The following is a 288,358-nucleotide window of genomic DNA, read 5'->3' on the forward strand; positions in this document are numbered from 1 at the left end:
GAAAAACACTGCTTAGATCACTCTTTTGGCCATTCACATGCTTACACACGCTCTAGGTCACTCTTTTTATCACTCCCATGCTTCAAACTCTCTAGATCACACGTTTCGTCACTCACTGACTTAGTCCCTCGCTTTCGAAATTATTGGGGGGGGGGGGGCTCAAATGACCTCAGCCTCTAGGTTCCGGCGCCTATGATGATCACGTATTTCATAGTCATATCATCAAACTGAATAAAACTGAAAACATTTGAATCGAGGTTTGGTTTTCTTTAAAAGATGAAATAAGATCTTGTAGATCGACTTACGGACTCGTCGAGCTACGAATCGAAATACTTTGCTCTTTTGGCAAATCTTGACCTTGATGACTAAAGCCCGGAAGTTCAGGCAAAATGCCATAAATGCTTTTTTCCCCTATTTCAAACATTTTTGTGAAAATGCCTTTTTTGAACTTTTCTCTCCTGCCATAAATGCGTATTTTAACATAGTTTAAAGTTTATTCGTGAATTTCAGATTTCAGAGGCCATAATGTGCAGGACTTGGGTATTTTGAGCATTAAGAACCAAAAAAAGAATGGCTCTTTTTAAAATTTTTCAACTCTCAGTACTATAATAATGCTGACGTAAAGAGAAAGAAGCAGTTTCGATTTGGCTTTTACACTGTGAGAATTGTATTCCCTTTCATCTTCAAAAACATATTCATTATTTAGAGAAAGATGTACTCTCCACGTGTTAATACAAAATTAGCCAGGTTTTCTGTATATCTTGCAAATTCATTATTTAGTTGTGCTCCCAGCCACATATGCAATACATCAAAAATTAGTTTCTTCTGCAAATTATTTCATTCAATCTATTCACAGTTTGAATTTCTCTCACAAATGCAACATTTCTTTCAATTTTTTGTAAGAGAAAACAGAAAGCCCTGTCAGCGTCATAACGCCAGTGTTTCTGATTCATGAATTATATCGTTTATTAGAAAATTTGTTATTTTTGATGAAATCTAACGGAGAGAGAGAAAAAAACCTCGAGAAAAAATTTACATATGATTTTGATGTTGTCAAAACTTTCGACATATCGAACATACTCAGTTTTTAAAAGAACTTTATTTTATTATTTTGATGGCATTTTTTTAGCCATTTTTCGAAATTTTTAGAACAACATTCGGGCTATGCTGATAACATAGTAAATTATTTTCGTCACTAATAATAATGAATGTAAGCAGTTTTCTGTTGAACGAGAGCAGCTCGAATAATGATCATAAATTTGATTTAACACTTTATAAATTATTCATTTTAATTTAGTTATTCAATTAAATTTACCTTGTCGGGGGCCCGTGGGCTAGCTGTTGGCCACTCCTGCCATAAAGTATGAAGTAGGGGAAGAGAGATCTCGAATTTAATATCTTTCCCATCTCTACTCCGGAAGAGGCTCAGTTAAATAAATAAATAATAATAAAGTTATTATAAAAAAAACACTTTCTTTTATTCGTTAAATTAATAATATTTGTAATTAATAATCAATCTGTTGGATGGATTTGGAGGATCGAAAATCCCTTCGGATCACAAAATGGATGCATGTCAACTGAAAGGTTGGTATAGCATTTACCTTTGACAGGTTTTTACTGCCATTGGAAAAACCAAATTTGGGCCTAGTATATAATTATTCTATAACTATAAAAAATATTTTGATTAAGTTCTTAACCAAACAAAAAAAAACATGTAGTGAATATATATGGTCATCTTTTCTCCTAACTACCAACTGATGTTGAACGATTCTCTGAATATTTTCAAATTTACCAAATTATATCAATTTCAAATTTATCAGAGCACCAAGTGTTTTGAGTTTTCAAAAGAAAGAATTGACAAGTATCATTTTATTTTTAATCAATAAATCGTATCTTCTATCGCTCACAATGTAGTTCAAATACCAAGTCCGAAACACGCGGAATCTTTAACCGGAAAGAAAATTTATTTCCGGGGAATTTCTGCTTTTCACATCCGCGTAAAGCGGTGACACGCTATGCAAATGCACGGAGCGTTTCTCTATTCCCATTGGCCCGATCGCAACCGATTGCCGGAATCGTAAATAACAAGAAATTTTTTCCGGTAATCGTCCGCTTTTAAAAGCTGAAAAATTTTTAAATTCGGGTTTTTTTAACGAATCGGTGAAAACGCGGGTTTTTTTCCAGAATCGGAAACACGGACGCACTCTGTATGTTCACATCCTAAGATTTTATCTGTTTATAGGAAACAATAAAACAGAGGCAAACAACATATTTCACCCTTAATTAACCATTTTAACTAATTAAAAAAATGTAGTTAACCCTCTATAATTCACCCATAAAAACGTATTGCTTTTTTTGGGATGTAAAATGGATGTAAATTGGAACTGCTAGCATATTTTTAATTGGAGAACAATACATCAACATAGCAATTTAATTAATCAGAGTGGATTTTTTAATTTGCTAAAATAGTATATTAAAGATAAAATATACAGTTAGCCTTGATTTTAATGTTACCTGTTAACAGATAAAATCTTGGTTAGCAAAGTTGGATAGTTTTTACCTTGAATTTTATCTCCAATTCCCTAAATTTGGTGCGATTTTATAAATCTATGAATACGTAAACTTTCAGTAGCTCTCAAAAATGGTACTAACAAGGAATCAATACTTTCTAGATAAAAAAGTATTCGAGTTCTACCGCACGTCTTTATTACATGCTTTTGTTTGGGGCATGGTGAAGGTCAAATTAGAGTGTGAGTCATATTATTTCAAAAGTTACATATATGATGTCTGATTTTCATAGCGTATTCGTATATTAAAAAACAACAAAAACATACATTTTTATTTTATCATTGTTATCTATTTCATCATTACGCACAAGGTTTTGTAAAACAATAGCGTCGCTTGACATAATCTTAGCAATCGACACGACTCGAAAGCGAAAATATACAAGGAAACATCAACAATAATATTCTCGGTTGTATGGCTCTTCCCAGTGATATCAGAAGATTTGTTAAATTGTATTCTAATTATTTTTTAAATCTTGATGTGATTTCTTGCGCTTTTTCGTCAGTGAAGAGTTGTTTTGTGCGACACGTATAGAATATTTATCAGATGTCTAAGCCTACTTTTTTGAAAGAAATTGAGTCTTCAAAGTAAAGATTTTGATCTTGGTTTTCTTAATCACGGTGTTTGTTTGAATGCCATTTTACGTTCACACTACTTGCATTTTCTTGTTAAATTAATGTCATATCTTTATATCTTCATTCATCGTTATACAACGGTCTTGTATTTTGCTCTGGTCATCCAAGCAGAAATATAGTGTATGCTCGTTTTGCAATACTGGAGATAAATTATTTTCTTTTAAAAATGTGGTATAGTGGTCAATAAGAAAACAGCTAATCTAATTGAGTAAATTTATGTAGTTTTTTTTTTAACTACGACATTGAACACAAAATGTAAATATACCAGAGATTTTTTGAAAGTTAAGTAACCTTCTATAAGGGCTTGGTAAATAGAAAGTTACATAATTTTGTAAGTACCCGGTATGCGTTACGATCGCAAAGTTACACATACTGATGTAGTTCTTGACTCCTGATAGTAAAGTTTCATTAACAATGCCTTTTCCAGTGAAGTGAACATGGAGAAGTGAAACCCTATTCAAGGATTTTTGTCTGGCTTCTAGGCTACGACCTTTAATGAGCCTCTACCATGATTTCCTAATTTACTGTGTAAAAAAATTAAAAAAGTCAATAGCCCCCAGACTTCATCTCTGTCAGTATTCTCTCTCTTGTGTAGGCCGCTCATTTAGTAATTCTGTCTCTAGTTTTCGCTCTACGTACATTTCCTTTTACACACGTTTTAAATCAACATCATTGCTGTCCGATGACTCCTGTTGGGCATTAATTTTTATGCATTTTTTTTTAAATATTATGAATGAAACTCTGCGTATCTGTGCTTCTGTTGCGATGCATTATTTTGTGAAATAAATATTTTTCAAATTTTTAATAACTTTTGAGTCACCCGGTACAAAAAAATCTTCCTCTTACGAGCCAGCAATACATGGTTGACTAAGTCGTTATCTTTCAGTGATTATTTACTTCGTCACTAGTCACGTGTGAAGTTGTTGTTGTGTCGTTCTTCTTAGAAAAAGTGGAATTCTTTTATATCGGCTCGATTCATTCATCGAGATTTATAATCCGTGAAATCCATAGAATATCAAGGTTAACCACATAAAACGTTTAATTTTCGTCAAATATTCACGATTTATATAATTTCTCATACTTCTTTCATAAATTTGTGAATTTTTTTGAAGTTTCATTTTTCAAGCCGTATGTACTGCGAAAAAGAGAAAGATAGGAAAATTAAACACGCCTAAAGGGAATTTTTCATGATAAAATGACCATTTACGCTGTACGCTCCAAATTTATAAATTCATCTTAGAAACTTAAACTATCGAAAAGAAATAAAAAATGATATAGCTGGAATGTAAAGCATTTTATACAAAAACTTTCGGAACATTTCTTATTAAGAGTATGACCATTCGGTTTTGATAATTACCTCTATGATGAGAGTAATTACGAAATCTTCTTTCATTGCGTTATCATTGGAATTTTTCGTGACAATCTTTCACTGCATCACTTTTCATTAAGTTTGGTTCTACAGATGTATGAAATATTCATAACTTTTTTGAACGACTGTAATCTACAGAATTCTTTATGAGTTCCACTATTTCAGCTAATGAATGAATTTGTGAAACCATGTTTGCTATCTTAACCAAATCCATTTTAAATACAAATCATCGTATTTGTTATTTATAAGTTTCCTGAAAATATTCCTAGAAATTTTTTGTTTTATTCACTTCTATTTTTCAGCAGCCCCTACTTATATCTTTAGAATAATATAGTGTCCACAAGGAACCTTCTGACCCTTGTGTGTGTCCATGATCAGTATTCAATGTATCTTCCCAACAATAAGTGTAAAGAAATCGGAGCGTTGATTGATAGCGTAATTAAATGCTGAAATATAAATTGTTATCGAAAATAATGATTGAAATGGGTAATACATATGGGTTGATTATTTAATAAAGGCAACAATGCCAATGCTGTATCGATGCCGTGAAACTGAGCTAGGCCATGTCGTTCATACCACAACTAAGTTGAATGCCTACCCTCCCTCAGAGCAAATGAACTCGCCCTCATCCTCCATGCTTGTGTGCAGTAATAATAGAAACAGAGCAGTTGTAAACGAGCCGGTCACGGATTGCCATTGCAATGCTTTTGTCAATGTTCAATGCTCTAATTGAAAAATTAGTGTGATAGAGGTCGCAATTTACGACAGTGTCAAGAACTGCAAGAGGCTTGCGGTGCATCTGCATTACCTTACCAACCAGTAGCAAGGTGAGTAACAGAACCAATGATGAAATGCCAATCGACCACCGAGTGGCGTCATTACGGGTCACCGCAAAGAACACCAGTTGGGCAGACCACCACAAATGTGAAAGCTATGGTGATTCTTTCCTACGATTGGGATGGTTTTATCGTAAAGCAAACCACATTCCCCAAAAGCGTACCGTTAACGCGGACTTCTGCCGTTTGATTTTGCAAATCATTCTGCGAGCAGCTCTTTTAGGCCGAGATTACACTATAAAAGTTTGATAAAAGATCTTTTAGAAAACTTGAAAAAAAAACAACCAGTAAGCCTGTTACATTCGCTCGAATGTAACCGTTGCGCTCCTCAATTCCATTTTTCAAATTTTATAAAAGAAATTTTACAAAACCTTTATAGTGTGATCCCGGCCTTTAGAAGAAAACGACGACACTTCACTTTATGTATAACCCACCCATCATTCTGCACGAAAATGCAAAGGTGCAAGCAGCAGAAGCTTTGTCTGATTTGTTCAATCGCTGGGGCTGGGAAGTACTCTACCAACCCTCATACTCTCTGGATTAAGGTCCCCACAACTTCGAGCTAATTTCTAAGATGAAGGAACCACTTCGTGGGATTTCCTTCTGAACAGTTAAAAACGTTCTTCAGGCAATAGATCGCTCTTTTCGCACCATCCAGAGATTAGGCCGAGCCAATTATATCCAAAGGCTTCTGCATCGCCTTGAAACACGTTGTGCGCAACACTTGCGGCTACATCAAAGGTCTGTGAAACTTAGAACCTTGTACGTATACTATGTACCTAGAAAATAAATAGTTTCCCACTATTAAAAAAATCAACCTATGTATATGTAATGTCTCAGCAAATTAACAGCTCAAAATTATTAGAATAAAGCGTGTTTTAGTTTACTGACGCGTTATCTGGTGGAAAAACTATTTATAAATCCCCAGATCTATATAAAAGTCGTTAGATTGTTGAAAAATAATAGCATATGCCACAGTAATTCAGTAAAGTACACTTGGTGGTACAAGGTATTAACCGCAGTATGTAATATATTATGTTATTACAATTTAAATATTTTTATTCACAATCCTGACCATAAGTTTGTCCAAGTTAGTTTCCATAATTATTTTGAATAAAAAAAAAGTGGTGTCTTTCTTGTGCACCTTCGTACGAATTTTGATGAAGGTTTCTCTGAAAATACGGAATTCCTGTCTTGTACATGAGAAAATAAATAGATGCTGAAGACACCATAATTAAGGAAAACGCAAAGAAAAATCCTGTTATGTTAGGCTAAAAATAGCAACGATTTTTTTTCTTAAAGTTTGTATGATTTTCACGGATTTATGTTGAACATATGCACCACACACACATAACTTAACATAAACGAATAGTTCGAAATATAAAATACTGAAACTTCCGGAACGGGGAACAGCTATCAAATGACTGTGAATCACAAGACTAAAATTATATAGAAAATCACGAACAATTGCCCTTAAAATATACATATATTTTTAAAGTTCTAAATTGCTCTTTAAAATGTAAATGCAAACTTGGGTCATAACACTTTTCTTGGTAAAACAGAATATGCTAATGATTGCGTAATGAATTCCTTACCAAATTCTTTTAATTGCACGAGGCGATTGCTTTCTCGTTTCTTCCCAAGCGGAAAATTATGATTAATATTACGCACGTTATAATTTTTTAAAAAAAATCTTTTTCTTTCCCAAATAAATGTATCGTGTGAAATAAGAATGCTTGAACGCTCATTTTCTTTTCTTGTTTTCTTATTTTCATTCTCTTTCTCGAGCATTAATGTTGTTATATAAACATTATATAATTTTGTTTCGTTAAAATTATGAAATTATTTTGTTTAGATTTATGTTTTTAGTTGAACTTTCTATTCTTCTAGAGAGGAAACAATCCATTACTCTGATGATGGTTTTCGTTTTATTTCAGAAATCCTGATTGTTGAAACAGTTACGTCTCTTGTGATATACGAGAAGGAGTAAACTAGAAACTACTGTATTTGAAACATTCTAGAGTTTTCGAAAACTCGAGAATCTCACTCGCATCGTGAAGGTCAGCTATCGCGTGTGTGTGTGATTCCAGACTATCTCCATTTCCTTAGTATGTAGTAACCCACATTGCCTTCGGCCTCTATTACCAAACAAGCAGCACCAGCTCGTTTTAATCCCCAACATAAACACCGCAACACCGGCTATCCTTCATTCTTGTGATGGAAGAAAGTTTAGAAACATCGTCGAAGGACGAGTTCACCTTGTTACTAAGACCAAGGTCGAAATACGGGTTATGGGAACATATGTTTTTTTTTTATTTCGGGGGAACGAGAATATTCTGAAATTATCTTAATGTTCAATCAATTTGTTAAATGAAAAAAAAAACAGCTTGATTTTTTCTCTTGAGGAGTAAATTTGGACAAGGACAGTCGTCTTAAATAAGAACTATTTCTTAAACGGGTGGGAATTCTTCTCATTTGAAGAACCGTACAATAAGACAACGTAGTAACTTATTTTCTCAGGTTGAACATATATATATGTACATAAGCGAATGTTCATGATACATATATCGTATTCCCCTCCATTAGCCGGCACGCCGTGAAAACCAGGGGGACACCAACTTTTAGAATGTTGGAATCTGGTCCATTCTCGGCATGCTGGGAAGAGCGAAATCCAATAAGGATCATCGAATGCAATCCAAAAAGTCTGATATCAGTTCATATAAAGTGCTGAATAAATAAGCGAATCGGAATGAAATGTGTATTTTTCACTATAGCAATCCTATTTCGTCCAGAAATTTGATAATGGTAATGAAAATTTAGAATTTACTTATTGGTATATTTTGATTATCGTCAACCCATTTTACCAAATACAGCTGCTGTATTCTGCACGTTTGGTGTCATTTAAAAACGTTCTTTTGCAGTGCAATGCTTCAATTTTTTGCTCTGCTTATTCCAATTTTACACACATGATCAAGGCGTACAAAAATACTTCACAGTTTACTTGATGTTACCCAAAATACTCATATTATCGTTCAACTCATCTTACCTATGAGAAAGAATCTCATGCTTAGTGTCCGACATTTTCAATAAATCAAGATTTGTTTTATCGAACAATTTTCATACTATCTGAGCCTAGATCGCAAAATCTAAAGAATCCCAAAATGCAGAGAACAGGTAAAGTTCAAATCAGCTAATTCAACCAATTCTTAGAGTTCAGATTTTTAAGAATTATCCGGAATCTGTGACTCGGCATGTTGGTCTCCCTCGCTGTTCCCCAGTATGTGGAGAAATACGGTGAGTAACATAACCGGCCTTGTGGTGTATTTATTTTATAAAATGCACTTACTTCAGCGATTTTTTCCTGCTTTTTTAATAGATGATACAATACAACCCGGCAAATATACTCAATGACTTTCTTGCAAGGTCATTCCCAAAGAGTGAACGCTGGTATTTATGTAAATACTGACTTTGAGGTATGACGCAATAATGTGGAGACGTCTGTCTCATGTTGAGAAAAATCGCTTTATCTTAGATAAAACTATCGGTTCATTGAAGAAATATTAACTGACTTTAAAACCGAAGCAGATCGGAATACTTTGAATTTAATATCAAAGTGGAGAGTAAAGGTTATGGGAAAAGATGGAAAAACAAAATTTTCTTAAAATGCGTTTCCCCGTATTCTTTTATCTGTGTTGTAGAATTTCCATTAAAATCATGAAGAAAAGAAGAAACACAAAAAAAGTGTTTTTCGTTAGTTTACCTTATAATATAAATGTAGAATCTAATTAATGAGATAGTTACTCATTTAAAAACAAATGAGCTACCGTTCATAATTTCAAGAGATTTTATGTTATTTATTTATTTAATTACAATTACAATTATTTAATATAATAATAATTACAATCTCTATCCTTAATCCTATCATCATTTAGAGAGAGAGAGAGAGAGAAGAGAGAGAGAGAGAGAGAGAGAAGAGAGAGAGAGAGAGAGAGAGAGTAGTAAAAAAAAAGTTATATTCAAAAATCTCTACTCACACATCAACTGTGAACTTCATTAAAAAAATCTACTCATGTACAGGGCGACCGATCAAAAGATATCCGTCACATAAAGTCACGGCTTATAGTGAGAGAACCACATCTAATTACTTATAAATTTAAATTGCATTGCAGAGGCATTCATAAAGTTCAATGTGAGCACCTTCAGTAACTCTGCAGATGTCCAAATAGTATTAACTTTCTTGCCAAGTGGTTAATAGCATTTGAGGTGTTATCAAATCGACTGCTTCAAACGCTGTTTCAAATCATGTGGTTCAGATTTCACTCACACGGTGTTTAACACGCGTCACTGATATTAATTCAACTATCCTACATACGCACTGAACCTGATGTGGCGTCCACATGCTGCCACTACTACTACTAAACCACACGTATACCTCGCAAATATTCCTCTGCGAAACTTCTAACGAATCAGCGCGGTGTATGTGTTGTGTAACCCCATCGTCAAGTATACGCAGATAAATACCATCGTTGATTACACATCGTCAAGTTTGTTTCCGAGGAACGTCTGTCATCTGAAGTCTCTGAAGTACTAACATCTGCCTTCCAAATTCGGAAGCAAACAGCCCAGCAGTTTATTTTGCCTGTATCACGTACTATGCGTGAGTTTTCAATGTTGTAGGCCTAATTGTGTGTGTGCTTTCTGTAGATATTTTTTAAATGGAAGATCGACTTGCATTTGAAACTTTAAGTCGAAAACCACAGAAAACCAGCTTCAGCCTACCACGGCGGTGTCCTCATTTCATGTTGGCAGTTAGCGCAACTGCTGCGAAAAGCTACTCAAACCAGCTGTCGATAATGCGCGTGCGCGACCTTCTTACAAAAGTTGGAGTAATTCCCCATTGGGATACGTACAGCATTTTCATAACAAAGCGTGTTTGATTCTCTTAGTTATTAACCAGCGTTTCTCAATCTGTAGTCCACAGGCAGAATTGATAAAATTATTTACCTGTTGTAATTTATATTAGTAATATTCATATAGGTTCAAATTAAATCCTTCAAACTTGCGTTCATCTAACATCATTGAGGAGAATGAAGGAAATTGCGATCCTAAATACGGGATATAACTAAATTTTTTGCCGAAAATTGCAATTTATTGACTTAAATGCAATTTCTGAAGGTGTGGAAATAAAGGGCTGCTACAAATCGCAGTAAACAAAAAATGAATTTAACGAAAAAAATATTCAAATGACCACATTTCATTGAGAAAAATAAAATTCGGTTAACTGTGTGTGGGATTTAAATAACAATCCTTAAAATACCGGAAATCGCCAATTGTGATAAAAAACATTGTCAGAAGTAGGCACAATCACCAATCATACATAAAATTTCAAAAAATGAGGACAAAACATTGAACCTGGCAAATATTTGAGATGAATATTTCTAATTATTGTCATAATTATCGTAATATAATATATATTATGAAAACGATGCGTGTGCGTGCGTGTGTATTCAGGACTTTAGTAAATAATACAAATTCGAATAAGTACCGTTGGAAAAACGGGAATATGAAAAGCATCGGAACAAAATTAAAATTACAGGAATGTCCCGTAAAACAGGACTCAAATGGTCCGTCGAATTGTTTCAGACATTTTACAGATCCTAGTTTTCAGAAAGGTTGAAAAACACTGGTATAAAAAACCATTCTTTTTAAATACTTGTGGCGCGGTCCATATAGCTAACTCCCCGAACAGTAAATTACTGGCAAACTGTTCATCCCAGAGGCATACTTCTAATTAGGAAAAGTATCCAAATTACGTGTGTACCTCATATATGTCGTTCATATTGCAAAGAGTTGTATAGTGATTAAAATGAAAAATATTAACTTTTTATTCGAAGACCCTTTGGTAAAAAACCAATCAGAAAGTTGTTGCCCCGTCTCTCCTGATGCCAACAAAAGAAATTCTACACTTTTAAAGTGCAATATTCGCTAAGATATTTGAATTCAAAAAGTGAAAAAAACTGGGGGGGGGGATATATATACTGTATATATAAACAGCATACACTAACGGAAAATGTTTCTTCCCATCACTTATGTTGTTCCCAGGTTTTCTTCATTTTTTAAATTCAAATACCTCAGCAAATATTGCACTTAGAAACGTGGAATTTCTTTTGTTGTTCTCAGGCGAAACCGGGTAACAACTTTTTACTGGGTATTTGAGCACAGGGTGTTCGCATAAAAAGTAATTTTTTTATTATAATAACTATACAATATGAATGGCCCTTGCAATATAAATGACTTATCTGAGGTCCACACGTTATTTGGATACTTTTCCTAATTGGAAGTATGCTTCTAGGATCAACGGTTCACCAGTAATTTGCTGTTCGTGGAGTTAGCTATGCACCCTGTACATTTACTCAATCTTATATAGGAACTAATGTTTTTTTTAAAAATATAGTTTATTTATATGCAATCTCGTGTTGATTGATCAGCGTTAGATCTTACATTGATGAATAAATTGATGAAGTCCTCTCAATACAAAGTTAGAAAACGGAAGAGTATAGCTTCGTAGACACCCATCTGACACATAGGAACAAGCTAGTAAAATTTTGTGCTACAAATAAGCTACGTATGTGAATACTTCATTGATCTTGACTTCAATTAAATGTTAGCGCAATCATTTGGAATTTGCAGTACGAGTTCCAAAATTAAATCTTGTCAAAATTAGTAAGGAAATATCGCTCGCACAGTCAGATACTGCTAGATGGAATCTCCCAACATATTTAGTTGACTAATGAATTTGGTTCAAGAATTTCCAGTCACGCATCGAGTCGATATAAATCACGAACATTCACAGAATGAAAGTCAGCCGAAGTATTAAATTATTTCAGCGTCACGACGTGGAAAAAAAACAAAACAATTGATTGATTCTTTTTCTTCCCATCACATTTACGTTTTCAGCAACGCATATTTTGCAGTGGATAATATAATCAATTACTGTGACTAATTACGCAAAAGATAATTTACATTTTCAATCAAATCGAGATACAACAAAGATAAACGACATCACTACATTGAAAATAGAATCAAACGGAAAATATGTATTGTTAATGAAAAATTATTAACTTATAATTATTATTTAACGAATACAGTTTAAAAAAATCAAAAACAAGTCTTTTCTCCCCGCAATTAGTTCGATGATTTTGTTTTGGAACTCATAAAATAATTACTATTTGAGAAATGGTGCGCTTTTACTTTCTAATTGTTTTATTATCGATAATTAGCCTCAAATATTAAAAGGTTCAAGATTTTGGAAAACGTTCAAAATGAAATCAATTAAAGATCTCAATTTCATTAGTAATATTTTTAACTGTTTTACACGTCTGTACATAACCAAAATAACCAAATGTACAAGTATAAACGCATATCGTATAAATAATTTAATAATTCCATTAAGTGGAGAGTATCTTATAGTTTAAAATCTTATCTCCTGAGGGCCTATGTCGAAGAATAAACTTAAAAAAAAATGCTTTGCATTTGCTTTTACATTTAAAAACCATATTTGTTTAGAGAGCATGAGAATATTAAAATGCAATAAATAGGGATTCGGGGGTGTCTATTTTCAGTCTCAATAAGATTAACAAACAAAATTTGTAAAAAGCACTATAATTGCAAATAAAGAATCAAAATTTTAACGCAAGTAAATTTACACTTTAAAAAAAAACGCTGCTCTAAAATTGCATCACTCAGACTAAACTAACAAAAAATGAGAACAAAACTAATATATTCGAGGATCACTTTAAAATACTTTAGCTATTATTCACATAATCCAGCAATTAATTTTAATACGTTTTTTCGGGGGTAGCACTCAAATTGATGTTCTTTTAAACTCTCCTAGCAATTATGAATAGAAAAAAAAACTATTTTTTTTTAAAAGGCAACGACTATTTTTAAAAGCAAACTTCTTTTGATTTTAAAAATCGATGAGGTATCTGTAGTAGTGGGAATAGCATCCAAATGATTTGCGACTAAAAGCTAAGTACTTCGTTTGAAAGTCAAATCATTAAAATAACATCTTTAGAAAATATGTTTCATGTGGTACGTAATCTAACAATTTCTGACGTGCAATCTATTCAAAAACTCGTTTGAGACTCTTGAGTTGTTCAAAAATTTAACTACTCTGCAGTTTACTTAAGTGTCCATAAGTTTATCCTATATGTATTTGGCAAAAATTATAATTTATTTTCCTGTTTTTAAAAAAAAAACCTGTATTCTTGAAAAAAACACCATGATTATTTAATGATCAACCTTTGTTTATATATTTTAATGGATATATATTCAGTTCGTTATCTGACTAGGGCTTAAGTATAATTCATAGAAAAATACATTCATTGCAGTATGAAATTTGGTATAATTTAAAGAGTTTTTTTTAGCTTAATTATAAATTTATATAATCAAAAGACTTTATATAATCAAAAGATAGTGTGTCATAATCTATTATTTTATGAATAAATGATTAAGTTTGATTTGATGCTACGTAATGCAATATCGAAAGATTCGAAAACTAATAAAATTATATGCGAAATGTTGATAAAAGTCGTAGTAGCACTCTTGTATAAGACGTATGACAAGTTCGAAAAATTGAATCATTACTCGAAAATCATGAGATTGATTAGTTGGAGATTTTTTTAAATATATCGTGCGTTAAATTATTCCCCAACATTTATGCACAATAAAAAGAAAATAATTAACATCTCTATGTTTCGAACAGTAGCTACTCTCTCTCTCTCTTGGTGTCCATAATTGAATGGAAGGAAATTTTTATAAGACGATTAAAATAGAAAACAGACGAAGAGGAACTTCAAATGACTTATGATGGATATTATACAACATACAGTAGGACCTCTCGATAACGGACATCCATGGGACAAAAACTTTTGTCCGCTAACGAGGAATGTCCGCTATTGCGGAGGTACGATATAGAGTAGAACCTCGTTTATACGACTTTGACATTTATACGACGTTTGGCTTTGGCATACGAAAATGACACACCAATTACCAGAAAAATTTCTTAAAGGTACATGTCTCCTATTTCTTGACAAGCCAAGCAAAGAACGATTTTCATAACCCTTGCACTTTGGAGGGATTTACACTACCATGTGTGGAGGAGACATGTTGCTGTGCATTCTTCAACAATGATAGAAAAGTAAGTTGGAAAACAATAAATGGCATTTTTATGCTATTCAAATCTATGTAAATCATATAAATACAGTGTGTTCTCTGACGTGCGGTATCCCATATTATTTTTAAATATTGACAGTAAATTTTTTATGTCATGTAATAGCATTCAGGGTTCCTTTATTTGCTTAATATATAACATCTCAAAAATTTTCTCCACTGGATATTACAACGCTTGTCAATTAAAATTAATAAATAAAAGGGTTAATAACGCGAGAAGGAAAACCCCATAATATTGAAACTCACAAAACGTTTGTTATTAAAATTTGGATGCACCGAAATTATCGTTTCAACAAAAATATTACTCATTAGCATACAAATATTTGTGTTTTGGTTGTAGCTGTTCCGATCAATTCAAAACTGTAATTTAAATTTTCATTTCTGAAATAAAAATGAATGATATTATCGCGATGTTGAAGTTTTTTGGCTTATGTGAAATAAATTATGTGCAAAAAATTAAACTTACGAGAATAATTTGGAAAGAACACAGTGCATCCTTAACACATTCAAAATTATTTGCATTAATTAAAACTAATTTGTTTGAATTAGTTTAATTTTTTTATAATAACTTTTCAAATTACAAGAGCTGTTACGCGAATGATTAAAAAAAATTATTGAAAAAAATAACTTTGTGAAAACGGATAGCTCTCTCAATGTATTAAAGTACAACATACGAGATAGGTCCGTGTCAGCTCAAAAGTTTTTGTATTGCGAATTAACTGGATATTTCGGGGCGTAACGTTTTTTAACACCTTTAATTATGATAAATTTGTCATTTACGGGAAATATTAATTAGTTTGTACGAAAAAATGTATCAATTAGCTCCATCTGACGTATCATTTATTTAAAATAATACGGTAAAGTGTGTATATATATATATATATATATATATATATATATAGTTTTTACAGGTATAATTACCATCATAGATTTCTTGCGTTGCTTGATTTTCTTATCTTTTGTCGCTTTCTTTCCACGAATTCTCTCGATTTGCTGCTTAATTTGCTGTGTTAAGAATTTTTTTTCATTTGTTCTTTAACGATCATTAGTTGAGAGATTACGCCCTTAAGCGCAAATAAAAACAGATTCTAATTTCCGGAACAGCTTCAAGACACTTTAGTATTAAAATGGATTGACAAGTGATTTATTTAGAGTTCTACTAGTTCTTCCCATGAAATTAACAAGAGCATGTTTCATTAGATCTCTTTTCAACGATTAATATCACAAAATTGGTAAGTGATTTGATTAACTATCTAATTCACGTAAAATCCATTGAAGAGAATGTAAAAGAATGGAGCATTCTTTCAAAAATGAGGCTCTTGAACACGACGTTTATGATGGCGTTCACGTACTACACTAGTATATTGGTGTATATTGGGTAAGATGACATGTCTAAAGCATAATAGAAAAATAAATATAATTTGACTTTTTTCTTACCACTCTACTGCCCACTTATTGACTGACAGATATCCTATTTTTCCCGATGAAATTCCAGTGAGAAAAATGATTAAATTTCAATTTTTTTACCACGGTCATTTTCACAAAAAAAAATGTTATAAGAATGAATACAATAACATAAATATAATGATCTACAATATTTAACGGCAATTCTGAATGACTGCTTGAACTCTTTCATAGACAAGTCGGTATTTGAACCCGTTGAATCAAAAATTGGTGCATTAACCCAGGGTTACATAATAAGGGCTATATCTCATGACGCGCCGGAATGGATACGAGCTGGCGTAATGCGTGCTGTCACTGCTCTGACAGAACCGAAGAAGCCCTCTTTGCTACCTTGTTAATTACGATAGTTTGCAATCGCTGCACTACCCATTTTACTGAATTGTTTCGAAAGTTATCTTTTTCATTATTGACATCGGTATTTGTATAAGCATTTTGGTTTGCTTCTTTCAATCATTTAAAAATTTGAATTAATTTTCTTTCTTTTTTTATGATTTAACTTCCACCAAGAATAATTTTCTCGGATCTATTTTAGTTGAAATAAAAAAGTTGGTTAAATTTTAATATGTTAACTAAAAGCCGACTCGAGACAGATAGCTTTAATTATTTTTTGAACTTTCTGATAATTTTTAGTTTGTCCTTTTTATTTCATTTGAATAAGGTGTGACTTTTAGAAGCGCTGACTTCGTCATTTCCATATGTGTGATATGGAAACCGTTCGCGGGTCAGAAACAGGCTTGTGTCCAGTGGGGGGGGGGGGATAGGTTCCCCCTCCCGAGAGTTAATAAGACAATGGGAAAATAATCGTTCTATACCGTAAAATACAAGACGTTTAGTCACCGTATGCCCTTTACTCTCACTAATTCACCCTCCCCAACATATTGGCCTGGATCCACGCCTGACCAGAAAGTCGTGTACCTGTCATGCTTTATGTGATTTGATATCCTTCTTCAGGAACATCTTAAGCGGGCCCAGGTGGACCCATGCGTCAAGGTGGGCCTGGAAATCACACAATAATTCATATTTGTTTATCACTAATTAACGTAAAAATCGTCAAAATGAATTACCAAAATACCATACGCGCTCACCACTGACACTAAAACAACACCATGAACGAGAGATCACTTACTTAAAACAGTGAAACAAGCAACTGAAATGTAAAATAAGCCACTTGAATAATGCAAGTACTAAAAACTAAGACGCCTTCATATACATATTAAGGAATTCTACTAAAAACTATCAGATCAGTGACGTCACGCAGCAGTTTCGAAACCACACCCACTGAGCCAAGGCAGCAAGCGTGACTTCAAAGGGATGAAACAGCCATTACTATATAGTCCAGGCATAAACCACGCAGCTAACAACTAGCTTATCTAGTTTCACTTTAGTTGCACGACAATGAAACGCATATCAATGTTTCACATTCTTAAAGAGTAATAAGAACTATAAATTGTGCATTTCTTTTTTGATCAACGCTCTCTATGTATTAGGAAACCTTCGTTTTAATTTTAAACGAAGTTCGATAACATAAACTTGTAACATGCGCGTGAATCATTTAAAAATAGCCCGATACAACTCGGATTGTAAAATTCCTCTCGCATAGATCATTTCGAATTGTTTCAACAATAATTTCCTGTGCTTCTGTAAATTTATTCGCTTTATCATTTCTCAGCGACATCACACAAGTCACTTATTATTGACGTACAAGATCCATATATTTGAAACATTCGTGAGAGCAAAATCGAGAACTTTGTGCGTGGGAACAATAACTGTGAATTGAAACGGAAATCAAAAGGACAACCACGATTACAGATATGCATAATGCTTTCGCAATCACAAAACGACTTTCGTATTAATGGAAATGCCGCGAAGCTATCATTCGCATCATGCGATTAATTTTACTCTGTTTCCATTTGTAATATGTAGGAAAAGACATTTTACGATGATGTTCAATCTACGGGTGGGGGCCGTATTTTGATCAAATTAATGGTTTGCTTGATAAGTTATTGGAAAGTTTCAGTCTATAGAAAAGTATGACTGATTTATACGAGAACAGCTTTTTGTTATGCCGATCTAAATTGTTCTACTCGTATTTGGAGTAAATCGATATGTGAATGCTTCTAACCGGCAAGGGAATTAAATTATGAGAAATTATTTTTTGCTTAGTGCTTCGTGATAATACGAAAGGTTTTAACCCTTAAATGCATGCTCTTTTTTTCGAGCTGATAATTTTCTTCATTTTTACGGATACATATAAAAAGCCTGAAAAATCATTTAAAACAATCTATCTCGAATTGTATTTCTTCTACGGGGCCTTAAAGAGGCTGTATAAAGCCTCAAAAATAACCCTTAAAATAAATGTAAATTGAAGTAATATTACATTCATATAAAACTACTTCTTTGTGATTAAAATTATAGTAAGAAAAAAAATTCGAGTAGCAAACAAAACACATTTTAATAAATTAGCGAAATCACAGCCACACATACTCTGCAACAAAGAGTTGTTGTCGTTGATTGGGGGTATCTCTACCAGCCAATTCAAAATATAAAGGGAAAAGAAAATTACCTCAGCTTATGTGCAAAGGGGATTTTGAATTTTCAAACTGGCTGCAGTCTTGAACGTTTAAAGGACCAAATTTATCAAGTTACAAATTGTCTGAAAATCACTTTTCTTTCCAAATATCAGTTTCGGCATCAACATCCAGAAAATTCAATTTCTCAGTATATCAGGCCGAAAAAATACCATCTCTGCATACAAAACGCCAGCTGGGGCGAAAATTGCTGTAGTTAAAGGAGGCTGCTATGACTCAGCGCTTCACGCTACTATTACGTGTTGAAAGGAATTGAAAAGTATCTCTAGTGTATTGGTTAACGCACTTGCCCGGTATGAAAGGGGATCCGGATTCGATTCTCGGAGGAGGCAAATCACTTTTCTTTCCAAACATCAGTTTCGGCATTAACATCCAGAAAATTCAATTTCTCAATGTCTGAAAAATATTTATTAATTATTATTTCTTGCCTTTGGCAGGAAAATGATCGATTCAAGCTGTTAGTGAACATCATACTACGGACGCATATATTCGAAAGGTGAGTCTCACGAAATCCCGTCGTTGTCGAAGGACATTGAGTGTTACATACTCGGTCATCACTTTCATTTCCGTCCGGCAAAAGTGCTTTGTAGTCTAATGTAATCTCGATGTGTGCGCACCACTGTCTCGGATTCAGAGGTGCAACTCATTAGCAATACCACTAATACCATTAAATTATTGTTCTCTTCTCCTAATGCATTCATCTGTGCTCTGGTCAACTCTACATTAACGTTGAGAGGTTAGAGACAGTTGAGTAATGTTGCATAACACTGCACTCTTTTAAGTCTTTTAAGGATAGTACAATTGAACATGAAGATCTGAACGATGTTTGTCGTTATCTACACCTCGATAAATATGTAATCGAAGATATATTTCAATTCAGTGGGCCCCTCGAGAAAACATACGTTCATTCCGGGAGAGTCACGTAGTTATTTGTCGCACATTGATCATAACCTATATTTGAGTAGTTTCAGTTTGAGCAAGCTCACGAAATTTATCTAGAGCTAGGTATACACACATATATAGTTTCATCCTACTCTACATACAGATAAATTCGTGAAATGCAACGAGTGATTAAGAAAGCTATCAGAATGAAATCTAGGATGGTATCCCAGATGAGTAATGAATGGTGTTGAGATTTGCGTGTCGTGCACAAAACTGAATTCTTATGAGAGAGAAATCTAATAGGTTTAAAATCGAGATGGATTAGAGTATGTCGAACGAGATTATTTGAAAACATATTCTTCGTAAACGGTCAGATCATCTGGGAATGAGAAGTCTTTAAGGCTCACTTTTATGATCGATTGGAGAGCTCATATTTGTTGCCTTCTGAGTCTTGTTACACATCTGAGCTAGGTATACATAGTACAGTTTTATCAAGTGAATTCAAAAATATGTTTCACAATTCCAAAGGTATTTATGTTGCAACAAAGCCATGAACTAAGGATATCCAGAGCTATTCGACCACTGCTCAAGAAAGTTTTAGTTTTTCGGTATAAAAATAAAAATAAATTACAGTTAATTGTGAAAATAATATAGTTTAGTTAGAAATGAGAAGAGTATATTAATATATTCAAATATACATTAGGACTGGCACTTAAAACTGAAGAAAGATTTTCTAAAATCAAAAGCTCTATTCTAAGTAGAAATTGACTATTTCAAGGATTGAAGTCATGATGCATTATAAAATTTCAGCGTAGTCTATATTAATTCATATGGTTTTTCAATACTGTCATTATATACTCTTCTTAAAATTATTAGATAGTTATTGCAAGATAAAAACAAAATCAATGATCTTGGTATTGAAACTAACATTTCTTTAGAAAGCGTAAGCATCTTATTTCGAAAGTTGAAAATTCCAATTAAATTAAGTTATAATCGGTCACTATAACAAGCATAAGTTACCGTATATATACTACATGCCGTACATAAGTATTAAGCAATTTAAAAATTGACTGACTTCAATAAAAATCCGACTTTTCTGAAAATTCAAACAATTTTTGGAACTAATGACATATAAGGGAAGATTTGAACTTGGAAATGTCCGTGAATCATTGATTAACATCAACTGAAATCGCTATAACGTCATAAATTTGAGCAAGAGGGAAAAAAAGATGTGAGAATTTATTGTTCTTACCTAGAGAGTAGGATAATGTTGAACTCATAATAATGCAGTATTTCGGAGAGAAATAAAAAAAAGCAAAGAATTGCTAAAGCCACGCATCTCGATGAATCAACGGATATGCTTCTCTTCCCAAAAAAGAAATGTTTCGAAAAATAAAAATTTCCCGCAAAAGAGGAAATGGGAAAAGGAGAAACGGAATGCTCCAGAGAAAACTGATTTTGTGACTGCGCAAGCTCAAGTTATTTTTCTGCTGTCAACCAATAAGATTTCGAGTCATCTCCTGAAACTTACTGGCGCGCGGCCACAGGTTGCAATGGGCAGTACATATCTTCACGTACTTATTGCCTGTTGATTCACAAAGCAACGACACTACCAAGTATCTGACCAGTTGAAAGTTTCGCGAACGCGGTCAAGATATTAATAAAAGTTTTCATTACCATCTTCAGAAATTTTGCTCCTTCATTTACTTGCTTTGAACCGAATCAAACGAGACCTTTTCATTTTTCTCTTTAGAATTTAGTATTCTTTAAAGAAGTTTTTTATATGACGTAACTTACAAATACAGTAATTCATCTGCACATTTTTTCCCCCTGTAGAGATTGAAAATCATTAATTCTTGGTCAACATGTTGCAAAACATCTTCAATTTGTTCTCGATTGTAGGACTTTTGATCTCATTCGGACCGATGACTGCTGATGAAAGCATTCAGTTTACATTTCGAGGTAAGAATCGACTTATGGCATTGCAATTATATAAAAGTTGTTTTCTTTTATAAATAATATGGGTAATTTTTCGTATCGGATGGAATATTCGGTGAATAATGCTTTTTATAATAGCCTACTTTGAGAAATGTTTTCCTGTGACTGTATTTTATAGATATAACGTTATTTTACATCATTTTAATTGGATCATGAAGAAAAAGTATTTTCTTTGATTTTAAGATAAATTCATGTTATCAAAAGTGATAAATATTTCATATCATCTAATGAATATAAGGGGAGTAAATTAACCTATATCGGGGCCATTTATTACACGGTAGATATTAGGTGAAGAAGACTTGTTGATCATCTTCACGTTCATGTTTGAGCAGGTAAGTAGTACAGTAACATGTGATAAGAGAAAGAGAATTTATTGAAAAATATATTAATGAAAAAAGGTATGAAAAGTCGAGATTCGAAATTTTGTGAAAAGTTAATATGAACGTAACTTTTCATTTCATTCATTGTAATAAATGATTTCAATTATTATCTTGGTACAAGATGATTTTTTTTGAAAAAAAATTCCAAAAATAAAATTGATAATTGAGGGGTTTAAAGTCAGCAATGTAAGTTGATTAATCCGAATTTTGAGGATAAAGAAAGTTTTACTAGAATTGTTGTCATAGGTTCCCATGTTAAAAAGTTTCTGATTTCACACACAATCTACAGGCAAACTATTGAAGCTGAGACTTGGTTTATTTTCCTCTTTCAATAGTTTAGTACTTCTAGATTACATTTCGGGACTTGAGTCAGCATTTTTGAGAATGTGACTTACATCAAATGTGATATTGACCCCCCCCCCCTCTCCATCCAATTAATAGTATTATGACATGAATGTCGCTCTTCACTTGTTAATACAAGATAATCTTGTATTAACAAGTGAAGAGCGACATTCATGTCATATATATAGCCATCTGGTGGCTCGTCGTCCATGAGCTATTGACTGATCGGTTCACCGTCCATTGCACGGTTCCGTTCGGCACATATATACGCTCTAGCGAAGGAAAATCTCTGTCTCCTCTGTAGCTTAGTGGTCAGAGCACTCGTCCGGCAATCGAGGGACCCGGGTTCGACTCGAGGCAGAGATGAGTTTTTCCTTCCTCATAAAACAAAAATTGACATCTCAAATAATAAATATCTTCACAACATCCACTCCTCCGTATATCTTGTAATAGTATTAATTCACACACAAAAAAAAACTACATTGTTTGGCCGAGGCCTGTTCTAGAGATTTCGAGTGTTAGTATATTAAATTTATATATATAGACTGTAAATAACAAATATGCCACTATTTTTCTATAAAAAAAATTGATTAAAAGCTGCTAAAGGTAGAAACGTACCCGTAAAACTCAATATAGTTTTTTACTGAACCTAAACACATCCAATATTTGGCGAATTAATTTATAGGGGAAAATATACCCCCTTTATACTTTTCATTCAAAACAGTGAGCCGGAGACTCGTGCTTCAAATACCAGGAATTTTGTCGCCTCTCAGATGTGAAATTGTTTATCGCAAAAGATTCCAGCCATAAATTTCGCTTTCTGGTACGGAGGCCAATCCATCGACATTCACTTGAAAAAATTATCTCACGCTCTGCTTTACAAGTATTTACCCTAAATAATAATCAGCTTTTTGTATATTCATTGTTTTCACCTGAAATAATGAAAATAAATAGAGAAAAAATGAAATCGTGTCTCATATTTCTTGAAATATATACTGTATATATATGCAATCGAATCCCGTTTTAACGAATACCTTTGTAGCGAAAATCTCGTTCTAACGAACACTTTTCTAAGCCCCCCGATAAGTTTACATAGGAACATTTTTAAAAATCCTGGAATTCTTTTATAACCAAATGTCGTTATAACGAAGTCATTTCACCGGTCTCTTGGAGTTCGTTATAATGGGATTCGACTGTATTCTGCGGTAAAAGTTACTGATTCACTTTGAAAAATGAATACCAAATTATTTCTCAACCTTAATAACAGTATTTTTTACTAATTCGTTATATTATGACGTAGACATAAAAAAAGTAAGTACAGTCGAATCTCATTATAATGAACACCAAGAGACTAGAGAAATCATCTCGTTATAACAACGTTTCGTTATAAAGAAATTCCAGGTGTTTTAAAAATGTTCCTATGTAAACTTGTCTGGGGGCTTAGGAAAGTGTTCGTTAAAACGAGATTTTCGCTATAACGGTGTTCGTTACAACGGAATTCGACTGTAATAGATACAATTTTGATAATGACACATCAGTTATCGTAATCTGATCACATAGATCGCCGATATGAATGGAAACCATCTGGACCACCAAGATAAGAAAAAATTTCCATCGGAAAACAGCAGAATACCAACGATGAGTCCAAGGCAGAGCCGTAACTAAGATTTTTGCCGCCCTGGGCAAACATGATTCAGCCGCCCCCACAACTTTAAAATTCGATAATTTTATAACGGTGATCTTTGTTCCCACCTAAAACTGCCACCCCATAAATTTTGCCCCCTCTAGTTACGGCCCTGGTGCAAAACATGGTACGTTTTGCGAAAGTCAAACGATCCTGTTTGTGAGCGATAATATAGACGGCTTTTTTCTCAGCCCACGATATCAAAGAAACAGATAGTTTCTGGATATTATGCTGAAGTGAACATGGAAAGAAAATTCATCTGGTCTCCGCCGGGACTCGAACTCAGGCCCTCTTGCAAACCGTTCAAGCATGCTACCATCTACACCGTGGAGACACTTTGAGTCCCGGCGGAGACCAGATGACTTTTCTTTCCGAGTTCATCTCGGCATAATATCCAGAAAATATCTGTTTCCTTGATATCTTAGGCTGAGAAAAAAATCGTCTATCTCTCTCTACGGTCCTACCTGGGGACCATTTGCTGAAGTTAAGGGAGGCTACTAATGCCTCTTCTTCAGCTCCTCACGCCACAGTGCCTGAAATGAGGGAGGTAGGGTCATGTCTCCAGTGGTGTAGATAGTAGCATGATTTCGTCCAGTTTCCGAGAGGGCCTGGGTTCAAGTATCGGCGAAGACCAGGTGACTTTTCTTTCCGAGTTCGCCTAGGCATAATATCCAGAAAATATCTGTTTCCTTGATCCTGTTTATGTTTCAAAGTTAATGGTGATTTTCTCTTATTTTTATGAATTTGATATTACTTGTAAAATTTGAAACTCTTGAAATTGTTCTCTGTGAGCCCTACAGTTGTAAGTCATATTTTATATTTCTGGATGACATTTTGCTCCTTATTGCTAGAACACAATTCTGCTACAGACAAGCATGGGGTGGACCCGGAGAGTTTTTTTTTCTGCAAAGTCACATATTTCCACGGTTTAAAACATTTGTGACGATACATCGAGAACGTCCAATTTTATTGGTCATATACGTTTTAGAAATGCCGGTGCCATCGAATAGCCAAATTTCACGAATTTCACTTTCTTGCAGAACTTCCCCCGTGGCATTTTTTCTATTGATCAGGTAGTTGTAGAAAGGGCATATTTTTATTGATTTTTTATCCAAAGACGGAGAAGTGACGTAAAAAATGATTTGTATCAAGTAGAGCAGTACTACACTACGGTAAAATAGCAGAAATGAAAATGTCTTATATTTCTGTCCTTATAATTTTTTACTAGAGAGAATTCAAAAAAATATTAAAATATCAAAAACTGTTTCTTGGACGTCCTTGTAGTTTCTTTCATTATTGTGAACAACATGACCGATATATGTACTTCACGAATATTCCTAGCGTCTTATAATCATGTCTCGTACTGTATTTCAGTAATACGTAATTTTTAACAGCATAAACATTTCTTTCACCCGTGTCGTACTTTAATCTCTTACCCTATTTTCGATCGAAATAGTCAATGCATTGATTGAAATAATTTAATAGGACCTGGATATTAAATTATTATTAAGAGCGATTTCTTTTTATTTGTGAAATTCCATATTTTTAAATTAACCATTGCTATTTTCCATTAACATCTACACGCATTTCTATCATATATATAGACCTCTTGTTTTTTAACTCGTATTGCTACGTAGTATTTCTCGTATTTCCACGTATTTTGCGGCACGTTGGAAAAATCGAATCATTTTTTGCCGAACTTGTTTCTCTTTTGTCCGTGGTAAATTTCGCTTCCTTTTTTTAAAATTTCTTTTTCAAAATCCATTAAATAACTCTATTTAATTAGTAATTTAAAATTCAGCTATTCTTAATGTAGCTAATCTTCTCGTTGCAACTTGATCTGGGCGGGTTTCTCAGAATAATATTCACAAAAAGAACACACTAATGGGTTCATTATAAGAATATCCAGTATCCATTGAAGCCTTCAGCAGTTTCGAAACGTATTTTATTTATGGTGATCAGAAATTGTGGTCTATTTGTGTATCTCCCACGCATTCGATTTCTAGCTATGACTGAAAGTAATTAATGTAAATGGGGAAATGGATATACTATTGAGTTCAGAGTGAATCAATGCAATACTATTTCGCGAGTTTAATGGAAATATTAGTGGTACGTTCAAGTACTTTGGTACACCACGGACAAGTGTTTAAGATTTCATAAAGAGAGAGAGAGAGGGAGAGACTTAATGGCCAGAAAGAGACTCTTAATCCACTTTTCAGTTGATGATCAGAAAATAAAACAAAAATTTCCAGAACTAGAAAAACAACTGCCGAATTCATATAAATATTTCTTGAGAAATTCTCAAAAAACTTTTTTCCATTATCTGGGGGGCAGTAAATATTAAAGTTCATGCAACGTGGCTGATTCAAGACATAGAAGCCGAATCAAAATATCAAGTCATAGAATAAGTGGTTCACTGGAAAAGTTTCTTGAAAAATTATCACGTAAATTGAACGGTAACAAGTGCTAGCCAAAAATTAAAAAAAAAATGTAAAGGAGTTTTGCCCTGAAATTGCCACTTTTATAAAAAAATTACCTCAATTTCCTTCAAGAGAAACAAAATGTACTTTCAGATAACACGAGAAAATCGTTAATAAGGTGAATTCAATTTAATAAATATAAATTTATATAAAAATATATTGAATTTAATACAAATACAAATACAATGGCCACAACAGATAAAATGCCAACGAGTTGACTCAAAAAAGATGCCTATAAAAAATATGGATGTCGAATGCTAATTTAAACTATATCAAAAATACAGCAACCCAATAAGTGCAACAAAAAACCAATAATTATGACAAAATATAAATGTACTGCCCATAAAAAATTATGGTTGTCCCATCTAAGTATGGATAGTTTCCCGATTTATCATGTTTCTTTTTAAACTTGTCAATCGTGTTAGAATTCAAGACTCCCCTTCGGAGGTAAGCTATTCCATTTATTCACAACCCTTCAGAGAAAAACTCCCAGTGACACCAAAACCTAGAATTGTCCCTTTCGATCGATACTGGTGTCTCCTTGTCGAAGCAGTTGATTGATGATGTATTAATACCTTATGCGAAGGTTTTAACAACTGGCGGTTGCGAAGATATATTTTGGAAAGGGAGAAAATTCAATTGCCCCTGCGGGGAATCGAACCCACGTCCTTTCACTTTCCGGTTGAACGCACTAGACTACAGAGGAACCGAATCTCTCAATCTTTCCTTGGAGCTCGTGTACACTGAAAGGGACCGTACATGGACGGCCAGACCAGACTCAGACCAAGCTCACAACTGCTGACTCTGCCACCAGATGGCGACTTATACAAGGATGACGTCACTCTCCGCTACCATACGAAGGTTTTAACAACTGGTCCATTTCATACATCCCGTTGAAAATTTCAAACACTTCGATCAAGTTCCCCCGAAACCTGCCCTCTTCAGATGTAATTCGCATAAAAATCAAGTCTCTCTTCATAGCTTAAACTCCATTTGCCATAAAGAACACGCGTGGCTCTTCTCTGCACTCCCTCGACCAAGTCAATGCCCCTCTGTAAGTATGGTCTCCAAAACCTAACGGCATACGCCAATCCAGAACGAATTATAATCATTAATAATACCAAAAGTTAAATAACATAACATCAAATCCCGTTTTAAGTTTTATCCGGCATGCCAAATAATGCACGAATAATACAGTAATTGTTTCGGTCCCTTAACATGCGGAACTATATATATATATTTTTTTTTTTTAACTTTATTTTATGTATTTTGATGAATCAGCTTGTAGGCTTATAAGCGGAAGAGTTGACGTATAAACCTCTGCAATTCGACATGTCTGGGAGTGAATCCCGGTAAAAGTTGTTCGGAACAGCTTTCAGTTGTAGCTTTCGGCCCAATTATAGCTCGCGTGCTCATGAAAAGAGTAATTGTACGTTTTGTTTGTTGAGTACACCAAAGAAAATGCTTTTCAATTTCCGTATTCCAATGAAATTCAATTTATTCAATAATTCTTTTCTATCGCTGGAACCGGCAAACTTTTCAAGTAGACTTAAAAATCGGCCAAGTGAATCCTATGAATATGGAAATACCCATGAGTAGGGAAAGTGAAGCAGAAAAACACGCATCCATAAGAAATTGGGAAAGAGAGAAGTGTAATTAATTATCCTGATTTAAAATTGAGACAGCTCCTGTAAAACGCAGATTCTCCGATTCAATAATTATGGTAAATAACGACATATTCAAGTAAATAGAAAGATAGCTCAAGTTAGAAAAGTCTGAAAGACCATGAAAAATCTATTTCTCAGATAAATATATAACTTTTCGATTTATATATATCTAATTAATTCTTAATCTTTATATCAAGATACTAGTTTATGAGTAATTTTCGCACAAAATAGCGAAATATTTTTTTGAATCGGATGGGTATAAAGGATGTCCTATTCGACCTTCATCTCATCAACCGTTCGTTGTAGAGATATGGTTCCGATTTAAAAAAAAAGCTCAAAATGTGTGTTTGAGAATCACTCTGTACCAGCTTTGAGAGGGGCGTCTGTGTGATGCAGTGGTAAGATGCTCGTCTTCTCCCATGAATGTTACCGTCACGGTCCACCGGTTCTATTTGGGGAAAGAACATTAAGAAAAAAGTTCCTCACCTGCCGACTACCAAGCATGGGGTGACCACAGATAAACGGTGCCTCCATTTCTCGCCCAACTCCATCGGTAGAAAATTGAGTATGGTGATATGACCGGAGTTTAGGTACGGTAAAGTAGCTTCGAGAGTGTCATACAGTGTCATAAAATAAAAAAATCTAAATTTTTATACGATCTCCTTTCCCCTAATTTCCAACTAAAAAAATTATTGCCCTGTTACTCCTGTGGCCGTCAAAAAAAAAAATCCCATGTCTCTAAGTGGAGTGTTCGCTGAGATATTTGAATTCAAAAATTGGAGAAAAGTTGGAAGAAGAAAAAAGAAACAGCATAAGCTTACAGACAACGCTTCTTTTCCTCATTTATGCTGTTCTTCTCTAACTTTTCTCTGTTTTGAATTCAAACATCTCAGCCATTATTGCACTTACAAACGTGGAACGTTTTTTGTTCGCCACAGGAAGTTAGAGGACCGGGAGGACCGTATAATAATTTTTTTGACACACCGTATTTTCACTTTAAAAGCTGGTACATAGTGATTCCTGAACACACTTTGAGCATTTTTAAATTAGAACTAAACCTCGACGACGAACGGTTGATAAGATAAAGGCCGAATTAGGACAGGCACCCTGTATATTATTGTATGTATACGAAATTCGTATTATATTATTAAAATTGAAAGTTTATGATGAAACAAATGTATTAGTAAATATGGCTTCCGTATAATTAGGATAATAATCGGTCGTTTACTGAACAATGTCTTTTGTTTTGGTACATAAAAGAGTTTGACCTCCTATTGTTTCAAGAAGACTTTGATTCTACGAGAGGAGGTTTCGGAGAATTTGATCTAGAGATTTACAACATAACAATTGTCCGTGCGAAAAATACAGAAATTCGGACTCTTACATGTGTTGTCGTGCCAATTGCTGAATTTTGAGAATACCATCTCTAGATCACAATTTAGTCCATCTCAAAAGTTTGAACACTATAGATTTTTAACTGCGACACGGATACCGTTTGAAATTTTGATTTCATTTTTTTTTTTTTTTTGTTTGTGATCAGAATGCAAAAACCTATACTTTAAACTTCGGTCACTGTCGAGGAAAATAAGTTTTGGATTTTTTAAACTCAAAATTTTGAAAAATAGCTGTCTCAAAAGTTTAGAAAAACTTCCGATTGAATGAAAATTTCGAAGATTGCCTCTTCTATATGGAGTATCAGAGACGTGGTAGTATAAAAGTTGAAAGCTATCGGATTGGTTTTCATTTAAAAGAAATTGCGGAAGTCGTCGTGTATTTTGTAGGATGAAATCCATCGAGTACTTCATTTGAAAGCAAAAAGAAAGACTGTAAAAGGCATTGCTATTGCTTTGAGAAGGTCGAAATGAAGTGTCTGACGTGTATTTATTCAACAGATGTCGCAAAAAGCCAAAACCTGGTTGTAGCAGGCAAAGCAGTGCAAGTTTACGTGAAAACAAAATCGTTAGAAGATTGGCTTCGACGCTAAAAATGACCTTGCATGAAATTATGAAAGATCTGAAAGATCCTGGAGTGAAAATTTCAACAGATACAGTTAATAGAGAGATCATAGAAGCTCGTATGTGATTTATAAAAGCGGTTAGGAAATCGCCTGTCACAAGGAAGCACCAGAGAGAGGTGGAGTAGAGGATGAAAAATGGACACGAAATCATGTGTTTTATGGAGACAATGTTTTATGGAGCTTGGTATGATATTTAGTGGCGCGAAAAAAAATGGAACTCACATGTTCCAGACGGATGTTTTCAGCACACAGTAAGGTGGAGCATCAACAATGGTTTGGGCAGCATTTGCTTCTAATGTCCAGGCTTCCTTAACTTTTGAAATTGGTCGTCAAAACTCTGATACTTAAAGGAGATCCTCGAGAACAATTTTCTACTGATTGGAGAAGATTTAGGAGGACCAAACTTGATATTTCAACATTATAACGTGTCTATTTCGCCTTTTCTGTGGCAGCAGATGATTGAATACAAACACAAATTTGTATGTGTATTTGTATACAAAGATCTGCTTCCACGAAAAAGCTCTTTAATCGCAAAAAGGTATCAGTTTTAGACTGACCATCGATCAGTCCTGACTTAAATCCTATTAGAAATGTATGGGGCATACTTACGATGAATGTGTTTGCAAATGAAATACAATATCTTTTCGACTGCTGATGACTTGAAGAACTCTATCTAGGAAGCATGGTAAAGTTTTGATGTTGAAACCCTATAGAATTTAATTAGATCCATGGAGGATAGTATGTTTGAGGTTGTTTGAAAAAAATGTAAAGTCTATTAGTTATGAACAGCCTGTAATTTTTGTTAATCTAAATTTTCTCCAAACTTTTGAGACAGCCATTTTTTGTATTTTCGATACTATAAATATTCTAAATGTTCTTTCGTAGAATTTTTTTTTCTATAAATGTAGAAATGCTTCATTTTAATTTTTCAAAATTGAAATGTTTTTTTTAATTATCTATTAAAAGGTGCTAATTTTACTGGCCGTATTTTTCTTGTTATTTTAAGTGTATTATCTAAACTTTTGAGACGGACTGTATATTGAACTTTCTTTTACGTAAATCTGTTTTAGTAATTTTCGAATGATCATGATGAAAAGTCATCATAAAAATGTGTTCTAAAGTGATGTGTAGGCGTTCCACGAAATTCCACTTGTTTTACCTTTGGATCTGCACAATAACCCAGAAATTTTAACCCTCAATCATAAGTTATGAAAGCGAGACCGAGTTTAAAGTCTTCATTGATAAATATGACGCAATGATGTGACTACTCAATATAAAAAAGTGTCCGTTGGTTTTGCAATTTAAGGTGAATCATGATAGTTCTAGATACGTACTTTTTAATTTATGGTGGCATAGTTCTATTTAGAGCTGCATTTTTTTAAGGGTGTGCGACAGGTGCGGTCGTACTAGGCCCCGAACCCACGGTAAATTGTTTAAGGCTTCCACAAATTCTTAATTTATTTTTTTTCATTAATTAAGAATTTTCATTAATTAAGAATTTTCATCAATTCTGGAATTTTTCTTCCGTAAAATATGAATTTTCATCAATTCTGGAATTTTTCTTCCGTAAAATATGAATTTTCATCAATTCTGGAATTTTTCTTCCGTAAAATATGAATTTTCATCAATTCTGGTGCTATTACTTTCATTAATTCTGAATTTTCCCCAATTCCGGAAACATTACTTTCATCAATTCTGGAATTTTTCTTCCGTAAAATATGAATTTTCATCAATTCTGGAAATATTACTCTCATCAATTCTGGAAATATTACTTTCATCAATTCTGTAAATATTACTTTCATCAATTCCGTAAATATTACTTACATCACACAATTCTGGAAATATTACTTACATCACACAATTCTGGAAATATTACTTACATCACACAATTCTGGAAATATTACTTACATCACACAATTCTGGAAATATTACTTACATCACACAATTCTGGAAATATTACTTACATCACACAATTCTGGAAATATTACTTACATCACACAATTCTGGAAATATTACTTACATCACACAATTCTGGAAATATTACTTACATCACACAATTCTGGAAATATTACTTACATCACACAATTCTGGAAATATTACTTACATCACACAATTCTGGAAATATTACTTACATCACACAATTCTGGAAATATTACTATTCTGGAAACTTTACTTTCATCTCAATTCTGGAAACTTTACTTTCATCTCAATTCTGGAAACTTTACTTTCATCTCAATTCTGGAAACTTTACTTTCATCTCAATTCTGGAAACTTTACTTTCATCTCAATTCTGGAAACTTTACTTTCATCTCAATTCTGGAAACTTTACTTTCATCTCAATTCTGGAAACTTTACTTTCATCTCAATTCTGGAAACTTTACTTTCATCTCAATTCTGGAAACTTTACTTTCATCTCAATTCGGGAAATATATATTACTTTTTCATTATACGTATATATGAATTGACGTCATCATCGTGCCCCCCTCCCCCAGACTTCCGAGTCTATTTCCGCTTATGAACTAAGGAAATATTTTTCACATTTCTGGTAAAGATGCCATTAAGAATATTTCACATTTTTATAAAGGGTGGTTGATGACGTAGGCATCAGTCAAACCCCTCTCCCCCTTATCATAAAAAATTCGGCATATCCGAAACCCTTCTCCCCATCGATGCTGACGTGTATAAATATATATATATATAATATTTGACTGGCAACATATTCTATTTCTAATAAAATTATACTGCGTGTGTAGAGTTAGAATGCAGTATAAAGAGATGAACGGCAGCTTTTGATATGTATTATATTGTTTTACTATTTGAACTAAGTCTTATAGAATGGATAGGCTTTAAGGTCATCGCACGGAAAACGGTCGTGGTTGGAAAACAAAAATCATGAAAACATCCTTTCCATGATACTTTATCTTTACGGGAAATGTTTTCGGTGGTCACAGACATTTGTACGTAAAACCACTACCGTGATTCAATTTTGCCGTCTATAGACCAAGAAGAATTTTCATTTCCTAAAGGGAACAAGAGTACAATATCAGAACTCGAAACCATCAGTCTCTTTTACTGTTTACCTTGGACTACTGCGTGCATTTGTAGTTTCTTATTTGCCTTGAATTGGTTTAACCTTAATTTGGTTGAAGGGCTTTTTTTTCCTTCTCAGTCTAGCCGATCATTTCCCAGACCTCTAGAAATGAACTCGAAGAAATTTTCGTTAAGTCAATAGAAAACGGTAGAACAAAAACATCATCCATCTCAAAGATCTCAAAGTTTCCTCAGGAATTAAGGGAAATAATAAGTCGGAGTTGCAGCAGATAAATAATGAAGAAGCGCAACAAAAATATGCTTGTCCGGCTAAAATATCGATGAAAATCCTATACAAGCTCAGGCAAGTAGTATATGCAAATAAGCGCACTCGTTTCTCGCAGCAGCATCTTGCAGTCTAATACAGTGAGTAATTTATTCATGAGCGATTTTATTTTTGGCGTAACCGAAGGGGCTTGCACTTTGGAATGCGGTTGTGGTATTTATGGTGCTCTTTCGATGTTTCTTTTGCATATAAATCTTGTCAGAACAGGTTTGATGAGATTATGACGTCTCGTTTACTTTTCCAATATGCACCAGTTGCTTAGAACTTTGTTTCTTATAAAAATCAATGAACAGCGTACGATCAGCAAATATATGCGTTGATGTATACATAACTTAATGTAAAGCTTTATTTTTTTTTTCAAATTTATGTGCAAATGTATTCATAGGCCAACAGGAAAATAATTTGACTCAAGTTAGTTATTTAGATTTTTTAAATGACGTTCATTAATCATGTATAAGCAAATTCTGTTACATATATACGGGGGTAGGAGTTTATTCACCTCGAAGTTTTCCGATACTATTAGCTGCTTCATATTTTTATCAGAAAAAAGAGAATAAAAATACTACTATCATTTCAGAATATTTGGTATACTTCAAATTTTAATGACTCACTGCCTAGTTGAAAGCATAATGATTGAGTAATTATGCGGTTATTTTCAATCTGATGTCGGATTACCTGATAAATTTTGGTTGGTTCTATATGGTTAACATTTTTTAGAGCATTGAGGCTTAATTTCATATCAATTTCATGTGCCAACTGGAGAAATCAAAGCCCTTCGTTGTCATTTTCTCCCACATCGTAACAATAAAATATTAATAGATATTATTACTTCTTCGTTGCTGTGATTCCATTTACATTTGAAGATAGAAAACAGAAGCTGTAACTTTGCTCTTTACTTAAAATCTGAAAACTTGGCTCAACTAATTGTATTTTACCAAGTTGTTAACTCTCAACATTAGCATTAAGGGGATTTTTGGAATCCTATTTTTTTTAAGGTTTCAACATACGATGAACATAATTAGTTTATGAAAGAGAATGCATTTTCACGAAATAAAATTTGCGAAGCGGATTAAAGTGAGTTTTTACTTGAACAATGATAATACAGTATCATGCATCCGTACCCGCTGCATTACAAGTGGATGTTTTTAGTTAAGTTTGAGTGGAGCTTGTTCTCTACTTGGACATCAAAGGATTATTCTTCATTCCCCAAGCGTATGATTGCAGCTTTCTTGCCATCGTGATATTGTTATTGATCAACTACTATATTTTCACGCATTGCAGGCTTTGCCACATTAAAAATTTATGTTCATTCCATAAATTACGAATCTTCATAAGAATGACTACGTCAAGAGTTACTTTAATTAGGAATTTCCACTCGAGAATTTGTTTAACATTCTCTTGCAATTAATTTCGGAAATGGTAAAAGAAAGTAGGGTTTTGAAATTTTGATGTTAATCTGTGCCCGAAGTTATTTTGAACAACAATATGTTTCAGTAGGACTGACTAGAAATTCTATTTTACGCACCTAAATAGCTAATATATTTAATATATTCTGCGAATATTTAATGCTAAATGGTTGAACACGAATGGAATGAAATAAAGTCTATTTTTTTTTCTTTTTTTTATGTTAAGTAACTGCTATAGTTAGTCTACAAATCGACGCATAACATCATAAAATATACATGCCATGACTATTCGTTCATTAAGACCAACATAACTTTATGCCTCTGCTTCAAAGCGAAAGCCATGCACTGTATACGATGATAGCGATACGTAATATGTTCTTCTGAAGAGATATATCAATTAGAAGAAATTTATTTTAATGAATTAAACTTTGAAAAGTTACATCAAATAAACCCCCCCCTTTTTTTATGAACCATTTTTCTCAACATAAAATCATCTTCTATTCAAAAATGAATTATTATAAATTTATTAGGTGACTCTGTGAGTTTACCACCAGAAAAGTTTTCCAAAATAATTTTCATTGATGAAAAAAAACTTTGTCAAATTGAATTTGGGTTTCGTGAATAGCTTATTCAATACACGAGTGCATGTACTGCTCCTTTATTACTCAGAAGTCATAAAAATCGCGGAATATAAAAGAAGTGCGATGACCATAAAGACCCTTTCTATTACAGGAAGAAATAAGGCTATCTTAATTTTTATGTTCGGCTGCTAAACTTAATGCAGAGGAAGCTTTCACAAAGTAAACGATGGCCATTCTACTCCGAACAGTTTATATCTACTTCGTCTTTGCAGTCATTCAGCTTTTAAATATCAAATATAGTCCATATAATAACAATGCAGGTTTCGATTTTGTATGGGGACACGAAAATGATTTATTTTCTTTGTTAAAAGCATTTTACTGCGACGCTGCGCGTTAAGTGCAACGAGAATCGATCATATTAATCAATACATTTAAACTTCCTTGTGGCTATATCTATTACACACTATGGTAATATTTTTGCAATGTATGTCAGCGAAACCCATGTCATCGTATAGGAAAACACCTCGTATTCAATAACCATGAACAATGAAGAGCAATTATAGTTTTTGAGGGTTTTTCCCTTTTCGGGGAAACTACTGAAGGGAATCTTTTTCTTTTTTGGTGATGACTTGAATGAATTCAGTAAAGAAATAGTTTCTTATGCAACAACCGAAGCCCCGATTATGAACAATGCTCGTTTTTTTTACAACCAAACACGATAACGTATAAACTTGTGATAAGAGTATTTACTCAGGTGAGTTGGTATATCATCACGCGTGGAAAAAAACTTATTATTGTGTTTTTCGTGAAAAATGAATGTACATGTAGGTTTTTTTTTTTCAACTAAAACTTATCTTTTTGTAGAACTAAAGATTATTCCCTAAAAAACTGATAAAATAATATATTAGAGACCGTTTATCATCAATAAAATTCAAAATAAATATATATTTTTTAAATTTTATGTTAGTTTTTTTTATCATCAATATTAATTTCACAATAGGCATAAATGTATGATACAACTTATAGATTCCACGCAGGGTTTACCGGGTGTGACAAAAAAGTCCGAAAGATTTTTGAATTTTTTTGGATGGTTTTAAAATTAAAGTAAAATATGAAAAAATATCAGCTGTTGTTAGTGACAACATTGTAAAATATTAATAGGTGAAAATATAAAATTTAAAATTTTTACACGGCCTACAATTGAAAATACTGTCGATTATTAAATTTTGTACTCTGTATATTACAGCGAAATAAATTAGAATAAATTTTTTTTGAAACTTCAATAACATAATTTCTCGATACTTGGTCGTTTTAGCATATAAAAAGTAACAAAAATCAAGATTTTACAATCCCCATTTTGACGAATTTTCATTCATATTTTACTGGATGAATTTCTTTTATTATAATAGAGATACTCAGATTTTAAAAACTAATATTTTCAATTTGGGCTGCATAAAAACTTAAACTTTTATATTTTATCAATTACTATTTACTTGAGAGTGAAAGTATCCAGCTCAAAATCTCTCTTTTCTGCTTATATATATTCATATTTCTCTTCAATTTTAGAACCAACCTAAGAAATTTGAATAATTTTGGTCTCTACCTACAGGGTGTCCCATAACTTCGTAAATAGTTTAAAAATTCATAAAAAATTGAAAGAATTGGTGTATTTGAATGCGGTTTGCGTAAAAGTTATTCTCACGAAGGGTATTTATTTTTTTATTTTAAAAAAAAAATTAGTTCACAGATTTTTGTCGATAGAGGGTGCTGCGCGAAAGCCAATCACAGAATTCTGGAACCCAACCTTTTGAATATTTTCTGTGTCCGAAACGTTCATAAAGCTTCAGCTAGCGATTCATGGCTGAAGTAAGACGACTTCACCAATATTGCTTTATCCACCAATGTAAACATCACAATGGTAATTATGTGAGCGCCAGTAACCTTATGTAAGCGCCAGTAACAGGAAAATTCAGATATGAGCTTTTAATCGTACACCCTGCATTTTATAGGACTTTGATTTCGGTATTTCTAGTGATTTGCTTTCGTACAGCGCCCTATATTGGCAAAAATTTGATTTTTTTGCATTACCAAAAAAATCCCCCTTTCGAGAGAATAACTTTTTCGCCAACCGCATTCAAATGTAGCAATTCCTTCAATTTTCATGAAGTTTTAAACTATTTAGGAATTTACAGGACACCCTGTACAAATACCCTATTTCAACAACATTGTAAAAATTTTACTCAAAACTCGATATATTCGGATTTCCATACAAAAATCTCTCCGATTCGACAGTTGATTCGTTTGTCACATTGTATGGATAGCAAAAATAATTTTGTTCTCGTGGTTCGTACGAACGTGTTTGTCATTGTTACAAACTTTAAAAATCTATAAACAAAAAAAAAAGATTTAAAAAAAAATGCCGCGCGTCTCACTGTTTTTTATATTATTTATTATCACTGTGAACTTTCCTCTTTTGAAGCTGAGATCAGAAACGAAAATCAAAAGTGATTTCTCTAAGAAATTGCTTCGAAAAAGATGTGCAGGAAAAGCATTTGCATTGTAATATGCCTAGGGCGTTGGGGAGGGGGGAAATTCAATTCTACGCATGTCTGTCCTACGCTTACTATAAACGTACTGAAGAGTCAAGAAAAATAGCTCTAAGGGTTACGGTAGGTGCGGAGACGAATATTGCGTTTAACGCAGAAAATGGATTTCGCTGTCTCTTATCGAATTTGAACGTTTACGAAATTGAATAAGTCCAGAAAAAAAAATCCTCTTTGAATACATCTGTATAAAATGTGTAGTGGCTTTTGAGTCACCAGTTGAAATTGTGTAAAGATTTCTCTTTTAAGCGATGTAAATCACGTTTTTTCTCACCTGGGTTACTAGTGTTACTTTATTTCCAGGACTGCGTTTTATAATTACCGTGATACCTCGACTAATGAAGATGATTCGTTCGAGATCACGTTCATTAGCCGAAATCTTCATTAGCAGAAACGTGATTTGTCATAAATTTCTATGTAAAATCATTTGATTCGTTCTTGATTGTGCCCAAAATTCAAAGATAAGTTTTTTTAAAACACCAAGAAACACTATGTAAAAGACAAAAACTTATTGAACGCTAAAATGAACAGCTTAAAAATTGAATAAATGAAAATCTACAGGGAAGATAAGATTCTGAAGATCTTTTGGGTTCACACTAACGTATACAACCAGCATCAGCTTTCGTCTACTTAAGCTGGTGTTGAAACAACCCAGTCGTGTTCGTAGGTATCCCCATCCATTTGTGATTTGGTCAGATCATTTCTGTGTCTGATACATGCAGATGAAAAAGATAAGCTCCTTAAAGATAAGACTGTTCCGTTTTATGCTAACGGCCGTGTTCACCAACGCAGTTTAAACTATAATCGCAGGTTAAACGATAAGCGATCGACACGGATTGGTTAAATTCCTCAATTTAACCAATCCGTTTCTATCGTCAATCATTTCACCTGCGATTGCAGTTTAAACTGTGTTAGTGAATACGGCCGTAAGAGTCTTGCACTGAAATAACGCATGCTCTGAAAACACGGGTTTCTTTTTTTCAATGCATATTCTATTAGCTGAATCTTTCATTTTACATAAAATGATTCAAAAAATATCAGAGAGAGAAGTGGAGGTGTCCTAAGTGGAGGATCTGTATAGAAAAATATTCCGAGTTGGACATGAGTTAATCAGGCTGGAGTGCAGGAATTCTGATTATGATTGGCGTGAAAATTCCGTTCACGGCCGGTTGTTTTATATTAGCACGTGCATCCGTATCAACGAAAATGTTCGTTAGCCAAATACGCATTCGTTAGTCGGGGCAGAATAATCACAAAAAAATCTTCGTTAGAGATGGATTATGATTTTTTGCTCGGCTAAAGATACATAAAAACCTTCGTTAGCCGAAAAATTCGTGAGCTGATGTGTTCGTTAGCCGAGGTATCACCTGTATTGCAATAAAGATTTGGAAGTTTTTTTATTGCATTGTGAGATAATCAGTTCCGTTTAGTTTAGTACACATAATCCGATTTATTTTGTCTTATAATGTTGGTTTTATCATTCAAACTGTTTTTGTTATCGAGAGCGCCGAGGAGATTTTTTTAGCCTCTTCACGATCACGGGCGTAATATAACGTCCAAACTCCAGTGGAATAAATTCAAACAAGTTCTCTTTGTTTTCTTTCTTATCGCTTTACCATCGCGAAGCTTTATAGCAACCCTATTATCACGATTGCCTATTATCTACGGAAGTTGCTTTTTCTTTTCCCTCCTTTCTTTATAATGTATCTTTCTACTATGTACATGTAAGGACGAAAGATAACACGTAGTGTGAGGGTGAAAAGAGATCGCTAAAAAACTCTCTTATCTGTATTATCTATTATACTTTTTCCTTTTATAAATATATTTTTTTCTTTCCTTACCTTCTTTTTTCCAACAGGTGATTAGGTTAGGACAAGGATACCATATTTATCTCCGATTCCTTAGATAGAGATAATCCAAATTTCTTTCCAAAACCTTGTACGTGAAGTGGTTAAGGAACTATAAAAATATTCTCGCTGTCAGTTTTGCCAACTTAGTTGTTTCACCACTGAATCTAGTCTTTTTGCAGGGCCTTTTAGTTGCTAGTTGGAAATCCAGTCTTTTTTTAAAATTTTCCTGTGTAGTCTAGTTATGATTTTTCCATAATACTTTTCATATCCCCATGTAAATTCCTGTATAACTTTCATTAATTATGCTGGGAAAACTAAATGAAATTGAGAATTAGGAATGGTAAGGTTCCTTTGGATGTATAGTTTGTAATACACCAAGATAATTTCTAATTTGGTCTCATGCAGAATTTTCAGTTAAATCTGATTAATACAAAATCGCGAGGAACAGAACTAGTACAGACATGGTGAATACTGTTCTGGAATTCATGCTGACCTACGCAGAAGAAATAAATACTGTATCAATTTTGAATTTTCTGCATCTATCCTGAAAAAATTGGGACAAATGAGGTATACAAAACGAAAAAATTTCATTGAATTTCTGCTGCTATCTGGCTGTCTACTGCAGCTGAAGTCATTATATATTAAAGACAACTTGCTAAACTAAAACAACTTTGCTTTATGTGATTTCACCAATTTTTTTATAATTACAGTATTTACAAAATATTTTTTTACGCTCGCAATGGCTAAAACTAATTCTGTTTGTTTAGGTTTGTTTTCTAATTATTTTTTTCGGAGATTCTAGTTGCAAAATATTTTGATTGTTAGAACATAAGACTCACAGATTGCGAGCTTGCGTTTCGTGGGCTGTTTGTTTCTTGAAGGTTCGACGAACAGAATATAATTCAAGTTTATAATTAGATGTCAGTCATTAAAACATATTCTCAATAAATGGAATTTTTACGAAGTAAAATTAAAAAAATGAAAAAACCTAGACATGAAATATCCTAACTCTCTGAAGCTAAGACCTTCTACTTAGCTTCAGAGCAGCCGTTATTGATTGCAAAGGCTTTCGACAAACTAATTTGCTCACACGATACGGCATCTCTCTCATCTGCTTGACGTTTATACTATAATAATCATTAAAATTTTAGAATGTTCTTCTGCTTGCATCAGTAAGTCTTTTTTAAGAAAATTGGAAATTTAAAAAAATATTTACTTTTTCTTGATATTGTATGTGAGAAAAAAAATTTATATAAAATATTTTTTATTAAAAAAAATTGAATTTGGTTCTTATTCAGACATTTCTTGCCTGGGTTTTAAATCGACGCTTGAAAGTTATTTCAGTACTGATATTATCTACACTTAAATACAAGACGTGTTGATTTACCTGCAAGAAATTTAGAATACGTCAGCTGTAATCGGGTACGCATCAATATTTCTTGCCATTAAAGAAAAAACCGAGAAAAATAGAATTTAATGTCTCTGAAAGATTTAAAATATCAGCGAGGAAAAGTAACAAAACGTGGCTCATAAAAAAAAGGTCATTTTGTAATTTACTTCAAAGTATTGGAAAACCATGCATGAAAATACAGTATATAAAAACTAAAACGGGTAAATGTTTCGTGCATTAGTCCATAATTTCTCAGTGAATTGAAGAATCAGCAACTCTCAACGTGGAAATTTGCCAAGGTGTTTATGGATGATCACCAAGCTGATATTAATTTTATCCACATGCATAAGCGCATAAATCTTCTCTGGTAACTATCAGAAATATGTGAGTCGTTCAAAGAGATTGATGATTAAAGGAAATTTTCAAACTTTAAAGCCTGTTTGATATTGCATAGAGGAACTTAGATCCCTCAGGAATTTCTTCGAATTGACGATTGCCCTCCAACATAACATATCCATGAATTAAATGCGAAATATATAAGCTTACGATTTCTTCTAACTCAAGATTTCAAGTCTTTTCCTGTATTTGTTTTATTGAGAATCGTGCATTTATATTTCATTTGGGATTTGAACAAATGTTATAGTAAATTATCGTTCTGAAATATCTTTTCCTTTAATAAACCAAATATATTTTAATTATATAAAATCATAGCTGCAAATGACACGTGAGTTATGAAGGGAAAATGCGTAAAACTGACAATTTTTATGTTTATATTAGATAATCCAATTATTCAAGTCTATAATGATATAAAAAGAAATTAAATGAATCCTGGATAATATTTTAAATAAATTTTCGAAATTTGAGGTTTTGCTTAAATATTCTATTCTAAATTTAGATCTTATCTATTTCTTTATTTCCCTTTTACATCACGTAAAGAACTTGATACGTGGGCGCGACATGAATTCAATATAAAGTTTATCAAAATCATAAGAAAATAGCATTCGACCCTCGCATTCCCAAGATGGGATCAATTTGATCCACAGGAAAATTTTTACGTTTAAAAATGTTAAATTACTGAAAATAAGATTCAGAGTACGAAGTATAAATGACTAGATACAAAGCAAAGTTAGTTTCGGAAAAAAAAGTCACATTCCTCTGTATAGGGAATCGAAGTACCAACCTCTCACTGTCCGGGTGAGTGCTCTACCAGTAAGCTAATGTTGGTGGTTCGATTCCCTATAGAGGATTGTGACTTTCTTTCCGAAATTATCTTCACTTTGCATCCATTTATGTGTACTACGTATAATTAGCAGAGAGGTTCATCGTTTCGTGAAATTCGAAGTATTCTTTTTTCTTGATATACTTGTGCTTTTTTAACAATTTCCCTTTTTTTTTCTAAAAATTTTCTGAAAATATGATAAATTGGGATTTCATATGAAAGTAGGGAGGTCAGCTGTTCCGGAAAATCGGGATAGTCCCGGTTTTTTGCTAATAAATGCACTGTCCTGAAAAGTGCTTTTTCGGGACGCCTGTTTGTCCCGGTTTTAAATTCGCGTCATTAAAGATCAATGAAATCAAATTATTTTCCAATATTTAGTAGGCAGAACTGTTTTATAATATTGAATATCAAACTACCCACATGATTTTTAGTTTCGAATCTAGTGGACTGTCATCAACACAGCCGCAAGTTTAGAAATAATGCGTATATTATGCATCGTAACGGTACAGAGCAGCCAAGTTGATGCTCAAACTCAGGGCCACCCTCAGTGCGAAAATAATCTCGCGTTCTTTCGTGGAACCAATGATTTTTAATAATTTGTTGTATTCTTTTGAATATCAGTGAATGACGTCACTCTCCACTATCTTTACGAAGGTTTTTAACAACTGGCTGATGCGAAGAGAGAAAGATGAATTTAGGAAGAAAGAAATTTCAACTGCCCCTGTAAGGAATCCAGCCCACGTCCTCTCATTTTCTGGGTGAGCGCCCTAGACTACAAAGGTAACGAATTTCAATCTTTCCTTAAAGCTCGTGTGCACTGAACGAGACCGTACATAGGCGGTCGGGCCCAATTCAAGACAAGCTCGCAATCACTGTCAACACTAGTCTAGCTGTCTAGGGCGCTCACCATGCAAGTAAGAGGACGTGGATTCAATTCCCTGCAAGGGCAGTTGAATTTTCTTTCTTTCCTAAGTTCATCTTCTCATCAGAAAGCTTGTAAAAATATTCATATTCTTTCGAATAGTCGGAAAATGTTCATGGTTGTGGAGCAACCTACTTGCTTTAACGTACAGTATAATCATTCAATTACTACTTTCTATTACAGCAAATGCGGCTGCACCTGCAGCACACCTTTACGTTTTGCCCTGCCCAAATTCTTAACACATATTAACAATATGGTGTCTGATTTTTTTTTTAAAAATGTAGCTCCAATATTTTCAAAACGTTATACCTATGTAAAAATAATTGCACAATATTTCTATTGCATTTTAAGTTTGCAATCCCGCATTGAACTGAACAAGACCACTTCCTTTAGGTTATATATTATTTACGGTGGTTGTTGAGAAGGCCCAGGCTTTACTACCAAAGCTTAGCCATTGCCGTGAAGTTCTTACCTGTAATGCACTCTGAGAAATATTTTTCAAGACATCCCAGTTTTTATTGAGATTTGTCCCGGTTTCTCAGTTGTATGATCTGGTCACCCGATGCGAAAGTCATAGAAATTATATTTTTGTGTCATTTTTATCATTTATTGGAAATATTTCAGTAAATATCGCAGTTAATTATTTAGAAACGAATATAAAAGCAGGTTTTGATTCAAAAACTTAGAAGAATGAGCGGAAATTATTTTTCGGTGTTTTTATTGAAATTGAATAACTTAATTGTAACTTTAATTAACCGTAATACTCAAGAAATTTAATTCTTATACTTCTATTGAATGTGGATTATCTTGTATTAGCATTTTATTTCACAACGCTTGAATTCCTCGGGGCTGTTCATGCACTTATATGAAATTGCCGTACGTAAATTCTCATTAACAAATTCTTGTTGGACTGCGTTGGAGTTGTTCGTGCTAGTTTTAAATTTTTACGAAATCTAAAAGGAATGCCTTCAAAATATTTAGTTTTTAAAATAAAATTTTAGAATGGGTCCAAAAAATTGTGAATAATAGAGGAATAATACAAGGAAAAAAAACTTAAGTGGTTGAACATGGAGAAGAAATTGGAAATTACGAATCGGAAGCTTTTTAAGGTCCACTGTGGCCATTTTTCTGTCAATAGAGAGGACTGATTATGGGTGCTAAGGTATCTACGAAAAATATTAATATGTTATGAAGAAAACTCCCTTCCAGCATCTAAGGCTCAATAAATTGTGGTGTGTAGTGTGGTTTGCAATTTAGTGTGTAATACAATAAATAGTAAAAAATAGTAAAATACGTAAAGAATTATAAATATGTAAAGGAAATCTCCCAGATAACAAGACGCATTTTGAGCTCTTTTCCCGTTAAGAGTAACGGGACGAAATGATCTAATAAAGAATTAATCGATAGAAATGAATTAACTCCATGCAGCTACAATTTTCTGACTAGAATATTGGTGAACCATATGACAAGGATCTGTTAACTTCAGCCATCACGATGCTTGTATGTTTTTTTTTCTTTTTTTTTGACACAAAATAAAGTGTTCCAGACTCTGCCACGAAGCTGGGCTGGAAGAGATCTCGGCAAGTCCAGTGGCAAAGTTCTGGCGTTCATTCATTCATTCAGCCATTACGATGCATTTTTAAGTGCAGAAAAAATTGTATAATAGGCAAAAACGCTTGTGTACGTTATTTTTTTATTTAAAAAAATATTCATTTGTTGTTTTTAATGTGCCACTTTTACGTAGCTTTGTTATAAAAAGGGTCAAAATGTGTTCAGGAGTCACTCTGTACCAGTTTCGAGAGTGAAAACATAGTGTTGTCATATAATAAAAAAAAAAAGTAATTAAAATTTTTATGCGTTCCCTCCGTCTTCTAATTTCCGGTTAGAAAGTTGTTGCCCTGTCTCTCCTGAGGCCAACAAAAAAAATCCCATGTTTCTAAATGCGGTATTCGCTGGAATATATTTGAATTCAACAATCTGAGAAAAGTTGGGCAACAACAGCAAAATTAACGGACAATGCTTCTTTCTCTTATTTATGTTGTTTTCCCCCAATTTTTCTCCGATTTTTGAATTTGAATACATCAACGAATACTTCACTTTTTTTGTTGGTCTCAGGGGAATCAGGGCAACAGTTTTCTTATTAGAAGTTGAAGGTCAGGGAAGACCGTATACAAATTTATATCATTTTATTTTATGACACACTGTATTATCACTCTCCGAACTGGTCCAGGGTGATTTCTGAACACATTATGAGCCATTTTTTTAAATTAAAACCATTTTTCTACGACGAACGTTTGATGAGGTAATGGCCTAATTAGGGCTTACTCACTGTATAAATATAAAAGTAGATATATTTCTTAGTCGAAATATTTATGATTACTTTGTAATGCACGTGAAAAATAAAGCAACTCATGTTCATAAAACTGATGAAAATATATTTTTTCCCTTCATATCCGAGAGAGAGAGCGGTTTTACATATATATAAGTAGAATATCTCTTAGCTATATTATATTATTTTGGGAAATTAAAACTATCATTGAGAGTAATTGACATTCAGCGAATAAAAACTACGTACGAAATAAATAATTTTTGTTTGAAAAAAATTGTGCTGAAAATGATTACGGTACCGAATTCGTTCATTTGTTATGGATGATTGTTTATTCTCGAGTAACGTTTGTTGCAGCACAAAAGATAGGTATTGAATAATTGAGTAAGACCTTTCTAGAAAATAACAAAGGTAAATATGGGGATTCTCTAAAAAAAATCATCGTTTCTTTCATTCGTAATGCACATATCTATACTATATTTCACCAAAACATTTCACGTAAAAAATGTAGCCGAGTCTCAAGACTCTTTATCCGTGAAAAGTTGTGACATGTTATCTGATGATGATTCAAGTCTGCGCTCTTATTAACTGTGACACTGATTCATAAATCACTCCGGGGATCTACTGTTTAGTTATATAATATCCCAATTTTTCACGGGTAAAGAACATTGAGACAACTACATTTTTTACATGATTTTTTTTTAATGTCTTCTTTTTTCTTTTTGAACATCATTTTATTTTAAACTTTATTTATATTTTGTTTGTTGTTTTACTATATAAATATACCCCTGAGAAAAGTCTTATTTCCAACTCAAGCGTACAAATTTGTACTTTCCGTTCCAACAAAATGATTTTTTAATGGAATCGTAAAAACTGTCGTTTACCAATCGCAAATGAAATTTTTCATAAGGATACGCTACAGGTTTGGATAAAAATTAGATTATTGCATCGATGTCTACTGAAGGCTAAGAGTTTGCCATAGAACATTTATTATTTACTTCAAAAATACTACCTACGATCTCTTTTGGGTAAAATTTGTATACATTTGTAATACTTATTTTCCTACAAAATGTCGAAAGTGCTAATTTCTTATGTGCCCACTCTGTATCATTTTTCTGCTTGCTTCGACGTGTTTTCATTGATTAAATTTAGTTAATTGTGAGCTTTTCACCTTAATTTTAGACAAATCAAGCCATAAAAGCGCAAATTAATTAAGCACAAGCATTTTTTGTGAAACATATAACTTTATTTAATATAAACGAAGAGGAAGTTTCTCTTCGATTTTTAACTCTAGCTTCATCTTAATCAGCATATTCAAGCGTCAAAAATATTCCCACACCTCAATGAAAAAATTTGTGTTCTCTTAATTAAAAGTAATCTTGTAAAAACGCGTTCACAAATTTAGCGTGCGCAAATGTTGTAAATAAAATCGTTTAGATATTTTCCTTTATTTCTTTAACAAGAAATAGGAGGAAGACATTTTGTAATTTTAATTTTTTTTCCAAGTTTCGGTAAACACCGTATTTCCGTGATTTTAAATGCACAAAACTGTAAATTTTTTAAAAACAATGCATAAAAATTTTCTTTAAATTGGAATGCGAGACTGAATTAAAATTAACGTTATGAAAATACAGTTACTGTATGTGGGAAGTAAGTTATTTTTCGATAGAATAATTGGATCATGAATATATTGGAATTTAAAAAATACTACACTTTTGTATATAGTAATGAGGGAGGGCTAATGTTCGTCTCTGCTTGTTTATATCCAAAACTTTTAATATCAATCATTATTATTTTCAAAACATCTGTTCAATTATTAACGTTAAATTAACTTTTGTTCTTAATAATAAAGAATATTTTCTCACTTTTATGACATTTCATTGAAGAAAGTTTTTCGTGTCTTTTGATGAAACTCTGTCCGATGTATAACGTAATTTCTTAGCGCCTTTAGAATTCTTAAAATTAATTTTAAATCACTTTGTATTTCAAGCTGTTTTAACTCCGGAAAGTGTTTGATAAGACCTTTGACAGAACGATGGATGAATGATTAAGAATCTCTTTAAAATTTTACTCCTCTCTGCCGTCATTTTACTTCTTCTCAACACCAGACTTTAAGATTAGATGAACCTAATTTTAATTACATTCCGTATACTTGTACTCCTACGGGAAACTCTAAGTTTCGTGACTTCATAAATGAAAATTGTTATCTAGCATTCCAAGGGATCAAAGCCGGCGGCGAAATTGTTCACGCTCTTGCAAATTGAGACACATCGCTGAGTAGGGCATTACGATTAATCGGTTCTGTGGGTGGTGGTTAAAGTTTCCTCGGGCTTAATCCACGTGTAACATCTAAGTACATACAGTGTGTTGTCAAAGAGAAACTACTGTCACCATAATACTTTCAAAAAATAATTAAAAATGATTTCGAATATAACATCTACAGAAAAAAAATTTCACGACAAACGTAAAAGTGAAACGATCAAAACGCTGTTCGTATGCTTCTCAAGTGGGTATTTAGAGTACAAACTGAATCTTTTGAGCTTCTGACACGTACAAGAATTTTAACTCAAATCGATCCTTGAAAGGCTAATGACTATCGAGATCATGTTTAGTTTTATTTTATTTATATTCAGGGTTCTTTAAATAAATAAATTTCTTATATCTTTTTAAGTGTTTATTTTGCCATTATTCAAAGGATTATGCATGTTTGCGAAAAGGATATTCGCTTCTAATTACATCATTCATCCGTGTTATGGAACGAAAATTCAAGACTTTTTTGTGCTTTTATAAATTTTCATTCATCTTCATGAACATGCAAATAAACTGAAACTGTCGATAGAGTAAATTTGGGAACCAAAAATTCTTTTAGAGCACATTTTGGTTGCCTATACTTTTAAAAAATTATTATTTTTCATAGACTCTATCAACAATAGGATTATCTAGTTCATTTAAAATTCATTACTACTTATAACAGCTTATACTTGACACTGATATTTGCATACGATGGTAAGTGAAGTTTACCAAAGCCTATCAAAAATCTACTTGAATTATTTATAATAAGAGGGAAATAGAGGTTATATTATAGTGGCAGTAAATTTTTTGTCTGCATTAAATAATTCGCATTAATTCTGCATTAATAAGTTTATTAAAACAGATCTACTGATATGCATTGTTCTTAAAAATTTACACACTATATAAATCAATCTCTTGAATACCGAGAACAATCTTCAATATTTATTTCATGAAATTCTATGCTATCATTAGTCATGAAATGGACATAAAAAAACACGATATGAATTACGTTCGGTTCCACTCAAATATATATTTTTTAATTAAATAATGTGATCCTCACGTATTTCCAAGAGATCAGAATGATCCGTCCAGGGAATTTGCTAGCGTTAGTAAACATCCATACCCGAACCGGGATTTGAACCCAGACCTACACAGTGAGAGACTAGCTCCTTAACCACTCTACTGCCAGGCTGCAAATCAGCCGTTGGTTAAAACAAAATTCCTTTTCATCTGAGAGTGTTTGTTCATAAAAATTTATTTTTCAAAAGTTTACAGTTGATTCTGAATAGTTTTCTTTAATGTGAATGTTTATGATTATAAAAATTATTTTTAAAAAATCATTTGAGGTAAAACTTCGGGAGAATCATATTTTATTTATTATTCCGTGCTGAACTTTATTAGGACAGTGAACGTGTAAAAAGTTATATCTAAGAAGACAAGTGAAGTAAAGATTTACGCTCCAGATGTAATGCTTACTGCTTTTATTCGTATTGGATACCATTGAGTAAATGAGACAAAGATATTTTTCTATATTTGTCTTCGATATATTGCTGTCGTGTTCACTACGATCCTGAACCAACATTCAGCAAACCAATCACATTCAAATATATTAAAAATTAGTTAAAACTGATGAAGCTGATCGCGCGAATGCATCTTACGTTTCTCATTTTCGGTAACATAATCATACTTCTTTAATACATTTTAAATTCATGGCATTTAGATACCCCATGTATTATAATATTCTCATCGTGTTACACATCCATAGCAAATAAGCCTTGAAAATTTATTTTTCTATCAAATAAGAGGGAAAAGAAATGTCTCGTTTAATGATTTCGCATGACTCAACCAAAATGTACTGATACGAATTGCTTCGGTCAAAAAAAGATAGACACAGTAATGTGATTTCCCTCAAGGATTACATATTCCCATCAAAAATATCACTTCAAAAAAATCTGAAGTTCTGTCGATTTTCAGTCACATGGATACATTTGTTATGGCATATTTCTGTTTTACCATCATTCTTTTGCTGCTTCTAAATGTTGTTACTAAAGCGAAGAATTCTATTTCGCGCGACAAAGAGTTCTGACAAGCGCGAAATTAAAACCTAACACATTCTGTCACAATAAGAAAGAAACAGAAAAAAGTCCAAGCTCTAGCGGATGTTACCAACGTAATTTCTTAATTTAAAGTCTCGCGGAAGTCTGCTGTTTGGAGCTTTTACCAGGAACAGCGGAAAGAGAACAGAGGAAATGCTTTGATGATGGCGGCGGTGGTGGTGGCAGCACACAACAACAATTAAAAACAAAAATAACTCTCTCACATGCGCATGACGTGATTGCTATAATGCATTCATTAAAATAATAATAATAATGAATAACGGTTGGGAAAATACTTTGATCATAACTAGCATCGACGTAACATTGGTAAAATAAAAAGTTCGATATATTCTTCGTTACTAAATTGGAGTACTCAGTTCATATAATAATTAATTTCCTATATCCAGTTATAATTCTAGCGTAATAAAAGTTAGAAAACATTCTTTTTAATTTTGGAGCACCATGGTGCGTAGGCTAATTAGATCGGAACTATCGGATTAAAGCCATTTCGAAGAGTCACAAACATGTGCCAACTCTTCCCCACCAGTTTGAGTTCGAACTGTTCCATGAAACATTCAAAAACAAAATACACGGTAATTTTAAGTTTATACATTATGGGAAGAAATTGGGGAAAAAACTTTGACTGAACGCGCGCGCGCGCGCGCGTGTGTGTGTGTGCATGCGTGCGTGTGTGTGTGGATATCTTTTACTGTATGTTTAGACATACAGTTCGATATAACGAGCATATCGCTGTAACGAGTTGTTTGGAAGTGATTGTCAAAGAGATGATATTGCAGATACAGAAGATATATATACTGTATAGATATAACATGGCGTCAAAAAATTCTCGAAAATTCTCGAAAAGTTTTTCTTTCTATTTAAAAAAAAATGAAACGAAGGACACTTGTCATTGCACATGCTGCTCGTAAACATTAGTCTGAGGAACTAATACAGAATGGACATGGAAGAAAAGTCACATATTTGTGCCTCCTTTTCCTAATTCAAGGTTTTCCCACACAGAATCTGTGAAGATTTTACTCTACTTTTGTCTGTGATCGCTAGGGATGATTAGACAGGAACTTACACTATAATGTCTTCTTAAGGCCAAAACGCAATACACTGACGTCACGTCAGTGTGGTGTGTTTTGGCCTTCAAGAATGGCTGAACGAATGGTACGAAAAAACTTTCCGATTAGCAGAAAAATATTAATCAGTCTATGCAGTGATACAGCATCTGGGAATCGTAATTGCTCGGGTGATCGGTTAAACCGCTTTAATAATATGAAATTACAGTACTATATGCAAAAAGCGTCCAAGGGCCGTATTCACCGACATGGTTTAAACTGTAGTCACAATTTTTGGATAAGAGATCAATATAGATTGGTTAAAAACCTGAATTCAACCAATCTGTATCGATCTCTCATCAAAAAATTGTGACTAGTTTAAACCATGTCGGTGAATACCGCCCTAAGTGAATCACTAAAAATCGATTTCACGAATGGAGTTCTGTTCATTCGTGAGCGAACTTATCTAAATGATGTTTTAATGCAGATAGAGCCGCAATTTATAACCTGACAGAGCAAAAAAAAAGCAAAAAAAGCTTATAACGCAAAGTCCATTATAACAACAATTTTCTTCGTAATTGTGAACGCTCGTTATTACGGACTTCAACTGTACAAAAAAATGTTAAACATGCAATTCATTAAAGAGCAAAGACATGCAACTCATTAATTCTTGGAGTTTTAAATACATACTTCCTGCCATATATAGTCCATGTTTTTAATCAATCATCTTTCGACATTAGTCATAAAAAATGTCGAATTCCATTAACAGCTACCACTATAGCCACAAAAATCGAGTATTCATCAAACAATTAACGTGAAAATGAGTTACTTATCAACGGGTTCAATTCTTGGAAGTTGTTAATCAAGCGTGTAGCAAAAACCCAAAAATTTACGAAACCTGTCAATACATTTTTTCTTGAAAAAAGAAAAAAATGACTTAATTTTCTCTTTTTAAAGTCTTTTCATAAATCTTAGATCGACCGAAAGTATCTAGCTAAAATAGGAGAGACAGATTATATATACTTTAAAACAACATTCCACTTGAAAGCATAATTTCCCGGTGGCGTTAAGCAGTAAAAAAAGAGTTGAATAAAGTGCATTTACAAGGAATTTTCTTTATAATTATGTGGGAGAAAAATTAATAGGAATAGGGAAAATTAATAGGTCGTCATCCTTAGGAAATATACTGCATTAAATTTGTCTAATTTTTTCACATCGTAAAGAAAAAATTTAGTTATATGGAAGAAGAGAATTTATCTTTGAAATTATTCATGAAGTGTGGGTATCTTATTTCAAATAGCAAAGTTACTTAATTTTGACAAAATTGCTGTTCGGACAATTAATCTTTTTCCTTGACAGATAGATGAACGGCTGAATTTGATTCTAATTACGCTTAGACACATGAGAATGCTTTATTAAAATTTCGTACAAAACATCATTAATACTACGGAGGAAACATTTTCTCGCTCGTGTTCTCTAATATGATATGAATAAAATTCAATCTAGAATATTACATAAGACAAAATAATTTTAACATTATTCGTATAGAACATGAATTTGTTAAAACGTTGAAATAAAAAATAATGCTGTATATTAGCGTGATTGATTGTGGTTGACCAGTGGTTCTCAAAGTGGGCGCCGCCAGCCATTGTCAACGGTGCCGTGGTGATGTCCTTATTAATGTGACATTATTCTATACCATAAAGCGCGGTTCTTTGTCAGACGATTCCGAGGAGTCGCGGATACATGTCCACTAGGGTAAGGGAGCCACGGAAGACAACTTATTTATGCTGTGAAAATTATAAACGAAGGTATATTTTTCAGTGGAATCACAAAAGAAATTATTTTGGGATTTCATCTGTGAAAGATATATATAGTCTATATATTGGTGGAGTTTTGAAAATAATTTCTTTTTTACCTCGTTTTAACCAATCATTTTATTTTAAAAAAATTAGCACACAACTCTCATTATCATTATGATATCATTTACAAGCAGGATAAGTCTAGTTAAGTTATTACACAAAGTTTAGCATGTGCCGGAAAAGAAACTCAAAATTCCTCCCCTGAGTCACACTTTGTTCTACCAATATGAATGTATCTCTATTTGGTGACAATGGTCTGATTCTGTTCATATGCTCTGATTGTGTGAACATATTTATATATAGGCATAAAAATTATTCAACATAATCCTCTACGCCTAAATCACTTACGATGATCATCATTATATGACACTTGTTCTCCATCGACAGTAATGCTCTCAACTTATTTGCCACATCAATAATTTTTCAACATCCTGAATCACGTTTATGCGAGGTTCCTATGAGTGGAACCTCGTTTATATGTCGTTTATACGACGTTTGGCTTCGATCGCAATCGCTTCCGATAAATTTGAATGTTAAAATAATTCATTTATTCGACGTTTTCACTTCGACTCAAATTCCTAATCGTTTGAAAAAACCTCATTTTTTTATATCCATCAAATGCTCACAATTTTTGTATGCAGTGGAAATGCGTTGATGCAACAGTTCTTCTTGAATACTGTCACTACAAAAGCCATAAATTTTAGGGTGATTGCTGACGTATACGAAAGTAGCCAGTGAGCTTACTGATGATCATTTAGAATGGACACTTAAGGGATTTTTTGCTTGTTTCTGAGAATACGCAGACGCGGCGAGCCCCAAAGAAACGTGTTTCAATTGTTTAGACGTCCATCTGCATTTCAGAATTTTTTTTCTTTCAATGTTTTCAGCGTTATCCCAGAGGGTAAGAAAATCCACACACACATTGTAAGCATTTGGAGGGTATAGGTCTGCCGATAAGAGACGCATACGGTACATATACACAATAAGTTCTTACGATCACATTTCCTGTAGTAAAAATTTTAACCGATCCATAAAGTTATGGAAATTAAGCAGTGATATAACATCTGACAATCTTAATTGCTCGGTTGATCGGTTAAACCACTTAAATAATATGAAATTACGGTGTATGCAAAAAAACGTCTGAGAGAATCAGCAAATATCGATGTATATATTATTTTATTTATCTTAGAAAGCAATTCACAAGGTGAGATGCTGTAGAAAAGCCTTAAAAAATAATGATGCCATTATACAGTTTTACCGTTGTCAATGACAGTGATGACACAAGATATGAGTACTTTCTCATATCTTGGATTCTATATTTACGGGGGTACGGTATCCTAGGTCTATATAAGATACTTACGTACTGTACCAAAATGTTCGGATGTGTAGCGAATTCGATACACGATTAGTCCTTGTTAGATTCTTCTTGACACGAGGGTGCAACAGAAACGGTGACAAAATAACCATGAAACATCGAAATATTTGTGATTTTCCCATTATTAACACGGAAAGAGTCGCTTTGGAGTTAAGGGAACTATTATACCGCATTATCATAAAGAGGGTTTTATAAGAATATTGTTGAAAAATCGATTGTGTGTTTTTCAGCAGGGACTTACTATTTATTGAGAAATGCAAAATCAACATTGATTTGTCGGAATCTATGGCACATTATCTCTTATTTCTCGACCAACTAATAACTTCCAACTAATAAATTTTCATTTTAGTAGACACACTCGCATGAATTTCGAAAACTTCGTGTTGTGTTCAGACTCCAATTTAATAAACACGCATGGAAAATTGTAGCCACCCGTACCAGTTTTTTAGTCACCATGGGGACTTGGCAAACACCTGGTATTCGTCAAGCCGTGCAATAGACCAATGTTTACTTCAAACTGTAAGGATAAATTATGGAGATATAATTAAATTGCGTCATGAATGGGGTTTCTCGAGGTTATTACTGAAATCTCTCGTGAATATATCAAGAAAAAAATTGAAATTCTCAGACTTGTTTCTTGGAATATCAATACGATTCTTGAAAAAATTGAAACAAGAAGACAGTATGAAATATGTAAAAAAATAAGAATAAAAATATGATATCTGTGTGTGTGTGTGTGTGTGTGTGTGTGTGTGTGTGGCAATTACTTACACTTACTACCAGCTGTGACGCACATTTAATTTACACTTGTTGGTTTTGATTAATATTGTTCATTTCACTATATGAGACCGAGGATTATAAATTCAGACAAATAAATCTTGTATATTGCCATAAGAAAACTGTAAATATATTTCATAATCTTTTTGCTCTTAAAATACTGCACCGAACGTTATATGGAAAGAAAAGGAGCTCTAAATCAATAAATTTTAATTAAGTTTTCTTCTATAACGTCGTCAATTTTTTAAGAGCATTATCCTTTTGGTTAAGCAATTTAAATGAACAACAAAATAGCCAAACATTCCAAATGTTAAAGATACTACACATTAAAAGCCGCTTTATTAAATTGGGGCAATAAATTCACTTTCTTAAAAGAAATAATAAATCTGATTAATTACAAAAGCAATTGAAGTTTCTTACACAATCTTCCAGGCTTCAAATAAATCTCTTTAATTAGTAAGAAATCATAAATAAAATGTCGTGTCTTTTTACACGACACAATCAAAAACGAGCACTTCTTCAGTTGCAGAGTGATAGAGGTTTTTGATGGAGGTTTTGAGAAGGAAAAATAATAGAAATGGTTCTTTTTCATCATGAAAAATTATGTCAATAGTAATATTCCATACGAAATCATAATGCAATTAGCGTTGAAAAAATATCGAGTTTGGGAGTATATAAGTAGATGTAAATGTTTTTACACAGACAATTTTATGAATTTCTATATTGCGAATACGTTTTTTTTGCTGCTGTGCATAATAAATTTTCTCGAATTTTTACGAGGCTAAAATGAGATAGCTAGCTAGCTTTATCCCTTTAAGCGACCCAGCAGAAATCCCTAAACCCTCTCAAAATGCCATATTATTTTTACTGAAGTAAGTTTTCTTCCGGTTTTCAGCAGGTGCAAACTAAGAGGCATAAGAAAAAGTGTTCTGTTAAGAAATCAACTTTACAAAGTATCTAGGCTTGTAAGGCTAAAATAAGAGGCTTTTAAGGACGCAAGATACACGTCAATGCCGCTGAGAGGGTTAATACAAACACCGCTCACTCCAGAAAATGAGAAAAATAAAGAAAGTATACTCTTTTATTATGCAAAATTGTCTCACACTTTAACTATACAGTATTTATTGATAAGGAATAATGGGCATTTGAATAGACTTTGCTTCATCGAGATATTCTATGGTTATATATATTTGGGTAGAAAGACTTGGAGAAATACTTTCACACAATTTTTGAACAATAAAAAGAAAATTTCTGAAACAGAGTGAGAAGATTACAGAGGAGAAAACATTTTAATACTCATTTCAAATATTCATTCCGGAAATGACTGAGAAGTCAGCCATTTCCGGGATGCCGGGAAGATCTCATTGACTTTATCCCGTCTTCAATGAGGATGTCCGCAGCGCAGATGAATGAGGAGTTTAGTAGCAATTCACCTGGAATATACGGCTCTTTTAGCCCAGATTCTTCTAACAATGACAGGCCATGCTTACAAAAAAGGAGCCACAAATCTATTTTAAGAACATTAGAATTCTCTCCTCTGACTTTTCATTATTATTATTTTTCACTTTTACCCCTTACTTGTTTCGCCCGACCTGGGGTCGGGAAACTGAAAAGTACAATGTTACAATGTTTGTGATTAGATCATTATTTTTTCTTTTTTTTGTGACAAATAAATTAGTTTTTCTTTTCACCTTGAAAGGCCAAATTGAGTTTGTTCATCTTTTTTATTGATATAATGCACGAAATTAAACAGGTAGACTTCAATTTTTGGTGCATTTTTCCGAAACATATTCCATAGTTAAGGGATAAGTTTACTATGAAGTCAAAGAAGTTTACAAACAAGTTAATAATTTCAACATTGAATGCAAACGACTAAATATAACATACAACAAGTAATTATGTTTTTTGTGAAGTCAGAGGAATACAGAGAAGTCCGTTATAACGAGTGTTTTGCCGGAGATTGTCACGGATCTAATGTTGCAAAAAATATTCGCTTATAACGAGAACTCTGTTACAATGATTATTTTTCCTGTGATTGTGAGTTGTCGTTATAACGGACTTCTACCGTATATCTCAAACGTTGCAATCTGAAATGGTGTACTTAATTTGATATGATTACCCTCTCCTAGTTTCGAAGGGCCATACGAGGGCCCTCAAGGGGGTAAAAAGATTTTTATTCTTTTACAGTATCATTTAGTTACTTATCAGTTTCTTCATTGATGATTGCAAAATCTCTTAAGTATTTTTTAGTACCATAAGGATCATTAGTGTATGTCCTGTTTATACACATGTTACACCAAATTTATTAAAATTTATCCTTTATGAAATTTCACTGCAGGTCCCTGGCAGAGTGTTGATGCCAGTACTGAGTCCCTGGAGCCAGCTTCCGTTAGAGGCCAGACGAGTAAATTGAACGAAGAAATCGAATTCTCACCATTGACAAAACTGCCACTGAGCTACCAGGCACGAGTATTTTCGAATGGGTCATATAGAGTGCCGAATCTGATCAACGAACAAGAAGTTGGAGCTAAAGAGGCTGTAGTAAAGCGATATCATCAAAACGATTTTGTGGAAATCTGGAATCTCATTAACACTGAGCTAGGCAATAAAAGAAAATCCAGTGTACGAGGACAAGGAAAACGTAAATGGAAATTCGATCCTGCTTTCAAAATCATGGGCTTAGGGAAAAGAAAAGACAGCCAAGAATTACGAGATGATGGCTCATATACTTCTTCAGAAAAAAACGAGTTAGGCGATGACTCTACAACAGTGTTACGAAATGCAAAACTTGATACAAAAATATCACCTGATGAGAAAAGAGTACAAAACTTTGATCCTGCAATAAAATATATGGGTTTGGGGAAAAAATCTAATAAGTTTGATCCAGCAATGCGATTCATGGGTTTAGGGAAGAAAGATAAATACGACCCAGCAATGCGATTTATGGGTTTAGGGAAGAAAGATAAGTACGACCCAGCAATGCGATTCATGGGTTTAGGGAAGAAAGATAAATACGACCCAGCAATGCGATTCATGGGTTTAGGGAAGAAAGATAAATACGACCCAGCAATGCGATTCATGGGTTTAGGGAAGAAAGATAAGTACGACCCAGCAATGCGATTCATGGGTTTAGGGAAGAAAGATAAATACGACCCAGCAATGCGATTCACGGGTTTAGGGAAGAAAGATAAATACGACCCAGCAATGCGATTCATGGGTTTAGGGAAGAAAGATAAGTACGACCCAGCAATGCGATTCATGGGTTTAGGGAAGAAAGATAAGTACGACCCAGCAATGCGATTCATGGGTTTAGGGAAGAAAGATAAGTACGACCCAGCAATGCGATTCATGGGTCTCGGAAAAAGAACCGAAACCTTCGATCCTGAAGTTCAGTATAGGGGGCCTGGAAAGAAGAGTGAAAAGTATGATCCAGCTATTCGTTTTATGGGTCTTGGTAAAAAGAGTGGAAAAAATGATGCGATTATACAGCATATGGGGCTCGAAGTAAATGATGAAGGATCCGATCCTGCGAAATGGTATTTGAGTTTTGGAAAAAAAGGCGGGAAATACAATCCTGCTATACGATTCATGGGACTTGGAAAAAGAACAGGTAGTTTTGATCCTGCCATGCGATATATGGAGCTTGAGAAAAAAAGTGAAATATTCGACCCTGCAATGCGGTATATGGGACTTGGAAAAAGAGATAGATATGATCCAGCAATACGTTATATGGGTTTGGGGAAAAGAAGTGGAAAATACGATCCAGCTATGCTGTATATGGGACTGGGAAAAAGAGGAACATATGATCCAGCTATACGTTATATGGGCCTGGGAAAAAAAGGAGGGGAATACGACCCAGAAAATCTGTTTATGGAGTTAGGGAAAAAAGCGGGAAAGTATAATCCAGCGATTCATTATGTGGGTTTGGGAAAAAAAGCTGGAAAATACGACCCTGCTATCCGATACATGGGACTAGGTAAAAAAGCTACGAAATATGATCCTGCTATCAGATTTATGGGATTAGGAAAAAAGGGACAGAAATACGACCCTGCTTTGAGAATAATGGGCTTGGGAAAGCGAGATATGATGCGATTCGATCCGCAATATATCGAGCCAGATGAGAATTTGAAGCAAATAAATGAGTATGCGGAAAAGGAAAACGAGCATCTTCATAAAAAAATTATAAATGAAATGCCAGAGAAGCGAGCAGATTCCAAATACAGAGACAGTTTGAAACTAATTGGCTTGGGAAAGCGTTATAAGTCCAGTGATTATGTTGGAGCCGATTCATATGAGCATCTTGACACTGATATAGGAGATTATTTAGGATCTGAGTTCATCAAAAACAAAGCATTGGGCAAAAGAGATCTCACATATAATCCATCTTTAAAACACATTGGTTTAGGTAAACGAAAATCCTCAAACGACAGTTTCGCAATATCAGATGGATATGAAAGGAATCAAGACAAATCCAAAGAGATTATAAATGCTGAACACCAGCTCTTGCCTGATGGAGAGGACAAAGACAACCGTAGAAGCTATAATGAGATTTTTCATGATACCAAATCTCACAGAATACAAAAGCGAGATGTTATGCCTACCTCAGAACGTTTCTTCAAAAGTTCGTATGAGCATGACTTGCAGAAACCACTAGACTTGCCTCCATATGAACTTATCGAAGAACCAGAAATTCTGTTAGTTTTGAAAAACATGTGCTTTCCAAAGTTCCAAGAACATTTACAGACTTCACTGATAGTTAAAGCTTTCTCTCCTTCGGAAAGTTTGCTCGAAGATGAAATGCATCGGCTTTCGCGCCCACCTTCATCTTTCGTAAGTTTCAGTCAACCAGACTCTTTATCCGATGAAGTCTTTGATATGGTTGGAAACAATAAACGTGATGAGGGTAGACCGAAGTTCAATCCAGGCTGGAAATTCATTGGGCTAGGCAAACGCGATTCATTATCTGATGACATAGAGCTATATCCGGAGATGGACTTCGTTTCATGTGCAAAGTTATATCCATTACTTGATAGCTTCGTACAATACCAACTGGGAAACATTGAAAATAGAGAAAATCTGCATAATAATAGTAATATAGACAGCAATTTGAAAAATGAAACTCCTGGAAGTGGTTCACGTATTAACACTTTCGAGTCATTAATATACAAACGAGCTGCTACTTCACAAGACAATAATCATCCCCATCCCTCCAACACTGCAACTGACGCTATTTTTTCTCGTATATTTAAACAGCAGTAATTTAATCAACATCAAGAAAATTGAACAAATAGATACTATATTTAATATATTCCATGTGGTAAAAGAACGCGAGAGAGAATTCAATAGATGTGGATCTCTTCACAAGATAGCACTTGTGTTTCGCACGAAATATATTAACTCCAAATCTGTGGAAATTGAACTTTGGATCAATATTTCCTCTATATTTGCATGCATAAAATTACCAAAAATACGTATATTCAATGTTGTTAAAAGAAAATATAATGCAATTCTAAAATATGTTCTTGTGACGATTAGTCAATAAAACGTGAAAGGAAAAGGTCTTGAAGTTTGTTTTTTTTTTTGCAAAAATGTAATCACGATATAACCATTTCGTAGTTTTTGCGAATCTTTCAAAAATGTCGACAATTTACGCATGGTACGTTTAAAGTCACTGCATTAAAGAAAAAAGGAGATAAAAAATATTGTTTACGCTCTATAGAGTAGAGGTTCTCTAGACTCTAAAGCACAGTATGACCCGCCGAGCTCTTTGATATGTTAACAAATTTTCAGTATAAACAGAATGGGCTTAGTGGACCATACTGTGTTAAAAGTTAAAGGCGTCTGCTCTGGAGCAATGGTTCTAAACCTTTCATGCTTTAAATACCTCTTGAAATGCTTAGGAGGCTTCCGTACCCCATTGAAATGAGTAGAAGACTTACTTATCCTAAGGAGAGGGGTGTTCTCGAGCATCCCCCTCAATATTTTCAATCCTTTTCATGCCTATGGGTATGAGTAGGAGCATGCATATGTCATTTAGAAATGCGTACAAAAGCTGATAATGTATTAATGGAAATATGAGCACAACTCCCTTTAATACTATTTCCCTGCGTTTTTAGTAACGTAAATAAGTTGTCTTAATTTCAATTTTAGTTAATCAGAAATATTCAAGAAATTTAAATTTTATGCAATTAAAAATTTGTATCAAATGTTCAGCAGTAGCTCTTATTTTGATCGTAGTTTTTCCGACAGAAATAGCATCAATCAATAAACCATTTATAAAAGATAACATTATTTTTCAACAACTAAAGGGGATAACAATAAAAAAAATCCCTACCCAGTAACAATAAAGAAACTAATAACGAAAAATACTTAAAAAAAGGATTTTTGAATAACACAATACTTTATTATAGAAAATGATGGCTAAACATTCACAAAAGTCAATTTTTCTAAAAGAATCAAACTGCCGTGATATGAATTGTTTTATTGACATGTTAATTAGACTCAATAGAACCTAACTCAATTGTAAAAAAGTAACTTGTATATATTTTTTTTTACCCACTAATTTGCAAAATACTCTTCTGCAATAACTACCCAATAGTAACAAAAAAGTTACAGGAATTATTTGTTCATCACGGTGCATTTAGATCTCCAATACATAAGGTGAATAATAATGTATATATATTTCACCCATTTCTTCTCTTTTATTTCTGATCTATAAAACGGTAAAAAGTCTTAGGCCGAAATTACACTATAAAAGTTTGATTAAATCTCTTTTGTAAAACTTGAAAAATAAATCCAATAAAGCTCATAGGTTTCATTCGAGCAAATGCAACCCATAATCTTACTGGTTGAATTTCTCAAATTTTATAAAAGAACTTTTAGAAAACTTTTATTTTGTAATACCGGCCTTATATATATAAATGTACTATTTCCTGTAATTTCAAAACAAAGGCGACAAATAACACGACTTGTTGATCTTTGGGTTAGGTTTGAGTCTTCCAGAGTAATTATAAGTCGTCCATCCATGTATTATTAGAATCCCTCCAGAGCTTTGGGAAAAAAACCAACATCATTACTGTCTTTTATGTTTTTTTTTTTTTTTTTGGACAAAAGCGTTGAAGCAAAGTACAGTATAAAAGAATTCGCGGTATTTTTCCTTTCATTCTGCAGGAAAAGTCTGATTACCTCCATGCGAAATACTAAAAGGGTGACCCATCTGCATTGAAACTTCTGCTGTTAAAAGAATGAAACATTGCTCATTCCTCATTCTTGGTAACTTTTGTGTAAATGGTTCAGTTGGCCTTTACCTATCGGTACTAACCATCAAAAAATGCTTCATTTCATTTTGGCACCGAAAAACATTCACTCTCGATAGGAAGTTATTTTTTTAGTAATGAGTATAATGAAATGCGCTACACACTACGTATGCATATTCTACACATATCATTCCTATAACCATTTTAACAACAGATTTCTGCATTTTTATAATGCGTTTCACTGATGTAAAAAATATCTCTTTCTACATTATGTTTCACCGAAACTATTACAGAGACGCATTTACTGTATATAGTCATTCTAAATTTGCTGCGATGCTTTCCAAGTAAATTTTGACCTGTAAATTTTTTATACATTTCAAAAACATGAAATGTCTCATCAAAGATAACTGACAACAAAATATATATATATAAATAAATTATTTATGCGACACAAGATGTTTTTAAACAAATGAATCTACGTAATATCATAAAAAATCCATTTCAAATGTCTTCGTGCATAGAATGCAGTGTGGCATTTAGAATAGACATCCGATGGACTCCTGAAACATTTGGGTAAGAGAAAGCCCCTAAACATTTGGCCATTACCGTGCCTTTAGGTCCGAATGTGCTAATGAAGATATTTACGATGGTGATTAAAGCAACCAGACCCATAGTGATATGATTCAAAAAATTGGCGAAAGACTCTTCATTAGATTTCTTTGGCACGTAAGCTCCGAGGAGAAATATTGTGAAACCAACACACAACTGGCAAAACAGAGAGAAAATATAGTGTTAATATCCTCACATGCGCAAGAATCACTTTTATATATACTCCAACAATATAAAAACAAACAGTAGAAAATTAGTAAAATACATCTTCATTATGAAAAGTTATCTAAGCTTATTATTCCATTTAATTTTAATGCAGTGCATATCCGAAATCTTAAGTTTAAGCTGTTTTTTATTGCACACAACTGGTTTTTGAATTATTTCTCACGAGAGTACTCTTCACATTTATTCAAACATATTTCATTCTCAATGATTTACATGTCATGTTTTCTTTCAATACTATCGTGAAGTACAGTTTACCATTTCATAAGTATCAAGTAGTACTTTGTATATTAAAATTATGAAAGAATTAATTTTATAATTTAAAAAATAGGTAACCATATTCCTCCGCATTAGCCGGCATGCCGCCAAACTCTAGGGACACCAGATTTTTGAATGTTGGGGGTCTGGTTCATTTTCAGCATGCCGAGAAAAGCAAGGTTTAATGAGGATCATAGTAGGCATTCGGCAATTTCAGTGGATTTTTATTAAGACATTTAAGGCTTTCCAGAATCTGTGCTTGGAATTTCCCGGCATATTTCTCCCTCGATGTTTACTGGCATACCGGCTAATGCGGGGGAATACCATAAGTGAAATTTGGTTTCAAAACTGAGAACGTTTATGATTGCATTAATATTTATTATTGCACAAGGATAGCAGCAGAAAAAAGAAATACGGCATTAGATTTTTTTTCCATCTGCTCTTGAAATGTTGATCAATGATATCAAAAGGTTTGTAAAAGTTACCTGAAGAACAAGAGATGTAATAATGAGTGCAATGACTTCCTTGTAGTAGATGTGAAAATATCCCAGCTCTAAGACGAATTTGAGTTGTTCACAATTCGCACTAAATAATGCTATATCCAAAAATCCACCAGCAATAGATACCCGGCGAGCAAGCAATTGCCGGCTTGGAAAATTGTTCAATTGATCATCCGTCTGTGGAAGTAAAAAACACATACCCAAATTATCCGTATAAAAAAGGTATCAAAATGCACATGCGAAAAAGCGCCCAAAACATTAAACATTTTTTCAAAAAATTACAGACACAAAATTCACTAAAATAGCTTGTTGCATGTAATAAAATTGTAAATTAGTGGAAAGTTAATACACAAGAGGCTTTCTGAATTGTGCCCCCCGTTTGGCTCTTAAAAATAAAAGAAATAAAATTGGTGACGCTGTTGAACAACGGTTGCTTGAAATTCTGGTCGTGAATGACAGGATATGAAGACGTACGATCAGATGAATCCGCAGTAAAATAAATTTCGATAAATTGAAAAAAAAAACTAATTTAAAAATAGATTATTTACTGAATCAGACCCAACCTTAGCAGACGCGGAGCCCAGTGCGAAAATAATAGCGGGGCCAGAGGAGTCTTAATAATTTCGGGAGGGCCCCTTAGCTCCAATTTTATATATTCTGTGGGACCGGGAATCGGCATATAAAAATTCATACATTATTACAAAATATACAGGTGCTGAAAACATCCATACAAAAAATATAGACAGAATTATATGCAAATTCACAACTGAAGAATATTTTAAATTGATAGTATTTGATGAATTTATGGTATTTTGATTCCAAAACCAATTAATATTAGAACCTAATGAAAGAAATTGTCTGAAAACTAATGAAAATTCAGAATAAATGAAAAAATAATTCTAGAATTGATGAAAACTGAGAAAAAATGGAAGTACTTTTAGAATTGATGAAAATTCAGAATAAATAAAAGAAATAATTCCAGAAACTGATGGAAATTCAAAATTCAAGAGTTGATGAATATTCAGAGAATTCAAGAGTTGATGAATATTCAGAGAATTCAAGAGTTGATGAATATTCAGAGAATTCAAGAGTTGATGAATATTCAGAGAATTCAAGAGTTGATGAATATTCAGAGAATTCAAGAGTTGATGAATATTCAGAGAATTCAGGAGTTGATGAATATTCAGAATTCAAGAGTTTATGAATATTCAGAATTCAAGAGTTGATGAATATTCAGAATTCCAGAATTGATGAAAATTTAGAATTTATGAATAATTCCAGAACTATTTCTTTTTAGATCAAAATGCAGATTTCCAGAATTGGGGGTAGATTTCATAAATTCAGTATTTATCAAAGAAATGATTCCAGAATTGATGAAAATTCAGAATTTGTGAAAGAAATTATCACCGTAAGTGCGGGACAAGTTCGCGCACCCCTAATGGCGGCTCTGTACTGAATGTTGAGACAAAATTTCGTCAAAAGATTTTTTGTTAAAATAAAAGAGAGCTTATACACATCACATAAATTCCATTATACGCATGAAAAACTCTGTGTTTATAATTTAACTAATAAAAAATTACTACAAAAAATATGTTATATGAAATATATATTCCCAAATATATATACAATATTTAGTAATGAAATGGTACACTAAAAAAAAAAAACTACGTTAAAAATAACAGAAATATCTAAGAGACCCGATGGGAATTCTTAGAATTATTTTATCAAGTTTCTTTAAACTCTATCTACATGGCTGCGGTGTATTCAATTGTGAAATTTAATTCCATTTTTCAATAAAAAAATTTAAAAAAAGAGATTATATTACCAGATATGATCATTTCCAGTGATTGCCGAGAACATGGAGACTTCCTCGAAATATTTATTTTCACGAGTTACCTAAAAAATTGCGATTGAAACCATGCTTTTATACAATTTTTCCTGTTCATCCTCGAAAAAAATTGGATGTTTCAAAGAAAAAAAGAATTGGCGAATTCTCCGTCTTTCTACTACTGATTGAAACAAATAAATTAAACCTAAGAAACCAGAGATCAGTTTAACGATTGGCAATCCGAGCATCGAACCATCCCCTTATGTTGCCTCTTCCTCCAGAGTTTTCTGATATCTCTAGCGATATTTTTCTATGCTATTCGAGATTCGTCTTTCATGTATTTCCTGTTTTAGTGTGTTTACTAGTTGCATTCTACGGACAGACAAATCCAATTTATCGAAGATTATACAGGTATACTTCGAACTGGTATGTTTCATAAATAGGGCAGATAACTGAAATAATCATGCTTTATGAAATTGTGCGCCGTCAAAACATTGTTTTACGAATTGTTTCTAATTTGTTGCTTCGTACTACAATTTTGGTGGTATGGTATTTAATTACATTAGCTATATATGAATAGCAGCACAGTCTAGCGATCCAGTCCAAGTTCTTAATTGCTTAACGATGAGAGTCAATGCTGTATAGGCTATATGGATCTAAAAACATACTTTGAACACTACGTAATTTTATGCAAAGTCAGTACGGTCCCTGTACTATAATTATAAGGATTTTATCCCGTATGGGTACACCGTGCTTTTTTTTTTTAATATAATAAAGAAATGCTACACGCTCAAGTACTGACTGTAGAAAAAAATGTAGCCATCATGAGGAACGCATGTTGCAAATGCACATGCATAAAATACTTTACTCTTTCAGACCCCGCATCCACAAATGTGGTGGTTGCTTATCTCACTATAGAAATTTTTTTTTGCCTCAGGGAGTTCTGACTTGAAGGATTGTTTAAGTTTTTAGTTAGAGATATGGTGAATAAGAACTTTGGGGGCTTTCACATCAGAGGGCAGCACTTTAAGTTGAACTTTCGAGGGGGTTTTATAAGATAGCTTCCAGTAAAAAGTGCCTTCCAGGAAAGTGTGATTCATTACATAAAATTCCACAATAAAATACTTTGCTCGGGTTTGAAAGGGTTAAGACACTGTTAAGCGACATTTGAAAGAAAAGAAATATGCAGTTACTGATTGAGAACGCTGTGTTCAATTAAACTCCATGTTTGGGTCTCGACATCTTATACAGTTGAATCCCGTTATAATGAACTCCAACAGACAGGAGAAATCACTTCGTTATAAAGGAATGCCGGTTTTTTGTATTGTTCCTATGTAAGCTTATCTGGGGGATTAGAAAAGTGTTTGTTGAAACGAAATTTTTTTTCACTATAACGGTATTCGTTAAAACGGGATTCGACTGTATATAATTAACTGCAGTTCGTAATTAATTCGTTTCATGCAAGTGATAAAAATTGCAAAGCAGCAACACCTTGCTCGAAGTTAAACACTTTTCGTTTGCCTACGCACTTGTTGAATCATGGAGAAAAAATTGGTTGTTCCATAGAAATTTTCCAACAGGTGTATCTATCTGCTTCACACATTAGTCACTTCCCAAAGTGCCCAGACATCACAAAAAAGGCAATGTTGCCAACATTAAAAAATTTTCCAACTAGATTCTTCATCAAAAACAACTATAAACCAGGCTTAAAACGGCCAGAATTAATTTTAGTCATTATTTCAATGACCATACATTCCGTTTTTTCCGGGAACAATTAGTATTTAATTAAAAAACTAGAGAAAAAGGCTAACACAGAAATGTTTTGAAAAAAAACAGGAAAACTACTAGCAACTAGATTGGTATTTCTCCAACTAAATGGCCGGAAAAACGACCAGATCTAGTTGGAAAATAACTGAGTTGGAAACACTGCAAAAAGACCACTTTGCGAAGTGCGTAGACTTCGAACACTGACAGTAGCATACAAGGGTATACGCAGGACGTATTTGGGCACACAGGTCGATTTGAGAGAAGAACGGTACATGTGTGTGTGTGTGCAAACTTTTCCAGACAAATTTTAATTACTGACCTATAAATGAAACAAAATTTCAAGATGATTTCTTGATATTTTCTCAAGATATTTTAAAATTTTGAAATATTTTAAATTTTAATCACCTTGGGGGAGGGAACGGCATCCCTAAGCGTACGCCTCTCGTGAACATATACAGTTATAATTAAGTCACGAAGCTGTTACTTACATAAGTATCATTCTGATTTTCGTTTACATCTTTTTCGTTACTGATCTCGATTTTATGCCATTGATTACTTCTGGATGACACAGATTTCCTAAAATCCGCACCAGGATCGGAAAAAAGCTCTCTCAATTCATATTTTTCGTCATTCACATCTTCATCTTCAATCCCACAAAGTCTTTTTGATGTATGACAGTCTGCAATTCACAAGAACGAAATGAAATAACAAAAGCACCCAAATAAACATACTATGCATTATTCCTTCAATCAATGATTGTCGAGTGCTCTTGCTGAAACCATAAATACGTATTTAAAACTTATTTGAAGGAATTTTTGAAAACTCCAGTAAAATTACTGGTATGGATTACTAGGCTGGAACTATACTTGTTCCAGACTAGTACAGTATAAACAATATAAATCAAGAGTTGAATATGATTTTTAATAATACTTGATAAAAGTAAAATACTTAGTACCAAATTCTAAAATGCATCAAATGCAGATCTGTGCATTTATACGAGTGTTGCATGCTCAATTCACAGTACTAAGTATACTATAGTACAGGTATAATTAAAAGAAATTAAAAGGATGAAAGACGCGACAACAAAATGACTATTTTCCAGTATTTCAAAGATTATTATTTCTATTTGCATTTGAAGCAAAAAAAAAAATTTAAATAGTCAATATTCAAATCTAAACATTGTCTTAAATAATTAATTAAATGCTCAACCTAATGAACAATAGAAAAATATAGATTTAAATGATAATCGTTATTTAGAAATATTTACATGAAAAACTACTTATTCAGTTCGAAAATGAAATAAAATCCTTCAACTAAGTAAAATAAGAATGTGTACTATTTTCTTTCAGAGGAATCATGTATTTATATTTTATTACTTATATAGGCCTAAATAACACATCTTAACAAATTTGATTTTAAAATACTTCATTCTACACGTTTCATCTGTTGTTATAGATTAATTATATCTTTATTGTGCATTAGATCAGAGCCCACAATGCAAAAGAAAATTACAGAGAGCACTTGGTCCAGTGGCTCTCAAACTTTTTTCACCTGTGGCGCCCTTTTCCCGTATCAACACTTATCCGTGGCTCCCCAAAGCAGACTGACAAAGAATCGCTTCCATACAAGAAACCAACTAGGAAAATCAAAATGTGAATACATGATGAGCATTGGTGTTTTCCATTTCATGACAAGTATTAGTGTGGTTGTAAATTATTAAGTTCGCTAACGAAAAAGAAGTGAAACAATGAGTTCTTTATATCTTGTAAAATATTAGATAAATCACACAATGATAATGACTGAGAGACGTGCGAAATCAAAATCTGTCTCATATATACCATGCACTTCAATTGTACGTCTAACAGTACAATAATCGTGAGTTTGTTAAAGACTGAATGAAATTATCCTTGAATTAAATAAGATTTTAATTCAGTTTTCGTATTATGGCTATTTCTCGTGATAATTATCCGAAGTTAAAAGAACAAAATGTAAATTAATTACCCTAAGTAGGGTATAACAAACATTGGTACCACTTACCACACTTTCTAGTAGGTATTTCATCCATGTTTGTTTACATCTAAATCAATGAGTGCCGTTTCATGTGGTGTTTTAGACCCATCGTTTATTTGAAACGCTGTTTTTCACATTGCTACTGGGTCATGGCCGTACACAAAATTATTTTCGTTGTATATAAAAATGCTTAGCTCACGCCGGAAATAGGTTTTGATGTTGACACCGGATTTTAACCAAACAGGGACATGAAGTTGCGTCACGTGGCAATATAGTTTTATCTATGACGATTTCCACTTATTACGTTCTTAAAAACTAATAAAACTTTAGTCTCCATCTACTTGAATAGTATACGCAAACATAAATTATATTTTTATAAAATTGCATAAGTATAAAGATCTTCACACATTTGGTTATAACATTCTTGAAATTAATCTCTTCAAGATTCTGTTGACTTTCTCAGTTGGTCAGTCTTTTGCACCCTAGCAATTAATTGAAGTGAATTTATCTATTTTCTACAAACAAACAAAATCTTAAGTAGATAATAATGAAATCTGTCAACTATTATATATGCGTATAACTTAATGAAATTAAATTATCTTATATTCGAATAGAAAAAATTTAAAAACAGAAAAAATGATACCGCATTTTGTGTGGTGAAAGATATACCCCTAATGTTCTCAAGAAAATATACTTATACTCCCAGAGACACAACAGATCCTTATAGCACCCCCCACCCTCCTTTATGGTTGTTGTCCTGGTAGCACTGGGTGAAAATCAAGAAAAAAGGAAGCCAGATTTTTTTGTGGGACCGATTATTACGGACGCACACGGAGCTTTGAAAAAAAAAGTGAAAAAAGCGCATTTTTAACTGAAATATTGTGAGAAAAGTGTGACGAGTTTTAGGATCTGGTAGAAGTACTCGTAAACACACACCCCCCTCATAGACGGAGATTGACTTGGAAGTCTGGGGGGCAAGGTCATTATTTCTGGGGGGGGGCACGGTGATGATGATGTCAGCTCATATATACATATATACATTAGATCAGTCGACTCCAACTTTGACGCTGGGGGGGGGGGGGCATGCCCCCCACGCCCCCTCCCGTATCCCCGCCCATGACCCCCCTACACATACATACACCGACACTACCACCAAAAGGGAGGCTTACGGGACCCCAACCCAGGGATGCGGAAATCGATCTTAAATTTTTGTAAATTATTGTAATCAGAAATAAATTTAATAAGTAGAAAGGGTCTCTCTCCTGGATGTGGAGATCCTGGTTAATACAGCGGAGGGGTTTGTGCTCGTAAGAAGAAAACATGGTCCAAAAGGGGCCATTGGCGAAAAAAGATTAAGAAATTGGGCTCTACAAATCTCTGCCAGATCATTTCTGAAACATTAACCTTGAAAGTGTTTTTCGCCATTAAAAATTCAATCATCATCATCATCAGCTGATCACGCCATCTATTTTTCATATTAGGAGTGAGAGTTCTGGTAAAGTAGATGTTAACTTATATTTCTAGAATACTATGAGACTGTTGTTCGATGTTTATATAGATGTATGATAATAATTTACTTACATTAAATTTTGAAGTGGTCTGCCATTTTATTAAAATACAACCGTAACAACTGAATTTTTTTTTAATTAAAACTTTCATTGAGGAACATTGAAATATGCGAAGAAAAAAATTTTTGAGGAGTTACATATAACGTAAAAGAGGTGTCTTAAATGTGATTATATGGAAAAAAAATTACTGTTAATATTTGAAAAAAAATACTGAATGTTACCTGTAAGCAACATTGCCAACCCAGTAGCAATATAGAAAAACGAAACTAATATTGCCTGTATATAAAAAGAAAACATTACCCAAAGGGGACTACTGGAGGAAGAAATTCTGCTCTGCAATTTCCACCAGATCATTTCTGCAACATGGCCTTGAAGGTTATCCTTATTTACCTATAAGCAACTTTGCCAACCTAGAACCAGTATACAAAAACGAAACAAATGTTGCCTAAAAGTGAAATTGGGAAAATAAGAAAAAAAAAAATTTAACATACATAAGAGAGAGAGAGAGAGAGAGAATTCGAGTTTTTATTTTCAAACTTGAAATATATATCCTCTAGTGCTGTGTTTCTCAACCTATGGTTCGCGACGATGACACAGGTGGTCCGCAGGCCGATTTGATAAAATTATTCACCCGTTGTAACTGACATTAATAACATCCATATTTGGGTTAAAATAAAATTATACCTTCATACTTACTTTCACCACACCATCGAGGAGAATGCAGGAAACTGCGATCCTAAATACAGGATATCACTAAATTTTGCAAAAATTGCAATTTATTGCTGTAAATACAATTTGTTAATTACTACTAAAATTGCTGAATGGTTTGGAAATAAAGGGTTACTACAAATCTCAGTAAACAAAAATGTATTTCTCTCTCTCACGAAAAAAAAATACTCAAATGATATGATGACCATATTTTATTGAGAAAAATTCGGTTAACTGGGATCTTAAATAGTAATCCGTAAAATATGGGACATCGCCAATTGTCATCGAAATCAAGTAGGCACAATCACCCCCCAATCGTAATTAAAATTCCTAAAAAGTTGTGGGCAAAACATTAAACCTGACAAATGTGAGATGAATATTTATAATTTTTTGCCGTAATAACCATAATATAATTTATATTATGAAAACGCTGTGTATTCACTACATAAGATACCACAAATTCAAATAAGTATCGTTAAAAAAACGGGACAAATGCATAGCGTAATATAAATATCGGAACAACGAAAATTACAGAAATGTCCCGTAATACGGGACACAAGTGGTCCGTCAATTTGGTTCAGACATTTTACTGGTCCTTGTTTTCAGAAAGTTTGAGAAACACTGCTCTATAGTACTACTATATAATTTGAATATAATAAGGTATACGAATTTTTGAAAACTTTACAGTTTGAACGTGGAAAGCTTCGAAACAGTTTCTATGTGCCACAAAGCATTAAACCCTTTCATAATTTGAGCAAAACACATTTGAGTACCCATTTTGGTGACATCTACATCGTCCCTTTGATCCATGCTCAGAGGAGCAGTGGTCATACGAATCGTATCCATTGTCCTCGCAAGGAATGGTAACTACTTCTTAGGTTGTGGTTCCAAGACAGAAAAACCAAAGATTCCGACGGTTTTTTTCTTCTTTCTAGCATTCATATAAGATTATCTACAATTACTCCTAGGAATTTTTTGACTCACGGTTCGTTTTTTTTTTTTTTTGCACTCACATTGATTGTATGAATTTACAGTGCATAAATCTATCGATTGCGCAGATTACGGATAAATCTGATGTACTTCTTCATTTACAATATTCTCGTCAAAATATTATCTGAAGTATTGCAGAACAGTTCCATCTGGGTCTAGGTCAATTTGTCGCAGCGTCAATTCGTCATGCTACAAACTCGTCGTGGTACAAATTTGTCGCCGAGTCATTTCGTCGCGGTACAAACTCGTGTCGCTGCGTAATTTGTCGTGATGTTAATTCATCGCGACAAATTTGAACCACTTTACATGTTTATTGTGACCTTATAGAAGGGTTTTTGATTTAGGCGTAAAAAATTAAACTATTTTTTTTTTCTCATTTATTAGAAATATATGTTCCATCAATGAAAAAAATAGAAAGAAAATAAAGCCTCGAATGACACTGCTATACATTCGACTTGCAAAAAGCACTTCTTTTTCCTAAGCTTTCAACATCCGTAGCTTATTATAAACGCAATCTATAAATCTTATATGTTTATAACTTTGGGGTACATTCCTTCAATGATAATGTTGGATACATGTACGTTTTGGGATGAAATGGAAGGGGGAAGAGGTTCTGAAGACATTTCTAGCATTGTTGACACCTGAAACACATTGAGACACCTGAGAGAGAAAGCCTCTAAATATAAGGAACTAATTCTATATTCCGATGCATGTGGTGGTCAAAACTGGAACATCAAAATGTCCTTCCACTGTTGAAACTAGTCAATAGTACAGACAGAGCAGCACATTGAATTGGCCTCAAATTCCTGGTGATCATGGCCCCCGGCGTCAAAGGTAGAGTCGACTGATCTAATGTATATATGTATATATGAATTGACATCATCATCATTGTGCTTTCCCCCCCCCCCAGCAATAATGACCATTCCCCCTCTCAGACTTCCAGGTCTATCTCCGCCTATGGTGGTGATTGGAAGGGAATAATTAAGAATGCAAAGAGGAGATGCCCAAAATTTTGATTTACAGAAGTTAAAAATTACGATTTTGTTTCTACCACAGCTTTGGAAGAAGCTGTCACTAACAAAAAGGACACTGAGGGAGTTTGTTTTAGTTGGTTGAATATCAGATGGCTGCGAGTTGTGAGAGGTTGTCCCTTCATTTCAAAGAAACCCTCAATGAGAGAATCTATCTTTAAGAAAAATAAATCTGGAAAAGCAGTTTCGTGGACGAAAGTTTCTTTCTTTATCTGATGTAAGTCAAAATGTACGCGGACCATAGAAAGATCACTTTGGCCAAAAAAGAAAAATATGATGGATCTTCTCCCATACATTCCACCTATACATTACGTATGTTTCAGAATCTTCCAGTGGAGGCAAATACTAGGCTCTAAGCTACTTCCTCTAGAATTGATGGAGATGATAATATTTTGTACAGTGATTGATTTACGACAAATGTAATATTTTTTATTCATTGTAATTGATTTGTAGTTTAAATATACCTAATGAAAATATTTCAAAGTCAAGAATTTTCCATAATATAAATTACGTAAATCATAATAAAATGTTCTTCTCTTATACATTGTAGCATCATATTTTTTTCACGTAGAAGCTTCAATTCACAACCATAGCGGACCAATCCTCATTATTAAAGAAAGACTATAAATTTACAATAAAAATACTGATTTATTATTTGTAAAAGCAGGGCTCTAAAAAATGTCATTTTTTACTAAACGTTGACATATTTAATTCCTTTACATCACTTGAACTGAATTAATTATCTATCAAAAACGTTAAGGCGTTATTATTCATAATGAAGATAAATGGACTTGGTCTACTATGGTTGTGAACCCCTCATACATAGATTTTTGGAAAATTTATAATTTTACGTAACATAAAACAATTTACATTAGCTGCCATCTGTCGTTGACTATGCTAAGGCCAAGCCAAATGTATTCCGTGGAAATTATAACGACAGACCTTGATCTTCTAGAACAACTTGTATTGCAGTATATAAACACCTTAAAACGTTCGTCAAATTCATTTAAAAAAATGAATACCAACACAAAAGCCACAACAGGCAAATTTTTCAACGAGGTGGCTAAATAAGAAAAGAATTTATAAAATGCCCGTAAACATGGTTGTCAATTTAATCATAAAAATCCCAAATTTTATGAAACAAACAAAACTAAAAAATTTCAAAAGAAAAACATAGTGATCATTTAATTATGGTCGCCATTTAAAAATAGGGAGCTTCTAGATTTTTCCCACCATGAATATCACATTTTCTTAACCCCTTCGCTTACAAGTGATTGACGACAAATTCGGATGATCTATATTTGACGAATCTGCGATAAATATGGTAACCTTGTCCTAACCTAACCGCACATTGGAAAAAAAGAAAAGAAGGGGAAAGAAAAAATAGAAGAGATAAGGAAGAAAAAAAAACAAGTGAAAGTGTAAAACAGTATAATGGATAAGTTGATAAGAGTGCAGGTGCAAAATAGATTTCTCTTTTCACCCTCACCCTACCTATTCTCTTTTACTCTCATATGTATATGGAGGAAAGATACATCATGTGTGTGGAAAAATATCACTATCAGGGTATCCAAAAAACTAAGAGGAAAATGATGAGGAGAGAGGAAAGAAAACACAGAGAACGTATATGAATTTATTCCACTGGCATTTATAGATGCAATATTACGTCCTTGATCGTAAAGTGGTTAAACGTGTCTGTTTTTGTGGAATTTACTTCAACAGTACACAAACTATTCCAATTATTCCATCTATTCTCATCCCCGTAAAAAAATTCCTACAACTCAACCCTAAATCGGAAAAGTTGGAATCGTGTCTAACCAACCGGTAATGGTATCAACCTTGTCGAGAGAAGCACGGGATTTAAAATATATCTTGACAGATAAATAATGTGTGACATGAAAAAAAAAAAAAAGTCAGATAATAATGTGAATATGAGAAAGAATAATTTATTAAGTACAAAATAAGTTGGTCAAGCGAAGATCCAAAAATTCAGTGCATAAAACAAACTATAAATGTAGGGTACATCAAAAAAGCATCATGCGTAATCCCCAAGTGTGGAAGCAAGCACATTGACCATGGTGATCAGAAAAATCCCAATCACGGTCGCATTATTCAGGAAGTCCGCTCGTGGCTGATGCGATGCACGATTGATGTTGTATCTTGCATTCACAATCAACAATACTCCAACAAATATCTAAAAACAGTAATATAAGAAGAGAACTATAATTAATTTTTTTTCAAAAAAAATTTCCACACAGGCGATAACCATTATAAAAATTATAACATATTAATAGATATACAGTACGTATAATCATGTAGTTTTTTGTTATTACAGTACGTATAATCATGTAGTTTTTTGTTATTACAGTACGTATAATCATGTAGTTTTTTGTTATTACAGTACGTATAATCATGTAGTTTTTTGTTATTACAGTACGTATAATCATGTAGTTTTTGTTATTACAGTACGTATAATCATGTAGTTTTTTGTTATTACAGTACATATAACAGTATGTACCATAATTTCATTACATAATTTTCACATTATACAGTCGATGTTCGTTGAGAAGACCATGATTATTATACTACCAGTGTTATCAGAAAAAAACAATAATTTTGAAGTGCGGTTTCACTCCTCTTCAAAATTTTAAGGGGTAGTTTTATAGAAAGATGGGGTATTTTTAAGAAAAACACAGAAATAACTCTATTAAAAAAAATACCCAAAATTAAAAGGAGTATTTTCACTCTTCAACGAAATTTGGTGGAGTAAAATTGAATTTTGATGCTTGAATCACGCATCTAGATGCGTATTAGCAGACACCGATAGCGACCGTACCGTTACAACGACCGGTATAGATAAGTCCCACATTTTTTCATATAACTAGTATATCTGTGTGTCATATATACAAATACAAATACAACGCCACAACAGGCAAAATGCCCAACGAGGTGGCTGAGAAAAAGATGCCCATAAAAATATGGATGTCATATATTTCAAAAATATAGCAACCCAATTAAAAATGCAATAAATAAAAATTATAAACAATATATACACGTGATAAAAATTTTACAATGCCCATAAAGAATACTTATGGTTGTCTTATTCCAAGTATGGATAGCTTCTCGATTTACCCCAACATGTTTATCGTATATCTTTTTAAACGTATCAATTGTGTTACAATTTACTACCTCCGGGGGTAAGCTATTCCATTTATTACTGCCATTATTACTTCCATTGTTATACTGTTATACTACCTTATATATTTTCATTTCGATATCAAGAGCATCCGATACAACGTTCGTTTTTGACGAAACGATGGGCGCAGTGGTGTCGGACACACAAGTGCTGTGGGTGCTTTTTTATCATGCGGCAGAGCCCCTCAGAATTAATTCAAATATCAGTCTCCAACGAAAAAGTTGAGTTGGGCACCCACAAGTCCAATAACCGTTGATCATGAATATGCGTGTGTATGATTTAACTCCTTTTATTATTATTTCTTAACTTTATGTCTTTATATAAAACTACAGTATATTACGAATCTACTGATTGTATTTGCATAATTCAAAGACATTAAATGTCCATACCAAAATCTTTCGATTTTCAAGTTTTGATGCAATATTTTTTATCAATATAAAAATACATTCCATACTCTTAGTATATAAAATATATCTATTTTCATGAGTGAGAATCTCTTATAATAATTATTATTCTCTGGGACAAAAACGCGGAAACATACAACAAATGTGTAACATAATGTAATATATATATTTTTTTGTACGAAATTTCTTATTCTGCTTTTACCACCTGTCGGTGTATGAAAACAATCTCCTAGATCAGTAGTCTTCAACAACCAAACGGCGTATATTTCGTCTAATTCATCTAGCTGCTACATAATTTCAGATTTAGAAAATAAAATACCGTCTGTATAATTAGTTTTCATTAGTCATGGTCAGGTCTGCGAATTATTTATCCCATTTCAGCAGGTCCGTGAGATTATTCAAAAATATAAAATTATTCAAATTTGAGATTATTTAAAAATATAAAATTATTCAAATTTGAGATTATTTAAAAATATAAAATTATTCAAATTTGAGATTATTTAAAAATATAAAATTATTCAAATTTGAGATTATTTAAAAATATAAAATTATTCAAATTTGAGATTATTTAAAAATATAAAATTATTCAAATTTGAGATTATTCAAAAATACCCGGTTCGCAGGTGTAAAAAGGTTGAAGAATTACCGTCCTATAGATACTTAGTATACTAAACAATCTAGGAGGTATTAATGAAACAGAACAGTGAACCACTTCAGCACCAGCTGTTAATTGAGTATAACTGATACGTCGGCAATCGAAACTTTCGAATGGATTTAAAGTTATATACATACCTGCAAGATTATCGAAAGGCTAAGACAAGTCATCTGTAGTGCAAACAGTGGATCACTTTTTTCACTACGATGTTTCAAAACCATTTTTAGTTGAGAGGCGTTAGCGGTCAGAAGAGCAATGTCCATCATACCCTGAGCGACAGTTTTCTTCGTAGAATAAACGTTGTTATCCAATGGGCGTTTTCTTTTTGGTGGATCGAGCTGAAATAATAAGCGATATGCAAATTTATTAAAACGATATAAAATTGGGTAATATTACTGTCATAAAACAAAGACATAAGAAAACATTTGAGGCTATAAAATCATATAATGGAGAATGTGAATCAAATAAGAAGTTCAATGATTAAGATAAAGAATTATCGGACAACTATTTTATAGGTTGTGTTTCTAGAATTTTTATTTATAGTTATGATGCGCTATTATGGATGAACCTGATACGAAATAAATCAATTCGAAATTCTATAATATGTACATGTTTAATCCTATAGTTTTAAACGAAGGTTAAAAGCATTTCAAACGAAGTCTAATCTTTTATTTTTTACGAAGTGATAATTTGCCATCTTGAAATGTTACACATCGCTGTATAAGCTTCATTATATCAAAATTGGCAAAATAAACTCTTAATGTATCAGCAACTTCGTACAGGAAGGCACTTGATTTCAAAAGAATTAATTTAGAATCAAGGTCTTTAGCATGTCACTAATAATACAGTATTTGTACATATATCTAAACCTGTTATTGAAAGAAAAATATTAAAGTTTCGACGAGAATCTATACCTAATGATAGATGTCCTATCTATGTGTACACTTTGAAATATGTCCGTAATTGAATATATTCGGAATCAAAATAAAAGCCTTTACGTATCTGCAGCATCAATTCTTTGAGTATTTTAATTATTGTATTATGATTATGAAGTGTATGTTGCAGAAAAAGAGTTTTAGGAAACAAAAAAAACAATATAAAGCACCTCAAATTCAGTTTTTTAGATATCTTACTGTATTAAAGAAATATTAAAGACGTAAAACTTGCCTCTTCGTTTTCTTCATGGAAGACCCCCATCCCTTCTTCATTCTTATCAGATGGTTTGGATGTTGAACCGGCTTCAAACGTTTCTCCTCCATCATCACGAACAACCCTTGCCGAAGCTCTTGATTCAAGACCATCTTCCGTTGCCACAACAGTCATCTTCAATGTTCCTTCAATACAAGCAACTCTTCTGCTAATTATCTAGGAATGAATGAAATGAAAACCGGGGATAGTAATTAAGAAAAAGGAAAAAAGGAAGAAGAAAACACAAAGGAAGAGTCTGATCTATACTCTACTTTTTACGTTTTAGTTCTAGCGCATGCAGTAGCTTTCTAATCGCACAAGTGAAATTGCCCCACAAAGAGCTATTAATAAAGTTTCTGGGAACGGTAAGGTTCGCCTGTGCATATGAGCGAAAAACCATACGCGTATTCTTAACCACAAATAACGTCAGTCACAGATAGCCGTTAAGTGCTGTATTTTCATGCTATTCATAATTCCCTCTCACCTAGTATAAATATTTAGCTAAGTATTCAAAAACTATGAAATGTTCAAAGTTCTTCAGATATTTTCCATAGTATGGATAGTCCTACTTTTACGAGCAAGGATTATCGCAACGCTATTGAGCAGTGATGTACAACTGAAGTGGAATAAATTAAAAGAGCGTGCTCATAGAGCAGCGGTTGGGCGAAGCCCTTAGAGCTCCTCGTGCCCCTAGGAGCACAATATATTATATTAGGGCCACATTTGAGGGAAAGTAAAATTAATCAGTAAATTTTTATAAATAAATAAAAAAATAAGCCTGCGAGGCTCCGTCCTAGAAATTATGTACCAAAAAGGGCTCCGCGAGACAAAACAAGTTGAGAACCACTGTCATAGAGAATGAACGATTATCCCTTGATTATTCGATTACTTTATTGGAAGCAAAGAATTCATATAAGTGCTTCTCTAAATTCTACGAAAAATTGCATTTGGTATACATTTATTCACTGTTTTTCACCCACTATTAATAACACCAATAGTATTAAAGTACCAAAAGTACATTTTAAAAAACATGAAGAGCAGAAAATATTAGTATGAACAATCTTATGATAAAATTCGGTTAACGTTGTTTGTTAATATATTCTAAAATGCCACAAAACCAATACTCACTCAAAATAACGTTCAATCTAACGATGCAAGATCAATTCCCAAATCACGAAGAGTCGTGTAAATGGAAAAGTATTTTGACCAATATAATTAAAGTAAACTTGATTCATTTACCTAAATATCAGACATTTTTATAGCATAACCTCAATGAAAAAATAGGTGATATCAAATTCAACTGGGTTAGGAAAAATGAAGAAAGAAAATAATTTTTTTTAGCTGTATTCTATTTCATTTTCGAAATACCCTAACATCAATATATTTCATAATATCCGTTACACTTCATTACGTTGGAAACATCGAAGCTCTTTATGGATGACGTTTCTTTTAGTTACATCGGAAAAAGAACATAGCATACGCTTTATAGCTTCGGAAATGATTCAACAAAATTTTGCCAGGTTTTTTTTTTTTACTTTTCTTATTTTTGATATAGAAATCCTTTATAAATGCTGCAATAACATCCTGCTTTCATTATACCATATTACCAAGATAAATTACGAGAATTCGATAAAATCTCATCTTCTTTTCGCGGTCATAAAAAAAAAGTCTAATTCACGATAGAGCACTAGGATTATGGGGACAAGGGACGTTCAAAATGAAGATTATATTTCTTTAATGATTTCACCTAATGTGTTTTTAAATAGCGTAAACACGCACAATAAAGGCATTTTGGTGAATCTAATCAAATTATTTGGAAAACTTTTATGCTTAGTGAATAATTCATTGAAAAATATCTACAAAATTGAAATGAACTACATTTGTCCCCTGCGTTTCCTATTTTGATGAAATCCATTCATATTTTTATCATGCTTCCAAAAACACACACATTTATAAGCACGCATTTTAGAATGTGGCGAATGGTATTTGATAAAAAAATAAAGATTAAAATAATCGTGCACCAAAGACAATATTTTTAACAACTAATTCATATTTTTAGCAGTAAATATTGGTGGATTTAAAAATGAATGCTCTCAGTTATCTCAAATAGGTCATAAGAAACAAGCATGTTAAATTTAAAGTATATTGAAACAAATTTGGTTCACGTTTTGAATATAAGTTAGAAAAACAGACACGGAGAAAGCTAGAAATAGAGATATTATTTCCCGTAGACAACCATGATTTTTTAATTATAAAAATCGCAGTAGAAAACATGATTAACAAACAGATTTTAATGCGGTTTGTTGAAAAATATTTTACGCAAACTTTCCCATTTTTTTGTACAATAAAATACATTTCGTCATTTTCACGATTTGAACGTCCCGTATCCCCTTAATGAAATTGAAGACATATTGGAAATAGCTATCCAAACAAATAAAAGATTTGTGAATCCGAGTTTATATTATATTTAAAAAATTCCCGAAATTGTTTTTCCCGTTTGCCCAAAACTTTGCTTCCAAATTCAGATTTTGATAGCTCTATATTTTTGCTCAGTTAGTACTTTTCTCAATACCGTATCTACAGGTTTTCCCATTAGAATGTTACAGAATAATAATAAAAAAAATATTGTGATTCTACGTACAAATATATAAGACGTCAATAATTTTCTCATATATCACTTCCCAAGAAAGAAACTATCTACGAAATCCTATCTAAGAAATTAAGGGCTATAACGTATGTACAGTACTGGTAAAAAATTATATGAATCGTTCGTTAAGAAAGTAAAGCAAATTGACGTGTGTTAAAATTCAAAATAAAATTTTCTGTTCAACCAGTTTTGTTATGATAACATCAAATGAATTACAGTGGTTAAAAACGTGTTTTGATTTTCTTTGGTATTTATATGTATATATATATTTGATATTCCGAATACACTTACTTCTCTTCTTCTTCCCGATGATGTGAATGCAAAGATTAAATTAACCATTTTAAGAAGAATTAATTAATCATTTTGTGGCGTAACCATACGTGTTTCCAAAAAAATTGATGGAAAGGGAAGCAGTTCAACTCATCAGCGCAATGGGCGCCAAGTTGCTGTTCCTAGTGTAAAACCCTCCAGTTTTTTTGATGGGAACAGAAGAAAATATGATTTTTCCCCTTTCGCCATTTTTTTTAATCGAAGGAAAAACACCGATGAAATAGGACAAAACTGAATAGATGAAACAAGAATAGTGATTTCCTGTAATAAGCTCATCCCTATCTTACATTGCTTAATAAATAACACTTGAGAATACTTGACCATAGCAGTTAAAAGGTTAAATTATTTACGCTAATTTCATTTTCAGTATTCAACGGTCATAAATAATGCGTAACGGAGCGAGCGTAACGAAAACTAATCTCACACTTTTAACGCTTAATTCTCAGTATAAAGTATTATAGGACAACTAAAAGTTGTGGCATCGCGTATACACGAATACCGTGCTGGTAAGGAAAATGAAAAGATACCCCATTCATACAGAACCGTCTTTACCGAAAATGTATGAGCCCTCAAGTAAGACCTCCCAGATGTGCTACTTCGCCGCACACCAATTCCGGTCATATCCCCACACGGCAATTTCCTACCGATGGAGTTGGGTGGGCAATAAAGGCGCCATCTATCGCTCGCGGCTCGGTAAGTGAAGAACTTCCTAGAAATGTAGGTCCTCGTAGATAATCTAGCAGGTCATGCACCGGGCCGAGCATGGATGAAAGCCAGCACTTTAACAATGGGCTTATCCTGTTGTTGAGATCTCTTCCAGCCCAGCTTCGTGGCAGAGTCTAGAACACTTCATTCTGAGTATAAAAAAAATTAACAATCATCCAAAACTTTTTAATGTATTTTCCCCGGACGATTGGATATTATCGTGATTTTGCTGTATGCCTCTAAGGGCGGGACAGTAATACATGACTGAGTACTGTCGCGATTCACAGATTTTGTGGTGAAATGTGCTCTAAAAATGTGCACTTAAAAATGCAAAAATATGCACTTAATAATGCAAAAATAAGCACTTAAAATACCAAAATGTGCACTTAAAATACCAAAATGTGCACTTAAAATACCAAAATGTGCACTTAAAATGCCAAAATATGCACTGAAAATTTCAAAATATGCATTAAACACCCCAGAATATGCACTATAAATCTTCAAAAAATTCAAAAATTGCGAAATATGTACAAAAAATGAGAAAATATGCATTAAAAAATTACCATGCAAAAAAAGTAGATGTGGTTTTAAAATGCATCTTTCCTATTTCTTCGTGCATATGTATTTCATTTACCAAAAAAATATCCCCTCATATATATATATATATACCGCATATGCAAATAACATCTACATATTTTTTATTCAGGCATTTTTTAATTTTCAGTTTGTTGCAGTTGCTTAATAACGAAAATACCAGTAACAAAAGAATTTCGACGCTATTTCTAAAAAAAATTTAACACTTTGACATATCTCTAGAAATAGCCTTACACAATAAAACGGTCAATATTGGTAAAATACTTTATAAATATGTGTTAATTCACTAAATTTCACCTGCGGGGAAAAAACCGATGTTATGAAAATATTATGAGCAATATTTATTTGAAAAATTATAAAAAAAATTGAGTGAGCTTAAATAAAGCTTCAAAAATATGCACTTATACTGAAAATTCTTTGATTTTACGTATTTATATGCGTTAATGCTAAAAAAAGACCAAAATATCCAAATGCATATGCACATATGCATTTGCATATAATCCGGGCTCTAGTGATAACAGACGAGATGGGATCGGGAGTTGGAGAAAAGTTCCGGGATTTTCGTTGAGAAGAATGAATGTACATTAATGAAGGTATATTTTATACAGAAGAAATTGTATGGAGTGGGCACATGCCATCGCATGCTACCTTACACTTATATTATATACAAGGATACAACAAACAAACAAACAAAACGAAAACCTTATTGAATAATATAAAATATTCATCAGACGAGTCATCTCACTTAACACCTTATTGGTGAGCAAATGGATTTGATAGGCCTTGTTAACTTGTGGGCTAAATGTCAGCATCAGTTTCATTGGGTTCAGTCGCTCTTTTAGATCTGATGGGAATATACAAAATAAAAATATCGGGTTTTTTTTGGGGGGGAATATTTACAGTTAGAGACCACCCGTGCAATCTCGCTTAGCACCTCATTCGATGAGCATCATGAATACCACAATATGAGTACTCAAGTGTGTTGTGGACATGAAATACATGGAGAATTGAAATAGAGAACGGAAAATAATAATAAAAGAAAAATACATGTACATATACAGTAAAAAAACCCCAACAACGGCGACCAGGGCCGCAACTAGATACTTTGTCATCCGGGGCAAGCCGGTATTTTGGCGCCCCTTGTAATGTAGAAGAAGCAGTTAAAGGGTGAATTCGACGCCCCCTTCTGGTTCAGCACCCAGGGCATCAGACCCGCCTGCTCCCCTTGACGGCGACTAACGGGACCGTGAAAATGTAGCCGTTATTGGGAAGTAGCCGTTAAACGGAACGGCCGTTCTATTTCTGAAAAAAAAGACAACTAAAATTTGTGATCTATATAACATGTGAAATGATAATCCGTTCTGTAATTGATTACGATAATTATGTCATTAATTACTTTATATAATATTAATTATTAAAATAAATATTTTTTTCAGAATATATGATTATATTGATATTGTAATATATTATAATAATTGATTAATCGACAGGGCTGCCCTACTAGAGAGGATCAGGTTAGTCTTGTGCAACGGCGCTGGACCAGGGGTGTCAAAATGTGTGCTTGCCTCTGGTAACCAAGCTTCTAGTTGCGGCCCTGTCAATCGATCCACAGTGCTATTTTGGAATCCTAAAATTTAGGCTTGCAGTACTGAAAGAGAACACAACAGAAACGACTTGGCGAAAAAAAAAACTTATATGGACTAAGACGATGTGTACCAGAAACCCCATATAGTTTTTTATTCCCACCCACGATCAACTAGACCAGTGTTTCCCAAAGTGGGCAATATTACCCCCTTGGGGGCGATGGAAAGGTCCAGTGGGGAGGTAGAAGCTTTGAGTTTAGTATAGGATACTATGCGTTAACTTGGGTTGGGTTGGGGGGGGGGGCGATGAGAAGAAAAAAATTTATAAAGAAGGGGGGGGACGAGATGGGACGAAAATTTTGGGAAACTATGAACTTTACCATACAATACACAACCCATGAACTTATCCCAAACCTAATTTTGTGAGAACGAACCAAGCGGCACATTCTCAAATCACTTCAGTGACTTACAGCACATTTACAGATCATTTAAGTAACCTGGGGAGCTGTTCCAGATCACTTAAGTAGCCCGCGGTAAAACTATATAGCTCACTTAAGTGAACCTTTTTCCATCTCCACTGCCTTCAACACACCCATCTAGCATTTGTACCCAGGAAAAGAAAGCTTACATATTTCCCCTTCCCCCACTGAGTGGAAAAATCTCCCTTGAGAAAATCAGCATGAAAATTATTTTTCTCATAGCGAAATGCGCACCTTTTTCCGATTCCATGTCCAAAATGGCCGTTGTTCGGCTGTTACCTGAAATGTTAAGAATATGGGACGCGTTCGGTTTCAACAAAATGTGGCCGTTGTTCTGAGATTGCCGTTAGAGGAGGTTCTACTGTACATACATTTATCTGCATATACACACATATATGTATATAACTGCCAGGCCGCGTCGTCTCGCTCTTACCTATTTTGGTGAGCAATGTGGGATTAGTTTAAATGGGGGGGGGGGGGGGGAATTATCTATTTTTTTTTTCTCTAAAGAGAGCCTTAGCTAAGGATTAGCTTCGTTCTTGTTGTTTTGGTTGAATCGCTCTGGCTGGACATATTTATAGAAAATGAATATACAGGGTGTCCTGTAAGTGCTAGAACGACCTTTATCTCATTAACCGTCCGTCGTGGAGGTGTAATTCCAATTTAAAAAATGCTCAACAGGCATTCAAAAATTAACCTTTACCACTTTTGGGAGTGAAAATACACTGTATAACAATATGAAAATCTAAATTTTATACGGTCCTCCTGTGCTCTAACTTCCAATTAAAAAGTTGTTGCCCTTTCTCTCGTGATGCCGCCAACAAAAAAAAATTAAATGTTTCTAAGTGTAGTATTCACAGAGATATTCTCGAATTCAAAAAACGGCGAAATATTGAAAAAAAACAGCGTTAAATGCGGGAAAACAGTTTTTAATAAGCCTGTTGTGGTTTTTTTTTTTTGGATGCTTATACAGTGGAACCTCACTTAACGGACACTCCCCGTTAGCGGACACCTCCCGTTAGAGGAAACGTTTCTTCTCCCCGGTCCCGTGGAATAGGGCTTTAATGTATTTCACTCCCCATTATAGCGGACACTCTCGATAGCGGACAGTAAAATTCGGCAAAATCTCTTTTATTTCCAAACTCTAGTTTGTGAATTTTTGTTCAAAATTTGGTTTTCATGTTTTGTTCATAAATTTATCATATTCAACGGTGATTATGTATAATCAAAAGCTCGTATTGGTAAATATGATAATCTATCAATTAATTACTTCATTAACTGAACATAACTATGGTCCAGGATGCTGATTCCGAATGGTAATGTTGGTTTTGTTTGCACATGTTGATACGTGTGAAGAAAGCCAACATAACTGATAATGTTGTTATGAACGTTTACTTCTCTCGTCTTCACACTTATTTTAATTTAATTTAATTTTTATTGCAAAATATGTGTGTTGCACGTATCATGTACAAATAAAAATAATTAATTGGTTTAATGAAGAGAAGAAAGAATATAAATATATTTATTAGGTCATATTTATATATCAGACTTTATTTGGAAATTATGCATAATCACCGGTAAAAGTGATAATTGTAGTGAAATTTAATGAAACTTTCTTTATTGAGATGATTGATGATTATGCATAACCACCGGTGTATCATTTTTACCCATAGTAACATATAGGAACCAACTGCGACCGAAGCCTAACGTCGTATAAATGTGAAAGTCGTATAAACGAGATTCTACTGTACATCGTACCTTCCCAATAGCGGACACTCCCCGTTAGCAGGCAAAAGTCTTGGTCCCATGAGTGTCCGTTATCGAGCGGTTCTACTGTACCACGCTGGGGTGCCATGGACTAAGAATCTTTCGACTACCGTCTTGTAGTTCTTAGTTTTGTGAGTGTCCCATGATTAGCGTGCTATTTTAGTTCAAATATTTATTGCGCTTGGCAGTCCAGTGGTTAGGGAGCTATCTTCTGACTATGCAGGTCTGGGTTTGAATCCCGGTTCAGGCATAGATGTGTGCACTAACAAGTTCCCTGGATAGATCTCTTGGAAATACCTGACGTTATTATAGAAAAAATGGAAGTCAGTCACTTTTCGTTCATTGCTGTGTTGATGTGCGATTCCCAGCCGAGGTCTTTTTGAATTGGTTACGCTTAAATATTTGAGATTGTTTACAAATTTAATATTTTTACCATTAATTTTTATCCTGGGGGGGGGGGATATTTTTTTTTGTGAAACAGAGAAATTGTGTTTTTTCTGTTGAGACAGGTTGCGTTCATTAAGCCAATTTGAAAAACAGTTAAGAATTTTAGTTGCCTTTGTCACTAGCTGTGATACGTTAACTGACCCTACCACAAAGGCAGTTCTCAGCAAAAGCTTGGACATGGGCATCTTCCGGGAGGGGGATTTTTAGGGCTTGATTGAGTACAAGATTCCACAAAGCTGGCCCGTTATACGAACCCTGTGGATATCCAATATCTTATTTTCTAACCGCCAGGACTTCCGGTGTTGTGATGTGAAGACATGTCTATTTGCTAGGAGGTCCGAAAATACTGATTTAATGTTGTTAGAAAGGGGAGCTTTGGACAGTTCTTGGTTAATTGAGGAATAGGTTGTTTTCGAAAGCTCCTTTAATATCAATACTTATAAAGGCTTTTTTGCTCTTGAATTCGTTAATTTTATAGAGTATTAAGTTGAGGGCATTGTCTCAGAGACGTACACGGAGGGAATAGGGGGGTTCGTGGCCCCTCCCCCCGTCCACGATCAAAAATTTATTTTTTTAATGCAAAAAAAATTTTTTTTAATTGAAATTTCAAAAAAAAAGTACACCATATGTTATTATAACCAATTTCTGTTAATTTCAATGCTATTCGAAGGCTATGAACTCAAAAAATGTATCTTTAATAAATTCATTGCGACCCACCCTCTAAGTCATATATGATAAATCGCATAACGCCAGCGGACCAAATATGGCCCTGAAGGTTATATGATGCGGCCTGCCCTCCTCAAAGCTAATTTTGTAAAAATGAACTAAGCGGCACATTTACAGATCTCTTAAGTAATCCGTGGTACAATTCCAGAGCAATTAAGTGGCCCGTGGCACTTTCACAGATCACTTAAGTGACACGCGACACAATTCCAGAACACTTAAGCGATCCGTGAAACATTTAGAGATCCTTTGAGTGACATGTGACATAGTTTCATAGCACTTAAGCGGCCCCCAGTGCGGTTCTACATCACTCAAGTTACCCGCGGCACATTCTCTGATTATTTAAGTGATCCGTGGCGTAATTACGGATCACTTGAGTGATGCGTGCCACAGTTCCAGAGCACTTAAGCGGCCCGGACACATTTCCAGATCACTTGGATCCGCGAAACATTTAGAGATCACTAAAGTGGCTCTGTATCGTGGGGATAAGTTTTATAATCCTATGCACCTCAGCCGGACTGATTGGAGTGTCATTGTAGTTCGATGATGTCGGTGTTCGTGATCTGTGCGGAGGACGTGCTAGGTCGTGTGGGAAAGAGTTTTTCCAGAATTATATTAGCACAATCTCTTTGGGTTCCTGTTCCTTGCGCATCTTCTCCAAGATGTTTGGAAAGCTGGGAGGGGATGGTGCTTTTGGATTTTACTGTTTTATATATTGTTTACCATAAGGATTAGAACCTTTGTTGCAGAAATCTCTGAAGGTTTCTCTTTTTGATTTACGAATTAGTTAAAAAAATGTTGCTCTTTCACGTTTAAATATTATAAAAAGACAGGGTTTTTCATTTAGGGAGTCTTTTGTGTTCTAAGCTGAAGCTGTAGTTGACAGCTTTGAGTTTACTTTGCACAGAATTTACTTGGGGGTTCACCAGGAGGTTTTCATATTAATTTTGGGTGTTTTCTTTTTTGAGAGATTTATGGGGGCAAGCAGCCCACGATACTGGAAAATAAAATTTTCCAACCCTTCCATTTGGGCGTTAAGATCCTCCGAAGTGTGGCAATTATTAATTAAAGTTATTAATTTGGCGATGTCCCTGAGACTCTTATTAAGTTTAGAGAGGCCAAATTTACTTCTGAACATTATGAGTGAGATAGCGTTGGCGAAGATGTTGGGCTCTAAATCAGAATGTATTTATGAAGGCTGTCTCAGAAGTCTGTTGTTATATTTCTATTTAGACATTGCACTATTTGTATGTTTGTTGAGAGAGTTAGGTCTGGCCAGCCTTTTTTGTCCCCATGAACATATGAAAGTGGCGTGGGAACTCAGTCAAAGCCGACCACAGACTCAAGGTCGTCAACAATTATCATTGGATTTTGAACGCGCTTGTTGGATTTTGAACAACGAATGGCAGCGGTTGTTCTTGTCCAGGTAGATTCTAATGATCACTGATTAGAATTTTCATGAATTTTTATATTTTAAAAATTTATAAATTTCAAAAATCTGTGTGTGAGAGAGAGAGAGAAAATTCAATATTTTTTAAAAAATACTTCCCATGGGTTAATTTCTAAATCTGAGGTTCATTTTGCTAACACACATGGCGAGTAAACATTTCTGTAAAATTTCAGGATTTATGGGGCAGTTGTTTTTTTTCTTTTAATCTCACGGATGAACTCAAAAAATGAAATCTGAGGAAATCGTAATAACAATCGTATAAAAATTTGAAAAGTGCAACGCACACGCACGACAGGAAAAAAAACTGGTTTGCGCTTTCTCGATTTTCTCTTAGGGTAAATAGAATGTGAATACCTTCATAAACGCTAAGTTATACGTTTGGTGTACCGTTGGTGAATTTAGCAGGATTATGAAGTGACGTCATCAATTTTTAAACGTAACTCATTATTTTTAAAATAAAAAAAATTGAAAGCACTTTTCCATATTAGTTTTTCACAGGGAATCATTATTGGGCGGTCGATAGTTACCGCCCTTTATAAAAACACTAACTAATTTAAACACCAACCTGGATATATTCCGGGACCCAAAGTACTCCTATACAGGGCCGAGTAATGCACTTGGTCCCACTATACCCTCTAAGCTGAGAGAGTGCATGACCGTGCACTGTGAAAATGCTCCCACGCAAGCGAAAGCACCACAGAAGAATCGGGTTGGTGCACAGGAAATAAAAATTACCGCGTCCAAGTTACACACAATGTTAGTTGCTTTGATATGTCAAAGTCCCCAGTGGGTTCATGCCCATGCGTTGAGACGGTGCTGTACTCATGTGAATGTGTGTTCGAGCTTGGGTACTAAACCAGCTGTCCGTATTGTAAAAAGGCGCGTAATACGTAGTCGCACCCAAACGTGCAGTCGTTTCGATGGCATACCCCACACTAATTTTTTGATACTAGTACTTTTTTTTTTACTAAGGAAGAGGATACGATTGACTATCGGAAGGTGAAGCATGAGGCTGGTCATCCCACCGGGAGCAGGTACGAGCGACAACAAGTCATGGAACAAGTCACGTGTATGCGCAATGCTACTGTTCTAAGACTACTCAACACTACTTTTTATTCAAGTCAACACATAATATCACTCTATCGATGAGTGAGTGCATCAAAGAGCCTAAACTCAGAGCGGTTACTTTACAATTACATATTCTAGCGTGAAGCACTAAAAACAAAACAGCATCCCCGAGTGTTCTGCAACTACATCAATGAACAAAAATAGCATTCTTACAACAGACAGACATGCATTCGCACACGCTAGTCAAATAAAACACATGCACAATACTACACACTCAGCAAAAGAAAAATACATGCCACAAAAATAAGTGAATATTCATGAAAAATGCTTTTATTTCATCATTTTCAAACATAAACATAAAAACATAATGCTTCCAATGTATATTGGCTTGCTTAAAATTTCACAAAAGATATAGCGATTTATAAAGTACATAAGCAATAACTATGACATGCTTTAATGAAGTTAAATATACAAGTATAAATATAACTTTAGTAAAGTTAAAGCATGAAAATTCAATAACAGAGCAGCATTGGATTGAGCATAGCTTCCAGGCATCACTTTGATGTGCTAATACCATAAATTGCTAGGGAACAAAAGAAAAAAAGCCATTCCTTAAAATAAGCGAGTGCATCAACATACCAAAATAAAAATCATGAATTTATGCAATACGAATATATATATTTTTTTTAAATACAACGAAGCTTTAAAATATTTTTCACTGTTTTTGTATTATACGTATACGAATGTGTGAAACAAAACTAGAAAACTGCGACTACTACTTCTAAACCGACCCCAGTCTATCGCTATTGTGAGCAATATTTACTACCGTTTTATGTTGGTGTCTAAACCTACCTCACGTAAGTTGGGCCGGAAGTGCGTGTGTTCTTGACAGTCTACGTGCATATACTGTTGTAAATTTAATTTGTAGAAAGAATACTTCGGATTATATGATGGGATTATAACTAAGATTTTAAAATATTTCAGTTTTAAAAACGTACAATTTCTCGCAAATTTTATAAATAATTCCATCACTCATAATAATAGTAATTCCATCACTCATAATCGCTTTCTTTGTTCATTAAAATGTGCTACTGTGATTCCCATTTTCAAATCTGGAGATAAAAATTACTTGACCAACTATATCGTCCTATTTCGATTTTACCAATTTTTTTCTAAACCGATAGAATCCGCAATGAAAATCAGACTTGTTAGTTTTTTACTTAAAAACAATTTTTTTGCTTCTAATCAATATGGATTGCCGAATGCTTTACTAAACTTCTGCAAATTTACTTACACAAGCATCGACAAAAATAAACAAACTATAGCTATTTTTCTTGATATATCTAATTGATCATTGATCATTTTTGACGCACCACGGTCATTTTCTGCACACGAGGGTTAATTAGTCCGGGACCTACAATTTATTGCCGATTCCGAACGGCAAGCTTTTTTTTATACTCATCGAGGGGTTGGTGCTGCAAATATATCTAAGGCATTTGATTCCGAAAATCATGAAATTTTACTTAGTAAACTGTATTATGCTGGTGTCAGAGGTGAACCACTTCTTTCGTTCAGATCATAATTAAGAAATAGAACACAAAATGTTAAAATTAACAATTCATTTAGTTCTAACTCGAACATTGGTAGAGGAGTTCCTCAGGGCTCCATTTTGGGTCCATTGCTTTTCATTATTTTCATCAATGATTTTTGTACTTTAAAACTTTTCGGTAAAATTATTACATACGCCGATGACTCGGTAATTCTTTATTCATTCTACGATCATTTTACATTGGTATTTCAAATTGAGTAAGATCTTCCAGTTTCAAATTGAAAGATCTTGGAATTAACGATTACTTTGCTCACAACGATAAGAGGTTAAACGTCGACAAAACGAAATTTATGCACTTTTGCCTCAGGGGAAGTCCCAACTCGAATCTTGTTCTCAAATCTCCTGGAACCGGTTGTTCACTTCACGCTTGTAATTGTCAATGTCTAGTGTCTAGGAGAAGTCTTCTCGTAGAAATATCTCGGTATCTACGTTGATTCTAATTTGAAATGGAAATCTCATGTTGAATTCCTCACGAACAAACTCAGATTTTTCTGGTATAAGTTTTTTCATTTGCGAAAAATTGTTCATCACACTTTCTTGCGCTTTGTTTATTATGCCTGGATTCATTCATAATTACAATACGGTCTACTTACAGGGGCTGCGATTATAAGACTAACTTATTACCAATTATAACTATTTAATTCAAATTTCTCAAGTTTTTAGGGTACTCAACTTCAAATGATATTTCTTTATATAATAAATATATCCTAAACCTACGACAACTTGACTTCTATAAAGCAATAATTTTTCTGCACAAAAACAAAAATCTTTGTGCACCCAAAATTAATGTGCTTCCTTGAGAAGACCTCATGTGGTCTTTGAGATTCCCTCACATAGAAAAAATATTTTTTGCAAACATTTTTTTTTTACATTGCTAACATACCAAATATTGAAACTTATTTTAATACTCAGACATGAATTCATACATTTTGATTTTGTTTCACCGAAGCGATTTGCTTATTGTTTTTTACAAATAAATACCTGTCCGCCACCTGTATTTTTTATACTCAGTACATGTATTTTCTTGATTTGCCGTTCACATATATGCATATTTTTTTCATACAATATGTCTTTTTTTTTCTTTTTTGTCGCGCATTTAACATAGCAATACTAATTTCACTAGTGACTTTTAGTTTTAGCTTTATTGCATGTTGCCAATACGGGCAACGAAGTTACCCCTTGTCAACTCATATGTAACTAAGTGTATCAAAAATCACTTCAGTCTGTAATATGTTGTGCATATATTTTTCCCCCTTTTTTTGCTCATCTTATATAAGTGAAGTGAATGAATTTCTTTTTGGGGGAAAAAAATCCAGCTTTGTGCGTGCAGTCAGTTAGTGCCATTTTAAAGCATGGGCCCGGGGGCCTCACAAAAATTAGATCTGGTTGAAATTTTCAAGAATTTGTCTGGTAGGGCCTCACAAAAATCACTTGGCCCGGGGGCCCATGATGCTCTTAAGACAGCCCTGCAGTCAGTGTGCTCTCATCTCTACTTCAAATTGTGAGTAAAGTGTAATGATTGAATATTTGTACCCTTGTAGGGTATATTGCTCTTTGTGGCGGGACGTTTCAATGCGTGGGTAGTGAAACAAAAGAAAACAAACTTCAGGCGACTACCAGTGTGCTACCTGCACGGATCGAACCAGTTATATCTCTAATATTCTAACTCTATCTATTACACTATAAAACTTTGATAAAAATTCTTTTATAAAACTTTGATAAAAATTCTTTTATAAAACTTGAAAAATGTTACCAATAAACACATCTGTTACATTCGAGCGAACTTAACTGATCCGCTTATTGGTTGCATTTTTCAAGTTTTATAAACGAACTTTTATAAAACATTTATAGTGTAATCCCGGCCTAAGACAGAATTGTGATGAGAATATTTCTAAGCACAGACATTTTGAAAAAGTCTCCATCCCTCCCCTTTTTTTTCTACTTGCAAAGAGTTTGATATCTCCTGAATTTTTTTTTTTTTTGGAACATCATTGGATGTTTTGGAAATTTTTCTTTCATATTTTTCCGAAAAGACAGATCTTTTTTTCAAAATCTTTTGAAAATATTTTAAGGTATTTTTTCCCATCGACTACTTGTGAGGATGGGAATGAAGGCATCTTTACACTCATATTCTATGGGGCTTTAGATTAAACTACAAAAGAATGGCTCTAGGCTGCCTATGGGCACTGAATTAGGGATGAAGGAGAAAAATAATTACAAAAATTGCGAAAAAGTAGTTTTTATGCACGAATTTCAAGCATCTTTAGTTTGAAAGGCTGCTCGTGTGAAAGGGTATGCGGACCCGCATCCGCTCCGTGTGAAAGGGGCCTAATGTGTAAGTCTTTTAAACTGATACTTTTTAAAGAAAATGGCTTCTTCCTTCCCCCCCCCCCCGCCACACACACACACGCACACAGGCTTACAAAATACGGGGTGATTATAAAAAAAACTATCCCGACATATGGGCCCCTAACTATCATACCATTCACAGACACTGAATGAAATTTTGGCATAAGGTATTTTGAGGTGTGCGCTCAAGAATGATATGGAAAACAACAGTGTCACTCTAACAGTTACGGTTACAGTGAGAAAATTTCGAAAATATCAAATGGCAACACCAAGTTTTTTGTATTGGAATGCGATCTCCATACTGAAAAACACTAAACAGCGTTGGAATGGCACCTGTAGCACGAAAATCCCCGGAGCTAGGCAAGGAAAAAGTAAAAAGGACTTTGCCGTGCACCAGAGCATTAATGTTCGTTTCATTCGTCACACCGTTTCTTCGGCTGAGATCCCAGCCTGATTAGTCCTCCACAAGGTCATGTGGAAAATTTGTGAAACAATAAAATGCTTTATTTTATGCTGCTTCTCTGTCCTTATTGGTTGTCCTCACTTTTAGCCTATCTACCGCCGGTGATTTTCATGCTACAGTTGCCGTTCGAACGCTATTTAGGGTTTTTCACAATGGAGATCACATTCCAATACAAAAAACTTGGTGTTGCCATTTGATATTTTCGAAATTTTCTCACTGTAACCGTAACTGTTAGAGTGACACTGTTTTGTTTTCCATATCATTCTTGAGCGCATACATCAAAATACCTTATGCCAAAATTTCATTCAGTTTCTGTGAATGGTATGATAGTTAGGGGCCCATATGTCGGGATAGTTTTTTTATAATCACCCTGTATTATAAAATTCAATGTGTTTAATTGCATCTCCACCCAGTGCCGTCTTAATGCACGGCCCGGGGGCCTCAAGAGAAGAGAGGGCCTCACAAAAATGAGATCTAGTTGAAATTTTCGAAAGAATGACAAGTAGGACAGCAAAAAAATCACTTGACCTGGGAGCCCATGATGCTCTTAAGACGGCCTTGTCTCCAACGTTAATAAAAAAATATTTCAATAACACTTGAGGGAAAAATAATTAAGTCGAGCATTTCAAATCACTTGGAGCATTATCTTTGCGGTACGACAGAGGGTAAAAAATAGCAACAAAATCTTCTCGACTTGGGAAAATTTCTTATCTTGTACTCTCATTTTTTTGGCAGTAGATGATTTGCAACCAGCAGCTTGGTCTTTGATTTTGTTTCTCTGCTTTATAATCGTTTTCAAATTCAAAGTTGCCACAGAGATATTCAACTGTTTTGCAAGATCAAATTTTTTCATGAATTAAATTTCTTGTTCCAAAATTTCCCGTTATTTTTTTTTTAAAGAAAGCACTTTTCGTTTTGTCAACATTATGAACGGTGGATTTGACGCAGCCAGCAAGCACAGCACCACAACGAAAGAAAATTTCACAGGAAACGATCGAAAGAACTTATTGTGTATGTGTACCGTATGTGTCTCTTATCGGCAGACCTGTACCCTCCAAATGCTTACAATGTGTGGACTTTCTTACACTTTGAGGATAACGGTAAAAACATTGGAAGAAGAAAAAATTTGAAAAGACATATGGCCGTCAAAACAATTGTAACCCATTTCTTTTGGACTCATTGCGTCTGCATATTCCCAGAAACAAGCAATAAACAAATCACTTAAGAGTTCACTCTAAATGACCATCAGCTATTATCATTTATGGCTATTGCGGTGACAACATGAAAGAAGAACTGTTGCAGCAACCAGTGCCGTCTTAACGCATGGGGCTACATAGGTACGGCCCGGGGGCCTCACAAAAATGAGATCCGATTGAAATTTTCTAGAATTTACGAGGTAGGGCCTCAGAAAAACCAATTGGCCCGGGGGCCCATGATGCTCTTGAGACAGCCCTGGCAGCAACGCGTTTTCACTGTGTACAAAAATTGTGCGCATTCGATGGAAGTTTTCTCAAAAGATTTGGTGTGCGAGTCAGTGAAAACGTCAAATAATTGAGGTTTTGTGGCGAATAAATTAATTATTTTAACATTAAAATGTATAGGAACATATGCGACGGAAGTCAAACGTCGTATAAACGTGAATGTCCTATAACCGTATACCGAGAGACGTATAAACGAGGTTCCGCTTTATTTTTTTCTTTCTTTCTCTATCTGTGAAGTGCCTAATCATGTTGTTTGAATGACGTCACTCGGCGATTTCGGAATTTTTAATTTCGTTCTTGGCCTGTATTAGCATTCAAAATATTAATATTTACAATTTTTTTTGAGTGACCCATTATGATTCTGCCGGATATTTTTATGTTGTTGTGCATATTTAAATGAGTAGAATTAGTAGTAATTTTTTCGAAGCTTTTTGAGGATGACACCTTCCGACCCTTGCCTTGCATTGCCTCTGTAAGGAAGCTTATCGCATTGCACTTTTGTGTCGTGCACAAAAAGTAGCAATGGCAATAACTTCCTTTAGCTTCCGATGATCCTTTAGTGCAAAATATTGATGTTATTAGACGCCTTCAAAAGAACGGGAACAAGTGACGAATTAGTTAAATTTAAATTCAAAACGATTTTGAGCAAAATAGAAAAAAATATTGTTGTGTGTAGCGATTTCAAAAATCTCCTAAAAATATCGTTATAGAGGGGTTTATCGTAGTAGAGGATACCGTTGTCAGGGCCGCAACTAGGGGGAAGCAAGTGGGTCTCGTGCTCCGTTCGCTGGACCAGAGGGGCGCAAATTTAATTCTCAAACCTCTCCTTCAACATTACTAGGGGGCGCCAAAATGTGGACTTGCCCCGGGTGACCAAACATCTAGTTGCAGCCCTGATTGTTGTATCGAGAGTTTAACATTAAACTAGGCAATTCTAAACAAGATTTGAAAAAAATATATATCATTGTAGGGGTATTTATTATCGATTGTCATTGTAGGGGGGTTTTAGTGTATGTACAAACTCTGCAGAGTTTGCAGGATTTTCTCATCGGAGGGATGGGGGGGGGGGAACATTCAACAATTTTTTTCTTCCTGAAAGGGGTTTCGTTTTTTGTTTTTTTTACTGCAAAAATGAACCATAATCTCGGCTCAAGGGGGCGGGGGTGCACAAAATTTTTCGAGGATGGTGGGAAGCCCATCCTGGCCTGGGGACCCGGCACTAGCATGTGGAGGGCTATGGCTAGTCCATCATGATGCTTACACGATCGCACAGCGGCTAAACTACAAAAACTGGATACACAGTCTATAAACTCTAGTTCTATGACAACATGCAATCAGATGGTGCGATTTATGTGTCAAACTTATTTCATACTTGTAGATTCAGTTACGATTCAGGGGCTTGCGCAGGGACTTACCTTTGGAGCGGGCACACTGGTGAATTGAGCCAGGACCTGTCTTAGACTTAGTGGCGCCCGGTGCAAAAACAGTAGTCAGCGCCCCTCCCCCTTCTCCCTCAGGCGAAAATCCAGAGTGATGTGTCTGAGGCAATTTTTGCTAGTCATTACTGTCCCGTGAAATACGGGACAGATTCATTCTACATTATTATCAGACTTTTGGTGTGGTGATCGTCCATATCCCCCCCCCCCACACACACACACCTCTTGGTTGGATATTAAGGCAATGTATATTTAACGCGTTTCGGCGCCCGGTGCAATTGCACCGGTCGCACTGCCCTAAGACCGCCCCAGGATTAAGCGTTGGGTGGGGAAGGATAGGGATTCTCTTCAAAAGAAATTTTGAGTTACTAACATTTAAAAAACATCATAAATTGAGAGATATTGATTAAAAGAGCTCCTACAGAGTTTTTTGGCTAATATTTCGATTTTTTCAAAGCAACATTTTTAATCCCCCCCCCCCCCACGTCTCTGTTACGATTGCCTCAGTACACAGCTGTTTTTTCTCTTCATACTTTTTGGACATCCTGTCGTTTTGATTAAAATATTAACAGTTTTTCCCGTACGTTCACAATTTGCTTCTGGATTCAGCTCTTAATAACCCGGTAATTGGTGACTTTTTGTAACGATAAGCATATTTTGGCAGTTTTAGGAGCAACTGGCCACTATTTTGGTGACAATTGGCTATTTGTTAGATTTGGTATCCTGAAATCCGTATTTGCATGAATGAAATATAGTCAACATTTGTGTGAGGAAATTACGGAATTCAGGATGCAATAGGGGAAGAAATGAGGGAAAAAAATAATTTTATTCGATAACGTTTGGCAACATTGAGAGCTATATTTGTTTTCGTTCTCTAATCAAATGGCCGGTCGAAAGCTCATTGAACATTCGGCGATAAAAGGGAAATGTCAAATCATGCTCACGTGCAAAGGAAGTAAGTTTAGCGGTTCTATCCGAAATCTTTCTTACATGCAAAGTTATCCGAGTCAGATACCACGCGTGATGCATATATACTTTAGGAACACACTGTTATTGCTGTACCTATTACGAAGAGTTCGCAGGACGAAGAGATTACGCTTTCATTAGATTAGGCTTATCAAACGTGAATTAATATTCTCTTTAAGGAACCATAATTCGTAGAAATTAAAATGATTAGCAATCGAATAATATTTTCATTTTTGTATAAAGTACCCGACTGACCAAGCATCTAGTTGCGGCCCTGGATATGTCCCCCACGAGTGTGGGGCTTACAGGGCCCAGAACGATTTTCGTCGTTTTTTGTTTTTTCTGCTATAATTCATCATAAAGGGGCCCCCATGGAAGTCTGGTCTAGGGGGCAGTGCCGTCTTAACGAATGGGCCTACCCGGGCACGGCCCAGGGGCCTCACAAAAATGAGGACCGGTTGAAATTTTGGAGAATTTTCCAGGTAGGGCCTCAGAAATATCACTTGGCCCGGGGGCCCATGATGCTTTAAAGACGGCCCAGCTGGGGGGCGTAAAAGATCCCAGCCTAGGGCCCTGGATGTGGGCAGGGCCGTCTTAAGAGCATCATGGGCCCCCGGGCCAAGTGATTTTTCTGAGGCCCTATCAGGCAAATTCTTTAAAATTTCAACCACATCTAATTTTTGTGAGGCCCCTTTCCTCTTGAGGCCCCCGGGCCGTGCCCGGGTGGGCCCATGCCTTAAGACGGCACTGGATGTGGGTCGTATTCAATGGTATTCTCTGCATATGCGGGCCGTAATATTGTATATGGAGCCGGGACATGAACTAAAAACGGAAAGCTATCACAAAACCCTTTTCGATGCCAATCCTTTCACGCAAACGGGGGGGGGGGGGGGGTTGTAAATATCATTTAAATTTTGAATGTATAATTACTGTATTTTTATATTCAACCCTTTGTGCGGTATAAGAAATCTGAAAGTCTTAGGGACCATAACTGGGGTGAGAGGCGGCAAGGGGGTGTTTGGTCAAGACCGCAACTAAATGCTTGATCAGCAGGGACACGTATGCATTTTCGCACCCCTTTTAATGTTGAAGGAGCGGCTAAAGGGTGAAATTTGCGCACCGTGTGGTCCGGCGCTCGGGGCACCAGACCAACACCTACTAGAGAATTTTCTAGTGGGTGTTGACTAGACTCTCCTGCTCCCCACCCCCTCCCCAGTTGCTGCTCTGTCTCTGATTCTCCTCTTTTGACCACTTGGTAAACGTTATAGAGGGGCGTCAAAATACTATTTTGCTCCTGGTAGGTGAGTAAATTTTTGTATCTAGTTGCGTAACTATAAATGGGATTTTTGTGAACGTGATTTTGTCGTCCCTGAATTGTAAAATACGATAATGTTTTAAGTGTTTTTCGTTACTCCTAAAATTTGCCGAGGGTTAGTTGTTCCCAGGGCCGCAACTAGAGGGGTGCAGGTGGGTCTTGTGCCCCGGGCGCTGGACTAGAGGGGGCGCAAATTTCACTCTTCACCCTCTCTTTCGACATTATGAGGGGTTCTCAAAATGCGTGCTTGTCCCAGCTGACCAAGCATCTAATTGCGGCCCTGGTTGTTCCCTTTTTATTTTCGGCTCAGCCTGGAGCTATAACTGCTCTGATGAATAGAAATCATAGGCGGAGATAGACTCTGAAGTCTGGGGGCACGATTATGATGATGTCAATCCATATAGACATTACATCAGTCGACTCCATCTTTGATGTTGGGGGGGAGGGGGGGGCAATGCCCCACCGTATCTCCGCCAATGATAGAAGTACACAATATATTATGATTATATTCACAAATAGAGATGTGGAAGGCATCTCAAGAAAAAACGGTAAAATATGACCCAGCATCGATTTTAGACGCATTAAAACTTATTTTGGATGGGGTTGAAATTAGAAAAATGCATCAAGTTTGGAAATTATAAGTTTAATCACATTACAGGATACGGCCCACGGGCCGCCAGTTTGCGACCCCCTGGTATATGGTGTATATTGTTTCTTAAATTTGAGGAACTTCACTCTCTCCCGTTTTACGGATCAATTTTGGGACTTTTGGCACGCCCTCACATTCTAACGAATAATTTATTGCGGGGGTTCATAATCACGTCACTGAAATAGAAAAAAAAAGATAATATACGAGAATTAGTCTTTTGAAGGCAAGATCATAATACTTATTGCACTGCACACATACATTATCAAATCTTACCAGTTTTACCCCACATCCTTTGTTTTAGCAGGGTTTTGGGCTACAGCAAGGCCCTCTTCCTCCGGCTAGTAGAGATTGTCTACATCAAAAGGAAACCTTTGTTGTCGTTATGTTGAGTCAATGACGGTCGACCGAAACATAGTTTTCTTCTCAACACCCTCTCGATATTTTCCCTCTAGCAACACGAAATTCCCTTTTGAAAATCGAAAACTTCTTGAATGAATTTTTTAAACGATGCACCAAATATTTATACCAGTTGCTAGCTCAAAACATTTAAAAATCATTTAATGAATTTTAACCTCTAGCCAGGGCCGTCTTAAGAGCATCATGGGCCGCCGAGCCAATTGATTTTGCTGAGTCCCTACCAAACGAATTCTCGAAAATTTCAACCAGATCTCATTTTTGTGAGGCCCCTCTTCGCTTGAAGCCCCCGGGCCATGCCCGGATGGGCCCACGCCTTAAGACGGCATTGCCTCTAGCATAAAAAAAACTTACAGACGAAAATTCCGTAATCTAACAGTCGATATACATATATATTTTTGAAAAACAATAAGATTATAGTCTGCGATCCAGATCGAGTTTTGGATCGAAACTTTGTCTACTTTGATTCTTTAATTCAATTGAATATACTTCAATCTTATCTATGTCAAAAGTTTGGAACAAAGTTTAACGTGGTGTTATCGGCACATGATCGGTTTCGAATCGCAAACTTATACGAATAACGTGAAATCGTTTGGATTCGATTACTCGAATCCAAATAAAATTAAATCTTACTATTAATTTGAATGATTGTTTCACTGCATTTGATGTTTAATAATGAAGGATTATTTCGACTTTTGGCGTTTATCGATGGTTTTCTATCTAAAGATGCGTAATCGTATACGTAAATAATTATTTCTTTCCTTTTGAAGTATAGGGAAAATAGCTGGAAATCTATATGCTGGGGAATTTTGAGAATATCCATCCCTACCAGCAATGTTGTGAAATTTGCTAATACTTTCAAAAGAAAGGGCAAACCCTACAATAATATTTGTAGAACATGATTAGATTAAGCTAATTAGATTTCTTTTTCATAATGCCTCCAGGGTTTTTGAGCCAGGTAGGAGCTGGCTGCTCACGTTGTCTTCGTCTCTGCAAATGGCTACCAGTTGTATTTATAACCACTATTGTAGCTTGGTCATATTACGCTTATGTGGTTCAACTATGTTTCCGTATGTATCGATATTCCTATATGTATTTCTACTTCAATTAACCATATATACCTGCCACACAAACTGCATAGTAACAACTCACATACACCAGAAAATAATGCTTCACTTCTTACATTGTAACTTTGATAACATTCATATAGGAATTGTTTTTCTTACAAGAACTTCTAAATTGTTATAAATTACAACAAAAATAACTATAAATAAAATGTTATTTCAAAAGAAACAATACAAAAACAAATCTATAAAAAGTTATAATCTTCTTTGAACTAGCCAAGCCATTGTATTTTTTCACTACAACTATGCTCATATTAACATTGTTGACTAACTCTCACATTTTTAAGTCAGGTAGGAGCTAGTTGCTCACATTCTCATTTTCTCTCTAAATGGCCACCTGCTTTATTTTATCACCATTGTAGCTATGCTTATATGGTTCATCTGCGTTTTCCCATATGTATACAAAATGATTTGTGTATATCTTTTTCAATTACCAATGGTTACCCGTAAATCAGTTATATACACCCACACACGTTTTCATATGCATAAAACTTTTGTATACATCTTTTTCCTTTAAAAATATTTACATGTGTAATTTTTATATAACTAAGTCATACACAATTCATCATGTTTCCATGTATAAAAAGTATTTTTTGTTCAATGTTTATGTTTTTTCTAATCAACCATACACTTACAAACATCACATCAACCATTTGTATAGACCAGCCAATAATAGTTTGCTTCTCACATTGGTAATATTCACAAAAATATGTTACCCTCCTACAAGAACTTTTAATTTGTTATGAAATTTTAACAGAAATAACTTTAAATAATAAATTAACACTTTAAAAAGGACACTACATTGTCTTTTTCCTTTTAAAATATGGTTAGCCTAGTTGTATTTATAATTAGTATTGTAGTTTGGCTTTAGTATGCTCATAGGCATACCCAATGAGGGGCAGAGGGGGGCAGCTGCCCACCCCCCAGAAGAGAAATGAAAGCATAGTAGTTGACACACAGCCAAGATTCATCAATTTAAGTATCGATGGTTACCCCATCTAGTTCAGATCCTGGGTTTTTCCCTTGACTAGGCTCATGTGGTTCACCTGTGTTTTTGGATGAAAACAAAATATTTTTTGTATATCTTTTTTTCTTAGTCAACAGTTGTTACATGTAGCCTATAAAGTATATATACGTCATATCAACCATTTGTATAGACCAGCCAATAATAGTTTATTTCTCACATTGGTAATATTCACAAAAATTTTATTTTCCTCCTACAACACAAAAACCAGTTGCATACACCCACAAAACAACCGGTTACATCATGTTTCACCTATGTTTCAGTGTGGATAACAAAACATTTTGCATATATCTCCTTCGATTAACCATATTTACATTCGTAACCTTAATAATCCCCAAAGCAGAATTTTTTGCATTCTACAATGGAACCTCAGTTGAGTGGAAATGCTCTGTGGTAGAAATCCCAGGTATTTTATTATTAACATTGTAGCTTTGTCCTACTGTGCTTATGTGGTTCATTTCTGTTTCTAATATGTGTATAAAATGTTTTGTGTACATCTTTTTCCCTTGAAAATATTTACGTGTCCAACTTTTATATAATTAATACTCATACACCCATACACAATTCATCATGTAGTAGAAATCCCCATCATAAAAAACACTCTTAAAATTCTTCCAGATTGTTCTGCAGTGCAATGCTACTTAGCACTAATTGTTCTGTCACGTACATAGCAGATTTTAGCATATTTTGCTGTGGGGATAACAACCAGTCATATACACACCTTATCATTCACTTGTGTTTTCATATGTATAAAAAACAGGACAAAGACTTTCTTTCTTTCTTTCAAACCAATGGCTACCGGCTTTATTTTATGATCAACATTGTAGCTATGCTTATATGGTTCATCTGTGTTTTCCCATATGTATACAAAATATTTTGTGTATATCTTTTTCAATTACCAATGGTTACCTGTAAATCAGTTATATACACCCACACACATGTCCATATGCATAAAACTTTTGTATACATCTTATTCCTTTAAAAATATTTACATGTGTAATTTTTATATAACTAAGTCATACACAATTCATGTTTCCATGTATAAAAAGTATTTTTTGTTCAATGTTTATGTTTTTTCTAATCAATCATTCACTTACAAACGTCATATCAACCATTTGTATAGACCAGCCAATAATAGTTTACTACTTCTCACATTGGTAATATTCACAAAAATATATTTTCCTCCTACAAGAACTTTTAATTTGTTACAAAATTTTAACAGAAATAACTTTAAATAATAAATTAACACTTTAAAAAGGACACTACATTGTCTTTTTCCTTTTAAAATATGGTTAACCTAGTTGTATTTATAATTAGTATTGTAGTTTGGCTTTAGTATGCTCATAGGCATACCCAATGAGGGGCAGAGGGGGGGCAGCTGCCCCCCCCCCCAGAAGAGAAATGAAAGCGTAGTAGTTGACACACAGCAAAGATTTATCAATTTAAGTATCGGTGAGTTGCCCCCATCTAGTTCAGATCCTGGGTTTTTCCCTTGACTAGGCTCATGTGGTTCACCTGTGTTTTTGGATGAAAACAAAATATTTTTTGTATATCTTTTTTCTTCATTCAAAAATTCTTACATGTAGCCTATAAAGTTCACAAAAACCAGTTGCATACACCCACAAAAACAACTGCTGACACCATGTTTCACCTATGTTTCTGTGTGGATAACAAAACATTTTGCATATATCTCCTTCAATTAACCATATTTACATTTGTAACCTTAATAACCCCTCAAAGCAGAATTTTTTGCAATCTGCAATGGAACCTCCGTTGAGTGGAAATGCTCTGCGGTAGAAATCCCAGGAATTTTGTTATCAACTTTGTAGCTTGGTCCTACTGTGCTTATGTGGTTCATCTGTGTTTCTAATATGTATATAAAATGTTTTGTATACATGTTTTTCCCTTAACAATATTTACATGTCCAACTTTTATATAATTAATACTCGTACACCCATACACAATTCATCATGTGATAGAAATCCCCATCATAAAAAACACTCTTAAAATTCTTTCATATTGTTCTACAGTGCAATGCTACTTAGCACTAATTGTTCTCTCACGTACATAGCAGATTCTAGCATATTTTTCTGTGGGATAACAACCAGTCATATACATCCCTTATCATTCACTTATGTTTTCATATGTATAAAAAACAGGGCTGTAACTAGACTTTCTTTCTTCATTCCGAGCACAACTCATGTCTATCACCATCTATAGGTGATTTACTACCTAGTGAGTTGTGCCGGAAGTGTAACTTTGTGTGTGTGCGTATGTAATGTTGTGTTTGATTTTTCAGTGCTGCCATCTATATTTCAGAAGTGAAGTGAGTGATGTGTAATGATTGAATTACAATTTATACTGTTTGTAGGTCTGTTGCTCTGTGTGGTGAGACTTTTTAACCGTAACTAGACTGGGACTACCGGAGCCCCGAGCTGAACGAGAGGCCTCACAAATAATGTAATTTATTCTGCATAATTTTTTCCCTTTTATGGAGGCTCCCAAGAAGATATCTGCCCTATGTCCGGAGAAGGCATGCTACAATCCTGATGAAAATATCTTGTGCGTATATTTTTCAAGCAAGCATACATTTAAAATATTGATATCAACTATTTACACATACCAGCCAATCATATTTCACTTCTCACATTGATAATATTTATATAAATATTGTTTATTGTACATGAACTTCTAATTTGTTATAAATTTCAACAGAAAAAAAAAACTTTGAATAAAATATTATTTTGAAAGAAACAATACAAAAGCAACTGTAGAAAGCTATTATTTTCTTTGTTTGCTTTCTTTAACTAGCCAAGAAGATTGTATTTTTTCACTACAACTATGCTCATATTAACATTGTTGACTAACTCTCACATTTTTAAGTCAGGTGTGAGCTAGTTGCTCGCATTGTCATTTTCTCTCTAAATGGCTACCTGCTTAATACCTACCTGCTAAACACCTTTATTTTATGATCAACATTGTAGCTATGCTTATATGGTTCATCTGTGTTTTCCCATATGTATAGAAAATGTTTTGTGTATATCTTTTTCAATTACCAATGGTTACCTGTAAATCAGTTATATACACCCACACACATTTCCATATGCATAAAACTTTTGTATACATCTTATTCCTTTAAAAATATTTACATGTGTAATTTTTATATAACTAAGTCATACACAATTCATGTTTCCATGTATAAAAAGTATTTTTTGTTCCATGTTTATGTTTTTTCTAATCAATCATTCACTTACAAACGTTATATCAACCATTTGTATAGACCAGCCAATAATAGTTTATTTTTCACATTGGTAATATTCACAAAAATATATTTCCCTCCTACAAGAACTTTTGATTTGTTACGAAATTTTAACAGAAATAACTAAATAATAAATTAACACTTTAAAAAAGACACTACATTGTCTTTTTCCTTTTAAAATATGGTTAACCTAGTTGTATTTATAATTAGTATTGTAGTTTGGCTTTAGTATGCTCATAGGCATACCCAATGAGGGGCAGACTGCCCACCCCCCAGATGAGAAATGAAAGCGTAGTAGTTGGCACACAGCAAAGATTTATCAATTTAAGTATCGGTGAGTTGCCCCCATCTAGTTCAGATCCTGGGTTTTTCCCTTGACTAGGCTCATGTGGTTCACCTGTGTTTTTGGATGAAAACAAAATATTTTTTGTATATCTTTTTTCTTCATTCAAAAATTCTTACATGTAGCCTATAAAGTTCACAAAAACCAGTTGCATACACCCACAAAAACAACTGCTTACACCATGTTTCACCTATGTTTCTGTGTGGATAACAAAACATTTTGCATATATCTCCTTCAATTAACCATATTTACGTTTGTAACCTTAATAACCCCTCAAAGCAGAATTTTTTGCATTCTACAATGGAACCTCTGTTGAGTGGAAATGCTCTGTGGTAGAAATCCCAGGTATTTTATTATTAACATTGTAGCTTGGTCTTACTGTGCTTCTAATATGTATACAAACTGTTTTGTGTGTTTCTTTTTCAATTACCAATTGTTACCTGTAAATCAGTTATATACACCCACACACATTTGCATATGCATAAAACTTTTGTATACATCTTTTTCTCTTAACAATATTTACATGTGTAATTTTTATATAACTAATAGTGAAACACACTTCATCATGTTTCCATGTGTAAAAAGTATTTTTTGTTCAATGTTTGTTTTTTCTAATCAACCATATACTTACAAACATCATAGTAATCGTTTGTATAGACCAGCCAATAATAGTTTACTACTTCTCACGTTGGTAATATTCACAAAAATATATTTTCCTCGTACAAGAACTTTTAATTTGTTACATAATTTTAACAGAAGTAACTTTAAATAACAAATTAACACTTTAAAAGGAAAATACACATTGCCTTCTTCCTCTATAAATGTTCACGTAGTTGTATTTATAATCAATATTATGTATAGTATGGCTATACGTATGCTCATTCACCTGTTTTTTTGATTGAAAACAAAAAACATTGATAATATTGACTACTTTTCATTTACATGAAACAAATGTTTTAGTGATCATTGAGGGGCAATTGGGTGGTGTCAGACAAATCACGCTGTTTTAAAACCTACTTAAGAACCAGTTCTATGTGTGCTTAAATAATATCAAATGAAAAACACATGAAACCATCCAAGTTGAAAGAACCTATTATGAAGTAACTGATATATGACAGGGTGAGAAAACTCAAGTCAGTTTCACCTCAAATAACTTAGGAACCATTGGCTATGGAAACATACTTTCATTTGGAAAAAGTATTTAAATAATGTTTCTCCATCTTAGATGTGCCATTTATTTTACCAAGGTGTGTACTGAGATACAATATTTAATTTTTTATACATTCCTCACCCCTTACACAGCAACAACTTTTCAATTGGAAGTTATCTCCTGAGGCCAGCAAAAAAAAAAAAAAAAATTACATGCTTCTAAGTGCGATATTTACTGGGATATTTGAGTTGCTTAAACTAACAGACAAGCTCATTCTATGCTTTAAATGCTGTTCTTTCACTGATTTTCAGTGAGTTTTGGAAAAATTCAAATATCTCATATTGCACTTAGAACTTCATGGAATTTTTTTTGTTGGGCTCAGGAGAGAAGGCGGCAACTTTTGAACTTGCCAATATAAAAACTGTAATAGTACTGAATAATGTTTGTTAATCATGGTATCGAAGTTTTTATTTATTCTTTAATATTAATTATAATGTAAAGCTGTTGTAATGATGGTTTTTTTCCTTACAGTTACTGTTGAAAGCACTGTACAGAAAGGTAAGTGAACAATAAAACATTATCTTAAATAAGCCTACTACATAAATCTTAAGTCTCATCAATGTTTTTTAAAGCAGATAATTAAAAAAAATTATTAATATTTTAATGACCTTTGTTCCAAATTGGGAACATTGGTTTTATTAATTAGAAATTTTTCTTTTCTTTCACATGAAAGCACTTGATTTTTTTTTCCCATGAAAGCACTTGGTTTTTTCTCCCTGATGGTGAGATTCCAAACTTAATTTACAGAACTAAAATTTTGTTCATTTCAGCACTTATGCCATAAATTTAATATTTTAAAAATCATCCATTTTTGAATAATATATATATATTTTTAATTTTAATGTTTCTATGGGCATGGACAAATTTCAGAAAACATACTACTACTACTTAACCGTACATGCATCTCATACACATTCCTCTATGGAATTTCTAGCGAATTGGTACATGCCTGGATGTGTCTGTACATGTTGTGAACCTAAGGAAGTTTGTTTCTGTGTAATGCTTGTTATGTGTAGTGCTGCCATCTATTTTTGTAACTGAATGAAGTGTAATAATTTAAAATTTTACTGTTGTAAGCCTGTTGCTTTCTGTGGTGAAACTTCAGAAAACATACTATGCTCTTGTCAGTAGAGCACGAGACTCTTAATATCAGAAAACATACTAGAAGAAAAAAAATTTTGTGAATTATTTGGTTGATATCTTTAAACTAAAGGATCAGAAGGGGGGAATAATAGGAAAAAAATAAGAAAATCAATCCAAATCTTAATTCGGCCTGTAAAAGGTTTATACTAGGACTGGGAATTGATTAAAATTTTCAAATGGTTAGTCAAAAATTTTGATCAATTTATTGGCTGATTAATCAAATTTTAATCAAATATTTTTTGTAACTATATAATATTAACTGTTTATAATATAAACACGTACAAAAAAAATGTTTTTATTAGAGTTTTATTCACCTATTTGTTAGTTTTAAATAAATATAAGGATAAATTAAGAAATAAAGGCTGCGCCCGCATAAAGAAATTCAAGATGCTAAACGTATTTGTCAAATCTTGAAGAGTTTATTCACTTAGATCTTGTCATTTAAATAAGTTATTTTAGGTTAATCACTGTTTTCGAAACCAATCTTCATACAGTTGCTTGTTTTCCTAGAAACTCTTGCCAAATAGTACTTGTTGGGAGAAAATCTGTTGCTTCCCAAATACAAGTACAAAGGCCACAGCAGGCAAACTGCCCAATGAAGTGGCTGAAAAAAAAATGTCTGCAAAAATATGGATGTCAAAAATATATATGAAATACACGAAAACTGTTATTTTCATGGTGGAGACAATAAATTTTGGTTTTGTCTTCTGAAATGCCCATCAAACTCAGTTTAAAACTGAAATTTCTGTATCACCAGTTTTCATTTAAATGACATGTATTCCCCAAGGCCGAAAAATTTGATTGATACATTGATTCAAATATTTCTAAATATGGTCACTCATCTAAAATGTCTGACTGACTGACTGAAATGGGACTTTGTAAGAGGTAACGGGTGTCTTATAAATGCTCTCTTGTTCGCTCCGTAAAGGGTACGGCTCTGTACGAGCTGGGATCTCCAATTGGAAATTTGGAATTTTGGCTAAGGAAAACTTGAGATTGATGCGAGGTGAAAATATGTATAAGTGTAAGTGTTGTGTGTGGGGGAAATATTTTACATATTGGAAGAAACATAATTTAAGACATCAAAAATTTGTTCCATCAAATAAGTCAAGTTAAATTACAAACTTTTTCTGCAAAGTTTAATCGGATTGATTCAGTCGATTAACTCAACTACAATTTTTAACTGCGATTAACAATTGATCAATCAACCAACCCGATTAATCAATTAAGCGGACCAGCCTTAGTTTATACATATTTATTTATTCAATATTGGTTGGCCGAGGCCTATACAAGGGAATGCGGTGATGAAGTTAGACAGAGATGATTGATGTCACAAAGAAAATCGGAAATTGTTTCACAATCAATAATGTTTGGGGGGAGGTTGTTCCAGTCGGTTATTGTTCGAGGAAAGAAACTAAATTTGAAACAATCTGAGGATGCAAAGATGGGTTTCAATTTTTGTGAATGGTTAATTCTTTTTGAAAAGTATGAAGCTGGAGTTTGAAGGTTTGAGGTGTCGATATGAAAATGACCATGGAGAATTTTAAAAAGGAAGAATAACCGAGAGATATATCTACGGGTAAAAAGTGGTTGCATATTGAGTTGGCGCTTGAGTTCAGTGATGGAGGCTGAGGATGACCAACAGTTAAGAATGAAGCGGGTGGATTTATTTTGAATAGATTCTAATTTGTCTATATTGGAGAGAGTATAGGGGTCCCAGATTTCACAGGCATATGAGAGTAGAAGAAGGATGTAGGTTTGAAAGCAGAGATGTCTGAGGTGACTGGTGGTGGAGTTTTTGAGTTTCCGTCAAAGAAAAGAGTTTTTGGAGACATTTATGAAAGAGGTAATCAACATGGAGATTCCAACGGAGGTCAGTAGAAATAATTACACCCAGATATTTATAACTAGAAATTTCGGTGATCAAGGAGTTATCGATAGTGTAAGAAGAAATGAGGGGAAGTCTTTTGCGAGTAATTCTCATAAAAACTGTTTTTGAAGAATTAAGGGGTAATTGCCAGGACGAGCACCATTGAGAGAGGTTAAGGTTATTTTGGAGAAATGATTGGTCAGATTCATTGTGCACCATGTGGTAGATGACGCAATCATCTGCATAGAGTCTAATATGACAATCTATGGAGTTTGGGAGATCGTTAATGTAAATCAAAAACAATAATGGTGAGAGGACCGAACCCTGGGGTGTGCCATACTCAACTTGGAGAAATGGGGAGTTCTGGTCCTTGAAGCAAACAAACTGACTGCGGTTGGTAAGGAAGGCTTCCACCCATTTAAGCAGTTGAACACATAGGCCAAGGTTTTGGAGTTTAAGAAGAAGTTCATTGTGGGGCACCCTGTCAAAAGGTTTAGAGAAATCCAAGAAAATTACATCCATTTGGCATTTTTGTTGATACTGTATGAAAAGAGCTAATTGGGTAGTTACTGATAAAGATGGTCGAAAGCTGTGCTGATTTGAGAAAAAGAAGTTTATTGAATCGAGGTGTGAGCGGATTTCCTTGGCAACTATGTGCTCAAAAAGCTTGCAGCAGGTAGAGGTGATAGCGACGGGTCTGAAATTAAGAGGATTTGAAAGAGAACCTGATTTATGTATTGGGATAATCCTATTAATTTTCCAGTCAGATGGTAAGGTTGATGTGTTTAATGATACGTTGAAGATAATCAAAAGATAATTAGAGATTTCATCAGCGCAAAATTTAAGAATATAATCTGGGATCCCATCGGGACCAGTGGAGTGGGGTTTCAGATTTTTTAAAAGGTTAAGAAGGCCTGCTTTGGAGAAAAATACAGGACTAGTGTTGAATAATATCGCCACAGAATTTAATCTGGCTTTTTCGTCAGTTTTTTCCTCTGAACGCACTCCTTCTTCCTTTTCCCTGAGTGATATCAAGGTGAGTGGTGAAGTGTCGATATTATCAATTTTTTGGGAAGATGGGCCAGCTGATTTAGGGCAAAGGAAATTCCAAAATTTTGAAGGGTTAGTTTTAAGGTATTGAGGTAAAAGTTAGTTGGGTAATGTGTTTTTTGGTGGAGGATGAGATATTTAAGGTCCCGTGTAGAGGCTGAGATCTTATTTCTGAGAGAAAGCGAGTTATTGAATTTGAGTTTGGAGACATTTCGGCTAATTTTTCTTTTTAAATGAATAATATCATGATTGATCCAGGAGTTAAAGATATATTTTGATGAGGTATTTTTGATGGGAACAGAGGCTTTGCATATCTCGATAACAGCTTTGAATTTACTCCAGAGAATATGAACATCATTTGAGTCAGAAAATGAAACGAATTCAGGGAAATGGGTGTGGAGGATATTTTGCAGAAGGGGAAAGTTGGCCTTGTTAAAATTGAGTTTTGCAGTGTGCTTTAAGGAGGGGGGGGGGGGTATGATGGAGAGAAAAATTTACAAAGGACATTTTGTGTTCGGAAATGCCATCAAAAACTGAGATATTGGAAATCAAGATTTTATTTGAAACAGCAATTAAATCTAATGTAGAGCTTGAATAGTTCGAGATTCTTGTCGGTTTTAGGATAGTTTGAATGAGATTAAATTTAAGGAAAAGAAAAAAAACTCTATTATTAATAAAATGGTTACCCCAGAGGGACTCCAATTTATGCCAGTCAATTCCGGGTAGGTTCCAGTCACCAGCTATGATAAGGTAGTGTGAATTAGAAAATTTATCTAAAATTGATTCGAATTCGATAAAACAGTGAAGATCTGGGGTAGTGGGTAAATAAAGAGAGAATATTGCAATAGGAGTGCAGTTCGGGCAATGCCACTCGGCCCCAACGATTTCAAGATTGGTATCCAACAAAATTTCAAGAAGAGGAATGGAGCTGTTAAAGACTAGGGCAACACCCCCTCCCCGGGTGTTTCTATCTTTACGAAACGCAAGGTAGTTAGGAGGTAAAAACTCAGAATTTCTGATATTTCTATGTAACCAAGTTTCAGTGACAGCAAGAAAACTTGGGTTATGAGCTAACAATATGGATTCAAACTAATGAATTTTATTGGAAATGCTTCTTTTGCATTTATAGTACCAATTTTGAAGGAATATTTCCGAGGTGCTACTAGGGAATTTGAGATGGTGGGGTCTCGGGTGCGAAGCCTAAAGGGGCGGTGGAAGAAGATTGGGGGAAAGTCAGGTGGGGGGGAGGATTACGATGAGTTTGGGAAATCGGGAGGATATCATTAGCATTGGGATCCCAAATGTATTTAGTGTTATTGATGAGGGCAAAGTTGTGAAAAAGTTTGACTTTCAGACCAGCGTCGCAGAATTTCTGGGAAGCCCTCCAAATCTGTCCCCACAGTCTGCGTGTCTCGAGAGAAAAATCCTCGGAAATGAAAATTCCACTATTTTTTCATTTGGAGGCGTTTTGGAAAATTTCGGTTTTCACTTTGTATTTATTGAATTTTATTATAGAGTCTAGATCCGACGTCTCTTTTAGAACCAAGTCTATGGCAGCGGTCAATATTGGAAGGTGAGATTTTGATGTCTAAAAGATCGGAGCAGTAATTAATAATTTTTGATTCAAGCATCGAGGGGGTTTTCCAAGTTCGAGGGTTCCTCTGCGATGCCACGAAATATCAAGTTGGCGTGACGGGAGCGGGGTCCTGAAGGTCGGTTGTTATTTTGTTGACAAGGGAAGAATGAAATTCGGAAAAGTCTGATGAAAGGTCAGAAACCTGTTTCTGGAGGTCTTCGATAGGGAAAAATTTGTCTTCAACTGCACTTAATTGTTGGGATAAGCCGTTTAGTTGGGTACTGAAAGAGTCCTGTTTTTGTGAGAGACGTGTCAGTTGGTTGAGAATAGTCATTTGAGTATCACGAATATTAAGAAGGATAGAAGAATCAGAATTATCAGGCTGCATCAGAAGGGGAATTTGAAATAGATTGTGTTTGAGATTTTGTGGGTGAGCGGAGAACTTTAGGACCAGGATTCGACTTGATATCTCCGAAAAGCAAGAGAAGAAGGAACAGGTGAGAAGTTGGAGAGAGGGGGGAATGCAACGAGTGTGTAAGATGGAACAACCTTTAACATAAAATTGGGGTGGTGGGGCGATTCAATTGGAAACATATTATGGGTAGAATGGTAAACAAACAAAACATAGTAAAATATATGTAAAATAATCAGGAGATGGATGCGGGATCGTCGTAAAAATATTGACAGCAAAAGTAAAAGAAAAAAATTTAGAATTAGGTAAAGCTTAAAAACAGAAAAAGGACTAACCTGAATAAAAATGAGAACTTTCAGCATCATATTAGATGAGAATATGATGACCCCACATCCAACGTGGTATAATAGAGCGATGAATTTATACACACGCTGAGACGCCCCCTTTGCGGTGAACGAGTTCCAGGTGGCAACAGGTGGCACGGGAGAAATCCAAATCTGGGAGGTACGACAGCTAGCGAGCAAGGGAGATGATGTAGGAACAAATTTCTTGGCACATAGTGAGGAAGAAAATATCTGAGGAGATGAAAATATACTGTAAAATCCATCTTTTGCAAACACCAACAGGACAAAAAAATTTCATCTGTAAAAGAGTGGTGACCGTTAATCAGGGGTTTGAAATACATACATTTATTATACAAGGGAAAATTATTATTTGGCCGAGAAGAGAGGTGACTGCATCTAAGGGGTGGTTGTTGAGGGAGAGGGGCTTTACTGTATTTATGTACAGCGCTCTAAATCATTGATGGTTCATTGGTTCAAGACCATTCATCAATCAATTGGTCTATCAAGGAAAACATTAAGGTGGTCCACTGCCCCAAAGCAGAATATGTCAAAATCTGTGACATACATCACAGAACAATCAGTGCTACTGCAGAAAAATCTAGAAAAATTTTGAGAAAACATTAGTATGGGAACTTTTACTGCAGAACATTTCCAGTCAGCCGAGGGTTCGTTGCAGAACAATGCAAAACATTCTGCTTTGGGGGGTCCACTGCCCCAAAGCAGAATGTTTTGCATTGTTCTGCAATGAGCCCTCGACTGACTGGAAATGTTCTGCAGTTCCCGTAATAGTGTTTTCTGCATTTTTCTTAAAATTCTTCCCGATTGTTCTGCAATAGCACTGATTGTTCTGCGACGTACGTCGCAGACTTCGGCATATTCTGCTTTGGGGGTCCACTGGACCTGTAGCCAAAAAAAAACACCCCTCCTTCCACTGGTGATAGTGATTTTGGAAGCTGTGGGGAAAAATCACAGATCCTCCATCATTTTATGTTGTTTAAGCCATTTAATTGCAGAATGGTGATAAATGTTTATTGCTGTTCATTGATTGTCATGGGTTTCAGTCAAATAGCTAGCAGATTACTCATGTAGTATGATTTTCCTTAGGTGATTGCCATTGCCGCGGTCTCCACTATACAGATAAACCCAAATATTTTTCTTAACACTTGTGTTTCCATCAGTGTTTTTAAGAAACTGGATTTGATACTAGAGAAATGTGAATGGTTTTTTGGTGATTTTCCAACTTCTGGGTACTAATGTGGGTTTTTCTTTTTGGATCAGAAAAGTGTCTCCAGAGTTGTGGCAGTCTAACGAAATTTCAATAATAAACTCCTTTCAATGCTGCATAACTTACTACATATTGTAAGAACCTATATGTCATGGTATTCTGAATTACACATGTCCCCTAAAACAGAATATGTCAAAATCTGCAATGAACATCGCACAACAATCAATCTACTTTGGAGCCAGGAGACACCCAGACCACATCACCTTATGGTGATATTGGGCTCTGGAACACCTTTTATTCAATAAAATATATAAAAATATCATCAAAATTACATGAGGTGGCAATCGATCAAATATTAATACCTGTATTATGATTCATTAAAATCACATCAATTGGCTTATGGAATGTCCACGATAGCAGAGTGTCCAATCAGTGCTACTACAGAACAATCTGGAAGAATTTTAAGAAAAGTAGAAAACACTATTATCGGAAATTTTTAGATAGATATTATCTTTATTTAAAATTTTTAAACACAGTTACAAAACATTTAGGGGCTAAGCAAGCTTGTTAGCTCAAAAAACAATAATACATATGATACATATCTGTCAGCATATATATATATATAACACCAAAATATAAGTGGCAACATGAATGGAGTTGATGGACATTTAGCAGCGCACGCAAGATAAGAGAAGATTACATTAAAATATCAAATAGATAATTTAAATTTTCTTGAGTTAACAACCAAGATTTTATATTGATTAAAAAAGATGTGCGTGAAGATTTTTCACTTACTGAGGAAGTAAATTAAATATTTTGGAAGCTAAATAAAGGAAAAATTTTTGGAAACGAGTTTTATTAGGCCTTGGTTCCCGTATAGTATGACGTCTAAATTGTATTCCAGATTTATTGGTCCTAAATTGTAGGGAACATTTATTCCTGATAAAATAAAATTTCCTAATGTTACGATTCAATTCTACACTCAAATAATTAATGTGTTTTCCAGGGTAGTTTTGAATCTAAAAAAATCCCTAAATACTTAAAGGTGTCTACTCTATTTACAACTGTGCACATACAATCAGAGTTACAACCATCTGTCACACTATGATATTTTAGGATGTCAAAATCACTGAAAGTACCAGAACCAAATAACATTTTTAATTTTATCTATATTTAATTTTAAATTAGTATTTCTAAACCAGATATTTATTGAGTTAAGATCATTTTGCATGGTATTCCTCAAGTTAATTGAAGAGCTTTCTGAGTAACAAATAGCTAAATCATCAGCAAAAGCAGTGATTTTTCCTTTCAAATTAAAGTTATGCAGGTCATTTATGTATATTAGGACCAAGTACTGATCCTTGAGGTACACCAGATGTAATTTGTCTTTTAGAACCTTAAACGGAATTTACTTTCACACTTTGAACTCTGTTGGTAAGATATGTTTTGAAAAATTTAAGTGCCAAACCCTGAATTCCTGTATATTCGAATTTGGTTAGAAGAATACTATGATTCACGGTATCAAAAGCTTTGCTGATATCTAAAATAATATGATATCTATAATGATGCAACTTTACAATTATTGTTATATGCTATATATGCATTTGAAAGGTAATGAACAAGAGCGTTCTCTGTACTTTTTGAATCTAAATTGATTCTCACTAAAAAAATTAATGCTGTCAAGAAATTTAATTATTCTGGATTTAATTATTTTTTCTATGACCTTTGAGAAGACAGATAGTAAAGAAATCGGTCTATAATTATTAATACTCTTTCTGTCCCCTTTTTTGTAAATTGTTGAAACGATTGCAAGTTTCAGCCACTCTAGAAATTCGCCAGTGATAATCGTTTATTTTTAACTTAAATTAAAGATAAACGATGAAACATCACTTACATATGGTGCAATGCATTTCAATATTATGGAATTAATTTTGTCAAATCCTGATGAATTTTTGGAATGCAAAGAATTTATTATACTCAATACTTCATGACTATCCATAGGGTATATAAAAAAAGATTTCTCAAAATTTAAATTTGAACAATTTAATGAATTACAATTACTAGGAATATAATCATTTTTACAAAAATTAGAAATAAAAATCATTAATACATTGAGAAATATCACCAGTTGTTTCAGTAAACACTTTGTCAATGCTGCTATATTTATCCTCCCCAATTAATTTGTTAATTAAATTCCATTGAGATTTTCAGTCACCATTAGCCTGAATAAATGCTGCAATATAATAATCATTCTTATTTTGTTTTATCTCATTATTTAACATATTTCTAAAAGTCTTGAAGTTATTTTGTAGCTCAATATCAAGCGGTTTCTTTTTAATTTCTTTCAATAATCTATGCTTAATTTTAGTTTTTTCATAAATTTTTTTCATAATCCAGGGTTTTCTTATTCTTTTATTACACGTTACTGTAGTAGAAACTCAATTCTTAATTAAATCCGGGAAAGTATTCACATTCCCGAGTTTGCAGATTCACAACTGTAAACAGGATCCCATGTAACCATTTTTACAAGATCAATCAATTTATTTTTATCAAGATAGGTAGAGCACCTTGTTCCACAATTTGAGTCATTGCTGTTATTTGTTTCTAAATAAAATAAAACCATTTTATGATCAGTTATGCACAAATCAAGAAGTACCGCTTTCTTCACATTTAAATTTCTGGATCTACAAAAAATATGATCTATACAAGTTGACGTCTCATTGGTTTCTCTAGTTAGACGATTGAAATCCAGATCTTGACATCAGATTCACAAGAACAAATATTCGAGTCTTCGCATCTCAAAATATCAATGTTTAAGTCACCAATCAAATACATATCTTTATCTTGTTTGTTTTCCAGCAAATAATTAATTTTGTTTATGAATGTATCAATAGAATACATGTGGTACCTGTAAATACTTATTAAAATAAATTTATATTTCCCGTAAGTGCAATCAACCAACAACGAATCAACACATGTCATCTCATTTAAATGCAACTTATTAAAAATTATACTTTCAGAAAAAAATAGTGCTATGCCATGAGAGCGATTTATGTTCCCACATTTTTTTTGAAATAAACTTCTGTACCCATGTATCTTATAAAACGAAGTTTCACATTCAGAGATCCAGATTTCACTTAGTATTATTACTGACGGTTTTACATAAAGCTGATCTAAATATGCAAAAAAGATGTCAAAATTTGCACGTAAACTACGTATATTCAAGTGGCCTATAAGATTCTGATGATATTTATATTGCCATTACAAAATATTTTGAAATCATCAATTGTAGAAAATGTCAAATTCTGATCCATTTATAAAAACAGGCAAAAACAATCACATACCTGAGTTACAAATTTTTCAATACATCTGAATTCACTACACAAAATGATCGATCACCTAATTGCTTCCTCACTAGAATTTTACCATCTTTGACCCACACGAAAGTATAACCCTTCTGTTTCACAACTTCCTTGGCCTCCTTCAGAAGTAGTTTATTCTGCTGTGTGAGGTGCTAGCTGTTTTTTTTTACAGTAGAGCATTGCCAGTCAACCGAGCATGGTCCCCACATCCTGGAGCAGGGCCCCATAGGCTGGGATCTGTGGTGGGCCCCAAGCCAGACTTTTCATGGGCCCTTCTATTTTGAATTTATAGCGTGAAAAGACAAAATTTTTGTAATTGTCCCAGCCCGGTCAGCCCCACCCTTGTGGGGGGTCCATGCAGCCGAGGACTCATTGCAAAACAATGCAAAACCTGCTTTGGGGCACATGCCAAGATGGGACTCCACAGGAATTTAATTAGTCATTCACTCATACGATCTCTTGTACTTCTGGAAAAAATTGTAATTGGCACTGGGTACATCAACCAATCAGCTGATCTTTTAAATCTATCAATAGATATGTACTTTCTTTGCAAATATACGAAAAGTTCTATAAGAGGGCCATTCTCCCAAAGCTGACATTTAATAGAGGTCAGACTCAGATCAAGGGTCTGCCTTCAAAAGCCTAGGAGCAAAAACTAATGTGAAAAAAGAATGGTTCTGTCAAATAAAATATGGGATGTGTGGTCATCATACAGCCTTTGCTCATGGCAATAGACTGGAGTTGCACTCATTTTGAAGGAAAGGAAGGTTTTTTTACCTCCACTACGTAGCTGACAAATTGCCCTGGATCTGCACCTGATAGAGGTAGACTAAAGGCACATTTATACATGTTAAGTGATTAAGTCAACTGGGTCATTCCATGTCAAATCACCCAGCCATGACACCCATAGTCTCAGATTTCAATGATTTTTTTTTTATTTGTTGCATTCACCATCCTTATTAACCGTGTGAAATATTATTTGCATATCTCTAAAACTTTTTGAGAAAAAAAATGTTGAAATTTATGAAAAACTGATGCAGATGACTTTTCCGAGGCTCAATTTTTAAGCGGCATTGTTTGAGAAAATAAATCATACCTTTTTCAATTTTCAATATATTCAAGTGAAATTTTCACTAAAGTGTTCACAAAAACATACAGAATATGAATAAAAATAATTCATACACTTACATTTGAAATTTACATACAAAAAAATTATGTAAACTTTGTTTTTGAGGAATTTTTCGTTAGAAAAAATACAATTTTTCAAACATATTTTTAGACCAGAGGCACAGCAGTTACCAAAACAACTTTTATTTTAAATTTCTCCTAAATATATGAAGTAAAATACTGGAGAAAAAAAATAATGGTTTTTTGACCGTTAATATGTTTATTCTGGCTCGCAACACAAAATTCATCGAAATAAGACTGGATCTTTCCAATTTCAAATCATTCAACTAGATACTGAAATGCAACACATCATCTCAGATTCCAATTATTATTTTTTGTTTATTGCTTCTACCATGCTTGTTGACCATGCAAAGTTTCATGTACATATCTCAAAAACTTTTTGAGAAAAAAAAATGTTTTCTAACCTCACGAATGACGTCTCTTATGCTAACCCCATTCAAGCAATATTATTTGTGAAAATATATCATAACTTTGCAGATTTTCAATATATACAAATGAAATTGCCACTAAAATGCTCACAAAAAAATGCAGATTATGAATAGAAAAAATTTAAACCTAAGAGGAAAAAAGTCATTTGAATTTAATTTTTTAATTTTTTTTTTTAACACAATTTTTTAAACACTTTTTTTTTGGATGCACAGCATGAATTTTCAATTTTTTTAAATTTAATCCTATTAATATATTAAGAAGACTGTAGAAAAGTAAGCATTATTTTGACAGTTAATACATTTGAGTAACAAAACTCAATTCTACTTGTATGACTACATTAATTATATTTGTACATTTTGACTTAATATAATGATTCATGCTTAGTAAAAAGAAATTTATATTTTATTTTTCATGTACGCTTATACATTTATTACAGTATTCATTAAATTAAGTTCCATGAGTAGTTAATGCAATAATTCAAAACAATTAATAAATTTTAAAATTCTACGATTAAATGAATTCATGAAATAATTAGAAATGTTAATGTAATGTGTCAAATGGGAGTTGGTGAAAAAAAAAGGTTTTGGGTGAATAAAATAATTTTTCAAATTAAACCTTCATGCTCAGATTCTTAGAAGTGTTCAAATTCCAAATAATTAATTTCACTTTTAATTGATCCATAAATATTTCTTATGATGCAACAAAGACGAACTTTTGCAATCTGATATATTTTTGCATAAAGAATTATTTTGTATTTGATAAATCCAGATAATATTAATCATATATATAGATTAATTTTTGAAGTTTTTTAACATGCTTAATTATAAAGTTATTTTACCACAACAGTGTTAAATTTTTTTTTAATTACTTTGATTTTTACAGCATATATTTTAATAAACATATATTTAATGTATATGATAAATATGAAATGGTTATACTTGTGTGAAAAAAAATTGACATTATAATATTTAACACAAGCCTCTATATATTTTTCCCAAGAAATAATTTAAAATTGCTGATAAAAAGCCAGAATATGAGGCATTAAATCACAAAGAATGAAATAATTATCAGCTACAACCTAATTGTTGTAGCTGAGGCAGATGGAAGAAAGTAGAATTGAAAACCTAAGGTATATAATGCCTGGTGGTGATATATAAGATGTGATGTTTCTTGTTGTGATGATGGTTGTGAAAAATAATAGCAGCTTCTGTGAAGATATGAACTATGGCACACTGGTCTTTGTCCTTCAGAGGGCAGCTGGTGTTTTATTTAATTATAAGACTTTATCATCCCAGCAGGTGGTGATAAAGTCACTGCTGCTGCTTCATTGCGAAAACTAAAACAAAAGTGTTAGAACTAAACTGCCCCCCCCCCCATCCAATGATGCAAGTCTCAATTATGATCTTGCTGAAGATAGAGAATGTGCTCCATAAAGTAGCCTACTCCAGGGTTAGCAAATTTTTCTTATGATAAAACAATTTCCATTTGAGCTAAATATTTTATATCATCATTTTGGAATTCAAAGTAAAATGTCAGAAAAGACACTTGAAATTTATAGTGTTGGAAAAAAAACTCTATCTGACTGTCATAAAAAGTGTTATGCAAAGTGTAAAATCTGTTACCCATTACATCATTGGACATCAATATTGAGGAGTGGAGCAAGTTCTGAACATTTATCTACTGTGTGTTTAAGCATCATAGAGCTTTTTTCTCAAAGTATGAAATATATCCGGAAGCATGCTTTAATCCTTTAAAATCTCATAAGAAAAAAATAAAAGGTTTAAGGATAGTAAACTTGTATTTTTTATGTATAAATGAAATAAATGGTTGTACAAAATCAATTCCAGGGCAAAAAATATGCCATGCCTGTAGAGACAGTGAATATAAACAACAATAAATTAAATGAAGAAACTGAATACTGTGAAGAGATGAACAGTGATAGTAATGTAGAGAAGTAACTTGGAAAAATGTCAATTATTAAACAAGAAGCACTTGAAGAAATGAATTAATCTCTACAGAACATAGAAGAGTCACCAATTAAACTTCATAGGGTAGCTCCACAGTGCAAGTCAAACAATGCCAAAAGAAAAGTTGAATATGCTTGCAACACTTTAAAATCAAATGTTTGTAAAGTTTTTGAAGAATTACCAGAAAATGAATCTCAAAGCACACTTAATGAAGATATTAAACAGAAAGCAAATATGAATATTTTGATAAAGTTAATTAGAAATAAGACCCTATTAAGTTAAGATAAAATAAATAATAGAGATAGATAATTTACCCATCACAACAAGGGGAAAACTGCAAATTTTAAGTCTGGCCCCTGCTTTAAGAAAGGGGAACAAAGAAAAAAATCGGAAGAGTTCAATGTCACTGAATATGCCGTGAGAAAAGCAGGAGAGCTTTTGTAAATGGCTTTTGTTAAAAAATTAAATTTCAACGATTTTTTTTGCAATCTAATTTTTTAATGCAAAGGTTTAAATTTTCTTTCCTAGTCATAATCTACATTTTTTTGTGAGCATTTTAGTGGAAATTTCATTTGAATATATTGAAAATCTGCAAAGTTATATATTTTCACAAATAATATTGCTTGAATGGGGTTAGCCTAAGAGACGTCATTCGTGAGGTTAGAAAACATTTTTTTTTCTCAAAAAGTTTTTGAGATATGTACATGAAACTTTGCATGGTCAACAAGCATGGTAGAAGCAATAAACAAAAAATAATAATTGGAATCTGAGATGATGTGTTGCATTTCAGTATCTAGTTGAATGATTTGAAATTGGAACGATCCAGTCTTATTTCGATGAATTTTGTGTTGCGAGCCAGAATAAACATATTAACGGTCAAAAAACCATTATTTTTTTTCTCCAGTATTTTACTTCATATATTTAAGAGAAATTTAAAATAAAAGTTGTTTTGGTAACTGCTGTGCCTCTGGTCTAAAAATATGTTTGAAAAATTGTATTTTTTCTAACGAAAAATTCCTCAAAAACAAAGTTTACATAATTTTTTTGCATGTAAATTTCAAATGTAAGTGTATGAATTATTTTTATTCATATTCCGTATGTTTTTGTGAACGCTTTAGTGAAAATTTCACTTGAATATATTGAAAATTGAAAAAGGTATGATTTATTTTCTCAAACAATGCCGCTTAAAAATTGAGCCTCGGAAAAGTCATCTGCATCAGTTTTTCATAAATTTCAACATTTTTTTTCTCAAAAAGTTTTAGAGATATGCAAATAATATTTCACACGGTTAATAAGGATGGTGAATGCAACAAATAAAAAAAAAATCATTGAAATCTGAGACTATGGGTGTCATTTTGGCATTTTGCCGGGTGATTTGAAATGGAATGACCCAACTACTAATTCAAATTCTCAAGTACTTTTGAAAAACCTAAACATCTATCTTGAGAATACTATTTTTTGTTCAGTAATACAGTGCACTACGAGGACCATCTCAAAAGCACATTGGCTCCTGCACAAAGCAATATTCCAGGTCCCTTCTACCTAGTTGGAAATACCAATCTACCAATTCACATAATGTTTCCTGATGGTGGCTATTTCCAGTAGGACAATGCGCCCTCCCACAGGGCAGGAATTATCTCAGATTGGTTTGAGGGACATGATTCAGAGTTTTAATTTGCTTCAATGGCTCCCGCAGTCACCCAATGTCAACCCAATTGAGCATTTGTGCGATAAGGTTAAACGGTCTGTTAAAATCTCCGAAACAACCCCTTCTAATCTGAGGGAATTAAAAGCTGCCATATTTGTTTAGCATGGGATAGTATTCCTCCTCAACAGTTTCATCAACTTGTAGAGTCTATGCCTAGAAGAATATCTCTGTGGTCATCAACGCCAGAGGAGGACCTGCATGATATTAGTGGTGAGTAGCAGGGTATTTTTAATTTTTTTGCCACTGGGTGTATTTCTTAAAAGAGGATTTAATAGCAGTTGGGTATTTTTTACAGTCTGTGTCAATGATTTGTGTTACAGATTGTTGCCAGAGACAAATTTTTTTATAAGAAATTAGATTCAGAAGGTTTTAAACAAGAGCTGGTGTTGTGCTTGGATGTGTCCTCATGAATTTCTCTTAGAGAAAAAGTGGCTAAGATAGGGAAGAGTATACCACTTTTGAACGGAACTTATCATTGCTTATTGGAAATTAACATGTCTTACTATGTTTCAACTTCAAGGGTCACCTAGCAATTGTTCAATTGAGCTAAAATTTTGCACGGGTAGTTTTTTGTTGAATGAAACAGATAGGGGTGGGAGCTAAACTTTTTAAAAGTTGAAAAATAAGGGCCACCCTAGTGCCCATGCATGTGTCCTCATTTCTCTGCTTCTGAAATATATAACCCTAGTTCTGGTTGAAAAGTTAGTGTTGGTCTTTGTCAGTATATAGTGGCACCATCTGTTATAAACATGGGTAAGTGACATTGGAAAGGGCACATGTACATCCTCATTTCTGAGTTTTGGAATCCGGTAGTATTACATTTCATGATACAAGCCTAATTTTTAAATCAGTTGAAAGATTTAATTTTTAAATGAAATAGATTTCCTTGATATATATCATTAATAATGAATGAATTTTTAATAAAGAATGGGGAGGGGTTATTTATGTTCAATCAGTTGTAAGTTAAATTCTTGAAGAAATTTAAAATTATATGTAGACTATCGCTGGATCAATTTCCTTTGAAAATTAATTTAGATTGCAATTGGGGCACGGTAGCCCAGGTCGATAAGATACTCGCCTAAAGTACCAAAGGATGTTTAGAGGTGTCGCGAGTTTGATACCCGGTTCATACTTGTCCAAAAACTTTCCTGACAGAGGGGTACAATAAAAACGGCGACATGGCCGCAGAAAAACTTGCTACTGCAGGGAGTTCCCCCATCGAGGGATTAGTGCACCAACCTCTCGATCAGTATAAAAAACAAGCCTGCCGTTCGGAACCGGCAATTTGTAGGACCTGGTCCAATTAGCCCTCGTGTGCATAAAATGACCGTGGTGCAACAAAAATGATCAAATGATTGGATTGCAATTATCAAATTAATGATGAGTGTAACATAAAAATGTTGCTTGAATTTAAGTTGCTTTTATCTTCAGTCATTTTTTGGGCTGGGATTTGAAAATTAAGATTAAGGTGATTTACTTTTAAGAAGTTGTTTTGATTTCATTAAATAATCAAATGCATATATATAGTAAAAACTAAAATTCTTTTTTTTTTCCAGTTTTTTATTTGATTGTATACCACGCTGTGTTTGCGATATTTTTATGGGCATATTGGCAAACTATTGTCACTAAAGTTGGAACAGTTCCAAAACAGGTATTTATGATTCATTTGTCTTGTGTTATATGCAGCCGAACGTGGTTATAACAACATTCAAGAGCACAAAATTACATTTTTATAACAGACATTTTGTTAAAACCAAGGATGAGGCTTTAAGATGCTGATATGAAATATCCAGTGAGTTTCGAAAGTTTAGGCACAGTAAGAAAATCACAATGAGCAGAAAAAAAATTTGATGATGTGAAAAAATTACTTGAGGTTTGATTCATCATGTACAAGACTGCATATTCATAGTATTAATTTTCAAATGTAAATATATTTAAACCTGGTGAACCAAAACATGAAAAGCAAGTGTACCAAAAGTTTGGGGAGGGATGTTTCTGAATTCCAATACCAGGCACAAAAATATTTTGCATATTTATTTATTTTCCCTGGGATGAAATCGCATTCTTTTTCCATGGAACAAGATATTGGAAAATTTCTGGACCCAGAGGTATACAATACTTTCTCTGTAGCTGTTTTCAGCTCTGCAGCAGTTTGATATCACTTCTCATTGTTGTACACCAGGGCTTAACAAATAGAGAAAAAAAAACTCAGACACTTGTTGAATTTCTAAGGAGCCAGGCATATATCTACCCCCCCCCCCCAAAAAAAATGGCCCAAAATAGTGTTTCTTTTTTTTTAACTTTAACAATTTCCATATTTTATTTATACTGGTCTAAAGACCAGTTGACATGAACTCAGAAAAAAAATTCCTCAGAGACTCGTGACTGATAATCACAAATCAAATATTTCAGGTGCTAATACCAACTTTTTTGGTCATCATGGAAACCTGGGCAGGTATGGATCCAGGGTGATGTCTGGAGGGAAAATTTAATGTGTAGGTTGGTTGGATTGTCCCACATTTTGCAGAATGGAAAATTGTTTTGCATATTATTAAGCTCTTGGGATGGACCACCACCCCAATCACACTCCTTTGGTTCCACATCTGACCCGAGGCCTGTCCATCCAAGCCTTGTTGTTCACCAATCAGGTTAAGCTATCTCACACATTCGCTATTTGATTAAGATCCTGACTTGATGCTGGCATCTCCAAGCAAAGCATGTGATACTGTAAAAACCCCACTGTGTAAAAGTGGAATGATGTATTGGAGTATTATGTTGTAAAAATACATGTTTATCCCTGCAAATCATTTTACTAGGTAGTAGCAGATTATGCTTACAAGTTAAAGGATTCTTAATGATTTATCATGACTTTTATACAGGGCATCCATAATTAAAAGATCCTATTTTAAAGTAGCCTACAGGCAAAACTGGTCATCAGAAAATTGTGAAATTTTGTGGAGGACTTCATGAAGTGATGGGAATTTGTTTCAGGGGGGAAAAATTAGTTGCACATGAGTCGCCACCAGAGGGCATTTTATTAAAATATGACACATTTGGGCAAACGTTTACAATATTAACAATTGTTACTGCAACAAAACATGTTCCACGTGATGACCATTTTCAGATACCATGTGAAATTGCAAAATGGCATGTTCCACAACTGACCAAAGTGTGTGCGGGGAAATGTTCAGCATGTGGCGTGAAATGCTGCCTTTAAGGACAGGTAAAGTTCTTGGATTGTCACGACTTACCAGATATTTCAATGCTCCCAAAGCTAAAAATCACATGGGTTAAGGTCCGGGGATTGGGGAAGCGCTGGCTGATGACACGTTCTTGTTCTTAACACACACTGCAATGTGTGGAGGAGCTCCGTCTTACATACAGATTGTGTTTGCAAGGCAGTGACGTGCTCGCAGAGCTGGAACAATTTTGTTCTGTAACAGCAATGTGCATTGCTGTTACAGAACAAAATTGTTCCAGCTGGTGATCGAACATGCCACTGCACCTGTAGAACATAACTCTGCATAGAAGTAGGAACCGAAAATAAATGATGTTGTAAATCCACGCCATACTGTCACTTTTGGTGAAAGCAACGGAATCTTTAAGATAGCATGCAGATTTTCTGATTCCGAAATTCGGCAGTTGTGAGTATTGACTGCATCATCCAAGTGAAAATACGTTTCGTCTGTCCAGAGGATATTCCAAGGTCATTCTGAATCGCCCTCAATGCTAGCTAGAAACTGCAGTGAAAACCGGAGTCTAGCGTCATAATCATGTGGAAGCAACTGCTGCACAAGTGAAAGTTTGTACGGGTAATATCGGAGAATATTTTTTTTTTCTGCTTGATCTTATGGACAGTTGAACGGGGCCTATCCAACACCTGTGCTACACGCCTGATACTAGTGCTACTACGAGAATTTGAAGCTCTGTCCTCTTCTCCACCTGAAGTGGAACTTCCTGTACTGTGTCTATAGAAACAGGTTGTTTTCTTCCTCTTCCAGGACGAACAGCCAACGATCCTGTGGTTTCAAATTTAGTTGTTATAATCTGAAGGTTTTTAACATTCATTGGACCTATTCGAATCCTCTTCTAAGTCTGATATTTCTGTAGAGCAGTTACTGTGGAATTACTGTTTTGGTAAAACAATTTGACCAAGAAAACGCGATCTCGTAAACTTATCGTCATTGTGAGCAGCAAACACATTGAGAAGCAAGATCTCATGAATGTTTCTAGGTTTTACAACAGCTGCTGACATCACATAAATTTACATGTTTACTACAGGTATTCAAAGTGAAACGCCCTCTGGTGGCGACAGTGGGCAACTAGATTTTTCCCCTGAAACAAATTCTCATCACTTTATGAAGTCCTACAAAATTTCACACTTTTCTGATGACTTGTTTCGCCTGTAGACTACTTTAAAATAGGGTCTTTTAACTATGGATGCCCTGTATATAGATAAACGATTCTTGATGATTTATTAAGATTTATATGCAGACAATTCACACCGGGTGGGCAAAAAGTCTGTAGAAACTATAACAATTCCTAAAAACTGAAAAAATAACCAAAATAAAAAACGGTTTGCAGGGTTAACATCGCTAAGTCACTGGAATTTTTTAAGACAAGAAAAAAGTAACTAAAAAAACAGCCGATGGGTGGCGTTGTAATGTACCGTATTTAGTACATCCCAGTTTGTTTTAATGTTTCCCAACATAGAAATCTATTTGCGAATTACAACAATGAAATACAGTTATTTCCACTAATATTATTTATTAGCAACATTCAATCTGTTGAAATAGTTTGAATTATATGGTGCAATAAATTTCTCTCCTAAAAGTTAATAAAAAAATATATCACAAATATTATTGAAACGTCCTCACTGAATCTGTCCGTTAGTGTATACTTCGTTCTCACAATTCCAACTACTGAAGATCAGTCCAGGTCTTCACCTCGATGGCACAAGTTCAGCAGAACACCACTCAAACAAGTCCAAGATGGAAGTAAGCATGTCCCGAGGTCTGTCAGCAATATTCCATCTCCAACAAGAGGATGTCCCCCTTGACTTCACTTGCAGACCACTGGAATGGATAGAGAGACGATAAACGAGAGGAGAGGCGAAGTTATACTCTAGCATCACATCACAACTGGAAACTTTTTTGTCAACTCATGACAACAAAGGAAGAGGAACCTTCACCACAGAGCGAGACCAGATGGCTGAGCAACGAACCTCTACATAATTGATTATAGAACTCATGCGTGAGAATGTGTGAATGTGATTGCGTCGATACCTAGCACGCTGCAGGTATATATGGAGAAACCCTTCGTTTTATCAGCTATGCGAGAACGAATCACAACTGAGAATGGGATGGCACTGAAATTATCAATTCTTTCAACAAATAGCATCTCATTTGCATATTTATATGAAATAAAAACACTATTGCGAAACTTTGACATATAGAAATTGGCAACATATAGAATGTAAACATTGGAGACCTGGCCAGGGCCCGCAATGATAGGCCTATTACAGATTGATTTTTATCATGAAGTTATTAACCGAAAAGTGGTCCATGTGCCACAGACAGCATGAAGGTAAAAACATTGCATATTTTTTCTGTATAATTATATTGCAAAATATTTATCACAATTTAATATTGCACAATAATATCTTCATATTCTTTATACTGAGTTAGATGATGACTCTGCAGGATCCCCACCAGCGATCCGCGAGACCCTAAGATCGGGAGAGGAAGGTAATATGACAAGCTCCAGGATCCTCCACACGGGTGCAAGCGGAATTTATGTGGGACATCGGTAGCCCGACCTCTGGTCCCGTTCTCGCCCCACAACCAGGAGACTCCAACCCGTGACTGCCAGACTTAGCGAACATAACTGGCCCAAGCCAGAATGCCAGCGGGTACCTCGGGTGGTTTCCAGTAACCCAGAGGTCCCTGGGGCCTAAACTAGAATTAATTATTGAAATGAAAGACTTTGTGAAGGATCCCAGGTTGTCATGTTACAGCGCTGACATACATAAGTGAAAAAATATATATCAATAACAAACAGAATGCCCCCAAGTCGTTTATTACAACAGTATGTGTTCCACATGACTACCATTGCAGGGGATAACACATTGCAGGCGAGTCACAAATCCGGCAACGGTAGATGCAGCAGGTCCGGATGTATACATGACACTTCTCGACGAATCACATCTTTCAGTTCTGACAGATTGGATGGAGCGGATCGATACACTTTTCTCTGACTTGTGTATGTCAGCGCCACCTATCGGCTGTTTTTCCGGTCTTAAAAAATTCCATTGACCTAGCGATGCTAACCCTGCAAACCGTTTTTTATTTTAGTTATTTTTCTGGTTTTTATGCATTTTTAAAGTTTCTACTGACTTTTTGCTTTGTTGGACTTCTGGATGCACCCATCCCTGGGAAAATGCTTTAAAATCTCCTCTTGGAGATGGGAAGCAGGGTATGGTCCATCAATGTCAATGTTGTCTGGGAAAGACAACTAGGTCTGTATATTAAAATGTTCCCCCAACTATTAAAAACTTTCCTTCTGGTGCAGAATGTCCTTGACCTTTTCTATAGGTCATGCTAGTATGTTCTATAGTCATCAAGACGATTTAAACTTCACTTTTTGTCACTGAACAAAACAGGTAACCATTTTTTTTTCTTCACACAAATACTTACAAGCCACGTTTACTCTTTTATTTTTATCAGTTGGTTTTACGAAGGGTCTCCAGGCTGTTCTCTTATAAACCATATGTGGTCTATATATTTGATTCAATGACAAATTGTTGACAGAGACTTTTTTATCAATGATAACTTTTTATCTGATGCGGAGGCATTTCTTGACTAGTTACCATTTTTGCGATCTGCCTGTTGGTAGTCGTTGTTGTGGTATGTGACCGCCCAGATGTTGACTGGCTTATAATTGATATTACTAGCATACTGTAAATACTTTAATCTGCAGATTGCATACTGCTTTGTTGCATCTTGGGTTTTTTTCCTTCCTCTTTTTAGATATTTTTATAGAAATAATACAAAAATACTTTCTTGAACATTTAAAGATAATGTAAATATGAGAGTTGAAAATCATTTTTTTTTCTACAAAAACATGACCAACAAGCCCTTTCATTATTTCAGATTTTATTATTGATAAATGAAGTATGTTTTGGCCTATGTGGCTAGGATTAACTTTATGCGAAGGCAAAACACATTTTGATAAAACAATTTTGATATAAACTGAAGATAACAGACCCCCTTTTTATGAGTCTAACATATTCAATAATACAAATTATTTATGAATATTCATAAATAATTTGTGTGAAATGTTTTGATTAAAACTCTTGTAGCTGTTATTTTTGATTATGAATAAATTATGTGAAATTTTCTTTATTAGTTTAAGCTTCCACCATCTGAAGCAGAAAAATTAGGTAAAGATATTAGTGAAGATAACCAAAGAAGGTTACTTGAGAGCTTTGCTAGAGATTTGCCAGTTTCCTGTCGCACAATGAATGGAGGTTTGTTTATCTGTAAAGATTTTTTCATCTTTATATTGTTTGCATATACATTTTTTATCAATTAGGTCTTTTGACTGTAATTAGCTGTAATCTTTATTTACAGATGCTATAAAATATTGCTTCATTTGAATCACTTTGATAACACAACAGTTTCTTATGGTAATCATTTGAATATATGAAATTGCGCTGCTTGATGTGAGCCCACCAGAAAATGCTTATCAATTTTTATTTCCTTTATGTCATACTTTCTTCTTTCAAAGCAGTTGACTATCGATTTTTCATATTAGCCTGGAGCAGGGCCATAACTATAATAGATACTTCCTTACAAGAAAGGTAATATAATATGGATCTCTTGTTTTATTTACTCAATTCTTTTATTAAAAAAAAATCTGAAAATGTAGTTAAAAAAGAGATACAGTCGATGCTCATTATATATATATAATGACCCCGATCTTTCCATAGAAAACAGACATTATATTGGGAAGTCCTTGTATCAGGCCCGTCATTTAGAGAGGGCAGGCGTTGCCCCCCGGCTTTTGAAAATACACTAACAATGGTATATATAAACTGAAGAGCCAAAAAAACTGGTACAGGCATGCGTATGCAAATAAAGAGATATGGAACCAATCAGACTAGGGCGCTGCGGTCGGCAACGCCTATATAACACAACAAGTGTCTGGCATAGTTGTTAGATCGGTTACTGCTGCTACAATGGCAGGTTATCGAGATTTAAGTGAGTTTGAACGTGGTGTTATACTCGGCGCACGAGAGATGGGACATAGCATCTCCGAGGTAGCGATGAAATTTGGATTTTCACGTACGACCATTTCACGAGTGTACCGGGAATATCGGAAATCCGGTAAAAAATTAAATCTACGACATCGCTGCGGCCGGAAAAAGATCATGCAAGAACGGGACGAATGACGAGAATCATTAAATGTGACAGACGTGCAACCCTTGCGCAAATTGCTGCAGATTTCAATGCTGGGCCATCAACAAGTGTCAGCGTGCGAACCATTCAACGAAACATCATCGATATGGGCTTTCGGAGCAGAAGGCCCACTTGTGTACCCTTGATGACTGCACGACACAAAGCTTTACACCTTGCCTGGGCCCGACAACACAGACATTGGACTGTTGAGGACTGGAAACACATTGCCTGGTCTGACGAGTCTCGGTTCCAATTGCTTCGAGCTGATGGAGGCTCTGTGGTGGTATGGGGCGTGTGCAGTTGGCGTGATATGGGACCCCTGATACGTCTAGATACGACTCTGACAGGTGACAGGTACATAAGCATCCTTCAGACATTAGTCGAGTCCATGCCACGTCTTGTTGCGGCACTTCTGCATGCTCGCGGGGGCCCTACATGATATTAGGCAGGTGTACCAGTTTTTTTTGGCTCTTCAGTGTATATATAAATATATATACATACATACATTGAGTACATGTGTTCCCCCCCCCACCCCGGAAAATGTTGAAATGACGGCCCTGCCTTGTATCAAATGTTTGAAAAAAGAAAGTAGCTTCCCTATTTTTATAGAATAAAGAATTTAAAATGCATACGTTAGAGAATGATAATAAAATGTAATAATTGTGGATTTACTCTTTATTAAATCACCCTGCTTAATGAAGTAATTTTTATTCTGTCCCCAGGAGAGAGATGTTATACTGAGGTCTGGCTGTATTTGTTGTGATGCCACTTTTTATATTTCACAAGAGCTTTTATTTCCCCATTAATAATTTAAAGTAGCATGAAATTACTGTGTGGAAGGTTTAGCACTATACAATTTTTAAAATATGCTTGTACAATGATTTAAATTACCATAGTTTCCTATGATAAAGCCAGGGCTCATACAGCTTTCAAAAGTAATTTTTTGTTCTTGTGATTCATTCAAAGCCTCTGTTGATAATATTTTATCTTGTATATATACTATTCCTAGTTTTTGTAATTGCCTTTTTATTAGGGTTGCTGTAATTTTGAAGTATATGACATCCATATTTTTTATGGGCATCTTTTTCTCAGCCACCTCATTGGGCATTTTGCCTATTGTGGTGTGGTATTTGTATTAAGCAAAGAAGGTTAGCTGCTTCTGAGATACTGGAACTGTCCCTTCTGGCGTTCACAATCATTCTGCGTTCAGTCACTCAAATATCTTGTTTTCCCCATGAACAGGCAAATTCCAATGTCAACTGGTGCTTCTGACCAGGAGAAAGTGTTTTATCTGCAAATCCGGTTTATTACGTCAGCACACGTGTTGTACGGACGAGTCAAAGTTTGAGTGAGGGTTGTTCCTAAGTTTTTGGCTACTGAGTGTATATATTCATAGTTAATAATTCAATAAATCTGCATGACATAGCAATGATTGTAAATATAAAGAATAAAAAATTTTTGTTTTAATTATAGATGTAATGTAAATTTTATTCAAATGCAATATTATAAGAGAAAGATCAATATTTTAACAAAACACAATTATTTTACATATCTATCAGAGTCATTACAACTTTTTACTGTTGGCAAAATAATGTTTAAAAAAAACATTAAAGTTAGTGTAAAGTTATTCACACTGCCATCACTTAGATTTGTGTGCAGTTTATTAACAAAAATACCTGCTGCAAAAATTGCTTGTTCTACTTCAACAGAAGTTGGTAAAATAGTGAGCAGTGCTTGAAGCAAATTATTTATCATAGATATGTGCTTTACATTAGATCAGGGCTGCAACTGGGGGGCAGGTGGGCCTTCTGCCCTGGGAGTTGGACTAAAGTAGCACAAATTTCACCCTTTGAACTTCTCCAACATTACAAGGGGGTGCCAAAATATGTGCTTGCCCCAGCTGGCCAAGCATCTAGTTGCAGCTCTGCATTGGATGACATTATTATGAGCAAAGATGTGAAACTAGACATGAAACCTCTTTAAACAGTGTTTCCCAAAGTGGGCAACATTGCCCCTTGAGAGGGATGATGAAAAGGGTTTGAAATGTTTGAATTTTTGTTGATGTACTTCCCAAGTTTTTGTGACTTGAGAATTTTTTTTTTTAATCAACGTTTTCTGTGTTAGCAGGCCTGTAACTAGCATTTTTGCCGCCCGGGCAAACATTATTTTGCTGCCCCCAACACCTTTAAAATTATATAATTTTGTAATGGTGTTATTTGTTCCCACCTAAAACTGCCACACCCCTAAGTTTTTCCGCCTGGGGCAGTTGGTCTTTTCCCCCTCCCCAGTTATGGCCCTGGCTGTTAGTATAGTAGAACTTCAGTTATCCAGGAAACAAATTTACAGGGTACTATACAAAAATTTTTGAAACTTCACAAAAGTAAAAAAGAACCAAAACAGAAATCAATTGTCACATAACAAAGTTGTGTAATATTAATAATACCAAGGAGGGTAATGTTATTTGGTAATAATATATATCAAAAAGAAGGGGAAAAAGCAGAAACCCCTTTCCTGTAATGAGTAAATTTTTTTAAAATTTATTGGTAAATATATACTGCGATTGAATAATCGACGTTTGGGTGTACCCAAAATTCAAAAACGAACACAGCTATACGCGTTTCGGAACTATATGAAGTTCCTTCATCAGTAGCAGAAATGAAGAAGAAAGAAAAATATTGAAAAAACTCCTTATAGCGGGAGTTACTCGCTGTTGTAGACAAGAGTCAAATTCAAAATGAACTGGCAACAAAAGAGTAGAGTAAGAGGACGGAAAAAAGAAAAATGGCGGAGCCAGTCGCAACCGAGAACGTGATAGTGATGCTGGTGGAGAAGAATAATTATTGTAGAAACTGTTGCCAGATTTTTGAGAAGGGTGGTGTGCTAGATAGGTCGTTGACCAACTGGTTTGTGTTTTTGATGTGGAATGATTCAAAGAAATCCAAGTCAGACGGTGAGGGACATTTTTGGATGATTTTGGCAGAAGAGATGTCAAATTTATGGTCAAAAGACCAGCAGTGTTGGACTATGGATGAGCGGTTAAAGTCTTGGTTGCTTACGTATCTTCTATGCTTGTTTAAACGGTATTTTAGGGCAAGTTTAGTTTGGCCTATATATGATAGTCCACATTGGCATGAAATGCTGTAGATGCCCCAGTTGTTGAGTGTGTCAATGGGATCTTTTAGTTGAGAGAAACAGCGTTTATTGACGGGGGTGAAAACCACAGAAAAATTGTATTTTTGAAGGATTTTAGCGATGCGTTGGCGGGTTTTTGCGAAGAAAGGCAAAATGATCAAGTTTTTGTGTTCAGGTTTAGGCTTGGTTTTGGAAGTGTTTTCAATCAGTTTGCTGTGTAGATTATCAATTAGAGAGCTACGGTAGCCACGATCGACTGCTATTGCTCTAAGGATATTCAGTTCAGCATCGATCGTGGCTACCGTAGCTCTCTAATTGATAATCTACACAGCAAACTGATCAAAAACACTTCCAAAACCAAGCCTAAACATGAACACAAAAACTTGATCATTTTGCCTTTCTTCCCAAAAACCAGCCGATGCATCGCTAAAATCCTTCGAAAATACAATTTTTCTGTGGTTTTCACCCCTGTCAATAAACCCTGAACTTTGTTTCTCTCAACTAAAAGATCCCATTGACACACTCAACAACTAGGGCATCTACAGCATTTCATGCCAATGTGGACTATCATATATAGGCCAAACTAAACATGCCCTAAAATACAGTTTAAACGAGCATAGAAGATACATAAGCAACCAAGACCTTAACCGCTCATCCATAGTCCAACACTGCTGGTCTTTTGACCATAAATTTGACATCTCTTCTGCCAAAATCATCCAAAAATGTCCCTCACCGTCTGACTTGGATTTCTTTGAATCATTCCACATCAAAAACACAAACCAGTTGGTCAACGACCTATCTAGCACACCACCCTTCTCAAAAATCTGGCAACAGTTTCTACAATAATTATTCTTCTCTATCAGCATCACTATCACGTTCTCGGTTGCGATTGGCTCCGCCATTTTTCTTTTTTCCCGTCCTCTTACTCTACTCTTTTGTTGCCAGTTCATTTTGAATTTGACTCTTGTCTACAACAACGAGTAACTCCCGCTATAAGGAGTTTTTTCAATATTTTTCTTTCTTCTTCGTTTCTGCTACTGATGAAGGAACTTCATATAGTTCCGAAACGCGTATAGCTGTGTTCGTTTTTGAATTTTGGGTACACCCAAACGTCGATTATTCAATCGTATTATCAAACCCAAAAGGCAATTCATTTCTAAATATATACTGCTTCAATTTAGTGGATAAAATTGTAAGGGCCCGAACAAATGCCCCACTTGTCACTGCAGAAATCAAGTCCAGCTAATCAAGTAAATTATATAAATAAGGTTTTTTTATTTTCTATATTCTTTACTTAAATTGTGATTGTTGGACATGAATAATATGAGCATATATACTGAAATCATTTTAAGCATGAAAAAAAAATATGCATAAATATTTATTTCATTCCTACTATTTTATGATTATTTTGATAATGTAAAAAAAATTCATTTCTGGCAGATTATTTGTAGTTATCGGATATTCATGAACATCTTGCATTAGCTTTGATAATCAAGGTTCTACTGTACCCATGGCCTCCACAAGAGTAGGGCTGTCAGTGTTCTAGCCCTGGGGCCCTACGACAATTATCATTTTTTACATGCTATAAATTCACTATAAAAGAGCCTGTGGACAGTGCCGTCTTAACGCGTGGCCCAGGGGCCTCAAGCAAAAAAGGGGCCTCACAAAATGAGATGTAGTTGAAATTTTCAAGAATTTAATAGGCAGGGCCTCACAAAAATCACTTGGCCTGGAGGCCCATGATGGTCTTGAGACGGCCCTGCCTGTGAAAGTCTGGTTTGGGAGCCCACCAAAGATTCCAGCCTACATACCCTTACTCCAGGATATTTGGGCCATGACTATACTCTGGCTTAAAAAATTTTCGCATGCCAATGAAATGCCCCCCAAAATAAAAATAAACCCTTCAACAAAATATCATTAACCAAAATTAAGTTATGTCAAGGTAATCTGATCATCTCTGCTTCTCTCTCCTTGGTAGAAGTTGAAGGTGTAAGACAATTAAGGCTTGTCTTGCTGTCTAAAAATTGTGGTGTGTCTTACACAAAGGAAAAAACCTGATTTGTGCTTAACTGTTATTGCTCAACTATATTACCACCTCTTTCAGTATTGTCGGAAATCTACAGAAGAATTTCTAATATATTCGAATACAGATCTTTGTCTGCCCCACCCTTTTGTCAATAGTGTATTTAGAGTAAGTTTTCAGCCAATCTACCCATTTTCTCTGATCCCTTCAGCCATCCACCGTTTCCCCCCCCCCCCCGTACTTTTCTATACAATCCTGTCTGAGTGCCATAGAAATGTAACCCCTGTGAGAGTCACAATATACCTGAAGGATACAACAATTATTAACGAGTAACCTACATACATTCATGAATGTCTGCTTCTTTCAAAGACGATAGCGCTATCAATAGCCTGAAAATCTACCTGTATGCTTTAAAGTAACATAAAGACACCTTTCTGAATAACTGTGTTTAGCCAGCATCTAATCGGCTCGCTTTTTCCCCCTCTGTAAAATCAGGCTCTTTTCGTTAGGAATGTAAGCTCGTTACGGGATTCTAGGAAAGGTAGTGAAATTTAGGTGCAAGATCACGAAAGAGAAACCCTAGTATAGATGAGTTCTTTGTTTGGATGTTTTAACTATTTGACTAGCTAGTATTCACTTAAAGCAGTGTTTTCCAAATCAGTTGATATTTGTCCAAACAGGGTGCTATAATAGACCCATTTTATTTATTCAAAACTACTGCATTTGTTTAGCTATGAAAAAAATTATGCAAATTTATTCAATCATTTGTAGAAGTTATTTTTCATTTTTAGCCATCCGGTATTGTGAAAAATGTCGTCACATAAAACCAGATCGAGCTCATCATTGTTCCGTCTGTGGTCTGTAAGTGGGGTTATTCATATTATATATAGGGTGACTCAAATTTTATCTATTTGATTTGAAATGTATAATTATATTTTGTGTTTAATCATTAACACAGCAACAATATGAAACTTGCAACATTAAATTGAGAGATGATGATGTTTTCATGTCCCGGAAAGAGATTTTTCTAGATGTTATGCCAATGCAAACCTTTGACAAAAAAAGTTAGTTGTCTCCTCCGGGAATTAAATTCAGGTCCTCTTGCCTGCTGGGCAAGCACACTTGCTTAACATGCAAGAGGATCAGGGTTGGTAATCTGATTGTTTGGTTACTAATTAATAAATTCCACCAGGTATTCTACCCACAGAATTGGTTAAGTTGGCCTTCGTGAGCATGGACGGACTACTACTACTAAACCACAAATGCATCTCATCCATATTCCTCTATGGCAGCATTTCTCAACCTATGATCCGCGACAATGGTGTAGGTGGTCCACTGGCAGACTTGATAATTTAGTTCTAACTGGATGGAAAATTATTCAGTTGTTATAATTGATATTATAGTAATATCCATATGGATTCACAAATAAAAATTGTACCTTCATACTTAAGTTCATCAAGGAAAATACAGAAAATTGTGGTCCTGAATAGGGGATATCACTAATTTGCAGCCCAAAAATGCAATTTATGACAAATTTTCCAATTACTGTGGGAAACGGGTTAATGGTGGGGGAAATAGAGGGTTTCTACAAATTGCAGTAAACAAAAATTTGACAGAAGAAAACATTCAAATGGCCAGATTACTGTAAAATTCAGGACGTTGCCAATTGTCTTTAAAAACGTTGCCATAAGTCAGCAAAATCCCCAATTATAGTTAAAATTGCTGAAAAATTGAGAAAAACCAGTTTAACTCGACAATGTGAGATGTGAATATTTGTATTTATCCCCAAAATTATAAGTTATAAAAATCCTGTTTATTAACAATTTTAGTGAACAATATAAATTTAAACAAACACCATTAAAAAATGGGACAAATGTATAAAAAGAAACTCAGAACAACTAAAAACACAGAAATGTCCTGTAATACGAGATACAATCAGTCCATCAGATTGTTTCAGACATTTTACTGGTCCTTGGGTTCAGAAAGGTTGAGAAACACTACTCGATGGAATTTCTAATGAATGTATATGTTGTGAACCTAACGTTAAGTATGTCTCTGTAATACTTGTTATAGTGCTGTCATCTGCTATCTATTTTTCAAACTATGAGTGAAGTTTATTGGTTGACTATTTGTACTGTTGTGGCCCTGTTACTCTCTGTGGGGAAGCATAGAATGACTGTGTGATGCTTCACAAATGAATGAAATCGCATATGACTGAGAGATGAAAAAAAAAAAAATTTCCAAGCTACGCCATGCAATTGAAATATCCTTATACCTGAAATTTAATTTTTGCTAAGTTATAAATGAGTGAAAATTCAGTATTAGGCTTTTCTGCCTTGGAGCAATAATAGCCATTGCTCTATTGGAAGAACTATCTACCAATTTTTTTATGCATAGTTGCTGGGATTTATTATACTTGCAAAAGAGCTGTGGTTTCTGATATTTATATATATATATATTTAGAAAGTTGGGGGGGGGGGTGAGTTACTTTGCTGGCATTGAAATTAATCCCAAAAGAAATTGAAATTAAAAATGTCAGGCTAATTCCACAATATAATTACAGACCTGCCAACTCTCCCGATTTAGGCGGGAGACTCCGGATTTTTCATCCTTCCTCCCACTCTCCGGATTTGTTAAAATTTCTCCGGTTTTTGGCAGAAAATTAGATTTTACGCGAGCTTTCACGTTGCCGTGGCGTCAATGATTACCGTCGTCGTTAGGGAAAACACCCATAGATGACAGCCGTAATCATTTCCATCGAGCAGCCTTAAAAAAGTCTCTGTGACTGCATTTAAGCAACTGGCAAAGACGCGACTTCGTTTTCGTAGCGTTTATCGGCAATAATTTATCAGGGGCATGACCTTGGTTGCCAAAATTCCTGTATAATCGTTATTGTATTCCATTAACAGCCGTGCGGTAAACACGTTTCTTCGTTGGCAGCTTTGTAATTTGAGTTTTTTTTAAATTGTTTCTTCCGATTAAGCGTGTTCAGAAAGAAAATATAAAACTTTAAGCTATAATAAAGCTAAAATGTAAAGCTTTTAAGAGTTCATATACCCAAGATAGAATCACTGATAGCATTCACAAAAGAAAACATACTTTATGAACAGTATGTAGATGTGATTTCTCTATTCGGCACGGAAAGACTGACATAGAATTATATTCTGCTCAGGGGCAATACAGAACCTGCCTTGTGTGGGGGGAGGGGGGATGTAACTTTTTCTTAATTGATTAATTTTTTTTTTCTCAATTTTTTTTTTTTGTGATATTTTTTTTTGATCCAGTCTGTGAGTGTCGGGGGGGGGGGGGTGTCCCCCCTCGGGAGAATCCCCGGATTTCTGGATTTCAAAAGTTGGCACGTCTGTAATTACTACCAAGCCATTTTCACATGACCTGTGCTGTGTAAACAAGAGTGTGATCATTGTGAGATAAGAATGTACTCTCACCAAACAGTTGTCATAATGTTAACAACAGTATAGAGTTCTCTAAAATGTCAGGAAAAGTCTTTATGTCTATAGTTCTCATCACAGGAATCAATGAGCCAAGTACAAACCAAAAGAAACAGCTTCACACTGTCATGCCTCCTTCACCAAACTTTGCTTCAAATGCAATACAGTTATTTAAGTAACATTTTCCCAGCATTCCTCCACACCTACACTTACCTATCATTGTGCCAAATAGTTCGTGATCGACACTCCATATCACCATTGTACATCACTCCATTGATATATATTGAGCTTTACATCAGTAAAAGCAATGCTTGGCATTAGTAACAATTTGTGTCATCCATGAAAACCAACAGTTTAGAGGTCAGTAACAGGATTCATTACGTGTATGTACTTATACATACTTATACTTTATATATGAATGTAGGAAATTTTTTTTTGCTGAAATCAGTGTTATGGACCAGTTTAAAAAATTTATATCTTTTGTTAATTTTTGGCAAATGCTTGGTAATGTATTTTTAAATTTTTTTCAGATGTGTTCTAAAAATGGATCATCATTGTCCTTGGTAAGTAACTTGTACTCTGTTCAAATTCAATTTTTTTTTAAATATTATATCAATAAAACATGCAATGTTTTGGTTAAAAAAAATTAAGAGCATAATATGACCTTTTTCCAATAAAAAAATTAATGACTTCTTGTAACCTTCTGCTTTCTTTTATAACCTGACTTCAGCTTAACTTTGAAGATTTCTTTTTGAAAAATCCCTTATTTCAATGGAATGCTGAAACTGATAAGTAAAGATTATAAGTTATCAGAATATGAAGAAGTTGAAATGATCATGCTGGCTTTATAAGGGTGATTTGAATTTGTAAATTGGTTCTAATAAATGGTTTGTCGAATTTCAATGGTTTGGCTTGAAAATATGTGACTGAATAGCCTAATATGAATAATTCTCTTCCATAAAATATCATTAAAAAAATAATTTATATTCATTTAAAGTTCTCAACTCTTCACTTGGTTACCCATTTTAATTTCTATATTGCATTTCTACTGTATTATGTGATTTTACATATTGTCAATTTTAAGATGTAAGTATAAGTGTCCTGAGAACATTTTAATCCATTTAATTAACTACAGAACTGTAACATTGTTATAGTTATTAATATAATGCAATCACATAATAACATTGTTAACTATAAAACTGTAGCAATGATAAAAATTAACATACTTATCTGAATCTAGCATGCACCATGTCTTTCTGCTGGGGGAAATTTTTTTCTTAACAGTGAAACAACATTTGTTATTGTTGTAGAGATATTTATCATTATATCTTTTTAAATCTTGTTTAGTTTGCCTCTTAATCTTATGTTGAACTCCCCTTCATACAATGATATCTTCTATGATAAATCCCTCTATAACAGTATTTTTCAACAGATTTCAACATCACTACAATATCTTTCTATTTTTGCTTGAAATCACCTTTATGTTTTATTGTGCTAATGCCAGAGTTGGGTTTTGACATGGCACGTGTCAGAAACTGATTAAAACCATCAAAAACCTAAATTAATGCTTTTGGATAATGTTTTGAACACAATAGGTATATAACATGACGAGAAACTTATGTTTTTGCATATTAAAATGTTTTATATTTAAACACAAATTTATTACAATAATTAAAGCAAAATTATAATTTGCAATTTAAAATTTTTCGACACATAAAGAGTCTATATTGGTTACATGTGTTCAATTTACTAAGCCAAAATGAGCTGTTTATTCAGAAAATTTGGATAGGAGATCAGGGTTAGGTTTTTGACCTAAGAAGCCAACTCAATATTAAAACAGTCAAAAACTTATTGCCAATGTTGTTGAATATATTTTTTTAATCTAACAGATGTGTTAAATAACAAAAAACTTATGCAGATTAAAGTGTTTTATGTTCTTAATTATGTAATTACTGAGTATAAAATATCTATTTTGATATTTTAAACTTTCTGATCTGCCCAAAATTTTATTCCTTATTAAAAATTCTTGTGTGGCATCTGTTAATATACTAATTGAAGTCATTTATTCTCATGTAAATTTATTTTAGCTTAGGTTGTATAAATTCAAAGTTTTAAAGAGTATTTTCAATCAAAGCAGAGCTGGCAGGACTTGATACACAAAGCATTGTTTTGTACATATAAGTATATAACTTCAATTAGGAAAACCTAGCATTATAGTGCACCAACCTCTCTATGAGTATAAAAACAAGCCTGCCGTTCCGAATCAGCAATAAATTGTAGGTCTCAGTCTAATTAGCTCTCGTGTGCAGAAAATGACCAGGGTGCGACAAAAATGATCAAACCATAGCATTATGAATGTTAGTAAATGTACCATATTCTAGTCAAACTTAGTCATTTTTAGTTTTGCACTAAGAATAAGTTACAGGAGTTTCTTAAGCATCATATGCAATCAGCATTGTCATATTAAAAGACATTTTAGTCCTACAATTTAGTATGTACTTTGATTGCTAGTTATATTCTGATGTTATTGCACACAAAGGTTATAAGTTTGGGTGGTTATCTACATAATTTAATAACAGAAATCCACATTACATATGTTGTGTAAAAGACTTTTTAAACACCTATCTGTTATGAAAATAGTGCAGCAGATGGTTTATATCGATACACATATATAAGCAGTTGAAGAAATTTTGGAAAGTCGAGAATCATCTTGAATTGAAGGATATCAGATAGTTTCATAGTTTTTCCTTCAGCTTTTATGTTATGCTCTATTCAAATTGCATATTTTACCGGAAAAAATTCACATATATTGTCCAAAATAATTCTGTCGAGAGCAGAAAATTATTTTACAATCATATTAAGTATTTATTCTTTGTATAACATAGTGATTTTAAACATTACATGCAATCAGTGTGAGTATTTTCAATGGAAATTTTTGTATTGAAAAACAGTGTTTGAGGTTTTTGACATGACATTTTAAACCGTCAAAAACTGAAAAACCTGCCAACCCTGCCCAATATGAATATTGTTCCAATCTGTTTATGACACAATTTCGTGCAAAAATTCAATTATTTAATATAACATCTTGTATAAGCCTATTTGTGCTGCTGGTCTCATATAAAAAAATAAGGGTGTTACATACATGTAGCACTGGTTCATGTCCAAAAATAATATGGGTCTCGAAAAAATTATTGATTTTAACCGATTTTATCCTTTTATCTGGAATATACTTATAGAAGTCTAACTGCATACTATGCCACGGTTTCCATCTGATACAATTCAATTTTCATCTGTTTCAATTAAAGTATTTTTATTTATTGAGTGTTTTTCACTTTATATTTCTATATAGGGTTAATAATTGTGTGTCCTTCACAAACTATAAGTTCTTCATCCTCTTCCTTGGATATGCACTGTTGTATTGCTTGTTTATTGCTGCTACTTCTGCCCAATACTTTGTCACGTTCTGGACTGTAAGTTATTTCTTTTATAAATAATAAGAATTTCATGAACATTCACAAAATAAATTTTGTGAATGTTCTTGAAATTCTTGACCTGCATTGCTTTTTACTTAATAATAACTGTTAAATCAAAACCAATTACAAAATGAACGACTCTAAATTTATATGCTAATAAAACCTGAATTTTTTTTCCCAGACACATAATAATATTTGTTTAATAATATGTAATACATCGATCCCAAACAAGAACCTAATTTAATTAAGCTTTAATAAAAATAATACAAGAAAGAGTAAACAACAAAACTGTCTGCCTGTGATTGCCATTTGCTGCGGCATTATCATTCTGCAACTCCTAATGACACATTCCAATTCTCTACACTGTTGCCATTCGGTGAATGCTAAACTAATAACATCCTCAACAGTATTTGTAACTATAACTTTTTTCTTTTTTTTTTAATTTTAATCACTTGCGTATTTTTTGTGTAATATTGCGTTAACAGCAATATGGAGAAAATGCACACTAGTGCCCTTTCATTGAGTTGTGATATTGGATTTTGGGATTCAAATAATTTTACAGCCAGCAAACCAGTTGTTAAATTGGTTGTACTTGCACATACATTAAGTGGTTGCTCAGGTACCCACTTTAGAAAGAAACCCTGATTATACAGATGTCATTTTAATAACCAGTTTGCTAAACTCAGTGAAAAATTATGTATCTGTTCTACCAAATCATTGCAAACCAGCTGAATCCCACCACTGGTTATATCAAAAATGACCTTACAAATAAAAAATATGAAAAATTTTTCCTTCCCCCACTTATGATTCACCCGACAGGGTGATTGAAAACTCAACATACAAACTTTTAGGGGAGATAGAAAAAACAAAACAGAATCGCATAAGAATGTATGACTGGAAACTCCAACCTGATCAGCTGAAGGATAAGCAACGATGCAGAAATGACAAGACAATAATGGGTGGAAAAACACTCTATTTAGCGATAGTTTACATGAGAGGACAGTACGTGTACACTTCAAGTTTCACAACAAGTGCTCAAAGTTCTTACCATCCACGTCGCAAGAATCTCTATCGCAGCTGCAAATGTCTGTGAAATGCCAGGTATTTTTGAAAGGGTTTGACAATCAATGCATCACCATTGTGAAGCATGCAAAACTGTGGATGATCAGAACTTTGATCACTTATCATGAAACTTTAAGTATACACATGCTGTCCTCATGTAAAGTATCACTAAATAAAGAGTTTTCCCACCCCTTATTGGCTTATTTCTTCATCTTTGTTTATCCTTCACCTGATCAGATTCAGGTCTCCTGTCATACATTCCTATGTGATTCTGTTTTGTTTTTGTGTTTCCTACCTCCCCTAAAAGTTTGTACGTTGATCTTTGAATCACCCTGTATACATTCATTTTTTTGAAAGAGTAGATCACCTTTTTGCCCAAGAATATTAAGAAGTCACCAATGAATAAGGGAAATACATAAAAAATACACAAACTCCTAATACATTTCGACACACAATGGGTGTTGTCTTCAGAGGAAAAAATATTTAACAACTTAATCACACTGACTAGATTTGGTATCCAATCCAAGTGGGATTCTCAGTCATGCTAAGTAGTTAAATATTTTTTCCTCTGAAGACGACGCCCATTGTGTGTTGAAATGCATTAGGACATTGTGTACTTTTCATGTATTTGCCTTATTTGTTGGTGACTTCTCGATATTCATTTTTTTCATTCTAATCATTATTTGCAGATTTGTAAATCAAAATAACAGAGAAAAGTTATATTTCTGTCTTTTCTCCAGTTTCTTAAACATAAACCAAGATTCTATTTTTTTGATAGCTTTATGCAGTAGGGGTGGGAGCTGTGTAATGCATTTCACTAAGTTAACCCTTTATTAGAGGGGTCTGGGAGGTTAACAATAGGCTTAGGTCAGGTTTTTTTAGTCCCAGACCACGTATGTGGGTTAGTTAATGGTAATAATAACAGTATAGATGAGGAATTACCCACCTTTGACTTGGATGGCTTCTTGATTGACACTAAAATTACAGGCAAATTAAAATGTGTGCTAATAAATGCCAGGAGCTTGAGAAATAAAGATATTTTTAGAAACTGTAATAGCTTTGGACCGACAGAGTTTTCAATAGAGAAAATTATATTCAATGTATGGGGGTGTTGCATGGGGTTATTAAATCTTCAACGATATTCAAGTGGAAGATTTGGAAGTCCTAAATCTTCTAAAAAATGTATGTGCAAGCAAAGCACCAGGACCAGATGATATCTATCCTAGAGTCCTCAGGAAATGTGCTAATGAATTGTTGGAGCCAGTCGCACAGATTTACAGCAGTAGTGTTGCTGAAGGTACCATCCCAACGGATTGGGAGCTGGTTAATATGGTTCCAATATTTAAAAAGTGTAGTAGAGAAGCTGCATCCAATTATCGTCCAGTGAGTTTGATGAGATCCCTTTCAAAAATTTTGTAAATTATTACCAAAAGGCAATTAGTAAAGTGAATAGATGAGAATAATGTATTATAGGAAAATCAGCATGGGTTCAGGAGAGGGAGTCATGTGTAACTAACCTCCTTTGCTTCTATGATCACGTGACTAAGGCTTTGAGTAAGGGCAAAAATGTAGATGTTGTTTACCTTGATTTCCAGAAGGCATTCGAAGAGGTCCAACATGGTAAACTCTTGAAGCATTTATGCATGAGATTGGGATTGGGGGCAACTTGCTGAATTGAATAGAATTGTGGTTAAGAGATAGATCACAACAGGTTATGGTGAATGTGGAATTCCCTGATTGAGGACAGGCGTCACAAGTAGAGTCCCTCAAGGAAATGTCCTTGGCCACATAATTTTTTCACTTTTTTTATCAATAAACTCGATGAGGGTATTGATGGAATTGTTAGCAAATCTGCAGATGATGTGAAGCTAATGGGAGGTAGTCTGGAATCAAAGTGATAGGGAGTTGCTCCAGACGAACTTGAACAGGATTGTAGCATGGGCAAATGAATGGAACATGACGTTTAGCATTGACAAGTGAATGGTCACTCATTTTGGTTCGAACAATCCACGTTTCATTTGCGAGTTGAATGGTATCACTATCCCAAATGCAACTAGGGTCACTGATTTGGGTATTCCCATTGATGAGTAGCTTTGGTTTTCTGAACAGTGGTCAAAAAATCAAATAGAATGCTCAGTTTCATTTTCAAAAAAAGTCTCTTAGTGTTCTTCTAAAGTCATTCTTCTGCTTTTACGAGACTTGGTTTGTCCAGCACTACAGTATGCCATAAGGTTTTGGGGACCATACCTACTGCGGGACAAAAACTAGAGGGGTGCAGAGAAGAGCTACGTGTGCTCTTGTTGGCACACAAGGCTTGAGCTATGAAGAAAGACTCGATTTCTTAAATATTTTTACATTCGGTGAATGTGTATGTCGGGGGATATGATCAAAGTGTTAAAAATTTTCAACGGGATGGATAGGATGGACCAGGAATTAATTATAATACATTTTCAATTGCCTGCTTTGACAAGCATACTACACCCCGGGGGTGTAGTAAATTCTAACACATTATGAGAAAAAATGAAATAATTATATAAATGTTTGGTTGGTCATTTTAGTTCTAAAAACAAAAATAATTAATTGTTAATTAGCACAAAAGATTAATTAACTTGGTTCTTTTAAAGTACCATCAGTATTATATGCTTACAATAAAAATTTTAAAAAATACCAATTCAAATATATTGAATCGGTATTTTGTGGTAACGGTATTGGTATTGTGAACATCAATTATCCGAACATCAATTTTCCAAACAACTCAGTCAATCGAACACCTTTTCAACCTAACTCATTTTCAGTTTTCTATAGTCAGTGATGCTTAATACAGTTGGTATTTTCTTGAAACTTGAATCTTGTCATCTCCCAACTCAATAGCTTCGTTCTATTGTACAATAATCCACTTCCAAACAATTCTACATACTGTAGCTGTGAGCTATAGATGTAAACAATGGCGGATCTGGGTACAGTGTGTGTAGTTATAAACAATTAACAAGCAAACAAACTCGTGAATAGGAGCAGATTTAACCGCCATCTTTTTTCTCGTCTACGAATTCATCTTAATCCTGTGGATGTACCTTAATGAAAGGGAAGCGAGGGTCTTCTTGACAACAAAACAGTTCTTATCACAGTTTTGTCGGAAGGGGGGGGGGAGTATCTTTCCTAGCTTGCTTAAAAACAAATGTTTTCAATCTTTCTTTAGCTTTAGTAGTGTCAATTCGTCTTTTTCAAGTGCAGAATGGCAAAAAACAAAAACTCATTGTTTTAAACATAGAAAAAAAAGTGGAAATTGTGAAATGATTGAAAGCGAGTGTGGTGGAAACTTGCAGCTGAATACTGACTAGGTGTGGCAACCATCAGTGATTCTTAAAAAAAATTGCAATAAAATAAAAAAATTTGCAGCCAGTTTGAAAACAGCAGATGGACTAAAGTCTCATGGAGTTCTTTTTAGGAAGTTATGCCCGCATTTTTTCATGGTTAATGCAAGCACTGAAGACAATCAAAATGCTTAGATATGCTTGAAGAACTCCCTGTATTCCAGTCCTGTCATGAAAACGATTTGCCTCAGTGGTTGAAAATTGATATTAACGATCTGGGATATCATTTTTTGGATGACTGAGAAATAATTATGAAAGTGAATGATCAAATTGATCAGGATGACTGTGAAAGTGATGACGATGAACCAATGGCAGATGTGATAATGCCCATTGAGGTAGAACAGCGTCTCACAAAATGTCTCGTTAGAATTGCGGCCTAATGCTGACCCAATTCAATTTTTTATGTTGAAACTATTATGGGATAAGACTGCAAAATGTTGTATGAGCAAGTTTAAGCAATTAAAGATAGATTCATTTTTTTTAATGGTTTGATGCCGTTATTTACCATGCACATACTTGTTTTACCATATAATTTTTCCTTTACCATTTTTTCTTTTGTGATACACTGTTTTTTTTTCTTTTGCTTTTCAGAATAAGTCGGTTAAATTTAATTATTTCAAGGTTTTTGTTGCTGAATTTCAATTATTCCTTTGCGTTATCAAATTAGTTTCGAAATTGATTTTCAGAATTTTTCACTTTTTCGAACACCCTTCGGTCCCAATGTGTTCAGATAATCGATGTTCTACTGTATTTGTTTTATCACAAAAACAGTCATGATTTGTTTTATACATTTGTTAGGAACACTTTGTGAAGTGCATTATTAAAATTAACAGTTGTTGCATTAAACAATTTTACAGGAGCAAATTATCTAACTGAATTTTATTAACATATTTAAAAACTTGTCTCCCTCTTGTGCTGTCATATGGTAATTATAAAGTAGTTATACTGCCTTTATACTTAAAAATATCAACACCGTACAACATGTGTAAGATATTACAGAGTTATAATAAAGTGATACTTCAAAGTACTATCAGTAGTCAAAGATTTAAAGAGAAAAAATAAAACCAATAAAAACCAAAATGAGACATTATTCTTATTAGTTTTCTTTATATTAACCAGGGCTGTGAAGTAATCCCAGGTGTCAGGTCACCATGGCGACTAGAAAATTTTTATTGATGCCTGAAATTTTCTAAATGTCGATGCTAAATTGGAGTCTAAGGGCTACACAAAATTTTCTGATTTCATTATGCTACATCTTTTAACATCGGAAAAGTTAAAAAAAACATTAAGACCTTTTTTTAAAGCAAAACTTCATGCTCCGCTCCAAAGAAATTTGGCTGGCACCTAAAATTTTTTTTTGATTTATCAAGCCCTGATATTAACCAAATCAAATATACGGGGTTCGTGTCAAACAGTGGGTATAGCATTTTAATGGCAAACCGTTGTTTTGAGAGAGGTATATTTAAAATTAGAAAAAGTTTCCAAATAAAGTGTAGTACAAATTAGAAAAAGTTTCCAAATAAAGTGTAGTACAAATTAAAAAAAGTTTCCAAATAAAGTGTAGTACAAATTAGAAAAAGTTTCCAAATAAAGTGTAGTACTCGGATACATCATTCATGTTTCAAGCGGTTGTACAGTGATTAAAATAAGAAAATTAACTTTTTATACAGTCCCTGTGTGCCGAAAACCCAATTAGAAAGTTGCTGCCCTGTCTCTCTTTATGCCAACAAAAAAATTCTATATTTCTAAGTGCAGTATTCATTGAGATATTCAAATTTGAAGAATGGAGTGAATTTGAGACAAAAAAAAAAACAGCTTTAAATGCGGAAAAACTCTTTTACCAGCATTTAACACTGTTTTTTCTCAAATTTCCTGTTTTCCGAATTTGAATACATCAGTGAATAAAAGAGTTGATTAACTTTGCCCAAGAATATTAAGAAGACACCAACGAATAAGGCAAATACACGAAAATAAAAAGTCCTAATGCATTTCAACACCAGTGGGTGCCGTCTTCAGACGAAAATTTATCCACTAGTCACACTGACCGAGTTTCCCACTTGGGTTGAATACCAAATCTTAGCGCTCGGTTGCTCAGCGGAAGAAGTACGTCTGTTCATTTCAAACGTCATGGTCAGAATGAAGCTGTGAGCCTGCGTGAGATACTAATGCTTGACTTAAATCACTGCTGGCAAGAAGGCCATAGATTCAAATTTCAAGAAGTGAGAGTTTTTCACAAAGTCAAGTCCACAGTTTATTTAGATTTCTACGAAGGCACATATATTTGGGCCTTCAAAAATACACTTGTTAACGATAATAAATCTACACCCCCGATCGCAACACCATGGCTTAAATTCATTTGGAGTGGGAATTATAAGAAAATTCGAATCGACCAATCGGATAACACTATTCCGCAAGTGTCCAATCAGGGCACTGCATTAGTATCTCACGCAGGCTCACGGCTTCATTCTGACCACGACGTTTGAAGTGAACAGACGTACTTCTTCCACTGAGCAACCGAGCGTTAAGATTTGGTATTCACCCCAAGTGGGAAACTCTGTCAGCGTGACTAGTGGTTATATTTTCCTCTCAAGACGGCACCCATTGGTGTTGAAATGCATTAGGACTTTTTATTTTCGTGTATTTGCCTTATTCGTTGGTGTCTTCTTAATATCAGTGAATATTGCACTTAGAAACATGGAATTTCTTTTGTTGGCATCAGGGGAGACAGGGAAACAACTAATTGGGTTTTGGGGCACACATAGACTCTATAGAAAGTTAGTTTTTATTTAAATAATTATACAACCCCTTGAAACATGAATGACAAATCTTAGTACTACATGTTATTTGGGAACTTTTTCTAATAGAAAGTATACCTCTAGGATCAACGATTCACCATAAAAATGCCATACTCACTGTTTGCTATGCACCCTGTATTAAACCAATAAGGCATTCAACCTGGGAAATCAAAATAAATGTTTAAGCTCTACTAAGTACATATTATCCAAGATTGGTTTTATGTTTCAGATGAATATTGTTTGATTCAAGTTTGATATTGCTTCAAGTTGGTTAAATTATCATAAATTTTTCTTTTCCATTCTTTCCAGAATGATGGGCTTGGCAGATTTCATATATTATTTTTATTTTTTGTATCTGTGATGTTTGCTATTAGTTTGGTTTCCTTGTTTGTTTATCATTGCTATCTGGTTTCTGTGAACAGATCTACTCTTGGTATGTAACTTAATTCATAACTTAATTTTCATGCATTTTAATTTTTACACTTGTAGACTTTCAGTAAATATAATTTTGACAACAAACAGTTTTGCCATTTCTTTGTATTTATTTTTTCATTAACAAGAAAAATATATTTAATAGATATTCCACATGTTTATTAAGCACAAACTCTATGTTCACTATTTAGGATAAATAAAAATGTTCTTTGCCACATCACAGGATACTGAATGGGCACAAAACATAATGTATTATGGCAAGTGAACAAAATGTAAAAGACAGTAATCCTTATCAACAACAAGCAATTGTTGATTATGCTGGATTATGCAAGTTTTGCAGCACCTTGAAATCATTTTGTGTCTTCTGAATCATTATGATTTTAAATGAATATATATACAGAGTTATTGCTACTTCAAAAAATTAACTTCTTGTATGAACTCATTAAATTACTATTTGCATTGCAGCCATGTTACAGCCGTTAACATTTTAGAAATATATATGTTATGTATATATAATACATCCATTAAGATCTAAATAACACCTATCTAAGATTCTATTAATGAGTAAAAATATATATAGCCATGACATATATTTCGTTCATTCAATTTTGATTTCATAGAATCAAGGTCCATTAAATTGAGTGTTCTTTTATGTTTGTGAAATACGGTTGCAATATAAGAGAGCCACAAAAAACTCAAACAATAGATTATTTTACAATATTGATGTAATTTGAAATTTTAAAAAAGCGAGGAACAGTAAAATTATGCAAATCGGACATTTGTGGTAAATATCTGGTTTTCTTGTGACTGTTTAGATTTGATTGATTGATTTAGAAGATTTTTTTTGATTCAGAATTAAGATTCATTAAATTTGCTTTGTTCTGGCATAAAAAATATGTTAAAAAATTCATATATTTATGTTATGCTGCTAGAATGTCTAAGACAAGAAAGTTGAGTGGCGAAACATGATTTACACAAATTTGTGTTGATCAGTTACCATTCTTTTCAGACAAAGTAAATGGATATTTTCACTAATTTTAATTATTTCTTGTGATCCCCTACAGTAACAACTGGGGGATCTAAATATTGATAAATAAGTTAAATATGTTACTTTTTATTTTTATTATATTTCATTTGAATGGACTATATTATTTTCGATGGAAGAATATTGACTTACACAATCTGCAGCTAGGTAGAATGATTATTCTGGGCTAAAAAGCTTCTGCTATTTTGTAGCAAATTTCAGCTCTAAACATCCTATTGCATTTGCTGTAGACAGAAGCAGAGTCGATATGATCACCTAAGCTGTTTAGAGACAACTCTCCTCCAGATCATCATTCTCCCTGAACTATTGATTTTATTGGCTGAATGTGACATTTTTTTACCTTTTTCGAGTATTTCTTTTAATAACCGATTCATATTTTACAGAATCATTTCGACACCCAATATTCAGAACTGGCCCTGACAAAGATGGTTTTAGCATGGGTATGAGTTCAAATTTCATTGAAGTTTTTGGTGAAAACAAGATAAAATGGTTTCTTCCAGTATATTCTAGGTAAATCTTTTTTGCGTGAGGAGTACATTTCAACATTTTTCAAAATTTTATGGTGTACTGATTTGTTTCCTAGTCCTGCATGCATTCGTTATATCCTTTTTGTTTTTATTTGAATACGCTGGTTCACCACCACATTTACAATACTATGAAACACTTTACAAGCTAAAAATATATAAAAGTTTCTCCAGGGAATCATATTAAACACCATATAACAAATATACTCACATTATGTTTGGTTTATATACAAATAAAGCAAAGATTAAGAGTTGCTTACAGTTGGGTTGGGCTTTGACATTAAAGAACAACGTTATGAATATTACATACTCTTATAAATAAAGCAAATAATTTTAAGTAATTGTTTTAAATATAAAATGAAAAAATATGTAATCTTATTTGATTGCTTATGATGCCTACATTTGCTTAAAATAGAATAATTGCTTTAAAGATAGTGAGATGGATGAGTTTTTGTAGCTTGTCATTAAAAATAATCTTTTTTTATGACTATGAAATGTCCCATACAGACTGACTATTTTTGTCAATATGGGAAAAAAATTATTTGAGTTTATTCTAAAAGTAGATTAAAACAAATTAAGAGTGGGGGAAAATTTAAAAATTCAGATTTATCAGACATTTCTGCAAATTTATGAACTATGATATCTGTGGATACTGATCAGGAAATTTTTAACATGAAACTTACAATACTAGAGCTTTTTTTTATAAATTCCATAATTATTTTATATGTACTGGTATATCTTTTTAATAAAATATATATTTTTAAAAGCCTAGGTGATGGGATTGTATTTCCTACCCGCACGCAAGCAGGCAGCTCATATAATTCCATGGGTAGTACAGCTCAGCCAAGGTTTGAACGTGCTTGTATTTTCTTCTTAATAGATAGTATTTTACCAGGCTGTTTATAAAATAGTGTGTTCAGAATTTAAGTAATTTGTTCTTTTTGCTTGTTCAAAAACAACATTGATGAATAAAAAAAATATTAATTTGGTGTAGACTAGAGATTTCCACATTGCATGACATACTAAAACTTATTGCTAAAATTATCTATGACATCCCTTACAGTACAGGGTGTTCGTAAACTGAGAGAAATGTGTGATGTCACTCTCCGCTATTCATATATATCCCCTTGCATAAGGGGACAGGGGGTTCAATTTCCTGCAGAGGCATGTGAATTTTCTTTCTGAAACTCATCTTCATCTCCACTTGGTATCCAGCCTATTATACTTTGTTCATAAACTGTTTAGAAAGAATTGGAGAGGTGATAGTGCCTATCAAGATGAACAGTATTTACAAAGGAGCCTATGGTTGCAATCCACTCCAAGTGTCAGAAAAGCAAAACTCACGGAAACACATCCAAAAAGCACAAGTCCTCTATTCAGACATCAATGACATCTCACTAAACATTGAAAAGACACCCTTGGAGGTCACTTTGAACTTCTCCTTCGAGTCTTTCACTGATATGATCAGGATCATGCATCTTATCATTTCATTACATCTTTTTTACCACTGTTGGTACTTTAACATTGACAATTTATTGCACACTTCTGACATTGAGTGTATTGCAACCATAGGTGCCATTGTAAACATTGTTCATCTTGAGATGGGTACTATCACCCCCTCTAATTTTTTCTAAACAGTTTTTGAACACCCTATATATTGAAAATTCAATTTTATATTTTACTATACATTGTGTCTCATAAGATGCTATGAAATAATGTTCAACTGTGTAATATCGCATGATCTTTGCAAGATGATCTCTTTTGATGACAAGTTGTGTTGAACATGTAGCTAAACCAATTTAGTCAAACTAGTTTTTTCTTTTAATGTTGTGCATTTTTCAAATTCTTCTGGAAAAACAGGATGCACACCAGTTGATGAAAATTGATCTAATCCATGTTTTCATGGTGGTAACGGTTTTTTAGAGCTCACAAGCTTAGCCCCAAAAAGTTTTGTATTTTTTTTTATTAAATGAATAAACAAAGCTATCTTATCTTTTTGGTTTTCTGGGTTGCATTAAAAAAGAAGAAACTGTTGTGGACCAAATTCACAATGCACATGATTGCTAATTAAAGCATTTTGAGGCCAAATTAAATATTCCAAGATTTAAAATGAGAAAAGAATGAGCAAAGCTCTCTTTTTCCCCTTTTGTTTAGTGGCAAAATATACTTGAAATCTACTCAAGACAGTATAAGTATAGTGAAATCTCTCTCTCTCGATACTCTGTGGACCAAGAAAAAAATATTGTGGTAGAGGGATTACCATTATATCGAGAGGCCGTAGTTTAACATTAGAGTAGTATTTCCAAACAAGACTTGAAAAAATATTATTGTAGAGAGATTTTTTTTTGTTATACTGAGTATTGTTATAGAGAGGTTTCACTGTATTTCAGAACAATATTTATATAAGTTTGAAAGTGCTTGTTGGACAGCATCAATCTGATCTAGGCTGCAGGTTGGATACCCTTGATCTAAACCAGAGTTTGCCAACTGGTGTTCTTCAGAACCCTAGGTTGTGCAAGAGCTTTTTTTTTAGGTGGGCCATGGTATCAAAAGCTGTAAAATTTTTATTAGATTTGCATAATAGATATCTGTGTTAACGAAATATTCACTTTGGTTTAAGTTCCATAAAACAGTCTTGTAACCAAGGGTTCTATGTGAACTAAAAAATTGTTAACCTCATCATCATTCCTAATCTCATCATACTTACTAACATTTCACAATTGTCACTGGAAAATAAATGTATTATATACAGTGAAACCTTGATATAACGATATTCTGCAGACCAAGAAAAATATTATAGAGGGGTTATCATTATATTGAGAGGTAACAATTATCATTTAGGTGCCATCAAATTTATGCTGTTAGCATCTGTTCTGAATTAGCGTTATTAGTACTGTGATAAAATGTATTTATAAGTATATTGTTTTCTGCAAAAAATGCTAAGTTAATAGTTGATAAGAGAGAGGGTAAAATTCAGTTGTTTCACTTTGTAAAAGTAGTTTCCTGCCAAGACATTTGTGTATTACACAGAAAATACCTTCACTGCTACTTCATTAACACTTACGGATGGTAGATCGTGCAAAATACTGATGCTGTTACACACCTTTGAAAAAACAAACACTGGCAAAGAATTAAAAAATGTATTGAAGGTGATTTTGAGTGAAATAGAGAGATTGTCACTGTAGCAGTTTCGAAATATCGTTAAAAAATATTGTTAAAGAGGGATTTATTAACCGTTTAAAGGCCGAACTATAAAAAAAATCACTTATTGTTTTGAAATTTGGAATTCGAGGTCCTTTTGCATGTCTATACATAAATCAACTTTGAAATTTGAAGAAAAAAAAGTTTTTCTTTGTTTTCCACGATGTTCCATTAATCTAACATTGGCACTTAAGGAGAGGTGAAAGCAGAAACTGGTGTCACCTATATTCTCACGATTTTTCATTTCTGGAGTAGTTATCACACGAAAGTTTCTATTTTCTACCACAAATTCAAATTCGCAATACATACAGATTTTTTTAACATGAAAATGTGTGCAGAAAATTCAATTTTTTTTTCTAATGTCCATGATAAAAGAAGGAAAACGTGATCGACACGTTTGTCACATTGAAAGCATTTAATGTTTTTCGGCAAACAGCACTCCGTCCATGTATTGCATACACAATATAATGACCATCAGATGACCTGGTATCTTTTTTCAGTTGACAATGTGGACCTGGATGAATAATTAAGCCCTCCTTCATTCATAGAAGGTTCATTGTCACTTCTCTTCCGAATTCCAAATGCGAAATAAGATCCACTTCTCACAACTATGAATTTTCCAACGTGCTATAATGGTCATATGACAAATCTTTTCCAATGGAATCCAGAGCTGAAGTTTTGATCGGATTCTAAGAATTTTTTTTTATCCCATGCAATGGCTTTTTTCAGAATTTCTCAAAACTGTCTGTTAAGCTCAGTCTAGCTTAACTATCAGTTAAGCTCTATGATGAACCTTCTTACAGGGTTGGGTTTTTGACATCAAAAATATGACAAGCATCAAAAACTGGTTTAAACTGTCATAAACTCAAAAACCTGAATAAATACTTTTGGCTATTGTTTTGAACACAACAGGTATATAACATGATGAACAACTTACCTTTTTGCATATTGCAATGCTTTATTTTTAAACACTAATTTATTACAACAATTAAAACAAAATACCTATTTGCAATTTTGAAATTTTCGACAAAGAATCTAGAACAGATAATACATAATTTTTTGGTTTATTTTATCTAAACTATTGATTATTTTTGTTCAATTTACTAAGTCAAATAGAGCTGTTTATTCAAAATATGTGTAATATCCCTTTAAGACCGAGCTCGATCGATCATGCGAGTGAAATACTTAACAAACATTCATGTTTTCAAAAATTTCTCAGTCTTACAGGAATCAGGGTTAGGTTTTGACCTAAGAAACACAGTATTGATACAGTGAAAAACTTATTGTCAATGTTGTCAAATAGTTTTTTTTGAACCTGATAAATATATTAAATAAAAAAACACTTACTTTTGGGTAGATTAAAATGTATTATATTTTGAATTATAATAACTGTGTATAAAATATATTTCGATATTTTAAATTTTCTGATCTGCCCAAAATTTTATTCCATATTAAAAGTTTTCGCTCAGCATCTGTCAATTCACTAATTTAACCTCACCTAAAAATTTCTTAGCTTAAGTTGTATAAATTCAGTGTTAAAAGTATTTTTGTTTTTTTCAATCAAAGCAGAGCTGGCAGGACTTGATATATCCAAAGCATTGTTTTGCACGTTTAGATACAGCTTCAATTAGAAAATCATTGCATTATGTAAATGCCAGTAAATATACCATATCATAGTAAAACTTATTCTTTCTTTTGCACTAAGAATAAGTTGCAAAAGTTTCTTAAGCACCATATACAAGCCAGCACTCCAAATTAAAAGACATTTTAGTACTGAAATTTAGTATTTTGATTGCTAGATATATATTCTAATGTTATACATAATACGGGCATTGTTTTAAGTATCAGTGATTATCTAGATGATTTAATAACAGAAATCAGCACATTGCATATACAGTCAAACCTCGTTAGTGCGTCACCCAGTTAACACGTCACTCTGCTTATCAGGTCACTGTTTGGAAGTCAAAATTGTCCTGAGGCAGGAATTGGCACAGCTATAGCTTACTCCGTTTAACGAGTCACTCCGCCTACTAAATCATATTTTTGCTCTCCCAAGAGTGACTCATTAATGAGGTTTGACTGTATATGGTGTAAAAGATATTTTTAAATACCTATGTGTTGGGAAAATATATTGTAAAGTTTCTCATACGCACTAAATCATCAGCAAAGAAAAATTAATATATTTAAATCATCTTTAGATGGGGAGAGAAAAAAATATAAAGGGTTTGCAAGCTGGATTTGAACTTTGGTCCTTTGGGTTATAGTCTGATATACTACTACCTACACCAATTTAGCGGAGAGAATTTTGCCTAAAGCTATTTTGTACCAAAAGTTTATATTATCTGTAGAAAATGTCGTAAAATTTTCACCTTTCATAATGTATTAATTCCTTCATCATTCACTACTACTAACCATGGAATTTTGATTTTTTTTTCCTTGCACAAACTAAAATGAACAGCCTTTATATGGCATAAAGCGTGTCATTCTATCACAATCAATTTCAGTTGTCATCATAGCGAAGCCTTATGAAAACATGGAAAGCACAGGATCGTACAATATTATGGTAATGCAAATTATCATGAAACAAGAAGTGACGTGATTGGCTAAACAGGGCTTTCTACTGAAGAAAATCATACAATACTAGAATAGCAATGCACTTCCAAGCCACAGGATTTCATTCATGATCCTTTCTCTAGGCTTCATTGAATAACTAAATGGTTTGTTGCACCACGTGATGCTGTATACAGCATAATTATTCCAATCTTTCAGTCCTTGAGAATCATATGGAAGAGTTAAAAACTTTCTATAGCCAAGGCTTTTCCTATCTAAAACTAAATGTCAAATTCAATAATAACATAATAAACTTTACATCAAATTTTTGACAATGAAAATGACTGAAGGCTTTGTATTTATGGAACCTATGTAAAAATATACAGGGTCAGTTATGTTTTCTAATAATGTTTGCTGTTTGCTGCAGTAACTAATGTCTTTTTTACATTTTTATCTCTGCTAGCGATAGCCCAGAAAAGAAGATAGAAATCAGTCCATTAAGTCTGTAAGATAATTAATTGAATTTATTAATTGGTTAATTAGTTTTAATTAACTAATAATTGATTATTACTAATCTTTTAAATAACATACAATTCATGCAGTTTGGTCTAATTGTTTGTTGATGACTTGTTGTCTTATGAACAAGTTAACTTTAACAAGACGCCAGGCTCTCAACTCGTATAAATTTCATTCACCGGGACCTGTTCTCAAAAAGATTGAGAACCATTGGTATACAACATAATCTATCATTACATCTAGATAGTAAGTAAATAAATTATTTTTTAATTTTTCAGATTTTAAATTCCATTTTCAAACCTTTATATTTTTTTTTGCAGTTCAGAAATCAATACTTTCCCTCAGCGCATTCTCGATGATGACACTGATGGCTTATTGAATCAGCAACAGTGTTGGACTGCTGATGAGGTCTACGATGATGTTCAAGGTTCATTGCATTCAAAATTTGTTTTTAGTAGCTGACTTTTTTATGAATGAAATTTTGATTTTTTTTTTTCTATCATGTGTGGCTTGACAAATGTTTGAAAACTTTCAACTTAGAATTAAATTTCTTAATTATGTTTTAGAGGGAATTTGAAAAAATAAATAAACATCATAGTTTTTGCAAAAACTAAAAACTTAGTTTAACAGGGTTATTTCCTACTATTTAGAGTAAAAGAAAATCATTTGCGTATAGTTGAAAAGTTTTTGATTTCTTTTCCTCCGAGCAAAATTTTAAGGCAGATTGTTCTTTGTGTAACTTTTTTTTTTCTAAATAAATTTTCAATAGACTGACACACACTATACTGACACAAAACATTTTTTTTGAGAGAGAGATTTTCTGAAAAAACTGACAGTTTTAAGACATTGCTGCTGTTTTATGTAAGTAGGCCTATTCATAAAACCATACTCAGAATCCTTCCAAATTTTGATAATCTCGTGGCAGAAATCTTTTTTTTCGTAGATCATTTGTCCCATATACAATTGATACTAATGGTTAATATTGGAGGAGGGAGGGGCATATAGTTTGATCATTTCAAAAGACCTGCATTTCATTATTATAATGCACCAGTGATTTTATATGTACATTGACTTGATTAGACCAAATCTTACAATTTAAATCTGATTTCAAAGAACATCTGCCCACAAACCCAGATTTGAATCTAACATTTTTAATTCAGAAGTTTGTGTGCTAACCAGCTGTTGTCACATGTGCCACTGATAGCTGTTAAGTACAGTAGAGTCTTGATAATCCGAGGTGGATAGGGACCGAGGCCATCTTGAATTATCAGAAAACTCAAATTATCTAAAAAACAATTAAAAAAAAAAAATACTTTAAATGTTAGTTTTATTCAAAAAAGCAGTACTTTCATACTTACTGTATTTCTAATTCTTGAATAAAATATACATGCCATACGATGTGTTCCAAGAAATGAATAATGTAAAAAGAACAAAAAGAGATGAGTCAGTGATTGAGAAGAATTGGGGATGGGATTGATGGTGAATAATGCTGAGACACTGATAGCTCTCAATTGCCCTTTTCCAATGATTTTACATAAGCAATTGGGAGACAATGCCATGTTCACCATTACGAAAAAAATGGTCAAACTTGTTCTTTCTCAGCAATCCCCCCAGCTTAAAGTTAAAATGGTCTACGTTCATTCAAGGAATATTTTATTACACCAGTTACACATTATATGGCTGGGAGCAGCCTAGTCCCTTTCAAACTGAAATTACTGTACAATTAGTATGTGCTACATAGTATTCCTGGAAAAAAATTAAAAAGTCGGGTTGTTGGAAGAAAAACAAAAGATAAAGAAAGAGGGTTTCCACAAGAAGGAAATTAAAAATTTTTCAGTGCCTCCGATTATCTGAAAACTCAAACTTTCAGAGCTTGGATTTTCGAGGCTCTACTGTAGCAAGAAAAGGGGGGGGGAAGGTATTTTAGATTTTTGAATATGCTTATATTATACAGTAGTTTTTAGAATTAAATTAGAACAGATTAAAAATTGGATGAGATTTACAAGTTTTGTCATATGCTAAGTAAGCATGTAATATGCCCATGTAACGAATGTTTATTATATACAAAAATATACAGGGTGTGGCATTTTACTGGCGAACCGCTGATCCTAGTGTGGTATACTTCCAATTAGAAGTTTCCAAATAGCGTATAGCACTCAGATATGTCATTCATGTTTCAAGGGGTCATATAGTTATTAGAATAGAAAAATTATTTTTTTTATAAAGTCCCCCCCCCCCTCCCCGTGTGCCCAAAATCCAATTGGAAAGTTGATGCCCTGTCTCTCTTGATGCCAACAAAAAAATTCCACGTTTCTAAGTGCAATATTCACTGAGATATTCAAATTCGAAAAAAGGAGGAAAGTTGAGAAAAAACAGCTCTAAATGCAGAAAAAACGTTTTACCCTGCATTTAACGCTGTTTTTCCCCAAATTTCCTTCAGTTTTTGAATTTGAATATATCACTGAATATTGCACTTAGAAACATGGGATTTTTTTAGTTGGCACCAGGAGAGACCAGGCAACAACTTTCTAATTGGGTTTTGGAGCACACAGTGACTGACTAAAATAAAAAAAAAAATTAACTTTTTATAAACTATACAACCCCTTAAAACATGAATGACATGTTATTACATACTACATGTTATTTGGAACCTTCTTCTAATTGGAAGTATGCCTCTAGGATCAACAGTTTGCCAGTAAAATGCCATACCTTCTGTTTGCTCAGCACCCTGCATACACACAGGGTGCATTGGTAACAGGGCATATGACATTTTACTGGTGAACTGTTGGTCTCAGAGACATACTTTCAATTAGAAAAAGTATCCAAATAATATGTAGTATTCAAATCTGTAATTCATAATGCAAGGGGTTGTATTAAACTAAAAATGTTATATACCTGATGCCAACAAAAAAATTTCATGTTTCTAATTGTATTATTTGCTGAGATATTCAAATTTAAAAAAAAATGGAGGAAAGGTGGGGAAAAAACATTAAATATGGGTAAAACAGTTTATACCATATGAAAGGTTTTTATTTTAATGGCTATACAACTCTTTGCAACATGAATGACATATTTGAATACTACACATTATTTGGATACATTTTCTAATTGGAAGTATGCTTCTAGGATCAATGACTTGCCAGTAAAATGTCATTTGCCTTGTTACCTATGCACCCTGTATACATTGTGACAAGATTAAAGAGATAATTTTCAAAGTAAAAAAACACAAAATTAAATGTATGAAAAAATGTTGAGATAGTTTAGAACCTATGCAAGGACCATCATCAGGGGAACCCCCTACATAGTTTGAAAAAGTAGACATTTCTGAAGGATGGCTAAGCCTAATTGCATTAAAAATTGCCAACTCCATGCCTGCTCTTGTTCTCCAATGCCTTCTTTCTGAAAAACATGTCCAATATAAACATATTGGATATGTTTTTTAAACAACAGGCATTGGAGAACATAACAAAAGTCATTAAATTATGGTAAACTTATTTTAGTTATGATTTCTGTTAAAATAAATTTAAAGAATCTTACCTCTCACATTTTAGCATAGGAAACAGTGTGATATATCAGATATGCACCTGGTAACACCATTCTTGATGACATTATATTTAATAGAACTATGATCGACCTATGGCATGTGCAACTGCACGCTGTAAAATTTCACATGGGGCTCAAAAATGTCACAAGTGAAAAAAAACTGAATAGTAAAGCATAGAGGGGTGAAATTGAAAATAGCAAGATTTGACATTTTTCTCCTCCTTGCTTCAATGGTGCAGTTCCAAACATTGGCAGATAATACTATTGTGTACATATGAAGGATATTTTCAGTTCTAGATGGCATAAACTCCATGTAGATGACAAAAGTGAAATTTCACATTGTCACCATTCAAAGCAAAAAAATTGGCTGGCAAGTTAAGAGTGAAAGTGAGATTCAAAACTCCTATAATTTGGTGATAGAAGTACTGTAGACTGGTTTGCATGGTCATATCAAGGACCTAGATTCAATTCTATAACTGCAGCAGACTAATTGGTGAACAGCTGAAGATGGGGTTTCTCAGTTGGTTTATTGTGGTTTTTCACTTTCAAAAGCATGAATGCAAACTGGTCTGGTTCAAAAAGGCTCTCAAAGAGCAAGCAGACCCAAAACACAAAACTTGCAAAACACCAAATTCAGTTTTTCCCCCTTCTTTTACAATGCCAGTTTGGTAGATGGTAGCACTTAAAACATGTAAAACCCATACTTCAGATATAGCATATACACTCAATAAAGTACTATTGTTAAAAATTTCTCATTGAGTTTGCACAGTACATGTGCTGTTTGTTGTAGTCAGATCACGAAGCTATGATGTATTATGCCACTATAGTGGCAAACCCAACTCGTTAACTGTAGTAAATTATAGTATAGTGATATGGCTGAAGTTAGTGTGTGGTGAAGTAGTGTGTAGTTGAAATCGCTAGAACCTGTGGAGTGGTATACCATAGTACAAAGAACCTCCAAAGAGAACCCACATTCTGATTGATACCCAGTCTGTCATAAACTGTGATATTGTCCAAGGCGAGAAGAAAATATGCTCTTTGACACAAATATAACAAATGTAGTTTCACATGAAAGCTTCTTCATGATAATCTTTTAGACTTGAAATCAATAGGCTTTCTGGATATATTATGCCAAGGTGAACAGGAAAAAAGTAATTTCTCTTGACTGGGAAACAAACCCAGGACCTCTTGCATACCAGACAAGTGCACTGACCATTATACCATAGAGAGATGATCCTTTTTTTCCTTAAAACATTCACAGTAGCACTTGCTGAGTAGAAACATTGCAATCTCTTTTTAACTTCAGCTAATGTTTGGAAAGGAAAAAAAAGCAATAATATTGAAGCCTTCTCCGTGGCATAACTGGGAGGTACGTCACAAAATGAGTTGTATAAATGAAAAGTTAGGAAAATAATGCCTTTTCTTTTTCATTTATATATCATTATTATTCATTTATATTTTCATTATTATCTCTTTGCCCGGGAATGCAGAAAGTTATTGCATAACTTAGAAAATCATATATAATTGAGAGGGTGTATACGCGAGAGATTACTGTATCATTTCTGGAATGCTTGGAATGCTAAATAACTTCTTTTTTTTTTTTGAAATTCACAATGCCAAGTACTAAAATAGCTATGCTTGACGTTTCAAATTTAATATTTTTTTCAGTCTTATAACTATGTTTAATCATTGAAATTTATGATGAAATCTCTTGCCTAATGTCTACAAAAAGTTTTTCAGAAACTTACACTTTTTGTTTGCTTCTATTGTGAGTAAATGTCTCATTTGGTTGTTTCCATTTTTTGGTTTCTTGTTTAGTTATTTTTGCTGCAAATCAATTTTATTTTCAAGACAATATTTTTTTTAAATTTTGTTTTGTAAAAATAATGCTATTGTAGAAAAGTTTTTTAATTTTTGCTTGAATTTTTGGATTTACAAATAAAAACAAGAACAGCAGCCATAGGACGATGATAATACTGTATAGTAATTTGTAATGTTATTGACTTTTTGGTCCAAAAGTGAACTTTGATATTCAGTATCTATGAGATAATGTAATCATAATTTTTTTTAACAATTTGGTTTTTCCTCTAATTTAAACACATCATTTATTCAAATCTTGTAATTTTTAATAAAAATCCCAAAGTTTTTCATGCACCAGTCTCTTAAAATAACTGGGTTTTTTTTCATTTAAAGCAGATGCTGTTTAAAACAAAGAAAAAATTCATTGTGTGTGAAACGAAGAAATATACATACACAAAGATTTGTTTTAATTTTGTACAAAAAATAAATTGCTCTCAACAGTTAGGCAAAATGAAAAGACAAACCTATTCATTATATCTAAAATTTTTGGAAATCTAAGTATTATCAACGACTGTTTTTTTCCCACATTTATTGTAAATGGAAATATTTATATACAGTATACACATATATAAAGCTTAAAACGCAATTTTAAAAAGTTATATACTTGGATGCACAACCAAACCTCATTAATGTGAAACTTTATAATACTGACCATGTCTTTTGTTCCGTTGAATAAAAATAGAGCATTTTGGTAATTTATAAATTTAACAAAATTTTAATACTTAACACAAAGTTTTTTGGACCTGGAAAAGAAAGCTTTACATGTTTGAATGAAGTGAATATGTAATCCTTTTCCTGACACACAATAAAGAAGAAAACCAGTAAAGGCAAATAACTAGGAGAAACCATAAATTTCCTAACATTTTTTTTTAAATACTATGGGCGTTGTCTTCAGAGGATATCAGGGCAGCTCATATAGAGGGCATGGGGGTGCACACCTTGATAGAAAATTTGATTCATTTAACTCCTAGAATGAATTTGACACCAATTCAATGTATATTAATCAAATGAATTTGATAAAAATTAAGAAATATTTTTGAAAGCACTTAATTTAAAAGGAAAAGGTGGAATTGTGGAATGGTGTGAAAAAAGAAGTAATTTTAAAGGATTTTAAAAAGTGCAGCATAAGAGCAAAAACATGGATGGTACTGAGGATGATGCAATTTATGATAAGAGTGACTCAGATGGTGATAATGAACTAGTTGATATAGCTGATTGTAATGAGGAAGATGAGAGTGATGAAGAATTTACTGGCTTTTATAATGGATTAAAAAATAAAAAAAATATTCTTTTTTGTATCTTAAAATATCTGATGAAAACCTTTTCCCAAATTTTAAGCCCAAAACATCATAGGGTTCCTTATACATGTTAAAATATGGTACTTTTACCTTTTTAGTTCTTAATTCACTGGCTTAGTTCATTAGATTAGGGCTGCCAAGATCAATGTCCACTTTGTAATGGAAGCTGACAGGTGCTACAGCCCTTGAGACCCGATATGAAAACGTGTTTTTTCCACATTTTTTCATACTATAAATTTACTATGGGTGGGGCTCTATATGAATAATTCTGGTGACCCACCAAAGACACCAGCTCAAGGGATTAAGACCTGTTTGTTCCCTGCAAGTTCTCTTTAAACTACAATTACTGGCATTCGCAAGAAAAATGAAATTAAATGCATTCTTGGTTAAACAACCAGATAGAGAAGGATCTGGAAAAATTCTATCATCTTAGATTATCAGGAACCTTGAAATTTTGAGACTTTACTGTATACGGTTTCAAAAAATGAAAAATATATATAATTTATGAAAATTTTCATTATTATTTAAAATAAAATCATTAAAGTGATCAAAAGTATTGCATAGCTTAGAATAGAATCAATTTATTATCAATGACAAACTTATATTGCACTTTATTAAAAAAAATAATTATCACTCAATTGTTCTAGAAAAGACTTCAGTTTGATATTGAAAACTGGGTTGATAGAAATTGAGTGATTCTGAACACAGCATTATGTGCATAGAAGAATTCTAACAATTTCTGCAGTAGAAATGTATAATATCTACAGAGTGGTCCAAAATTTTACTGACAAAATAATATGGGTAATATCACATATAAAAAAACCACTTTTTTCCCATGTTTTGTTGTTGAACACATGATTGCAAACCACTTATTCAGTCAGAGAAATAGTACAGTAACATATGCAGGCCAAACAGAGAAAAGAAGGCAACTCAATAATTTATAGGTAAATTCTAAGATTCAAATTAGTATCAAATGCTGTTTCACTGTTGTAAATTCCTGGGGTAGACTTAATCTTGACAAGTTTTAAACAGCTGGCTGATGCAAAAATAAATTTAGGAAAGTAAAAAAATTCAACTGCCCTTGTGGGGAATTGAACCCACATGTCATATCACTTGCTGGGTGAGCACTCTAGACCAGTGGTTCTCAACCTTTGGAAGTCCGTGGCCCGGTTTCATTTATTTTTGTAAGTGGATGCCTCGGTCAAACACATGATTAACGGAAAATGAATGGAGGGAAAAAGAAACGGCAGATCAGTCGCGGCCCGGTATGAATGATGTCACGGCCCTGCGGTTGAGAAACACTGCTCTAGACCACTAGAATACAAAGGCAATAAACATCAGTCTTCACTTAAAGCTTGTGTCCACTTAAAGGAGCTGTACATGGATGGTTGGACCTAACTCGTACCAGAGCTCACAATACTGACATTTCCACTAAATGGAGACTTATGCAAGGATGATATTACACTCTACTATCCGTACGAAGGTTTTTAACAGCTGGCTGATGTGAAGATAAATTTAGGAAAGAAAGAAAGAAAATGCAAAGTTTTTCATGTGTGCGTGTGCACACAAGCTCTAAGTAAAGATTGAGATTCGTTGCCTTTGTAGTCTAGTGGTGCACAGTAAGAGGGCGTGGGTTCAATTTCCCTGCTAGGGCAGTTGAATTTTCTTTCTTTTCCTAAATTCATCCTCGCATCAGCCAGCTGTTAAAAACCTTCATATGGAAAGCGGAGAGTGACATCATCCTTGGATAGAGTTAATCTTGTCTAACAGAAATTCTCATGAAAAGGATCTTCCATGCTTTACCATTATAAGCACTTTTCTCTTTTACCATATTTCCCCACCTTAGCCAGAATATAGCAAGGGAGATGAGCAGGCTGGGAAATTCGAGTCACAGATTACTGAAAATTCTTAAATATCTTTATTCTGTAACAGTCGATTGAAGTAGCTGATTTGAACCTTGTCTTTTCTCTGGATTTTAGGACTCTTTGCATTTTGTGAACTACATTGAGAGTGTGAATTTCATGTGAGACCATGTTCACACTGGCATGATATTGCAAGTGTCGCCACATGTAACTCAATGCGGATTGGTTGAAAACCTGAATTTCAATTTTTTTAACCAATCCACATCAAGTTGCATGCTGCAACACTTGCCATTGTGAAACCCAACGTTATTTGCTTTTGCTATCATAAATCTTCGTTTTGTAAACTGGTTTTGTGTGATAAGTTGCAAATGTCAGATACAAAGTATATTCATTCTCATAGATTAGATGAATTCTCATAGAATAGAAAAATTATTAGATTTCAAAGTATTTTTGTATTCTTTGATCATGTATTTAGGATTTGAATTTAAAAAAAAAAAATGAATTGTATTGCAACATAAAAATATTGTAATACAAGAGAGACAATATTTCTTAAAGAAAAAATAAAAACAAGCAAAACGCACTACCTTTATTTCATATTAGGCCGGTGATAATTAGGTTAAAGCAATAAGTAAATGCTTAATTTTCATTATTATTGGATTCCTAGACAAAACACATTTGCTAGGAAAAGCTATTTATATTTCATTCAGATTCATTTATTTATTCAGTATTTGATTTAGATTGATGTCAGTCTTCCCAATTTATCACTTGATTCTCGTGTAACCTCAGTTTTCCCAACATGCTGGGTATGGACTAGACTCCAACATTCAAGAAGCTGGTGTTTCCTAATTTTTAGGATGTGCCCGCTAATTCAAGATAATGCAGTATTTTTTTTTTGGACTGAATAAGTTGGTTGGGACCCTTAATTATGCAGCAAAAATTGTCTATGTGTACTGTAACTAAGGCCATCTCAACAAGTTTTAGGCTCCTTAAAAAATCAGTTTACAATTTTATTATCACACATATAAAATATTTTTAAATCTCCAATAACAGTGGCCCACCCATTAAATTGCCACTGGCTGTCATCCCCTCTTATTTTGTTGGGAGAGTTGATGACTATCCTTTGCATAATACAGAGGATTTTCACATTGGAAATGAGCAATTTTTCAGTGTAATTTGGAAAAGTAATCTCTTTTTACAGTTATTTTCTTTCAGTTTATTGACGTAGTCATAATTTCTAGAGATTTTAATGGTACCTTAATTGAATATTTTTATCTCACTGCATGAATACTACCACTTCCTTATTGCTATATATTGATGCAATCTGTTGCATTTTAATACTGTATATGTTCAAAACATTTGGTACTAGTGCAACTATAAATAGATGGTTTGCGATACGGTGAATTCTTGGGTGTTTTTTAAGCATTTATTTACTCTGAGTAATTGTCCTTCCACAGCTTCAAGGTCGAGTATTGCTTCAGACATCAAGCTTTTGCCTTAGTAACAGCATCACATTCTTCAGCTGCGAACTCTCCTCTTTCCTTTTTTGTCATGTATGTGCTCTCCACTTTCATGCTTTTTTCATGTATGCATTTCATGGTGGTACCTTATTTCTGAATGGTTTCTTTTTCTCTGTATTCAATGAAGAGTTGAATGCTTGTAATTATTATTCTATGGCAATTATTTCAGAAAATTAAATTTGAAAGAAGTTATTTCTCAGTAACAGTAAATTTATATGTTTTCCAGAGTTTTCGGAAGAAATAATTTCTTTTACAAAATTATTTTTTGAAATAGCAAAAATTGCTTCTTACTAAATGTTGTTTATGGTTTAGTATTATTGAACCATTAACAGCATCATAAATTTCCATTCAATCATTTGGTTTATACCCAATTTTTTTTCAGTTGATAGAATGCTATTCAAAATTCATGAAACATTTTTGCTCTAAAAATATATATATATACAAATGTGTATATATTTTCCTATAAGTTTAATGACTCACATTGAATTTTCTTTTATCTCTTGTATCAATAAAGCAAAAAAAAGATGATTTGGGGGGGAATAATAAACGAGTAAGTTTATCAAGGGGGTTTGATTTTTCAGCTCAAAGAAACTAAGAGTTTATAAATTTCTACATCATGAAAATAAGTTACGATAGCCAATTTTTTGTCTCTCAAAAACATTGCACTGTCTTTTCTATGTTCAAGATATACAAGTGTCATGAAAAATTATTTCTCACGTGTTTGCAATATTCATGGAGTATATCTGTATGCCAGAGGTAAAGGCACCGTGTCACAAAAGGGAAATTTTACAGGAAAGTAGCAAGGGTTTTTTTTGTGTATCTTTCTATACAGCTTGCTTGTTTTATAAAGTGTGAATAGCTCTGTTATTTATTGAAATAGGACTTGTGTCCTATACCTCTGTTATTTAGTAATGTGTGAAGTTAAGTATTACTAACTTTGTAGTGTAAAGAAATTACAGAAAATTAATAGTGTTATTCCAGTATTGACAAAAATGGACATAGTGCCCTTTATCTCTGGCATACAGATATAATATCCAGGTTGTAGGTATTTACTAATGCTTGATGGTTGCACTTTTCATCTCTGCTCCATTTATTCAGAACTTAATGGTAATGGTTTTATCAGTTTAACACACAATTCTATAACAAATTGACTGAAAATAAAAGAATGAAGAATTTTGCAACTAGTGTCATGATGAAAGGATAATTTTGGGATGAAAAGCTGTGGTCTAAGGGAAATGTACCTTCCCAGAGAGATGTTTTGTCTTCATCTGTGGGAGACTATCTTCAGTGGAGCAAGACAGCCAAGATCATCACAATAACTTCACTTCCATCACAGCTCAAAACTATTCCTTTTTCTTCATAACTGAAGATTATTTAACAATTATGTATGCGCTGCTAGAATCTCAATCTCTGAGCAAGTATTTATTGTGCTGTTAATCATTAACAACGAGCATGTATCTTTTGACATTATGACCAAATTCAGTAGGATCTAGAAGTTCCACCGTCTTATTACTCTATTTAGCAGTTTTATTATTTCAGAACAAAAGAAACCACATCTATATGCTTTGGAAATGAGTTAAATTTAATAAGAATCCAAAAGCATCAACTTATTTTGTATATGCTATAACATTAAACTTGCTGCCTCATTTTGAAGTACAATGTTAAGCATATTTAGGTGTAAAATATTTTTTTACTGACTAAATCATTTGTTGTCCAGTTGTTTGTATTTCTGAAAGTTATATTACACTGGATAGGAAAAATAATTTGAAAATACAAAAAAAAAAGTCGTGCAAGACACTCAATAATCCGGCTCGTCTAGTAATCTGGCATTTTTTGGCAGGTTCTCTTCGAGTATAAAAAGGGAAAATATGTGTCACTGCATGTCTGCACGCAGAAGTTTATATTATTTAAATAGACTTTTTCAAAACTATTCATACAAAAAATATCAGTACAATAAAATTCAAAAAACAAATTTCACACACAATATACATTTTGCTGAAAGTATTAGACATAATATACAAACTTGTGGAAATATATAAATATTTACTTGGCAGTGGAAATTATTTCTTGCAAATTTTGTGTTTATAGAATGAATATAAACAAATTTTGCATCTGTGAATTAGAAAACCAAACAAACAGTCTATTAAAGCAATTCCCTAATTTTCTTTTCAATCCAGGTGAAACTTGGTTGTTAGCTTTAAATTGTTAGCTTTCAGTAATACAACAAAGTAAACAGTGGTGTATTATCACAAAGGCAAATATAGTTGGACTCTTCCTATAACTAACATAGGTACAATAAAGTTTAAAATTCCATGTCCCTTAAATTTTGCATTGCTTACCTGTGTCATTTCGATCACTTATAAATTAACTTATTTGGGGAAGTACATATGATGGAATTTTTGACTGACCTTACTACAATGCATTGATATAATTGGTGTTTTTTTGTCCCTGGAATACATTAGCATAGTTTTCATTTTGGAAAATCAGTCTTAAGTCTTTTGGTCATTTTGGAGTGATTGTAGGATCCCTGTTGCTTTGTGCTTTTCTTTTTTAAATTTTAATTCATATTTTTCTATCATGGAACCTTGCTACTGAGGAGATACAAGGTCCCCCCCCCCACTAAGAATCTGACCATAAAACATTTGCAGCTTGTTAAAGTCTGGCTTTGGTTGTGGTGCATGTATGATGCATACTGTGTATGATCTAACTTTGAAGATGTCAAAGCAAAAAATTTTATTCAAAGCTACACATTAAATTAATTAAGAAAGTGCTAATGAAATTTGGTATTCCATAGAATGTATTATCGATAATTATATAGAGGAAAAAAGCAAATTTTTTAAAAAGTTTTCCATTGGTGAATGGAACATTAGAAAGAAGAGCCATTCAAAACACATATTTCCAATGAAACCATTAATAATTAAATAAGATTTTATAATAAATTTTCATTTTTTACATTATTTCAGTTTATACTTGTTAAAACATGCTAACAGTAATTAATATATTTTTAATATTATGCATGCAAAATACACTGCTCAAAACAATTAGGGGAGCACATGGTTTTAACAAAATTACGCAAAGATGTATACCGATAAGTAACATAAAATGAATCATCCATAATTTAAAGCCTAGCAGGAAACGGAAGAAGAAAACTTCATATGCAAATCAAAGTTCATGACGTCAAAAACCAGAAAAAGGATATAAGGGCAGAAATCGGGATGTTGCAGAAACGTCTGTTTTACTGACGTAACGTTTACTGATCTCAACAACGTGATTTACCGGAATACATGGCATGGCGTGTTATAGGCAGACTGGAATCCGGGCAAGCACAACGTAGTGTCGCGGACGCTGTTGGAGTCACCAGAAGTGTTGCAAGGCTGTGGAATCGATTCCAAGAAACAGGAAATGTTAGACATCGACCAGGGCAAGGTCGGCCACGCGCCACTACCGCAACTGATGACCGGTATATACGGTTAACAGCCCGTCGAAACAGAACAGAGAATGCTATTCAGCTGCAAAGACGGTTGCTCTTGGCAACAGGACGAAGGGTGTCCAGCCAAACAGTACGTAATCGGCTTCATGAGGGAGGGCTCTATGCACGTAGGCCAATGGTCTGCATTCCGTTGACCCCACGCCACCGTGCGGCCCGAAGAAGATGGGCTGCTGAACATCGAGATTGGGAGCAACATGATTGGAGCCAAGTGTTGTTTACAGACGAGTCCCGATTCAGTCTGGACACCCGCATTCGTTCGTGAAAGGTCACAATACAGACGAGCTGGTTGAATGGTATGGGGTGGAATCAACATAGGCGGACGTACGGACATGTATATCATTCGGAATGGCACTTTGACGGCCCGAAGGTATGTAGACAAGATACTGCGACCTCATGTCATCACTTACGCTGGAGCCATTGGAGATTCCTTTGTTTTCCAGGATGATAATGCCCGACTGCATAGAGCTCGTCTGGTGGAGAACATGCTTGAAGCTGAAACAATACAGCGTATGGAATGGCCAGCGTGCTCTCCTGACCTGAATCCAATCGAGCATGTTTGGGACATGCTCGGACGTCACATTGCTGCGTGACCAAGGCCGCCTGTTACTGTCAGAGACTTGCAGATTGCACTTCTTGAGGAGTGGAACAGTATTCTCCAAAGTCTGATCGATAACCTCATCGCATCCATGGCAAACAGGTGTGCAGCAGTCCAGTGGCGTCGGAGCCGGGGGTGCTGTGGGTGCTCAAGCACCCACGGTAATTTGTGACATGGATCCGAGCACCCCCAGAATTGATCCAGAAATTAAAATTTCCGATATAAAACTAAAGACGAGCACCCACAGTTTCGAAAAACTTCTGATGCCCCTGCAGCAGTCTTAGCTGTTCGAGGAGACCACACGCCCTATTAAAACTCATGCATCATGTCTAAACAGTACTTTTTTTTATCGTTTACATGTAACCAAATTGTGCCCTAAATCATCTTTTCATGTTTTTTCCATATTTTCAAAGAATTAAAGCTTAATTCCAAATTTTTTTACGTCTTTTTTCTGTATTGCGCATTGATACACGTGTACTATCCATTGTATCGCACGGTTTTCTTCACTTTTTTGCTTGCTCCCCTAATTGTTTTGAGCAGTGTATATAGGGGCCGTTCAAGTATTACGTCAGTAAATTTTTAGCCGTTTTTGACCTCGGTGTCAACAAAATTTCATCAGCACTGCCCGCACCTCCTAACGCATATTTGTGGGATCAGAAACATACGCGGGAGGGGAGGCATAGGGGGGCTCATGCCCCCCCCCCTCCCTGACGAAAAAAAACTTTTCAATACCAAAAAAAATTAAGTTAAAATTTTGAAAGAAAATACCTTTATATATATATATATATATATATATATATATATATATATATATATATATATATCAAACAGAAAAAATCGATTTTTTTCTGTTAATTTCAATGCTATTTAAAGGGTAGGAACTCAAAATTTCTCTTTAAGAAATTCACCCACCCTTTAAGCCATATATGGTAAACCCTTGACCCGCAGACCAAATGTGGCCCTGAAGGTTATTTGATGTGGCCTGTCCCTCAAACCTAATTTTGTAAAAATTAACTAAGTGGCACATTTACAAATTGCTTAAATGACCTGTGGCAGAATTCCAGAGCATTTAAGTAGCCCATAGCACATTTTCAGATGACTGAAGTAGGCCTCAAAGATCACTTTCACATTCAAAGATCACTTAAGTAACCTGCGACACAGTTCCAAAGCACTTAAACTATTCGTGGCACATTTAGAGATCCCTTGAGTGAAACATGCCGTAGTTTTAGTGCACTTAAGCAGCCCCCAGTGCGGTTCTACATCACTCAAGTTACCCGCGGAACATTCCCAGATTACTTAAGTGATCTGTGGCATAATTACAGATCACTTGAGTGATACGCGGCACAGTTCCAGAGCACTTAAAGGATTCGTGAAACATTTAGAGATCACCAAAGTGGCTCTGTGGGAGACTTATCAATAGGGAGAATGTCAGTTCAGGTGCCCAATAATTATCAAAAGGTTTTTTCCGTTTTTGGCGCACTGCATAAGATGTCATTAATAATATTTCACATCTTCATAAAGGGTGGTTGGTAACGTGAGCATCATCCACCCCTCCCCCCATCATCAGAAGTCAGCAAATCGGAACCCCCAATCGATGCGGATGTAATACTTGAATGACCCCTTAGCTAAACATATCTCCGTATATTTATAATAAAGTTTACATATGGGGATATCAAATATTTTCACTGCTTTTGTTATAAGTGAATCGGACGATGATTTATGCTTAGTAGACTTATGATGACAGCTGGTCAATTATGACTCTAATATTGTCAATAACAGAACTATTTTTTTTCAACTTCTCTTTAAACATTCTTGATATAAAAAAATGAATATACTGATTTTGTGGGGGCATTAATTAATTTAGCATTATTTAAAAGAATAAATTCATATATATATACAGGGTGATTATAAAAAAACTATCCCAACATATGGGCCCCTAACTATCATACCATTCACAGAAACTGAATGAAATTTTGGCATAAGGTATTTTGATGTATGCGCTCAAGAATGATATGGAAAACAAAACAGTGTCACTCTAACAGTTACGGTTACAGTGAGAAAATTTCGAAAATATCAAATGGCAACACCAAGTTTTTTGTATTGGAATGTGATCTCCATTGTGAAAAACCCTAAATAGCGTTTGAACGGCAACTGTAGCGTGAAAATCACCGGCGGTAGATAGGCTAAAAGTGAGGACAACCAATAAGGACAGAGAAGCAGCATAAAATAAAGCATTTTATTGTGTTTCACAAATTTTCCACATGACCTTGTGGAGGACTAATGAGGCTGGGATCTCAGCCGAAGAAACGGTGTGACGAATGAAACGAACATTAATGCTCTGGTGCACGGCAAAGCCCTTTTTACTTTTTCCTTGCCTAGCTCCAGGGATTTTCGTGCTACAGGTGCCATTCTAACGCTATTTAGTGTTTTTCAGTATGGAGATCACATTCCGATACAAAAACTTGGTGTTGCCATTTGATATTTTCGAAATTTTCTCACTGTAACCGTAACTGTTAGAGTGACACTGTTGTTTTCCATATCATTCTTGAGCGCATACCTCAAAATACCTTATGCCAAAATTTCATTCAGTTTCTGTGAATGGTATGATAATTAGGGGCCCATATGTCGGGATAGTTTTTTTTAATCACCCCGTATATATTTATTTATTTATTGTCAATTTGGGTTTCAAGAAAGGTAAATCTTAAAAGGTAGACCTTATAAGATTAAAAAGTATATAATTTTTAATAATATAAAGTTATAAGATTTAAGAAAAGAAATAGCTTTTGTAATAAATTTAATTCAAAAGTTTTTATTATTAACTTAATATAAATAAATTATAAAGATGTATTTGCAATTATACTCAGAAGATTAAGTTTTCATGAACGATTTGAAAACAGCAAGTACTTTTTGGGTAGACTTAGTTATAATACAGTAAAACCCCTTGTAACCTAAAAACCATGGTAACCTCTAAGTGGCGACCACATTTTTTTGTAACAGAACACATCTCGTTAGATTAACATTAAGGTTGACCTCCAAACAAGGATTTCCAAATAACAGCCACTAGGGCATGGATGTCTACTAACCTAACACTAACAAATTCCCTGGACGGATCATGCTGATCCCTTGGAATACGTGAAGATCACGTTATTTATTTTGGACATGAGAATGAAAGAAAAATGATGCGCATAGCATAGCTCTCACGGCAAGCCCTCTAAAGGAGCTTTTCTTCATTGATCCACACAAACATAAAAATAAGTATGTATTCTTCCCTAGATCATTGTTGTTCAAAATGTGGTCTGCAGATTCCAGTGTTACACAATTAGATGTTCACAGGTATGCTAGACACTTTTCTGAAAATAATGAAATGAAGATTAGGGTTAAAATATAGCAAGTGACTTTTTCTAAGGAGTCCTTGGTTTCTATGCTGTTTGACAAGGGTTGCTCAGGTAAGCATGAAGTGAAAATATTTCCCTAGATATCAACAAATTGTGCTGTCAAATGGGGTGACTTGAATACAAATTTTTTACACTTTGTATTATCCGTCATAAATTAACATTTTTTACTAAAAGTTGCAGCACTAGAGAAAGAAGCTTGTCTCTGTGTATTTTTATGCAAGGATAATTGTTTCGCACCTTATTATGATGGAGAAAAATTAATGCAAAGTTGTACCCAAGTCATCCAGTCAGGTGGGGTGGCTTTGGTACACTACTCTAATTATCTTGATATTTCGTCTATCAAAGCATATGTTTCCATCCGGCCTTCTGCAAATAATTCGGTACTACTAAAAAAAAATAACATAAACTAAAACATAAAACATAAATTTTTTTTTATTATAAATATTTAGATTACTGGAAATTATTCTTTTATGTCCACAATGTAAATCTGCCTAGTCAAACACGTCTATCTTGAAGGGCTTATCTTTGTCAATACAGAGTCAGATGAATACCAAATCTCATCTTTCAGCTCTTACTTCCAATATTTACCACTTTTTTCAATGATATTTACTTGATATTCATCATTAAAAATTTCAGTAATCTGACCTGGGTTATTTTCTTCCCTCATATTTGACAGAAATAAAATCTCCAATTCTAATGTCGGGTCTACTCAGGGCCAGACTTGAATGGGGGTGCGAAAGCCGCGGCTGCAATTTTTCCAAAAGAAATCCTTTCCTTTCTCAGCAGATGTTTTGAAAATGTTTGATTAAAATTTAATTTTTTTTTCCATTAAACTATTATTGATTGTGAAAGGAGGCTTTCAGTTTGCCCCTATAATACCATTTTTAGTGTTATTAGGTATGGCAGTAGCTTATTAGTAGCTATTATTCAAAAAGGAAGAGTGTATGCAGGTGGTCGCATTCTTTATCTCTGAAAAAAATCTAGCCTTTCTTTCTTCCATTAAAGAATAACAGGGCTACATTAACTAAGGGAAAAAAAGACATGCTTATAGGGCATCAAACAAAAAGGGACACCACAAAAGAAATCTAGTAATTTTTCCCCTTTAAACCCCCCCCCCACCCCCTCTCGTTAGAGTTACCATCTGGTCTGGAGGTACCAATAGTGCACATAAAACGAATGTTTGTAGTTTTATCTGGTGATGCTACGAGTGTAGCATGGACATCTCTAGATGATGACTGCCCCAGAGCAAGGCAATTTTGACTGTCGCTCGGAGTGGTAAATGTATGCCTTCTTGGAAACCTCATAACTGTCATGTCATGATGTTTTCCTAAGGAGACTTGAGAACTTTGAAACTTTCAGTCATGAACAACACCATCTGAATCATTCTCACATATTCTGGAAGACTGATATACAGTGTATAAATTCCAAATTTTGACAATTTTTCAAATTTCCTTTATTTAAGATTTTTACACACAGTTACAAAACATTTAGGGGCTAAGCAAGCTTGTGAGTCCACTGAACATTTTTACTTCTGAACATCCGAAAAAAAAAGGTAAGACATTTTTTTCTCAATCTAATTACTCATTTAGTACAGTACCGACATTAGAGATATTTTTTTCATGAAAGAGAGTTCATATGCATAAAAACATTCATGAGCATAAAGGTCCAAAAATTTAGGATGTAAGCTACATTGCTTGCAGTCCCTCTGATAAGACAATGTGTTTGCCTACTATTAAATAAATTATATCTGAGGTTTAGGCTGATTGTCGCTAGTGTTAATATTTTTATATAAAATAAATGTGATCCTCACGTATTCCCAAGAGATCCGTATGATCTGTCCAGGGAATTTGTTAGTGTTAGTAAGCATCCATGCCCACACTGAGATTCAAACCCAGACTTGCACAGTCAGAAGCTAGCTCCCTAACCATTCAACTGCCAGGCATCGTCGACAACCTATACCAAGGCATCTTTTTTTATTTTGAATTAGTCAAATATTAAAATTGCAATCTTGGATTTTATTTGTGACAAGAGACTCTTGGTTTTAAACAACTAAAAAACATTGAAGATCTCATATACAGTGAATCCTATTTATAGTGATTTCCAAAAACTCATCATGGAAAACGTTGAAAGTGGGAAAACGCTTTAAATAGGAAATTTTGATAAGTGTTAGTAAAAGTTAGGATCACGAAAATAAGTCAAACTAAGCGAGAAGCCTTTCTATATGGGAACGCTAAATGGAATATACTGTAGTAATTTGGAATTAATCTACATTTTTAAATACAGTTCTAACGTGTTTCAGAATGTTTTTCTTTATTTTTGTGAATCCCAGTACTTGATTCCTTTACTTCTATTAATTTACATTAATTAAATAAAAACAGCAATAAAAAATTCAAAAAATGATCGAAGTTATCAAATTGTAACATATATTTCATAAAGATGATGAAACGTTTTAAAAGCATGTTAGAAATGTATGTCTGTTTAATATGATTTAAGCCATGATATGATGAAGTGTAAGCAGATGGACCATGCTAATTATTAAAAAAAAAAATTTCTAATTAAAATGTGACTCCTCAGTAGATCGTGTTTGATTAATAGAGCCAGAAAGTTCAGGCAAAATGCCATGAATGACTTTCTCTGCCTATTTTCTAGCATTTCTGTAAAAATGTCTTTTTTGAACTTTTTCTGCCATAAAAATGCTTATTGTAACATAGTTTTAAGTTTATTGGTGTATTTCAGAGGCCATAATATGCAAAACTTGAATATATTGAGTATTGAGAATAAACGAAATGCTTTTTTTTTTTTTCAACAAAAATTCCAACTCTCAGTATTCATTTTCATCAGAAAGGTTTCCCCCACCTCCAGCTCCATTTAAACATGAATAAGTGAACTGAGAGATAGGGAACTTGGTGTTGCCATGAAATAACTTTGCTTTGACCCGATGGTGTTAGACATGACTGATTTTGTTTCAGATGAACGCATCCCATGTTAGAAAAAGCAGTGGAAAATATCAGAAATTTGTTTCTGTGCATGCTTCACGTAGCATGTCTCGTTCAGTTATTGGACTGCATTGTATATGTATAGCTGACCAACGACTGTCCCAAGAGGTCATCAGTTGACGTCATGACTCTCATAAGGCGGGGTAGGAGAAGACGGGGCTCTAGGGGTGTATGTTGTTTTGATGGTTTTTTTACGCCATAAATACACTGCAAACAACCATGGCTATTTATTTTGCATGCATATTTTTTAGTATTCGATTAAATTGATGAGAGTCGCATTCAGGAGTGTGCGACCACAGATGTGACCACACAAGACCCCATGCTTGGCCAAGTCCCGCATATGTGGGAATATTAAAAAAAGTAATTTTTTTTATAACAATAGAGCAAGGTAGCTATGTTTCAACTATAGAAATGATATTGATTATTCCAAATAAAAAATATAAAAAAATACAGCAAATAAACGAGAATGATTCACAACTTGAAGGAGTCCCATGGGTCATTTTCTCTTTAAGCCCCGCATCTGGTAAGGTGGTCCTGTAATTAGCCTAATCCTGGGGTCTGCTAACATTTTATTTTGAGCTTGAAATCAATTTAACTCGGATAATAATACAGTTATTGTAAACTCTAATTGAAACAGTAGACGGATTATATATGTGCAACCAATTTTTCAGCTAAGGACCCGTAATACCTTAGTTTTTAGTTATATTTCCTTCCTGCCATAAATTATAAATGCCTTTCTTTTTACTGCCTATTTTAGGTATTTTTAATGCCTTTTTGCCTGCCTATTTTGACGATTTTTAGTTTTTAAACTTTTGGGCTTTATTGATTACGATTCCAACTATCAATGCATTCCTGAAATAATGAAAAAATCAGTGTAAATTTTTTAAAAAAATTTCTTTTTGAACGATTTTTCCCCCTTCAAAAATTTCTTTGTAACTCAAAGTTTATGAATCAGAGCGACTACATAAAATTTTTTTTGGAGGGGCTGCAAAAATTTTTTTGCACCCGGCTGTGAAATTCTCTAATCCCAGCCCTGGGTCTAGTTTATCCTTCATCAAATTGTTCTCTAGTATGAGTTAGAACAACATGTTTATCTTTTTCTTGTGGAGCAGGGGCATAGATTTTAGTATCTTCTGCTATGAAAAGGATGTCTTCACTATTCTGTCTCTTATGTGGTTTATTTATTAATTTTTGGTTCTACTATGCAGGGCCGGACTTAATTATTTCGCGGCCAGGTGCAAAAAATTTTTTGCGGCCCCTCAAAAAAAATTTTATGCAGTCACTCTTCGACTAATAAACTTTTCGAGTTACGAACATAATACGAACACACATTCTATAAATCTTGAAGAGGGGAAAAAATCCGTTCAAGAAGAACTCATTTTATTATTTCAGAAACGCGTTGATAGTTGGGATCGTAATTAAACAAGCCCGAAAGTTTAGGCAGGCATGCAAATAGGCATTAAAAGAGGCATTTATAATTTAAGGGGTGTTAAAGGTCCAAAAACTAGCTGAAAAATTGGTTGCACTTAATCTGTCCACCGTTTTAAATATGGTTTATAATAACTGCATTATTATCCAGGTTAAATTGATTTCGAATCCAAAATAAAGTATTTAAGGTCCCTCAGATCACTTCCAGGGCCACCATTACCAGACATGGAGCCAAAGAGAAAACGATCTGTAGGGCTCCTTCGAGTTGTGAATAATTCTCTTTTATCTGATGTATTATTTGGAATAATCACTATTGTTTCTATAGTTGAAACATAACTACCTCGTTGTATTATGGTAAAACAAAAACAACTTTTTTTTTATGTTCCCACATATGCGGGACTCCTCGAAGTGTGGAGTCCTGTGTCACTGCAGTTGTCGCACACCGTTGACGGAAGGGTGACTGGTCAATTTAATGGAATACCAAAAAATATGTATGTAAAATAAATAGCCATGGTTTTTTGCAGTGCATTTGTGGTGTAAAAACAAAATCAAAACAGCATTTGGGTCCACGGAGCTGTCTTCTTCTACTCCGCCTTGGTGGAGTCATGACGTTAACTATTGACCTCGGTCAACCTCGGGAGTAGTCATCGGTCAGCTTTACATATACAATATAGTCCAATGCCTGAGCGAGTCATATGACGTGAAGCATGTAGAGAAGCAGAAAAAAATTCAAATTTTCCTCTGCTTTTCCAGCATGGGCTACATCCATCTGAAATATCACGACTAACAGCCCCGGACCACACACAGGTGGGGCTGACAGGACTCCAACCGGGGGGACCCGATAACTATTTTTTTCTTCTTTGGGGCCCATAAAACATGTGACAAGGAGGCCTGCCAAAGATCCCAGCCTGGGGGCTCAGACCATTTGTTTGAGCATGCGTGTACTTTAGAGGAATTTGTTGTATCCTTGGCTTTCATAAATACTTGTGCAAAAAATAATAATAATAATTACGGATTATTTGTCTCTAAAATGTAAAATTAAGTAAAACTTATACAAAAAACTTCAATGCTTAATTGATTTGAGTTGCTTTGTATTATTTTTAAAATTCAACTTCATTCTTTTTGTTATCTAGAACATAAATAAGTATTTTTTTCCCTAGACTCAAATTCTGCTACAACGATTTTTTTTTTTTGCTCATGTTAAAAATTGGAAATTCCTTTATAACGAAGTGATTTCTTTGGTTTCCTGGAGTTCGTTATAACGGGATTCGACTGTATGACCATGGGCGGAGATACGGGGGGGGGCGTGCCCCCTAGCATCAAAGGTAGAGTCGACTGATCTAATGTATATATGAACTGACATCATCATCATCGTGCCCCCCCCCCAGCAATAATGACCTTGCCCCCCCCCCCAGGCTTCCAAGTCAATCTCCGCCTATGAGTATAACTTATTTAATAGTAGGCAAACACATTGTCTTATCAGAGAATGAACTATCGGAGCTGCAGGAAGAAGGAAAAATATCAGGGATCCCCGCTGCAAGCAACGTAGCCTACATCCTAAATTTTCTGGCCTTTGTGCTCTTTTGTTTCTATGCATGAACTCTCTATTAATGAAACAAAATATCTCTTTTGTCATTACTGTACTAGGTGATAATCAAATTGAGAAAAAAATCAGAGAGAGAGAAACGTCTTATATATATATACACTCATTGCCATAAAAATTTGCGCACCAAGAAATAATTGTGGGATCGAAACGAAAGTTGGCCTGAAGGTACATGTCGGGCAGATATGCAAATGATTAGAAATGCAGCATGATTACGCATTGCGTAATGCCACTAGAGGGCGTTGAACTTTGTTCTCCTTGGAGTATAAAACAGGTAAGCAGAGTTTGCTGGAGTGTATTTAATCGTTTGCAAAGGAAATGCTGAGGTAGACATGCTGTTACGCCGCCGTCGAAGACCATATGAGCAGTTGTCAGAGTTCGATAGGGGAAGAATCATCGGGATGATGGAAGCTGGGTGGTCAGCTCGGCGAGTAGCTCGTCAACTAGGCCGTTCTGATTTTACTGTGAGGAGGTGTTGGGACCAGTGGACAGAAGAGACGTCATTTACACGGCGACCAGGTTCAGGACACCCTCGACAGACCAGTCGTCAAGAAGACCGTCACATCATCCAAAACGCACGCGTAGAGCCAACTGCCTCATTGGCCGCTATCCAGACACAGGCAGCAGCTTCACTACGGGCCCCTGTGTCTTCCCAAACCATCGCAAGGCGCCTGGCTGAAGGACATCTGGTATCGCGGCGACCATTACGTGTGCTGCCAATGACCCCCACCCACCAATGCCTCCGTTTGGAGTGGTGTCGAGCACGACTGGATCGGACTGCAACGGAATGGAACCAGGTCGTCTTTAGTGACGAATCGAGATTCAACTTGAGCAGTGATGACAATCGTGTTCGTGTGTGGAGGCCCCGTGGTGAAGGCTTCAATCCTGCCTTCGCTTTACAGCGACACACTGCTCCCACAGCTGGTGTCATGGTATGGGGTACCATTGCTTACGATACACGGTCACCCCTAATATTGATCCATGGCACAATGACAGCCCAGCGGTACGTCCATAACATCCTTCAGCCACATGTGTTGCCACTCATGGCAGGGCTCGCAGGAGCCATTTTTCAACAAGACAATGCTAGACCACACACAGCAAGGATGTCACAAGACTGCCTCCGCCACATTACCACCCTTCCCTGGCCTGCTCTATCCCCAGATTTGTCACCAATCGAGCATATCTGAGATCATTTGGGACGGCAAGTTGGACACCCTATGAGGTTGGTCGAACTCGGGCGCATTTACAGCAACTGTGGAACGAGATGTCTCAGGACATCATACGGAACTTGTATGCCTCAGTGCCCGCTCGTATCGCATCGTGCATTCGCGCTAGAGGGGGTCCAACAGAGTACTAAAACTTCTGTTCATCTGTACTTTTTTCTGCAATAGATGATCCTTTTTCTTGGATTTTCTAATCACTTACTTATATCAACGTAGTACTTGTGTAAAATTTTGTTTCATTTTGACGACTTCTTCTGGGTGCGTGAATTTTTATGGCAATGAGTGTATATACCTTTTTTCGGAAGTACAGTAGTAAAAATTGTCAAAATTTATAATTTACACATTATATATCCGTCTTCCGGAATATATGAGAGAATGATTCAGATGGTAGTGTTTGTGACTGAAACTAAGAAGTTCTCAAGCCTCCCCAGAGAAACATCATGACACTTCAGAGGTTCCCAGGAAAGCATGCAATTAGCACTCTGGAGGACAGTTGAAGTTGCCTCGCTCCAGGGCAGTCATCATCTATTGTAGAGATGTCCATGCTACAGACCAGATGGTAACTCCAACGAGAGGGGAGGTTTTGAAGGAGAAAAGGTTACTAGATTTCTTTTGTGGTGCTCCTTTTCACTTGCTGCCCTAAGCATTTTTTTTTTCTTGGTTAATTCTGTTATTCTTTAATGGCAGAAAGAAAGGCCAGACTTTTTTTCAGGGGTGAAGAATGCGACCACCTGCATGCACTCTTTTCCTCTTTGAAATAAGCTAAATAATAAGCCATGCCTGATAACACTAAAAATGATGTTATTGTATAGGGGCTTTAAACTGAAAGCCTCCTTTCACACAATCAATAATAGTTTAATGGAAAAAAAATTAAATTTTAATCGAAAATTTCCAAAACATCTGCTGAAAAAGGAAAAGGTTTTGTTTGGAAAAATTGCGGCCCCTGAAATTTTGCGGCCGGTGCGACCGCACCTTTCGCACCCCCCTAAGTCCGGCCCTGCTACTATGATTAGTACTACTGGTTGTGTGTAGCCAGTAAAATTGCCCCCTGGTGGGCGATGGAATGGTCCAAGGGGGTGATAGAGGCTGCAGATATAACATAGGATCCTATGGGTTCATTGAGGTGGGGGCAATGAGAGAAAAAATTTCTGAAGAAGGGGCGATGAAACAAAGTTTTGAAACTGGTTTAGACCATATTCTTCCAAACTTTTTGTTTTATAGCCCTTCTTTAGAAAATTTTTATTCTCATCGCCCCTCCAACTCAAGTCAGCCCGTAGGATCCTATACTAAACCCATAGCTTCTACCACTCCCTTGGACCATTCCATCGCCCCCAGGGAACCACTAGTTTAGACTATCCAGGCCATCAATGGTTATTCCTAAGTCACCCCCCCCCCCCACAATTCCCAAACATTTTGCTAATTGTACAGTCATTAATTTACAAATTGATTTAATTAGATAATTTATCATCCATAATTGAAACAATAAGTATACATCCTAAAGCAAACTTCCATCAAGACTATAACATCTAATCACTAAGCTCTGCAAACAAATATTTGCAATGATTGATGAGACCTTAAAGGCTTATGATAAAAGTAGGCAAAAAAAAAATACTGAATAGTTATGAGAGATTTGGGCACAATTTTTAATCATGGAGGCTCGCTGTTGTGGCTGGACCTGGAATCACAGTGGCTAGGCCTAGTACCCAAGTCACCCCATTTAACGGTATCTGATTGTGTTCAGAGGATGATCCCAATCCCTTAAAGGATGTATGTCCCTGATACAAGGATTATAACACAGTACTGGACATTGTTCTCCATTAAGTTGTCACATTTTTGCCAAGACCAGTTGCATTCTGTATCTGCTAGTTGTGTATACTCATTCATCAGTTCAAAGTAAAAATTTTGAAGTTTTAAACACATTAGTGTACAAAAATCAACTTAAATTTTGTTAATGTGGGCACACACAGATGAAGCAAATTTTGAATAACAGCTCGGTTTATTTGGTGCAGTTTTTCCTTCAAGAGCAAAATAAAAACATCAAAAGATTTACACTAAAGAACCTAACAACTTGTTTAAATGAGAATAATAGTAAATGAAGTGTGTCCAGTCACAAATTAAAGATTTTCATTTAAAATGTATCATCTTCAAAGCAAAATAAAAGCCATTTGCTCCAAAACACCTTTAAATTAATTATAGTGTATATAAATGTATATGTTAAAATTTTTGATCGCATGTAAAATTATATTATTTATTATTATTTTTTTTTTTTTAGAAATACTGAACAATTTTTATTTCTCAGTAATGTGGCCACATTCTCCCGGTCTCATTAGTGACCATTGTTGAGAGGTTTCACCATACGTAAATGAGAAAAATAAATAACCTGAGTTTCTATTACTCAGTCGAATCTGCTTCTAAAACACATATATTATTGTTTTTCCATGTCACTTGGATTTTGTATTGGTTGCCCAAATTATTTTGATCATTTATAATGAGTAACTAATTTGGGGTAGTACACATGTAATAAGATTTTCAACTGGTATCCAATCAGTTTTAATTTTTTTCATTTAGTTAATTTTATCTACAAAACTTTTCATCTCCAAATAGTGTAATATATTATAGTACATTGCTGAAATTGATAATTCCCTCTGTTTCCCAGTGTAGTTTAGTCGTAAGTGTCTTGAAATCTTTTCGAGTTTTTATAGAATACTATTTGCTTTAGAATTTCTTATATTTCTGTTTCAAATTCAAATTTACTAGCATAGAGCATGTTATGGCCTTTTCCTCATTTTTAACTACCAAAACACCATTAATGCATATTTGTTACTTGTAAAACTGTTGACTTTGATATTGTCAGTTGCAATGCCACTGTGCATCAAAGTCTAAACACAAAAAAAAATTCATTGCTCAAAATACTGAAGCTACACAGTCAGTTAAAATAAAAAGTGAGGTACCATAAACATACGGTATGAGGCTTTTCAAATAGACGTCATAATCATCATCAGCATCACTTTGAGGGACAAGCACAGGATGATCCCCATAGAAATCAATGTTAAAATTGCAGAATTTACCGCAGAAATTTTGTGGGGTTTTCCGCCACATCAATGATTTTAAAAATTGAATTGAATTCTGCATTTTCGAAATATATTGAGTTCGCTTAGAGATACGGAGCCCAGAAAATTAGGTGCAAAATAATTAGCCAGACCTACTTTTGAGTTAGATATTCATGTAATAACATTGATTTCAACTTTTTATTTATATCTTTTCAAGTGCAAAAATTAAAATTAATGTCTCCGTATTGTCTTATAATATACAACTGCATCAATACATATAGTTTAGGATGTTTTGAAATTAATTATGGGCCCATAAATTACATTGAAGAAATTCTGAAGCTTTATTCAAGCATTTTTTGAAGCAAAAACGGGCAGATCAATAACTTGAACTTGAAGAAAATTTTCGAAATACCTAGAGCCCATCAAAAACAACTTTCTGTCTACTTCTGGAGTCAAGAAGAAAAAAAACCAGATTTATTTTTACGTTTCTTTAATTTTGATTTGTTCCTTTCATGAATCGAGCAGGAAGTCGCCATATTGGTTACCTTGTATGCCCCTCAAAAAAGAGGGAGATATCACGTGATCCAAAAAGCCTCATTCCCTTAAATTTATTATCTAAAATTTTTAAGTATTTCTGTTTGAAAGTTTTCCGATGATGACATAGAAAAGGTACACAAAACACATATTTATGGTTATATGCAATTTTATTTAAATTTTATTCCCTTTGGTTTTTAAAATTTTATATTTTTTTATGGTATATTTTTTTTATGCACTTGAAAATTTTTTAATTAAAATCTTCTTTTAAGCTGGTATGGATATAACAAAGTTCACATAACAAATATGTTTTTGTGGCTCGCTTCAACTTCAGGATTACAGGTTCTGATTGTATATTAAAACTAATATTTGGTAAGGGAAAGATCATTGAGTAGCTGGCAAGTAGATTCAGTTGCTGGTCTTTTCAAACTAAGGTAACCAAAGGTGGAAGGCCAAGTATTTTTTTTTTTTTTTTTTTGTTATGAAAAATTTTTCTGTATTTGCTATTCCACTGTTAGTTGTACGCTACTATGGCTTGTCTTCCAAACATCGAACTGAATTTCTTTTTGTAACAGTTACTTTGAGATATATTTCCTTAGGACATTGTTACTATAAAATTTTTCCGCAGTCTTATACTGGTTGTGTGTATTTTTAAGCTAATATACAGGCGACGTTTGCTTTTACGGTCCCATATGAGCGTTAAAAATAGTTTGTAAAATTGAAAGTTAATAAATAAGAAAGATGGTTAAAGGAATGGTATATTGTTTGGGACCTGAAATTAGTTTATAAAAACGTGCCGTTCACAAATTGGAGGTTCATAAAATCGAGCATCGACTATATATAGTTATGTCAGTTGTGCTTATGTCTTAGTTTCTCAAGGATTGGTTTTTTTGGGGTTTTTTCATTTAACTCACTATGTATGGATCTACAATATTTCATTTTGTGAAAATCCTGCATTCAATTTCACACATGTGACTGATATAATGTACATATTTTTTTGCTGTGGATTATTAACTTTTACAATAAATCTTTCATACAGGAAAATGAGATATTCTTTACACAAAGTTTTTTTTGCACACTATCAATTTTAAATTGTTTTGACTAAATTTATATAAAACATTAGAAAAAATAAAATGCATTCATTCAAGTATAATAAATAAAAAAAATTAAACTGTGTGTGTGGCTATGTAAGTCACAAAATTTTTAATATTTTAAGTTTTAGTTATCTGCTGAAAAGTTTATTTTACTTTTTTCTTTTGTTTTATTGAAACTTATGAATTTCTTAGTAACAGATGAAAAAGACCAGATTACTTATTTTATTTTAGTTCTCAATTGTCAAATAAAATTAATTTAAATTCTTATAATGTGAAATCTTTGGATCAGTGCTCAGAACTGAAAATATAGGGTGTCCGACAAACCAAACCAAATTTATTGTTATTATTCCAAATCATTATATATAAAAATATAATATATTTCCAATTATTATTCTTTATTATTCCATAAATTAATAATACAAATATGAAAAGGTGAAATTAAATGCAGTTTGAGACAAAAAAATGAAGGAATCGAACCGTTTTTTTATTATCAATTGCCTGGGGTAGATGGCGCTAGTTGCTCAGCTGCTGTAATAAGAAATGAAAATGGCAACCATGCAGGAAAAAGCACAATGTGTATGGAAACAAGATCACCAAAAACTTTTCAAAAAAAGTTTTGCCTGATGTGACATAGAAATTCATCAAGTATGTCTTCAGTCTATGCATTGATGCAGAAATTTAAAGACACAGTAAATGTTTAGCATGTGAATTTCTCACCAAGTGCCAATTACAGGGTTGTGTAAAAGACCACACCAAACATTACATTTGGTGCTGTGTCGTTCTTGTTTGACTGAAATGTGTCTGATTCGTTCAACACTTTCTTCTGATGTCAATGGTGGGCCATAATTTTTCACGTGCTCAACATTTCCTGTGTCCTTAAACATCTGCATCTATGTATATAAATTGAAGGCATACTTAGTGGATTTTTATGGTTCATCAGATGAAACATTCTTTACCCTGTTTTCTGTGATTTTGTTTCCACTAACGACAATACACACTGCTCTTTCTCCTGTGTGGTTGCCATTTTCGTTTCTTATTACAGCTGCCGAGCAACTAGCGCCATCTACCTCGGGCAATTGATACTAAAAAAACTGCTAGATTTCTTCATTCTTTTGCCGCAAACTGCGTTTCATTTCACTTTTTTGTATTTTTGTTATTAATGTTTATAATAATAAAGATCTTTCTTGGACACCCTGTATATCTCTATTAATGTTGAATTGTTAATGTTCCCTGACAAATGCAACATAGGATTCTGATTTTCTAAACTTTTTTAGATAATTTTTTAAATATCCTCAATGTGCTTTTATTAACATTTACAATTCTAAAAATAGTTGGTGAACTATTGATTAAAGCCTACTTGGCTGAACCGGACTATCACTCACCATAGCAATGTTTGGTTTCTGATTTTCTATTAAATTTTAACCCATTAGAAGATTTGAGGTGAGATGGAGGGCACTTTAAAAAAAGGAATATAATTTATTGTCTATGATTCAAAATCAATTTTTTATTGTTTCCAAGGTTACTAAGTTCGTGCCTTAAAATAGTCTTTTGAATTTTACAGTAGGATGATTCTGATTTTATTATTTTTTCCCTATCCTTGGCTGCTGTTCTTATTATGTTACAGCTATTAATAAAAACAAATGTCATGGATGTTTTGGATTGGCATAAGTATGTGTCTTGTTAGTTAATGATGACCAATAGTAAAATTTTCATTCGGGCTTTGTTAGTTGTTGATGACAGAGAATGTAAAATTTAACACACAAAAAAAAGGTTATCACAACTTAGAGAGAGAGATAAATTATGCTATGCTAAAATGTTCAAACTTCAGGAAACTTTTCTCTTTGATAAAGTCACCAAGTTTTCTTTTTCATATTTACAGCTTCATGATTTCTTGTTTGCAAAGTACAAAAATTTCTGTATTTCAATGATACACAGTCAAGTCCAATTAATGTGATGACCACTTAATATCTAAACCAATTACCTTTGTGCAGTCTGGCAGCAATTAGTGGCACAGTGAGATGCTGGAAGATTGTCAATGGAACCTGGAGATAAGTGGACTGCAGTTCATTTGATAGCTGCTGAAAAGTGTCTGGCTAAAAGATCTGTAGAGTGAATGTTAGGATTGAGTTGGTCCCAAATGTGCACAATAAGGTTTGAAATCTGGGGAATTCTGGGATCAAAAAAGCACTTGAAAATTTTAATCATGATCTTCCAACGATTTTTATTCATTTCAGACATGACATAACATACTACTGTTCTGGAAGATTCCATATGCTTCGGGGCAGGCAATCATTATTTATTGATGTACCTTGATCTGCAAGGATTGATTCATATAACCACCTTAGTCCTAAAACTTTGGATTTTAAATTTTTTTATGTTTATTTTAAACTTTAAAACTGCCAAAAACTAATTTTTGTCCACGGATGAGCATGAATAATTTACTATCAAATGTTTATAACATCTACAGCTGATTTTGAGGTCTCTGTGAGCATTTCATTTAGCTAAGTGGAATTTCTTCAAAGTGTGATCTACTGTCTCCTACAGGTGATGCCAGGACTTCAGATGATAATCATAACAGTGGAAAGTGACTTCCAGAAGTATCAATAAATTTGGACAATGCCACAATGATATTTCTTGGGCATTATTGCTGCTATCACTAGCTTGTATTCTCCCAACAATGGTGACAGAATCTTGTTCTCAGTCTTATCAGATATTTGTCGCTGAATACAACAACCATCATTTCTATGCAGCATAAAATGTATCTCATCAGAGGAGACAACCCTTTATCAACCAGAAGACATCCAATTTTGAAACTGTCATGTAGCTCACTGGTTTATTTAGACAGTAGTGTGTCTGTTAGTTCTGATGCACTTCTGCAGTCAATTCTCAACTCTGGCATCAATGGCACTTGGTGCATTTGGCTAGAAAGCCATATGTCATACTTTTTGAAAATCTGATGGTGTGTGCGTGTGTTCTGATTCTTGTTTAATCAAGTGACAGCGATAATTGATAAATTTTTAGAATGCATGCATTTTCCTTATATTCAAACCAAGCCAACTTGGGATTCTATCCTTCTTTCATTAGATACATGCATAGGCACCGGAACCTAGGGAAGGAGGGCATTGGAGCCCCCACAATAATTTCTAAAAAAAACAATGCAATGCACCCTCCCACTCCTGTGTATGATCTTGAGTCCTGTATATACAGGACGACCAGCAACTTTCAGTACCCCCAAAGTTTTCTTCCTGTTGGCGCCTCTGGATACATGCAGTGAATGTCAAAAGTAGAAGGTTGTGTGTGTCAGTGTGACTTGACTGTGTATAAGTTACCCTAAAAAAATCTTTTTCATAAATGATGATGAATAGATGTTGGCTAATCATATATTATGGGATAATATAAAAATAATAGTTGATATTATTGAAGAGTGGTGAAATTATTATAATGAAGCATAAATCTTTGTAAGAAAAATGCTGTATATTAGCTTTAAAATGTTAATTTGTTTTATAGTTGTTGGACGTACTTGCCATTCAAATATACCATATGCTGTGTGAAAATTGGAAGGAAATGGCTTACCGCACAGTTCTGTCATACATTTTGACTAGAAAAGCAGTAAATGAAGGTTATTACACACAGATTGTTGAAGTGGGAATGTTTGATCTCGTCATTTCATTGATGTTCGTCATTTCATTGATGTCACTTAAATTGAAGAGCTGCTCACCAGTTGTGTATATATGTATTCATATATCTGTCTGTTATATCAGGGGTGGCCAATAGCTGGCCACATGTGGCCCGCGACAAGGTAAAAGTGTCATGAAAAAATTAAATTTGATCATTATTTAAACTATCGGTTTCAACAGCAGATTTCTTGATTAACACACAAACTTCTTATTTCTAGTGATAAAAAATTAATTTAATAATTAACTAATTAATTTAATTAATAATGGAGCGGCTTATATACACCAAAGTTGCACCACTGATGCGGCCCACGACGCTATAGCTGACTATTATGTTAGCTCGCGAACAGAAAGAAGTTGGCCGCCCCTGTGTTATATGATCAAATAATTGTGTTTATTCACAAGTTTTTTAACCAAAGTAATTAAATGCAGTATCTCAGCAAATATAAAAATAAAAAATAGCTCATCGATTTTTTTTTTCTTCAATGTTCCTATTTTTCATTCCAATAGATCATGCCGAAAGTGGCAGTAGATGTTTGTTCATGATTTCATTAAAATAAAAATAGTGCCAAGTTTTACAGTAATTAAATATCAGTTTATTTTATATATCACGATATATTTTCTTTGAAAGTCAGAATGAATATGTTTCAGCTCATTTACATGAATGCATAAAATGAAATGCTGAGAAGAAAATTTATGTTTTTCCTACATGCATTTTACTTTATAATAATTAATTGAAAAGTAGACCCTATATTCAATTGTTTGTCAGTTGATGTATTACATTTTATAAATTCTCTGAACTTAATTTGACAAAACTTTAAACTTTCCTTACAATTTTGATTAAAAAAGTTTTAAGAAATTTTTTTTCCTGAAAAAAAATCTGAAACCTTATTTTGTATGTAAATAAAGTGATTTTCATTGGGTTTCTTTTTTAATTTTTCAAAATATGAAAATATATGAACTTGTTGCTCATAATTCATAATTAGCTCAGTACTTTTATTCAAGAATTTTATGCTTCTGATCAGGGTTCCTTGCTAGCTTTTTATCAGTTTTAGCTAATCTGACAAAAAATTGTAACCAGATAGGAAAATATGTTGGCCAAATCTGTACACTGTTTGGTGACGGGCGAATATACACTTATTATTTGGCTTAATTTGAAATTTTATTTACCCATTTAAAAGAGTGGTTTGGTGTGATAGAGATTGCCAGTGGAAACCTTGCTCCTAATCAAAAATATGCTAGTCACCTATTTTAACTATATGGTCACCATAAAAAACCGATTCTGAGCATAATGACCAAGATGTATTCAAATTATAGCTAATGCATATAAGGAAACAATTTGGGTCTAACATTAACTTTTAGGGCAACAACATATTCTGAGAGGAGAAACAGGGAAATAAGCATCCTTTTCTTGAATATACACTTTTCAGTATATATGTGTGTGTGTGTGAAGCATCAAATAAAATTGCCTTAACTTTTTTGACTTGCACACACTTACTTTTTCAGGAGGATTTACTTGTATCTCCAGATTCAAGAAAATAAATTTATTATAAAACCTTGAGATTCTCTTCAAATCTTGATTAATATTTGAAAGGAGTAGAATAAATTAACAGGATCTTCATTTTTTATGTATGAAAGTTTGATTTTAAATATTAGTAACTTTCAAATCAGTCTTTTAAGTTAAGGAACCACTGCAAAATGCATGCATTGTAGAGTACTGATATTGTATACAGTTGAACTTGTATAGCTCAAGTTTTTGATATCTGAAAGTAATTTTAACCTTTTATCTACCGCAATTATGAAAAGTAGAGTAAGAAGAAAATAACAATTAATAAAAATAATTTATATAATAATTATTTATTATTATCATTATCTGCTAGGGCATTTTAGTTCTAATTAAAGACAAGCAATTAGTAAGTGTATAACAAATTATCTAACCCGGTGCTTTAAAGTACCATCTTACCAACAGTAGATAAAGGGTTATAATCTCTCTTTGGGATTGTTTACATACCTCAAAGTTATATTATTCAACTTGAAGTAATGCCAGTTTCTGGAAGCACTCCTAGATATATATCTATCAAAGTTTAAGTGCATTAAATTTTCTTCATTCATGTGATTATATTATAGCTATTATTTTAATATCCAGACTTTTAGACCTCTATGACTACACTTTATAAATAATTGTCACACTGCTACCTTCTTATGTGCATACTTCTGAGATGATTGAGTTATAATGAAGAGCAAAAATATAATTTTTGAGATTTCCTATCTATTTTTAAGTAATGAAAAAAATGTAGTTCCCACATTATCCATTGCTGGTTGCAGTGGGTGTGTAATAAGAAGCTATTTTATATCTGAATCAAAATAGTCAAAAAACAGGGAAAATCAACTTGCATCAACATATTGGTGTAAATTACAACTGGTTTTTTTTTAAACATTATTCATCTGAGAGTGAATTTTTATTGTACTGAACCTGGTTTTCTCTTCATCTGAAATTAGAATGCTAACTTGACAAACAGTGCAGACACTTATATTATTGAGTGTCTGATGCTGACCTTAAATCCTATGCACTTTATACATCAATATAAAGAGAAATATTTTTGTTTAAAAATGTTTCGTATAATCATTGTTTGTGAAAAATGTTTCTTTAATGTACAATAAGTTATCCAGCTCTTGAAAATTTCATGAAAGTGTAACTTGTTTGATGAAAGTCTGATTATGTGAAAGTATACCTGAAAGTCTGATACTATATTTAATTTTGTGCTTCAAACATCCTCTGTGTTAGTGTGAATGCAAAAGTTATTGAGCTGACAAATATAAATACTGCCTACCTGATTATACTTTTGTTTCATAACTTAGTAATTCATAATAAAAACAGCTTTTTCTTGCAGTGTTTGATATGCATAATCTGTATTTTAAAGGTCATAATTCTACATGAATGTGTGCTGTGCAATTTATACAATATATATATAGTGTAATATAATTGAGTATCTCTCTAAAACTGCTTATATATACGCAGTATATTATTTGAAATCATGTGTACCAAAATTATTTTATAAATTAATTTTTGTTTATTGTTGTGTAGCTTTAATAATCATGGAAATAACTTTTGGTTATCCACTGTGGAAGAAACTAGTCTTTCAATATTTATGTATTCCATTAAGATGTTGGACCAAAATAATTTGGAAACCTGGGGAATTTAATATATAGTTGAAATGTGTGCACATGTGTGTCATATTTTATTTTATTAACAAAAGTTGTTAGTCTGTGATCCTTTTAAAATGTGATTTCATTACTTAATGTAATAGTTCTTTTTTTTTAAATGAAAATAAATGAGTATTAGATAGGTTTATGTCTCTGAGATAAACTTTGAAATAATAAATTTTTAAACTTGTTTCATAGGTATTGTAAGATATAAATTTTTGATTTAGAATTTTTATTGGGACGATACTCTTCTTTAAAAACATTTACTAAATAATAACCATATATTTTTTGTTTAGGTACAGATTTGTGTCAACCCGTATTCTCTTTATCATAGCTCTGCCACAGATGTGCATTAATCTAGTGCATTGAGGCAATGGTTTGCATAGGTAGTGTGGTCAATAAACATTTTAAGGTCATCTGGTGTCCTTTGTGAAAACTAATTACAAAAATATTTGGTAGATAATTGGAGTTTTATGTTTCATTATGAGAGAGACCAGGATCTCTCATATTCTGACAGGTATTGACAATGAAATGTGGAATAATCTGAACTACACTAAGAAAATAAAACAGAGTATTGAAATCAAAGAGAAACTTATAAATATATTTTTTATTGTATCAAATGATACTAGATAGTGTGGCGCACTCTTTGAAATGAAAACTTTCTAAATCAATGACTTATCTTAGTCCAATTAAGTTGGAGATTTATAAGTTTTGTATGTTCATATCCCTTATCATAGTTATGAAAGTCAAGATAATTTAAGTGAGGGAACAGCTTCATATTTCTGTGATAAAAATACCATGAAAAATGAAAGCAAATATGCAACATTTATATGATATTACGCAAAACATTCCTAACATATGTATAATGATATATGTAATTGTCAAATATTTTAACATTTATTTAGTAACAAGCAGACTTGGGGGTGAACGTTTTGTATGATATCCTTTTATATTTGAATATTTCAATTTCTGCATATAGATACTGTACTATGCAATATATGAATACCCTTGTAAATTATCATTTGAATACAGCTATTCTTTTTCCAGTAACCATATTGCATTGCAGTAGATAGCTATGTCTCTATAGGAGATGTTTAGTTTCTGTTGGTTATTATAATGGTTGAAATCTTATTTGCAGTGCTTAGACTTTCAAATATTGTTCTTAATGCTAAGGCACATACAGTCAGACCCAGTGTTATCTGAAAAAAAAAAAAAATGTGAGTAATTTTGCTCCTCTCTTCAAAATTTTAAGGGGTGATTTTGGAAAAATGTTTTTTTTTAATGTAAAATTATGGAAATAACTCTATTAAAAAAACATTACCTAAAATTTGAAGGAGTATTTACACTCTTCAACAAAATTTGGAGTAAAATTTAATTTTGATACATGAATCATGCATCTAGATGTGCATTGGCAAACATTGGTCAGACCCGAAATAACGAACTCTGATTCAACAAATTCCTTGATTTAATATTTTTTTTCTGAAGAAAATGAAGGTGAACCCCTCCCATATTTAACAAACAAAAACCCTCAGTATGAAAAAAAAATTTCTGTCCTTAATTTTTTTTTTTTTATTCTCATTTTCCCAAACCATAATCCAAGGATTTGGCTTCCCAAGATTTGACCCTCAGCTCTTCTTGAGAGACAAACAAAAAAAGAAATAGGAATCTATTTCTTTTTGAGTAAAGGGGAGAATAAAGCCATTTAGAGTGTGCATGATAGGTTTCAGTGGCTAATTGGATGGCTTTTATATAAAATGAACCCAGTGCCATTAAATCAAAACTGAGAAAAAGCTATTTAAAGTTATCTTCGATTCAGTTATCTCTTGAATTTGGTAGTTGGTTCAAGTGCACACAGACGGTATCACAGTCTATATGTCACTTGGTTCTATTTAGATAAAAAATCCCACCTCTTTCAGTAGTTCAGATGTCTGTATATCTCAAAAATTAAAAAAATGGCACTCTCGCGCACGCAGTTCCTTTTATATAAAAGCCATCCAGTTGGTGTACACCCAGGGACGCCGGAAGTCAGAAATGATTGGTGTTGCTCAAAGTATGTGAGTCATTTCTCTGTACAGGTCATAATATTTGCATATATTTTCGCCTGACCATATGTCCCTTTTTTGAAGTAGAGTGTCCCGTCTTTTTCGAATCTATTTAATTTTAGCGATGACCCATTCTTCAACCTACTTTTTGTAGTAGTGGTAAGATTTTTACTACAATAAAATGTAACAAACACAAACCTATGCAGGAGGGGTATAGGGTTCCCATGTCTGCCCCAAGACCAGTACCGTCTTAATGCGTGGGCCCACCTGGGCACCTCAAGAGAATGCGGGTCTCAAAAAAATGAGAACCAGTTAAAATTTTTGAGAATTTGCCGGGTGGGATCTCAGAAAAATCGCTTGGCCCTGAGAGCCATGATGCTCTAAAGACGGCCCTGCCCAAGACAATCAAAAATTGAAATTATTTTTTTTCCATAAATTAAAATATTGAACAAAAATTCCTTTATGTGCTATATTTTTCAATTTCTGTTAATTGAAAATGTTTTTTGAAGGTAATGAATTCAAAATGTCTCTGGGACAGATGCCCTGTGCCCCCCCCCCCTCATAATATTCACATAAAACTGTGAAATTCTATTATAAACCGATTAAGTGGTAGAAAATGGGTTTAATCATCAATCACACACACAATGATGGTTTTGATCATCAATTATTTAAAACCATGCTAATGCGTATTCTGGAATCGAATAATTCTATTGTATGCATTTTGCAGTTTTTAATCAATGATTGGATTGTTGATGATTTAGTTGAATTCGCATTTCAAGTTCCCCGATAATTTAAATTGACAATCATCACCACACAGTAACGTTGCGGGTCATTTGAGTATAGTGTTTCAGAATATTGGGGAAGTTTACATTGAAAACAGAAAGTGATACAAATACTTGTGCAGGGGTTCTCGAACTGTGTGCCGCGGCACCTTGCAAAGGTTTTCCGAAGAGACTGTTGAACTGCTCTGGGGAGCCGCGGATAAGCGTTGATTAGGAAAAGAGGTGCCGTGGGTAGAAAAAGTTTGAGGACCCCTGACATAATATAAGTGTATAAGAGGCCCCACACATCCTCCAACGCTGCCTGCGCTGGGATCTTTGACGGGCCCCCAGGCCAAGGGATTTTTCTGAGTTCCTATTAGGCAAATTATCGAAATTTTCAACCAGATCTAATTTTTGCGAGGCTTCTTCTCTTGGACCTTAGAGCCGTGCCTGGAGTCTTTTTGACGGCACTCCCGCCCTTAGGGGCCGTTCAAGTGTTACGTCAGAGTAAATTTTGACCCCCCCCCCCCCCGTCGTCAGCAAAACTCTGACCCCCTCCCCCTTGTCAGCAAAATTTCGTCAGCACTGCCCCCACCATCTAACGCATGTTGTTGGGATCAGAAACGTACACAGGAGGGGGCCAAGGGGACTCGTGTGCCCCCAGACAAAAAAATATTTTCTATTATATAATTTCAAAAGAAAATACCTTTATATGTTATTATAATCGATTTCTGTTAATTTCAATGCTATTTGAAGGGTAAGAACTCAAAATTTAAGAAATTCATTGCGACCCGCACTTTAAGCCATATATGGTGAACCCTGAACCCCCGGACAAAATGTGGACCTGAAGGTTATCTGATGTGGCTTGCCCCCAACCCAATTTTGTGAAAATGAACTAAGCGGCACATTTACAGATAGCTTAAATAACCCGTGGCACAATTCCAGAGCATTTAAGTGGCCCATAGCACATTTTCAGATCACTGAAGTAAGCCCGTCGCACATTCAAAGATCACTTAAGTAATTCGCGACACAGTTCCAGAACACTTAAACGATCCGTGGCACATTTAGAGATCCCTTGAGTGACATGTGGTACAATTTTAGAGCACTTAAACGGCCCTCAGTGCGGTTCTACATCACTCAAGTTACTCGCGGAACATTGCCAGATTATTTAAGTGATCCATGACCATGGCCCCCACAAGGGGTGGGCTGACAAAGCTCCAGCCCTGGGGCCCCGGATGATTTTCATCATTTTTTTGTTTTTCACGCTATAAATTTATCATAAAGGGGCCCCGTGGAAGATCCCAGCCTAGGAGCCCTGCTTCAGGATGTGGGGGCCATGTCCGTGGCATAATTACGGATCACTTGAGTGATGCGTTGCACAGTTCCAGAGCACTTAAGCAGCCCGGACACATTTCCTGAGCACTTGAATGATCCGTGAAACATTCAGAGATCATTAAAGTGGGCTCTGTAGGGGATTTATCAATAGGGAGAATGTTAGTTCAGGCGCCCACAATATATCCAAAGGTTTTTTTTTCGTTTTTGACGGACCGAGTAAGATGCCATTAAAAATATTTCATATTTTCATAAGGGGTGGTTGATGACATAAGCATCATCCAAACCCCCCTCCCCCCTTGTCATCAAAAGTCAGCAAATCGGGAACCCCCTCCCCCATCGATGCTGACGTAATACTTGAATGACCCTTTACCTAAGGGGCCCAGTGCGTCTCAATAGTTTCGGACACAAGAAATATTTGCCCGATTGTATATATTGGGGGTAGGAATCGCAAGGGCGTAGTGGGGGGGGGACTTGGGGGTCTGGTCCCCTTCCGAAATGACTGAAAAAAGGGAAAAAGATGGCCAAGAGAGGACCAGAGACATGTTTCCCTTCAAAACGAAGGATTTTCAGTGCGATAAGGGAAAGGGGGGGATCCTCCAAATTCTTATAATTCACAATTGCGGCTGGAAGCCTTTGTTCTGGAACTCTAGGAGGATTTTTCATCTTTCCCCTTGTATGATTTTTAGACTGAGAAATTAAAATAATATGTACCATAATAGTGAAATAAACCAATTAGTTATTCGTGGAAATGCTTGAAAAATGAAAGGGTAATGAATATAGCTGCCCGGTACTGGGCCGCGGCCCAGTACCAGGTATTGGTTGAGAAACGCTGTTTTAGACGATAACTTCATGGTGATGACGTTGTGTATCTTTTCTTTTTATTTGAAGTCATTTATGTATTTTTTTTCCTACGAATTATTCCTCACACTGCCAGAAGTCGTGAAAAATGGAAAAACAAACGTCGAACCATTTCTCCTTCCTCTTATCTCAATATACAGCATTTCATTTTACTAGGATGTTTTTTTTAATTACATGCTTGTGTCTGTATTTGTTTATTTAAACTTATGTTGAGCTTTGAATTTTAATTTTCATAATAGCACAGGAATAAACGATTCTGTAGTATGATTTTTTTTTTTTTTGCGGTACAGGCTTCAGATAACAAAGCTATGCCATTATTTCATTTATTATTATTTTTTTGTTTTATTTAACAAGTTTTATTTTCTCAGCGACTTTTTTTTTGTACTTTTTAACTACATCGATGAGACTATTGATTGATGTCTTTTAACCCTTTACACGGCATAATAGCAATAAGCGTCCTTATAATTTTCAGCAGTAAATGAGTATATAAAGTAATGAAAAGTAATGGGTATAGATCAGCTTTTTCAAAGTGTGCGTCGCTGTTTCTAGGGGCATCGTCAACCTTCATGTGGGGTGTCGTGGCGAGCTTGAGATATTGGTTTGTTTGTGCTTTGAAGAAGTTCTTTTATACGGGAAAATATCTATTAATCTATCCTGAAGAGCCGCTGACGAGTCATGAATTAGGCAAGGGAGCCGTGGTTGACAAAAGTTTGTGAACCATTGGAATAGATTGGCTCCACTGAGAGAGAGAGAGATTAACTTTACAAAATATTTAGGCTTGCCAATGCTAAAGTAAGAAGGCGAAATATCTTGTCAATGCCACTCAAAGGGTTGAGATCCGTCTGAAATCAGCGATGAAACATACTTTCTTAAGTCTATTGCTGTGACTACCGTTGTGGAATTGAGATTCTATGATGCTCATTTTATTCTCATGCTTAATGGACATATAGGGTGTATGAGAAAGTCCCTTGGACCTGAAATGGCTTGTAAACAAAAAGAGCTACAGCAATGCAACTCCTTACAAGGAAAGGGTCCCACGGATATGTCTTCAAAAATTTTAATTTTAAAAAAAAAACGCTTTCAGTGAAATATTTGAGCTATGTTCAAATGGTGATTGGTATTGCTTTAGCAACACCAGCATATATGTTCCGGCGTCCCTGTGTACACCAGTACCAGTGAGGGTATGCTCCTGATCAATTTTACCCCAATTTAACAAATAAAATTGTCAATTTCTTTCTATTTGTTAAATCAGGGTTCCACTGCAGTTTTTTTGCTGCTCTTTTACATTTTAGAATTATTTCATTTTCATTGTTAAGAAAAATCGCTCTAAAACAATTGATAGATGGTTGAGCTTTCTACGTGGCACAAATATAAATATTTATTGCAGCTGTTGAACAAAGCAAAAGTCATTCCGATGGATAACACAATTTTTTTTTTCTTTGTAAATGCGAAGGAATTTTTTCAGTTTTTAATTAACATTGTGTTATACTTTTGAAATTTTTTTTCGTACCTTAAAAAAATCTGAAGATGGCATATTTTTTACGTCACAATTCACTTACAATGTAAACAATGTGAGTTTATGATGTAATTGACATAGCAATGTTTGATAACAGAAGATTAAACTGAGAAAAAATTAAGCAAATACAATATATTACTTTTAATATATCAGGCCATCGTGGTTGAAAGTTTTTTTTTCTGTTTGAGGTTTCCTTCACATGAGTGGCAAGCATCTTTAAAAAATCTCTTACAATCTCTGGCAGGAATGGTTTGACTTGCAGGGAAAAACTCTAAAAACCAGATGGCTTAGAAAGTAATGTATTGTTTTTTAAAATGATGGCTGCAAAAGCTGTGTGTTTGAACAAATTAAACAAGTTTTTTCTCAACGAGAGAGTGTCACATCAATAATTAAGAAATTTTGCTAAGAGAAAAATTATGCCATTGCATAAATTAATTTTGATGATAGTTATATTTTTTTTTTTATAAAATTATCTTTGAAGTAAATAATGTTATAAAACATGTTGAAGAACAAAGAATTTGAAGAAACATATTAGTGCATAGTTTAAAAATGTACTACTCTTTGTTTTTCTTACCAAATTTTTTACAACTTAATTGTTTTTTTTCTCAATATTTTGTTGGTGAATTGTATTATAATGAAGATAACAGGGCATAATGATTTACAAATTTTTTTGAAAGCTTTATGTATAGTTTGAATTTTATGACCCTTTTTTAAAAATTATTAGGCTGCAACTTGCAATATATTTGGTCACCAGAATACATTTAAATACAGGGTGATTCAGAAAAGATGGGAAAAACTTTAAGAGGTGATAGTACACACCTCTGCATGCATGGTATTCTTTTTCTCCCGATAAGTTTCAACAGGAATGTCCTTTTAACATTTGCGGAGTGGCTGTTTCGAAACACGCTAGCACGTTTGTGTTTCATGTTAGACCATGCATTATTTGATGGCAATTGTTTGTATTGGTGTGTACTATCACCTTTTAAAGTTTTCCCATCTTTTCTGAATCACCCTGTATATAGGGTGTCCTGTAAGTGCTAGCACGTCCTTTATCTCATCAACCATCCATCATAGCGGTATGATTCCGATTTAAAAAATGCTTAACAGGCTTCCAAAAATTACCCTGTACCAGTTTTGAGAGTGAAAGTACGATGTGTAACAAAATAAAAAAATATACATTTTTATATGATTCCAGTGTGCTCAAGAACACAATTACAAAGTTGTTGCCCTGTCTCTCCTGATGCCAACAAAAAAAGAAATTGATATTTCTAAGTGCGTTATTCAGAGAGATTCAAATTTAAAAAATGAAGGAAATTCGGGAAAGAACAGCGTTAAATGCAAAAAAACCATTTTACCAGCAATATTTTCCTGCCTTTTCCCAAATTTCCTCCATTTTTCGAATTTGAATATCTCTGTGAATATTGCACTTGGAAACATGGAATTTTTTTTGTTAGCATCAGGAGAGATCGGGCAACAAAGCAGAGGGGGACCATATAAAAATTTGAATTTTTTATTTTGTTACACACACCATGTTTTCACTGTCAAAACTGGTACAGGGTAATTTTTGAAAGCCTGTTAAGCATTTTTTAATGTGGAATCATACTTCTACAATGGATGGTTGATGAGATAAAGGCTGTGCTAGCACTTACAGGACACCCTGTATGTATATATATATATGGTTACCGAAGCTGTGGTGGTTTTGTATTTAGATGATTGATAGTGTGGCTTCATTTCTTTCTTCTAATGGTAGATTAATTAATTTTATTCACATGCAAATGATGTGTATTGTGGTTTCTGGCATAGACAAGCACTTGTAATTTTGCGAAAATTATGAACATATATAAAGTTTTAGAGTGTCTCAGTTTATTTCAATAAAGTTTAAGTGTGATCTTTCTCAGTCTGTGTGTGTGTGCAAACTGTCACAAAATTAATTTCAACTAAAGAACGTATAAAACAAAAAGTGTGTGCTTTTTATGTGAGCTGATTTTTGAAAATTTGTTTTATGTTGAAAATGAATCTTTTGCTGAAAAGAAAAATTGTACTGTTTTAGTGTATTTTTTTTCTTAAGTGGGGGCATGTTTTATTACACGATATATTTGTGATGGTAAAAGTTTTTTTAAGGCCCATACTCAGGATTTGTACAGTACTTGAAAAAATTTTCACGCGCTCAAATTTTTTTTAAAATTATGTTGCCTATGCTTATTTCTGCCTATTTGCTTATGTTGCATCTGGCAGCAAAACACTGTGTTCAAGATATATTTTTACTCCAAAATATATTTGACTATTAAATTAATGAATGTCAATTAAAAGAAAAAAAAAGAAAAGTTGGCCATATTTCCTCGATAAAAATACGAAAAATCGCCAATTGTCACCAAAAATGATGCCAAAGGTAAGCAAAATTGCTAAAATCAGCAAAGGCAGAAAATGAAGCATCATTGCATTGAAGCAGTGGATCTAAATGAACTCTACGGGGAAAAAAATTTACATAACAAATGTGAGAGAATATTATATAGAGATGGATTCATATTTAATCATAAAATTTATAGGTTGGGGAAATGCGTAGCTTGTTTTTTAAGTACCATTTTTAAATAAAAAGAAAACAAGTTTACTTTCCTTAACAATTTTTTTTTACATGAAAGCCAATACCTCAATCTACTTTTCAACATAATTTCCACCAATATTAAGGCATTTATCGTATCCTAGTAGAAGTCTGCCCCCCCGATTTGACAACCACTGGAACACGGCCGTTTTGACATCGTCGTCGTCTTGGCGCTGACCACCCATATGCTTCTTCAAATGCAGGAACGTGGTGGTCACGGGTGCTAGATAGGGACTACGGAGGGTCGGTGATCAAGTTGTTCCCAGCGAAATGAGGCGATAAGATCTTTGATTCGGTTAGCCACGCGTGGGCGGGCATTGTCATGAAACAAAACGATGCCACGCCTTTTGTTTTTGATTACGCAACTTTCGATAATTTAAGCGTTCGGTCACAATTTCCTAGAGAACACTCATTAGAAATCGTAAAAAACGTTTGTTCTCCCTCAATTTTCCGTCAAATTTCTGCACCAAATCTTCAGTAATGACAGAAGGTCGCCCACTCCGTTCCTCATTATAAACGTTTGTGCGGCGATCTTTAAAAGCTCTAACCCATTTCCGTACCATTCCATCGCTCATAATCTTTCCTCCATACACTTCACTGATCTCGCGATGAATTTCAGCCGCTTTCACGCCTTTAGCACTAAGAAAACAAATCACAGTGCGTATTTCACAGTCGGAGTCGTTTTAAATACCCACAAACTTAAACATGGTCGTTTCCGTAATGGCGTCTGTGGTTTGCCAACAGATATAGGTACACAGCGCGCGTGTGCGGAATGCCAACCTCAGCACTGCAGCGGCAGAATTTCAAAACGGTACTTAAAAAACGCCTCGTAATTTTGATAATTTCAGTAAAGAGTAAAAATTCAAATTTGCTTCGTTGGAAATAACGAAACGTTTTTGCGACAAAGTCGGATGGCCAAAATTACATGAAAACATCTTAATATCCCGGGAAATATGGATCACCCTACGTACACTTTGTGGCCAAAAAATTAGGAACACCCCCCTCACTCAAACTTCGACTCGTCCGTGCAGCACGCGCTGACGTATTAAACCAAATTTGCTGATAAAAAGCTTTTTCGGGGTCAGAAGCACCAGTTGACGTTGCAATTTACCTGTTCGTGGAGAAAGATTTCAAACGAACGCTGCATGATTGTGCACGCAGTTCCAGTATCTCCGAAGCCACTAACTTTCTGAGCTTTTCTCGTACAACAGTATCTCAAAGAATGGCAGCTAAGTTAAAAACTTCAATTGGAAAGCGGAATAGTGGGCGGAAATCGCTTGTGAACGAAAGAGGTGCCAGGCGAATGACATGCATTGTGTGCAGCAACAGAAGAGCTACAGCGAAACAAATTGCAGTGCAATACATCTTAGGATCGTCGCAAAGCGTATCCGTACGATCTACAAGGCGGATCTTAAAACGAATTGGTTTTAATAGCTGGCGACCAACAAGAGCCCTTTTGATTTCACTGCAGAACGGAAGAAAACAGCTTTCGAGGGCTAGAGAATTGTGAAATTGGACACTTGATGCATGGAAGAAGGTTGTTTAGCCTGACAAGTCAAGATATCTTTTTCTATGACGTTAATGACAGGACCCGTGAGTGGCACAAGCAGCACAAAGCTATAGATCCGGTGTGCCACATAACTGTAAAAGCAGGTAGTGGAATCACGGTCTGGCGAGCATTTCCTTGGTATTGATCCCTTATTTGCATTGAAAACATCCGTCAATGCCACGTCGACCACGTGCACCCGTTTATGGCCATAATTAGGGTGACCATACGTCCCGTATTTCCCGGGACAGTCCCTGTATTTTCTGTTTTTTTGGCCGTCCCGACTTTTTGGCGAAAGTGTCCCGGTTTTTCCCGTATTTTACACGAAGCCTACTTGAATTTTTATTCTTTATTGAAGTCAAAGATTGACATTATTTTTCAACTCATAAATTATTTTACGATAATTACAACTATATATGAGAATATTAATCTCCCACATTTGTCTTGAACGTTTGTTTTTCGTGGAATACATTTTAATCCACTGCAATTTGCAGCGATGCATCATTTCCCGCCATGGTGATTTTTACCGTAATTTCAACAATATTTGGCAACTTTGTTTGGTTTTGGCGATAATTGGCGATGTCCCGTATTTTCCCGTATTTGGAAGCCCAATGTCCCGTATTTCTTTCGAGGAAATATGGTCAGCCTAGCCATAATGTTTCCTGATGATGATGGCTATTTCCAGCAGGACAATGCACCCTCCCACAGGACAGGAATTCTCAGATTGGTTTGAGGGACATGATTCAGAGTTTCAATTTGCTTCAATGCTCCCTCAGTCACCCGATCTCAACCCAATTGAGCATTTGTGAGACAAGGTTGAAAGGTCCGAAACACCACCTTCTAATCTGAGGGAATTAAGAGCTGTCATTTCGTTAGCATGGGCTAAAATTCCTCCTCAACAGTTTCAGCAACTTGTAGAATCCATGCCTAGAAGAATATCTGCTGTCATCAAAGCCAGAGGAGGTTCCACATGATATTAGTGGTGAGTATCAGGGTGTATATGACCACATGCGTTCTGATTTTTTTAACAAAGGCAAATTTCAAAACACTCGAACATAGAATGATTTTTACATTAATATCATTTGGATAGGTACTATAAACTGAAATAGTTATTTTTTTAACAAAAAAATTTACATCTTGCGCCATCCTGCTCCAATAGTGAATTTTCGTATTTTTCTGCGCCAAATAGCGAAAATAACGAATTTTGCCTCAGTATGCCCGGAATTACGGAAAAGGACGGCAAAAAATGTTGTTCCTTCTTGCTGCGAAACGATTGCAAGAAGAACGTATTTTATTCCTCTACTTTTCAGCACACCTCCCATGTTTCGTAATCGCCCTATATCGTGACCTTGAAAAAATAGAGGTCTTTGTTGGAAAGTGTGATTACATTGCAAGGTACAGTATTGGGAAAAAACTCGTAAACTAAAACCATGCGTGCTTTTCCAACACCTAAAGATAGATAGATAGTTCTAGATAGAAAATAGTTCGTCATTTTAACCACTTTCCGTACAAGAAGCTGGCGATAAATTTGAGTGATCTGTAGTCGTATAGGAGATAAATGTGGTGGCCTGATTCGCACGTTAAAAAAAGGAAGAAAGGAAAAGAAAAAAAAAGTGGGGAAAAATAGTGTTTATATATATATATATATATACAGAGTAAAAGTATAAAGATGATTAGATAAGGAAGCATATATATTAGTACAGTGCTTGCTTTTTCGCCTTACGTGTTCTTTTTCTTACTTTCATGTACAGTATATAACAGAAGGATTAGTTCTGAGAAAGACACACACACATATATATTATGTATATATGTGTGGGGAATCACTAAACACAGGAGTACAGAAAGAAAAAAAAAAATCTTTGAATGTGGCAAAAAAAAGTGCTGCTCACTTGTTCTTTTACAAATCACTGATAGATATAAATATGCAGTATACATGCAAACAATTTCTGTATATTTCAAATTCTGTATATACATTAGAACTTCGTTCGGTTAACAAGCTTAATTCATTAATGTTAAATTCCGCGAACGTGCTCGTTATTCGAATCAAACTTCCCCATAGGAAATAATAGAAACTCGGATAATTCGTTCAACAATTATTCATTCACATAGAAATGACTAATAAAAACGGCATTCAATTAATAATTTAACACAATAAAATATGAAATACAATAAAATAACCATAATGTAAATAACGCCAATATGATGTTTACATATTTACTACATTTGACCTCCGAGAAACTAGAGATCCCTTCCCCTCATCTCATATGTATACTTTTTCTTACATATTAACTTACTTTAAACGACGAGAGAGAGGAGTAGGACTATCGTTTAGGACGATTTACAGCCTCACTGTTGTTTGCACACTTATTCTTTTTGCGTGACTTTCAAAAAGAACCTTATCCATTGACACTTGCTTTTGCCTTCTTTTTAGGATTTCTGCGAAATAAGAAATTGCCGTGTTTGTTGGACGGATTCGTTGCTCGCACACCGCTACAGCTTTATTTGGATGGTTCTTTTCTAGAGTTTTGCGCAGATTCCCACATTCACACATCCCTGTAATATCATTTTATGTGAGGGACTTCTCTCTTCCTCTGATGATGCGATACCGTCCATAAATGTTTGCTGATGCGTGCAATAGATCCATCCCTTCATCTACCGTCAACTTCTAAACCACCTTTTCACTACTAGCTCTTGAATATCATCCTCATGCACGTCCAGTCCATGGGGGGGGGGGGGGGGGTCTTCCCCAAGCACAATCTCTTCAACAAGTAGTGGGCCGTTATCGTCGAAAGTGATATAAAGCACATGGAATAAAGAATACAAGGAGGTGACATCAGGCACGACAATTGAAGCCGTTGTGGCAACCCTATGGGCTGACAAGTATGCCCAAACAAACCGCTCTTTTCCCTATACTTAACATGTGTTTTGCCGGATCGAATTCTTTTAAAATATTAATAACTAAATAAATTTAAGCACCATACTGTTTAATGCGTCTTCAGGTAATCTACACGATCCGATAATGGGGAAAGATAAAACCTTATCATTATATAAGGGGTTGTTATGTTTTTAATTTATTTTTGAAAGGGGAAGATCATTTTTCACTCTCAACTCGTCATAAGTTTTTAGTTCAGTGCCTTCAGTTTATTTTGAAAATTCGATGTATCTCTCATTAATGTCTATGGGAATATGATTAATTAAAATAATATGAAGGTCCAATAAAATGCAATTTTCATAGTTTTTCCTTTTAACTGTTTATTTCGCCCTTTTGTTTCGTTCATTATTATGATAGATCCGGGACATTTTGAAAGTGTTTCAGGCCCATGGGCGCTCGTCTTAAGCTTTACATGAGGAATTTCGATTTCTGAATCAATTCTGAGGTGCTCGAGCACCTTCTGACAGGGCCGTCGCTAGGATTTTTGCAACCCGAGCAAACAGCATTTTGCCGCCTCCGTGCCTCAAAGTACTGGAAGTACTCGAACGTCCTCCGCCATTGTGTATTTATGGTTTTGCTGCGTGTAGGCTGTACAAAATTCGCCACCCTTCTTCCGTTCCACTCTCATATTCTTGAATACGTATTACTGGAAATATATGCCGCCATCCGAACCTTCCGCTATGTAGATACAGTATTGAGAAAAAAATATTAAAAAATAAAAAACTTTTTTTTTACTAGCCGCGATAAGTCATCTCTCTGGCCTATAGTATTTAGTTGAGAGTAAATATTGGTTGGCATTTTTTCTTAATTAGATGTAAAATTGTAACAAGCGTTGAAAAAAAAATTGTTTTTTTAAGTAATATACAAAATATATCGTTAAATTTGATTGTCAGTATCGTGGCAATAAAAATCCCTCAATCACCAGTTTTTAATATGTTTTATTTAAATAATAAATTGCATAATTAAATCAATATCGATCATTTGAGATTACCATTAATTTCATTTCCAATTAAAAACACAAATTTTATTTGTAATTGTGATGAATTTCAAGAAAATTGATATTCGGCCAAACCACTAATCGCCCCATACCTACTTGTAACAATAATGTTGTTGCTCCAAATACATGCTTGCTCTAAAACTGCTCCAAATCCTATATTTTGCTGCTCCGAAAATTGTTCCAAAATTTACTTCATCCCTTCCCACCCCTGTTAATTCCAATTTTTTGAAGGAAAAAAAAGATTTTTATTAACCACGATATGAATGTCCTTGAGTTTTTACATTTTTCCTGGGAAAGTGCTTGAATAGTCCTTAATTTTTTTTTACTTTTAAAGAGTATAAACCACGATGCTTTTTTCACTTTTTACAGATAAACTCGATGAGATTATCGACGAGATTGTTAGCAAATTCGCAGCTGGCGTAAAGCTTATGGGAGTACTCAGTAATCCAAGCGATAGGAGATGCTCCAGACAAACTTGAATATGATTGCAGCAAGGGCTAATGAATGGAGCATTAGCACAAGGGTGTTGATAAGTGCATGGTCGCTCATTTTGGTCAGAACAACCAACATTTCACTTACCAGTTGAATGTTATTATTATCCTGGATGCAACTAGGATCACCGATTTGGGCATTCTCGTTGATGAGCTTCTTAGTTTTTCTGAACATTGTTCAGCGGTGGTTAAAAAAATCTAATAAAATGGTCGGTTTCATTCTTAAAAAAAGGTCTCTTCGTATTCTCCTAAAGTCATTCTTCCGCTTTTCCGAGGCTTAGTCAACACCATCTATAGCAGAAGGCCGTAGTTCGAAGCTCGTAAAGTCACTGAAGATCATCTCATCTATAGCCATTGGATATAGCAGGCCGACGTATGAGCCATCTTTACCCTTTTTTTGTAGTGTATCCAATGGCTATAAGTGAAATGACCTTCTTCAGTCACGTCACGAATTTCGCGCAGAGGCCTTCTGCTATAGAAGGTGCTGGTTTAGTTCGTCCTGCATTAGAATATGCTGTAAGGTTTTGGACATCATTCCTATAGATGGACTTCAACGTTTTATTGCATTAAGGGTTTTGTATACGTCGCTGCAAGTGACCAGGCAAAGACACATTGACAATGAACAAAAAATGTATTAGGTTTCCTAATTAGGTTTCCAGAATTCTGAGCAGAATAGTTGATCAGTTTTTTCATGAGTCGGGGAATTCGAATTAGCTGAGGCAAGTCCACAACCAATCAGTCCTTTTGACGACAAGTGGTAATGAGTCCATAGGGTCCGCTCGACGGTGATGAGTAGTCGGCAACGAGTCTGTAGGATCCGGTCGGCAAAAATGAACGATCGGCGATGACGAGTCCGTAGGGTCCCGACCTGATGGTATGATTAGTCCATCTGATGAAGACGAAGCAAGGGTGTTGAAGAACGGCAGATTAGTCTATCTGACAACATAGACTTGGTTGAGGAAGAAGGGGGTGCAGAGAAGAGCTGCTCCTGTTCTTGTTGGCACACAAGGCTTGGGCTATGAAGAAATAATTGATTTCATTAATATGTTTTCATTAGAGGAACGCATGTGTCGGGGTTTTAGAATTTTCAACGGGATGAATAGGATGGACCATGTGTTATTAATATACCGTCAATCAGCTGCTTCAACAAGAGAACGCCCAGTGGTGTCGGGGTCGGGGGTGCTGTGGGTGCTCAAGCATCCACAGTGATTTGTGGCATGGATCCGAGCACCCCAGAATTGATTCAGAAATTACAATTTCCGATATAAAACTAAAGACGAGCACCCACTGTTTAGAAACACTTCCGACGCCCCTGAGAACACCAGTATCGTTTAGTAAGGAGCAATTCCAGGTTATGGTGTCACGGAGTTTTTTTCAAATAGGGTTGTCAATAAATGGAACCGACCTACAGGGGTCGTGGGTTCTGACACAGTTGACACGTTTAAAAAGAAGTACGATGAGCATAGTCGGATAAATCGAGACGCTATTAAGACAACCATAATCGTCAGTGGCAGAAATATGAAGCATAAACAATAAAAAAAAAATAGCGATTTAGGTGACGACTTTGTGCCGCCTGTTTTTTCAGTGTTTTTGCCTTTTATTCACTAGTTTGTTATTTTTTATTGTTCCAGTAGCATTCATTTTTTTCAAATCCACTAAAATTTTTTGTCACTGCCAATTGGTCGAGGTTTCTTGATTTCCATAATGATTTGGCTCCTCGGATACCAAATTTCATCGGCTGGGTCAGGCCATGAGTAAAATTTGCCATCTTTCTTCATGGTCCTTACACACGCCTCCCCCCATTATGATCAAAATTGGTGAACATCAGCCCAGGGTATAGTAACTGCGGTAGGGTCGACCACCGAGCTTCCGCAACGTACTTGCGAACCATTGCTAGAACAATAAAAAATAACAAACTAGTGAAGAAAAGGCAAAAACACTGAAAAAACAGGCGGCACAAAGTCGCCACCTGAATCCTATTTTTTTGTTTATGCTTCATATTTCTGATAAAATGCAGTATTTTTACAATTGGAAAATATGTATTTATAATCGTAATTAACTTCTACATAGAAATATTAACTGACCTAGTTTCCACGAAACAAGGGCGTAGTGTGGGGGGGGGGGGACTTGGGGGTCTGGTCCCCCCCCCCCGAAATGTTAGAAAATGACCGAAAAAAGGGAAAAAGATGGCCAAATCCATTGTTCTGTCACTTTGGTCCCCCCCCCCCCGAACGAAATTTCTGGCTACGCCCCTGCCACGAAACACACTGCCCCTGGAGAGATTTACACGCAAATTGAAAAATTTCGTGTAAATCACAATATAACCTAAAAAATGCCCTAGATAACAGTTGAGAAGAGATGATGCAATAAATGCTGTCGGTGAGTTACCTACATCTCCTAAATCGGCATGAAAAATCTTGAAACCGATAGTTCATTCATACGCTCCCAGGAAGCGCTTGCGTCCTAAAATCCGAGAATGGCACATGGTCACTCCAGTTTACGGTATGTATATAAAGTCGTTCGTGTAAATCGAAAAATATAGAATTCCATTGGGTCGACAACTACCGGGTGTTCATACGCATAATTCACAGTGAACATCGCTGATATACATATGTCACTGCGACACATGGAAGGATCTACGCTGCAACACCAAGTCACAGGGCCGTAGTGTGCCTTCTCGGGGCCCGAAGGAAGACTTTTCCTTGGGGGCCTTCTTGAAAGGGTTATTATTATGTAAAACCAATGTAATATATTTTGAGGGGCTTCCATTCTCTCGGCTCAGGGCCAGGGGCACTGCCCCGACTGCCCCAGCCTAGTTACGGCCCTGCTAAGTCACTATAATTGTGTGTCAGTGACGACGGCGTAGATCATACTTCCTGATCAGGGCCACAACTAGATGTTTTGTCAGCCGGTGCAAGCACACATGTTGGCGCTCCCTAGTAATGTCAAAGGAGAGGTTTAAGGATTTAAGTTTTAAAATTTGCGCTCCCTCTGGCCAACGCCCGGGCACCAGACCCGCCTGCTCCTGGTGATATCTGAACGAAGGCCACGAACGTAACCATCGTCACCTTGCTTCCGTTTCGTTCCGATCCACTTGGTGTGGAAGCGATACAGATTCTAGTCCAAGTATTGCACCAGCTGGCGTAGGCGACCGAAGTTACTGACACTCTGGAATATTCTTCGTTTTCAGCAAAGCAGACCGTTATGCGGAATATAGCCAAAATAAAACTGTATTGTGTGTGGGCATGAGCGTAAGTAATGCCCTAAAGATCTGACTTCACCACAATCACACCTATCGTTATTAGATTATTTAAAACCTTCTAAATGAGCTGAAAACGGGCCATGTTCCATAGCCATAATAATTTTTTCACCTGACCATATTAGGCTATGCCAGCGGACAAGTCGTTGGATGCCGTATACATCTTTCCTGATGTTAAGATCCCATTGTACTTGACACTGTCGAAGCAGTTCGTTGTTCAAATAAGTTCATACATGACCACAGGGGCAGTCTTAGGGCGGTGCGACCTGCGCAATTGCACCGAGCGCCAAATGATAAGGGCACCAAAACACGTTGCAAAAATTAGCCTATAACTGGAGTTATGAAAATTCTGTGCGTAACTGACATCGTGGTTGCATTTTGACCCCAACAAACCAGTCACGACCCAGGCTCTGTCCTTCCCGGGATATAGGCCTTTTACCCTTGCGGGTTGGGTCGCGCTGGGGAGGGCATTTTGACCCCAGCAAGTATTAATGCATTTTAAAAATCAACAAAAGAAATTTCCATAAAAGCAATGGGTTTTTTACATGACTCTCTTCATTCATCTATCAATTAATTCACTAAATAATTTTTTAAATTCCTTTAATTACTTTCTCAAAATTGGTCTTACTAAGACACACATTCAGAAAAAATGGAGGGATACACATGACTTTTGAAATTTTTTAAAGTTATATATTAAATTTTTTGAAAGCAAATTTCATGATTGACGCAATGAACAGATTGATTAAAATATACTCAGAAAATAAAATTTACAAATTAAAATAACATTTACTATATTTTCTCACAAGCATCAAAATTAGTCTTATTCTTTAAGTCGGAAATACAGTACTTAACCAATCAATCCAAGTAAACAATACCATGACATGCTGATCACACAGATCTTGCTTAAAATTCACTAACAAACACCATCCTCATGTTCAACTCGGATATCCGATGTTTCACCATTAATTTGAAATCGTTATCGAGAAAACTGGTGCTCTTCCGATACGCCATTTCGATATGAACACTTCGGCCGTCAAACAAAAAAAAGACTTACGCAAGTTGTGTGGTGGGGTCATCCCCACGGAAACTTTGATCAATGATATACAGGGAGGAAAAAGTAGAAAAGCATCATAAATTTGTCAAACACGTGTAAACAACTAGTTTGAAAGGTACGGAAAATAAGATGGCTCAGATGCATTCCTTTCTCAAGGGGTGGCAAGATGAAAAATCCGTGGGGTCAAAATGACCCTAACACGCCAGTTAAGGGTTAGATCATGGCCCCCAGCCCTGGGGCCTGGGAGTCATGGGGCCCGTGGGAGGACCTTTTTGCTTTTTTTTCTTTCAGATATGTTCCATAGGAGAAAACAGAGGACATTTTAACATCAGTTGTATCAATTTGTATGCGTATCAGCGGATATCTTGAACCAAGTATTTCTTTTTTTTTATTGCAATTTTTTTAAACAATACACATGTATGAGTAATAAAAAAAAACGAACGAACGAAGAAAAGAACAATTTACAAGGCGCCGCTCTCGGAGTCCTTTTCACAGATGTCCACAGTTAAATGCCTGTTGGTGCCGCCGATAAGGCACATGACACCCGCCTATAGTGAATCCATAGAGTGGAAAAACAAAAAAAATTATGAGAATGGTCTAGGCTCCAGGGCTAGAGCTCCGTCAGCCCCATCCTTGTAGGCGGACCATGAGAAAGCGACAGTTTGCTGCAAGCTTTTGTATAACAATACCCTCCCTCCCCCAGTTCGAAAAAATCAAGGGCTTCTTTTCCTTGCTTCTGAAAAAAGAGGCTACATTTCGCATCGGTCTTTTTTAAGGCGCCGTACTATCTTGAGAACATATCTCCCCGCAGAACTTCTGGGTTGGACCGAAAAATATTTATCGTTCACATCTGACAAAATACTGTTATTGGATTGTTCGAAATCTTTTAGTAAGCTAGTTGTACGTGGAGTTGCGTACATAAACTATTAATTTTTTTCCACATAAATGAATTTTCAACATGGTTTCTTCTAACCCAAAGAAATGGTAAGCATTGAAAATATACATTTTTGATAAATTTTACTTTGAGCATCTCTAGTTAACTGTAATAAATATACGGCTGAAAAGTTTAACTGTGTTTCCAGGGTCACAACTGCGGGGGGAGATATGAGCAGTTGGGGGTCCGGTGCCCCTGGTGGTGGACAAAAGGAGGCACAAATTGACACTTTAATTTCTCTTTCAACGTTTTAAGGGAGCACCAAAATGCGTTCTTGTCCCCGCTGACCAAGCATCTAGTTGCGGCCCTGTGTGTTTCATAAAGTGTGAAACGTTTATTTTTAATAGTTCTGTTATCTACAAATTAACAGAATTGTCAAGAAGCTAGTACTTAGTTTAATATGTAGAGTGAACATAAATATTTGAATTATTTCAGTTCCATTTTATAGGCCGATGCTTTGGCCAAGGCCAATGAAAATAGTTATTCAGCATTATTATTTCCATTTACCAAGGCCGTAGTGTACTTTCTGAGGGCCCCGGGGCAGACTTTTCCTTGGGGGTCCCTCTTATTATTATGCTAAACAAATGTAAACATTTGTGGGCCCCCCCCCCCATTCGGCTTGGGATCCAGGAGCAGTGCCCCGGTTGCCCCAGCCTATTTATGACCCTGCCATTTACTCTTTAATTCAATAAATTCATTTATTCTTTTTTTAGACGCTTAAAGTGAATCGCCTGGCATAACGGAATCGCTTTGTTTTATCCAAAAAAAGCGTTGTATAGAAAATTCACGCAAAAGAGAAATAATCTTTCATTTTTTTTTTCTAAATGAAGGGAAAATTGAAAGTTTGGATAGAAATTTTGTTTTGTGTAAAAGACGGTTCAAAGTGGCTCGTTATGTAGAGACTACAGTTTCATACATGTGTTAGAGGGTTTCTCTCCCGTTATTCCGCAAATAAAATGCAACCGGAAAATTCCCGGGAATCTGAGCTCATTTCCCGGATCCCTGAAAAAGAATACGGTTGAACTAGATTACATTTATATACTGAACTAGACATACATAAGTAATTTTTATCACCCGAAGCATGCATTTTAGAAGCTGCAATAATTAAATTTTGAATAAAATTGATCTTATTAGATAAATTATTAAATTGCACACAGTGTCAGGGAAACATTTTCTGGATATTATGATGAGATGAATTCGGAAAGAAAATTCATCTTGTCTCCACCAGGACGCGAACCCAGGCCATCTTGCATACCGGTAAAGTATGCTACCATCAACACCACTGGAGACACGACCCTGCCATCCTTATTTCACGCACTGTAGCGTGAGGCGCTGAAGTAGAAACATTAGCAGCCTCTCTTAACTTCAGGAAATGTCCCTCCTCCCTCAGGTGGGACGGTAGAAAAAGATATAGACAGCTTTTCTCAGCCCAAGATATCAAGGAAACATATTATGCTGAGGTGAACTCGAAAAGAAAGTCATCTTGTCCCCACCGGGTATCAAACCCAGGCCCTCTTGCATACCAGCGCACAGTGTATTTAACCCTTTTTGTGGCATTGACGAGATGTCTAAGAGTGAATCTCTCTTCCCCCCCCCCTTTTTTTTTCCTCTTTTCCCCATTGACAAGCCCAGACATTTTGAAATGTTGAAAAAATTTCCATTAATTTGACGGGCATTAAGAATATGAAATAAATAAGTAACTTGAATTAAGGTCGTTATTTTTCATTCATTTGAATTCATTTATTTACTAGTGGGGAGCCACCGTAAGTTCAGGACGTGAAACCTTTTTTTTGCAATGGCAAACCTCTGTTGCAAAACTAAGTAAATAAAATGTTGGTGTTTTTTTTTTGCTTTTTAATTTTGAAACATAAAATGTGCAGTGATCTGTCACTTAAGCGTTGGCGCAAGGGAACAAGAAAAGAAGCCGCAGAAGTAAGAGAAGCGTATAATGGAATAGCATATCTTTGACCGGGAGCGCAGAAAACCATCTTATAACCGAGAGAAACGTATAAGTGAGAGGGTGTATACGTATACGTGAGATATCACTGTACCTAGCTCAAATTGTTTGAAGGGATTGTTCTATAAATACTGAAATTACTCCGAAAGGGGAAAAAAATCGATTTTTCTGTAGTTAAGTAAATTTTTCTAAATTTTTTTTTTATAAAATTACACACACACACATTATTTCCAACAATATTGCGGAATAGAGTGAGTATACTTGCTTGATGAGCAAAGAAACTGATGAGATGCGGTGGATATCGTATCTGAGAGAAACTAAGGATAAATTTGACACTGTGTATATTGATAATAAAACTAAGTGAAATCTCGATATAACGATATTCTGTGGACGAAGAAAAATATCATAGTAGAGCTGTTATCGTTAAATTGAAAGACTGACATTGAATACCGACCACCCGGGCCGAAACTAGATGCTTGATCACTGAGGCAAGTACACATTTAATCACCCCCATTTAATGTTCAACGAGACGTTAAAAGGTGAAATTTGCGCCCCCCCTTCTGGTCCGGGTCAAGAGACCCTCTTGTTCTCCTCACCCCACTTACGGCCGCCCTGTGACCATGGACCACCGGAAACTTCCATACTATAAAATAATTTACTGCACAGCCTTTTGTGTACTACACAGAAAGTAGCTTCGCGGCAACTTAATAAACACTTTCGAAAGGTAGATAGCTCAAAATACCAATGTTTATCAAATACGCTCGAAAGAACAAAAACTGTTGAATAATTTAAAAACATATAGCAGGGGAATTTTGAGCGAAATATAAAAAAATATCTTTGTATACTGGTTTCAAATTCTATATAACAATATCGTTATAGAGGGGCATTTATTGTAGTGGAAGGATATCACTGTATCGATAGTTGAACATTATACTAGGCAATTCCAAACAAGATTTTAAAAATATTGTAGAGGCATTTAATCATCGAGTGTCGTTGTAGCAAGGTTTTACTGTATATACAAACTCCGTAGCGTACGTAGGATTTTCTCATCGGCGCGCGATAGACTTGGAAGTCTAGGGATGGGCACTGTCATTATTACTGGGGGGGCATAGGCGAACATAGACTTGGAAGTCTTGGGGGGCACGACGATGATGATGTCAATTCATATATACATTAGATCAGTCGACTCCACCTTTGACGCTGGGGGGTTGCCCCCCCCCCCGTATCTCTGCCCATGGGGGGGGGGGCATTCACTCAGCATTTTTTTCTTTCCGAAAGAGATTTCGTTTTTCTTACTGCAAAAATAAACCATAATCTCAGCTTGGGGCGCAAAACTTTTCGGGGAGGGCGTGGGGGGCCTGGAGACCCGGCACTAGCATGTGGGGGGCCATGCCAAAAGTAAACAAAGTTGCCAAATATTGCTGAAAATTACGGAGAAATCACAATGGCGGGAAATGAAGCATTACTGCAAATTTCAGTGAATTAAAATGAATTCCATGAAATAAAACGTTTACCAAGACAAATACATGAGATTATATTTTTATGTACAGTTGTAATTATTATAATATAATTTATGTGTTGAAAAGTAATTTCAATCTTTGACTTCAATGGAGAATAAGAATTAAAATAACCTTTTGCAATAACCAGGACATTTTTGCAAAAAAAGTCGGGACGGCCAAAAAAAACAAGAAAAATATCGAAAAATACTCCTTATAGCGGGAGTTACTCGTTGTTGTAGACAAAAGAGTCGAATTAAAAAAAAAAAAGGTTTATTTTTGAATGAAGGAACTTTCTATAGTTCCGAAATGCGTATAGCCGTGGTTCTTTTGCAATTTTGGGTTCAAATAACGTCGGTCGTTCAATTGTCTTATGGTTCCGTTCCCCAAGGCCATGTGACCCACCCGAGCACGGCCCGGCGGCATTATGATATAGTGAGAACTATATATATAGTTGGAATTTTCGAGAATATGTATATAAATTGGAGGCAGTTACTTCTAACCAGGTGAGGCGACCCCAGAAAAATAACTTTGCCCGGTTTCCTATGATGTTAAGACGAACTTGATTTGAGAGAACAAATTTGGGACTGTAATGCCAGAAACAAGAATGTATTCTATCCCAAGAAGCAAGTGCAGATTTTGATGCTTCCACCCAAATATTTTTCGGAACGGTCAAATAAAACCATAGAAAAAATTCTCACTTTTCTGGTCTCTGGAGCACTAGAAACGCTTTTGAAATACATTTTTCGATGAATGTCGCCTTAATATATTTGCTTTTTACAAGATAAGTGTAAATAATGATGGATCATCGATAACAGCTGTAATCTGGATCAAGTTATCTGGCATAATTAAGATAGAATAATCTAGGACTAAAAAGCGGGACGTATGTTAACGCGTATTTTGCTTTGTAAACAACAATGTGAAGCTTCATATTAAAATAATAGGTTCGTTTCAGGGTCCCCCAGCTTGCGGTCTTCCACCAATATCGTCTTTAGAGGTGGCACGTGAATCCTTGCACCCGGGCTGCCGGTAAGCTCGAGCCACTCCTGATTATATTTTTGGGGAAAATCACTAAACACAGGAGTACAGAAAGAACGGAGAGGAAAAAAAAAATAACTTCCGTTGATAGGGTTACAATTAAGCTTCGCGATGATGAAAAAAAGAGAAAAAACAGGGTGAACTGACGAATTTCTTCCACTCGCGTTTGGACAAGATATCTCGTTCGTGATCATTAAGGGCTTAAACGCACCCTCAAAATAACTCGGGGGGGGCAGGCCCACAACTAGATGCTCGTTTAGCAGGGACATGTGCAAGTTTTGGCGCTCCCAAATGATACTTCAAGCGTGAAAGGGGCGAATTTGACGCCCCTTCATATCCTGAGCCATGAGCGAAGTTGAGGGAAGACATTGAAAAACAGGAAATACCATGTTTTTCATGTCTATTTCCGGGACAGCAGACATTCTGCTCCCCTACCCACAGTTACGGCCATGCCCGAAAAGGGCCGGACCTTATATCGTGCGAACTATGCAGCCACAGAAGGAGCCAGCTTCTTTAGGGTGGTTTTTTAGCACCAAAATATTATTTGCTTACACTTAAAATATGTCCAGTACCATCCCTGTGCTAAGGGCACCAAAATGCGTGCTTGTTCTGGCTACAAAAGCATCTAGTTGCAATTCTGGTCAGCATAAGCCCATAATACAACTTTGCTGATGTTTGTGCACACTTTTTTTTAAATAAGAATCCCTTTTATTGCCCCCCTACTTCGGAAATTTATTCGCCATATTTTTCTAGATAACGTATGGTCTGGATAAAATATTTCTAGCTGGGTGGTGAATTGCGATAGTTCGGATATATATGTCTGGCACAAAAATACGAAATTCGCTCTACAATACCAAATCAGATTGTATCAGCATTGGCAGCACGCAAATTGCATTAGTAATTCCCTCGAGATCAGCGCCATTTTAACGTGACGGGCGTGATAAGACAACAGCTTTCTTTTGTGTCGTAATCTATTTGATGAATACAACGTATGTTAAAAGTATTGAGGAGGTGTATTCTAGAATTGTTGCTTTTCATTAGGTCCATCAATTAGGCACCGCACCTTTTCTATTATATTGCTAATTAGTCCGGATAATTATTTAGGTAAGGATCGACATCAATAATATGTTTGTAAATGTCTGATCAGCTGGGAGTTGTGTATGCTATTCGCTATTGCCTTGCCAAGCTTTCAATTTTTTTTTTTTTTTCTAGTTTTGTAATTTAATTTCTTTATATTCGCTAATATAGTGAGCAGTTAGTTATTTAAATTTTCAAATTTTAAGTTACCAATTTATTAGTTTTACATGGTAGGCGTAAACAATACCTTACGTAATACAGTAAAAAAAAAAAAAAAAATGTTGTGAATGTGAATTTTACTGTTATCCTAGAGAAAATATAATTTATGAATTTGTTTTTGCGAAAGTTTTTCTATTAATAGAGTTTGTTGTCTCAAATAAGTAGTTAATGTGTGAATTATGAGGAAATGATTTTTCTTTGTGGTCAAAAGGGGTGGGCATTGTTAGGAAAACTATTTTGTGGAAGGCTTCTCCCAAATTACAGGTATTGAACTAATATAATTTTTATAATTAAGTAATTTCTCCTAATGTACTAGAAATTTTTGCAATTTGTTTTTTTTTCCTTAATTCTTATTAGAATTCAAAATTTAGTTTTATGAGTACCCAAACTGCTATGCTGAGGAATAATTTCTATAACTCTATTCTGGTATGGAAAATATTAAATGAGACTGTTAAATGTTTTGCGAGATATATGTATGCTTTCATGAGTTATTTCACTTCACTGTTTAGAGTGAGGAAAAAGGGCATGGATTTTTTTTCTCTTTCTTGTACAAGGGAGGAAAAACAGATTTGTTCAGGGTGGGCCATTTCACACATTGCAGCAGTTCACAAGTATATTGTTCCTTCAACATTCTTTTAACCTGAAACACACGTAAAGCAAACTTTCCCCATAAGAAAAAATTTATAATCGTAATTCAAATGATTCTTTTCCACAAATATTTCCCTTGTGCCAGCCAGAATTCTTTTCAAAGATAAAGTACAGGTTAATTTCAAACTTTTTTATATTGAAGACTGGTATTTTAAGAATGAAGTGCAACCTCAGCTTTTTTTTAATCAAACTTTCCTGCAAGTTTTTCATGGACTTGTGCTGTAAAAAAAACCCATGGGATTCGAGACCGGACCCAAGTCAAACAGAAGCTTTTTGCACTGTTGAAAATTTGATTAATATGCATGCAATATTTTTTATTTGGTCTTTCATGGAATAAAATGAAAAGCCCGAAAAATAATTTTGCCTGTCCCCTCTTGTAAAGATGCTTCTCTGTGATAAGTAACATCGGAAAGATGAATAGATAAAGAATATAGAAAATCTCTACACAATTACCTTCGTCTGACGAAGGGGCATCGTAAGTAAAAACATCTGCATTTAAATAATTTTCAATGTTTGTTTTGAGACAAATCATTGGCATAAGTCAGGGTATGACACATGGTCACGTGGCTTTGCATCCTTCCTTAATTTTAAATTGATAAATTTCTTTTTAATCATCTCAAATATTTAAATATGCAAATCAGTGACGATAACTCGGAAAAATTGGTTAAAATTTGTTAACGTGGGAAATTTTGAGAGTATATAAAGTCTGAATTGCTACTTGCAATCACAACGTTGGTATGTTTATGAAAATAACAGTAAGGGGCATATAAGTTGAACTCTAATGATTTCAATGGAGTAATCAAAACAAAACACTGAACACTATCCAATGAAAAAAAAGCATTAGCATCTGAAAATGATACTTTTACAGTCATAAATGGCTGCTGTTCGAGAGCCACAACATTGAGGGAACTGCGTAATATGTAATATAATTTTGTCCGAACCAAGGAGATTGCAATCGTGTGAAAAGCTTATTTGTATTGGTGTCGGGGGGGGGGCGCATCAATGAAAGATTACACATATGCATTATATATTCAATCTATTAAACTGGAATAGGGTTAATTTATCTATGCATTCATAAGTAGATAGATTTTGAGGTCTGTGGTGGTACGATGTCGATACATACTCGCATGTATATTAGGTCACAAGTGCACAACTTTGTATTGCTGATGTATGCATTATACTTTTTCCCAGTTATTTAACCCTTTCTCTTTCTCTAGTCCAGTTTGTGTGTAAGATTGAGGGGTTGCTTTGGTGACCTGCATGGAAACTCCCCCCCCCCCCCCCCCCAAAGGGAAAAGATATTCATTAAAAACCTTTTTTTGAGGGAGGATTCATGGTTCACATCTCCAGAGGCGCTGTCGTGAAGAAAACGTTGGGAGGGCTGAAAGTTGTTGGCTATCCTGTATATCTGGGACTGGCGCATACGTAGATGAAAGAGGGTGCATTACATTTTTTTCCAGAAATTATTGGAGGAGCTGAGCCCCCTTATAAAATTTATTGGGGGGGGGGGGTTTAAAATAACCTCAGCCCTAGGTTCTGTGTGCCTATCAGGGTTGGTAAAAAAACCGTTTTTTTTCAAAAAAACCAAAAAACCGGGTTTTTTTGGTTTAAACCAGGTTTTTTTGGTTTAAACCAGGTTTTTTTGGTTTAAATAGTATTAACATTAAAAACAATGAAATTTCTGAAAAATCATTCAAACTTGTAATAATTAACTAAAATAAAATGTTTATTAATGCAATTAACACTATTCCCATGCTAATTAATCAATAATTATTTATTACATTTTAACAAAAACCATTTTGCCATTTAATTATTTTTTGCTTAACTCAATGGATTACTGTGTGTTTGAAAATTCTTTTAATGTTGTTATTAATCATATAATATATAAAGGTTTTTCTCCAGTTACTTTCAGTATACTTAATTACGAAGCTATTTTGCAAAAAGTAATACAAATTAGGTGAATATAATGCATTTAATGAAGCATAAATAATGCAGATTAATTAACGATGATTTACGATATACAGGGTGATTATAACTAAGGTTCTGATATCAAAACACTGTAAAAAAAGAACGATTGTCAGAATGACTTGAAAATTGACATGAATATTCCTGAAAAAATTCAATTTTATTTGATAAAGGGGAAAAAATACTTAAAAATGTAAAATTAATGACATCATCCAACACGTGGGAAATTTGCTTGCAGAATGGAAACGATAGCCAGTCATGGGAAAATTATAACTTAATTATAGCATTGCACGAGTCCATAATTCACGGAAACATCACAAAAAAAATGAAGTAATTGAACAAATAACTACAACTTACTCAAAAAATGTTAAATATGTTGTCCACCGCGTGTTCTGGCTATGAGGCTGAAAGTACAAATATTCTTGTTCAACAGCAGAATCGGAGTATGCCATGGTCATAATGTGGATGTGCTTGCAATTCAGCTTTATTAAACCAAACGCGTCCCCTTTCCCCCGTTCATATTCCTGAGGAATGAGGAACTTCTAACATATAGGGAATGTGCTGGAGATTACAATTCACCAAAGTTTGCAATCTGACCACTGTTTATAACATTTTGAGGTACCCTCACAGCCAGAAGTTGCAAGGGTTAAGGTGCATCCTGTCAAAATGGGTCTTCAGCAGCTGCTTTGCTGGTATTGCAATGTGCATCTTGATAGAAGTTCTATCCACACACTGATGCTGTGGAAGTGCCGAAATGATGTGGTTGCACAAAATAGATTATACTGCTGGCCAAGTACAGCATCGTCTACTTGCACATTTTGCACTTTTTTCTTTTGCGAAAGAAACGTCCATTGCTTCAGGAAATTCCATGCAAATTTTCAGGTCATTCCGATCAGTACTTATTGTATAGTTTTGGAATCAAAACTTAAATTATAATCACCCTGTATATAGCTGATTATTTTTTATAAATCTGTTACTACTACACAGTAGAACCTTGATTAACTGGGCTTAACAGTGTGTGTGTGAAATTATAAAAAAAACAACTATTGAATATATTAAGACTGGGAGATATACAGTAGGAGATGTGCTACTTCTTATGGGAATGAAAATGTATGTGAGGTAATGTAACAACTAGTACACTAGTCTTTGTCCTTTAAGGACAGCTGGTGTCTTTATTGGATTATAGGACCACTTGCCCCTAGCATGATGGTGTCACTACTGTAGCTGCTTCTTTGTGAAGGGAAAAAGAAACCCTGTGAGATAATACACCACTACATTTAGATGTGTGATGCAATCCTTATTCATGAATTTGCTAAAGATAGAGCATCAGAATGTAGCCAAAGGTTAGAAAATGTTGTAAGAATGAGAAATTTTGGCTTTTATATATAACTTTAAATGACTAAGATACTTCATATGAAAAATATATATATATTCTGGCCACTTTTATGAGACTTTTTGAAAAAAACCACTTATAAAATCTTATGTCATTTAAAGATATACCGTCAGAATGTACCCCAAGGATATAAAATGAGGTAAAAATGAAACATTTTGGCTAATAATGAACAAATCTGATATTTTTGAGGGAAAAAAATGATATTTGGGCCACTTTTATCTGATTTTTTGAAAAAAAACCAAAGTGGTTTTTTTAAAAAAACCAGTTGGTTAAAACCAAGGTTTAAACCATGGTTTAAACCAACGTGGTTTAAACCAAACAACCCTGGCTGCCTATACACCTCTCCAATAATCTGCAGAAACAGTTGCGTTCTGTTCAACCCTGTTTAAGTAGATTGAATGGTTCCTATGTAAACTGGACTTCTATATATATATATATGTCTATTTGAGACAAATTATTGAATTCTTTGAATTAGCCAACTACAATTTTGTTCGAGCAATCTTGTCACGGCTATAGAATTTATATCATCTTGACCTGAAATGTCGAGATGAATGTGCATTCAAAAATTTGATAGTTTGATAGTCTCGGCTCATTTTGATAGAGGCATCCATGTTTAATTTGTATTGAAGGTTGAATTTTAATTTAAAGGAGATCCGATATTCAGTAATATATGAATGCACTAAATTGTCCTTATGAGTTGACATATTTTTACTTTGTTATTCCTTGAAATTATTTGTTTTAGGTTTAGTCTGTCTTTCATAAATTTGATCATTCTTGTGAATACCTTTTTGTATCAACTTCCTCTGGTGAGAAAGAAGTATAATGGGTCTGAAGAATGATGTGAAGGCTAGAGAGCCACCAGTTTTTTTAGAATCAAGCTTATATTACATTTTTTTGATGTGCTGATAAAAAAAAAAATTAGTTTATATTTTTGGTCATAAGTAATTTTCCATGCATTTCGTAATTTTTTAGCAATGTATTTTGTTAGTTTTTTTCAATACATTTATTGAGCTTAGAAATGGTTAAATGTTTATTGTGTTGTAGCTGAAAAGGGTAAGCAGTGACATTGTTGCAATTGTTTTTTAAGTTAAGAGAGTCAGCCAGCAATTGATTTAAGTTAACTTAATTTTTGGTTAAAACTTGTAGACAAACTTGCAACACTTGTGAAAGTCCATTTTACGTATGAAAGCTCTTGTATTTTAAAAAAAGTACAGTATTTTCAAATAAGGGGTTTTAACGATACAAGTAACCCCCAAAAGCAAAATGTTTTGCATTGTTCTGTAAAAAGCCCTCGGCTAACTGGAAATGTTCTGCAGTAAAAATTACCATAATACGTTTTCAATATTTTTCTTGAAATTGTTCTACAGCAGCATTGACTGTTTTGTGACATACATCAGTTTTTGGCTCATTCTGATTTGGGGCAAGTAACTTTCAGAAACAAATCAAACTTGCAACTTGAGATGTCACTGTTTCACTTTATAAGTTTTTTTCAATAATAAGGTTTTGAAATAAAAATTTATTGAACTGAAGTTAATCTGTATATTAATCAGTATTTTAACCTTCGTTAACACAAGGTCCTGACAGGTTCAGATTCTAATTTTATATGTGTAGCCAATAATGGTAAAATACCATAACCTTTTCACTGGCCTAGTTGTTAGGTTGACTAATAAATTGGTATCGGTGCTTGAAATTTTCCATTTGTGATTATTAAATTTGAATTTCAGGATATCGCAAGTTTCTAAATTTATGTGAACGTGTCAACCAACATTGAAAAGGGTTCACTAATTCCAAGGGGGAACCCTACTTTGACCCATTATTAAAAAAAAGTCATAAATTTATTGGCTGTTAATTTTTTTCCCGATTTGCCAAGCCTTGTTGATTCAGTATGCTTCTGATAGTTGCATAGAATCAGTCTATAGAACATGTAGACCTATTGTTTTATTTTAATTGAAAGATATCCTGTTCATGGAAAGGCAGGTTTTCATAATTTATGTATTAAATCACTGAAATACTTTTAATATCTCCGTATTATTAAATGTTTTTAAAATATTTCTATGCTTTTTCTGGAATAGTCAAGTGTCCCATATCTTTAAGCATCAATTAAGAAAGAAGCTTTTGGTGTGCTGGCAGATTATTCTGTCCTCAGTAAAAGGGGTACTCAGTTTTGCAGACATGTTTCTTCACCGTGCAAATAGGTTAATTAATGGGTATTGAAATTTGAGATTTTTAGAAACGAGAGCAGAGCTTATTGGGGGAAGGGGGATGTGCATACCTGGTTACATATTTTAATCACACGTTCATGAAAACTAATGTCTGAAGATGTTCTCTCATCCTGATATGGTGATTCAAAAATTTAATTTTCAAAATAGCTTAAATTGTGGCAGATTGATTTTTTTTTAAAAATGAGGACTGGTCAGGTTGCACATGTTCTCGAGGGTCAAATTTCTTTAAGATGAATTATAACTGTTTTAAGTATAAACATTCCTCAATTAATCAGCTATCTTGTTTTGCTTTATACTTGTGACTTTTGTATTTAATTTTTAAAAAATATTTTCTTGTTTGGATTGTTTTACTTTATTTTAAAACTGACATGTAATTAAATTAGTGAAACTCTAAGTTGCCTATTTAATGATTTCTTAATTCAATGATAATGCTCAATAGTCCAGACAGTGAAAAATGAATAAGCAGTCTTGCATTGCTGAGAAACAAGCTTGGTTTATATTGACAAACCACACATAAATGTAAACAAAATTATTAGCCATATAATCATTAATGGTACTTCGATCCTAAGACTGGTTCGTCTCCATGTTGAGCAGCCACCACTCATGTCTTGGGCTTTGTTCTTTAGTTGGTTATAGCTGGTATAATCTGCACCATTTAGTAGCGTTGAGATCCAGGTGACTGGGCCTTCCTCTCCTTTAATCCTGCCTTCCATCAGTTCTTACTACAATCTGCGTGCCGGAGAACATGTCCTAACCAGTGTAGGCATCTGTATTTAATCTTTTCCAGGATTTGGTGATTTTCTCGAACCTGTGTAATTACTTGTGAATTTGACCTTTTCAATGTCCAGCAGGATATGCCAATTTAAATCACTTGATTAAAAAAAATCAGATTTAAATCAAATTTAAATTGTTTTTTCTTCATGCAATTTCAATGATATTGAAGTAAAAGTAACGGTATGATATGCGTTTTATTGATATGTGGGAAAAGTTTGTGATTAAAAGAAGTATAGACTATCTTTTGTGGGTAATATAGGGAGACTTAATCCCTAGATACAGTGCAGAAAGAAAACTGCTCTATTTCTAGATTTTGTGCGTGGAAAAAATGGCTGAAAAATATAGGGAGTTTAACTTGGCATTTAAAGCTAAACTGCACTAAGTATTTTCAATGCATTACAATGTGGCACTAGGGTTCCCCTGATTGAAAAACGGGAATTATGTTTTTGTACAAAGCCGTGAATTCTATGCCCCAACTACTCATGTTGTACCAACATAAATATCATTGGGTTTCGACTTTACTTTTCATATTAAAATTTTGAGTTTGCATATTTTTTACCAAAACCCATTAAATCTGTGAAAGAATAAAAATTTGTAAACAATTAAGCAACATTATGCAAGTCTGAAACACATCCACCAATTGTGCAAGAAACAGTCTTGTCAATTTGAATGGTTTATGCTGAATGGTCCTTTGGTTGTGCATCCAGTGAATTGAGATACCTGCATCACACATGTGATACTGAGTTGACACCACTCATTCACTTTAATGGAGGGGGGGGGGGTGTCTCATTAAAAACACTTTTCTGTATAAAAAAAAATTTTAATACATAAAGTTAATTTGGGCTCGATGACCTTTCACATGTTGTATAACAGATTTTTGGTGTTTGTATTTTCTGCTTGTAGTCAGGGTTTAAGCTGGATAAAAAATTCCTTTTGCAAAAAAGTGAAAAGGGGGGGGGGAAGGGAGAAAGCTTTAGCAAAATGTTACAATGCTAATGTAATGATTGATGGTTGGATGTGTATTCGTTTCGTACCTCCTGTATGCATTTTTACGAAAGTGGCTGCTACTTTCACATTCTATGATTTTATTTCGCATTTTGCAAAAAATGCGACCGTAGCTTGAACCCTGCTTGTAGTTTATTCATTAATACCTAATTAAATTTGACCGATTGGGGGAAAAAGCAGTTGGGCTATATGAAAATATGCATTCTTATATGATTAACGAAATTTTTTTTAATAGCAGTCGGTTGATTTTTAATAAAAAAAAAATATTTTTCAATCATTTTTTCATACCCTGATGTCCAGCTCGTGTTCCAGTTCTTCCAATCGTTTCACATCTCTCTTGTTTATGGTCAGATTATACTCGGATCCGTATAGTGCGGTTGACCACACATATACCTTAATCAGGCGTTTCTGTAGTTTAATCAGTAAGTTTGTTACTTAATAATCCTTGTTTAGCAAAGGCGATTTTATATCTTATGTCATTGCTGCAGTAGCTATCTTCCGTGATCAAGCTCCCCAACTACTTAAATAATGATACTTGGTGTAGTTTACCTTTTAATTTTTGTTGTAAAGCAATGGGAACTTTGGGACCTTGAAGTTGATCCGCCATAGTTGTCTTGTCAACATTGCCAGGCATCCTACCAAGAGAACAAGGTCATCTGCAAACTTTATCATTTTCACTATCTGGCCCTCTATTTGGATACCAGCATTGTATTCATCAAAAGCCTTGTTTAAAATTAGTTCTGAGAAGGCATTAAATAACCCTATTGATAGTAGGCAACCTTGTCGGATGCCATGACAGATGCAAGCTATTAGCCATATAGTAGTCATTTATTTTTTCACTGTAAAATATATTTTGATTTCACAATTTTAAACAATGTCGCCTGATGAAACTTTTTAATAATTCAAGTAAGAAAACTGACGACATTCTTGATTTTACTTTTGAGGCGGGCACAAAAGAAATTACTAAACCCCATTCAAAATGTCATCTTTTTTTAATGAAGTAGGTTCTTTTGATTTTCAGCAGGTGTAACTAAGGGGTATAGGGAAAAAAAGCGTTCCATTGAAAAGTTAACTATACAAAATATCTGAGCATGTCAATGCTAAAATAAGAGGCTTTTAAGGAGGCAGAGCACTGCTTATAAAATCATCTTTAAAACCATCTTTGGTTTGTTATTTAATTCCAGAAATCTTGTCTTCTCTTGTTTTCATAAGAATCATGAAGTTTATTGTCAGAGGCGAATTTCTGGCCTTGTTGCCTGCAAGCTATTCAAATCTTACCGTCCTTTTCCCATTCTAATTTAATGTTCTTGCCCACCAATAACGGAACTTTGTCGCTTTTCAGAACTTGCCACTCTGTGTTACAGCCCATTCCATAAATATTAGCTTCCCTCCATACATATGCCTCTGCTCACTGTTATTCTTTGCAATCTATCAGAAAAAAAATAGAAGTCACACACAAAGTCTTTACGTACAAAAATCCACAGGAAACAATTGGGCCGACAACTTTTAAATTCATACATATAGGCCTGTACAAGCAATTACGCCTAGCACCACTTTGACACTTTTGAACGTATAAGCTAGATGGAAGTACTCTTAACTTATGCATATCCTCAGTCGTGTTTGTTGGGGAACAATTATATATATATATATATATATATATATATATATATATATATATATATATATATATATATATATATATATATATATATATATATATATATATATATATAAAGAATAGTTTATTAAGAAAAAAAAAAAAACAATATATATAAATACAGTATTCTACTCAAGGGATCGCTTGATCCGTCCAGAGTATACAGACATAAATTTTTCTGTGGTGGCAAACACTTTCATATAGGCTACTAACAAGTACTAAGCAAAATACAAGTATAGAGATAGACAAATATTTCAAAGGCCTAGGTGACACAACACTGTATACTGAGGGCCGAGAAGTACCTTGCTATTGTAGTAAAATATTAATATAATTGATAATTAATTGTTTGAAAGCTCTTAATTTATTTTCATATTTTATTTCATTTGGCAGGTTATTAAAATATAATGGAGCCAAATATATAAATTGCTTTTGGGTTAATGTTTTTTTAGGTTGTATAATATTATATTGAAAACCTCGACGGAGACGTGTGTTTGTTGGGCATTGCTTGATTTCAAACCAAGTAGGATTTTTATAAATAAACATTAGACTTCGGTATATATACAATTTTTCAATATTAAATCTATAGTCTGATTTATAATTATAGGCAGATGGTGTAGGGTTACGAGAGGAAATAATATTTATAGTTTTTTTCAGAGCACTTATTAAAACATTTAAATTGGACTCGTAATCACCTCCCCAAACACATATAGCATATTGAATAAATGAGTAGAACCAAGCAAAATAAAGTGTATGAATAAATTGAGGAGATATAATATTTTTTAAGCAATATAAACGAACATTCATGTATTTTATTTTGTTACTAAGTGCAGTTGCATGAGAGTTCCATTTCAAATTTTTGTTTATAGTGACTCCTAAATATTTATACTCTTCAGTTTCCGAGATAATCGGACAAAAACATTGGTCATCAGAACATCCCAACTCATGGCATCGAATTATAAGTGTTTCAATATTTCTATTGTATAATTGAAAATTTATGTATTTAGTTTTGTTGAGATTCAAGGTTAACTTATTATGCCTCAACCAAGTGTTAATTTTTGTTAAATCTTCTTCAGTATCAGATTTCAGCATGGTATACGTTTGTTCTGACAAAACAATAGCTGTGTCATCGGCATAGCTAATCAAATCACCATGTAGATCCAGGTTATTGATATCATTAACAAAGATTAGAAATAAAATCGGTCCAAGAACAGAACCCTGTGGGACGCCAGTTTTAACAATCCTGTATGTACCTATTGTATCATTTATTTTAACTGCTTGCATTCTATTTGACAGATAAGTTTTAAACCAGTGATAAGTGTTGCCTCTCAGACCTGAACAATATAACTTATGCATAAGAATTGGATGATCGACACTATCAAAGGCTTTTTTTAAATCTAAAAACATAGCAAGGGTTCTTTTGCTCTCGTTAATACTTTCATATACTTTTGCTGAGAATTTCAAAATTGCCATCTCGGTATTCTTATTTTCAAGAAAACCGAACTGATTGCTCGAGAAAAAATTAAATTGATTTAGAAAATTTATAATTTTGTGTTTCATTATCTTTTCCAAAATTTTCGAAAAAACGGGCAAAATAGAGATCGGACGATAGTTTTTGAAATCATTGACATTACCTGATTTATGAATGGGTATAACAAGAGCACATTTTAATTTATCAATAAAAACTCCATTGAGAATTGAAGAGTTTATAATGTGGGTTATAAACTTTAAATGGTATTTACTGACAATTTTTAGCATTTTTGGAGTGATTCCATCATAACCAACCGCTTTATTATTCTCAAGTATGTTTATTAAATTCTTTACATTCCTTTCCTCTATCTCAGTAACAACTATAGAATTATACTGGTTTGGTACTAGAAGCTCTATTTCATCTATTAACTCAGAATCTTCGGTTATTGCAGAATTGATAAAAAATTCATTCATTTCATTCCCTGTTTTAGAATTAGTATTTACTGGAAGTACTATTTTATTTATTTTTCGATTTATGATATCATTAGTAACTTTCCATTGTTTCTTGATGTCGTTACCACATTTTATAAATTTATTATAGTAAAAAGCATCCTTTGCAGCTTTTAGCTTCTTTTTTAACTGTTTGTTATAGTTTTTGTAATTATTTTCCTTATCACGATCTGAAGGATTTCGTTTAAAAACTTTATAAAGTCTTTCTTTAGTATCGACCATACATTTCAATTCATATGTAATCCATTCACTTTTCAAATTATTTCCTGTTTTGCATTTGGACTGTTTTGTCCAGAAATTACGATGCCTAAACACAATATCAAGAAATTTGTCATATAATACATTTGCATCAGTCTCATTGAAAATGTTTTCATCAAATACATAATTTTTTACACATATTTCAAACTTATCATAATCCACCTTTTGACAAAACCGATTTTTATTATTTTGATTATTATTTAAAAGTTTTGTATCAGTTCCAAGATTACATTTAATAACCAGTGGTAAATGATCCGTTATCTCTAATTTTGATACTGCTGTTTCAAATCGATAATTTAACCTCGCGTTTCGAATGAAAACGTGATCTAAACACGCTGACTTTCTTGTTGGTGTATTTATGTGGGATATAAAACCAAATTCAGACATGAGACTCATGTATTCATCACTGTCCGTGTCAGACTTCAATATATCCATATTAATATCTCCAGTATAGATAATATTTTTATACCCTAAATTGCTAATAATTGATCTGAACTCATTAGTATAATCCATTCGAGAAAAATCATGGGATCTGTAAATTAAAATTATGCATAAATCTAACATTTCACTGTACAAATATAAGCCTTCAGCTGTATTCATATTCAAGGCAGTACTTAAAAATGAATATTTTTTATTTACATATGCAATAAATTGTAATATGCTGGTTAAAGGTTGATGGTTTTTTGTAGTAATGGCAACTAATTTTCTAGATATGCATAATATACATAGAAGGTTGAGTTTTACAGGCCTTTGATTTAACCACCATTGTTTACAATGTTTCCAGTAATGCGGAAGCCTTTGAATTACATTGGCATTGTTTAATCCAGCATCTCCTAGAGATTGAAGACCTCTGAACAGTTTGCCATAAACGTCATTCAGACTGCCTAGCAAGTTCGCCGCATTTTGAAACACAGCAATCTATTTTGTTTCTTATTTCGTGTAGAATCTTCCTGATTGGCTCACAAGTAGCGCATAGTGATTGGATGTGGGGCATAGAAATCGCCAATTCTGAGCCCGATCATTTCTTTTCCTCACAACGATGATACTGGCATGCAGAGGGAAATTTTTTTTTCTATGAATATTCAGGGAAAATGGACTAACTGACATCACAAGCAGGCTGCTGAGGCCTATCTCTAGGAGGTGCTGTTTAATCTTGGGATGGTTTGAAGAGTGATCTATTGCTTGACACATTTTCGTGTGTCTCACTGAAGGCTTACTCACCTTGCTATCCGATAAGGTAAGGCAGGTGCACCTTAAGCCTCTTGCAGTCCTTGGGGACAAGTTGTCTGCTTCCAAATTTGGAAGACAGATGGCAGCACAAGCATTTGTGTGAAACAAACTTCACGTTACGTTCACAACATATACGTACAACATATAAAAAGTTAATTTTTATATTTTAATAACTATGCAACTCCTTCAGAGGTTCAAGAACTGCGCCGAAACGGTTCTCTTGCTACACAGTGTGCCAAGGCGCCGAATCCCTGCGCATTTGCGCCAATTCTTGTTTTGTGGTTCGCGGAGGTACCACTAATACACTGTAGTACGTCAAATAACCTTAATTTAGGAAAAGGGAGCATGAAAATTTTGTTCACGGGACGCGTTCTTTCCGAGACACGGAAAAAGATAGGGGGAATTTTTTTTTTCACTTCCCATCATCTACCACAATCGCGTTATCTCGTGACCTTGGAAAGTAGTTTATACTTCAAGGTAGTATAAGTCCTGTACTGTTATTGGTATAACCGGCGGGATATCAAAGTCCCTGAATGAATATGCCAAATTTTTCGGAGACCGTTTTTTCTCCTGCTGGTTATAGGTTATATACTGAAAACAACTGTAATTTCACGGCTGCCAACCTGCGTTCAAAGACGGCATACATCGAAAAGGGAATTGGTTTACTCGTTTAAATTACCGACATTTTTCGGAGATCGTTGGGAAAAAATAGGATCTGTAAAAACTCCAGCTAAAATATTTATAGTTTTGTCATCTAGCCACTATGCGGTCGGCGATTGCCGATCGTAATAATTTCACATCGCGAAAATCCGGATTTGGCGAACAGGGCCGGCTCGAGGGAAAAAAATCTCTACCCATGCAGAACTTTTTTTTTTGTTCGACAAATCTTTTTCCACCCTTTCAACTCCATTTGGCACCCCTCCTTGAGCGGCACCCAATATGGCCGCACGGTCCGCCACTGCATTGGTGGGGGAGGGGCATGCTCTTAACAATAGTCAGAGGGAGTTTGCTAGGAGCATGCTCATTTTACATAACTTCTGTGAGATACCTATTATACACTGCTGGCCACCCAAATTGCAACACCAAGAAAGACGAGATATCGCAACAATATTTATTTTGTAGATAACATGTTGACCAAGCATCAAATGATTAAATTTATAGACTTCTGTGAAGTGTGGTTCCTGCCAAAATCAGTAGCCAGAGTAGCCGCCATTGTTGGAGATCACCGCTGCCACACGCCTCGGCATTGATTCAAAGAGACTTTGGATGTGTTCTTGGGGTACAGCAGACCAAGCAGCTTCCACGCGTTGCCGAAGTTGATCTGGTGTGGCAGCTGGGGATGTAATCTGGGTCAATCGTTGAGCAACCATGGACCACATGTTTTCTATCGGCGAAAGATCCGGAGAGCGAGCTGGCCAGGGAAGCAATTCATTCTGGCGATTGACGAAGAACCTTTGGACAATGCGTGCCACGTGTGGTCGCGCATTATCCTGTTGAAATATGGCTGTGGGCAAGCCCTGAAGGTAAGGAAGGACAACTGGCTCCAACACCTCGGAGATGTAGCGCTGGCTTTTTAAAGTACCGGCAATGCGTACTAGAGGAGTGCGAGAGTGATATCCAATACCGCCCCATACCATAATACCCGGTGCAGGACCAGTGTGGCGGTGCATAACGCAGCTGTTCAGCATCCTCTCTCCACGGTGTCTCCAGACTCGAATCCGACCATCGTGGTGTTTCAGACAGAAGCGTGACTCGTCAGTAAAGACAATTTCATTCCATTGTGCCGTCCACATCCTTCTTTCATAGCACCATTGGCGGCGGAGACGTCTGTGGTTCTGCGTCAAGGGTAGACGAAGCAATGGACGTCTTGCGGACCACTGCTGTAATCGGCGTCGAATGGTACTCGCAGACACTGGATGATGCGGTACAGACTGAATGTGCTGTGCTATGGTTCGTGATGTGGCTGCGCGATCCGTCACTGCCATACGCCTGTCATCACGTGAAGTGGTGCACTGAGGTGGATGCGATCGAACACGTCGGTCCGTCGTACCCTCCTGCATCCAACGATCACATATCCGCATTACAGTTGTTTGGTTTCGTCTAACACGACTACCGATTTCCCTGAAAGATAATCCACAATCTCGGTAGGCCACTATCCTTCCTCTGTCGAACTCGGATACTTGATCAAAAGATGATCGCTGTTTTCTACGAGGCATAATTGATCGTTTTTTTGAAAAAACCACAAGAAAAACACAATTGCCGTACTTCAAATCGTCGAAATCTCCAAGCCTTAAATAGCGCTTTGAAGTGGCGCCACAGGCGCGCGTGATGTGCGTCTGCGCTGAAATTCTAATCATTTGCATATCTCACCTCCGCTAATGCATGTTGTAAATTTCATATTATTTGCATGCTTCCTTCAGGGTGTTGCATTTATGGTGGCCAGCAGTGTATATTAATGTCCTACCTTTCCAAAACATGTTGGAGAGAATGAAAGGTTTGCACCCTTTCTTGTTTTTCGCACTCCCTTTCGTGCATTGCTGGGATGGCACATTACTCCCTCACCTATTGCTGGGATGTTTAACATTGTATCATCAACAGAACTATTGATTATGTATGATGAATGGGTTGGACTACAAGTGTGAAATTACAAGAAGTGAAATCAGTTCAGAGAATAGATAGATATTGGGCAGACATATTCAAACTTTGTAACCTTGAAAGCAGCCCAAAGTTGAAAATTTTGCCAGTTTTGGTGAAGGCTATTTATCTTAAGCACATGGTAACGCAGACAGTGAAAGAGTTCATTGTCAACAAATAAATAAAAGTCTATTCTAACATTGAAAAATCTGTCCATCCAATGCTTTAATGGAATAAAACACATAAAATCTTATGTTCAAGGGCATGAAATATTTGAAAAAAATTGTCATTGAGATGCTGAACTTCTGAAAGCAACTCGTGATTCGTAATATATTAACATGCTATTAGGTTGAGAAATTGTTTAAGTAAATAAGGTATTTGTATTTTTCTCGTTTTTTGCTTTTAAATTTAATAATTCCTTTAAATTTTGTGAGAAGCTAATTTTTTTTCACGGAAAATCCTTATTATATTCTGCGCACACTTTTTTTATATATCAGGATGAATAAGATTTTGGTGTTCAAGCAGCAGAAATTCTTGTTGCCTAGGTTTTTAGTATGCATGTTGCTTAATTTGAAAAGAGTCTAATAATTTTTATTCGTCATTTCAGTAATACACGTTTTATTAGTGACAGATAAGATAATTCAGAAAAAATTTAAATGGATTTTGTGAAGGAAATTTATTTAGAATTATTTGTTCCAACCATTTTTGGCAAAACTTTTGGCATTTCACAGAAAAGTTACTACTTATATTGCAGATATAGTTAGTGTTTAGTTCTGCTCCATTTTCAAAATTTCTGCTCCAGAAATGAAATTTGCTGCTCCGAAATGGACGAGGGGCACTTGCACCCCTACTCCTTGCAACATGAATGGTGTATCTGAATTATCTACCCGCTATTTGAATAAATTTTCTAATTAGAAGTATGCCTATAGGATCAAAATGGTTCGCCAGTGAAAAGTGGCAAGGGAATTATGGAATCATTCGAAAGAATTATGAGAGGTCAATATACAGAATTTCACCAAATGTGAGCTTTTTTTTCTTAATGCTTTTGCATGGCCTCTTCATGCGATAGTTGGAGATTTTCGAGAAATCTGCAGTGGTCTTTGGTGTACTATGCATTAATTACCCAAGTTACAGCTCTTCACGGATGTAGGTGCACCGCCCACGTGTAAAGGCCGAAACACTATACTGACATGGCGTGATAATCACGTCACGTTGGAGACGTTGCGAATTCTGATCTGACGTAAAATCGCGTCACGTCAGTGTACTGCGTCGGGCTTCACTTCATGTCCGAGACGTTGTGACGTGGAATTCCCGCGTCAGATTTTCCATGAATCTGAATTCACAAATATCGCGTCACGTCAGTATAGCGTGTTTTGGCCTTTTCACCGTTGTCTGTCGTTTTTACCGTTTACGATTGAAATTGGTAGATACTGGGTGTATGACGGAGAGTGGATACATCTGTCATCTTGAACATAGGTTTCTTGCATTGGCCTTCATGGGCAAGAATTTTGAACATGTGAAATCCTTATTTTCAATACTATTCGGAACCGAACAGCATGAAATTTTTGCATTTCTTGGGAAAAAAAAAACAAAATTGAAAAAAATAATTTTTGAATATACATACGATAAGGTGCGCCACCGGGGGAACAAGATGAAAGAAGGAAGCAGATGCGATATACGCGTCGTTCTGTGTAACTTACGGTCACGTGTACGTCCCCCCGCTCCCCAAGGCATTTAAAAACAAAATACTAGGACGAATCTTTTAGCGCTGATTCAATTTCTTTTCCAATCAACTTGATTTGTTTTTACACGGTAATTTCTTCCAGCGGAATTAGTAGGGAAGGAGTTTATAAGAGCGCTTTCTAACTTATCGGTGTCTCTACCAAGACTGTTCTGCACAGGTGCGGATCCAGGGCAACCCCAAAGCATAATATGCCGAAATCTCCGACGTACATTGCAGAACAATATGGAAGAATTTTAAGAGTAAGGCCGGGATTACACTATAAAAGTTTGACAAATTCTGTTATAAAACTTGAAAAATGCAGCCAACAAGGTTATCGGTTACATTCGAGCAAATGCAATCGATGACCTTATTCGTTGCATTTTTCAAGTTTTATAACAACTTTTTTTAGTGTAATCCTGGCCCAAGAAACAATTACGGGTATTTTTTTTACCGCAAAACATTTCCACTCAACTCGTGCTCGTTGCAGAACAATGTAAAACATTCTGCTTTGGGGCAGGGCAATGTGTCAGGAGGGTAGGATTTACCTAAAGTCTCGTACTTTACTGGACAAACCAATTTTCTCCATATTCTGCTCCTGGGTGGGGCGATCGCACTCCTGGATCCGCATCTCGTTCTGCATATGCTCTGTTCTGATCGGGTGAGACTACCGCACATGTGTAGTCATTTTGCCTTAAGCCAGGGATCACACCCGCAGAATTTTGCTGCGCTAAAACCGGTTTTGAGGTGTGGCTAGCGCTGCGTGGGCGATTTTAATGATTGGTTTTGTTACAGCCGGGTTTTCCTAGGAGTAGAATTTCTGCGCCGTGTAAACGCCGATTGGTTGAAAAACTGAAATTCGTGTTTTTTCGACCAATCAGCGTTTTCACGCTGTGCGCGCTGTAGAAACCTGCTCCTAGGAAAACCTGGCTTTAGCCACACCACAAAAACGGGGTTTTTTCGCTGCGGAGTTCTACGAGTGTGGATTCGGCTTTAAAACCGGGAAGTGCGTGCAGCCTTAAACCGTTTGTCTACTTCCAGAGGCTTTATCTTTATCTGAAACCGACTATAGCTCAGGCCTACCACAATGAAAACTATTCTAAGAAACAAATACTATCCTATTCAAATCGGATGAGGTGGTATCTGCAGGAAAGTAATCTGATTAGAAGTGCTTAATGGTTTGGAGGGCGCGGGCCACTCAGGTGATCATAATAGAAATGTAATGCAAAGTCCATTTTATATATATTATCATCTGTTCATTAAAGCAGTGAAAACTGACTTTGACACAAAACCTGATATAGTTCCTTGTAAGCAGTCGTCCACCTTTTTATTGATAATAGCAAAATAATCAAACTGTAATCTTTGTCTGCACGTTGGAAATGAGGAAAAGAGTGAATTTGGTTGTTCTTTTGTGACCCACACCGTCTTATCTTATGTCATGAACATGTCGAATTTCTGTTGATAAATTCATCCTTCTCTATTTGTGGTTCATGCGCAATGTCGGATGTAACAAAATTTGACAAATTTCAGGGGTGCAAGAGCTGCGCCGAAACGGTTCTCTTGCTACATGGTGCGCCAAGGCGCCGAATCCCTGGGCATTTGCGCCAATTCTTGTTTCTGGTTCGCGGCAGTACCGCTAATGCACTGTAGTGCATTAAATATCCGGAATTTAGGAAAAAGCAGCATGAAAATTTTGTTCACTGGAAGCGTTCTATCCGAGACACGGAAAAAGGTACGGGGCTGGATAAACTTCAATTTTTTTTTCCACTTCCCACCACAATCGCGTTATATCGTGACCTTGGAAAGTAGTTCTACTACCTTGAAGTATAAAGTCCCATACTGTTATTGGTTAACCGGCGGGCTATCAAAGAATATGCCGAATTTTCCGATTTCGGAGACAGTTTTTTCTCCTGCGGGTTATATACTGAAAATTACGGTAATTTCGCGGCTGCCAACCTGCGTTCAAAGACCCCATACATCGAAAAGAGGATTGGTTTACTCGTTTAAATTACCGACATTTTTCGAGAATCATTGGAAAAAAAATGGGATCTGTTAAAACTCCAGCTAAAATATTCATAGTTATGTCATCTAGTCGCTATGCGGTCGTGTGATTTATCGTCGGCAATTTCACATTGGGAAAATCCGGATTTGGTGAACACAGGGGCGGCTCGAGGAAAACAATTTCTACCCATGCGGAATCTGTTTTTGGCGCTACTGACGGCGTTTTTTTTTTTTTTTTTTGGTAAACAAAGCTTTTTTCACCTTTTCAATTCCATTTGGCACCCCTCCTATGGCGGCGCCCAATATGGCCGCACGATCCGCCACTGCATTGGTGGGGGAGGGCATGCTTTTAACAATAGTCAAAGGAAGGAGTTTGTACTAGGAGCATGTGCTCATTTTACATAACTTCTGTAAGATACCTTTTTTTTTATATTAATGTCCTACCTTTCCAAAACATGTTGGAGAGAATGAAACGTTTGCAGTCCCTCTCATTCATTGCTGGGATGGTACATTACTCCCTCACGTATTGCTGGGATGTTGCTCAACTTTGTATCACCAACAAAACTATTAATTATGTGTGATGAATGGGTTGCACTACAATACAAATAATTACAAGAAGTGAAATCAGTTCAGAGAATAGATAGATATTGGGCAGACATATTCAAACTTTGTAACCTTGAAAGCAGCCCAAAGTTCAAAATTTTGCCAGTTTTGGTGAAGGCTTTTTTATCTTTAGCACATGGTAACGCAGACAGTGAAAGAGAGTTCATTGTTAACAAATAAATAAAAGTCTGTTCGAACATTGAAAAATCTGTCCATCCAATGCTTTAATGGAATAAAACACATAAAATCTTATGTTCAAGGGCATGAAATATTTGAAAAAAATTGTCATTGAGATGCTGAACTTCTGAAAGCAACTCGTGATTCGTAATATATTAACATGCTATTAGGTTGAGAAATTGTTTAAGTAAATAAGGTATTTGTATTTTTCTCGTTTTTTGCTTTTAAATTTAATAATTCCTTTAAATTTTGTGAGAAGCTAATTTTTTTTCACGGAAAATTCTTATTATATTCTGCGCACACTTTTTTTATATATCAGGATGAATAAGATTTTGGTGTTCAAGCAGCAGAAATTCTTGTTGCCTAGGTTTTTAGTATGCATGTTGCTTAATTTGAAAAGAGTCTCATAATTTTTATTCGTCATTTCAGTAATGCATGTTTTAGTAGTGACAGATAAGATAATTCAGAAAAAATTTAAATGGATTTTGTGAAGGAAATTTATTTAGAATTATTTGTTTCAACCATTTTTGGCAAAACTTTTGGCATTTCACAGAAAAGTTACTCCTTATATTGCAGATATAGTTAGTGTTTAGTTCTGCTCCATTTTCAAAATTTCTGCTCCAGAAATGAAATTTGCTGCTCCTAAATAGATGAGGGGCACTTGCACCCCTGAAATTTGCATCTCAATTTTTTACTTGAGGTATTAAAATGAACAAATTTCAAAGGTTTTCAAACAGTAATGTCAAGAATAACATCGGAAGATACAAAAAGACCAAAGATGACCCATTTTTATTTAAAATAGTGTCTTAGTAATATTCATGCACTGCTGTGAAAGTATTAAACGTTAGAATTAATGTGATACGTCGTAAGAAGTCCTTGTGTGTCGTGAAATTCACCTTTAGGGGCCGTTCAAGTATTACGTCATCGATGGGGGGGGGGTGTTCTGATTTGCTGACTTTTGATGACAAGGGGGGTAGGGTAATGCTTACGTCATCAACCATCCTTTATGATGATATGAGTTAGGATTCAGAGGGGCAGAGCTGATGACGAAATTTTGCTGGAGGGGGGGGGGGGGAGTCAAAAATGGCTAAAAATTTGCTTACGTAATACTTGAACGGGCCCTTAGAGCTAATCAAACGGGTTTACATACTCTACAGAAGCTAAATCATTTCCCCCTCCCCTCCTTCCCTGAATCGATGTTTAGCGTTTATCTTATTCCTTAAGGTGAAATTTTGATCTTGACGTTTAACGGCAGTAGTAAGTGTGCGTTGCTAGGGGCGTTTCTGTTCGGTGCTTTGAAGTGTTTTTTTTAACTACACTCTTGTCCATAAATTAAGGATAATTCAGAATCGCACGGAAATCGAAATCTAAAGTAAAAATTTCACCTGTAGAATTATCACACATCTGCAAGAATGATATGCAAATTTCAGGAAGCCACCAGATGATGCCGATAGTACGTCACAATGACAAGAGTGTAAGAGGGGGGTATATAAGGAATGGTGGCAAAGAAGTGAAATTGTTCACAAGAGTTCTGTAAGGCGCTCAGTGCCATAAGCGAATAGTTATGACACAGAGGACGCATGTGGATGATTTGTTACGTGGTAGAATTATCGGCCGCCTGGAATGTGGGCGTACTCAGATGGAAGTATCCGAGGAACTTGGAATTGCCCAAAGTGTCATCTCTAGGCTTTGGCAACGATTCCAAGATAACGGAAATATCAGTAGACGTTACAGTACAGGTCGTCCCCGAGTTACAACGCCGAATGAAGACCGGTATTTGGCAGTAACTGCCAAAAGAAGCAGACGGAGCACAGCATCCAACCTGTCTCGTCAGCTATCTGCAGCCACGGGTACCACAGTTTCAAGGCAAACTGTGTACAGACGTTTGGGAGATATTGGTCTATAGGCTCGCAGGCCTGTCAGCTGTGTTCCGCTCACGGCAACTCACTGTCGGCAGCGATTAGCCTGGAGTAGAGAACATGCAATGTGGATATCGTCACAGTGGGCTTGTGTGATGTTTTCCGACGAGTCCAGGTTTAGCTTGCAGTCTGATTCACGTCAAACTTTCATATGGAGAATGCCAGGTACCCGTTACCACCAAGACAACATCATTGAACGACACCGTTACGGTGGTGCAGCATTGCTCGTTTGGGGTGGAATTATACTGGGTTCCAGAACGGATCTGCATGTTCAAACAGGAACTATGAAAGCCCAAATTTATCGGGACATTATTCTGGAACAACATGTACGTTTGTTTAGGGGTGCCATGAGCGCAGAATTTGTGTTTATGGATGACAACGCCCGTCCTCACCGAGCAAACATCATAAACGAATGCCTTGAATCTGAGGATATAACCCGTATGGAATGGCCAGCATTCTGCCCTGACTTGAATCCGATAGAACATGTGTGGGACATGCTTGGCCGACGAGTTGCAGCCCGTCAACCACCTCCTACATGTGTATCGGATCTTCGGAGAGCATTGCTTGCTGAGTGGAGCGATCTTCCCCAAGATCAGATCGATAATTTGATACTCAGCATGCCTAGGCGTTGTACGGACTGTATTTCATCGCATGGGAGACATACTATTACATGGATGGTTAATACATTGTAAGTTTTTGTAAAGGAGATATTTTTTACAATTGCTCCAGGGAGCAAAAATCGTAGTTTTTATGAATGGTATCATACATACACCATCGTTTTTGTTCTTTATCTTTTTTTTAATAAATGGGCTTTATGAATAAGTAACGTTTGTTTTGTTTCTGAACCTTTATTTGCCGGAGCTGGCATTATCCTTAATTTATGGACATGAGCGTATATTTGGAGAGTCGTGGATAAACGTTGACTAAGGTGAATGATCCGTGGAGGAAAAAAGAGAAACTTTACTAAAAAGCGGATGTCAAAATTTAATCTTTCCAAAGAGGTTTAAACGAATTAACTCGTCCTTGTGAAGGAAATTGTTAAACATGACCAGGTTTGATCATATGGCACATCAGTGTGTCTCAAGTTGTCTAAGGCCGGCATTACACTATAAAACTTTGAAAAAAATTCTTTGATAAAATTTGAAAAATGTAACCAAGAAGCACATGTTACATTCGAGCGAACTTAACTAATCCGCCTATTGGTTGCGTTTTTAAAGCTTTATAAACGAACTGTTATCAAAGTTTTATAGTGTAATGCCGGCCTAAGGATGTTTTTAAAGATCTGATGCATGTTTGTCTTCACTTAACATTTCTTTACTTGAAAATTTAATAAGTTTTTGTATTGCGCTCTTGTATGTGTACACGCTCGTACACATTTTCCAACCCGGGGAGGTGAACCGTTGGCTTTTCTATCTGAACTTAACAAATGTCGTTTTTAAGAAATTTAATTTCATTGAATTCATCTATATAGTATTTGTTGACTTCAGCAGCCTATCGCGTTTTGATTGAAAGGGTTAAGGGGCGCCCTTAATAGAGCAACAACACAGTTGTAGCACCCTTTTCTGTATTTGGGAAGTTTTTTCCCTGGAGAACCTGGTATAACTGGCTAACTTTTTTTAATAAAAAAGCCGAGATTCAACGGCATTCTTCGTCTCTTTGAAAACTTCAATACTAAGAGAATTGCTAAAGAATTTAGAATTTTCGTATTTGCGAGGGATATTCATGTTTTCATTAGAATCTTTTTTCATTGGTTGAAATTTTTATATCGTTATCAATGTTATGAAAAGATGTTGATTAGCGAAATCCAGTGAATTGAATTTAAGCGTTTTTTTCCACTTTTGTCACATCTAAATGATGAAATGCAACGTATTTTGTCATTTTATCTATTTAGTTTATCTAGTTTTAAAGGTAAATCCTTCATAGACCAAATGTCTTTAAAAAAATAGTGATATATTAGTTTAAACATACGTAACTGGTTTCGAGGTACTTTCTGCATAACTTAGTTATCATTGCACTAAAATTAATTATACAGGGTGCATCAAGGGCGTAGCGGGGGGGGGACTTGGGGGTCTGGTCCCCCCCCCCCCCCCCCCCGAAATGTGAGAAAATGACCCAAAAAAGGGAAAAAGATGGCCAAATCTATTGTTCTGTCACTTTGGGCCTCCCTCCCCCCCCCCCCGAACGAAATTTCTGGCTACGCCCCTGGGGTGCATAGCTATTATATAGCTCGCACCGCATTTTACTGGCAAAACGTTGAGGCATACTTCCAATTAGGAAAAATATCCAAATAACTTGTAGACTCAGATGCATTATTCATATTGCTTGGGGTTAGAGTTATTTAAAAAAAAACAACTTATATTTGGTCACCCTGTCCGAAAAGCCCAATTAGAAAGTTGTTGCCCTTTCTGTCCTCGGGCCAACAAAAAAAATTATTTTGAAGTGTAATATTTGCTGAGATATTCGAATTAAAAATCGGAAAAAGTTGAAAAAGAACGGCATTTGAACTGAGGGACAACGCTTCCTTCCCTCATTCATGTTCTTTCCTTGCTTTTCTTCGATTTTTGAATTAAAATATCTCTGCGAATATTGCACTTACGCCGGGATTACACTGTGAAAGTTTCATAGAAGTTTACCTTATTGGTTGCCTTTTTTCAAGTTTTATAAATAATCTATTACATTTGCTCTAATGTAATCAATAACCTTATTGATTGAATTTTTCAAGTTTTATGAAACACACTTTTATAGTGTAATCCCGGCCTTAGAAGCGTGGAATTTTTTTAGTTGGTTCTAAAGACCAGACAACTAATTGGGCGTTTTAGTCCTGGGTGACCAAATACTTGAAAGTGGGTGATACTGGGTGACCAAATTTTTTATTTTAAAAACTATATGAATAGACGCAATATATAGCAATATGAGAATGATGTACCTGAATCTACCCGTTATTTGGATACTTATAATTGGAAGTATGCTTCTAAAACCGGAATTATACTATAAAAGTTCTACAAAAGTTCATTTATAAAACTTGAGAAATGCAACCAATAAGTGCATTGGTTACACTCGAGCGAATGTAAATAATAAGACTATTGCTTATTTTCAATAAGTTTGGTAAAAGATCTTTTATAGCCCCAAAGCAGAATGTGCTGAAATCTGCGACGTATGTCGCAGAACAATTACCGCTACTGCAGAACAATTTGGAAGAATTTTAAGAAAAAGTGCAAAAAACACTATTACATGTATGGGGATTTTTTCCACAGAACATTTCCAGTCAGCCGAGGGCTTGTCGCAGAACAGTACTAAACATTCTGCTTTGGGGTTTTATAGTATAATCCGGGTTTAGCATCAACGGTACGGCGGTAATTCGCGGCAAATGGACTTAGGTATACACCTTGTTTAATAGTATGTCGTACACCGTACTTCATTGTGAGTGCCTTTTACCTCCAGCATACAGATACAGTAAAACCTCGCTACAATAAATTCCTCAACAGCGATATATTTTTTTTTCAAATCTTGTTTGGAATTGCCTGCAGTCTAATGCCTAACTCCTTTACTACGATAAACCCCTCCATAACGATATTTTTGGCGATATTTCAAAACCATTACGATACTGCATTACAGGTGTCGCTGTCACGCTATTGCTTGTCAAATACTCGTAATTTCAGATGACGCATAAAAATTTGATTCGCATCCTACGGGGCGTCGTTTTCCCTAGTTGCAAGAGGGGGAAAAATAGGAGACCCCCCTTTTCTACCGTCTATCAGTTTCTAAAACTTTTTGTTCCATCGCCCCTTCAGAAATATTTTCTCTCTCCCCCCCCCCCCCCCCCCAGCTCAAGTGAATCCATAGTATCCTATATTATATTCGTAGCTTCTATCGCCCACTTTGGGAAACACTGGTCTATCATGATCTCGCGCGATCTTGAAAAATAGTTTTACTACTATGAAGTACAAATGAAGTATTTTCCTATTCTGGATTTGAAATCCGCGATTGTGCAGTAGTAATCGGCTAAATACGATTTTCAAACTCTTGAGTTGGTTCTTTTTGAAAAACAGCTGTTGCCACGACGATCACAGACCTACAACATAAATATGTACAGTCTGCCCCTCGTATTCGCGGGGGTTACGTTCCTGGGGTGACCGCGAATACGGAAATCCGTGAATAACCGAAACCATAGGGTTTTTTGTTTATCTCTTATTGAACATCATGAGAAAAGCAGGGTGACGCAGAGGTAGAAGGGGAATATAAAAGAGGGTGCAGCGGTTATTGGCGATGCTTTCTGAAAGAACATTGTGATTTCTGTTTGATGTTTCTTCATCAAGTATGTTGGAATATGTTGACAAATCTTCCTCTACTAAACTTGTTCTACATGTGAAGAGAACATACCATTGAGGGATCTATGTCAAAAACAATCTATTGCTGATTTGAACTTGCGAAGCCCTTCCGCTATGTTTGTTACTCATGGTGAACTTGTCTTCTACTTAAGAGCTGCCTTGGCTCTAGTTATGACAGTAATGGCATTAGTGATAGTGTAATTCTTCCATACCTTCAAGACATTTTACGCATTTGCATGTTCTATTGCGTGCACAATCATCTCCATTGAGTGGCGCGTATAACGAGCCTTGAATGTTCGCTTTACCCCCTGATCAAGGGGCTGAATGATAGATGATGTGGAAGTCATTTATATACCTCCTAATCAACATCAGCTTTGAACACATTGACATCTTGTTGTCCAGGAGCATTGTCCAGTATCAAAAGAACTTTGAATGACATGTCTTCACTCTCAAGGTACCTCCTGACTTCCGGAACGAAACAAAGTTTAAACCAATCCAGGAAATGTGTTTTCAAAGTCCAAGCCCTTTATTGTTCATCAAAAATACAGGGAGCTTTGACATCCTTTCTCTTTAATGCTCGCGGATTCAGGTTTGAAAATTACGGTGGGCTTTTATCATGTACGCATTTGCACAAAACAACATAGTTACTATGACTTCAAGATAGACTTACTATCTCAAAACAAGGCGCTCGCTTTTTTTCTTGACTGATAAGTGTCCTTTGCGGCATTTTCTTCCAAAATAGTGCAGTTTCGTCAGCGTTAAACACCTGCTGAGGTGCATAACTCTTCTCTTCAATTATTTTCTGCAAAGTATTTGGAAATTTTCTGTCTCCTGGTCGGCAGAGGCTTGTTTGTTCGCCAGTGATTTTTACATTGCGTAATCCGAATCGTTTCTTAAACCTATGAAACCAACCTTTACTTGCATAAAATTCTGATGAAATAGACGTTTCACCAGACTTTTCCTTATGGAAGAGTAACATTTTTTGCCTTTTCTGTTATATTACAATCAATTGGAATACCTTTTTTGTAGTAGTCCTGTACCCACAAAAAACAGCATTTTCAGTACGACAAACACGTGGATCTCGTAGGCAATGCAAAGTTTTCGCTGCCACCCGTGCAGCTACAGCCACGGCTGAACGAATTTCAGCTTACTTTTTCTTGATATATCTCACCGTAGATTCGTTGATTCCGTAATGGCGGGCCACAGCAGCAGCAATTGACTTACTTTCGCCAAGCATAGTCAATGTATCCAATTTTTCTTGTAAACCTTTCACTTTTTTTTGTCTTTTCGAAGCATTATCAGTAGCACTAGAAAAATAAGCCATCCTAAACACTCACAACTCAAATTTTGTAAACAAAACTTGTGAATGACGATTGCTGTGTCCGAAAAAAAATTTTCCAATGAAGAGGGGAAAAACCGCGAATACGGGGGGGGGGGCCCGACTGCATACATTAAGTTTCAAATTCACACATCAGCAATTTTGTAGATAGATGGCAACCACCTAATGAATACAAGTGTGATCTACCACCATTAACTGCCATATTTTTTTCAGTTTTGGACCAACAAGCGAGCGAAAAGAAAATCATTCCACCAGGAAATGGTTTCGCAAGAATTTATGATTAGGGAATCAGAAGTTAAACGTCAGAATTTATTTGCTTTAAATTTATTTGATCAAGACATTATTCAAAGAGCTAAAGTTTTCCGAAATAAAAAATTAGAATTTATAGATTGATTGTAAATACATATATAAATGTGCCTAAATCATGGTTTTAAATTTTTTACACGTGTTAATTCCTCAGTGTTGATTTGTTTCTTTGCAACTTTTTTTTACCAGTAGAATACTTTGCAACGAATGCATCTAAATCTAGTTATACGTACTAGTAAACTGAGCTTATTTTGTTAGGGAATCTTTGGATTGAACCGGTTTATAGAAATAAATTATTTGTTTGATTCAAGGTATAGGTACCTGTAAAAGATGGGGGGGGGGGAAGGCAAACTTTTTTCTAGAGGGACCCACTTTCACTCAAAAAGGACAGATTTTGCCGATAAACCTGGAGCCAGGTAAATTAGTGTGGAGCGACATCTCTGGAATTTATAACAGCATATCTGCCAACCTTCAAAGAGGGTCTCTCTATGGCCTGAAAAAGTTAAAAGCAGCATTATATTTTTCTGGCTCCTTTTTTTGCGAGTTGACCAGCTCTGATATATTCTATTGAGCTTCACAATTAAGTAATTTACCAACTTTTATTAAAAAAAAGTGAAACATATTTAATAAACACAATAGCTCCGCCAGAATTGCCAACTGCTACGAACGGCCGCACTTAATTACGGTAATGCTTTCAATACTACGGAAATCGAATCATGTTTTCTTCCCTTTTTTTCCAAAAATCGGTTCCTTGAATTTCTTATGCGGTATTTTACTTATTTTTATTATATATTTTTTTCAAAAAGACGTCGATATTCACAAATTAGCACCCCGAGAACCTTAATAAGATATAGTAGGTGCCTTATATATATATATATATATATATATATATATATATATATATATATATATATATATAGCTATAGCATAACAGCAAATTTGTACACGCATGTGACAATACGAGAGAAACCAAACATTGGGTCGGTGATCGAATTTACGCTCTGTTCGCCATTAAGATTATTGCCACGTTACATTTGGGTCTAATTAAAGAAATACGGTGGCAAGCTCACAATCATAGACTAAAGATATATATTACTCTATACTCGCAATTCTGGCCGTCACCAGAACATAACGATATAACAAACGCAGCAAGCGTCTAAAATCGGGACTTCTGAAAAGTATAACAGGAATGTGTTAAATCCGTCCTTTAAAATGGCCATGTTTATTTTAGCATTGGTCCATACATCTGATAAAGGTGGTTCTTTATCCACGAAATAAAAATTGACTGGTTTCAGGACCTATCAACGGAGGATTTAGATAAGGCCCCTTTCACACTGAGCGGATGCGGGTCCGCATACCCTTTCAAACGAGCGCTGAAGATGCGGACGAATCTCCCGCATCTTTAGTTCGAAATTCGTGCATATAAACTGTTTTTTCGCAATTTTTGTAATTATTTTTCTCCTTCACCCCTGATTCAGTGGCCATAGGCAGCCTAGAGGCATTCTTTGGTGGTTTAATCTAGAGCCACATAGAATATGGGAATAAAGATGTCTTCATTCCGATCCTCACAAGTAGTCGATGGGAGAAAATGTCTTCAAATATTTTGAAAAAAAAAAAAATTGTCTTTTCGGAAAAATATGGAAGAAAAATTCCAAAAACATCCAATGTTCGAAAAATCAAATCCAAAGAGAGAGAGCGGAGCATTGCATTCTATACTGATTATTGGTGGCTTAGCCACCTAGTAAAATATATTGGGGGTGCTCAAACAGCCTCGGCACCCAGGTTCCGGCACTTAAGCAATGAGAATGTTTACTGCAGTTGCTGATGAAACGCTTTGTTTATGTTTTGACTTCTGCACGTTGTTAATACATTACCAAAAAGAAAATGTTGCAAGATGATAATGGATTTAATTCATTAAACAGGTTTTAATTTAATTAAAATGGTTTAAATTTAATTAAAATGGTTTAAATTTAATTAAAATGGTTTAAATTTAATTAAAATGGTTTAAATTTAATTAAAATGGTTTAAATTTATTATTCAATTAAATAAGGGTTTAATTGATTAAATGGGTTTTTAATTAATTAGCTTGCAATAAAAAGGTAATTGGTTGTTTATTAATTAACTTTTAAACGAGTAAGCTATTCCAGACCGGCTGTACGCTCATAGAAATTTGATTCACCGGGTCGCGGTTCCAAAAAGGTTGAGAACCACTGCTGTAGAGCAATCACTTTTACCTTTGCCTTTATCATTTTTTGACACCTTATTTCTTGTTTGGAACTTTTACCTATATTTTTAGTTGCACTTATACTTTTGTCAGGTGACTGTGTGGACCAGTTTGCTAAAGTTCAATACATATTTACTGCCGTGTAACAAAAAGAATCGCCATTATATACATTACTGCCTGCATATACTTATTTTTATACATTACTTTTCTAATTACCACATTACTATAACAGTAATAGTTAAATTATTATAGTCAAATTATTAATGTAAATAACTAATTACATTTTTCATTAAATTGTAATTGGTTTTCTCACTATGATTAAAGCATTCAATTAATAAAATACAATTTGAGATAATTTCACTGAAAGTAATTTCCTTGTTAAATTACAGTTAAACTTAGCTTAAATTAAATTATTAATTTAAAAAATGTTTAATTTTATGAATTTTAATTACCTATTGCGGCTCTTATTGACTAACGTCATCCACCATCACCTTTTGCACTGCACTTTTTTCTTTGCGCACGTTCTGATTCTTCACCACATAATAGGGCATAATACGCAGCAGCACAAATGAGCAGTCTTCATTTACTATCCATTCCAAAATGTCAATGTGCCCTGTTGGGTAGATGTGCTTCCTGTTCCATCATTATTCTATGGCCTTTGCATTGAAGGCCATAAAAATGATTGCTTCCTCAAGTCCCAAAGATAATGTCTGGAAGCAGACGTCGTGGGAGACTGTCTTAAGTTCCACTTTTTACCTCATTTATCTGCCTTATCTAGTGCCATTAAAGTACGGAAAGTTATTACTCAAATGAAGGGAAATAACTGAAAAGGAATGCAGTATGAATCTTACAATGGTTTCAATATTTCTTAGCAACGTTTCCTCAGTTTTTATTTTAGCTGTCCCGATCTGCTTTTTCTGTGCGTGGAAAGGCAATCTGTCGTGTATACAGTGTATGTATTTGGTAGTTTTGCATGAGCAGGATGCAATTTCAACATGCGCGGCCGCACACTTGCAGCTTGTTCTGGAGAGAATGTTTCCTAGGTTGTGCTATAGGATCTCTCTAGGGAAAAAGCACTGGGGAAAGGGGTTCCAAGGGTTGCCAGAAGTCTATATATGACCCGCAAATGTGTATGCAGGGAGGCATTGCAGTTTATATTCATGAATTACTGACCTCGCGCGAAGTTGCTTAGGGAAGTGGACTTGGCCCCTAGGCTTCAGTGTCTATGAGGTGCTCATGATTATGTTTGAAGCACCCCCTCCTATCCCGGTATGGCTCAATATTCTATTCATCTATACTGGGACTGGAGGCTTTGTGCCAATGTTGACATGTCTGGCTGTTGCTAAAAAATATTAACTTATTCCTTTGAGCCTGCTGGAAGGACTTTAGTCTGTTGAGGTCACAAAATGCTTGTATTATTTGTATTTGTCTATTGTATGCTTGTATTTTGTACAAATAATGTAACTTCTCGCATATGAGCTATCTACGTTGAAATTTGATACCATTTTAACCACAGGCTTTTTTTGCATTCACAGAGAAAGGACGCAATGTGAGATAACCACTGTTTAACAAAACAATTACAAATAAGAACAATGATTTCATTCATTTTTGAAAAATTAGATTTGAGGTCGCATGACACATCAGATGATTCTGGGGGGGGGGGCACATTTGGGCTAAGGGTTGAGCATGTATACTTTAGCTCATCTTATACCTCATGAACCGGAATAGAAACAAATCAATTGTTTGGTGATAAAGACATATTATAAATTATTATCCTATACTGTTATCTCAGCTATAGAAGAAGAAATAGGAAAATAATATAGGTACATCCACAGGGCTTTAGTTTAAAAAATGTTAACCAGATTGAATTGTGATGAAGTCCCCTCTGCCTGGGCTTTAAGTTTTTTTTATTAGCACTGTGTGAGGGAGAACGGCAGTGTTGCCAAAAGTCAAAAAATTTTCCAACCAGGGATTCCTAATTAAAAACTAAACTGAGCTTAAACAACCAGAATTAATTTTTGTTATTATTTAAGTGACCATACGCCCCGTATTTTCTGGGACATTCCTGTATTTTCACGTAATTTAATAACTGTCTAGCAAAACAATGAGAAACAACCAGATGGGTATTTTTTCCAACTAAATGGCCGAAGAAAGACCAGTTGGAAAATAACTAAGTAAACATTGGTGTTTGGGTAACTTTACTCTCTAGTTGACGTTGATGGCAGGATCTGTGATTGGCACAAGCAGTATGGATTCGGCGTGCCACATTACAGCTGTTCAAGCGGCGGTGGCGGAATCACTATATATTAATTTTATATTTATCAAGCCTATATTAATTATAAATCATATCTGCATTCATATTGAAATGTTATTTTCTGTTATGTAATATTTGAATATTGATATAATTAACTGATTTTTAATTTCAGAATGGCATCAAGAAAAAAAGTTCTTTTGAAGGTTATCATCTTGGGTGACAGTGGGTAAGAATGTTCATCTGTTTTAGTAGCAGAAGTAGCTATTTTGGATCTTTTTTCTGTACCATATAAGTTTTGTTTTAAAAACCTCAAATGCAAAAATTATCAATGAAAATTGAAATTGTGTGAATCTTGTGAAAGTATTTTTTATTTTGCAATGGTGCAGCTTTTAGATATGTGTATTAATGGTTTTTTTTTTCAATTACACCTAATTTCAGGGTTGGTAAAACTTCATTGATGAATCAATATGTCAATAAAAAATTCACAAATCAATACAAAGCCACAATAGGTGCAGATTTTCTGACTAAAGAAGTTATGGTTGATGACAGGCTAGTTACTATGCAGGTAAGATTTTTTTTGGGTAAATATTGATTGCATGAGGGAATAATATTGATTGCACAAAATTAATCCCCCCTCCCTTTTCGTTTCATTTTATCCTTTTTTTTAAGTATGGTTATGATCTCTTGAATTATGTATTTTTGTGTGTAATCGTGGTGTTGCAAATCTCTGTAATGGTCCTATATGCAAATAAATATTATTAATGTTGATTGCACGAGTAAAAAAAATGTTGCATTAACTAACATTTAATTTCTGTTTAGTTTTTATTACTGACATGGCTGAACAATTCCTTTTACACAAAGTTCAAAAGCATAGTGCTAACCCAACCAAAATGTAGCTCTTCTGTCATGTAGTGGCTACGTGTATTGCACAAAATGTTTTGCCGACCAGCAGTTGAATATGATAGATCATGTGAAATCATATGTTCTCAATGATACTTCCACATATGTTCTAATGACTATAAATTTGGTTTTCAGACGAGCCAAGAAAGTGTTGTAACCTACAGACATAAGTGTGACACCCCTATTATGCATAGCCAAGCATCTTGGGAAAATGCTATGATATGCAACACTTATGTAACTGGGATGCCCTGAATGTTTTTGTGTTTTTTTCTTATGTGCCATATTTTTTTCAATGTTTTCTCTTTTACTTTATTAGATAACATGCAATAATAACTATCATCCCTTTTATTTCGTGTCAACAAGGTTCTTCAATATCAAAAAAATAGAAACTTGTTCTCTGAAATAGACAAATTCAAGAATTTTATCTCCTAACATTACCTGGCAGATTTCACTATTTTAGATATTTGATAACGGAACAGTATTCATCTGTGTTTGTTATATTGTATATCATTGAACAGCCTCATTCAAAGAGAGAGGCTTTGCTTAATACGTACAGCAAGAATGCCTTGTGAAATGGCATGGATGACAAGGCTCTTACAAAGCAGGGTTGGGGGGGGGGGAAAGAAAACTGATCGGAGACCAGTTGTAATCAAGAACCAATCAGTTTGATTAAAAAGGTTAAAATTGCCAAATTAGATTGTTACAATGTTAATTGAGACAAGTATGAGAAAAGAGAAAAGGATTCAGTTTTGATTGCAACCAGTATAAGTTAATGTTAAATACCAGAACTTGATAATCCCATGCAGCTATGGTGATTGAATTGGTATTGACAATTGAAAATTTTGTTTGCCCATTAAATTGAGGTCCTGGGATAACACAAAATTTTCTAAAATTGTATTGGCATGTCTACCAACAAGAAAAAGGTCACTCAGTCCCAGATAAGCCAGAACAAACATTGCTTTGGACCATTGATTAAAAAAATATGCGGTGTTCAGAAAGTTAGCTGGAGGGTTTAAATTCTGATACTGTTATTTGAATTGGAAAAAACTTTGACTAGTTTGTTGACAACTTGTATAATTGAATATTTTTCTGTTAATATTTCTAATTATTCTTCTAATAACAGAAATATGAATGTTACAGAAATTATATTTTTTAAGTTAAATAATTTTTTTTCCGAGATCTGGGACACTGCAGGACAGGAGCGGTTTCAATCTCTGGGCGTGGCTTTCTATCGTGGTGCCGATATCTGTGTCTTAGTGTATGATGTTACAGCCCCAGTATCTTTCAAGTCTTTGGATTCATGGCGAGATGAGTTTTTAATTCAAGCATCACCTCGAGATCCTGATAACTTTCCTTTTGTTTTGATTGGAAACAAGGTTGATTTAGAGAACCGATCGGTAAGTGTTTTTTCTCATTTCTTGAATTTTATGAAATTTTGCACTTTGCTTTCAATGTCATGCACAAAAAGAACCCTTGAGTTATTTTGGTGTTTTAAAGCATTGTGATCAACTATTACATAACTGATATTTTATTCATGACTATTATATAATAGCCTCAAAATTCCAGGTCCTACCCTTTGTTAGTGTTTAATTTTCAAAAAGTTTCAAAATTTTGCATTTCTCTTAACGTACAAAGGTTCTTAAATGAAGGAGCTTAATTTTAATAATTTTAAATTATAAAGTTTACAATGTGCTATAAACCGATTTAGAAAAATGTTTCGATTGGGAGAATCTGTCTATTAGTCAGATGCCATTGAGAGACGCGCTACAAATACCCAGAATTTCGGAAAAGGACGTATATATAAAAATTTTGTTCACACATCATGTCCTAGTTTTAAGAATGCAGCAACAGTAGTGAGAAAAACCTCCCCAACTTTTTCCTTCTATTATGACCTCGCGACCTTGAAAAAGTGGTTTTACTATTTTGTACACTGTACTGAATTGATATACACGCGAGTTGACGAATAAGATGAGGGATATCTACAGTAGTTGCTTCCCTGAATGAAGGGCCGTGTAATTGTCAAATTTTGGAGTTTTTATTTTCCTGCAGATTTTCTCCCTTCCAGTCACATACCGGAAATTACGGTACTTTCGTAGCTATCTGCCAGCATTCAAGGACAGCAACTATATGGCGTAAATTCGCCTTGGTCCTACAATATTGCGAATTGCACATTTTTTTTCAGTCAAAAATTAGAACGCCCGTTCAAATTGTAAAACTTTTTAGAGATCGTGGAAAAAAAACCGAATCTAAAAACTCAAGAAAATAAATGGTAATTACTTAAGGACCATGAAAATAAGTTGTACTAAGTGCAAACCTGCCAACTCTCCGGATTTAGGCAGGAGACTCCGGATTTTTCATCCTTCCTCCTGCTCTCCAGATTTGTTAAAATTTCTCCAGATTTTGGCAGAAAATTAGATTTTACGTGAGCTTTCATATTGCCATGACGTCAATGACTGCTGTCGTCATTAGGGAAAACATCCATAGAGGACAGCTGTGGTCATTTCCATCGAGCAGCCGTAAAAAAAAGTCTTGGTAACCGCATTTAAGCAACTGGCAAAGACGACTTTGTTTGCGTAGTGTTTATCCGCAATCATTTATCAGGAGCATGACCTTGGTTGCCGAAATTCCTGTATAATTGTTGTTGTATTCCATTAACAGCCGTGCGGTAAACACAAGTTTTTTCATCAGCAGCTTTGTATTTTTCTAAATTGTTTCCTCCGATTAAATATGTATTCAGAAAGAAAATATAAAAGTTTAAGCTATATAAAGCTAAATATAAAGCTTTTAAGAGTTCATATATCCAAGATCATCAATCACTGATAGCATCTACGAAAGGAAACACTTATGTTTTATGAACAGTATGTAGATGTGATTTCTCTATTCTGCAATGGAAAGACCGACATGGACTTATATTCTGCTCAAGGGCAATGCAGAACCTGCCTTGGGGGGGGGGGGAGATAATGGAACTTTGTCTTAATTGATTTAAAAAAATATATTTTCGAAAAAAAAAATTTTGTGGATTTTTTTTGATTAAGTCTATGAGTGACAGGGGAGGGTGGGAGAATCTCGGTATTTCTGGATTCCAAAAGTTGGCACGTCTGTAAGTGGAAAAATGTTCTAAATGGGAGGAACGTTATGAGCAGGATCAAATGTATATTTATGTTTTAGATTTATTACATGTGCGGAATTCCATACTTCAAATTCTCAGTGCTAATGAGCTTCTTTGTAAGCTTTTCCTACTAGTAGGAACTAGTAGACAGTGAAAGTAAATGAACCTTTGAACAGAACATGTTTTTAGAAATGAACCTTTGAATAGAACATGTTTTTAGAAATGAACCTTTGAATAGAACATGTTTTTAGAAATGAACCTTTGAATAGAACATGTTTTTAGAAATGAACCTTTGAATAGAACATGTTTTTAGAAATGAATTACTTAATTCAGATACCTTCTCCTATCCAGAATATGATTCGCCGCTCAGTCTCAACAAAGAAATATAAGCAGGTGATCAAAGACCTGGGGAATGCTGGAAGAAAATTCATAGTGATACCAGTGAATTATGGGGAGCATGATTTTTTTCATTTTTAATTTTTTTTGAGAGGGACCCACTTTCTCTTTTAAAGGATCCAGATTTTTTGAATAATCTGGGACCCAGGTAAATTGGAGTACAGTGGCATCTCAGAGTCGGGCTGTACCAACATCCCTGTGAGGAAGGTAATGGACCAACAAGATCTGCATGCACATGGGGGAAAAATGCATATTTGGGACAGGAAAATCACTTAATTCACTAGACAAATAACTATCTTATCTATCACTTTTACACCACTGAACACAATCTTGAGCAAGGGAAGGCCAGATAAATTTGTTCTTGATTAGACGCCCTGTTGTTCAAACTGCTGGATGGGATAATCCATGTATTAGTAGTAACACATTCTTGTGGAATGTGGGTGGTATATATGGTCGTATTTTTTTCCTGTAGATACATCGCAGTATGCAGAAACTTGCATATCAGGAAGACATGTTTTTTGCAGCAAAAGTCCAGTGCTATAAAACGAGATCAAGTGAAATAACTCTTGGTCATCCATCCCGCTGAGCTACAGCCAATTGCGAATAATCCATACAATTAGGACACTCAATAGTTTTGACGCCAGACAATACATACAGATTGCCAACTACATTTTTCAGCCCTGAAACATGACATAACAGTCATGAATTGGCTGATGAAGTCAAGCTGATGAAGCTTTTTATGAGAACACTTTTCCAGCTTTTGTCTGAACACGATTCAGTGAGCGATGGCCAGTCAGAATCGTGAAAGACCGGCCTTTAAACATATATTGAAAATATTGAGCTTGAAGCATAGTCAGTAAGGAGTTCCCTATCATAAGCACTATAGCGACACTCTGTTGGTGTGAGTTTTTGTGAAAAGAAACCAAGGGGTTGCTAAGAATTTACAACAAATTGGTGCAAAGCACCACCTGAAGCAATAGAGAAGGTTAACGGAGCTGAAGGTACAGGGTGAACCAACAGTGCTGCTGCCTGTGCGATTTCAGTTTTACATATCTCGAAAGCTTCAGAGGTTTCGGTTGTCGAGTGTATTGAAATTTTGTCACCCTTTTTTTATACCTTTCATGTAATTATTCAAAAGAGCTTGAGAGGGAACAACATTCAGAATGAATCTGCGATAAAAATTGACGGTTTTTGCCAAAACGAGTCTTGGCTCTAAAACAGTGCAAGGTTTAGGAGAATTTTGTGTAATTGAAACCTTTTCTGGAAGTGATTCAATTCCATCTGCTGATACCAAATATACAAGAAACTTCAGATTTTCCAAAAACACGCTTATTAGTATTTATGCCAACAACATAATCAGATAAGCGCTTATAAATAATATTTTTAGATGTTGAATATGTCAATTAAAAAGGTTTTATTCAAATAAGGAATTTTTAAATGTTTTAGAAAATCCACGTCTAAAATTGCTCGATTTACGGAAGCCAAAACAAACGGCCAAGAAAATTGATGGTTCAAACCAATGTTAACTGTCATAATTTTTGTCCCAAATGTTGAAATTTTGCTGTCGTTTGTGGCAAAAATAACAAAATCATGAGCTGGCTTTTTGAGACTAGAATAGGGCAAAACTGATATTACAGCACCAGTATCAACAAGAACACTAGTTTCTGTAATATGATCATGAACAAAAAGACAATTTTGCTCTGAGCTAACATTGTGCTTTGCCTCTACGATGAGCCACTCAGTTTTCCAAATTTTGGGGGATCGTTAAACCAGGGTTGGTAAAAAAAACACACCAAAAAACGGGGTTTTTTTGGTTTAAACCAGTTTTTTTGTTTTAAATAGTATTAACATTAAAAACAAAATTTCTGAAAAAATCATTCAAACTTCCAATAATTAACTAAAATAAAATGTTTATTAATGTAATTAACACTATTCCCATGCTAATTAATCAATAAATATTAATTTTAACAAAAACCAACTTTTGCAATTTAATTATTTTTTTGCTTAACTCAATGGATTACTGTGTGTTTGAAAATTCTTTTAATGTTATTATTAATCATTATAAAGGTTTTTCTCCAGTTACTTTCAGTATACTTAATTAGGAAGCTATTTTGCAAAAAGTAATAAAAATTAGGTGAATATAATGTATTTAATGAAGCATAAATAATGCAGATTAATCAGCAATGATTTACGATATACAGGGTGATTATAACTAAGGTTCTGATTTCAAAACACTGTAAAAAAAGAATGATTGTCAGAATGACTTGAAAATTGATATGAATATTCCTGAAGATATTCAATTTTATTTGATAAAGGGGAAAAAATACTTAAAAATGTAAAATTAATGACATCATCCAACATGTGGGAAATTTGTTCGCAGAATGGAAACGATAGCCAGTCATGGCAGAATGATACCTTAATTATAGCATTTCACGATTTCATAATTCATGGAAACATCACAAAAAACGAAGTAATTGAACAAATAACTACAACTTACTTAAGAAATGTTAAATATGTTGTCCACCGCGTGTTCTGGCTATGAGGTTGAAAGCACAAAAATTCTTGTTCAATAGCAGAATCGGAGTATGCCATGGTCATAATGTGGATGTGCTTGCAATTCAGCTTTATTAAACCAAACGCGCCCCCTTTCCCCCATTCATATTCCTGAGGAACTTCTAACATATAGGGAATGTGCTGGAGATTGCAATTCACCAAAGTTTGCAATCTGACCACTGTTTATAACATTTTGAGGTACCCCCACAGCCAGAAGTTGTAAGGGTTAAGGTGCATCCTGTCAAAATGGGTCTTCAGCAGCTGCTTTGCTGGTATTGCAATGTGCATCTTGATAGAAGTTCTATCCACACACTGATGCTGTGGAAGTGCCAAAATGATGTGGTTGCACAAAATAGATTATACTGCTGGCCAAGTACAGCATCATCTATTGCACATTTTGCACTTTTTTCTTTTGCGAAAGAAACTTCCATTGCTTCAGGAGTATCCATGCAAATTTTCAAGTCATTCTGATCAGTACTTATTGTATAGTTTTGGAATCATAACTTAAATTATAATCACCCTGTATATAGCTGATTATTTTTCTTAAATCTGTTACTACTATACAGTAGAACCGTGATTAACTGGGCTTAACAGTGTGTGTGAAAGTATAAAAAAACAACTATTGAATATTAAGACTGGGAGATATACAGTAGGAGATGTGCTGCTACTTATGGGAATGAAAATGTATGTGAGGTAATGTAACAACTAGTACACTAGTCTTTGTCCTTTAAGGACAGCTGGTGTCTTTATTGGATTATAGGACCACCTGCCCCTAGCATGATGGTGTCACTACTGTAGCTGCTTTTTTGTGAAGGGAAAAAGAAACCCTGTGAGATAATACACCACTACATTTAGATGTGTGATGCAATCCTTATTCATGAATTTTCTAAAGATAGAGCATCAGAATATAGCCAAAGGTTAGAAAATGTTGTAAGAATGAGAAATTTTGGCTTTTATATATAAAACTTTAAATAACTAAGATACTTCATATGGAAAATATATATATATTCTGGCCACTTTTATGAGACTTTTTGAAAAAAATCACTTATAAAATCTTATGTCATTTAAAGATATACCATCAGAATGTACCCCAAGGATATAAAATGTGGTAAAAATGAAACATTTTGGCTAATAATGAACCAATATATTTTTCAAGGAAAAAAAATGGTATTTAGGCAACTTTTATTTGATTTTTTTTTTAAAAAAACCACTTGGTTAAAAACAACTCTGCGTTAAACTGACAAAAGCCATTGTATCTCTTAGCTTTAATCCCAAAATTCAAATGATACTAACACAATCACTTTTCTTTTTAAAATGATTGATTTCTATATCTATCTCCTTAACGAGATCATGATTTAAAGCACTCTAATCTTGATAACTTATTTTCAAGGACTTCAATCCTAGTGATTAGAGCTGTAACATCCGAATTGGACGAAACGCTAGAACACATGACTGGGGACACCTCATTTATCCTGTCAGCCATAATAGCTAATTTAGATAAATCTTGATCACTTAGACAAAATCTGTTGCACATTGTGGGGTAATCTTAGCAACCACAAATTTTTAAAACCTTTGTTGCTGAATTTTTTTCCAGCAGGATTTCGCATCTCAATAATATAGGTTTTTTGTCACCGAGATCTAATTCTTGGAACAATTTATGTAAACGATGAGTTCCGAAATCGACAAACTCTGTGATGTTATATTTTAGAATGTCGTACATGTGTTCGACAGGTGGGTTTTGCAACAAATTGCTAACCATGTCGGAGTTTTGGCTCAAGAGCAGAGCAAAGACAATGAAATTTAGTTGTCTGTAGTTATACCAGATACTTTAAACCACAATTCCAACCAGTAAAAATACAGGCTTCATCATTTTTATTTGCATCACAATTCAAAAAAAGGGTGCTTGCTATGTATAAATTAAAATGCAAATATATTCAAATAAAATCTTGTATAATTATGATGCATTCACAAGGGAAATTTTTTAGGGGACAGAACGATGCAAAAATAGTAACAAAAATGAAAATGTATGCATATGCACTTGATCACCTCTCATCACCGTAACACAACGGGGGAGCAAGCACTCACATGGTTAACAATGGCATGATTGATGTAACCAAACTTTTGCATTGTTGAAATTTGAAGATTCAGAGGAACAAGGCAAACACATTTGGGAAAATGTAGCGAAGCAACAATGGTAAAGATGACATAAACATTCAATGATTAAATATTAGTATTAGGGTCTGTAATTAATTACATTAAATCAAGAATTGTTATCAACATCAACATGACTATCAAAGATGTGGTGGCTAGAGGAATAACGAGGTAGACAGCAGTGGTATTTCCAGGTTGATTCTGATTTATATGTGGATTGTAACACCAGATGTACGCATCACAGCACGGCAGTTTGCATGCACCACAGCTTAAAATCTGAATTTATTTTAGGGGTTGTACACATATAAAAAGTTAATTCTTTCATTTTCTTACAGTTCCCATATGCTCAAAAACCCAATTAAAAAGTTGTTGCCTGGTGTCTCCTGATGTCAACAAAAAATTTTTCACATTTTTAAGTGCAATATTCACAGATATTTGAATTTAAAAAATGGAGGAAAGTTGGGGAAAAACAGCGCTAAGTGCAGAAAAACAGTTTTGCCTGAATTTGAATGTCTCAGTGAATATTGCACTTAGAAATGTGGAAATCTTTTTGTTGGCATCAGGAGAAACAGGGCAGTAACTTTCTAACTAGGTTTTTGAGCACATGGGACTGTATAAAAGGTTAATTCCCTCATTTCCTTATAGTCCAGGGAATTTATGAATGGTCCCGGCAAAATTGCAACAAAAGCTTTTAAATTGCATTTTAATCAGTAATCATTACTGAATAACGTACCCAAAATTGGACAACAGGAACATTCCTAAAAACAAATTGTAAAATGGCAGTGATTTTCTCAATTTAAGGCAAAGGCATAACATTCAATTACATTAGTTTCTAGTTATTTCCACATTACTATTAAATCATAACTACCATGATCTCAACATATAACAAAAGAACAATCTCACCAATTTAGGTCGATGAAAAATTCTCTAAGTCGAAGAAATCACCACAATCTCTGTTGAGCCATATCAAAGACGTGGCACACAATATCAAAATGTTAGTAGACGACAATAACAGATCTCAATGATCGCACCAAATGATGATGGCCATCACTATTCGTAGCGGATTCCAAGTGAATCATGGAACACTGATTCTTAGACTAGCAGATGTATGTCACATTTCAGGGGGGGCGTCCAACACCCAAGTTGAACCACTTGATCACAACTAGAACTTACAAAATCATTGAATAAATGAGAGAAATCATGAGATTAATAACTGACTACCCGGGAAAGCCATTAAAGCTGATTTAGAGCCATGATACAAATGAATAACTTGAATATTGTTATGATTTAATTTGTGAAACATTTATGTATAACAATATTCATACAATTTTCCAGATTTCTACTAAACGTGCGCAAGGTTGGTGTCAGAGCAAAAATAACATTCCATATTTTGAAACAAGTGCTAAAGAAGCTATCAATGTTGAACAGGCCTTCCAAACTGTGGCGAAAAATGCTCTTGCCCAAGAAACTGAAGTTGAGCTTTATTCAGAGATGCCAGGTTCCGGTGGTTTCAATCTTACCAAGGACCCAAAGCCTAAGTCAGATCCTTGTTCATGTTAATGATTGTTAAAAGACTGTCACACCAATGATATGCTGTGGAAAACAATTTTTAGATCTGGTGATCTGCTTTTTCAAATTTTGAGAATATATAGGATAGGTTACAATTATTAATTGTTATTTTGCTGAAAAGTTATAGGCTTTTGGCTTGTTTCAGCTTGGGAACCTGTTTTGCTTTACATAAGTGTGCACATTTAGCGTGCTCATTTAAGTAATGCCTTAAATGGAACGAATATCTCAAGCTATTTTTTTATAGTGATTCTTACCTTGTGTCCATTGAAAGCATTTTGTTAAAAATAATCATATCCACTACAGCTGTAAATTAACCATGTACAGAAATATTTGGCAGTTCATTGTATTTGGCCATTTATATAATGCATATATATAAATATATATAAAAAATGTGGACTTTACATATAGCTTTATCCCTAAAAAATAGTTTTCGTTGTTATGGTTGAAGCAGGTAACCTGAAATTGTGTTGATTTGTGTTTTGTATATTATCTTGAATAGTTGAATGTAAATCCTTGTCTCTTTCTGGTTTTCCTTTTGAACTTTTATTCTGCAAAACAAATCTATATTTTATCATTGGTACAGTTATCAATGCATTGTTTTTTCTAGTTTTACTTCTATAAATATGGTGAACAAGATGTGTACATAGGTTTTATGTAGTCTTATGTATTTTCTTGTCATCGAAAAAAACAGACCTGTGTGCTGAGAGTTCAAAGAGTTATGATTTCAAAATGGAAAGATGTTTTATGTATTGATTGTTTATGCAAGAAAGTACGGCATAAAAAAACTTCTAGGCATGAGAAAATGTAAGTTTTCAACTTATGAAACTTTTCTCTAGCGACTTTTTGCCACAAAAGTGAAGGTTATCTGGAAAAAATGTATACATAAAAAATCACTTTTCGCAATCGTTGTGGTCGTCTTTTTTTTAACACCCAAGTGCTCAGTGCTTTTTATAGAGATGAATGTCACCATTTTACAAAAAAAAATTGTATTTATAAAACAGTGAAATATGTGTGTACTCTTTAATGTTGTATATCAAGAGAATAACATAAACATATATTTAAAAATTATAAGTTTCTACTATCCAGTGTGCTAACAGTTTTGCTAGTTGACTTTCAAACATTTTTTTTAAGACAGTCAATGAAATCTGATATACCAATGTCATTCGCTGAATAGAATTTGGGTTAATTTTTTTTTTTTTTATAAGATGTTGGTTACATTCATTTCATTTTCATTTAAGATCAATTATTTGTTATGGCACGAGGTAGCTGTGGATCATTTTGGAATGTAGCAGGTTCTGGATTTCATTAAACTATTTTAATTTTCTGTTTACAATTTGTATTTATTTTCTAAAAAATTTTTTTACAGAAAAACTTTAACTGTCAGGAGTTTTTTCTTTAACAAAAGATGTTATTTAACTTCCTGATTCGATCATTAAAATCATGTTTCTCTTAAAGTGCTGTAAAAAGTGTGATTATTTCAAAATGTTAGTCCTGCAAGAAAAATTCATAATGAATTGGGTAGCAGGTACGTTTTTGTGGAAAAGCTTTTTATTTAGCTCAGTGTTCATTTTTGGCATATAGGTTGAAACCAATAGTGTTGGCTGCTTTATTTTCACAATTTTTTTGGTATAAATATCCAGCTTAGGTTTGTATTTGAATACCAGTTTTATTCTAGCCTTCACGGCTACAAATGTTGAATATATTTGAAAGTAATTTTGACATTATTTTAAATTATTAAAATGAATTTTCAACCAAAAATTTTGTTAGGCATTCATCTTCAAAAACTTTTATATAAGTTAATCTGGTTTTCTAAACTAATTTGATGTGATGTTATAGTTGGTTTTTTTTCAAATATTGAACGATACATAGAAATTTAAATGTTTTATGCAATTGTTAGAATAATTTTATCAACCTACATCTTAAATAAAATATTAATAGAACAGTATAGGCCTATATAGCCAGCAAATGAGTGCAAATACCAAAGAAGTTTGAGTTGGTGGTGGAGAAAGAATTAATCCTCATGTTTTTAGTATATATCCAGATTGTCTTATAAGCAGGTATGGTAGTATGAAATTGTAGCGAGATTTTCCTTTTATGAAAATTTCTTATCTTTTTAAGCCTTTTTAGATTTGGGAATATGCAGTCAAATAATTGCAATAAGAGAAAACTAACTAATACTGGTCTTTAAAATATGCTTAGAGAATGGGCATGTTCATTTGAGTATACCGTGAGAATTTTCTGTAATTTGCTTCCAAAGAAAAAGATTACTATATTACATCTAATTATCAATTTTAATTTTTCAAGTGTTTTCCCCTTGTTTAATTGATAAGAAAATTGATTGTGAAGAGTTTGATTTAACTTGGCAGAACTGGAATTGCTAATGAATTATATATTAGCAAATACTAAAAGTTGCATTATTCACTGCTTGTTGTATACCAAGCATTCGACAAAGTTTGAAATTTAAAAATCTATGCCAAAAAAAAAATAGACCGTAATTGAAAGCAAAATTTAGTTTTTGATTGGGTTAAAAAAATATTTGGACGAATTTGAAGGGTATGGTGGGACATTCATGTTATGAGCTTGTAAAATTTGTGCTATCAAGTGTGGAGAAATCTTTGCTGTACTTTCCCCCCGAACTTGACTATAACTGCAAATTTACTGTTGCATACACAGAAAAGAAATTGAGTATCACATGGTTTATACCAAGGAAATTCATCTCTCGTTGGACATGATAATTTTAAATAACCAAGTGTGTGTGTTGTGTGTTTAACTTAGAACCTTTATATTTTCAGCACGTTCACTTATGTTGTATGTTTTTCCCCCTTTTCAAAATTTCTACAGGAACCAAGAAAATAAAAATTACCTGTGGTTTTACATTTCTTTCATATTTTTCCCTCTGGTTTTAGTCATGTTTATGGTACGAGCAAAATAAGATTTTTTAGTTGCAAAGAAATAGAAGATTTTGAAGATGCTGCTTTTCAAACTATTGCACAAAACAATGTGCGTATATTTATAACCCGTTTTCTCTTTCTCCCCTGAACTCCATATATTTAGTTAAGTTTCTTTTAAATAAATTTGATGCTTCCTAGCTTCAAAAAGGAAACTGATTTTATCACCTCTATACAGGGTGTCCACTTTTAGTGTTGTCCAATGGCTATTTCCTGAACTGTTGGTTTTAGAGACAACTTTCGATTAGAAAAAATGGTTCGAATGAAAAAATTACTTTAAAAGTTACAAAATTTAAATTTTAATACCAACCCAGTCTTCTAACTTTCAGTTAGAAAGTTGTTGCACTATCTCTCCGGAGGCCAACAAAAAAATTTCCATGCTTTGAAGTACAATATTTGCTGAGGTATTTAAATTCAAAAATTGTAAAGAACTAAGCTAATGGATAAATTTCCCTCATTAATGCTATTCTTTCCCCCTTTTCTAGTTTTTGAATTCAAATATCTCGACGAACAAGGAAAGGGTCCCAAGGTGGAGTCTTCAAAAAGTTTCGAATAAATTAGATTCTACTAATTTTTGAATATGCACAAAAATAAATCCAGTGAAATTATAGGTCACTCAAAAAAATTGCAAATATTAATATTTTTGGATGCCAATAAAGGTAAAGAATTAAATAAAAAAATCCAGCTACCCTAGAGTGTTAGTGCCCTAGCCTAGAGTGTTAGTGACGTCATTCAAACATGAAGTACAACACACAGAAATGAAACTAGTTTTTTTTTATCCGTAGACAGCAAAGATGGAGAAAAAGTGAAAAGTTTTTATACAGGGGGTATATATAGCATTTTCCCTCGGCGAACCATTGATCCTTTAGAGGCATACTTCCAATTAGAAAAAGTATTCAAATATCATGTACTCTGATGTCATTCCATGTTTCAAGGGGTTGTAGAGTTATTAGAATAACAAATCAACTTTTAATAGTCCCCCCCCCCCCCGTGTCCCAAAATCCAGTTAGTTGTTGCCCTGTCTCTCCCGATGCCAACAAGTCACATTTCTAAGTGCAATATTCATCGAGATATTATCGAATTCATAAAAGCTGAGGAAAGTTGGGGAAAAAAGCATTAAATATTGAATTTTTTTTTAAACCGTTAAAACTTTAATGCAATTTTTAAACAAATTTAAAGCATTAAATGCGAGTAAAACGGTTTAACCGTATTTAGAGCTGTTTTTACCCTCATTTTTTGAATTCGAATATCTCGGTGAATATTGCCTTTAAAACGTGGAATTCTTTTTGTTAGCATCAGGAGAGAGACGGGCAACAACTTTATAATTGGGTTTTGGGATACACGGGGACTATATCAGTTTTTTAATTCTAATAACTATACAACCTCTTGAAACATGAGTGGCATATTTGAGTAGTACACGGTATTTGGATACTTTTTATATAATTGGAAAGTATGCCTCTAGGATCAACGGTTTGCCAGTAAAATTTCATACTTGCTATGCACCCTGTTTACATATCGGCAAGATGAGTAGCCAACTGTTGACATTTTTAATATTTCGTGACTAAATAATAGCATTCCGCCGCTAATTTTTGTTTTTGTGTTTCTGAGCGAGATGAGTGTACTTAAATTTTCATAATTTTTGAGTACGACACCTTGGGACCCTTTCCTTATTAGAAACATGGGAATTTTTCTAATTGGAAGTTAGAGGACGGGGGACTGTATTAAATTAATTTTGTAACATTTTTTTTATTAAAATTTTTTTTCATTTGAACATTTAAGAGATGATGGGCGACATCATTTAAATATTTTTCTAATCGAAAGTTGTCTCTAAAACCAACGGTTCGGGAAATAGCCATTGGACGATAAGACTGGACACCCTATATACTTCCAAACATTATCATTTTTTGTGCTCGTGGGGGATAATTTGACTGTATTTTAGAGCTGATTCTATATAATGGCCGTTCACGGAATTGGTACCCAGACTAATTGAACCCAAGATTAGTGCTTTAACTCTGCTGCTAGGGGGCTTGACAAAGCGATAGCAATTTAAAAATATGTACAATAATTTTATATTGATTCAAACAATTATGATCACGAGTTCTAATCAGCATTGCCTTTATAGAAAAATGAGTATTCTATATGTGGATAAAAAAAACCGTTTTTTTCTCTCTCTTGCTCAGTTGGAGCCCCTTATACGCGTTTTCCCAGTCATTTCCGAATTGTAGTTGTACTTAAGGACCCGACACTTTTACTATTTTTATAAAAAGAAATCTGTCTGTATATATATATAATTTTTTTTTTCACTTCTTAATATCAAATATACATGCATGCAGTATTTAAATTTGGTAACGCAGCAGAAGTTGTAATCGCAACGGAAAACATTAGGAAATATATATTGCCTTATGCTTGTGCCTCGTCAAATAACACAAAATGTTCCGGACTCTGCCACAAAGCTGAGCTGGAAAAGATCTCGGCAACGGGATAAGTCCAGTGGCAAAGTTCTGGCGTTCATTCATTGCCTCTTCAAATAATTTTGCTTATGGCAATAGTGATGTGGTGATTATAAAGTAATTCAATGGCACGAATATAAAATACTTTCGGTGCACAGGTCTGTTTTGTACGTTTATTGTAGGAAATGTAAGTGTTCTGTATACACTCCGAGGTTTTATGCTATTCTATCCGATATCTTGAGATTTAAGGTTTTCTTGTTTGAATACAGGTAAGGAGTGTTTTCATTTTGACGGTCTGCATTTATTTTATTTCTTTTTTTTTTTGTACCACTAGCTGAATGTAAAAATAAAGACTAATTTTTTTAAATGTTACGTCTTTCCTTTTTATCTAGTTTTCGTAATCACATAAAATTACGGCACGTACATTTTTGATGTCTTGGGTAAATCGAGAAATATGAGATTTCCTACTTTTTTTTTTAAATAATGGTAACTTTTCTTTTGTAGTTTTTTGTTTTTAATTGAGATTTTAGACTGTTGTATAAGTGTTTAATAGGAATTTTCATAATAAACAATGCATTAGAGAACATGCAAACATAAGTTCGTACTTTCTTGATAATGTTGAGGATCATTTATAAAGCATAAAGGAACTGAATTTTTTTTCCATTTCGTCTGTCGTTTTATAGACGAATTAGTTGATCAAAGATATTTTGCTCAGACAAACCCTCTTGCAGACCTGCCAACTCTCCCGATATAGGCGGGAGACTCCGGATTTTTCATCCTTCCTCCCGCTCTCCGGATTTTGGCAGAAAATTAGATTTTACGCGAGCTTTCACGTTGTCGTGGCGTCAATGATTACCGTAGCCGTTAGGGAAAACAGCCATAGAGAACAGCCGTGGTCATTTCCATCGAGCAGCCGTAAAAAAAAAGTCTCTGTGACCGCATTTAAGCAACTGGCAAAGACGCGACTTCGTTTTCGTAGCTTTTATCGGCAATCATTTATCAGGGGCATGACCTTGGTTGCCGAAATTCCTGTATAATCGTTATTGTATTCCATTAACAGCCGTGCGGTAAACGCGTTTTTTCGTCCGCAGCTTTGTAATCTGAATTTTTTTAAATAGTTTCTTCCGATTAAACATCTTCGGAAAGAAAATATAAAACTTTAAGCTATATACAGATAAATATAAAGCTTTTAAGAATTCATATACCCAAGATTATCAATCACTGATGGCATCCACGAAAGGAAACACTTATGTTTTATGAACATTATGTAGATGTGATTTCTCTATTCGGCATGGAAAGACTGACATGCAATTAAATTCTTCTCTTGGGGGGGGGGGGGGGTGAAGAATGTAACTTTTTCTTAATTTATTTAAAAAAAAAAAATTCGAATTTTTTTTTATGAACTTTTTTTTGATCGAGACTATATACACTGCTCAAAACAATTAGGGGAGCACATGGTTTTAACAAAATTACGCAAAGATGTATACCGATAAGTAACATAAAATGAATCATCCATAATTTAAAGCCTAGCAGGAAACGGAAGAAGAAAACTTCATATACAAATCAAAGTTCATGACGTCAGAAACCAGAAAAAGGAGATAAGGGCAGAAATCGGGATGTTGCAGAAACGTCTGTTTTACTGCCGTAACTGTGAAATTCGATTGCGCAGTATTTTTTTTTTTGAGACAAGGTGACTTGAGGATGTCTCAACAACGTGATTTACCGGAATCCATGGCATGGCGTGTTATAGGCAGACTGGAATCCGGGCAAACACAACGTAGTGTTGGAGTCGCCAAAAGTGTTGTTGCAAGGCTGTAGAATCGATTCCAAGAAACAGGAAATGTTAGACGTCGGCCACGCGCCACTACAACAACTGATGACCGGTATATACGGTTAACAGCCCGTCGAAACAGAACAGAGAACGCTACGCAGCTGCAAAGACGGTTGCTCTTGGCAACAGGACGAAGGGTGTCCAGCCAAACAGTACGTAATCGGCTTCATGAGGGAGGGCTCTATGCACGTAGGCCAATGGTCTGCATTCCGTTGACCCCACGCCACCGTGCGGCCCGAAGAAGATGGGCTGCTGAACATCGAGATTGGGAGCAACATGATTGGAGCCAAGTGCTGTTTACAGACGAGTCCCGATTCAGTCTGGAGTGTGACACCCGACGTGTTCTGGTATGGAGGGACAGGGGCACTCGAAATAACCCCGCAATCGTTCGTGAAAGGTCACAATACAGACGAGCTAGTTGAATGGTATGGGGTGGAATCAGCATAGGCGGACGTACGGACCTGCATATCATTCGGAATGGCACTTTGACAGCCCGAAGGTATGCAGACGAGATACTGCGACCTCATGTCATCCCTTACGCTGGAGCCATTGGAGATTCCTTTGTTTCCCAGGATGATAATGCCCGACCGCATAGAGCTCGTCTGGTGGAGAACATGCTTGAAGCTGAAACAATACAGCGTATGGAATGGCCAGCGTGCTCTCCTGACCTGAATCCAAATGCTCGGACGACGCATTGCTGCGCGACCAAGGCCGCCTGTTACTGTCCGAGACTTGCAGATTGCACTTCTTGAGGAGTGGAACAGTATTCCCCAAAGTCTGATCGATAACCTCATCGCATCCATGGCAAACAGGTGTGCAGCAGTCTTAGCTGTTCGAGGAGACCACACGCCCTATTAAAACTCATGCATCATGTCTAAACAGTACTTTTTTTTATCGTTTACATGTAACCAAATTGTTGCCCTAAATCATCTTTTCATGTTTTTTCCATATTTTCAAAGAATTAAAGCTTAATTCCAAATTTTTTTACGTCTATTTTCTGTATTGCGCATTGATACGCGTGTACCATCCATTGTATGCCAATACGTGGCTGTCTCGCACGGTTTTCTTCACTTTTTTGCTTGCTCCCCTAATTGTTTTGAGCAGTGTATATATATATATATATGAGTGTCGGGGTTGGGGGGGTTCCCCCTCGGGAGAATCTCCGCATTTCTGGATTTCAAAAGTTGGCACGTCTGCTCTTGTCAATCAGCGTATTACTGTATCTCTCGCTGTTAACACGTTTCTTTCATACCGATCAGGATAAAGATTTCAACCAATGTTAGTACAGTATAGTGTTTAATTTTTTTTAATCGCAGCATCAATCTCGTGATAAAACTTTCTTCAACATGTCTAATAACCATCTCATTCATTATCTAGTTATATGTTTTTTTTTCCTCGATCCTATTGATTTCATTCTTTTTGTTTCAGAAATCGAAATATAAATGTTTTTCGCATGAAATATGTACGCGAGAGAGAGAGAGTGTATATAGATAGATAGTTTAATATCGGCCGAAATTCAAATATTTATGTAGAAATATAAAAATATCACCCCCTGTATATAATGTACGGGGTGATTATAAAAAAACTATCCCGACATATGGGCCCCTAACTATCATACCATTCACAGAAACTGAATGAAATTTTGGCATAAGGTATTTTGAGGTATGCGCTCAAGAATGATATGGAAAACAACAGTGTCACTCTAACAGTTACGGTTACAGTGAGAAAATTTCGAAAATATTAAATGGCAACACCAAGTTTTTTGTATTGGAATGCGATCTCCATACTGAAAAACACTAAATAGCGTTGGAATGGCACCTGTAGCACGAAAATCCCCAAAGCTAGGCAAGGAAAAAGTAAAAAGGACTTTGCCGTGCACCAGAGCATTAATGTTCGTTTCATTCGTCACACCGTTTCTTCGGCTGATCCCAGCCTGATTAGTCCTCCACAAGGTCATGTGGAAAATTTGTGAAACACAATAAAATGCTTTATTTTATGCTGCTTCTCTGTCCTTATTGGTTGTCCTCACTTTTAGCCTATCTACCGCCGGTGATTTTCATGCTACAGTTGCCGTTCGAACGCTATTTAGGGTTTTTCACAATGGAGATCACATTCCAATACAAAAAACTTGGTGTTGCCATTTAATATTTTCGAAATTTTCTCACTGTAACCGTAACTGTTAGAGTGACACTGTTGTTTTCCATATCATTCTTGAGCGCATACATCAAAATACCTTATGCCAAAATTTCATTCAGTCTCTGTGAATGGTATGATAGTTAGGGGCCCATATGTCGGGATAGTTTTTTTATAATCACCCTGTATATATATATATATATATATAGTGGTATTTTTTTTTACGTACTTGGGGCTAGTAAGTAAAACAAATACGAAATTTAATTCGCAGCAGGCAATTGTCCAATGAGGTTGGCTGGGAAGAAAAGCTACTATTTTATGCAGGATGATTCACAAATAATCATTTTATTTTAAAGTACGGGGTGTTTTAAAAAGAATCATCCGATTTAAAACAATCACAACTATTCAGTTTTTAATCCGTTTTAATCGAATAATGTATAGGTACAAAGAGGGAAATCTCGAGTTTTACGCAATTGCCGACAGGTAGCGCTAACACTCTTCCTTCGGCCACCACTTTGATGTTTGTCAAGATTGACTTTTCCCACAGTTAGAAACCGATTCGGTTGACTTCATTTTCCAGCAGGATGGGGCACCACCACACTGGAGCTTGGACGTTCGAGAATTTTTGAACAATCGCATTCCTAAACGACTTCTTTTGACTTTTCGGGTTCTCTTTCATGTTGGCAGATATGTTGCCATAAATTGTAAACATTTTGTGTTTCCCTCATCCTGCAACTTAGTAACAACTACCCAAAGAAAATTTTAGGCGCCAATACAATTTTTTAGTTGCCATAGCAACCTGACGCCTGGGATTTGCCCAAACCTGTTATACACGGTAGTGAAATTCATTCCCGATACAGCATGTCAGTAGTCTATTGATGTTCGTTAAAGCGGCGGTAATTCGGTTCTTGAGCTCATTCAAAGTGGCTGTCTGTGGAGGCACGTACACAGCGTCTTTAATGTAACTCCAAAGACAAAAGTCACAAACAGTTAAAGATCGAGAGGCCTTAAAGGCTCATCTGATGGGACGGTGACTGCTCCATATTTTCTTCGGTACGCTCGTTGCACGACAAGCGATGAAGATGTCACGTAATCCAAAACACTTTTGCAATATTATATTGAATGTGTGGGAATAAAAATTTAACCTTTGCTTCTTCATACCCCGTGTACTATTAAACAGTACAATTTATAGGTTTCAAGTTATATATTTTTTTAAACCCGATAATTATTTTTGAATCACCCTGTATTATTAATTATATTAGTTATAGTTATTTTCATTAAACCACACATCTGTATTCCCCATACGTCAGTGGGTGCGTCGTGACATGCTGGAGATGTTGATGTGTTCCTGTTCTCAGTGCTTTGAAGTGAATGCAAAATATCTACTGGACCATTCCGGGGAGTTGCGAGGGAACTACGACTAGGGTAAGGGAGCCACGGGCCACAAAAGTTTGAGAAGCACTGCCGTACGTGATACGTACGCAATCCACAGTTTGGATTTAAACAAATAATTTAAATTCAACTAACCCTTTAAGTGGTTATTAAAATTTTTCTGATCCGCACTATAACTGCCACATTAGAAATTAATAAAACTTCTAGAAATTGCCACCTATTTTTAAGAATTTTTTCCAATTTCCAGCTGATAACTCCCTTTCTGTTATCAGGCATTCAACAAAATCAAATTCCGCCCATTGGCAGTTGATTGACTGGACGGGGGAAGGAAACTTTCAGCAGTTTTAAGAACAGAGATATGGGATTGCCGTTTTGAGAGGGTTCGAAGAACCCGAGATATCTCGGGATTGACGTGGTAAGGGTTAATCGTCAATAATAACACAATCGTAAATATAACCGGGCAAAACAGTTAAGCTGTTGAAGTACTCTTTTGAAAAAGTAGGACAATCCTACACCACTAACAAGTGGACACAAGGAAATCATTTACCGCAATCAATACAAAGAATTGTGCATAAATCTGGTCATTTTCAAGCTATCAAAATGGCAATCGAGTGTCCACTAAACCATTAAAACATGAAAATGTTCTAACTGGTCATTTTCATTTATTCAATGGTCAATGAATAGATACAGTGCACGCAGAATTTTCTCGAGCGGGGTTTCAGATTTTTTTCCCTTCTGAGGGGATTTTTTTACGTTTTTTCCTGCAAAATAACACTATAATCTTGGCTCAAGGGGGGGTCCTCCCCTTCCTCCTTTGCGTACGCCAATGCACGCAGGGGTGTAAGCAGGAGATTGAGTTTTGGAGGGCCACAAATTCTTAGTTACCAACCTTCAAAAAGCATTTTGAATTAACAGAAACTGTGTGATTAAGATAGCATATGAATGCATTTTATTCGGTTTTTGATAATTTTACAATGATATATTTAAGAATATTTTTAATTTTTGACCATCTTTGGGGGGGAGGGTACGGGCGCCTGTCCCCCTACCCGCGTACGCCTCTGCTTTTACGGTACAGTTTTTGTGTTGTTTCGTAGTATTCATTGGCATTTTCATTCTTTCACAGATTTTACGAATAACGGCTGGTACACGTACCGTAATTAATAAGGCCACGGCTTATACAGACTGTCCGAAATTGCTTGCCCAGCGGATATCTCTGTAACCGTTGGATTTAGAGAAACATACTTCGAAAGTTTTTAACAGCTGGCTGTGCGAAGATGAATTTAGGAAAAAGAGAAAATTCAACTGCCCTTGCGGGAAGTCGAACGTCCTCTCACTTGCCGGGTGAGCGCCCTAGAGCATTAGACATACTTTCACTTACAAAAAATTTCGAATGATGTGCGGTTACTCAAAATGACTTGAAATATTCCGAGGGATCGCATACATAAGAAAATAGAAAATTAACTTTTTATGTAAACCCTGTGTGAGAGAGACGTTTCATAGAGCGTAGAGTTATTGAAAATATTGGGAGGGCCCAGAATTATTGGTCGGGGGGGGGGGGGCAAACCTAATACAATCACAACGCCACAACAGGCAAAATGCCCAACGAGATGGCTAATATTTTCATATGTTACTATGCAGATGGTGGAAAATGTTGGAGAGGGTGGCTCGGTCCCTATATATGGGCCGGATAAAAGTTTACGCCTATGTGCGAGCTAAAACGTCCAATCGTTGAAATTTAAATGTGGCTCTGGGGAGTCATTTACAAAAAATAGAATATTTTTAAATGCAATATTAACGAAGATATCAGCATTTATCGCCAATGATTGAGGGTATGGTTCACAAATTGCGAAACTTTAATTAAATTCGAAGTTGCAAAATGTCTGTAATTTTCAAAAAAATTAATTGTTATTTGTTGTGAATAAAAAGATGAAATAGTTCATTCTATTTGTGTGTACAGTCTCTGGAAAAGACAACTTTTCTGCCAATGAAAACTTGCCAACACAGTGCTATGTTGTTAAAACCTAATGATTTTTTATATTTAATATCTCAGTAAATATTGCATTTAAAAAAAATGAAATTTTTTGCTAGTTACTTTTCAGAGCTTGATCTACATTTCGATAATTGGAAATTTTGTTACACGGGGACTTTATAAAAAGTTCATTTCTTTATTTTTTATGTATACGACCTCTCAAACAACTTATGAGGTTTTCAAGTAACAGCCCATCACATTTGAAAACTTTTTGTTATTGAAAGTATGTTTCTATAGTCACCGGTTGCAGAGATATCCGCTGTGCAAACAATTTCGGACAGCTTGGATAGCTTTAAAAGTTAACCTCCTATAGCCCGGTGTATATTTGAATATTATACCAATATACCTATTATACGATTTTTTCTCACTTTTCTTGGTATTTTAAAAAGTACATCTTTTAGTGGTCATTTCAGTAAAAAATATGGCTATATAGGCCTATAAGTTTAATACTTTTTTTTATAAAGAAAGAGTTGATTCTTTTTTTGTGTCCTTTTTTGAGAGATTCTAAAATTTTACGTGTTCAAGATTTAAAATCTCACCAAATTGAGAGAACTGGAAATAAAATTCAAGATAACATCTTTTCAACTTTGCTAAGCGAGATTTTATCAGTTTATAGATAATAGTAAAATAAAGGGAAGCAGTATATACTAACAAATTTGTGCCCCTTAATCCGTGTATTGTAATTTATTAAAAGGGCCCACTTTTATTAACCCTTTCCCGGACAGGCTTTTGGCAACAGATTCGGATAATCTCTAGTAGAAGTATCGGCGATCGATAAATCTGGTAGCCTTGTTCGTTCGTTGAAAAAAGGACGAAGAAGGGCAGGGGCGTAGCCAGAAATTTCGTTCGGGGGGGGGGGACCACTTTCATTTCGGGAGGGGACCAAAGTGACAGAACAATGGATTTGGCCATCTTTTTCCCTTTTTTCTGTCATTTTCTCACATTTCGGGGGGGGGGGACTAGACCCCCAAGTCCCCCCCCCCTCGCTACGCCCTTGAAGAAGGGGAAAGAAAGAAAAAAATGGTGTTGTGGACACTACTGTAAATACTGTAGCAGGCCTACAGTAGATTTCTCTTTCGCCCTCACCCTACCTTACGTGTTTTATATATAGTACATATACTTCAGCAATGTTTCTCAACCTTATTCAGTTCATGGCCCCCTTTGGACGATATTTTTTTCTCATGGCACCCTTGTCTTATTCAGCTCCCCCACGTTCATTCCAGATCGAGACCCTTTCTACTTACTGAATTGAATTTAATCAAAACTGAATTTATAATGAACAAATATTTTCTGAATAAAATTTAATTCTGGAATCCTGGGCCAGTCACGGATCCATAAGGTAAGCGCTCATCCCTTCTAAGAGCCGAATGAAATGTGTAAAATATGGGATTGATCTACACATAACGAACCTATAATCGACCCTCCTAACACATCACCCTGGGTCCGTGCCAACCCTGGACTAGAGTTCGGTGAGCTTCCTTCTTGTGAAGGGTTTCATGCATGGCTGTCTCAGCATCATGGGTCCCTGGGATAGGTTCCCCCATCCAAAGTGTTGTTCTGGGGCCTCATACTTAGCTGGAATTAACAGCTTACACATTTACATACTTATATTCGAAAATTATAAAACCGAATATCACCATGTAGGGCCTCCCTAAGGAGGATAGGAGTCCCTGGGCTATACCATCATAGGCCCGTGGATTAAGATGGTCCGGGTTATATGGACAGTTCTGCTGAAAGTAGTAACATTTTCTCCCACCATATTTCAGTTGAAAGCTCTAATTCTTCACAACTCTCTGTGGCCCCCTTCACACTTGTCATGGCTCCCCTTTTATCGGATTTTCACCCGTGGCCCCTTTAGAATATCTCAGGACCGTAAGGGGGCCATACGGCCCCAGGTTGAGAACCACTGCACTACAGAATAAATTTCTCCCGATTGCGTTTGGACAAGATATTTCGCCGTGATTGTAAAGGGGTTAAATGAATTGCTGTGATCATGTAAATGAACACAGTAATGTTTCAATTATCCTTTGCATATCCTTTTGCATTCGCATTTGTGAAAACAAAATAATTTTCAATACGTTTTTAGGGAGGTTAACCATAGAAGGTTAATTTCAAGCTCTTGCTTCTGATTCAAAGCTGCGGCCTAGCCAATAATTTTTCGTGCATTCTGACTTAAAAGGGATTCTAATTTCTAATTAAAGGGATTTTTATCTTAGGAATCTTAAATTATCTGTTCAATATTGTAATGTAATATCTTCTTTAACCTTGAATACTTTGCTAAAATGAATTTTCAGCAACGTACTCTAAAAATTTTAATAGATTTAAAAAAGTTCTCTGATTTTTTAATCTATTAAATAGATCTATATTAATTAATCATTATTTCAATATAATTAATTAAAATCCATATTAATTAATCTATTAATTCAGAAATAAATGGCTACAGAAATTAATAGATTAAAAAAATCGGAATTTTTTTAAATCTATTAATTTCTGTTGCCATTTATTTCTTTATATTATAAGTTTATGAATTTCTTTTTTCTTTCCTTGCTTGTACCGCCAAATATATAACAATTATTATTTTTCCACAAGTTAGCTTAGCGAATACCCCCCTATAGATAAGATATCTTATCTATAGAGGGTGTTGGCTTTGCTACCCCCAAAATGTTTTGTGTCTGTTTCAACTGAATAAGTGAGTTATCCTAAATTATCTATCTTATTAAAATTTTTTATGCATTTCTTTTTAATCCAGTTAGAAAAAAATAAATTTTTATTCTCGAATAATGTCTAATGTCACGTAATATTACAAAATTCTTAAAGACAACCTGAACGATAGAAGTTGAAAACGCACCGCATTTCATTTATTTTGATATTAGTGTTTTTCATTAGTTATTCAATGAAAATTACGAGCGGCTTATACGAAGATGTGACATGTAAACAGTCATGGCATTTCTACGAAAAATTCTTTCTTTAGGTCAGCGGTTCTCAACCTTTTTTGACTCGCGGAGCCCTTTTAAGTAAAAAAATTCTATGGCGGAGCCCCGTAGGCCAATTTTTTAGTTATTCAACAAAGTTACTGATTTATTTTTGCTATTTAAAAATATTTATAGTTATTTTTTAAATTTTTACTGTTTTTTTTATTTTCCTCGAGTGGCCGCGGAGCCCCTGGAGAGTGCACAAGGAGCCCCAAGGGCTCCGCGGAGCACCGGTTGAGAACCGCTGCTTTAGGTCATTCTTCGTAGTGCTGCTTGAGCATCCCAGCGACTTAGTTACAGGAAACTACGTTAAATGTGTGACGTATTATGGAAAAAAACCATAACCAGTTAATTTGATGAGGTTGCAAAAAAGATTTATTTTTGCTGAAAAGGATTTATTTTTATTTTGTATTTATGTATTTTCAAGTTAATAGTTTTCGTTATTAATTTTATTTTCTAGCATTAAAAAAAAATTATTCAGGGGTGCCTTAATATAAATTCAAGTTTATTGGGACTTAAGAAAAACTGCACGAATGCTTCTCTTGGATAGTGTTTTTCAATTAGCGCGTACCCGACGTCCCCTAAGTCAAACACTTAGGGAACCAAGGACCTTCTGGGCTATGCCAAAGCTACTCACTATATTTTCGCACTGATATCTGCTTGGAAGAGTAACAATACAAATGTACTTCGTCCGATATTATTCTGAATAAAAACCATTTAAATAAAATATGGAAGGGGATAACGACTGCTTTCAATCCAATAGAAATGCCCTGATAGGGGGGGGGGGGGGGGCTCGAGTCCGGAGATACAAAGAGAGAGATCGACCTTTAAAATTCATCTCATAAATTCATTCAGAAATAAAATTAATAAATACAGAGGGTCTCTCTTCTGGTACAGACTGGGAATATAAGAAGAAAATATATAGGGCATGGGAGAAAAAGGTTGTGAAACACTGCACTAACCCATTCACCCGTCTTAGCGAAACCCCGAACTTTTCTCCAACTCCCAACCCCATCTCGTCTGTAATCACCACAAAATTTGTTAATCGTGACAGTACCCAATTGTCCGGGAAAAATATGTTGAAAAAATTTTGTGTGTGTGTATGTTATTTTTTTTTCTTTTTTCACATAAAATAAAGACTCTGCCACGAAGCTGGGCTGGACGAGATCTCGGCAACGGGATAAGTGCAGTGGCAAATTCCTGGCGTTCATTCATTCAGCTGTCTGTTTCGAAGTAATTTTCGAAAAACTCTAATCTGTGGAAGACCAAGCTACGATGATTAGTGAAAAGGGAAAACTCAGAAATTCTTTTTCTTTCGCGGATATCTGCTTTTTTTCCGGGTGTGAAAGAAACTCATAAGAAAAGATTATTCGTATAAAAAGCCCATTGTGTGTGGATGGATCTTGTCAATTATAGGTGAATTCTGGTGGTTTATTCGAATTTTAACGATTCTCAGAACAATTTTGGAGATGAAATTTCAGAACAAAACAGTGTTTGAAGTTAAAAAACACTTGAATCTAAAAATTTCATTTTCCGATTTTGTAAAAAAAACAAAAATAATGGACAGTTCAATACAAACTTGCAGTGCCTTAACTGATATCGAAATTGGGGAAAATACAGTAGAAGATGCTCCATATCAGCGTTTCTCAACCTATGAGCCGTGGACCAAAGGTGGTCTGCGACGATGAACTAGGTGGTTCTAGGCAGACTCGATATTTTAATTCTCACTGAATGAAAAATTATTCACCCGTTGGAATTGATATTAGTAATATCCATATGGGTTCAAATAAAAACCTTAAAACTTATGTTCACCTTACATCATTGAGAATAATGCAGGAAATTGCGGTCGTAAATACGGGATATCATTAAATTTTGCCAAAAAATGCTATTCATTGTATTTAATGCAATTTGCTAATTGCTGCTAAAATTGCTGAAGGGTGTAGAAATAACGGGTTGCTACAAATCACAATGAGCAAAAATTTATTTCATTAAAAAAATTCAAGTGATCTAATGACCATATTTTATTGATTAAAATAAAATTCAGCAAATTGAGATCTTAAGTAATAGTCTGTAAAATACGGGACATCGCCAATTGTCATAAAAAGTTTTGTCAGAAGTAGGCACAATCACCAATCGTAATTAAAATTGCTGAAAAATTGAGGACAAAACGTTAAACCTGACAAATTAATATGTGAGATGTAAATATTCATAATTTATGCCATAACTATCACAAAAAAATTTATATTATGAAAACGCTGCGTATTCACAACTTTGGTAAATAGTACAAATTCAAATAAGTATCGTTGAAAAAACGGGACAAATGTATAAAAAAATTGGAACAACGTAAATTACAGGAATGTCCCTTAATACAGGACACAACTGGTCCGTCAAATTGTTTAAAACATTTTGCTGGTCTTTGTTTTCAGGAAGGTTGAGAAACATTGCTCAAGATCTCAAGAGGAATTAGGAAAAAGTGGCAGTGAAAATTGCTAGCATGCTGTAAAAACGATGCGCCAATTACTGGAGAAACTGAGAAGATAGGGCCTGAAATATTTATAGCTCTTGCTGGTAGGGCCATAACTAGGGGGAGACGGTGGGTCTGGTGCCCCGGGCGCTGGACCAGGGGGTGCCAAAGTGCTTGCTTGCCCCGGCTTACCATGCATCTAGTCATGGCCCTACTTGCTAGTATAGATGACATTGTGAAGACTCAAGTGCGCAAAATATACATCAATGTAAGCTTAAGGATCGCTTTAAATAAGGTATGTGAATAAAAAGTCAATTGATGAAAAAAAAATTCTAACATACAGTATTTTAGTGCATTTGCATATAGGGTGATTGTACATATATATTTAACTTAACCAGTAATTTTCTAAGTATGTTGTAAGGTATTTTTAGTTTTCATAAATCGAAATTTTCACCATTTTTATCTTGTTTTTCCTTCCACACGCAAAAAACTTTGTTTCTCGATCACTCTCTATCTCGAAATTTTTTTTTGGTCACGTCAGTTTCGAGATAGAGAGGTGTGACTGTATGTCTTTAAACTTTTCCAGTACATATCGGCCTCCTTCGATGTTGATAGATACACTGATATGAATTTCAAAAATTTTGTGTTGTCTTTCTTGACTCTAATTTAGTAATTAGAAAATTAAGAAAATTTTAGGCAAGAATCCCAATTTTTTAGTTGCCATGGCGACCTGGTTCTTGAGATTTGTCCAGCCCTGCACGAACCCTTAAATTTCCAATTGATGTTACGGGAGAACTTATCTGGGGTTCCGCGGTACTAAAAGTGTTGAAGTTACTCACGAGTTGTTGTTTGACACCTCCGATCGAACACCCAATTCAAATTGGATTCAGATTCAACTATTAACTCCCATATACCTGGCCTAAACTTTTGTGACTTCGTTGGTTTGAATCCAAACTAACATCCATCCAACTAATATCCATGGAACTTTTATAGGTCATAATTTTTATCGAGCCGTTTGGGAATCAGCTCTGAAATCAAAGTCTATCTCTTATAGGTAGGGTTAAGGTGACTATAAAAGAGAACGGGCTTGTGCAACACCCCCTATAGATAAGAGCACCCCCTCTTATCTATAGGGGGTGTTGGCTTGTGTCATCTTTCTCTGAGCTAACAGTTTGTCACTCCAAGTAATGTCTCGGGAATCGTTAAAAAAAAAAAAAACAGGATAAGGAACAGTTCTTGGCTGACTGACGCCACACTTTTGCTCAAAGATGACGCGTAGAGTCAGCCCGGTATTTCAAGTAGTTCTAGGTAGGGTAATCGTATTTCATCGAGAAAAATACTGGAAAAATGGACCCTAAATACCTATACAGGCTGTCCCAAATTGTTTGCACGGCGGATATCTCTGTAACTTTACAAACACACACATACTTTCAATTACAAAAAGTTCTGAAATTATGTGCAGTTATTTAAAATCTTAAAATTTATTTTAGGTGTAGTACACATAAGAAAATGAAAAATTAACTTTTTATACAGTCCCCCGTGTACTCAAAAATCCAATTAGAAAGCTGTTGTCCTGTCTCTCCTGATGCCAACAAAAGGAAAAAAAATTCCACGTTTCTAAGTGCAATATTCACTTAGATATTATATAGTATATAGAATATCACTTGGATATTCGAATTCGAAAAACGGAGGACAGTTGGGAAAAAACAGCGTTAAATGCGGATAAAACGGTTTTTCTGCATTTACAGCTGTTTTTTTCCCAAATTTCCTCCGTTTTTCGAATTTGAATATCTCAATGAATATTGCACTTAGAAACGAGGATTTTTCTGTTGGCATCAAGAGAAACAGGGCATCAACTTTCTATTTCGGTTTTTGAGCACACGGGGACTATAAAAAGTTAATTTCTTTATTTTTCATTATACGACCCCCCCTCAAACAAATTTTGATATTTTAAATAACTGCACGTTATTTGAAAACTTTTTGTAACTGAAAGTATGTTTCGAAAGTTAACGGTTACAGAGATATCCGCTTTGAAAACAATTTGGGACAACCTGTATGTGTAGGCTTGATTACAAATTCAAGCAAACTTTCTTGGAAAAATGTGACATTGTTATAAAAAATTCCGGATGACTAAAAATACGGGAATGTCTCGTAAAATACGGATCACATAATCATTCCACTTATAAGCCGTCACAGCAAAAGATGACTAGTGTGAAAGTCGCAGGAAGCAGCATTTGAATGAAGTTTCTTACTGGATGTATAAATAGCATTAAAATTATGTCCACAACAAAGCATCCCTTATAAAACGATTTAATCGCTGATTTTTTTTCTGATTTTCGCTGAAATATCTGAAAAATAAATCGAAATCGACGCTAAATATATAAGAAAAATAAATGAATATTAGTCTGTAGTCGAATAAAATACGTGTATTTGAAAGCATTTTCAAAACGTGATTTCAAACATGCTCAACTCGGTGAGGTGATGCTTGTTGATGACTGGGAATTTCATTTGGTTCATTTCGTCGCGCATCGTCATTTTAGGCACTAAAATGTGCTAATTAGACTGGAACCTACGGTTTATAAGCCGATTCCAAACGGATAAAGCTGAGTTTTAATTTGTAGATGTTTGTGGATCTTGAGGTTAGTTGATTCTGCAATGCTCCTCTGCAAAGTGACAGCTTAATTTCCGAATGATTTTTCTTATATTCTAACCTTGAGTCTGGTGTCTTTTTAGACCGCCCGGTCATTCTGACATATATTATGCAGGTCGAAATCGTTAATAAAAGGTTTAATAGATAAAATTTACCTAATCGTGAATTGTGTCCTAATAAATCAATGTCGGTTTGAATTTATGAAAACTTGGAAAATACCTCGTTTAAATCTGTTGACTGGAATTAGAAGTGCTAACATGAACGAATTCTCCGTCTGCTGCATACGTTTATGCATTTAGCATTTACTCGAGAACTTCTATGTTTTCCGTATTCTATTCTGATTTCAAAAAAAAAAAAAAAAAAAAATCAAAACACACAAAAAAAACTCAGTTCTTATTTTTTCGTAGATATTTTCATTCTGATTCTTTTTCTACTACAAAGGAAATAAATTAGCTCCAACATATGATTTTGCAATGGTAAATTGCCATT

At 34.7% G+C, this 288,358-nt stretch overlaps 5 protein-coding genes across 13 annotated transcripts; 3 read left to right on the forward strand and 2 right to left on the reverse strand.

Moving 5' to 3' along the window:
• Positions 1-21,173: 21,173 nt before the first annotated feature.
• LOC149080062 (uncharacterized) lies at positions 21,174-60,839 on the forward strand. Its single transcript, XM_089239010.1, has 2 exons — positions 21,174-21,535; positions 57,619-60,839. Exons 1-2 carry the CDS (start codon positions 21,439-21,441, stop codon positions 60,537-60,539), a joined length of 3,018 nt encoding a protein of 1,005 aa, XP_089095136.1. The 5' UTR covers positions 21,174-21,438; the 3' UTR covers positions 60,540-60,839.
• A 1,545-nt stretch (positions 60,840-62,384) lies between these two features.
• On the reverse strand, positions 62,385-69,920 carry LOC149080063 (uncharacterized). Its single transcript, XM_089239011.1, has 4 exons — positions 69,758-69,920; positions 68,209-68,399; positions 64,111-64,302; positions 62,385-63,301 (listed from the first exon to the last, which is right to left on the reverse strand). The coding sequence occupies exons 1-4, from the start codon at positions 69,783-69,785 to the stop codon at positions 63,038-63,040; spliced, it is 675 nt and encodes a 224-aa protein (XP_089095137.1). The 5' UTR covers positions 69,786-69,920; the 3' UTR covers positions 62,385-63,037.
• Positions 69,921-75,951: 6,031 nt separating this feature from the next.
• Positions 75,952-101,990, reverse strand: LOC149080064 (ninjurin-2-like). Of its 6 annotated transcripts, none has more exons than XM_089239013.1 (4): positions 101,805-101,962; positions 79,450-79,647; positions 78,420-78,620; positions 75,952-76,221 (listed from the first exon to the last, which is right to left on the reverse strand). In XM_089239013.1, the coding sequence occupies exons 2-4, from the start codon at positions 79,603-79,605 to the stop codon at positions 76,063-76,065; spliced, it is 516 nt and encodes a 171-aa protein (XP_089095139.1). In that variant the 5' UTR covers positions 79,606-79,647; positions 101,805-101,962; the 3' UTR covers positions 75,952-76,062. The 6 variants fall into 6 exon arrangements, 5 of the variants coding, with proteins under 5 accessions (XP_089095139.1, XP_089095141.1, XP_089095140.1 ...); XM_089239015.1 differs by having other exon boundaries at positions 101,790-101,938; XM_089239014.1 differs by lacking the exon at positions 101,805-101,962 and adding an exon at positions 80,599-80,981.
• A 758-nt stretch (positions 101,991-102,748) lies between these two features.
• Positions 102,749-194,814, forward strand: LOC149080065 (palmitoyltransferase ZDHHC20-B-like). 4 transcript variants are annotated; one of them, XR_016193526.1, is made up of 14 exons: positions 102,762-103,015; positions 109,377-109,403; positions 126,736-126,830; positions 132,587-132,707; positions 139,585-139,654; positions 142,773-142,805; positions 145,592-145,712; positions 153,253-153,376; positions 154,804-154,930; positions 155,712-155,792; positions 161,159-161,200; positions 161,532-161,638; positions 171,229-171,324; positions 194,207-194,345. XR_016193526.1 is itself a non-coding variant. In XM_089239017.1 (13 exons), the coding sequence occupies exons 1-13, from the start codon at positions 102,880-102,882 to the stop codon at positions 194,248-194,250; spliced, it is 1,128 nt and encodes a 375-aa protein (XP_089095143.1). In that variant the 5' UTR covers positions 102,762-102,879; the 3' UTR covers positions 194,251-194,369. The 4 variants fall into 4 exon arrangements, 3 of the variants coding, with proteins under 3 accessions (XP_089095145.1, XP_089095143.1, XP_089095146.1); XM_089239017.1 differs by lacking the exon at positions 171,229-171,324 and having other exon boundaries at positions 194,207-194,369; XM_089239020.1 differs by lacking the exons at positions 102,762-103,015; positions 171,229-171,324 and adding an exon at positions 106,565-106,655 and having other exon boundaries at positions 194,207-194,369.
• Positions 194,815-223,277: 28,463 nt separating this feature from the next.
• On the forward strand, positions 223,278-268,324 carry Rab7 (RAS oncogene family member Rab7). The gene is made up of 5 exons (XM_089239021.1): positions 223,278-223,496; positions 256,495-256,548; positions 256,761-256,887; positions 258,401-258,619; positions 266,767-268,324. Exons 2-5 carry the CDS (start codon positions 256,496-256,498, stop codon positions 266,989-266,991), a joined length of 624 nt encoding a protein of 207 aa, XP_089095147.1. The 5' UTR covers positions 223,278-223,496; position 256,495; the 3' UTR covers positions 266,992-268,324.
• Positions 268,325-288,358: the final 20,034 nt, after the last annotated feature.

The sequence above is a fragment of the Pholcus phalangioides genome, unplaced genomic scaffold (genome assembly GCF_987345545.1).
Source record: "Pholcus phalangioides strain wild (caught in Gottingen) unplaced genomic scaffold, Ppha-v1.0 ptg000011l_1, whole genome shotgun sequence".
Lineage (NCBI taxonomy): Eukaryota > Metazoa > Arthropoda > Arachnida > Araneae > Pholcidae > Pholcus > Pholcus phalangioides.

Excerpts from the sequence above, each read along its gene's own strand:
- LOC149080062 (XM_089239010.1), top strand. The coding sequence starts at position 21,439 with ATGTTGCAAAACATCTTCAATTTGTTCTCGATTGTAGGACTTTTGATC. Across the intron at positions 21,536-57,618 it reads CATTCAGTTTACATTTCGAG|GTCCCTGGCAGAGTGTTGAT; the intron begins GTAAGAATCGAC and ends ATTTCACTGCAG.
- LOC149080063 (XM_089239011.1), bottom strand. The coding sequence starts at position 69,785 with ATGGATGAAATACCTACTAGAAAGTGTG. Across the intron at positions 68,400-69,757 it reads AATACCTACTAGAAAGTGTG|ACTGTCATACATCAAAAAGA; the intron begins GTAAGTGGTACC and ends TGTGAATTGCAG. Across the intron at positions 63,302-64,110 it reads TTACATCTCTTGTTCTTCAG|TTGTGTGTTGGTTTCACAAT; the intron begins GTAACTTTTACA and ends CTGTTTTGCCAG.
- LOC149080064 (XM_089239013.1), bottom strand. The coding sequence starts at position 79,605 with ATGACTGTTGTGGCAACGGAAGATGGTCTTGAATCAAGAGCTTCGGCA. Across the intron at positions 78,621-79,449 it reads TCCATGAAGAAAACGAAGAG|CTCGATCCACCAAAAAGAAA; the intron begins GCAAGTTTTACG and ends TTATTATTTCAG. Across the intron at positions 76,222-78,419 it reads GCCTTTCGATAATCTTGCAG|ATATTTGTTGGAGTATTGTT; the intron begins GTATGTATATAA and ends TACTGTTTTTAG.
- LOC149080065 (XM_089239017.1), top strand. The coding sequence starts at position 102,880 with ATGCCTCCAGGGTTTTTGAGCCAGGTAGGAGCTGGCTGCTCACGTTGT. Across the intron at positions 103,016-109,376 it reads TGTGGTTCAACTATGTTTCC|TTACTGTTGAAAGCACTGTA; the intron begins GTATGTATCGAT and ends TTTTCCTTACAG. Across the intron at positions 139,655-142,772 it reads CATTGTTCCGTCTGTGGTCT|ATGTGTTCTAAAAATGGATC; the intron begins GTAAGTGGGGTT and ends AATTTTTTTCAG.
- Rab7 (XM_089239021.1), top strand. The coding sequence starts at position 256,496 with ATGGCATCAAGAAAAAAAGTTCTTTTGAAGGTTATCATCTTGGGTGAC. Across the intron at positions 256,549-256,760 it reads ATCATCTTGGGTGACAGTGG|GGTTGGTAAAACTTCATTGA; the intron begins GTAAGAATGTTC and ends ACCTAATTTCAG. Across the intron at positions 256,888-258,400 it reads ACAGGCTAGTTACTATGCAG|ATCTGGGACACTGCAGGACA; the intron begins GTAAGATTTTTT and ends TTTTTTTCCGAG.